The sequence below is a fragment of the Gymnogyps californianus genome, chromosome 2, assembly GCF_018139145.2.
Source record: "Gymnogyps californianus isolate 813 chromosome 2, ASM1813914v2, whole genome shotgun sequence".
In the NCBI taxonomy this organism is placed as follows: Eukaryota; Metazoa; Chordata; class Aves; order Accipitriformes; family Cathartidae; genus Gymnogyps; species Gymnogyps californianus.
In genome coordinates this window covers 14862426-15084533 of record NC_059472.1, presented here as the reverse complement: position 1 = coordinate 15084533, position 222108 = coordinate 14862426, and the positions used below count along the sequence as shown (strand labels likewise).

General features: G+C 42.3%; 1 protein-coding gene across 3 annotated transcripts; it reads right to left on the bottom strand.

The window, feature by feature from the left end:
- Positions 1-30371: 30371 nt before the first annotated feature.
- On the bottom strand, positions 30372-203736 carry SAMD12 (sterile alpha motif domain containing 12). 3 transcript variants are annotated; one of them, XM_050891787.1, is made up of 6 exons: positions 203689-203736; positions 183173-183351; positions 156791-156920; positions 116047-116187; positions 105563-105634; positions 30372-30834 (listed from the first exon to the last, which is right to left on the bottom strand). In XM_050891787.1, exons 1-6 carry the CDS (start codon positions 203699-203701, stop codon positions 30812-30814), a joined length of 558 nt encoding a protein of 185 aa, XP_050747744.1. In that variant the 5' UTR covers positions 203702-203736; the 3' UTR covers positions 30372-30811. The 3 variants fall into 3 exon arrangements, with proteins under 3 accessions (XP_050747744.1, XP_050747745.1, XP_050747742.1); XM_050891785.1 differs by lacking the exon at positions 30372-30834 and adding an exon at positions 101585-102852; XM_050891788.1 differs by lacking the exon at positions 105563-105634.
- Between the last annotated feature and the right edge of the window lie 18372 nt (positions 203737-222108).

Below are 222108 nucleotides of genomic sequence, written 5' to 3'. Positions count from 1 at the left end.
GTATCCAGCGTTAAAGCTGTAAGAGATTCGCCTTCCCTGGCTGCGATCCCACCTCCCGCCCTCCTGCTGCCCGATCCAGAGGTGTCTCACACCAGCTGAAGGACAGAAACCCTGTCTTGGCCAAAAGCTTCCCCATCCCCATGCTCTTCCATGCCCATCCCATGAGTGAGCTGGAGCTCCTGTCGTGTCGTCTCCTCTTCTCCCTCCACTTCTGCAGAGTTGAGGAGGAGAAACGTAAGGATAACGTGTGTGAAGACAGCGTGCCTCCTCAGTGAAAGAGGTGAGAGCCTACCATGGCAGGGTGCATTACTAACAGTAAATGAGGTTCGATCTTGTAGCTGGAGCCAAGAGAAGACAATTCCCTTCCAAAATAATTTGATTGTTGGGAGGACTGTTGAAGGAAGGAGGCCAGGGCTTGAGGCAGAAGAAAGGAGTTGGGAATAACAATAGAAAAAAGTCAGATTCTGAGAAGAAAGTCATATTTATGGCCGGCGTAGATATGGGTCCAGGGGGCAGAAATTTTGGCCAATGACCTGATAGGGGGGAAGCAGGATTAAATATTAATGTGTTAATTAACCCTGTAATCCTTCCCTGAAACATTTGTCACAGCCCACATACCAGAACTGTGATGCTGTTCAAGAAAAAAGAGGTCAGCTTCTTGAAAGGTGAACTAAGGCTGCTCGCAGAGGCACCTTCTGTCAGGTGCAGGAAGGTAGAATCCCATTACTGTCTGCAAATTAAGCGTCTGGGGACTGGTTTCAAACAGAAAAGGAAGCCTGTGAGCTTTGCTGCCTGCGCCAAGGACGGTAGCTGCTGCGAGGACGTTGTGAGGATGGGGTGCTGGTGAGCCCGTGGCATGAAAGTGCTGCTCACCACAACAGAGAAGTGTAGGAGGGAAGTGAAAGCTGTTGGGTTTCCAGCTGAACTGCCCTGCGCTTGAGGTACCCACGCTGTTGCCTGCTTCACAGCACCAGCGAATGCTTAAGCTTTAAAATATTTGGATCTGGACAAAGGCAGTTAGGGTGCCATTTTAGAGCACAGAGAAATAACCCTCTGCAGATCACTGCTACCAGGCTTTATCCATAGGATTCCTGGGTTGCGGTACAATTGCTCTGGACAGATCTGGATCCCGTTGTGCCGGGCAAGACTTACTTAGGGAGATGTGTGTGTGCCCCTAACTGGGGCGAGACGGGCTATGGTGATCGGCTGCCTTTTTGAAGACTGCCTTTCTAAACCAGCTATCACCCACTGTTTGTAATTTTCCTACATAACAGAACAAAATCAGCCAGTCTTCAGCCCATTTCATTGCTGCTGCTCAGGCCCTGTGGGCAACATGGCAGCTGACAGGAATCACGCAGCCTGCCTTCGGTTCTTCAGCCGGAGAGTTATCCTCGGCCCAGGCAGGCGCTGGAGGCAGAGCGCTCCAGAAATGGAAGCCTACCTTTCTCTGCGGTAATAAATCTGTCTGCATCTGCTACCAGGCAGGTGGATGGTGGAGCACAAACCAGCGTATAATAGAAATCCTGCCTGGAGAAAAGGAAGACTCGGTGGTGAAAGGGTATTTCAATGTATCCACATGGCAAATACACGAGTCACAACGCCCAGGTTTGCTCTGGCCACTGGTGCTTGCTAAGGGTCCACAAGCTTGCAGGTGGCTTTTGACCCTGGTCCATTACCCTTTGCACTCTGCCAAATAATTTATATCTTCATATGGCTGGCAGTTGTCTGGGAACCTGTCCAAGCCCTCAAATGAAAGGCCAGGAGAGGGAATCGGTTTTCTATTTCTGGCTTTGCAACTTAACACCTGCCCAATCTGTGGCAGGTCACTTGGGGCCAGATTCTTAACGAGGTGGTTTAGTGTGGACTCCTCGTTTTGGGTCTTTCTGTTGGTGTCCAGCTATAGCTTTAGATGCCTCCAAAATTTAATTCCTCAGAGTTCTCTGCTCAGCTGCCACCTAACTCTGGAAGAGCATGAAGTCCACGGTACCTTCCACTTTTCTTATGTGAAAAATTTCCTACTGCTTTGCACACTTGGATGCACCTTAGTTTTGATGCTGTTGAGTAATGTCCTTGACTGACCCACTGGGTGTTAGATGTTCCTCCATCTACTTTCAACCTACAGGGTTCAAGCCTGAACCTCAAAACATGCTTCTTGGATTGAAATCCACACAAAACATAAGAGAAAATGCTGTCACACACTCATCTCTCCCTAACCCCTTTTGTTTTTTTTAATCTGGTAGCTCTGTGCTTAAAGTGTTTGCCCATGTGGGAGACCTAGAATCACCCTCGTGCCTTCCAGGAGAGCATCCTCCCAGCTTGGGTGGAGCGGGACTCCCCTCCTGAGACTGGCTTGTTATAGGTAACTACCTGGGGTAATCACTGTATTAGATTACCAGTGGGCCTCAGATTTCCAGCTAAATGGGGTTGATAATGCTTTCCTGGCTAATAGGACAGCACGAGAGCTGATTTATCACCATTGTCAAGTGTGTCATGATCCTAGGGAGAAAAGCAGCATAAAAATGCAGCGCAGCTAAGATGTTTGGAAGGGCTTGGCGACAGGCACATGTGCAGTTAAAAAAATGTTATCCTGTTACTTAATTAGCTCAAACCACCATCCTTTGTGCCGCGGACGTGCTTTTCCGTGACTAAGTGCAGCAAGGATTTCCAAAGAATTAAACAAAACCTCGCAGAGCCAGTGGCCTGGAGCTCCAGGCTTGGCTCTATATTTACAAGCCTAAATGAAGGCAGCCTGGTTTCTGCAGATGCCAAGCACCCACAGATCTCACCGTGATTTGGGTGATTATATGCAGATTGAAGAGCAAAGCTTTTAGCAGAAGTCCTCACCTGAAGGCCATGGGAGAGGAACCGACTCCTGTGTGATGTTTGCCCACCTTCTGGGGGGAGCCGAGAAGGTCACCTGGGAGGCAAAGTCAGTGCTCTCCTTTTATTCAGTAGTTGACACTGCTGGGTTAAACTTCAGAAAGCATTTTTTGAAGTCCACTCCCCAGTCTGGAAAGATTTAAGGCTGGCTTACAAACTGTCTCTGCCTTCAAATAGCCCGTGCCCGGGGTTGTGTTGCTTTATCAAAAACAAGAGGAAGAGGGAAAAAAGGAGGGAAAGACAGAACAGACTTGGAAATAGTTGTTTGTGGAATGGTAATACTCTGTTAAAATTATTCCTCAGCTTGGAGCAAATCAAAGTGATCTTTGCTCCACAAATTAATACTAATGCTATGGTTGTTTATAACGTCTCGGTAATATCACATGGGAATAAAAATATCAACTCTTATCCATTCAAGTAGCAGAGATGTAACTGTTTGAGCTTTGGCATTGCAACAGCTGTTTCTCATGTCCTCGGAAACAATTGGTTGTTACAGAGGCTGTTTAAATGTGAGAAAATCACTGTGGTTTTATAATTAGTTTATTTTATAGGAAAAACATAACTGCCCTTTGCTAAGAAGGTGAGGGTTTCAGGTGGGATGGAGGGATAGCAGTGTAGGCACCTGATTTACCATGACATTAAACAGATAGTAAAACAAGAGGCTTATAAATATTAAGATCTTAATCTCACAGCAGAGCTCTGCTGAGGGAAAGCCAGAGACAAATAGGGCTTTGCCTGAAACTCGCCGTAGGGTCGGGGCCCTGGCGTGCTGCGTTACGGAGCAGGATGACTGTGCTGAGAGGGTATAAATACAAGCAGCTGGCTCTGACAGTAGCATTGTATGAGATTCATTAGAGGACTTAGGCACTCTGCAGCTGTTTTTACTGCATAAATTCATGAAAGTCTCTCTTTGGGTGCAGCCTAATTCGGAAACACCTTAAATCCACAAACATCTAATGTGGTGGGACTGGGAAAGCTCCCTGGCTGCCTGAACATCTACTCTCAGGTGTGACCAGCATTGCAGATGGCTTGGAAGCGACCAGCAGCAAGGTCCCTGGCTCACACCTGGCTCCCTGTGCACAGAGCTGGTGCCCCGGTTGCCCACCCGGGTTTAACTTTTCCCTCGATCCCCCCCAGGAAGAGACTTGGCCAGCGGCTGCTCTGGGGAAGGGCCTCCGCTGGTTTGCACCAGCCCGCTGGGCAGGAGGGTTAGCAAAGAGGGAGCGTGACACGGGACACAGGCGGCCCAGAGAGCTGCCAGGCGGCCGGCAGCATCCCACCAGAAGCCCTGTAGAGGTGCTGTGCCATGGGTTAAATCTCCACCGCTGCTTTTGGGGAAGAGCTGGCAAACACTGCTCACTTTGCAAGTGAGTTCGTGGCCGGGAATCCCCAAGGAGGGGAAAGGGAGGCATTTAACGACGGCACATGGCACAACCCTATCCCCAGTATTTCATAAGGGCTTTTTTAATTAGCGCCCTGCCTATTGCTTCGCCTTGCGTGTCCTTGGGTTTTGCTGGCCGTTCCCTCCCCTCCTGTGCTGGATGGGGAGCATGTGGTGGCTTGTGCAGTCGGCGAGGCGTCTGCATGTAGCCAGCTGGGCTTTGGCTTGTAGCTTCACTGGGACAAAGAGTCGGCTCGAAGGGCTCCTCAGACACGAGCCACAGGGCTCTTTCCCGCAGCGTGTGCTTTCTCTGCAGGCTGCCTAATAAAAACTGTTTCACAGCAAAGGCAGGCTGGCGGAGGGAGCTGTAGCTCTTAGGCGGGTGCGATCCCCGAGAGTGCCGGCAGTCTTAGCAGAGCCTACTTATTGGTGCTTCTTCCTTCGAGGAGTAATAACTTCCAAATTTACTCCCTTTCTAACTGAGCATCTTTCAAAGTGGGTGTAGAACTATTTAAATAACTTCTGTGGAGGTGGGATGAGAAATTGCTCTTATTCCGTAGTCTGCTATCAGCACCAAACAAGCACTTTTCTCCACTGCACACACAAACAGGCAAGCATCTGCCAGCAGCCTCAGCACTTTAGATCTGATTTTCTGCTCACTGGTGTAAGACACAAGGAATTCCACTAACATCAACAGAGTTTCAACAGTGTAGTTTTCATTTTATTTTATTTTTAATCCGGTGAAATCTCCATATTTTTTTTACCCCAGGGACTCCTCAGTGACTGCGCTCCAGGAGGAGGCGAACCCCCACCGCGGTGCATGGGCAGTGCAGACCCGCTGCAGCCCTTGCTGCCCTGCATAGCTGGGCCACGGTGTGGTTCTGCACAGCCCTTCGCCTGGGTTTTGGAAGGGTCAAGGAACAGTTCTGTGACCTGCTTCTTCCCGGACAGCCAAACGCATCCTCCTGCACCAGAGAGAGGAGCTTGCAGCATCCCTGGAAGAGGCGGAGGCTGCGGGTATCCTGGGGTGTCCTCCTGGGACATCTGAAGTTGGACTCTCTGCTTTGCCAACTCGCCTGTGGAAAGAGCTTCAGAGCCAAGGGTGGATCACTTTGGCAGAACAGACCCAGTGAAGGGTAAATGTAAAGGGTGCAAGGCCCCAAACTCATCCCTGCTTGGATGGAGCAGAAATGTGGTGGGGAGCAGAGAGTACCAAGAAGCCCCCGGCCTTCAGAGGTGGTGGAGTCAGAGGAGAGCCAGCCTCTCCGGTGGCTTCCAGAGAGAGCCCCTGCCCGTACCAAATGGAAGTGTAGCCGCTCACCCTGGCAAACCGCAACAAAAGTTTGGGTCCTTGCTGAGTCAGTTCTGTAGCTGGCGATGTGTGGTATTTTTGTGCACCGCTTTTTTTTCTTTTGGTGCAAACATGGGTGGCAATCTGATTAGCTTATGATTCACAATTTGGCTAATGTCCCTACTTCCCCCAGTCCCCACCTGTTCAAATAACTACTACTGTAACGTAGGCTGTTAACTTGAAATAACTTTTCCAACCTTTTTTGTAAATGAGCTCTGGAAGCTGCTTTAAGTCTCATCCATGGGCAGAAGTTGTAATAATTTAACTTAAATGCTTTTAAAACCAACTCAACATGGTGCAAAACTCTGCGTGGGCATTTAGGAAGAAACAAGTTCACTTTGAGCTGTTCCTAATCAACTAATGCTGTGATCAGCCATGCTGTTCTGGGAGAGCCTGGTTTCCAGCCTCTGCTGCTCAGCGCTACTTCTCGCCAAAGGCCATCCCCTCCCCAGCTCCGCCGTGCAGAAATACTGCTCCTCACCCAGTCACGACAGCAGGAGCCGGATGAGCGAACCCTCCCGTTCAAGGAGTCACAGCTGATCTGGAATATTGTGCCGGAGCAGGGTAAGGAGAGGCTGCTCCATGAAGTTTGGCTGCCAGACCTCAGCAGAGCGGAGGGAAAGCCTGCACGAGCAGCTGCGGTGGGTTGAGGCTGGTGACTTGAGCCAGCCATCGGCGAGCCTGACACTGCACCTTTGGTCACCTGGTCCTGTGCCCACCACTCATCATTGCGGTTAAACCAACCTGAGTGAGTTACACCAGTGGCTCCATATGCCCTTTGCACCAATTTAAACAGATCAATCCGGTTCGAGGCAACTTCCCAAAAGACCTAAATTATGTAAGCAATACAGTGCAACCAAAAAAAAAAAACAAGGAAAAAAAGGAAATACTGGTACTGAACTCACCAGAGGATTGATTTATTCTATTCCCCAACTGGCCAAGGTATTGCAACAGAAAGGTTAGATGATTTTGAAGCACACGTGCTTCAGCCTCTGTGCTTACACCCTCGTGAAGACCATTAGGCAAATCCTGATCTCACCCAGTCCTCTTCCGACCATGCGTTCCTCTGCCTTCACCTGCCTCGTTCCCTGCACAACCCTCAACTGCTGGTTTGGTGCACTGTAGCGTGTTTAGCTCTCGCTTCCTCCCTTGTAACAGATGTCTAATCCCTCTCCTGTAAATTCACCCTTCCCCAGTGGCAGGTTGGCAGGTTGGGGTTTGCATGCAGCACCCTATGCCATGGGCAGGATGCAGAGCCTCTGGACCTCCCAAAAACAGTGCAAAGGCAGCAGGGAGAGGAGAGGTTGTGTGACCATGCTGCTGCAGTCAGGATCCAGATTTTGCACGAGGGGAGGTAGATGCTTTGCCTGTGGGTAAAAGCAGTAGGTTCACCGAGGAAGTGCCTCTCCATAGGTGGTGTGCTAATTTCACCTCTGGCAAACAGCATTAATATAATACATCAAAGCTGGCTGCATTAATAGCAAACCAAGGGAAAGGATTTGCTATACATGCTAGCTACTTTTCAAATGCAAATGTCTGTTTTAAATCAGATTAAGACAGAAGGAAGCCTAGAGAATGCCAATAATTAATACATGATAAAGTAATAAACATCCAGGGCATCAAAAGGTAAAACACAATCACAAAGATGAAAGTAATCCATCTTCTCCACGTAGCCTGCTCTGCTGCACAGAGTAAGTGGGTGTGAGTCCCCAGTCCCATTTCCATAGGTAGGTGGTGAGTGTAAACCCAAAGCAGCTGCTGAGGAAATAAGAAGAGTCCTTAAGCTCAGCTGGGGAAGTGGAGAATCCCTGGGCTGGGCTGGGCTGGGCTGGGCTGGGCTGGGCTGGGCTGGGCTCGGCTCGGCTCGGCTCGGCTCGGCTCGGCTCGGCTCGGCTCGGCTCGGCTCTCCAGACTCCCCAGGTTTTGTGAGCCATGCTACTGCAGAGAGGGAGCCTTTAGCAGTCACTTCTATTCATTAGCATGACCTCGGTCCCTTCAGGGTGTGCACATCTAGCTTCTGTGGCTTTAAATCAGTGAGAAAGGTGGTGTTTGAGATCCCCACTAAGCCATGAGCGGACCTCAGAAGTATTTTGCCCTGGCTTCCCTGCCTCCTTTTGCACACATGAAAAGCAGACCAGCCTCTCCCCCTCTCCCCTCACTCCCCCAGACCTGCATGTTGAGTTACAGTAGAGGTTACAGCAGGACATATCTCATCTACCTTGAATCTTAAAAGAAGAGAAATAGGAAACTTGAGGGAAAATGTTAACAGACTCTATCCCCCTTTCATATTTCTTACAATTCACACAGTGCTGGCATCAGACCCCTGGCAGTGCCCTGTGGTTTTACTTCCTTCTTCAGCTGCTACTGAAATAGCAGCACTTACTCTGGCTTTATTAAGTTTGCATAAGGCACCAAACTGTAGCAGGCCTTGCGTATCGATTGTATCAAGAGATAAGCAGGCCTGACACACAGTCCATGCGTGCGGGAAGCGAGCTTCTCTGAAGGCAGATAAACATCGCTGTTAATGTTTGAAAGCTGCTGCTCAGCAGTGAGCTCCGTCAGAGAAGCCCTGTGGCTGCTGGTTACACTGACTGGTCTATGTACCGGTCCCTGGGTTTGGAAGTTACTTATCTCACCAAGTGGTTCTTTATTTTCAGCCCTAGATACCAGAAAAGAAGCAGAAGCTTCTTCCCAGGCCTCTTAGGAGTTGTGTTGCTGACTTAAAGGTTCACAAAGTGCCCCCAAATCAGAACATAGGGCTTAAAAGTCAAATCATAGAACCACAGAATGGTTTGGGTTGGAGGGGACCTTCAAAGATCATCTAGTCCAACCCCTGCCATGGGCAGGCACATCTGGCACTAGATCAGGTTGCTGAAAAGCTCAAAGCCCCATCCAACCTGAGCTTGAACACTTCCAGGGATGGGGCATCCACAGCTTCTCTGGGCAACCTCTTCCAGTGTCTCACCACCCTCGTAGTGAAGAATTTCTTCCTTAGATCTAATCTAAATCTACCCTCTTTCAGTTTAAAACTGTTGCTCCTTGTTCTGTCACTACAGGCCCTGGTAAAAAGTCTCTCTCTGTCTTTCTTATAAGCCCCCTTTAAGTATTGAAAGGCTGCAATAAGGTCTCCCTGGAGCCTTCTCCAGGCTGGACAACCCTAACTCTCTCAGCCTGTCCTCATAGGAGAGGTGCTCCAGCCCTCTGACCATTCTCGTGGCCCTCCTCTGGACCCGATCCAACAGATCCAGGTCTTTCCTGTGCTGGTGGCCACAGAGCTGGATGCACTACTCCAGGTGGGGTCTTATGAGAGCAGAGCAGAGGGGGAGCATCACCTCCTGCATCACCTGCTGGCCACACTTCTTCTTAGGCAGCCCAGGATACACTTGGCTTTGGCACGCTTTGCCAGCTTGTAGTCATTGCAAATTATTACAAACTGAACAGTAAGGATACTCTGGGCTCCTCTGTCCTGATTTATGATCATCTTCATATGGACAAAACCCTCTCACTGGCCCTTGGAAGCGCAGGAACACACTCTTTTAAAAATAAACTGAAAAAATCATATGGTTCCCACAAGCCTCTTTTAAATTTCTCTTTCTTTCTGATCTTCATTCAAATTCCACATTGGGCTGAAGGGAGCCCCAGGCTCAGCCACAGTGTGGACAGATGGACAGTGTGGGCAGCCGGCCCTTCCCACCTGACACGGCAGGGATGGAGGTTACTGCCTCCGTCACCCGCTGATAAATCTGTGCTCGCTGCCGGCAGAAGCAAAGGCAGTTCCAGTCATTCTGGGAGAAAAGCCTGCTGCAGCCCAGAGTGGCCATGCCATCATAGAATCACAGAATCATTTAGGTTGCAAAAGACCTTTAAGATCATCGAGTCCAACTGTTAATCTAACACTGCCAAGTCCACCACTAAACCATGTCCCTAAGTGCCACATCTACACGCCTTTTAAATACCTCCAGGGACAGTGAGTCAACCACTTCCCTGCGCAGCCTGTTCCAATGCTTGACAACCCTTTCAGTGAAGAAATTTTTCCTAATATCCAATCTAAACCTCCCCTGGCGCAATGTGAGGCCATCTCCTCTTGTCCTGTTGCTTGTTACTTGGGAGAAGAGACCGACACCCACCTCGCTACAACCTCCTTTCAGGTAGTTGTAGAGAGCTGTAAGGTCCCCCCTCAGCCTCCTTTTCTCCAGACTAAGCAACCCCAGTTCCCACAGTCACTCCTCACAAGACTTGTTCTCCAGACCCTTCACCAGCTTTGTTGCTCTTCTTTGGACACTCTCCAGCACCTCAATGTCTTTCTTGTAGCGAGGGGCCCAAAACTGAACACAGTATTCGAGGTACGGCCTCACCAGTGCCGAGTACAGGGGGACGATCACTTTCCTAGTCCTGCTGGCCACACTGTTTCTGATACAAGCCAGGATGCTATTGGCCTTCTTGGCCACCTGGGCACACTGCTGGCTCATATTCAAACAGCTGTTGACCAACACCCTCAGGTCCTTTTCCGCCGGGCAGCTTTCCAGCCACTCTTCCCCAAGCCTGTAGCGTTGCATGGGGTTGTTGTGACCCAAGTGCATCACCACGCTGCTGCAAGGGCCCATGCTTTCCTGCACTAGGTGTACATCACCGTTATCATCCTCCCTCAGAGCATCCTCCAGGTCCCTCCTGGAGGATGCCTGTGCAACTGGAAAGCCTTACAGCACGGGCTGACCCTCTCACAGGGGTGGAAGGAGCGGGTTCCTGAAGGTGAGGTCTCTCATTGACTGGGCTTTACATTCAGCTCTGTAAATTCAGGAATCAGTGCTGGCATAAAAATCAGAGAATCACAGAATGGTTGAGGTTGGAAGGGACCTCTGGAGGGCATCTCGTCCACCCCTCCTGCTCAAACAGGGTCACCTAGAGATGATAAAATAAGAGAGCTGCAATCAGTGCCTGTGGTGGTTGGGCTCTTAACCACACGTAATGACAAAAATCCAGCCAACCCTCCCTGGCTGATACTCTCCCACCCAGCCGGTGGGATCAGTTAGAGGGATCGAACAACAACTAACCAGTCCTTGTCCAGCCCTTCCTCACTGCAGAGGACCCTGGCAAGTGTGCAGATCCAGATATGATGGTACCATCTGTGCTGTCCGGCTTGCATGAAGAGGAGATGCCAGTGCCACCAGCAGCATTAATGTAACAGCATGTACGTTACTGCCTTCCTGCCAGCACCTCTAGGTCTGCAGAGGCCATTGCAGCAGCCAGCAATGCCTGCAATCAGCAGTTATCCTTCGGAAGACAAGCTGGGCCAGCAGAGAGGACAGTCCTCTGGATCTTCTGAGCGAGGAGTACGTATCCCCTCAACCAGTGGTTATTTAGGCTTGACCATACCCCTCTTGACAATATCAAAGCCTTCTGGCAGATTGCAGGCATCAGCATGGACTCTGATCTTTGGCTGCTGCCCAGAGAAAATTATTAATCACTCCGACAAGCACTATCCTAAGCAAGTCTAAACAAGTAGTGCTCCCGCATTCAGGATTTCAGGTAATATCAAAGTTATGAAAGACCTGAATTTCCGTCTTGTCCTTGGGACAGCTATCGTTCGGTCCTACTAATTAATGCAATTACCGTGACCAAATATTGTAGAAGTGCTTACCAGCCTCCGTCAAGGGGATGTCTGAGGTGGAAATTACCCAGGGGCAGTGTTGAAGGAAACACTGCTTCAAAGACCTGCATATAGTTATTTTATATGAACCAGAAAAAGGTTGCATCCTCAAAAGATGTAGGTGATTACCATGTGCTGGACTAGATTACACACAAACCTTTACCTGTGTACGTGTGGGAGAAAGTGACCTTTTGAGATCTATTGCAATTTGGCCCTTGATTTCAACAGGACTAAAATCCCACTGGGGCAAATCCCACCAAGGGCTGGGCTGCTGTAAGGAGCAGCCAAGCCCGCTCCCTGCTGGCCTTGCCATTGAAGCCCGTTTGGTTTCACAAGGCATTCTAGTCTTAAAAAACAGCATTTATCAATATTAATTCTATTAAGAAAGTAGGGTTTTCAGTGGGGAAAGAAACCAGCAGATTCTGGTGGATTCGGGATTCGACTTCAGAAGCAATTCAATTTTGCTGTGTTTTTCTGTAATTTTCACGACCGGAGGGAGCAAGCCAAGTTTCACAACATTTTAGGTTCTGGTTGAGCTTCCATCACAGACAAAGGTGATATTTGCAGGTTGAAGTACAGCCCTTATTTACCTTAGTGGCACGTCTCCCAGCAACTTCAACTAGGAAAGAGTTTTGTCCGCGATGTGTTTCACTGGCGGGGGTTTTGTTCCCGTGGTCGAGTCGATAACCTTCCCATTCACCTCCGTCCCTGTGGCGTGACGTCGTGCAGCATCCTTGCTCTTCTGTGGCCATGACAGCTTTGCTCCCTCTCATAAACGACTGCTTGCTTCAGGTTGATTTCTGCCCTAAACAATATTTCTTCTTATAACTTCATTTTTATTTATTGCCTGAAATTCTAGATTAAATGCCATCTCCTAGCAACTGGTATATTTTTGTCCCTAGTCTGCTAACTTCCAGTGCTTGGATGTTGCTCTCCATTCATTTTGCTGCCTCAGACAGAAAAGAAAACACTAGTTGCCAGATACCTAGTGGTATTTATTTACATTTGTTTGTTGAGTTTCTAAACAGTCAAGTCAGTTAAACAGCTAACTTTATATCCACCTGTTTGTTGCCTCTATAGATGTGCTCCAGAGAAACAAAAATACCCAGCGCAGTCCTCCTGTTTGGTGCATCTTTAGAAGAGAGAGACACGGGACAGGAGCTGCCTCGGCGGGGGCACCCCAGCTGAGATGTTTTGGGATGGGGCTCTTCTTCCCACTGTGCAAACCCTTGGTATTTCTTGACATGTCAAAGAACCATCAAGTGCTTACTACCCCTGCAGACTAAACCGTGTGTGTCCTCCTAGCAAGCCATGGCAAAAGCACGTCTCAAGAGGAGGACCAGGGCTGAGTTAGGCCCACAGTGAACCTTAAACGGTAGCAGGTACCTGTCCTGTGATATGGGTGCAGGAAAGACCTCACATTAAAAAAGAGCCATTTCTTTTTGGCTGTTCAGCTCAGATTCTGCAACATGACTTTTAAACATGTGTGTGGAGAGGTATTTGCAGCTTTTATCTTCATAGGTGGCACCGCAGGAGCTCAGCATACTGCAAAGAAGGGCTCGTGCATCAAACCGGGTATCTCATCTGAAATTTTCAAAATTATTAGGGACTTGTCTATGAATTTGGCTTCAAGGACCATTAGCAAGTAGGATTCATCTCACCTAACTTTAGTAAACCACAGTCTTTATCTGAGCTTCCTCTGATGGTCAACAGAGGGAAACGGCAGCTTTTAGGGTGCGCTTCGTCATTGTAGCTGCCTATTTTAGACTGAGATGGAGCCCATAAACAGACGTTGCAGAGGTTTACTGCTGGTCAGGTGGATCCCGCTAAAACAACGGGGCAGAATCCATCCTTAGACTCACAATTTCTTGTTCTCAAAGCCGTGTCACTCTTCTATCCATGCAAACTTAACTTTAGCTATTTTTTCTGTTTGCAATGATTATAAATTGAATTTACATGTAATAAAAGATGCTGTTCATGAGCATAAAAGAACAACTGATGATTCATGACTTTTATTTCTGTAACTTCTCACTTCCAGAATATCTATTTGACAAACTGTGAATCATATACATTGGCTTGGATGGATATACTTAGCTCTGATTTGTACAGTGAGATGTAAATAATCAGTTAATTAAATGAAAATTTTCTCTGTGAATTACTGCCTCCCCTCTCTCCCCTTTCCCCTCCCTTCCTTCTGCTTTAACTCACCACTGTTCAAAGGCATGATCCTGTCGCCTGACAACCTGAAATCATGCCACACACCTATTCCAGCAGCAGCATTTCATTCAGGACCATTGGCAGGTATGCAGACTGAAGCTGCCCATGACTTCCTGCAAAAACAACATGGTACCAGGACTAGTTACGAGCAATGGGGCATTTAATTTTACATCTCTGCTAAAAAAAGCACTTCCCGCCCCATGCTTCAACTGCGCTGGCTCAGAGAGAAGGACACTTGCGACATTCTTTAATACCACTTTGTTTTCCAGCACAAGCCCCTGCAAGGTACCGGCCAAAGCTCTGCTTTGACAGACGAGCTTGAAAGGGCAGATTTGCATCCTGCTAACTCTAAAATTCATAAAATATCTGTGCAAGGAAGGATGTGTGCGAGTGATCCTCTGATGGCTGAGTGCAACCGTAGATAGCTGTGATCACCCGATGAGAACACGAATTTTGTCTGATCTTGCTGAGCTGGTTGGGTCTTGCCTGCTACATGCGATGGTCTCATTAACACCTACTGACAGATGTTTTCCTCTCGGTTTGGCCAGAGGTGCCTGCTTGTCAATAGGCGACGCTGAGCGGAGACGTGTGTCAGCTTTTGGCAATTTTATGCAGTTTGGCTCCAGAAGGATTAAACTCTGCTCATAACACAAAGTAAAAGGTAACCGTTGTGAATTCAGACGGAGACCAGTTGTGCAGTTGTGTATAGCAGTATGAGGTTAAAAAGTGCTAAGCACCGAGGCTTTGTAAAAGAGGGTATTTCTCATTTTTCGTAGAGCAGAAGCAGTGAAGGCAGAAGATTGCTTCTGTGCATCCTTTCTCCTCACTTCCCTGTTACCCCAGACAGAGCACTGCTTGCACACAGAAAGCAAGGAGCTCTTCTCTAGAAAGCAAACTCTGGGATGGGCTTTTGGATGGTCTGACCTTTCCTCCTGTGCAGCCCACTCTCCCGTTGTGGGACCTCCTGTTCCTTGCCTCAGTTTACCCTTATTTACAAAGAGAGCTCTGTGGTACCAGTCTCCTGCATTCAAGCTTATCAAGCTGGGTTATTTTAGAAAGATGAAGAGCCTTAAAATACAGGCTTTGTCTAGATGCAAACTGTACCATGCTGTTGTATGCCTTGGAATGATATACAGGCATTTAATAATTCACATGAATGAATTCTCCCTGTGCCAGAATCCAGGTCTTTCACTGGTACACCTTGGCAGCGTTCCCTTGATCTTGATGCACCAGTCAAGGATTTGGTTTCAAACAGCTGATGGCTGGAGGTGATGTCCCTGCAGTAAATTGGAGAAGCACGAATTAATGTCTCACATGTCTACGGCTCTATCACTTTTTAATGCTCCATCTCCCTGGGATTTACCTTTGTACTCATAAATCCTGCGACAGTCTTGAAGACTAAACCAAGCTGCCAGGAACATGATGTGCCATGATCTCCCCTCCCAGTCCCTCTCTCTTCTCCCAAAAGGTGAATTTTCTGGCCACATTTTTCCTGCCGTCAACCTTAAGCCATAGAGCCACTGGCACGAAATGGACACAGCTTAGAAGCACGTGTGACTGCACCTAGTCTGCTGGGTGCAGATGCTCCCAGCATCTTTTCATTTACCAGCACAGATGTGTCTTAGGGGCCCTCCCCATGGACTGGTGCTACACCACATGAGGCTCGGTCAGAAAAAAAGGAGATTAAAAAAAAAACTGAACAAAGTGGGCCACGAGAGGCAGGAGTGAGCTGGTACCAAATGCGACGAAGAGGCAGAGGTAGGGACCAGGCTGTGAGGGGCAGGAGATGTGTTGATGGAAAGGCAGAAGGGAGAGCCAGCGAGGCAGGCAAGGAGACATAGGAATGGCAAATGATCTTTGCAGCAGCAATTTGAATGGACATGTGCCAGGGAAGATTTCATTTGTCAGGGGCGGAAGGAAGGATGTTGCGGTGAGACGTGAGACGATGTGAAGTTTAGCTGTGTGGATGGAGGGGAAAGGCTGTATCTCCGCTATGGTATGAAGAAGAGTCTGGAAGGCTTCAGCATAGCCTGGAAGTAATTGAGGGATGCCCTGTGGCCTCTGGTATGCACAAGGTCAGATTAGATAATCACAGTGGTCCCTTCTGAGTTTAGCATCTATAAATCTGTGAAATAGGAGCTTTAAACCACGATGAAGGGCTGAGTCCTTGGAGCATCACATTGAAAGCCCTGAGCATCCTGAGATACTGGCCTTTAATACTGGGATTTGGGGGCATAGGAAATCTATTTCAGGAGTTTTTTTTTTTTTTAGGGTTTATTTCATCTACCTGGTTTTACAGGCAGAGTCTATCAAAAAAACTCTAATAAAATATTTAAAGCCCTCTAAATATCCCTAAGTGTGTCTTTTCATAACATGTGTTGCATAAACAGGCTAGATGTTGCTGGGATGTGATATACAGACATCATCGCTTTGATAGTGTCATAGATTTCACAGCCAGAAGGCACCACCATGGTGGTTTTCTCTGCCCTCCTGCATAATGCAGACCGTGGAGCTTCGCCCAGCAATTCCCACACCGATACATGAGCTACATCATGTAGAAAGACATCCATGCTTAATTTAAAGATCTTTTTGGGTGATGGAGAACCTACCATATCCCATGTCAGCTCCTCCAGTGGTTAATTACAAGGCCATTAAGGAGAAAAATGTGCCTCGTTTTCAACTTGATTTTTTTTTTTTAGCTCCAGCCTTCTTGGCTTGTATGCCTTTGTCTGCTAGATTAAGGAATCCTCTGATACTGCATTCCTCCTCCATGTATAGATACTTGTAGATCTTGATCAATTAATCTCTTATACTCCTCTTTGATAATATAAATGGATTGTGCTCCTTTGTGTCATTGTAAGATATGCTTTCAATCAGTCTTATAGCGCTTCTTCCAACCCTTCTCAGCTTTTCAACACGATTTTTAAGTGTTGACACCTGAACTGCACTATTTTTGTCTCATTAATGTCAGGTATAGAGCTAATATGTTTCCCCTACCACTCAATATTCCCATTTATACATCCTAGGGTCATATTAGCCCCTTTAGCAAGAGCATCACATGGGGAACTCGTATTCAATTGTTTATCCATCATGACCTCTAAAGTAAACAGCCACAAACAGCTTCCTGAATATTCCCTCTATAAAAACTCCCATGGGATCACTCTTCATTTGCAACTCCTCTTCGGAGACCTGCCATTTAACTGCCTCGTAATCCATTTAAAATGTGCCATATTGATTTTTTACAGCGCTACCATTCAAAACGAAACGAATGGCAGAACGTAAGCCCCAGAATCACTCAGATGCTTCCCAAGTACATATTTCCATGGAGATGCATGCCCACATATTGTGTTTCACCAAGTTGTAACCCAGGCAGCTCTGTGCCTTGGCTGGGAGCAGGTGAACGTGCAGGCACCCCAGCTCCTGTTTCTGATGAAGGTCTGCTGCTTCTCCAAGTCTATAATGGGGAGGAAAGGAAATTGGAGCAAAAGTATCAGCCATGATCTCCGAAACAACCAGAGAGGGTAAAACTGGTTTAAAGCTAACACTTTCAGAGATGGTAGAGCTGTTATTTTTGTGCTTGGATACCAATGCCTCTTGATGGCTTTCAGGGAATATTTTGAGACAATATCCTACACTCAGGGGGTCTCAAACTGGCCTGTGGAGAAGTATCAGTCTGAAAATCCCATATAAATGCCCTGCTGCTAGTGCTTGAAACCACACTGCTTTTAGAGTGGTTTTAATTTAAGTTTAACAGGGAGGGCTGTGTGACTGGTGACCCAAGAGAAACGCTGAAGGCTGAGGGTGGTCCTTGGTCCAACGCGTTTGGATAATATTCCAGACAATCTTGGTTTTCCTGTTGGTTGCCACGTCCCTCATGGGATTAGCAGAACACTGTCCAAGAGGTCCATATTTTGGGATTAAGAGGCAGCCTGTTATTGGACTAATAACACAGAAAGAGGGAAAGCATGAAGAAAGCCGAATTTCCCTACCTAATATTATACAACTCAGGGAAGTGGAGCAGGGGGAGAAGAGCTCCTTCCCTGGGGTAGAATGAGCAGCAGTTGTCACCAGGTGGAATTAGGCAGTGGGAGCCCCAGGCTCCCGCAATTCCTCACATTTCTGACAAAGTTTTACCTCCCAAGAATTGCCAAAACCAGGCTGAGTCTGGGACACGAGGGACATGTACAAAACCAGTTAGCATAACAGTCTCCTTCGTGCTCCGAGTTAAAGCTTAAACAAAGGCAGAAATAACCATGCATTTTCCCCAAAGTATTAAAATTTCTTGCTGTAACGACAACAGGCAGGGGCTTATCTGGCTTTCCGGCATGTGGGAGCATTTTCATTGTGCAAGCACTTGCAGCTGCACTTTTCATGCGGGGCAACTTTTGCAGCTAAATAAAATTGTTAAAATGAGTTAATCAGCTTAGTACAATGGTTCCCAATATTTTCCATAAAACAATTTGCCTCCCACGTAGTCCGCATCTCCGTCCCATTTCACAGCACGGAGGAGAGCCGAAGTGCCCCTCGGGCTGAGCATCCGGCGCTCAGCACCGACCACGCTCTCCCATCTCGCCGTGGAAAGTGCCAGAGCAGAGTGTTCAAGCTGAGACGTATGATGTGCCCTGGAGTGCTTCATTTCTCTGCAGTAAAACTCCCCAGTGAAGGAAAAGCATTTTTCCTAATCAGCCTACAGCTTCTGGTGGAGGCTGGAGGTGACCACGCACACCCTCCCAGCCTGCCCTCTGCAATGGATGGCTGAAGCTCTCAAGGCTTTGGCCGGCTGGCTAGTAAATGTTGCCTCTCTTCAGCTTGTAAGTGGGCTCAAAATATTTTTTTTTTTTTTTTTAACCCCCTCATTCCAAGGCTCTTCTCCACCTAGCCCTAACACCCTGATGGTGCCCAGTAACGACCAGATGAAAGCCTGGATGTTGGAGGTGGGCTGAAGCGTGATCCTCCCCCTGACCCTAAGGGGTGCCACCCTTTTTGTGTTCGTAGTCTCACTAATTGCTGCTATTTGTCGCCATATAGCACAGGAATTGGACTCTTGGTAAGCGTGGTGATTTTGGGTGAGAAGGTGAGCCTGGCCCCTGCTGTCACCCCGGGCTCTGCCTCTGCACCTGGACTGGCAGCGGCAGTGGATGTGTCCGTTTCTCAGCTGACAGCCTGATGTATTGACTTAAATGAGTCTGGAATTACTCATAGCTACATAGTAGTAGGTTTTTACCTCGAAGAGGTAGGAAAAGAAGAGCTAAATTCAGTTCCAGTTGAAATGTAAAGTAATGATAATTAACAAAGTTAACTCTTTGTTTCCCGTTCAAGTCTTACCTGCAGAAAAATTGGACTGAAAGAGATTTTGGTAGACAACTTGGTCCATCCTCCTGCCCTACCACAGGGTCAGGATTGCTGACGGATGCTTGTCAAAGCTGTTCTCCATCTCTTTAAGCAGTTGCTACTGCTTCAGCATCCCTGTTCCTAGAAAGCTTTTCCTAGTGTCCAGTGTTCATCCTTCTTGCTGCCATTTCAGCCTGTCGCTCCAACATAGCCATGAAGAAGAGGTTAATCCCCATGTTGCCCTAGAACAAACCTGTAGCAATTTGTCCTCTGCTTTATCTCCTTGCCATTGGTGCCTTGGTGCCATTTAGTTAAAGCAAAACTGCTTCAGTTGGAAGTGTGTTTCTCATGTGCAGTAATTCAGTGTATTTCCCACGTGATGTTAATAACAGTAGAAGGCAAGAAATCATGTCAGGTGCAGAAAAGCAAGGAGAAGGCAATGACAAGGCAGTGACATGAATGAGACGAAGGAGTGCACAAAAGAGGAATAAACCTCAGACAAATCGAGTCCGGGCTGATAGGACACCTCACCCATGAAAGTGTCACGCCACGCACTGAGAGTCTGACAGATCGGCGCATGGGGGCACTGAGAGCAGAACGTCAGATAAGCACGAGCTGTGGACGGCAATTTCTTGTCTCCTAAATCAAGTGTTTCTCTTGTACCAAGATGCCTGGTCTGTTCAAATCAGTTCCACTTGCAACACAATCTTCTTGGAAGACTTACAGTTTCTCCGTTGAGTTTCAAGGTTTACCAGTGACAGGTAAATGTAGTTCGTGTTTTACAGATAAGGAGGTGGGACATGAAGAGACAACATGAGGGACTTGTTCTTTCACATACAGCAGGTCAATAGTGGGATTGGGAACATCACTTGTGTTTCTAGTGTTGTACTTCATTCACTGGACTTCATTATGTACTAAGCACATTTGCTCACATCACAAGGCTTTGCTCAAATGAGCTCAGCTGATAAGGTCTCAGTTCAGGAATCCAATTTTTGGACGTGGCATTGGAGCCCAAGGGTCCAAGCAGCACGACCTGGCCTGTAACCCGCGATAGCTGCGCAGGGTAAGGTAAGCTCTGATGGACCTGCGGGACGTACATGGATATAACATAAGATCATGCAAGTTGCATCAAGGACTAATTGTCACTGGAAGGAAAACAACCAAAAAACCAAATTGCAGAACTGGCTGCTCCACCGATGACTTTGAGTAACAAACTGTGAATGAAGAAACTGCAACCCCCTCAGTGAGATTTATAATGCAAAACCCATACGAGCACACGTGGAAACTCCTTGTTCCGCAGCATTAGCAGCTATTTTCTCTGTCTCCAGGGAGGAGTATTTCATTATCATGGTAGCTACTGTTTCATTATAAAGCAGATCTGATTTAGGTGGCATATTGTTTATAACAGAAATAATCTTAGTGTGCAGCACTCAGAGTAGTAATAATATGGTGCCACTGTAACCCCTATGGAGATCCCGATGGTGAAAAGGATCCGTGACTGCGTTGGGTTGATCCCTCCCTGTCCTTGTCGCGACTCACAAGCCTTTCGTTGTATTTTCTCCTCCTCATCCCACCGAGGGGGGAGGAGTGAGCGAGCGGCCGCGTGGCGCTTTGTTGCCGGCTGGGCCTAAACCACGACAGTGACATAGAAACTGTTTTCTTTACTTGTATGATTGTTCTAATTTCCTTCAGCCCGAGATGTCAGGTGCATAGATCTGTACAAAATTGGAGCTTTCCCTGCTAACATATTCTTCTCACTGACAAATTTTATGGAGTAGAAAGCTTTTTAAAGATATTTAGTAAATTGCAGCCCCATCACGAGATGTTACAATAAAAAACATGATTTATGATTTTTTTAGATGACAATTTATCTTGACTTTGTCAGTTATACTGCACACTATATAATTTTGTTCTATTATTTTGTATTAAGCCCAGTATTTTGTGTTTGACCAAAACATGTCATCAGTCTCTACCTTACAAATGTGATAACATTCAGAATTATGGCTGAAAAGAAAAAAACCACATATATGGGAGAGCATAATATCATGCTGGAATTTCAGCATTAGTTTTTCTGAAAACTACCTTATCCACTGACTTTCAAATTACTCTCATGCCATAAATGCTGAGAATAAATGAGGGGTGGGGTGGGAGTGAAATGCCATGCACCACAAACAGTCTAGTACCTGCTCTTTTTGTGGTTTGGTCCCCTTAGAGGACGCTTCACTGCTTACAAGGGCATCGCCCCAGTCTTGAGAAATAAAGGCAATGAAAGCAGAATTCTTCCTCGTAGTGTGCAGTGTCTGCTTGCAGTCGCACTGCACTAAATCCGGGGTAAATCGAGCAAAGTCAGCGGAGTTGATCTGGATTTACACCCAAACCCTGCCGAGCAGACCAGAGCCCTGTGCTCGGTTAACACCTTCTGTTACATCTACGAACGCGTTGCATTTAGGTAGCACCTGTACCCCGTACAGCAAACCACTGCACAGACCCGCAGCACCGCAGCTGGGGAAGCAGATGGGCAGGCGGGCGAAAAGCTTTGCCCACCTTCAGGTGCTGGAAACCCTCCGAATGAGACCGGTCAGACTGTCAGGTGAGAGTGGCTGCTGGCAAAAACCTCTGGGCTTTTTTTCCCCTCCTGTTCATGCAATGGATCAAGCCCTGACCTTGTTTAAATCAAACAAAATACTTTTACTGTATAATAAAAATTCCATGTTTTAATACATCGCCATGCACAAATGAAGTCAAACAATGCAGAGTACAAAATTGTCAAATATACAAAATGATAAAGCAGATATCCAAAGCTTCCAGAGATCATGCCCAAAGATACCAAAAATTTGATATTGATTTTAATTTCATCGTTTAAAAGAATTCCTCCCTCCCACCCGGGTTTTATTTTTTGTTGATTTTTGAAAACAGAAGGAATTAAAGAGTAAATATAAAAACTGTAGGGTGGAATTAACAGTGATGGCCACTTCGTATACTAAAAATTAGACTGCGTGATAATTTCTGGTTTGGGAAAAAAGCACTGCTGTACAGATGAACACCTTGGATGCCTGGGGAAATGCAGTGTACGTCAAACAAAAAGGCACACTTTTGTCTTATGCCACCTCATTCGGCTCCTTCTTCAAAAAGTTCAGCCATAGATGGACTGGGAATAACAGCGCGTTGCTTTTTAACCATTAGAGTGCTGGCATTTTCCCGGATTTTCAACCAAGTTAACATTAAAAGGAGATCACTGACTTACGAGTATTTCCTTAGTGAATGTAAAGCAGAACTGACTCCAAAGGCAGCTGGACCAGACACAACTTGCCGGCTACAAGAGACCATTTTGACCATACAGCATGGCCATGAGCTTGCCATCAGCCTTTCTGCATCCAGCTCTCCTGCATCAGGCCACCAGATTTCCCGGGACCTTGATCCCAGCCTCCCTCTCGCTCCCTGCAGCTCATGTCCATCATCAGCTGCCGGTGCTGACGCGCAAGCGCAGCCTGGCATCTGATTCTGTCCATGAGCTACTGATTTGGAGGCAACCTTTGGAGACAACTCAGGTGCGGCTATAATTCCAGCTGTCAGTTATCTGCTCTCCCCAAAGTCAGGTTCAATCATCCTTAAATTCAACTCCCCAAAAGAGGAGCCGAAATTTAGAGCCCCCTTTGCTGGTTTACGCTGTGCAGAGCCAGGCAGGCATTACTCCCATCTTACCCCCACTTGTGAAAAAGAAATAATAATTGTGAGGCAGGTCCAGATAGCTACAGTCCCTGCAAGAAACTGAAAACAAAGCCCAGCACGTCCCAAAGCACGTCCCTGCCACTTTCAGATTCCGCAATAACTGTGAGAAAGTTAAAAATATGCCTCTTAGGCTCGCCAAGTATCCCAGCAGCTTCGTACAAAGCAAAGGAGTCTTCTCAGAGCACGCAGCCTCTTTGGGGAAATGCTGGTCACTCCCACTGCCAGAGCACTGCCCCGTGCAGTTCATCTGTATTTTAGGGGAAGCCCAGCAGACAGCAGCAACCCCAGCTGATGCCCTGAAACACGGGGTCCAATTCTGCAAGGTAACATGTCTCCTGCAACGGCTTCAGGACAGCGCTCGGCACAGCACAGGACACCGGGCTTCGCTTGTGGGTTAGCCCAGCACGGCCCCATTCCTCCCCTCGGTCAGTGGCGCTGGATGCAGGGGGAGAAGGCTGAGATCTGGGTCTCACGCTGAGATGCTTTGCATAGGCTGGAAGCTCACGTCCCTCTGTGCTTTCTCTATTGCCACTTAATCTCTTTTCTACCTTTCTCAGAAGAAAAGCAGAGAAGGAGCCTCTTGCATACAAGGGATGCAGATGAAGTGGTAAGGACTCCTAACATTTCTTTATCTGGACTGGTCTTGAGACCAGAGCCTGGCTCAGTAGGGAAAACCTCCGTCTAGCTGTAAAACTGTGCTCTCCATAAACAAAACCAACCAACCAACCAAGTCCCCTAAGCATCTGATGGGGCAGACCGTGGGTTTTTTTTCTCCTGTGCACAGCTTCTTATTGCTTACATGCAGTTTTGCTGCAATATTGATCTCCCTGCTTTAAGAAAAACCCTGTGTATCGCTATTTAATTTGGTGACTTATGATATTAAATAGATGAATTCAAGGCAAGTACTTAACAGAAGTAACGTGATTAGAGATGTAACAACAGCTACAGAGAATTTTTTTTTCTGAAAAAGTATTTAGCTATATTTGGAATTAAAATCAGAAAGGAGCTTTTCATCTCATTCTCAGACTAAGCCTGGCTGTGTTATAATAATGCTGGCAATCCTACTTTATGGCAGAAGCAGATGTTATACAGTCATCTGCAAGATCAGCTGCTTCTCTGTCCAGCCTGACCCCAGACATGCCTGTTAAGGACTCCAGAGCTGCAAGGTGTCTCAGCAGCGTGAGGACACTCGTAGGCCATCACACACCGAAGCCAGTGACTCCGCAGAATTTATTTGACAGGCAGCAAGCATGTACCAATGTTCTTTAAACAATAAATCTAGACCAAACTAATTTTCTTAGGATTTCACACTGGATTAGAGCAAGAATCCCCAAAGATCTTTATCTTCTTAGCTATGGCCGTAGCTAGCTCCCTTCTTGTTTCAGCTTCTTGATGTCGATTCAATACCAATTTGCAGTAAGTATTGCTTTTACAGTTTCTCTTGTTTGCGTGAGTTGTTTACTCTTTAAACCGCACATCCTAGTTTGTGCTGTTCCCCACCGCCCAATGAAGCACGGTACAAGGTGGCTCTGATGGTTCACACTTGCCTCGCACCTATCGAGAGCGGTTTTGTGAAACCTGAATCAGATGCCGAGCGCTCCTTTGCTTATTTCTAAGGTACAACATTCAAACCAGCCAACAGTAATAGGGTCCAATCTTGCAAAAACCCACTGCTGGGAGCAGCTCTCATTACTCTGGGTAGTCCCACTGAAGTAATTTCACTTCCAGGGCTTTATTAACCGGCTCCGATGGGGTTCGTCATGATAGCAGGAACAGTTCACTGTGAAGCAAGGAACTCGTGTACCGTGTTCAGCTGCACAGCCATACAATATAACTCTCAATGAGCACCACAGCTTCTCTGCCGGTTGTTGAAGGCAGGAAAATCTGTTTCTTGCCAGCAAGATGCTACCTCCTTACTTAAGAGGCAAACCCACAGTTGTTATTCCTTGCTCAGACTACACATCCACTTGGCCCCATCATTTGAGTGCAGCATTTTGTCCCAGGCTGTTATTAATGAAGGACAAGACTTTCTCTGGATGTCCAAGGGTTCTTGCTGTCCTTTCAGGTCCAGTTCTCTTCCTTTAATTACGCACAGAAGAACCTTACAACTGTGAGCAGACCTACCGATGCTCATACTAAATACTAGCAAGCACAGCTCTGTTCATATAAGCTGTTTAAATTAAGACCATTTTGTGTGAAAAAATGGATATAGGTTGCCCTGCCTTCCTGTGATATTGGAAACTTTAAGATATTTTTAATTCAGAAGTTTACATCTGATGATCTAGTCTAATCCTTGCATAACACACACCTAATAACCTCATCCAGTAATTGCCGCACTGAGCCTGGATTTCAGTTTGAGGTAGAGCTTATTGACTTAGAAAAATACTCTGCATACGTTTAAAGACTTTATGTGATGGAGAACATGCCAGGTAACTAAGTAAGTTGTCTCCACGGGTAATTATCCTCCCTGTCGAGCATTTGCACTTAATTTCTAGCCTGAAATCAGTTTCCAACCTGAAGAGCACATCATTCCCCTTTCTTCTAAACAAAAGAGCTACCTGCCTGCAGACAGCACTTCCCTGCCCAGGTAGAAGATTGTGACTGCAGACAGAGATCAAGTCACCTCTTCAAATTGCCTCTGATAAATTAATAGCTTGCGCTTCATTAGTCTGACACTATAATAAGACCTGTTTTCCTGCCCTTGGATGACACTGGGAGCTATTGAAAATAATCTTTCCAAGTTGTCGATACCCTTTTTGAAAGACGGGCAGTAACCGAACAAACTGGAACAGCCTCGCTATTGCCAGGTCCTACATCCCACCTGGCAAGAGCATCTCTGGGGCTGATGTTGAACGGATTATTTATCACACCTTCACAGCCACTATATTATTCCAGACGTACTCGCCGTGCTTCTAAGTGTGACTTGCTGCCATCTCTCCTGGATTTCTGACTTTGCCGTCCTCCAGGTTACTCTGTACCACTGACCTGCTCCAGATCATTATTTACTGCACCCCTGTTTTTGTCATCTCTGGTTGTTGCCAACAGTAATTTTCTCTTTCCCTGGGAGGAATATTGAAAATAGAGCATACCTTGGGAGGAGCTCATTAGAAATAGTCTTGCTGATGATAATTTCATATTTACAGCTGTTTTTTGCGATCTAGCCTGTAATCAGTTTTAATCCACTTAATATGGGCGATATTGATTTTGCATTGTGCTATTTTGTTCTTTATCAGAAGCAAATGATCTATAGGAGGCTAAGTATAGTATGCCAGCAGGGTTTCTTTTATCAACAAGCCTTTGATATTACAAAAAAATGACAGCAAGTTTATTTGGCATGATACATTTCTATAAAAATCATTTGGAGGGTTTTATCAATTTTTAATTGCTTTAACAATTGTGCCATATCAACCTTTCCATGATCTTGCCTCAGACTGATACGAAGCTAATGAGCCTATAGTTTTCTGGGTGAAGTCACTCATTCTTTTGAATTATTGGGTTTTTGGTGTCATTTGAAGCTTCTTTTATGCTTTCCGGTTCTGAGGAGTCCTAGGCAAGTTTTCCTTCACTTTCTGATTCAGTTAATGGTTCTACAAATTTAAAAATATGTTTGGATAGTTGCTGCTTAATATTACCCGTAATTACTGATGGAGTAGGAGGAATTACATTTTAACGTGCAATCTGACTCCTTCCTTCTACTGTTTTCAAATACGAAACAAGAATATTTGTTGGTTTTTGCTTGTACTGTGAGTAATCACTGTGCTGTGCCTGTCTAACATCAGACTTAGCTTTGCTATGACGATATTTATTAGGATATATGTAAAGCTTTAGGTCTAACCAGCCCTAACCTATTGGCCACTGACTTCCCATACATTTTTTGGCTTCCCTCATTAAACATCTACTTTTCTTACTCGCTGATTTATCCTCATGAGCCTGCCTAATCATCCGTACTTTATGTTGGTGGGTTTTTTTGCACTCCAGATAACTCTGCTGAATTTTACTATAGGAGGTTGCAGGTAATGCTGGTAGTACTTTCCCCCTCACCCACCAATTTTAATTATACCAGAGGACCTTTTCTTTTTAAATTAAAATCTTATTGACCACAGTCTATATATACCAGGGTCAATTGCAGCACAGTCCTGCAGCGGGGCCGTTCAAGGAGACTCTGATGGCAGAGATGGTAATTGTTAAAAGGGGACCAATGTGAAAGATGCAGGGTTTTACTTTGCCTGCCTGAGACAATTTTGAATAACTGAGATCTTGTGGCTTTGTGGCGGGCGGAGGGAGGTTAGTTTTAGTGATGACAAAAAAACCACCCCAGGCCTGGCTCCATGGCTGGCACTAATCAACACATCTCCGGAGACCCTGATGGAGTAGCGCCAATGTAAGTCTGCCGGGGTCTGGCCTGGGGTCTTCCAAAAATTCAGGGCAAAACAAAACCAGAATTTTGTCATTTTTCATGGTTTGATTTCCTCAACGACGTTGCAGCTGCTGTCGAGTGACAACTCTTACCCTAAGGAACAGACAGGGAGGGATGAACCCACCAGCAGAGCATCGCCATGCAGCTGGGCAGGCAAAACCAAAGAGCTCACGGTGCTTTTTCAAACTCCCCTCCTGGAAGGTTGCATTCCCCTTAACAGAATAAATGGTGGGTGTTCAGGCACAGAAAGCCACGCAGATGAGAAAAACCAAGGAACAAAACAGTGCAAAGGATACTTTCAGCTGCAGGGTGTTTTCTGGGGCGAGCAATTCCTTCAGGTTTCCGGTGCAGGACTTCTCACAGTTTGAAGCACTTGGGATGGCTGAGTCTCTGTCAGCGTTTCTTAGCGGGGTCTGATGCTGCAACCTTTCTCAACACAAAGAAACCAGGCGAGCATGGCAGCAGGGAGAGGCACCGGGCACGGGAGGAAGGCTGCAGGTCTGCACACGGGGAACAGTGTCCTGATCGCAGTACTGTTTTGTTTCCGAGATAGTAAGTAGTGATCAATGTAACGGCAGCACTGGCCTTTGTGAATTTATCTATCTCCACAGGGCTGATAATTGCTGTTTTATGAAAATAGCATTAGTCTCCCACTCTTTTGCACCGAACTAATGGCTCTGAGCGTATTTAAATTCACTTCCTTTGCCGGAATAACTTATTTGCTCCCTTTCATGTTGACTTGGTCTTTGGCACTCTCAACATAAATAATTTATTGACTAGAGATAAAGCATTCTTTCCCCTGAACTGTTCCTGCGACCCAGGCAAAAGTGGATGCGTCTGCTATTAATAAGGTGTTTGGCATAAAAAATGCAATAGACTTGATTGTCTGCACTCAATAGCCTTTCCGAGAACACAGTACCTGCCCCCATTCATAATAAAAATCTCTCCCACATGTTTATTTATATTAAAAAGTTTTCAGAAGAATACGCTGGGATTCAGATAGTTGTTCAGGAGATGTAGAACAATTTCATAAATATCCCTGAGGAAGCATGGCCTACTTTGGGAGAATAACAACGATTAAAAAATCCAAACACGATGAATAGTTAAATACAAGCCAAAAAGTACAGTTATTTCCTTATGGCTCCAGCAGACAGTTACACACGTGAGAAGTGTCACGGGGCTCAGGGGAACTATGCTTGGAGTTATCCGCATGCACAGGCTGGCTGTAGGATGGAGACCTACACCAGCTTCAAAGGAGGTTTGTCCGATAGGCACCTACAGCAGACTTCTCACCGAGTCTGGCTACACAAGGGTCTGGACTTGATTTTCACATTTCTCAGGGCCTATAACACTGCTTTTCTAGGTCACCGTAGCTAAAATCCTGGGAAGCTTTTAAAACAAACTGTTTTAACAGGAGAAGTGCACACATCTAAATTCATGCCCATATACTGGAAGATGTTCAAAACTAACATTGATACAAAAAATGCTTCTAGTGGCTCTCTGCCTAACTCAACTTCTTCTCGTATGCCCTTTTCAGATAACACTCTCTGATAAACTCTTCTTTTATCATGCAAATTATTCCGATTTTTTTCACTGGGTAGTAAAATGAGAGAATTCCTACTGTAGAAGTATAGCATTCTCCTTCTTTTTAAAATAACTTATATCAAAGTGGGTTTTTTTAATTGCTGTACCAACATGAAATTGATGTCAGTTGCCAGAGCACATTTTTAAAACCTGTAGCAGAAAGAGCTGTAAAATTTGCTGAAGCTTACAGTGGACCTGTGCCATGCGCACGGCCGGGTCTCTTGGTATCGGATTCCAACCTGCAACCCCATGAAAAGCTCTAAAAAGTGCAAATGTTGCCATTGGCAAAGATTCTTATGTCTTAAGGAGAATTTTTACACCAATTAATTTAAAATTATGGACCAGGATTTTCAGAAAGAGAATGCAGAAGCTTACTGCTTTGCAATTCTCGGGAGCTCCATTTAAGAACCCACGGAAAGACCCAAACCATTAGAAATCACTAGTGACTTCTGAAAATCTTGGTCATCAGTAAAAATAATTTGCTTTTGGACTGAATACTATAGAATTATCCAACATGCTGAATCTGAGATGGGTGGAGAGCTGAAACCTAAGCCCATACCCATCTGAAAAAAATTAAGCCCTCAAGATATTTATCTGTTTCATGTATGGGCACCCTCAGTGGTTGGCCTTCCATTCTCTAGCAATGAACTGTACAATAGTTTTTAAGAACTATAACACAGGAGTTTCTTCTAAAAAGGTCCCTTTGACTTGATGTAGCTGCACGTTCTCTCCATCACTGCATCTTCACACCAGTAGGGCGTCTCACCCACAGTTTGGCATATATGCTAACAGCGACTCTATAGTACCTGTCTGTCAGGCCGGAGAGAGTGACAGTCTTTAAATACACAAAAAAGCTACCTTGATTTTAAAGAAAGAAGGAACAAATAGGTAAGTCCCCTCAGTATGTTGATGGCATCAGTTCATTATAAAGAGTGTGTCAAGAAGGTCCTGATGTGAGGGACAGACACTAATTCCACTGAGTCCCCATGGAAGAAACAGTACCACAGCCAGCTGTGATACAACCAGTGATGAGGCCAGCCATTCAGAGACTGAACAAAAAACAACGTTCAGATTGAATGCAACAGTCTTGAGCCTGCTACAGTATACTGAAAGGCTTATTGGAACCATTTGCTTATTCCTAGTTCCTACCAAAATACTGTTTTGGATAGAAAGTGGAAAAAGTTAATGAAGAAGTCTGCCCTCTCCAAAGGGAGTGCCTTGCTCCTTGGAAGTATAGTCTTACACTTTACCTTGTTCAGAGTTTGGTTTGGACTACGATTGCCCAGCCCTGCCCAAAACATAAATGGTGGCCAGCATAAAGAACTTGAATTCTTCCAGTTTATTCTGGTTTTGTCGTAGACCAAACCCAGGGTCACACACATCTCTGAGAAAGGCTCTCTCCCTTGCCTCTCTCTCGCTGAGTAAGAAAACACATTGGCACACTAGAAACGAGAACCTTTGATATCTGGTGGATGAGAAGGAGAGCAGACACAGTGTCCCACAGCTCATTCAACCTACCCTGTTCTTGGCTACCTCTGTGACAGCTGTTCTCTAAGTCTCGATAAAAGAAGTCACACCTCTGCCACGTGCAAATCTATCTACACAATCTACTGTGAATCGGTGAAGGTATGCTAGTAGTGGACTTCAGTTTGGATCAGTCTCAGCACAAATACTGAAATGTATCCTCGGTATTTTAAAAAAAGACCGTTATATATATATATGGACTGTGCCAGTTCTGTGCGGAAAGCACATATGAAGTGCTGATATTGTTTAACAGAATGCCATTAGACTGCAAAACTAACATATACAAGACGTTTACATTCCTATCGGGGTTTAATATTGTGAACATATCCACTGAGATTGGAGAATTGCTGTAAGTTTTTCCTAAAACATCATGCCATCTGCATACATAACAAAAGAATCCAGTAGTTGCCATGCTAAAACAGGACTTCTAGTGAACGGCATAGACAGTCCCCTAACGGGAACTCAAAAGTTATGCACAGTGATGAAAACTGGAAGAAATTTTCCAGCTAAAGGTCTGTCAATGACCATTTTCAACAAATTAGCGCTGGATATTATGCACCACATTTTTACTCCACAGCAAACCAGGTCTTCCCCAGAATGCGCCATCTTGAGTGGGCTGATTTTACTTCAAGTTTGTCTTCAATCCTCCATGGTCACCTTCTGGCAGTGCCTTTTATTATGTTTTTTTCATGAAGGAAAGTTCACTTTCATATCAAGTGGCAGGACAGCAGCTTTAGAGGCTGGAAATGTTTATGGAGAGCTCTCTGCTGGGGCTGTAATAAACAAAACAGAAAACCAAAACCAGACAGTGAGTACAGATCAAGCAAAGGAATTACCATGTATTTCAACTAAAATAAAAAAAGTCAGGTTTGAGCTGAGTAAATGTACTTCTGCCGTAGAGACAAACTACTCCTAGAATATATATTGTGACCCTGGTACTTTTTTAATTAGCTTTACTCATCAACCAAAAAACTCAGTGCTTAATCAATTCCTTAGATAAATATAAAGCGCAGACCAGCAATCATTTGTATGATTTAACAAATCCTACTTGAATTTTATTGCCTCATGTGAAAGCACTGCTTACTCTTCCTCTACTCTGAGTCCCAGAGAGCAGGCTCTTCTGTTTGGCTGGGCTTGCATTAGCTACTGAAGGCTTGATAGCCAAATGCTGGAAAGGCTCCACCAAAAGCTGAAGTAGGAGCTGATGTTCCCTCACCATTTCTGCTGGCCAGGATGGTGAGAGTTGGCCATTGCTGCGTAGGAGATGTGAAAGCAGCTCACCCACTTCCTTCCCCGCTTCAGACCCCATAAGATAATTAGGGGGTTGCAGAGAGTTTCTCTTTCCCTGCTAAAAGCAGCAAAGCACACTCAGTTTTGGTAGCTGCTATTCCTTGCCTGAAAGCCCTTGCAAAGCTGTAAGGTGATCACACCATAAAGGAGGAATATGCGGAGGTTACTTGGAACTTCTCCTCCCCTCCACCCAAACTCTTCTTTGAGATGCACAGCAAAAAGACAAGAGGTAATGGACACAAGACGCAACAAGAGAAAACCCAGTTAGACACAAAGAAAAAAATTCTTCCTAGTGAGGGTGGTCAAATTTTGGAACAAGTTACCTGACCAGGTTGTGTGATTTCCACCTACAGAGATAACTGCAACTCAACCAGACAAGGCTCTGAACAACCCACCTTGGCCCTGCTTTGAGCACAGTTGAGTGGAACGATCTCCACAGGTCTCTCCCAACCTAAATTATTTTATGATTATACATTTTCTGATGGGGATTTGTGCTCCCTGTTGTGCCTTTCTGAACAGGAGACGAGTGCCCGTGCAGGACTGCTCACACTGAACCGCATTCAGTCGTTTATTCAGTATGTAGCCATGAAAATGCATGTAAACCCATCACAGGCTTACGTTAGCCTCTGGAGCCAAGGAGCTGTGCAGAGGCAAGTTCACCGTGTTATTTCAACATGTTTGGACACAGCTTCGTTTATCACAGAGCCCTCACCTATCACCAGTTTCACCAACCAGATCTCTGACCAGGGCAGTGCTGGGACAGGACTCATCGGGGTCGGCTTTGCACCCTTTCCAGATGACGTCCTGCTACTTGCATGAATGTACGTGTCTGTATGTGTGGGAAGAGCCAGATCGTTGGGGTTTTTGGGCCAGATTCCAAATTGTGAAGCTAATGGGATACTGATGCTGCCAAGGCAGCATTCACGTCAGCTGAAACTCAGGCTGGCAGTGGATTTCTGCTTCTCACCCCTTCAAAATCATGCCCGGTGGGCTCTCCTCTGTGGGTGCGGGCTGACTGGCTCTGCCAAGCTGTCAGTTTGCCCATATTTGCCTCTCCCAACCCCACTCTTGTAGCAATGGACATGAAGGTCTGATCGAATGGGAAAAGGATGCGGTGTTAAATCAGTAGGTGCTGGAAGAATGCTGAACAAGATTAAAAAAAACCCCACACCTGCCATGAGCACTTTACCCCTCAGTGTAAATACGTCCTATGAAACAGAGGAACAATAAAAAACAGGACCCAGCAACTGTTTTATTCCATGGAAGAACACACAGGAAGGTTTTGAGCCTTCAGCTTGTCTAGACAGCTAACTGACCACATCCCCCAGGACAGAAAAGAAAGCAATGGTGACATTCAGCAGGTTTGAAGACAAAGGGGAAATCTGGGGGGGGAGGTTTTAAACTTGGAGAGAGGCAAACTGGTACCTCACCTCAAAAGTGCTTGATTCCAGGTGAACTGGAGGATATCTCCCATCTGTGTAGCATCAAGAGACAGGCCTGTCTCACAAAGGAGAAACAGGACTTTTTTTGAGGTTAAATAGCTCATCTGCTGCAAAGAAGGGAAAATTTGAAAAGCTCTCCCAAGCAATGGAAAATACCTTGCCTAGCCACAGAGCTGCAGGACTAAAACAAAATGGGTAAACTAGCTAATTATATCAGGTCAGGCCTCAGGATTGCACTCGTGCTGAAATTCCCCGATCATTCACATTGTCTCAGCCATTGGCTTGTACTCGTGCTTACGTTTGAAATGAGCCAGCTGGCCCTTCAGACAGAAACCCGTGAACGAGGAGAAATGGGGACTGATCCCAACCTGAGCTCCGTCCACACCGCAGAGGGAGCACAACCTCTTCGAGCCATGCAGGACACCTAGCAGAGCCAGTCTGGATACAACCAGCAACACTGACCAAGGGAATAGTAGTAATTCTGTTAAGCTCTGCATTTCGAGCAAGAAAACTGAGGATTTAGTGGTCATCTAGCCCGTTTCTTCTCTTCTCACTTTGTCTTTTGAGGACAGGGTTTTAGAAGCACTTATTCTTCCTCATCACCTATGTAATTTTTGGTGCCCAGCTGGAGACTCCTCTAAGAACCCTGTTTTTCTAACAGTACGTATCCAGCGCTTTCTGAAAGTAAGATCTTTTTAAAAGGTATCACAAATGAGCAGTTGTCTTTGAAAACCTTGCCTGAGACTGTAAGCTCTTGGAACGAAGACCGCCCTTTGCAGGGGGTTCGTACGCTTACCAACACAACGGCATACAGATCTAATCTCACATGACATTTTCAAGAAGCTGCTGTAGAAAGACAACAATAATTTCAAAGCCAGAGATGTATTTCATTTTTTGAGTACCTGTACTGTGTGATTTTTTTCTAACTGGGAAAGGGACGTATTTTTCATTCATTTTAAACACATGTTAATTCAGCTCAACCTAGCGGTATTACCCATTTGTCACATTTTCATAGTTGAGGGATTCTGATAAAGAAAACAAGCATCTATTATCTTTGCTAGGTTTCTTCTCCTGGAACTAAATTTATACTATATTTCTAAGGTCAGGACATTTCAAACATGGGATTATTATGAAAAATGCCCATTTCCACCGTCCATATACCAACTATTCCTTGGAGTCTGGTGAAAAACTGCATTCAGCTACATTTACTAGTATTTTTCCTGGGTCAGAAAGGCCACAGGTATCTCACTTCATGCTACTCATGTCACTTGAGACATTATAATATTCTGTACGTTACTGCAGACTTGTTGCATCTTGCTACTTACTGATTAGAGATATTACTAGCTTTGAAGAATTTCATACACTGACAAAAGGAAATGGCTGGCAGCCCATTCGTAGATTTATCCTTTTCTTTATTGTGCATTGAATTATTACCACTGAGGCGTGACAGCATGAGGTGTCTCTGTGAGGCTCATGGAAGTTAATGTAAAAACAAAATATCTACTTGGGGAGCTGCTGATCCCGGTCAATCACCATGGTGGACGGAGGAAGGAGGGTTAGCAGGGGCTGGGAAATGCTGCCACAGGACAGCCTTGGCAGGGACAGGAACCATTTGCCCCAGGTCAGAGAAGTTGTACCAGAGTTTGATTTCACTCTATCAGAAAACCATCCCATTACTGTTCTGGGTGGAGAACAGCACCAGTTCTTTTAACCTCTAGGTAAATGCAGCTATTGCTGCACATCCTTATTACCTAACAGGTCGCTGATAAGCAGAGTCAACAGCGCCAGAGATCCAAGGTTACCTCAAACGTTTGCACGCTTGTAGCTAGCTGGAGCCAGCACGGAGGAGGTGGCAAAGCAACGCTCGCCAGCCTGCTCCGTCCACCTCCCAGCCGCCTCCTCTCGTCGGAGCAGCCCCGGCTCATACAGGCAGCAAGTCAAGCCTCAGGGCTGCACAAAGACAGCAAGCTGCCTCGCTGCAAGTGTCACAGCCTAGCAGCCTGTGTTAAGCAATGACACATTAATCAATGGACTGAATGCAACACCCAGCAGCCCAGAGAGAAAACAGAGATGTGGATGGTTTTTGATAAGACTGCCAATTTTGTTTTGATTCTCAACCAGTCATGTCTTGGTCTGGCTTGCCTGATTTTCTCCTCATTACTAAGACCTGATAGCTGATACAGTCTTGAAGGTTATTTAATATTGTTTGTCAAACACAGTGTCAATATGGTAGAAAAATACCAAGGGGGAAAGGAAGGAAGTCTCTTCTTGCTTTAGATTTTTGAACTTGCTTGCCAAGCAGGAAACCAAGATTTTAGTTTTGGAATAGCTTCACAGAAAAGGTGGATCTATGAGCACAACATCTAGAGCATCAAACACAGTAATCCTAATCCCAAGCGTTCAATATTCATTAATGAGGCCATGCAAAATAATTATAAAAGCTGAAAATACATGGCATGAAAAATAAACATCGCTTTCCCTTCACCCCTGCTTTTTTTAGGATACGGTTAGGATATATCTGTCATGAACTATGAAACCCAACCATGAAACAAGACATTTTTTGTTCAAATGATCAGGGGCATTGATGTATCATCACGAGACTCCAGGAGCACAGTCTTTAAAACAAGCAGCAGCCGACACGTGAATTGCTATTTCTGCAAGGATGAATTCAGGGTTTCTTTTTTTGAAGACACTTCTTCTTCTTGACAACTTGCTCCCATAACCAGGTACTCTTAATCCTCCTGGATATAGTTTTAATATCTGTTGATACCATCACCATAAATACGCTACTGAATAAATATTCCCGTATGAGATCTATGGAAAAGAATGACTTTACATGCAATAAACTCCTTGGCGTTCTTTATGTATTGCTACACTTGCTCACTCCGAGTGGTCCCAGGTCCACGCAGGGGCTTTGAGGCAGCAGCTGGCATACAGCTTGCGCACAGCCTGCTCGGGCACGGCACTGCGCGTGACGCTGCCTGACGCAGTGTGAAAGCCCTAATAAGCCATCGCGAGTACGTGGGTATGCGGGATCCTGGCTCGCTCGCAGAGTCGCTGTCTGGATCAACCGCAAATCTCGTCTCAAGGAAGGCTTCAGGGTGGCCTTCAAAAGGCAGTTTAGACAGGATGCTCAGTGCTTGAAGACAGATGCTGAACATTCAACAAGGTCAGGCAAATCCTCTCCCCTGTATCCTGACTGAAGAGAAAACTCACTTCTTGCCTGTGATACTGGGCTCTATGGCATGCATCAGGCAATTCTGAGATGAAACATTTCTGGGAGAATGGATGTCATGGCAGATGCTCTCAGCAGGTAACCTTCTGAAAAGCCAATTAGTCAGAGGTTATCGCAGCTGCTCTGTGGAACACAGTTGGTTCACACAGAATGGGTTGAAAATGTAGTTGTCCAAAATGTGTTTCACTAAGCTATTCAATGCTCTCAAATAGTCAGATTAGCCAAGAGTCTCTTCATGAGTCACGCACAACTCCAGCTTCCCTACCAAAGCAAATCTCTCAGCAACTTTACTAGGTTAAACAAAATGAGGACACACGTCGATTCTGTGTACAGAAGATTTATGCAGGAATTTCAGTTCCTTGCCCCTTCCTTCAAAAATCAGAGTTCACGGTGGACAACTCTCTAAAGGGCTTGAGCTCACGCTCCAGCCCTGTTCTGAAAAATATCTTAAAAGCCTTTTAGCATCTTCTGGGCTTGATTTTACAATGTTAATCGGGAAACCTCAGAACAAAAATCTGTCCCAAGAAATTATGTCCTTTTTATGCCTGAGCCGAACCAGCATGTGAAAATTTCCCAAGCTTAAAAGTTTAGTTCAAAAATCAGGCAAAATCCTGGGAGAGACTCTTTCTTCTTTCAAAGTGGTTCATTCATTTCTACTCAAGATGCTTCATACGTCCCACCACCTACCTGCTGCTGCAAACATACAAAGAAAAAAGAAAAATGCTTTTGCATTCAACAGATCACGATGATTTCCTTGAACTAACAAGCAGTTAAAAAATTTTGAAAAAGTGCATGCAACCACTTCCTTAGTGTTTATAGCTTCTTTCAAAGAATTCTCTTGATCTACTGCACACTTACCCATCACTGTGAACAGTGAACTGGCTGTCCACTAGCATCCTTCTCTTGAGACTCAAACTATAGCAAACAGAAAGATTTAAAGGAATGTGATGCTAAGGAGTCCGATAGTCTCAGCTGGTGCTGTCTGAAACTGAAAATGCATATGAGATTGCTGACTTTATGCCTTATCATGCATATCTCTCACTGCCTGCCTGTAATCAGTTCTTGATCTCGCAAGTCCCTGTGGGGTGCTCTGCAGGAAGTGAAAAAGGTTGTCACAGATGAATAGTTTTCCACACTCCGTGGCTCTAAATAGCCATTTGCACTACATCGTGAGCCTTTGCATATCTATTGCTTTCGTCTTGAGAGACTGGGTTTTAATATGAAGCACCAGAAACTGTGCAAACTGAGTGAACTTAAAAAAGATATGGCCTGAATTGGTATCTTCAGCATGCACATAAGGTACTTAACCACACAGTCCCCGGTGGCCTGCAGTGGTTTGGTGGCTGCTCTGATCATCACCTGGAACGTGTCCTTGCGTTTCTTCTGTAGATTCTGCAGGACATTTTCAAGCCTATCCCGTTCAGAAGCGTGCAGCAGCATTTGGGAATTAGTTCTGTCCATTATATCATCCTATTACTTGCTTTAGGATCTTCAGTGAAATACGCATTAAGTTAAGAAACATAATCAGATGAAACTAAAGACTTCACTAGAAAAACCAAAGTATTATAGCAAAAGGGTTTGGAAACTCTCTGGAGCTACAGCTCCCTTGCTGCTTATGCAGAGCTTATGCAGGATTAATAGGTGGAACAAACTATCCACCTTTAGGGAGATATTCACTGTGAGGTTCCCTGAAATGAAAGTTTCCATTCTGTGAAGTGATTAACCAAGTGAAAAGGGAAATTGCACCTACTAAAACCACCTAAAAGACTGCACATATACACACACACATCTACCACAAAACAAAACAAAAACACATCATGAAGCCTACAAAATCAGCCCCCTCTCTCATTAGTTGAACAAGCAACTTTATTTAGCCTTTTGGAGGAATGAATTCATACATACCCTTTACCTGTATTATCACATCGCGTTATCACTGTGTTTTGCCCAGGACCTTTGCACTGCTCTGAGCACCAAACAGACAGAACGCAGAGAAAGAGCATTTTGGTACCATTTGGTACTTGCTTTATCCTTGCGGTTCAGCATGTGGCCCACCACCTCATTTAATGCACAATGTCCAACCATCATCTGGAAAATAATTATTGCTATCCTCATGGACAGAGTGTCCAACCATTTCACAAAAAAAAATGCCTCAATTTCAAAATACATCAGTGAGAAGACATCGCCTTATTTTACAGTTCCTAGTTAGGCACAAAGAGACTTACAAGACTGCACTGGTGCTGTCTGTTCATCTCCTGGCTCCAGCACCAAGAGCTTCAGGCTGTCAGAGCTATGTGGGGCTCCTGAGTTAGGTGAAAAGCCTACGGAGGAGAGGGGGTTTGAGGAAGCTTCTGGAATACGTACTCTGGGTCTGGAAGCTGCAGCTCCAAGGAGGGGTACAAGCAGGACCGTAAAGATGGCAAAGTCTGGGTTTGGCCATCTATGCAGCTTTCTCAATATGTTTTTAGATGATGCCTTCTCCTAATCTGCCCCAAAGTCTGATTTTATCTGGAAACTGTCCCTTACTGATTGCCATCTGAAGGGGAAATTGCTGGCCCGTCAATGTTACAATCCAGCATGGCCCTCCATGGCCACTGGGTTGTCTAGGAAAAAAGCAGCCACCATTTTATCCTCATCAATCTGGTTGTGACCAGAACGAGGAATTCTTCCTAGGCATCCTCAAAAAGGTCTACAGAAAAATTGCATACACCACTCCTGTTTTAAAAATCAAATCAAATAAAAGGCCCCTGGTCTAATTCTCCCAGGTGCAGGACCAAGCTCAGGGAGAGTGCTGCAGCAAGGGAAGGTCCTGTCCGAGGCAGAGGTCCTCTTCCACCCCGCAACTGATGCTATGACAAGGCAGGCAGGAGAGACCACTCTGCAAATTAAGCTTCATGTCTCTGTCTGGACAGCTGGAAAATGAACTACAGAGATCAAAATTAATTACCACCTTTGAAGAGTTCCCTAGGTGATTATTAAGACTGTATTTTGATGTATACCCACCAGGGACCCTAGATACCAGTAATGCTGCCTCTGCAGAAGGGCTTGATAAATGAAGGATGGGCTGATTGTATCAAAGACGTTCTTAAGTCAGGCATGAAGTCCAAGGCCTGAAATTATGTGGGCTGTATTGACCACAGAGCCAAGCAAAGAAGTTATTCATGAAAACATGACAGGTATGAAATAAAGAATATCTAGCCAGTGTTCAGAAGGCATGAGATGTTCAGCCATTCAAGTTTTTGGGGAGTAATAATTAGCTCACAACAGGAACTCTCTGATCAGTTGCAAATTCTGCTTTACTTCAATTTGCCCCTTTCCTATTATTTTAGTTTGGAGGCTATCCAAAGCACCTGCATATTTTTCTGTCTCTTTTTGCATCACGCACATGTTCCTGAAAATAGGATTGCACAGAAATGTATATAAATGGTTTCAGACCACAGTGGCTGTTCAGTATGCTGTGGAAATGATGCCATATTTGGTTGCTGCCATCCCAAGCAAAATGTTGTGTCATGTCCCCCTTTGCCCAAACTAAGCAATATGAACCATGTCTGCAATGCATTGCAGGTGGGTCCTGTGGGGCAGATTACAGGACCTGCTGGAGTACTCCACGTCCCCCTGGATGCCTGCAAACCCAGCTTTCCTACAAGGGAAGGCCATGCTTGGGAAGATGGCATGCTCCCCGTCCTCACCCTCACACGCAGTCATCACCGGCTAGGCTGGGCATCCAGCACTCAGGGCTGGGACTTGCTCTCAGGTGCTGCAGTGGAGGCATACCCAGCGTCAATCAAGGACAGGACTGATGTACTTAGTGGCAGAAAATAATTCAATACCAGGTAGAAACTGACCTTTAAAAGTCAGACAGAAGGGCATCGCCACACTTTAAACAGAGGGGTTTTGGGCTAAATGTCATATCAGAAAAAAGACTTTCATTCATCTTTCGGATTCTTTGCTTGCAGAACATACAAGTATGGACTGATGGATGCAAGATAGTGAAATATGCAGCAAAGCAGCAACTCCGTGGTTAAGGTGAAGGCCTTATCTGCCATGTCACAGACCACGACTTGCCTTTGCTGTCTAGTTAAATAAATACATAATTGTTCTGCACAAAGTGGAACAGCATCAAAAAAAGACATAGAACCTATATCTCCTTCCCACCTGGGAGCCTGTCTTTAAGGTTAGAAATGTAAAAAAATAAGCTTGCATGGACTTCTGAGATGATTCAGTTGAACTTCTCCAGGTAGCTTGATTAAAGCTAGCTGGATATTTCCACACATAACTGCAGAGTGCAACCCAGACGTAATGCAAATCACAGATAGAAGTGGGATAGGAGAATGCATCCCTGCCTGCGCTGAGCTGTGAGAAGTAACTCCCTCTGCAGAGCACCAGCTCACTTGGCTCTGAAGTTTGTGTGGTGGTTGCACAGACAAACTCATTTCACCCATCCTAGACAGGCAAGGTAGTTATCTAGGCTTCTTCAACAAGCAGTGGAGAAAGACAGAGCCCTTGGAAGAGTGACCCACCTGCTTACTTGTCATATTGGATAAATGATTCTTTGGCAGCTCTTCTCTTCACTGATTATCAAGAAAGCTGAATGATGAGCTCAGAGTAGGTACCAGCAATTAAATGGCAAACGAGAGGTGACAGGAATTGCAACTTTATGCTTAATTTGATTGTTACAAATTCCAATTAGCATGTGAAATGTAGGTACCACAATGTTCAGGATTAGCATGTTTAATGCTCACATTTCCACTGAAATCAAGAATGATATAGATTCCAGTGAGGGATAAGAGCCCTAAATTCCTTTGAGGCCTTGGGTATTGGAATTTGACAAGGAAATTACACACTAAATAATCTTCTTAGAAATTCATACACACAACTGAGATAATGAGATGCTTCCTGCAAACAATCCACAAAGTACCAAAGTTTTTTAGAGGAATTATTTACTCAGCACTATTGGTATCATTTTGCAGCTGGATAATTTATTGTGTCCACGCTGCCAAATTGTTTCGATTTGCCACTGATTTGCTTTTCATTTCCACTTGTAATATATGAACAAATCGACATCACAGTCAAGGAATTCATATGGGTAAGTAAAATTAGAGTAAACAAAAATAACACCTTGTTTATTATTAAACACCTTTCATATTTTAGCTATGGTAGGCAATTAGGTTGGTAGGAATTTGCAACTGGAGAAGCTCTTCCACTTTATCTCAGGCCAAATAGTTTATCGCAATTCATGTGCAGACAAACTTCTGTGCTTCAAAAATCAGGCGAAAATATCTAATGGGATGTGGTATTTGTCTTCCAGTGCCAGAAAAGTACGGATACCAATTAAATTTTTGCTTCAAGGAAGGAAGGAAGGAAGGAAGGATTTCTGCCACTGGAGCATGAAACAGATTTTGGCTAGAAAGAAGATGGACAAGATTTTCAAAAAACCCCAAGTGATTTGCACACCAAAGTCTCATTAGAAGTCAACAAGACTTTGATTTCCAAGTTACTTGTGAAAATTTTCTCTGATGATTCCTACAAGTCTTTTAATATTTATCTTAAACAAGTGCTGACACATCATTCAAAAGCAGATCTGGGGCTGCAACAAGTTCTGGTAACCCCTCAAGACATTTCTAAAGCCTCACCCACAAGAGATTCGAAACTTCTGGCATGTCCATATGTCTGAAATCTTCAGTCTGCATCATGCATTTGTCTATTTAGGATAATTAAGGGTTTGCCTCCATGAACACATTACTGCGAGGTAACTGGCGTCTGGATTTACTGCAGAACAGATGCTCTACTGTAACTGTCCATATGTATGCCCTTACCCCATGGTAAACTCAAGGCGGCTCGGTGCATGGTCATTGAAGAAGAGCATGCAACACATGTTCAGTATTCACACTCGATCTTCCAGTTGCCTCACTGTAACTTTCTCAGGTAGCTACGCTATCAAATTTGTTTTACAAGCCCAGCCACTATCACAGACTGCCCAAGAATAAACACAGGTAGAACATCTTTCACTAAGCCATTTTTTAGCCTGTTCACTGTCACCTCCAACCCGCCCTTCAAGGATTTTGTATTCGGTGCTCATCCCCGCTTAGGCTGCACCAGGCTGGGTGCATCATGAAGAAATGGATGCTGGCACTGGTTAGCTAGGAGGTTAGCTAGGAGGTTAGCTACGATGATCCATGCCCTAGGTTCCCGGAGAGGCTGTATTTAAACATTGTACTGATAAAATGCCTAAATGGAAAAAAACGAAGCTATGACGTTGCAAAGACTGCAAAACTAAACAGCAGCCTTGTCAGAAAAGCAGTGAGAGACATTCAGGAACTGCCACTTAGTTCACCCCACTAATGAAGGGTTTGTCTCTGGAAGAGTCCCAGATTTCAGGACGCTGGAGTGTGGTCCCAAAGGGTCTGGGAACCGAGAGAGCTGTAAACATGTGAAATATCAACTTCTTAATGACACTGTCATTCAGCTTCTACTTTCACTTCTGAGATTACAAAGAGAAATGATCTCACCTCACTAGGGTGTAACTACAACATGCTGCTACAGCTCAGGCCTCCCTGTTTTTTCCGACTTTGTCTGGTTAGAGGCGCCCGTGAGATTGCTGTATCTGCGGCCCTAATGGAGCATCCTGGAGATGTCCCTGTGATCACCGGAGCACAGCCCACCAACAAGAACTCTTCTCTTCAACCTCTTGGCCCAGATTCCAGATCAGAAATTCATTCTAATGTCTCAGGAAATTATGTCTTCTGATATGGCTGAAAGGTGTTTCTTCATTGCACATGGATATTGTTCATAGCTATTACACAGGCCAGGCCACTCCAGTGAGCACTTCTAAATCCACTGCTATAAATCCACCCCGACCATCAGTCAGAAGTTAAGGAAATCCATCCATTCCGGATTTTCATCTTGCAGATACTTACTACTGCCTTTATGTAGAAAGCAAACAAAAACAAATACACAAACAAACAAAAAACCCCCAAAACAAAGCAAAAAAACCCACAAAACCAACCAACCAAACAAAAAGCTTTTAAAAAAACCTTTTTTGCTTCTGACTCAAAGTCTGAAGAATTTAACCAGTAAATAACCTGTGATATCTCTGGTAAAAAGGTAAGACTTCTGAATCTGGTATATAAAAAAGGTGATCTAATAGTTCTGCCCTTCTCTCCAGGAAAGCAAGTTTTTCTTTCTGTTCTAGCTTCTTATGCTAAAATATATGGTTTATGCAATGCTAGGATTGCGAATATCCTTATCTATGCAAACTTCACATGGCATTTTGGGAACATCTACCTGCTTTTGGAGTATGCACATTCTGTGTCCCTTCAGGATGCCTAATGGGAGTCGTTCTGTTCACCGCCAAGCTAGCTTTCTCTTTGTACCTTCGTGCAGCGGTAAGAGATTCCCCTTCTGCCCGTGAGCTGAAGACCATGGCTCTGCTTCCAGCATGCACACAACACTGGAAGCGCGATTCCATGTGATGAATCATGCAACAGTGGAGACAGAAGTGGTCCTCCAATCTTTCCTTCCCTTCCTCCACTGCCTTGCTGCTGGGCCAACCCTGCTGCACAGTACAATGGGCCTGTGAAATAAGCCCATGAGAACAGCAAGACCAAAGCTTTAAACCAATTAATTTCCCAGATCTGCTTTAGAGCTCCACCACAGCTAGAGCGGTCCTGGCAGGGAGTGGGGAGGAATGGCCATGGGCAGCGGCAGGAGCCTCTTCAGCCAACTCTGCAACTGAAGTATTCATAACATGGAGTCATATCTTGTGTCTCCCCGAATGGTGACTATGGTCTCCCAAAGAACACTGATGTTTAACTCGATTTAGAAAGGTAATAAAGAATGAAGCCAGCAGTCTGTGAATGGATAGACTGTGCTGTAGATAACAGGCACGGCTAATTCTGGTTTTAAATAACAATAGAGACAGCAGACCCACTGGCAACAGCCAGAGCATTTCTTCAAATTATGCATTCTCCGACTTTCCTTTTGCTACTGGAGGGCCCAACTCTGCAAACTATTTTTAGTAGCGTTACTTTGTGAGTGCCCAGCCATGAATCAAGGTCCCACTGTGCTATTCAAACGCTTAACTAAAGGCTGGTTTCTGCCCAAAGACTTTGAAATCCAACTTAAAAAAAATCCCATAGGTTTAAATGGCAGAAAGAACTACATTAGCAGTACTTTCTTTTATTGTCTTTTATTACTTATTTTACTAAATATTATTTACTTCATTTGCGGCAATTGGAGTAGAATAATGAAAAAAATGTTTCCAGGCAAAAGACTGGAACAACTCTGCAGTACTGCTGGTGAAATAACAAACCATTTCAGTGAAAGAAACTATAAGCATTGAACAGCCCAAAATGGCTTCCGCAGAGCCACAGCAGTATTGTATGCAAATATATAATTTAGTTGTTTTTATGTAAGCTGGCTATTTTGTAATCACAGAAGTAGGGGTTAGACAAATGGGGCATATGCCATTTGTAAAGAAACTACATGGCAAAAATATGCACTGCAGTTATAGTCCTGATATTTAAATTTAGATACTCAATAAACACATTGTCAGCTAACAGCAAATTACTCACTTTCATTAATGATACTGATTTGGAGTTAAAGTAGAAGATACTGAAATGAAAGTCTATATATGTACATGATCTTTTAAAATAAATTTTAATGAATGGTGATTATCTTGCTTTTATCGAGTGCTTCATCCAAGCGTGCTTTACAAACCAACTGCACAATTGCATACTCATTTGCCCATGAACAAAGGAGTTCACCGTGTCTATCACCGGACAGCCATCATCTCTGGTGTTACAACATAAGGTGCTCATAAGCGTGCACAACACTTTTAAAACACTTTTTGCACAAATAAATGCAAAATATAGACAGGTTCTCTGTCTAGAATCTAGACAGGCTATGTGTCTACAATAACTAGCTAAAATGTCATGAGAAACATACATATATCACAAAATCTATCAATCATGACTATATATATAAAATAATCACAAGTGATTATGACTAAATACCTACATTCTGCAGATCCAGCAACTCATCCATACCACCACGCTGAGATATCATTTGCAACGACCTTTAAAGAAAATGACCCCTATTCCCAGAGAGCAGACTGCCTGCAGGACAAGTGTCTGGATACGAGCTCATGATTGAGTGGCTAATATCTTTACACAACTCCAGTCACCTGATCTAACATGAAAAACAGTTTTGAGACCATGTTTTTTGCCCTGTGTTTTGAGATTCTGCTTCCAAAACCTTTGTAGCAGCCTCTAAGAGGTTTCTGGAAAGCCTGATAACCTTCTCCGTTGAAGCCAACGCAAAGACACGGCCTTCTGTGCTTCTGACAGCCAAAGCTTGATTGGATCTCTCCAAATGGTCTTTAAAATCTGTGGTAAGGATCTGGATCCGTTCTGAAACCACACTGAGTCATCTACCAAAGACCAGGACAAAAGTACCACTGAAGGTGACAGCAACTAATTGCTTAAAATATCCGTTCCCCATCACACAACATTAGCTACTTACATTATATAACACATTCAACCCAAAGTCTACCTACCACGCTTGGTATTTTTGGGCTGCTGTACCAGCAACAGTCTTGCAAAGGCAAGTGTGGCCCAGATTCATCCAACTATTTTTAGACACCTACTGCTGCTACCTATATTATGTCTGCAGACTGTCTACACAGTCAGTGCAGAGAGAGTCACCTGCCTCCCGTCCCCTGCCCCAAATCTGATCACTCTCAGGAGATCCTTACTGCTGGCTACAGTGGCAACACAGAGAAACCTGGGAGGTACCTGCAGGTAGACGGGACCTCAAAATTTCATTTAGTAATGCAGAAGAGCAAGGTTTTCATTGATAGAATAGTTCAGTTGGAAGAGACCTACAATGATCATCTAGTTCAACTGCCTGACCTGTCCAGCTGTTAACCTCAGTTAACAAGTGACAAAATGAACCGTGAGCTATGCTGCATCTACAGAGCTAAGGGGAAAAAAAAGCAACAAAACTATTTTAGTTAACCAAGGCTGAACGCATGGATCTGAATACACACAAGGAACAGATTTGTTGAGTAAGGAGGTGCCATTTTCACATGCTGATGAGTAATAACACACTCTAAAAATGTTTTATAGGATTTGATTGTGAGAGACAGAACTAGTTTGGAAACTTTACCTTTTGAAGGTAACCACTAGAAAGGTGAAGAACAGCCTCCTTGGGTCATTTCTGTGGAGGCTTCTGATAGTAGCTTGGCTGGTGCTCACTTCTCTGCATGGCAGCAGAATTACTGACTTTGCTGGGAATAGCCAAGACTCTTTGCTTAATACCAAGCTATGATAAATCACTGTTAATTCTAGTGCTGGCTATGAATTGCGTTAAAATCTTTATTTGAAATTTTAAGGACCAGACAAAGGATTTGGAGGACTGAAATGGAAGTTGTGCCCTGTTGATCTGTTTCCCTGTTAATTCCATACAGGTGCCTTGACTCTTGGACCTCTCCTTTCTCTAAATGAAAACCTGTGAAGGTCTGATACCAGCTATCTGCCAGCTGTTAAATGTCCTTCTGTGACTGCACAGCAAATCACCTCAGTCTATTCTGACTGGCACTAATGGAGCTCTCATCACTCAGAAGCACACCCATCCTAAATGAATAGTAGCTCCCCATCCTTTTAGTCTTTAGGACTTTATGGTCTTGCCTCCCTACCCCACAGCAGTTGCTTAGTGTAAGAAAGGGCCAAAACTTATGCACAGAAATGTGTGTGTGCATATACATACACTATGAATGAGGAATTAGCAACGTCCTCTCCAGCACCTCTTGGGGACCTACAAGCATCACCTGTAACCCTGCTGCATAAGGGGTTAGCCAGTAGCTGGTTTCTAGTGTCATCAGACATTCTTTCCCCATGTTACATTTTTTGAACAGTCTGCAAACTTTCAGCCTTTTAATATCAAATGTGAAATCAAATTATATAAACAGCCAGTCTCTCACTCCAGTAGAAACACTAAATTCAATTTCAAGGTAGGATATCTAGATTGGGGAAGATCCCATTTGTATCTTTAAATGAAATGCTTGGTTTTGAGGTTTATTCCCCAAAACAAAGGCCTTTTTAATCCTGATGATTTGCCCCAATTTGAGTCACTGATGGCCAAGATGAAAGGGCCAGAATCAGCCCTCCTGAAGATGACATCTGGGCCTATGGAATGAACACTGTCACTAATATAAACAGTCAAATCTGCCCCATGGCGCTGAATTAGGAAAACACCCCTTATTGACATCTATCATAGAATCATAGTATCGTAGAATAGTTTGGGTTGGAAGGGACCTTAAAGATCATCTCGTTCCAACCCCCCTGCCATGGGCAGGGACACCTTCCACTAGACCAGGTTGCTCAAAGCCCCATCCAACCTGACCTTGAGCACTTCCAGGGAGGGGGCATCCACAACTTCTCTGGGAAACCTGTTCCACTGCCTCACCACCCTCACAGTGAAGAATTTCTTCCTTACATCTAATCTAAATCTACCCTCTTCCAGTTTAAAGCCGTTACCCCTTGTCCTATCACTACATGCCCTTGTAAAAAGTCCCTCCCATCTTTCCTGTAGGCCCCCTTTAGGTACTGGAAGGCTGCTATAAGGTCTCCCCGGAGCCTTCTCTTCTCCAGGCTGAACAACCCCAACTCTCTCAGCCTGTCTTCATAGGAGAGGTGCCCTAGCCCCCCGATCATCTTCGTGGCCCTCCTCTGGACTAAATCCAACAGGTCCATGTCCTTCTTATGTTGGGGGCCCCAGAGCTGGAAGCAGTACTCCAGGTGGGGTCTCACGAGAGCAGAGGAGAGGGGGAGAATCACCTCCCTTGACCTGCTGGTCACGCTTCTTTTCATGCAGCCCAGGATACAGTTGGCTTTCTGGGCTGCAAGTGTACATTGCTGGGTCACATTGAGCTTCTTGTCAACCAACACTCCCAAGTCCTTCTCCGCAGGGCTGCTTTCAATCCCCTCATCACCCAGCCTGTATTTGGGCTTGGGATTGCCCCGACCCATGTGCAGGACCTTGCACTTGGCCTTGTTGAACTTCATGAGGTTCGCAGGGGCCCACCTCTCAAGGCTGTCAAGGTCCCTCTGGATGGCATTCCTTCCCTCCAGCATGTCGACCGCACCACACAGCTTGGTGTCTGTCTATCTATCTATCCATCTTGATACCAGATTTTTGTGTTATCTCTCTGTGTTGGCACTGATTACTGCATACATCCACATTGTCAGCAGCTCCAAACAAAAATATTTTTCACTATTCCAGTTCATCCATTGTGCGTCACGATGCATGCCAGACTTACACCTAAAAGTCTACATTTAAGTGTTTCTGTTTTGTGCCTCCTTATTCTGAGTAACACTTACGGGAAATTTGCTCTTTGATTTCAAGGTAAGACCAAAATGGACGCACAGTGATACTTAACCAGGGACGATTTATTAAAAAACATACTGTCATCTCCGTAACTAGTCCATGCAAGCCAAACACTTTAAAAAAATACTTTGGTTATTACTAGTGCACTTGAAGCCTACTGCCAATTTTTGTGGGTCTTCTGCCATGTTTGTTCTCTTTAAATAATCCTGGCTCAAAACAAAACAAAAAACCATCATAGGCACCCACAGACTGGTAGGGAAAAATGACTTCACTTCTGATTTGCAGAGATGCTCAACTGTGACAGCGTCCTTTAGCTTCAGGAGAAAGGAAGTGAAAAAAACAGTCCTGGGTAACTATAAAGGAGAACAAGCATAGATGTATATATATTAAAAAAAAGACTGACAGTGGAGTTCCATCACATAAGTTATAACCTAAACACAAGCAAGTAGACAAATTAAGCAGATGTAGGCTCTGTGTATACATTAATGTTGGTATTCGACCCGTAAAAAATAACTTCCCATTATGCACTCCTTAAGCAACTAAAAAGTTGGTTGGCACCTGCATGCCAATGGAAGGACTGAAGCAGCCAGTGATATGAATTGTTGTTAAACTCTATTTAAAACAACTATATCTTTATGCTAGCTGAAATTCTTTACTGTCCATAATCAGTTTTCAGCTCTAAAATCCAGGTCACCAGGATACATATAGAACTTACAATACACTGTAAGACTGTGGTTGTAAAAGAATATTAAGGAGGAACCCTTGCCAAAATAATACTAAATAATTCCTTTCTACTTAAGATTAAAATTATGGCTAGGAGAGTAGAGGCTTGCCAATTCACTGTAATGATTGGGAGATCCACTGCAAATTACTGAATTTTGCAACTGAGGAACACATTAAAAAAGCAAGTGTAATTTATCACAAAATGCACTTTGCTCATTTATTTTGACAACTGTTGTTTAAATTATTTATGCCCCTTCATCATGTACTAGTAAATGTACTATAGTCTGTTTTGTAAAAGTAGTCATCAGTGAGATTAGAGTAACACAACATCCACTATTATCCTTTGCTTGGAGGTGAGCAGAAATCAGCATTTTTTGCCTTGCCAATGCAAAACAGGGTTTCAGAAAAGGCCTGTGTTGGTGGTTCTTGGCTTTTGGTTTTTTGTTTAAACAATGCTGAACCTACAGCAGCTCCCAGCCGTTTCAAACATCTGTATTGAAACCTGAGTGAGAGGAGCAGTGTTGTTACCTTGAAAGTGGGGCCACTTATTTAAATACCTTATTTAAAGGCTTAAAAATGTGGTATTAGCATTCCTTCCCTGGAAATTTCCATCAGTGCCCATGAGCAAGGTTCTGAACCTGAACTCAAAGTCAGTAGGAGCTTTGCTTGAACAGGCTGATGAACACCATTGAGTACCTACTGCTTTGAATTGATGCATCTTCTTTAAAGGAAGAGAAATTTTGCCTTCTCCCTGTTCCTATTTCAGGTCTATCTGGAGGAACAAAGGAGGAAGCCACACCTTCCTCTCCTGAGCTGTGGTTTGACTTTACAAACTTGGATCGCGGGCACGAAATCGAGGTGAATAAGTGCAAATGAGGAAGGAGAAAAGTTAAAGCAGATTTGGCTCTAGTCATTCCTGGAATCAAGTTATGTCAAGACTACGAAACAGTCAGGGTGTTGGCTGGAGTTGCATCACAGTCAACCTACGCTGATGAACACCGTGTACTCAGGAAACGAGGCAGTTGGGCATCTCATGAGGAGCAGCACAGCAGGCTTGCCAGTGCATGTGCTTCTATCCATTCTATCAAGTATTGCAACTCTGAAGAAGGGAAAAAAAAAACAAAACCCAAAACCCAGCTCCCCACCTCCCCAGTAAAAGATTAGCTATTGTGAAAGATGCCAGACTGACAGCCTGAATTAGGGATGTGAGGAGTTTTGGCATCAGTAGCTAAGCAAGGTACATTACAGGAGATCTTTGGAAGGGAGCTGGAGGACTTCTTGAGACCTCTTTCCTCCGTTACATACAGAAATCAGATCAACCAGAGTCTGACCTTACAACTGCATTCACCCTAGCTAATTTACACCTTAATTAATGATGATTATTAATTATCCTTAATTACTTTAGATCCCTGAATTAATGATGGTGCTTCTCAATTGGAAGTGCTATTATCCTTGGTATTCAGTGCCTTAGCAGATGCTATGAATCCACGCCCTACAGTATTACCTTCTCACTTACACACTCATGACCAAAGGTACTGAATATCCTTTCTGTGCATGGCTGAAAAAAGGGCCTTGAAAATGCTTATTGTGAAATCAAAGTTATCCTCTCCTGAACCTAATCATTAGCAAGTGAGCTTTAAAATATGTCTGGGGCTTTAAAATCTCCCCCAGCCCATGGGTGCGTGGCTCGAGCCAACCTCTCTGCAGGACAGAGGGAAATTTTGGGCTCCAGGAAAGCAACAAGTTTTATACTTAATTCACAGGGTGTTTTTTTTAAAAGCAGAGTCATTAAACTGTAATTTAGGGGAAGAGGGGGAGAGGAAAAGTGGGAAAAAAGATTTACTGATAATCTCACCAGTCATGTGCATTAGCTTCCTGTATGTTGACTCACCCTTAGCTGTTTAAACGTGTTTCCTTTGACTTTTTCCTTGTTCTTTTTTTTTTTTTTTTTAACGGCATAAACTTTTCTCTACTTAATATGGTGAGATGCAGGCAAAGACACTCAGGCCTTCATCCTGCTCATTTTTTCCTCCCATTTTCTTCTGCCTCCCTGGATCTGTGGAAACTTAACCAGACAGCATCCTGTTGGCTGTAGCCTGTCTGAAGGGCACCCACAGGCAGACGAAGCAAATCTGTACCATGTCCTGCAAGTGTTACAGCTTGTCCAGCACGATCTTTTTGTCCGGAAAGACACTCTCAGATAAACAGGTTTCCAAGCAAGAGAGTTAAATTTAATGGCACGGCGTCCCCACAGCCGGAGGATGGCTGCGGGAAAGCCCATGGTACAAACCAGTTGGATTTTCACGTCCAACTGAGAGCAGCCTCCTGAATGTGCTGCTCAGACGTGGCTCACATTTCTGTGCCATTTACAGCAAAAAACACAATGGTTAATCCCTCCCCTGCCTCTTCCTCTGCTCTCTTTAGATGCGCAAATGAATGCAACTCAAGTGACTGTTTTTTAGATAACTTACGTCTCTTTTGGACAGGGTGAGACAGCTGTGGATGTCTCAGAGCTGTTTGCTTCCCCAGGTGGGACTCCTGTAGGAGCAGGAGGACCTGCACAGAGACTGAGTCTTCTCAAAACAGGGCTGTACGCAGGGCTGTTACTAGTGGGAGCATTTGGACCACACTATCAGATTAGTCTCAGGCCGTGGACTGACGTTTTCCTCCAGATTTAGCTGGAAACTCTGAAACACAAGCAGTTTTTCAGCCTGCGTTGGTTTGTAGCCCTCTCAGAAACATCCATCCTCGGGAGGTGTGGGTCCTGTACGATGCCTGGAAGCCTGTTGACCACAGTCAGTCTTGTCTTAGTTACCTCTCACCAGCCCCTCGCAACAATCCCTGGCTCCTGGAGGCTGCAGCCCCTTTCCAAATCCATGCTTCGAACAATAGAACGACCATATCGACATTTCTGGAGCGCATGTGTGCGTGTGGAGGGGGTATTGCTCTTTTAACTCCCGGCTGGATCTCATTAAGATCAGGGTAAGATCACAGTACAGCGTCTCTAAAACAGCCCAGGAGAAAAAAACAAAAATGCCATCAACTACCATTAGCTAAACCGGGATTGTAGTGGTAGTTTTGTGCACATAACACAGCAAATTATTAAACACATTTCAACTATAAATAATAATAAACTCAAAGAAGCAAATCTTCTTAAGGTCTGCAAAACTCAATCTTAAAATTTTAGGTGCAGTTCTCTAGTTAAATTACAAAGCACTAAACCTAAAATTAACTTGCTCTGGGCAATCTTAAAATAGTAGATTGCTGGATGTAAGCTTATGGGTGTTCTCGGTTAACTGCTTCTGAAGAAATATAAAAGTGGTTTATTACATCTATAATTACAGCAAAACTTTGCCCTGTACTTTTCTCTCCTGGCTGGAGGAGACGAGTTTGGGTGTAGCATGTGAAACCGAGCACGGAATATCAAAAGGACAGGAATCCTAACTGTGTCTGAGCTATCAAAGCTCTTGAGATAAACCTGATACAGCCTTATGCAGGATCGTGCAGGTTTGTCTCTTCTGCAAGACCACTTATAGGTGTGTACAAACACACACACGCGCGCATATATATGCGCTTCTATGTACACACACAATTACATATAAACAGATAAATAATCCTGCAGAAAAGGAACTTTCAAGGCACATTTAAAAATAGATGCTCTTGCACACACATACAATTACTTTTCAAAGTATTCCCCTTTTCCCATATTTCTACCCTCATTTTGTCTATCAATAGTTTTATTTTTGTATAAAATTTGAGACCCTGATCTTGACGATAAAATACACTGCCAGAGATCACAGAATATTGACAACATTGTCAGTCTCGGCAGAAGACGAGAGTCAGACTCCCCTCCACAAAACCATAAGGCTGGGTGAAAAATCAATATGAGAGATTGATCTGCTTTCTGATTTTTCAGTTGTTAGAGTCACATTTCCAAGCTGTTCTCTCCAGACCATGAAGGGCCAGAAACTTCTTTTTTATTGCTTAATGAAAGCTGAAAACTCATAATTTCACATGACTTCAGAAGCAGTAGCTCGTAGAGAAATACCAAATATTGTCACAGTCGTGATAAACCATACGATTGGCCACAGTTCTAAGACCTTGAGGGTTGAAATGCTACCTTTGGCAGCAAGTCATGCAGATAAGACTTTTAAGCAAGGCATGTGTTGTAAAAAAATCTGGAAAATCATTTTTTTATAAGAGAAAAGACAGAATATTGCTATTCTATAAAGAACTCCAATACAGCATGGATATTTTGTAAACTTTTCTGCAGGGACTGCAGCAATCACAATTTAATTTAAAATTCACCTGCTTTAACTCAGTACATGTAGAAATATTTTCAGGTAGAAGATCTCTCTTGGAGGAAGTAATGCATCTGATATACCATGCTCTTCCATGGAATCAGATGTAGTTCCTGGTTCGTGATTGCATTTGTTACTGTATTGCAACATTTTATGATTAAGTCAGTAAACTTAACAATATTTAAACTGCTGTTCTGATTAGAGAGCTTAAAATATGTGGAGACTAGTGGGGTTACTTTCAAAAGCACTTGGCTTAATTTTTCTTCCACTGTATTCAATGAAAATGACTGAATCAGAGAAGTATCACAGCAATACTGGGTATTTAGATCTAAAAAAATTCAAACCCTCCTATAATTCTATTTGCCCTCTAGTGCTTTTTCTACTGTTTTCCAGCCTACTGCTTTTCTTGAACTTTTTCAAATTTCCTCTCATAAATTGACAATTTGTACAAAAGATTGGCAACATGAGAATAGAAAAAGCCATTCCCACAATTATGCAACGCAAAATTTACTAAAAATGTCAATACTTTTCAAAGATCAGCAGACACTTCTGTTAACAGAAGTGACTTTTATGGTCAATACTGATGACTGGCCAGTTCTGGAAAAGTACCATGTTTCTCTTACAGACTATTTTAATACAGAAGGCAAATCTTGAAATATTAAAAAGGAAGTAAAACAATAACAAGCGAGACATGTAAAGACTCCCCTTTCAAACTCTCATCTAGAGAATGAGTCATATGTTCATTTACAGCTAAGCTTGGATTAAATTGCTAGCAGTGAATCTGAAAGCAGAAAAATAAAAACAGAACTACTGTCCAAAGATGAACTTCCCATGTCAGAGAAAAAACAAAAGTATTTCACTATATATGTCCTAGTGTTTGTTCTGGTAAGCAAACTGAATTAAGAAAAGAAAATGATGAAATTTTAGAAAACATGAAAAATCTAATTATTAAAAAGTCTTTGCTAAAACCTATTTTATGATGACACAAAGGCCCTCTGTTCCCTGCAATGCACCAGCTGCTTTTCATTACTTTACGCACAAAAAAATGCATTCAATCACCTGTTCTACAAACTGCAATTTCGGGGAAGGTAAAAGACCGAAAAGCATTCAATACCGAAGTTCAGACCCATTCAGTTCTCTGCAGCCTGTGCCAGGTCTGGCTAAAAAGGTCCAGCAATGTCTGAATCATACTGATCTCAACCTAAGATAAATCTAAATTATCGCCTTTTTTTCAGCAAACGGAAATGAAGTTAAACAAAATGTATGCTAAAAACCATACAATTTCAAAACCTAAAGAAAATACACAGTTGCTTTTGCCTAGGGATTATAACTCACTTAATTAAATGAGCTTGATCTAAATATGAGGTTGCACATTTGCACAAGAATATACTTTTTATAGTATCAAGATATTTTCCCTTTTCTCATTATCCTTTGACAAAATGACACTGGGCAGCATTTTACAGGCACTGCAGGTGGGATTATAACCCATTTGCCGAACGCACTTGCACAAACTGCTCCCAGGGTTTCTTGTTTTCACCAGATGGTGTTGGGGTGGGATTGCTGGTGAGCACCAAACCTGCCTATTTCTGTGCTGATTCTTTCTGGAAGATTTGCTGACAGCAACATGTGAAAAGCAGAGCTGTGAAGTCGTGCCTCCTGTGCGTGAACTTGGTTTTTCACAGCATCAGTCAACTGTCTGGGAGAGATAGCCATCCCCCGTATGCTCCCCGTCTCCTTCCCTGAGCCCCTTCCAAACAGTTAAAAACAAGTCCCGACTCCAGCCAACATTTTTTTGAATATACATTATCATGCCAAGAAATCTTGATTCTTTGTGCTTTGTGTTACACTTCAAAACAATATACAGAAGCACTGGTCCTAGGACAGTCAACAGCGCGTACATTTTTTCGTTTACAGTAGTCTTGATACATAAAGATTTATCGTGGATTTTGTTTAAAGGAGACCCAACAGAAAACACAACCAGCTTGTCAACACTATGATGGACTTGGTGTGTAATTTTGGGGAGTTTGTAAATAGAAGGTGACATAAGAAAGAAATCTGATTTTAACTGAAATTACTTGGGACAGACAAAAGTAAATGCTTTGATGCATCATGTTCCTCCATCATCCTAGGCTAACTTTGAACTAAGATGAAGGCATACTGAGACTGTGAGTGATTTTGAGCCATTTTATCATAAGAGCTTCCTTCAGTAACAGACATTTCTTCATTACACTTTCAGATGACAAACTACTGAGTGCATTTGGACAGTCTGCAAAAGGGACTTCTTTTAGCCCTGCCAAACAGTTTTCTTGGAGAGCAGATATTCTCAGAAAAGCGTTTGGCCCTACTACTATCTAACATCAATATTTAAATCTTTAATAGCATACAATGTCTATGTATCTTAATATCTTTAACAATAATGATCTTAAATCTTGAGCAGATGCTTATTCATAACCCTTTTGACTCCTTTTCTCATTTTTTTTTAGTCTTCTCCTCTACACTGCAATTCGGTTCATCTGTTTTCAAACTTCAGTTAAGCTGAAAACACACAAAGGAAAACTTGCTGGCACTTGCTTGATACTATTTCGCAGCTAAGTTTAAGAACAATGAGAGGTCTTTCATTGTATGCACAACACCTTCGCTTGGACTGAACATGTTAGACTGCCTTCGAGCACTGGCTGTGAATGCCAGGAAAGCTGGATCACTGAGAGTGCAGCTTTTGGAAAAGCTGCACTACATTCGGGCTTATCAGGGTATGAACGTGTATCACCGAAAAAGTGTTCTTTAAGCTTTTTGAAAGAAAGAGCTTGCAGAAAAAAGGAGGCAAAAATTAGGTACCCAATCACATTATTTTTGCATCCAGACATGACCCAACATTAACAAGGATGGATCACTCCCACATTCCACCTCATGGAATGGTACCCACAGACTTCCAGCACTTACAGGCTTAAGCTTCTTAATCAGAAACCTGCATCTGATTGTGGGAACCAAACGTTAACAGTTCAGCAAACTAGTTCCTGGTCTGCCAGTCTAGCGAACGACAGGGTTTAACCATACCACGGGAAACAAGTGGATCCTTTAATTTTACTTAACATTCAATGTACTCTGTCCACTTCTCCTTAGGAAACAAAGTTGAGCTCCAGTGAGTCTCACAACCTGTAGCTTCAAAGTCGTCGTTCTCACGAACTTCAAAAAAGGGAAGCACAAAGTCCTGCCTCTGGCGAGGAATAGCCCCAGGCACCAGTACACGCCTTGGCCAAATGTCTGCAAAGCAGCTTTGCAGAAAAGGCCCTGGGGATCCTGGTGGACACCAAGCTGACCATGAGCCAGCAATGTGCCCTTGCAGCAAGGAAGTCCAGCAGCCTCCTGGGCTACATTAGGCAGAGCACTGCCAGCAGGTCAAGGGAGGCAATCTTTCCCTCTGCTCAGCACCGGTGAGACACATCAGGGGTGCTGTGTCCAGTGCTGGGCTCCCTAGTACAAGAGAGACATGGACTTACTGGAGAAAGGCCAGCAAAGGGCCACGAAGATGATTAAGGGACTGGGCTTCTGTCATACAAGGAGAGGCTGAGAGCTGAGGCTGTTCAGCTCTGGAGAAGAGAAGGCTGGGGGGAACTTGTGCATGTGTGTAAACACGTGATGAGGGGAAGAAGAGAAGATGAAGCCAAGCTCTTTTAAGCAGTGCCCAGTGACAGGTCAAGAGGCAATGGGCATGAATTTGACATACAGGTGTCCTGGTTTCAGCTGGGATAGAGTTAATTTTCTTAGTAGCTGGTGCAGTGCTGTGTTTTGGATTTAGTGTGAGAATAATGTTGATAACACACTGATGTTTTAGTTGTTGCTAAGTAGTGCTTATCTTAAGCCAAGGACTTTTCAGTTTCCCATGCTCTGCCAGCAAGCAGGTGTGCAAGAAGCTGGGAGGGAGCAGAGCCAGGACAGCTGACCTGAACTAGCCAAAGGGATATTCCATACCATGGAATGTCATGCCCAGTATATAAGCTGGGGGGAGTTGGCCGGGAGGGGTGGATCGCTGCTCAGGCATTGGTCCCCAGGTGGTGAGCAATGGCATTGTGCATCACTTGTCTTTTCTTGGGTGTTATTTCTTTTTTTTGTTACATTCCTCTTCATTACAATTATTATTATTATATTATTATTATTAGTAGTAGTGTATTTTATTTTACTTTAGTTATTAAACTGTTCTTATCTCAACCCACGAGCTTTACTTTTTTTTCCCTCTTCCCCATCCCACTGGGAGAGGGGAGGGGGAAGCGGCTGCGTGGTGCTTAGTTGCTGGCTGGGGTTAAACCATGACAACAGGAAATTCCATTTAAACGTAAGAAGAGACTTTTTTACTGTGATGGTGGTCAAACACCGGAACAGGTTGCCTGAAGTGGCTATGGAGTATGCATGCTTGGAGATATTAAAAACCTGACTGGGCATGGCCCTGAGCATCCTGCTCTAGAGGACCCTGCTTCGAGCGGAGGGCTTGGACTAGACAATCTCAAGAGGTCCCTTCCCACCTCAGCTATTCTCTTCTGTGATTGCTTCTTCCAGCAATGGCAATTAATTTACAATTTGTAGCTGTACTTTACTCAAAAGACTCTAATTTTCTAAGTAAAACAGTGTAATACTTTACAAATAAAGCAGAAATGCATTTACTGCTAACTCAACTCATAATGTACCCTGTTGTGTTCTTTTGGTTGGCGAGTTTCCTCAAATCCTTATTCTTTACATATCATCCTTCAACTTCATCATCTAGAGTGTGTAGGCATCCAATTCAGCATCTTGTCCTCAATCTACAGGTTTGAAACTGTTTAGCTGTGTCCTCAGAAAAACTTCAGAAACAGAACTTACAGACCCTGTGAGACCCATAGGAGGCTTAGGATGAGATCTGATGGTCTGAGAGAAAAGATGGTGAAGAGTCAGTATGCGAATGTGGAATACAGTGACCAGAAATACAGCCTAGACCCAGCCCCCGCAAAAGCTATGCTTACAAATTTGTCTTAGCCATTATCACACAGAGATACAGGCAAATATTACGGTTAAATGCCTTTTTTTCATGTGTGTATGTAGCTCCTCACTCTTCTGCAGCATTATTCCTGTGCGCTCCAGGACCACCAAGTTTTGAAACAGCCTGCAATTGTGAAAATTAGTGAAATCCCACCTTGACCAGTGCATTTAAACATCTTTTCATCTACAGTAGAACTGTGCTTTGGCTTAAATTCTGAGTGAAAGCTCAACAAATGAATTTTTTTTTTTGAGCCCTGCCCTATTAATACTCAGGAAAAAGCATTTTTCATTTACAAATGCTTTTTTCTAATTCACTTGCTTTAAACAGCAAGCAAGCCATTTTGTATTTTTAATGTAAACTCTCAAAAATGCAGATCTTTACAACAGCACTGAAAGGAACTTTATAATTAAGTCCATCCCAAATTTAACTCATATTTAGAAATTTGTCTTTATGTGAAATCATACTTAAACAGCAAATGGATGAAATTCCTTCTGATGCCAGTATTCAAATATCAGCTGAAAAACTAACTTTAAAAAAGTAACCTTAGTCCAAGTATCTGTGGTTAAAAGAAAAACTTTTACCCTACAAGTTAATGAATGTGGCTGAACAGCTGCTACAGCCACTGCTGGAGGAAAAGCAGCAATTCAATAAAGAGTAAAGTGATAATTATCCAGCATCCCAATTCATTTTAAGATATGGCATCTTCAAGCAACAGAACACACGTACTCCCTTTAACTGATAACTGAAAACATTTCCTTGGGCTAACTAAATATCTAGTTGACTGAATTTTCATTAAAAAAAAAATTGTGATATGATCCCCTGGGGAGAATGTTCTTCAATTATAAACACCCAAGTTTCATTTCATATTCTCCTCTCATACCTTCTTGAGAAGCCCACATTAAGCTCATGCCATAAATCTCTTCGGAAGCAGACAATATTTACTATCATTCATACTTTTTCCAGATCAAGAATACATAAGAAGGCATTCTCCACATCTGGAGAACATCACATGCTATGTATTTCTAGCACTACTAAAGCACAAATCTACCCTCAACAATTTTCCTCCACAAATGGTATCAGCCATATTTCATACTCCTCCACAGTGAACACAGTTGTTCTTCACCTTCTGAAAAGATGGTAGAGGGAATGCTCTCAGGAGATGACCTCCTGTTATGCCACTGGCATGGGGAAGATAAAGTTGGGCCAGGAGGAGAGGATTTATGGCAAATTAGGGTCATTGTTCTTGTTCTGGCCTCATCCCTCAGGATTTCTTCCTGGGTGTAGAGGGAATGTAGCAAAGGCAGAGGAACTAAGCTGAATGAATTATCTCTCCCAGCCCCATTTTACCTGTGTGTGCTGCTCTGCCAGTCCTTTCCATTGCTGCCTCAGTTCTTAAATTCCTGTTCAGCTGTGCAGCTCTCTTAATGACAGTATTTGGTCTCAGCTCTATCAATGCAGATCTAGTTTTGCACCTAGATTACTAAATCCTGCTGATCTATTAATCCATATGCTGTCAACACTTTAAAATTTATCCTCCAATCTCTGACCACATCACATATTTTCTGCCTGCCACCTGCTCCTCTTCCACTCTTGCTGCCCAGCGATTCCCTACTGCACTCAAAATGTTGCTGTGGGGGCCATCATCTTCATATGCCTCTGACAGCTCTGCCCTTGTACCCTGGGCATCTCACCCCATCTCTGACTTTCTTGTGTGGAGATCCCCTTCTGATCTGTGAAATTTGCCTAGAAGAGATCTTTGAACTTAGACACACTCCCTTTACCCTGACTTCCTCGTTCCCCAGCAAGAGACTCAGGGTCTGAATGGAGAGAGCTCCTACAGTTACCCAACTTCAGGTCTTTTTTTTAGCATTAGCCATAACACCTATTGATCATTACCGTTTGATAACAGCTAGGCAGACGGTAACTGTGGTTCCTCTGGCTGCTGCTTCTGCGTAGGTCCCTGCGTGTAGCAACTCCACACCTAAGGCACCACCCTGCTTTCCCTAGCCCTCATTCACTTGATTCCTTTCAGGCTGCAGACTCTCTTCAGCTGCCATTTACTACTGATTTTTCAGCTGTTGAAGCTGGGAGCCCCTGGTCTGGTGCTGCAAACACCTGTGAGGCAGCTAACCCTACTGAAGAAGGGAAAGGACAGCTGACAGGTATGTGACACTTGTGAACTTTGGGGAGAACTGGAGGTAGAGGAGAAAGATGCAATATGGACCAGTTCAGAAGAGGGACAAGAAATGGGAAGGTGAAGAAAGTAAAGCAGGAAGAACATCTATCATTGTCCTATATGATAACAAAATTTTTGCTGATTTGTTCTACAAACCTTTGAACAATGGACTTTGGGAGCAAAGCCAAGCATTAAACTCTTAATACCCTCTGTGTTGATCTATGCCTGAGGTGAACTATATCACCATAGCTCAGTTTATAATGTAGGGCAGGAACATGCTATAAAATGCACCTGACCCACAATTATTTTGTGCTCAGTTTTGGGCCCCTCACTACAAGAAAGACATTGAGGTGCTGGAGTGTGTCCAAAGAAGAGCAACAAAGCTGGTGAAGGGTCTAGAGCACAAGTCTTATGAAGAGCAGCTGAGGGAACTGGGGTTGTTTAGCCTGGAGAAAAGGAGGCTCAGGGGACACCTTATTGCTCTCTACAACTACCTGAAAGGAGGTTGTAGCAAGGTGGGTGTCCATCTCTTTTCCCAAGTAACAAGCAAGAGAACGAGAGGAAACGGCCTCAAGTTGTGCCAGGGGAGGTTTAGATTGGATATTAGGAAAAATGTCTTCACTGAAAGGGTTATCAAGCATTGGAACAGGCTGCCCAGGGAAGCGGTTGAGTCACCGTCCCTGGAGGTATTTAAAAGACGTGTAGACGTGGTGCTTAGGGACACGGTTTAGTGGTGGACTTGGCAGTGTTAGGTTTGTGGTTAGATTTGATGTTCTTAAGGGTCTTTTCCAACCTAAATGATTCTATGATTATATGATTATTCCCCTCTGATGGCCCATGCAAGGGGCCCACTGGAGCATCCTGTGATGCTCTGCTACTTGGGCTTTCTCTGCATGTAAACTGAGGTGTTAAGGTCTACTGAGAGGAGGGAACATGTGGGTCTTGCATCACTGTAGAGCTGCGAAGTAGCCAGACGCAGATGCTGGGAAGCAATACTGGATCCCACAGTATGGACGCAGTATGGACACAACCAACATTATTAGTGGGCAGAGAGGTTCATATCAATGGATCACATAGCAGTAAAGTAAGCAAAACGGTAATTAACAGAAACTCCCTGTGTATTCCAAGCTGCTTGTGGAGTTTTTAGATGTGCTTTTTGGGATGGACTTGATTAAAAAAAATCAGCCAAAATAAACCCACTAATATTTGCAAATCATATATCATAGAATCATAGAATGGTTTGGGTTGGAAGGGACCTTAAAGATCATCTCGTTCCAACCCCACTGCCATGGGCAGGGACACCTTCCACTAGACCAGGTTGCTCAAAGCCCCATCCAACCTGGCCTTGAACACTTCCAGGGAGGGGGCATCCACAACTTCTCTGGGAAACCTGTTCCACTGCCTCACCACCCTCACAGTGAAGAATTTCTTCCTTACATCTAATCTAAATCTACCCTCTTCCAGTTTAAAGCCGTTACCCCTTGTCCTATCACTACATGCCCTTGTAAAAAGTCCCTCCCATCTTTCCTGTAGGCCCCCTTTAGGTACTGGAAGGCTGCTATAAGGTCTCCCCGGAGCCTTCTCTTCTCCAGGCTGAACAACCCCAACTCTCTCAGCCTGTCTTCATAGGAGAGGTGCCCTAGCCCCCCGATCATCTTCGTGGCCCTCCTCTGGACTAAATCCAACAGGTCCATGTCCTTCTTATGTTGGGGGCCCCAGAGCTGGAAGCAGTACTCCAGGTGGGGTCTCACAAGAGCAGAGGAGAGGGGGAGAATCACCTCCCTTGACCTGCTAGGCACACTTCTTTTGATGCAGCCTAGGATGCGACCGGCTTTCTGGGCTGCGAGCGCACATTGCTGGCTCATTCAGTTTTTCATCTGTGTCGTGGTTTAACCCCAGCCAGCAACTAAGCACCACGCAGCCGCTTCCCCCTTCCCCCTCCCAGTGGGGTGAGGAGGAGGAAAGAGGGGAAAAAAAAAGTAAAACTCGTGGGTTGAGATAAGAACAGTTTAATAACTAAAGTAAAATATAATACTAACAATAGTAATAATGAAATATAATAATAATAATAGTAATGAAAAGGAATATAACAAAAAGGAGGGGGAGGAAGGGAAAAAAAAAACCAACCAAACAACAACAAAAGGAAAAAAAACACCAGTGATGCACAATGCAATTGCTCACCACCCGCTGACCGATGCCCAGTTAGTTCCCGAGCCACGATCCGCCCTCCCAGTTAACTCCCCCCAGTTTATATACTGGGCATGATGTCATATGGTATGGAATAGCTCTTTGGCCAGTTTGGGTCAGCTGTCCTGGTGGTGTCCCCTCCCAGCTTCTTCTGCCCCTCCAGCCTTCTTGCTGGCTGGGCACGAGAAGCTGAGAAATCCTTGACTTAGTATAAACACTACTTAGCAACAACTGAAAACATCAGTGTGTTATCAACATTCTTTTCCTACTAAATCCAAAACACAGCACTATACCAGCTACTAGGAAGAAAATTAACTCTGTCCTAGCCGAAACCAGGACAATCTGCTAATACACCCAAGTCCTTCTCCTCAGGACTGCTCTCAATCCCCTCATCACCCAGCCTGTATTTGTGCTTGGGATTGCCCTGACCCATGTGCAGGACCTTGCACTTGGCCTTGTTGAACTTCACGAGGTTCACAGAAGCCCATCTCTCAAGGCTGTCAAGGTCCCTCTGGATGGCATTCCTTCCCTCCAGCATGTCAGCCGCGCCACACAGCTTGGTGTCGTTGGCAAACTTGCTGAGGGTGCGCTCAGTCCCACTGTCCATGTCGCCGACAAAGATGTTAAACAGTGCCGGTCCCAATGCCAACCCCTGAGGAACGCCACTCGTCACTGGTCTCCACTCGGACATTGAGCCATTGACCGCAACTCTTTGAGTGTGAACATCCAGCCAATTCCTTATCCACCAAGTGGTCCATCCATCAAATCCATGTCTCTCCAATTTAGAGACAAGGATGTCGTGTGGAACAGTGTCAAACGCTTTCGAAAAGTCCAGGTGGATGACGTCAGTTGCTCTTCCCTTATCCACCAACCATTCAAACCATAAAACCATTTAAAATCTAACAGTAGTCTTTGTTCTTCCCATACACTTTGATATTCAGATGCTTTAATCTCTGTTATGAAGCCTCCTAGGACATCCCTTTACAGATTTAATTTCAATACCATGAGCATAGTTATTTACTAAATGTTTTCAGGCCATCTTTTAATCCCCTTAGGATAGGTTTCATCTAGCCAACAGCAGATGTCTACAGAGCAGAACAGCCAAGCGGTCGATGGCTACCCTCCTTTCTTCCATAATGGAGAGCAATAGACATTTCTGGTGTGCAGCTCATCTCATCTCATCTGGAGGCAGACATTTAAATTAGGCAACATTAGGTCACATCACTAGGTCTACAGTTAGGAGAGAAGAGCCCAAACTTACTCTTCATCAGATCCAAGCTCAAACATCCTTCCCTGTCCCTTGGCCAGACATTCCCTATTGGGTAGGAGCCTCAGAAACCATCTACTAGGAAATACAGTGCATGCAGGAAGAATTTAAGGTGTCTCAGTCTGGGCTTTTTAAGTGTAACACATCACTAACCATGTAACACAAAAACTATAATAAAACACAATCTCTTCAGCAAGTTTTTGTCAGAAATGTAGTGGCATTGTTGCAAACGTTACAGTCACCGATGCTTGTAATAGAAAAAAAAAAGTTATTTTTAACAAGGCTGTGGAACTACCAAATACCCTCCTGTCATCCATTTTACGTCAACCCACTGCAGAGACGTGATTGAGGAAAAAAGCGATAAACTTATGCCTCTGGAACACAAGAGCAGATCCTTTAGGACACTTATAATGTCCTTCATTTGACAGAGGTACCGCTGCCACTTAGACCTGCTTGTTCAGCCACCCTGCCCCACAGCATCTCATACTTGGAGCCCCGTGGGGTGTTGCAGCAAGTCTGCTGCCGGCACAGGGGAGCATGGGGCTGCCTGTCCTCACCCTCCCTGCTGTAACAGAATCGATCACCGTCAGGTCATGTTGTGTATCCCTTCTCCAAAGGTTTTTCTAAGTGTGGGGAAGGAAGCTCTTAGTTCTGGACATTGCCATTAATTTATATGCTGTAGGTGACTATTTTTATTATTAATCTTCCACACCTGTGCCCAGCATGTTGGATGGGTGAATTTTAAAGAAATTAAATTTTGCATACTCACTCCCTTTGTGATTTTATTATGCAAATAATGCTCATCTTTTCACCTCTGAAACCATCCACATACCACAACTTCAAAGTCAGACTAATTTATAAAAATGCTGAGAAAGGCAGATCTTTTTTAAGGACTCAATAAAATAAGAACTGATTTCTGCTCCTTTGTAATCTGGAGGGTAAATGGGAGAGCCCATTGTTTTCACATGGTTTTTCTTTTTTGGAAAATAGAAGTTTAATTGGAATTTTTATCTATGGTTATATTCTGTTGTCTCCAGACTTCTGCAGGTCATCTCAAATCCCGCCTGTTCAACTGGCTGTGGGTATTTTATAATTTTCTGTGACACAGACTGCAACTCTGAAAGCAAAACCCACAATCATTTCTTGAGGTGGCTGGGGATGGATGAATTCTCAACGTAAGGGGGGACAGGCAGGGGAGGAGGAGAGGCAGGACAACGCGGAGGACAACAAGAGGGAGAACTGGCATCTTTCAGAGGATTCAGATTGCTCTCCGGAGGCTTCCCTGGAAATCGGCAGAGTTCACGGCAGGATGTATTGAAAAGATATTGAGCACATAATCCTCAGCTCCTTCATAAACGCTGATCCACAGCTGGGTCACATCAGCTGCTGCAGAGCAGGAGCAGTAGTAACAGATGCTACCAATACAGAAATATATTGGCTTTGTTAAGCCTCAGGTTTTGAAGAGGCAGACACAGGCTGGTCCCACCCATCACGCTCATTTTTTACTCTCTATGAGGTTTGGGTGGAGAGAGACTCCCTTCACCACTCATTTTATCTACTGGTTCAAACAGCAGAACCAGTTTCCTCAACATTTGGGGGCCTATTGCCTAACTGCGGGCATTTATTAAAGGCTCTTAATGTATGTGTACTGATTATTTATCACTCGGAGCAAGGGTCGGCCGTTCTTGGCTAGAAAATGATGAATATTGCTCAGTGCTTTCTTGACCTTAGTCTCAAAGATTAAGTTAGTCAGCTGTCTTGGTGAACTGAATACAGTCCTGCTCTACTGGAGTTGGTCCAGTTCCAATTCTAGAAACTCTTGGAGGACATTTTTCGATTTTATTGGTTCCACGTACTTTCCCCTTTGAGCCTCTCTTTTCAGCCTAACTAGGAAAGCCAGTAGGCAATGTTTCTGGTTAGGAGTCCTTTCTTCTATATTATCTTCAGTTAATACTTTATCTTATTTTCTTTAATGAGTGCCCTGTCACCTCTGTATTATGCAAGACTTCTTTGGTGCATCCAAACCAACCAGTAACTACCCAGCCCAAAGACACCCACTCTAATAATGAATCCAAGAGATCAGATAGAGAAATAAAAGGAATCATTAGCAATCTTAGCTTGCACAAGAAAAAAAAAGAAACACAATAAAAAGTGTACTTATTTGATCTGTTCACATTTAGCATCAATTATAGAGATAGTGTAAAGTCGACAGATCTCAAATTTTAATTACCTTGAAATTTGCATAGTGGTTTACTAAATGCCTTTTTGTTTAAGTCTGTTTAATACAGTATTTAATTAAACTTCATTCTAGGTCAAAGTAATTTAATTAAAAAAACTTATTGCCTGTAGGTCCTACATAAACAGCGTTGAGCACACATTGTGCTTGGAGATCGTATGATCACCGAGAAAGTTGTTCCCTTGCTCAGGGACAAGCTGATTACTTACAAACCTCTATTACTGCAAATGGGGAAACAGGGAAATGCTTTGTGATTGGCAAATCCCGACACAAAATACCGTCATCCCACAGGAAAGCGCTTCGGTACAGAGGGGCTGTTGTGGTGTAAGTGGGAACCTGCACAGCAAGCCCAGCACACATCCTTCTCTGACTGGGAACAGAAGGAGTGAGGGGATACAGTATTTTAAGTTACACTCCAAAGGATTTTACTATAAAATCCCAAACACACACATTCGTCTTCTGCCAGGATGCACCTAATACAAAACTGGTAGCTTTAGGATATCTTTAGGTACTTGTACCTGGCCCAAAGCATGTCAAATTTGATGCACAACAATCCAGTCATCAGTTTAAAATGTGACAGTACAAACAGTGCTCTGCCAAGGACCTGGGCAATCTTGCACAGACTAAAAACATATTTAAGTCTTGGCAGTATTTCCCTCTTACCCTTCTAAGATTTTTCATTTCCAAATGAAAATTTGTCCAAGCTCGTGACTATCTTGAGAGCCAGGGTCCATCAGCTGTGGGTTGTAACACTTCACAGACTCTCCTGGCCCTGCTTCCTCTCCATTCAAAATGCTGCCACGAAGACTATTTTCTGTTTCCTTGCTTTGATGATAATGAATTCATATTTGCAACAGCAGACTCAGAAATGCCTGAAGACTTTCAAGGTCCCTCTGAGCAGAGCCTATCTTTACCCATCATTTCTTATTTGTTACTGAGCTATTGATCCTAACTCTGCCAGGGACACCAGCCTCTGCTACTCAGTCAAAAAAATCTCCGGAGACAACTAGATTTTCTCCCAAGAGGCTCCCACTTCTGGGCAGAGTTTGTTCAAAACACCTGCAAGGCCACACCTTACTGTCTTCTTGAAAAATCTTAGAAGAAATCTGGAAAGATTTTCCTTTAGCATGACATCTACAAAAATTTGACAGATTTGTTGGGATTGTGGCTTATTTTAAGAGAGCTACTGTCTTATTTTTCTCCCATATTTATTTGTTGCATTTACCTGCTGCTTTCTGACATATTTAGCATGCAATCTTTTGCAGTCTTTGCAGTCCATATTCATAAAGCACCGAGTTCAGTGAGGTGTTGGCCCACAAGGAGGGCTTCTGAAGGCCTTGGCTCTCTCAAAATAAACCTTAAAGTATTTAATACAGATCTTTTGACACCCATGGGTGCCTTGTGAAAATCAGGCTATCCCAGGGAACATGTGTACAAAAGCAGTCGCTATTTTTTGTAGGCTACACAGCCATGTGCAGCTGCTTATTTAAGGCAAGCTTTGAACTCTGAATGAGATGCACAGATAGAAAATGTTGCAATGCTGTGGCAAATTATGTAAATATCACACACAAGGAAGCACCCTCAAACAGTGATCTTGTTTGTGTTCTGCTTAAATTTCCATCAGCGTGGATTTTAACTAAACAAACACCGTTCTGCTTATGTTGTTATTTGGAGAGAGAACCCAGTGGGAACTCTACTTCTTCTCTGAACCATGTCCTAGATCTCTCTAGCTTAAAACCTCCACCACCCACATCCCCGGACATTTCTACTTTCACCTGCAAAAATTAACCCTTAATTCTGCTGTATCTTTCCAGATCTCAAGACAATTGGTTACTAGGCAACCACCCCCTATTTTCCCCGGCTCACTTGTTTAATTGAAGCCTGTGCTAAGTAACATCACCAAAGAGGAAAGGCACTCTCTAACGGTGAATAGTTATTACTAAAGTCATGGGTAGAGCTTTGGTACGAGGGGGGTGGATACAGGAAACAAATCCCCTCCCTAACATGTCCTCTTATCAACAGCAAACAATTGCTAAATATACAAGGAAAGACCTTTTGCCTATTTGTCTTCTAATCCCACAGCAGGAGACCCGCATGAAGGCTAGGTCTGCGCTGTCTGGTGACCTGTCCCAGGGAGCACTCACTCTTCCATCTGCTCGTCTTTCATCCACACCACCTGACGGAGCCCTCCGTGGATGGAGGGAACCACTGAACTGCCCGGCCTTCCTCTGGGAAGAGACCTAGACCTGTTTCTCTACGGACAGAACCTGCAGCTGATCTACCCTGTCTGCCTCAGGAACAACTGGGGATACAGAGCACCCTCAGGGAGCAAACTGAATTGACAGCGCTCCCCGTGTATATGGATGGGTAAGCAACTCCACCACTGGAGTTTGGGTCCACCAGACCCAAAATGAGGTCAGTCCCACAGCAAATATTTTGGCGCAGATTTTCAAGGAGGCCCAATCCAGCACACACCGTTCCCGCACTGATACCCTGCACGTGTAGCAGGTAGGTCTGGAAACAGAGCTGGAATTTTTGCACCAATTCCTGAAAGCTCAGATACAAAAGGTGCTACCTTTCAAAAAGTACAGGCCCTTCTGCTTTCTGCAGCACTGTCCCTCAGAGGAAGGTGGAAACATGCACCAGAAAGTCAGATCTTAGTAACACGCTACACTTCCATACTCCAAATGGAACATGAACCAGCATGTGTGCTTGCGCGCGTGGAGAAGGTGAGAACATATTTGCATGATGCGAAGAGTACTGATGTGAATGACGAATGTCTCAGTGCACAAAACCCCTAATGCTTTGGTAGTCATTAGTCATTAAAGTGACTGGTTTCTGGCTAGACCAACTTAGTGAATCAGTTCTCCACACTGCTGTTCCAGTCCCAAGAGAGGAGTTAGGAACTTGCAAGAAGTTGGGGAGGAGAAGCTGCAGCAGCCTCCACCCAGATGACCTTAAACTGCTACAGAAATATCTCAAAACTGGAGCCTATCTACTAAATATTCCTATTGCTGCATTAGGTGGAAAGTTGTGATGGGGATCTCACTGCCGCCATAGACACATCGACGGTGCTAGGTGCAGAGCACTTGAAAGCAGCTGCTGACTAGACGGGCTCCAAGCCTGGCCTCGCAGATGAATCTATGTAACATTCACAGCAAAGGGAACAAAAAATCGACCTATGCGTTTCCTTATTTAATGAATGGAGAATGAATGGATGTAATTGATTTTTAGGAAGAGTGTTTAACCAGAGAAACAACTGACCTAAGTCTCAGGCAAAGGAGCAGCGCTATCAAACATTTTCATAAAGTGAGAGCTGTGGAGCAAGGACTTCTAAAGAGAGCTTTACCTGGCTTCTCCCCATAACTCTTCACTCCCTGGAAGCCAAATTCTTGTCCAAGCAAATTGTGCCAGGCTGCAGAGCTAGACCTTATAGGCTGGCTCCATCCCACTGAATTGAAAGCATTTAAATAAATGCCTTCATAAGCTTAGAACCTGACTATAAACTCAGAGGAAGAATACTGCCTCAAATTTGAACTGCCCTCTGGAAGCCTATCTGAATTGGTAGCTTGAAAGGGGTTTCTCATCCCCCAACTCCAGGTGTGTAATGCAAGTTTGGTGGGAAAAACCCAGGCTGTACTATGTCATGGCTGCACACTTCCAGCAGCGAGGAAACACTTCTCCATCATGCTTCATTTTCTCGTCTGTGGCAAGAGAGATTTTTGTAAGAGGTAAGAATGAAACATTTCACTCAAGATCTTCAAGAACTCAGAATTACTTTGTGATACCTAAAATAGCACTACTGATACACTTGCTTTATATCTCATCCTGACTCGTGACACATATCTTCAAGATATCCCCTGCCAGCCAGCTGATAAGACTTGGTCTAGAAGCTCCAAGTGACTAATTGGTAAGAATATATCTTAAAGAGAATGCTTTTAATTATGTGTGTTTGACATCTTTATCTTCATTTTGTGAGATGATAAATACATTTTCACCAGGTTTCCATTGATGCCATATGGCAGCTCACAAAAAGCTGAACAAATTAGGTGTTATGAGGCTCATTAAAAAAAAAGGAAGATCTGATATTAAAAGGACTTTTAGAATTTGCAAGATGACTTTCAGGTGGAGGAGATACCCTGTACCTCGCTCCTCTGGTATTTCTGGTAGATGGCCAGAAATGCCTCTGCCCCTGTCAGAGGTACCAGCAGACTCGTGAAGCAAAGCAGTTCTGGGAACACTTGACATACAAATAGAAGGCAGAACAGAAACACCTTTCACAAAATCAGATGCAAGCCAAACATCCTTAAAAGTGGGGAAATTGAGGGAGATGCCAGCTGACGGACGTGGTAATACTGACTTAGAATCAGGTAACAGCTTCAGATGGACAGATGACTAGTAAGTCAAAGGTACCAGGCCAGAAGTCCAGCTGCAGTAGTAGGGTGAAGGAGCTACAGGTGAGAAATGGGAAGAAGGTTCTACTAAGGGTTCAGATGGGATAGTCTCTGCCTGTCCTCTCTTCCCTTGAGAGGGAAGGGGGCTCAGAATATGTCTTGATCCAACAGAAAAAAAAACCCCAAAGTACTGTGGATCAATATTAAAGATTCACAAAGGGATCACCAGGCTCAGGGCAGCAGTGAAAGCAGCAGCAATGGTTGCTTGAAGAGGTTCTTCAGAGTTGGATTGCACTCCACCAAACACACAGCCACCTCACTGCCAGACTGCGCACATCTTGGAGGGCAGGGGAGAGGGGGAATCTCTGAAAAGGAGGTCAACCTCTGCCATAACAGCTGTTTCCCAGTTCAGTCTGGCAGTGTGACTGGGTATCCTCTGGAAACAGAAAGGGCAGCCACTGGAGCCTACCAGAACTGCAGCAGTCCTTAAAAATGTAACGCGATCCCTGCCGTCACCTTGTGACACATGCAAACAACTAGACAGCGTTGTACCCCTTCCATCAGGGACGTCTGAGTATTTACAGTAGCACTAAGGATGCTTTCGTGTGACCCCAGAAGTTATAACATGGACACAAGCACCTCAGGTTTCATTTGCACTGGGGCCACTCTCACTTGAGCTATGCTAGTTAGAGAAGAGCATCTTGAGCTAAAATCTGTCTAGAGCCTTAGAGAAAACCCCAGCTGGTATTACTGTGGGACACATCCACTGCTTAATTATTGTTAGAGCTGTGGCTCAGAAAGATTAGGTGGTTTATTACAGTTGCTGTCAGAACCAGCCTTCCTCCCCTCTGTTTTTCATGTGCAAGTGCATGCTCCTTCTCTGACCTGGCTGGGGGACAAGCCCAATGACAGCGGCTCACCTGCTTCTGGAATCACTGGATTAAGAGCAGTTTTTGTTTTGTTTTGGTTTTTTTTATGGTGAGATTATTCAAGAAAAGGGACCAAAATGGATCAGCAGATCAAAGGGAAGGACTCTGTTGCCAATTATTCCAACATAGTCTATCACATTGAACCTAACCCTACCGTTATCAGTATGATAGTAAAATCTGGTACCAGCATAGCACTTAGACTTTCTTCACGTCTTTACATTTCCACTTCCCTCTAGTTTTAACAGATTTGCCAGTAAAAAGAACTATTGCATCTCTAACCTCTGGCCATTTCCTAAAGCTTAGTGCCTCCACCTAAACCCATCACACTGCAAGACTCCTCTGTAGGATCCTTGTTTTAGACATTAACGTCTAAAATAATGTCTTCAATAGAAGCAGCACATGCACAAGGCAGAAATAAAGACATACAGAGCAGGAAAGAGGGAGGACAGCACTGATTAAGTTTTGCTGTGTTACAGCTTGTTCTTCCAGAAAGGCTTGCTGTCAGCTGTTCCCTAGCACTGTGCATGTGTCTCTTCTGGCTGGAAAGCACTGCATTGTGTGTCAGATGCAGCACAATTTCTCCTGGCTATTGCTCACTAATTGCAGACCCACTTCAGAGTCATTCAGCCTCTCCGCTCAACGGGATGCTGCATTTCACCTTTATGAAAAATCTTTCCTGGGGCATATTACACAGAAGACCCTACAATGAGAGACACGATATACTAATTAAGTTACATCAGCTGTATATTTTCTCCCATCCCATGTAAAAGAGTGGTGCTCTTCTCTAAAAACTCTAAGGATACAGACCAAAATGATATCTAACCAGTAGGGGAAAAAAAGGGCCTTACCTCTTCTGACCATATATCCTTAGAAGGTCCTTTCACAAGGAAAGCACTGTTAGGCTGGGAAATAGAGATAAAGTATATTGGCTCAATCTGGTCACAAACGGGCAGATAATAAGGAATAAATGTATCAGAAATTATCAAAATAGGGAAAAAAAGACAATTTTTGTACTTATTTACACCCTGTTCAAATACCCAGAGGGAACCTGTGTAGCTTTTTTCCTAAATTCCCCAAGCTGGGGAGAAGTTTGTAAGATTTCACTGCCTCGATTGTATTTACCTTATTTTATGTTACCACAAAGAGGACTTAAAGCTGATAAAATATATTCCCAAAGAGCACATTAGTCTCCTTTTGGAATGATGAGTTTCCATTAAGACTGACAGGTATTTTCCATAATTTCCCATGGGAGACTATCCCCAGACTCCTCTAAAAGGTTTTCAAACCCCACTGCTGCTGCCATTCACAAGGCACAAGCAAAACACCCTGCTCCCGCTGTCCAATTCCAAGCGCTCTTCAAAAACAAATGACAAATTCTCCAACAAATTGCTACTGAATACAATTTGCCTGCCCTCCTTGATTCTGCTTATAAGGAAGAGTGTTTTGTTCGCATTACTCTTCCTGCCAGAAGCATATTATCACAAGCTAAAGGGGGAAATTACTTTGCGGGAGCCTTTAATTAAAAGAGGGTCGCATTTCATTGCCTTTTTTCTCTGTGATAGACATTGCTATCCCTCCCCTCTCCTTTCTCCATCTCCCAAAAACCAATCCAGAACAGGTCGGTGCGATGGTCTTTTACCAAATCTACATCATCACTGAAATTTGCTCCTTTTATACACTGGCAGAATGCAGCATTGTATAATGCTATAAATAACTGTTTCATCCATTGAGGGCCTACCTGGCACTGGCTATCACACTGCTCTTTCTAGCACTGTGCAATAACTACAAATTACAATTTTCTCACCAGTGTGTTTATTTAGCATTAAGAAATAATTGCAAGGAGCACAGTATCATAGTCTGGCTTTTTTAAAAATTATTTTCTTGTCCCATTAATTGCATCTAAATTGTTCAAATTTTAATGTGTTGTTGAGAGCAAAATTAATTACGAGCATCTTTTTCTATACTGTTAACTTTTCTCTGGACTAGGAAACTAGTTTTTCGTGCCTGCCGTGACTCTAAGTGAACTGCTATGTTCGTTTTTTCTCGGATGAGAGATAGTGTATGCGTGAGTGTGTGTTTTTTTGATGATTGGACTCTTTACCTCTGCTTCACTTCTATCTTCACTTCTATCTAGCTGACTGAAATATCAGTCAGAAGCCTGTACCAGACATACCAGTGCTATTTGTGATCAGGTATCTTTCCGGGATTTGCTGCTTGGCAGACCACTGCAAGATTTTAAGACCTTCTGCAGTAATTTCATTTTTTCCTGGAAACAGAATTTTCCCCTCTAAATGGATTCCCTCTTCCTTTTGGGGCTGATACACATCTATGAAGCATATCTTGCTTTCCTTGCTTAAAAACTCCTGGATCAGCAGAATTGTGTGCAACAGTAGGTGTTAAGGGTTTCTCTGACAGCATGAGGCATTCGGATGGTACACTCCTAAGCTCATTTCAAAAGAAACTACGGGGGTTTTATTTTCACTGTTATACAGCACAAATTTATCACAATTGGAATAAAAGACTTAGCAAAAAAACCATAAGCACCTCCTTGTCAAGAAACCATTATCTAAATAGCATCTGAGATGTATCACAAGCACAAAACCACATTCTTCCCTCAGGAGATGCCTTTCAAAGCCAAGAGGTAAAAAAGGCAGGATAAAATACAGGGTTCAGAAAAAGATGACCCAAGGTCTATACACTGTAATTCAGCATACATGAGCTCCAATCCAAAACATGGAAATACTGAGGAAAATTAAGGTAAATCACCCTAAAGAATGAAGTCACTGTGTAGGAGGTTGTGTCCCTTAAACCTACAAGTGGGTGCTTTCATTCAAGCATAAAGTAGCCATAACTCACAACATCGTAATTCTCCTTAGAGGATTTTATGTGCTCTATCACAGATGCATTGACTTAAAGCATTAGCAGATTTGGCTTATCTTTCCCCTATGTATTTGTGTATATATGGCCCTGCTCGGCGACGACTGATTCAAAAGTTGAGCTCAGATTTAACATGGCGATTTGCTCTATTGCTATAAATCTCTCTCACCCAAAAATAACTGCAGGAGAGGTGAGGAAAGGAGGGAAGTCCTGAGCATAGCCAATGCTATAAAAGTATCTCCTGAACTCCACTTTGAACTGCATTTTAGAAATACTTGAGCCACCTGAAGCTTTAGTATCTCCACATCATCTCTCTCAGGTATTTCTGCAAATATGCCAGGTTACAGCCAGAGTGCTGTGCTGTCTTGGTCCTCTTGGTAGAAAACAATTGCCATTACAGGACAACAGAAGCTAAGGCTGTTTAAGAAACAACATTATAAAAGGCATTTTAAGAATCTGAGTTATAAAAGCTGTGGTTCTAGTCTAAAGAATGAGTCCATTAAAGAAAGTGTCACTAGATGTTTCCATGTTTATTATGTGCTAGTAACTCTGGGCTGAATGTGCTCAATTTGTGAGTACAAAGACATTTTTCTTCTAACAGCCAATCTTAAAAACTCAAGCTGGGATCTGAGAGGTGGGGTGGGTTTTTCATTCTCATACCTCATTACTAGTAAACATCAATTAATATATACTTGCTTATGCAGCTGTAACTGATCCTTATTATTCTATTTTTTAATCTTGAAACCCGTTCAAATACAAGAGCCAAAAAATGCAAACCAGACTACAGAGTTTACACAACGATGACCCAGCGCCTATACACTATAACTCAGCATACGTGAGCACAAATTCAAAACATCTGACTAAAGCCACAAATGTTGCACAACTAATAACCAAGATAAACGGTGAAGATACCACAGTTTAGAGTCAAACCCTCCCCAGACGACTGCATGGGTTGTTATTGTCCTCTGAACTCCTGCCAGTACCTTTTCAGGAACAAGCTGCTCGGGGCTCTATGTATTATCCTAGACACAGTCGCAAAAAAACAGATAGGAAGGCTATTACCTCCCTATATTATCATATAGTATCTCTGTCATCACTTCCCTGGTGGCAAGCATACAGTATTGTGAATTTATATTTAACCTATGGCTTAAATGCTAGAAGGGCAGGAGTTTATCAAAATGGCTTTGAGCAACAACTTGTACACCACCCACGTGTGCTACAAGCCACCAGACCGGCTTAGATGAACCCAACTTGGAGCTGCTGCCTCTTCCTGAGATCAAGGCAGGAAGCAGTTTAAGTCAGCAGCCACTCTGTAATGAAATGGGATTTTTAGAAGACTATCCTAAATTACAATTAGTTCATAATAATTAGCAAGGAACAACAACAACAAAAATAGCATTCATTCACTTAAAATGATTTTTAATGTTATAATGACTGGTACATAATTATACCAGAGGAGGGCTATTTAAAAGAGGGGAAAAAAGATAACTTCAAAAGAAGAGAATTCATTTGGTGTTTATTTGCTTCAGGGTTCTAATTACTCTGGAAACCAGCAACTCTCCTGATAGGATTACTGACAAGAACGCAACTGCAGCTGCAAAGAATGCTGAGCACATCAGTTTTTTAGCACCATTAAAACAGTCCTCTATAAATACCAGATGCATCTATCTATCTATTACTCTCCCTTCTCAGCACTTACTAGCCGAGCAGTTGCAGAGCATATCACAAAAATGAAATGTGTAGCTGTGGCAGAACTGGCGCAGTAGAGCAAGTAATTTGTATCAGGCTGTATAAGAGTTTAAGTTTTATTATTAAGTATATGTCACAGATATACTAGCACCAGTTCATCTTTTTTCCCCTTATAGTTCAGATTTATACACTTATTAATAAAATCCAGACGGTCATTTCAACACCCTCATTTAGCAGAATAAGCCGGTCAAACCTGGTCAGAGTCGTGTAGACTCTATGTGGCAAAGCAGAGAGCCCTGGCAACTTTAATTGTTGCTGTCTAAAAGAGATTTATGATGCTATCCATCCCGGTCCTAGCTAATAAATCACATCTTCCTCCAGTCTTCAGCGGATAGGTCGGACGAAAAAGGCTGGTAGGTCTCATTAGTGCTCCCGAAAGTGGCGCAGAGGTGGGAAGGGAGCCACGAGGCTTGGCATTGCTTTCGCTTTTGCCCACACGGATTCTCAGAGAATTGTTTTACTTGATGGCGTTCTGAAAACCATTAAGAGGAGGATTTTTCCTCAGAAACAGAGGCTGGAGGAGCTTCAAGCTGGCGTTCAGTTCTGGTCCCAGCACAGATTTCCCACACAACCTAAAGCATGTGGTTCGGTGCCTCTGTGCCTCATCCTCCAAGGAGCAACCCTCAGATGATGCTTCCTACCATTTGTCTTGGTTAGTAGGTAAGCTCTTTAGGACAGCCACTGCCTTCTACTATGCATATGCAGCCATTCTCACCAGGGGGTGGCAGGTACAACAGCAATATAAAACAATAGCTAAAAGAGCTGGAAAACATCTTCAAATGTCAAGTTTTTGCATTCTGTCCCTCCCCCTCGCTTTTCTAGCAAGCTAGTAAGAAAAATCAACATCTCAGAGCAGTTAGGCATTTCTTATGTCCAATGCGAACAGCATCAAGGAGAAAAAATTAGAAATGTTCTATAAAATAATACATTTGTCAAAACACTCAAGAGACAGGGAAACGCCAAACCGGCAGTTCATTAAGAGATCATCCTCTAATGGTCTTTGTGCAGCAACATCAGTGAAGAAATTAAAATTCTTACATTATACTCTTAATAACTGTATCATTGTACGACCTGCAAGAGAGGGAGGGAGCCTGCACTTACAACTACACCGTATGTGTCCTGAAGCCTTGCAAGACAAATCAGAGGGGGCACAAGCAGCACACCAGTGAAGAAAAGGGGAGTTCCAATGTTTAATATCTCCATAAGTGATCTGGATGATGGGATCAAGTGCACCCTGATGAAGTTTGCTGATGGTACCAAACTGAGTGGTACTGGGGGGAATTGGAATGGGAAGTGGACACTTCGGGAGAGCCACCCTGCAGGAAGATCTGGCTAGGCTGGAAGAGTGGGCTAACAAGAACCTTATGAAGTTCAACAAGGACAAGTGTTAAGGTCGTGCACCTGGGAAAACATAATCCAGGAGTGCAGGACAGGCTGGGATCTACCCAGCTGGCGAGCAGCGCTGTGGAAAGGGACCTGGGGGTCCTGGTGGACAAGCTCAATATGAGCAAACAGTGTGCTGCTGCGGCAAAGAAAGCCAACAGGATGCTGGGTTGCATCAACAAGGGCATCACCAGCAGAGATAAAGAAGTCATTATCCCACTCTACTCGGTGCTTGTCAGGCCACACCTGGAATACTGTGTTCAGTTTTGGTCCCTGCTATACACAAAAGATGTGACAGGCTGGAGAGGGTCCAGAGAAGGGCCACAAAGATGATCAGAGGGCTGGGAAGCCTGCCATATGAAGAAAGGCTGAGAGAACTGGGTTTGTTCAGCCTTGAGAAAAGAAGGCTTAGGGGAGACCTTATCACCATGTTCCAGTATTTAAAGAGTGGCTATAAAAAACATGGAGACTCCATTTTTACAAGCAGTCGCATGGAAAAGACTAGGGGTAGTGGGTACAAGTTACTCCTGGGGAGATTCCAATTGGACATAAGAGGAAACTTTTTCACAATGAGAACAATCAGGCATTGGAATAATCTCCCCAGAGAACTGGTGTATTCCCCAACATTGGTCACTTTTAAGATTCAGCTGGACAGGGTGCTGGGCCATCTCGTCTAGACCGTGCTTTTGCCAAGAAAGGTTGGACCAGATGATCCTTGAAGTCTCTTTCAACCTGGTATTCTATGATGCTATGATTTTTCCTGTCATTATAGGGCAGCTCTGTAATGTATACAAATACATTGCTTGCCTAATTCACGTGAAAACTTATTTACCTATTAGTAATGAAAACATTCCCCTACTCCCCATGCCAAGTGCATTCCCAATGCAAACCAAAAAGAAAGTCTGTGCGCTAGAGCGTAATGTACGGTACAGTGATCCAAGTTTAAATGAGCTGGCTCAAGAAAAGGAGCTATGGTAGCAGAGCACAAAGCTTTTCCTCCTACAAGTAGACTGCTCCGAGCTCCCTGGCTGGATTATGTTTCTCCACAATGTGCTGCAGAAGGCAGTGCAGATGTACCCGAAGACAAACACAGCAGATGCAGAGACACAAGGACACAGTGAGACATTGGTCAGCAAGACAGCAAGCAGTCAGCACACTTCAGTAGCTCAAATGCTGGCAAACTTTCAGCCAGCACAAGATACAGTCGTCAGGTGGGATCTGAAGGAGACCGTGGGGTGACTTTGTGGTAGCTCTCAGGGAGCTCTTCCCAAGGAAGAGCATAGGTGATACCATCATTTAGACATGGGTGCTGGGAGGTGGAATTGCAGCAATGGGGAATGACCTCGCTAGTCCATAAAAGCTGCCAGGGAGGGAGCCTAAGAAGGGCTGGAACAAAAGAGAAGCAGCTTAGATTTCATATATACACAAGAGTCAGGCCTGAGAAGGATTCCCAATCACTTTGTCAGGGGCAGTTTCCCAAGACTGCAGAAGTTCTTTGCTTGTGCTTACAGGCATCACAGAGGCAGGTTCATAAAGACAGTAATAGTGGCCTGGAAATATTTGAAGTCTTCACTTATTTGAGTTGCATGTGTAACAGGAGGAAAAGATTGTATCATATCTTTGTTAATGACCTCATTAATGAAAACGGAATGAGACTCAGTGCTGCAAACCCTAATTGCCGGCTAATGCTTAAAATGGCAAATAGTACCTATTTCTTGAGTAGTCAGTCACATTAAGCACCATGCTTACTCCTTCCGCACATTTCCGAGATGATGTTCAGCTTTCAAAGGGGAAGCGAGGGCATGAGAACACTGCCTGCAGTCTCATAATAGCTTCAGTTGTGAAAAAGACACAGCTTCATGATTTCCAAAGTTGCTATTTTTGTACATGCTTGGAAAAAGCGCAGTTTAACAAAACTTCACAATCAGCGATCCTCACAAAACGTTCGGCAAGTATTTGCCAGTTCTTTACTAAGCTAATTCATTTTTTAAAAGCAGCTTAGCAGAGATAACCGCTCAGACTTAGATTTGCATTCTTCTGTATGATATTCTTCAGTAGAAATGAAATACTTTGGAGATAAAAACAATCATATTGTTTCATTAGCCTGAAATATTTCAGATGGGGACCGCAATAAAAATAGATAGCTTTTAGATATGAGCATAGCAGAAAAACTATGTTTCATAGTGAGAGTTCAGAATGACTCTGGCAAATGACCTACTCTTCTAACAGAAAAAGTGCGAGTAAGGTCAGGTCAGCATGAGGATCGACTCATTTGGCTGATGAAGGTCTTACTGCTCTTTGAGCTCTGTGTGTTGTGCATCCTAATACACTGAGTTTCAGTGCTTCCCAGTGTTTGCTTTGTCTCATAGGGAAAAGCAAACACAGAGGCAAATGTTCCATAAACTCGAAAGACGGAGCCAACCTTATGATCTACGCACATTATTTTCCCTGAAGGCAAGTCAAGTAGGATGCCATTCACGTGTAGATGTCTCAGAGTGTTCTTCCTCCTTCAAACTCCTGATGGGACATCACTCCTGATGATAGGAAACATTTATGAATGTCCCTTTCTCCAAGTCATCACAAGATTTAAGGAAGGTTATGGAAGTCGATGTGAGCCCCAAACCAGATTTTAATCAATGCTTGACTGACCTCCTAATGCATTCATTTCTTTGTAGAAAAGCTAAAAACTACTTTCATTAGAAAACTAGGCATTTTAGAACCAAAGCACTATCATATAAAGCAAGTAAAACTCCAGACAAAATACTTCTTAATTCCTTTTCATCCTGGAAGGTTACTAAGACTTCACTAGACTATAACACCACAACCTGGTAAAGCTTTTCAGCATGACCAGCAGAGTACTCTGTGGCAGCCTATGAAGCTATCTCGTTGGTATTAACATACAGGAGACAACTTAGAACTGAAAAAAGAACTAAAACAAAATAAATGATATACTGAACTTCAACAGCCTTTCAGATGCAAATGTTATTGGTGTATATCGCTGAGATTTAATTTTTAAACTTCTGAGGTACATCAGAAGTTATTTTGGGAACTTAACTTAAGCTATGAGGCACAAGCTGACATTTTGAGGTATCATCAGAAAGATTACAATGAAATGTTAAAGAGAAGAGCTATTCCCTCTAGGCCGACTAAAGCAGGAATGGCACATCCTCATCTCTCCAAGTCCACCACAAGCCCTAAATTGTACAACAGCACACTTCAATTATTCCCCTGCTTTCAGTGTGCTAAAAATAAGACTGACATCATAAACCAATTTTAACTGATATTATAAAGCTAAGTGCATGCCAATGTCAGTAAATGAAACGTAAAATTAATTGTGCTGCAAAAGAGGAAAGCCTTGTGAAAGAATTCACTGTAGTAGTAAATGGTGAGCACTTTGTATGCCCTCAAGCTTCACTGAAGTCATTACTACTTAGATGTCATGAAGGCTAGTTTCACAAAGTCTTTTTCAACATGATGTTCATAATTTATTATCAGACAGACACAAAAACCAGGTAGCCAAACCCCAAGACTCACTGAAGTTAGCTTCTCATGATTTCAAGGGGCAGTATTTGGCCTCAGACTTGCAGACAGGAGGCTGTTTATAACTGAAGTTTTGACAGAACACAACATTGTCTACTCTAGAGAGACAAAAGGTATCATTTTCTGAAATAAATACAAATGTCATGTTCTCAAAATGGGCGATCATTAACTGAAGAAACTGAGAGCTGAAAACTTGAACATGAAAGTAAACAGATCAGGGGAACTTTTGAAAACTGGCACTCAACGTATCAGCTTTCTACACAGCCTGAAATCACTACTGCTTACTTTCCTGGCCAAACAAGATTTGACTGCTGTTAGCAATATACTCCCAGTGCAACTATGGATGGGCGAACTGACTTCTATATGCTACCTTCATGCTGTAATTACAACACTGTCAGGTAGAGTAAGTCTCTTCTGGTGGTGATTGTGTTAAGAAACAGGAGGCAGGCAGGTAAGGTTGGCAGGACAGCACAGCCAGGGAGGAAAAAGGCACCTGGTAACTTGTAAAAACAAAAGAAAACAAAGATGATGTTGAAATTCATAGGAGAGAACACATCCTTTTAGACTTCTTCCTCTATAAAAGTGACTTTTTTCTCACAACAACTGCAGTTTTAAGTGGTTAATGAAGCAATAAGGGAGGACTGAATTTGACGCACAACAGTTTTAGGACCAGAAGCTGAAAGTACAGAGATAACTTGTTCCATGCTCCCCAAGGGCATGCAAAATGCAGGTCTGAGTGAGTCACTGGACAGGCAGGGGAGTTCTGGGACACAAATGGCCAATTTAACAAGCATGCTAATGTCCACTGAAGGGAATGACAATTAGAAGTGCAAGCTGTGTCTTAGGGATGAGATGAAGAGACAATGCAGAGATGCAGCTGTTCGGAAGGAAATGTGTTGAGCTGGGACCACTTTATCTCTTATCTGTGCTCTCTACCACAGAGATCCTGACTCTGCTACAAAAATATTGATCATACTTTTGTGGAAGATGGTTTCAAACCAATCTAAATATCACATGAATAGATTTTTATACATAAAACATGGTCTTCAAACTCCCTGTGTCTTGGTCCTATGTAAAGGGGAATATTGCCTACTACACATGGATCAACACTAATAAATGTTAGTAAAATGCTGTAACTAGCTGGTGCTGGAGAACGAAGAAGCATTAACAAACAGCCTTGTTCCCAACACTGCTCTTTGTCAAAGAGGTTACACTAACTACGTATAACTATAGCAGGTTTATAATTAGTAAGTGTAAGAATAATAATTTTCAGAACGTCTGTGGCCACGCTAAGACCACCTCAAACACTTAAACAGTGAGTAACTTTGCTCTGTCAGGTCATATGCTGTGGTGTTTATATGCCAAGGTTTTTGCATATGCATTCACGTTTGAAAAACTGGTTCCCAACACCATACCGCAGAACTCCATCATCATACATAATTTAACATGACCATGTGAAATTTAGTTTAATATGTAAAGCAAAGATCACATGAAGCGATAAACATTTAATGTTAGTGGAGTTAAGGTGACACACTACCATAAAACGAAAACATATAAAGCAGTATTTGTTCTTCCTGTCATCCTCTGCTAGACGACTTGATAACAAAATGACACACATGTATTTCCAGACTTAATCTGGATGCACAACAAAGTCTAGAATTTAAACTAACAGGCCCCAAGGATTTGGATCCAAGAATAGACTATGCCAAGAGAAAACAGTGAAATCTGATGATTACACTTTTCAAAAGAATGATCCCTCAAATGTGTCATGCCAAGATTATAAATGTAACCGAATATCCACAGAACCTACAGGCAAAATTTAAAATAGAAACCAGCCTTTAAATACAATAATTTCAACCTGAGCCAAAGCTGAGTATACTTCTCTTTAAAAACAATTTTTGTTAGTTGTTTATTTTCAGTATTAGTCATTAATGTGACACTGACCAGTAGCTTCTTCTTGCTTACACCCAATTTAATAGAAATAATAATAATTAAAAAGTCTTATACCTACTGGAAAACCAACTTTCTTTCCCTACCAATTTTGACCTTTTCTGTTTGGGAGACATTGATTTTTTTTACCGCCTGTGTTTCTAATGGAGCTTGAAATTAACACGGCTTTTTGTTTACCTCCTAATTTGTGCACCACCATCATCAGTGCTGTCAGCACAGCTCTGGGAATAGGGCTTGTTTACTGCTTCTGCATAACCAGCAGAAGGAGCATAGGAGCAGAAAATAGGTTTGGTTTAGAGTTTTTCCTTTATTTATTTTTTTTGCCCAGGTCCTTTTATAGGTTATACATTAATGACTTGAGTGATAATGTGGCCCATTTCGTCAATATTTCTTAAATGGAACATAGAAAGACTTGAGCTAGCTCAGGGGTATGTTGAATTCCTCTGGCACATAGATCATAAAAAGCTGGTATTATTGTTGTGTCAGTCCAAAGCATCTGTCAGCCTTTTGCACAGTGGGAGTTTCAGCAAGACCTAGCACTGCCTGTCTAACATGGAATACCAGCTAGAGAAGCCCCACAGCAACTCATTCTCCAAGTAGCAGCTTTGGCACAATGTCCCAATTTCTGCATTAAGACAACCTCCAATATCAGAGCCCCCAAAGTGGTACAGGAACAATGTCATCTCCTCTTCTCAGAGATGAATCAAATACTCAGGATCAATACACAGGCTTGTATTCTTGAAGATCAGCAGCCTTACTATGTCTGTAAGAATAAGCTTATTTCTCTTGGTCACCACCAAAGTGCATGGGCCAGGGGCTGGTGACATACAAATTAATTTGAGTAAGTTACCATCCCATTATCATGTCCTTCAGCAACTGTATGGTTGCTACATGTTATGTCCAATTAGTATTATAATAGGTCACTGTATAATTGACATTTGTGATATGCTATCAAACTATTAGTATTGCCAACTAAAAATAACTCTATCCATTTTCCAGATAGGACTATAAATTCTATGCACTGATTTTGTTTCAGTGCAAAGGGATGGACTACATGATCTATGAAACCTGGTATATCTGTTTTTCATTAGTATTCAACCTACACTTTTTTTCCTAAGAAACTCTGTGGTCCAAGGCGAGAGAGAACAATTCTGTTCCCAAACATCCCCATGCCATGCCACCATCCACTCTTGTATGAATGCTAGCATAATCTGTACATGTGAGAAAACTACTCATTCATAAAAATATTCTAAACAGTTACTTTGTTTTTTAAACCAGTCCACCTCTTCACGTATTATACCCACAAAAACATACAAGTTTGACAATCTTCCTCAGCATAATCTCAATGAGTTTCTTGTTGTTCCTGTCAGAAACGTACCCCTCTTCCCCAAATTCAGTATAACCTCCTACTATGCTCCCCAGTTTCCTCCTGGTTATAATATACCATTTGATGATTCTCAGAATTTAATGCTGCGTTGATTCAATGCCTTTGATGATGCAACATATCTAACCATTAGCTATTCCTTAATAAAAATCCTGCTTCATTCCTTGTGAAGGATCAAGAGCTGTGTTTTAAATACAGTGATGCAGTCTGTTGAAAATCATACCTTACTGTCCTGGTTTCGGCTAGGACAGAGTTAATTTTCTTCCTAGTAGCTGGTACACTGCTGTGTTTTGGATTTAGTAGGAAAAGAATGTTGATAACACACTGATGTTTTTAGTTGTTGCTAAGTAGTGTTTATACTAAGTCAAGGATTTTTCAGCTTCTCGTGCCCAGCCAGCAAGAAGGCTGGAGGGGCAGAAGAAGCTGGGAGGGGACACCATCAGGACAGCTGACCCAAACTGGCCAAAGAGCTATTCCATACCATATGACATCATGCCCAGTATATAAACTGGGGGGAGTTAACTGGGAGGGGGGATCGTGGCTCGGGAACTAACTGGGCATCGGTCAACGAGTGGTGAGCAATTGCATTGTGCACCACTTACTTTGTATAGTTTAATTCTTTTAGTATTGCTATTGTCATATTATTATTATTATCATTATCACTGTTTTTCATTCCTTTCTGTCCTATTAAACTGTCTTTATCTCAACTCACGAGGTTTTTTTCCTGATTCTCTCCCCCATCCCAGGGGTGGGGGGGCAGTGAGCGAGCGGCTGCGTGGTGCTTAGCTGCCGGCTGGGGTTAAACCACAACACTTACCTGCTCTGTCAACTGTGCTTCTATGTTAAAATAATGCATTTTAGTTAACTCAAACACAGTGTGTTGTTTCTTTTTCTGTATTCTCTCTACTCCCCAGATGACAATCATCTTGTTGATTCCTCTTGTATCTTCATGCCTAAAGCCTTTTTCCCCTACAGAAGGTCATTAAGTTTCAGAGGGGTTTTTTTCTGCATGAAGCTACCAAAATTAGTTTGTCTCTCAGCACCGCCCTGTTAGCATACCAGAGACTAAACAATTCTGCTTCCTCTGGAGACAGGAACTCAGAAAGGTCATCTCTTGACCCAGCCAGACTGTGCATATGCACTTTCTATCCCCTAGGTTGTCTATGGGCTCAGTATAAATCATTATCAAGTACTAGAAAGACGAAAGTTAATCTGATTTTTAATACACATCTTCTGGAAAAAAAAGCCCAAAACACCACAACAAAACAAAGCCTGGGGACTTACTTATTCTTCAGTTGAAAAAAACTGTAAGGTATGAGCAAAAAAGAAACTCCAAACAATGCAATTCCCAGCCTCCTAAATTGACCCTAAAAGGAAGCATTGCAAAAGCAAGGAGGAGGGGAGGTTGACTAGCCTTGGAAAGTGAGTTACTTGGCCTTTTGAGGAGAGCGGATGCCCTGCTGGCAGCTTGTGATGGGGAGACTTGTCCATTAGCGGGCATGTTAGAAAAACATACTCATTTCCTAAGCCATCCAATCTGATTTTAATCATCTGTTTACTTCTGGCCTCAGCGACATAGAAGCAGATGACAACAGCAACCACTAAGAGTCTCCTGAGCAATCCAGACTCAGTGGATTTTCTCAAAAATAGTTTAAACAAAAGATACTTGGACCGCACCACAAGCACGGTAGGTCAATTTGGGATCTAACAGTGTCTCAGAGGAGAAATTTGCCTGCAGAAGATTAGGAAAGGATTCTCTCCTCTCCCTCTGTAATCATACAGTGGGAACCATTAATAGTAAACATTTGTCATCTCTTTGCAAATGAAATAAAAGGGCATCTCCTATTCTAACAACTCTGTGGTTAACACAGATGGCTGGAGTGATGGGATGTGGTGCTTTACATTGTAATTGCTGTAGCATTGTACATCTGGTTAACCAGCTCATTCGGGCCACTGCCAAAGGCTGAATGTTGGTTGAAATGGACCATGGTCTGACTGGGAAAACCAATCTCACATGTAGTTTATCCCTGAAGTTCAAAAGCAGATCTCTAAGCAGATCCTTGGTCTTATGCTCATAGGATTCAGATAAAGTTAGAAGCATGCTGAAAGGACTTCCACAAGTGTTCAGTAAAGGTTTACTAAACTAAGTTAGTTTGCAACAGCATATGAGTATTTACCAGGGCACAAAAACAAAGGATCTTAAAGGCATAATCTTAAAATAATGAAAATTATTTAAGTTTGTATTCTTATCCATCACTGTTACAATAACTGTCTTATAAACAGATACATGTATTTGTCTGTTTTCATTTCAATTTTTGTCAAAGACTGATGTACCAGAATGTTAATGTTATATAATTATATATTCTGTAAATTAAAGCAGCATGGCATACTGGTTGGGAATAGCACATTTCACACTTCATTACTTCTCTTGCAACTCAACCAATGTTAAGCTCTGAATTTTCTGTTTGCACTAGTCAAGGTTTCTTTGGTTGTTACTTTTTTTAAAAGCACTTCTGTTCTGCTTATCCACAAGCTATACTGTCCTCAGCAACGGACATGTGGATGGCGATGGTGGAAATCTGGTGGTTTCCTCTAGTAATGAACAGAGATTACAATGGAAGTGAACAGTAGGTTTGGGAAATGTATATGGATATCACAGTGTGCACTGGAGAGGGGACAGAACTGTCATCAGTGGCCCAAAGTTCAGACTACCATGGAAATGTTACAGCCAATGGACCCAAAAGCCTGACTATTCAATTTTAAACCACAGCATGTGTCCCAAATTGATCAGATTAGGATAAATACCATGTTGCGAGATTGCTATCAGGTTGTGAAATTGTTAGGTGAATTTTTAAATACAGAAGATCATTCAAACTGATCTGCAGAAACATATACAAAGAATATGCTTGGTGAATTAAAAGAATCCTGAAATACTACTAACAGTGATCTCCTACTTTGACACTTCTGAAAATGTAATTTGTACTGGCGCTTCAAACACACAATAACCACCAAGGAATGTGCATTTTTGCTAATATAGCTATAAAAAGATTACACCAAGATGCCACCAAAATGCACGTCTGTCTTTACCTCTTAGCACATTTCCATGCTGATTTGGAGACAGTTTTGATACCAGTAGTGAGAACAGGAGAGAATAACTTTGATTTATTTTGATTTGTACTGCAGAAGGAAGTCACAGAGCATTACAGACTTTTCATTTGTCTCTCAAAATCCAGATTTGCTGAGTGCAAATCGGTAGCGTTGTCAGAGTGGCTGAGGTATTCAACTGTAAACATATGTCCTGGTTTTGGCTGGGATAGAGTTAATTTTCTTCCTAGTAGCTGGTACAGTGTTATGGTTTGGATTTAGTATGAGAATAAAGTTGATAATACACTGATGTTTTTAGTTGTTGCTAAGTTGTGTTTATACTAAGTCAAGGATTTTTCAGCTTCTCATGCCCAGCCAGCAAGAAGGCTGGAGGGGCACAAGAATTTGGGAGGGGACACAGCCAGGACAGCTGACCCAAACTGGCCAAAGGAATATTCCATACCATATGATGTCATGCCCAGTATATAAACAGGAGAGTTGGCCAGCAGGGGCAGATCGCTGCTCGGGAACTAACTGGGCATTGGTCGGTGAGTGGTGAGCAATTGCATTGTGCATCACTTGTTTTGTATATTCTAATTCTTTTAGTATTATTATTGTCATTTTATTATTATCATCATTATTATTATTTTTATTCCTTTCTGTCCTATTAAACTGTCTTTATCTCAACCCACGAGGTTTTTTTTTTTTCCGATTCTCTCCCCCATCCCACTGGGTGGGGGGAGCGAGCGAGCAGCTGCGTGGTGATTAGTTGCTGGCTGGGGTTAAACCATGACACATAAAAGAGAGTTTTAAGGAGTTGTGGGTCACCTTTAAAAGATAAAAATCTTTCAATTTATTCATATGGGTTTAAGAATTTATGAATGATGGAACTAGCCATCTGTAAGACATCAGCTCTAACCATATTACAAATGGGAGCGTCAGTAGGTTGCAACACTTATTCAGTAGCTTAAAGCTGCGCACGTGGATTTCCCAGGCAGCAGGAGGAGTGCCCTACTCTCCCACTGATCATATCGTGCAGCCTGTGAGCTTCCTATTCTATGTCACAGCAGAAGCACCCTCACAGACGTGAATCTTCCCCCCATCCAGATCACAGACAGCTCAACTCAGAGCCTTTGGTTTCAGTTTGGCTTCTAACTAGCAAGCAGATTGTATGTAACGAAATCTGCTGCTTTCAAAGTCACGTGCAACGTGCACGGACGGCATCAGCAGGCAGACCACAAGGTCCTTCTCTATGAAGCTCTCTGTGAAGCACTCTTTTTTTACTTTACCTTTTAACTCGTTCTGAAGTAGGCCCCCTTACTGAAGCTGCAGGTTACACTATGCTAACAACAAACAGATTCCCCAGGGATACGGTTATACACAGTTTCACAATGCTTCTAATATTTTAAAGGATATGAACTCTCTTCAATATAATAAACAAAAAGTTGCCATCACTGCAGTGCCACAGCAGCTTCTATTTAAACAACTTCTATCATCTCCTTGTGCTTACAAGCACTATGAAATACCAAGACTCACAATACCACCAAATTTTACATATGGACCATCAAGGCAAATAAGGGTTAAGTTTCTGGTCTGGTATCACCCAGGAAGCCCAGAGCAGAAACAGAGCCAAGATACCCTAAATGGCAGTCCTACACTGTAACCCCAAACACATCCTTCCATGAAGGTACTTTATTTCAAGATGCACATTTTTCTTTCCAACTTGGCAGTTTGGCTTCTTTTTAAGACCTTTAATTATAGCTCAAATTATGTTCAATTTATTTTTCCATGGCTGTTTTTTTCCTGTCTAGGGCTCCACTGTTTTTTCCTCTCTCCAAAAACACCAAATGCTTTAAAATCTCTTTTGTTGTTAGCAAGCAGGAAAAGAGAATTTCTTGAGAATCTCTCTTTTTTTCTCCATTGAGGAAACAAAACAGATGTTGTGCTCTCCTCAGGGAGAAGGATCCTATCACATAGCAGGTGTGAGCAAAGGCTGTTTTGCATGTGGAGAGGAAAAGAGCAGCATTAAAGGACTTTGCTGGAAAAGCAGCACCAATGGCAAAGTCATTTGGGTTTTGAGTAAGAAAGAGAAGTTCATCCACCTAAAGAAAGGAAGGGGTATGGGGAAAGCACTTGGGAAAATAACACCCTGCTTTGCATTGGCAGGAGGAGTAAGGGCTACTGCCAACTTTCCCAATATTAATCTAGCATTTCCCTTAAAGCAACAGCTCCACAAATCAGGGAATGGCATGAAAATGTCTACTTTGGTTTTTTAAAAAGGCTTAATGCTTCAGCCTGAAACCAAGAATAGCCTAGAGACTCGAATTCCCAAAACATCCAGAGCAAAATGTGGATTCTTTTTAAACCTCATTATTTCTGAAGGGGGTCAACACTGGATTTTTTAACACTTTAGGTTGACATTACTGGGTAACTCTCACAACCTGAAAGATTTCCTAAGCCCTTCATTGCAACCTCAAAACATAATTTAAAAAAATCCTCAGCATAATAAGAAACAATTACTTAAATATAGTTTCATCTTTTGAAACACTTCCTTTGTGTAAATGTGAATATGTAGTTAAGAAATAATCTTGTTTGTGTTAACAGCAGTAAATCTTAGAGAACTCGGAGTCACCATAGAAGTATTTACAGAAAACACAGTAATTATGGCAATAATTATGCCAAAACTGGCATAGTTAGTTCCAACCATTGATTTGATACTGGCCTCATTTATGATCAAAGAGTCATGCTCAGTCTGTATCACACAGGGAAAGAAAGGTCAGAGCAGCTTCCTCCATATCCATGAAGACTGGTCTACTAACGTAAAGAAAAGAAAAATGGTTTCCTTTGGAGTTTTATGGAGTTTTATTTTTTGCCCTCTCACAGTTCAAAGAGTATCTTTTCCTGCATGAACTAAGTCATGTTTGCATAAATGTCAGCTCACTTTTAAGGACAGCCTTGCACTACAGGCAGCCAGTTTTATCTGCAGAGCTCGACTTAAAAAAGGAGACATCAAATGAGCTGGTCCCAATGCTGCTTCCAAGATCAAATTTAAGAAGGGACAGGTGTTCATAGGCCTTATTTATACTCAAACGCAGACCCAGATGCATCCCTAGAACCTCCAAACTTCTTCTGTCACCCTCCCCTGGTGTCTTTTTTCTTTTATGTGGGAATAATGCTGCAGCAAACAAAACCCTGTTCACTTGGGAATGAAAGAGCTATGGTATTCAGGTACAATTTTACTTGTTTAGTTCATCTGTTTAATTATGATGGATGCATTTTTGACAAGTCCTCAGTGAGCAAAACTGGCTGTTTACACAGGGGGTGAGGGGTGCTGGAGGACAGGCAAGACTGCTGTATATCCGCATTTACAAAGAGGCAACAGGCAAATGCTGCTCAAAATTGCTGAGAAGCGTTACCATATTGTATCATGAAACATCACGGCTGTATAAATGTGTGATATCACCGAGTGCAGCAGGAAATCAGTGGAGTGCAGCACCAGAGGTGCAGGAGGAGAAAACAAAGCCAAAGCTACAGCAGTAGGCCTCTTCAGAAACACCCATACCTGTGTTCCCAGAAACTGTATGCCTTGGTGCTGACACCACAGGATGATAATCCATCAGATCATATACTGATGCACAACAGAGCACAGCTTCTGTTCTTTGGGTTAATTATGGCAGAGCTGCACAGGAACATCTCAAGCCAGGGCACTGTCACATCTGCACAAACTTTTTACCGCAGGTAACAGTGTCTGAGTATGGCAAACAACCCCCTCTTCCTCCAAGGACTGGAAAAAAAAAAAAGATAAATCTCTTTGTTTTGAGTTGCTTTTGACTGAGAAGTGAGGCCAGCCAGAGTTTGGAAGTGGAAACGTTGCCTGGAATAACTACCAGCAATATTCTAAGAATCCAATTCAGTTTTTCATAGGAATACTATTCTAAAGCCATGGAAAGTTAAAAACCTGATCGTTTTCTTTTTGTGGCATCATGTCCTAACTGCAAATAGAAATTGTGGCCCCAGTGCCACCTTTCTGACCCAGCAGCAAAGGGACAAGGGTACAGTCTGTGCACAGTGCCACTATTGCTGCTCTGCAGTGGTCAGGAGGGCAGTGGTTCGGTCTCTTTGTGTCAGTGGCAGGCCATGAAATCTCAGAAAAGCAGGTGACTTCATCAGATCCTATAGAGCTATGCTTGGTAAGAACAGAAAAAGGATCTCAAATCCACCACTGTCTTTACACTTTAGTTTTTTACTCTCTTTGCAGTGGAATGAAACCTGTTCTGCTGCATGTACGAACCTCTGGAAATAGTGAGGAACCAGGCTAGGTTTATCTCCATTACCCAAATGCACCCTGTATTTTCTACTCTTGAGAAATAAACAGATTAATAAGTTTGGTCGATCAAACAATAAATAATTTGTGTGCACAAACAGATTTGATTCACAACAGCCCAATGGTGCACGCTACCAATGCGGCAAGCTGCCTGCTGTAAATGCAATGCATTCTCCAACTATAGGAAAGCAAAAGGATACAGCTGCTGAAGGGTGATGTGAAATTAAAGAGGGAATGAAACGTGCGATCTTATTTAATCACACCTGGTGCTTCAATTTTTCAGTAACAGCACTCTGCTAGACTGTGTCAAATCGGTTCTACAAAGAAAAAAATTATGGATGGAAAATGAATTAACTCTTTCATCCCTGATGTTAATACGTTATACCAGTCAGAAACATCTTTAGCAGTGGCTGTTAAGAATTCTTTTTTCTCAGATGAAAGGTGCTCAGCACCTGGCTAAATGGAGCTCAGTGGATGATAGTGCTTCTGTGCCAGCAGGTGAGCATGTGCCCTCCACACTGACAGAAGCACAAGTCTTGAGTGTGTGTATAACCTATTACTATACACAAGAAATCTTCCTGGTCAGAATCAACTTGAAGGACTGAAGTGCCACACTGGGACCAGTCATTTCTATTTGCTTCCTTAGGTGGGTGGCACATATGTGCAGAGAGACAGACAGAGGAAGCAGGACAGCCGGGGACAGCAGAATGCGAAAGGGCAGAAAGCAGCTCTTCCCTTGCCTTGGATGCTCTGCTCAGCACAGATTTCCTGTAAGAAGAAAATTTATCCGAGCAATTACCTGGTTTCTGTTTTCTTTTGGGCCTTCCTTTTTTGAAGATTTTTGTTTGTTTGTTTTAAGGCTTATTTTGCAGTTTGGGTTAATATTAAACGTCAAACATAATTTGATTCTGCAAGCATTGCGTTGTGTGATTACTATGTCCCATTGGCTAGTCAGACACTTTCTCAGTGTGCCCTATGTACTAATAAATCACTTGTGGTAATAGACAGCAAGGTGCTCTATCTAATGTAAAAAATGGTAATTGTGGTCAAATGTTCCATTCTTCAGGGAAAAGGAAAAAAAATAATCCTTCTACATGAGTTCACTCAGCAGTGGAAAATAAAAAGCCAAGGTATAATTAGCTTAACATAACTATCTTTATATTAAATTCATAGAGAAGAAAATCAAACATGAAAAATAACTAGCAGGCTCCCATTCTGGTCTCCTCATTGAATTAATGTCACCAGTACAGCACTGGATAAACTAGGATATACAAGACTACTGTCTGGATGAGCTGTGTGTTTGGAGAGTAGTTCATTTTTAGAGGGGAGAAATTTCTTTATGCAAGTGTTACCTATTTAAGAAATTGGTATTTATTAGGACAATATTGTCTCAAGAGATGTCTAGTTTTTACAGTATGGATTCAGCCAATTTACTGAAAAACTAAGGCATTAAAGCAAATACCTTAGAATAGTTTTAAGAACATCTTAGTCTCTTCATCATTACTTGTATAACTCATACTCAAAGAGATTATCACACCAAGGAGCTTTTTTTAATAAATAAAAAGGCATTGTGAAAGACCTCCATAAATAGAAGATGCTAACACTGCAACATAAGGGATTAATTTAAACCAGGCTTATTTAAAATGCTGAATATAATCACAGTTCAAATTAACAAAAAGGAACCCTTGGTTTAAATCAGTTTTATTCTTGTTTTGCATTTTTCATCTGTGTTTTCCTCTGGTGGACAGAACCACAGATAGAACTGAAGTGGACTTCAAAAAGATCATCTAGTCTACCCCTCCACTTGAGGCCAAGACAAATATCCTCACAGGTGACTCTTACCTATTCCTCACACCTACAACCTTCCTCTACTCTTGTTCCCCCAAATACTCCACTCTAATATGCTTACGCTAAGTCTCTAATACCCAAACTAAACCTCCTTACGTGCAAACTGAACTAATTACTTTCCCTCTTACCTTTGGGTAGGTAGAGAGGGCATGGGTAAACACCACTATGATTTTATATTACAAATCCTTCAATATACCTGAAAGATTGTGTCTCTTTCCAACTTTGTCCTTGCATCCTGGACCTAACTCTTTCAGTATTTCCTCACTGGTCTTTTCTAAATCTCTGCTCACTCCTACAGCTCTCTTCCTGGCTTTCTCCAGTTTGTCTATATTGTTTCACGGTGTGAAGCCAGATCTGGACACTATCCCAGGAGAGCAACAGAGAGCCAACAGAAAAGAGTTAAGGATATCCTATGGCTGACATGCAAGACTCCCACTTACACTAAAGTCTGGTCTCTTCCCCATTTTCTCCCCCAGCTGCATCACAGTGCTGATTCATATTCAGCTTGTGATATCCCAACACCACATGCTCTCTCACAGTACTGTTACTTACTCAGATATCCCTCATCTGCATACATACACTTGTTTTCCCTTCCTCACTGCAGGCCTTCTTACTTACATTTGCTGAATTCCCATCTTACTCATTTTAACCATTTCTGCATTTTATCAAGATCACTTTGGACTCCAAACCTGCCCTCCAGAATATCCAAAGCCTACTGGAGCTTATACTCCCTCGCACACTGCAGTCTCCAGTCCGTCGTCCAAGACACTAACGAAAACCATGAGCAGCACATGGCCTGGGGCAGAATCTAACAGCACTGCACTTCAGGCTCCCTTCCCATCTGCGAAACAAACAATAACTATTCCTTGAACACAGTACTTCATCCAGTCCTTCACCTGCCTCACAGTAATTTCACCTAGATGATTTTTTCCCTGTTTACTTGAAAGAAGGCTACGTGGCTTTCCGCAACACTGCCAAAAGCCTTACTAAAGACATACCTACTACTTCTATCTCCTACACCTCTTACTCAATTCGGAAAGGAAATTAGAGAGGTTTGACACATTTTTTTTCTTAACAAACCCACACCGGCTGTTTTTCTATCAGCTTATTATCCTCTAGGTGTTTACAAATTGATTAATAATTTTCTGGAGCACTTCACCATGTATCAAAGTTAAGCTAACAGGCTTCCTCATTTTAGTGTTTAAGTTTGCCCTTCCTCATCCTTCACAAGTTCTTAAAAATAAAAGCTAAAGTTCAGGGATGGTCTCATCTGACTCCCAGGTACTCAGGGGTCAATTTCAAGAGACCTCGATGACTTGACTGCATCCAGCTTCCCTCCATATATTTCACCTCTGTCTCCCATTCCAGCTTGTGTTCTTTTCCCTCTATTTAAGTTAGGGGCTCCCAGCACCTCGTCATGATTAACCTGTTTGGGAAAACTGAATCCAAGAAAGGCTGGTGTTCATCCTCCTCTTTGTGACCAGCTTTCCCCTCCTTGTCCACAAAGTAACAGAATTCTAATTTCCTTCATCTTTCCCTTATTTCTATAGTCTTGAAAAATCTGAATTTTAACACGCCCCTTGTAGTTGCAACTCATTAAACTAGGTATTTGTGCTACTTAGCAATGCATTCTCCTGTTCCCATTAGTTGTAGTATTCCTGATTTTCAAGTAATTGCAGAGGGTCTGAAGTACTTGTGATATTTTGTGTCTTCCTCCTTCAATGGGACAGTCTGTTGCCATGTCTGTAGTATCTTGTCTTCCAAAAAACTGTCAGTTCCCTTGAACTTTCTTTTCCCTCGCTTCCCAGCCCTTACCTATCTATTCCAACGTTCAAAGAAACCAGCTCTTTTAAAGTCCTTTGACATTATTCAGCTGCTTTTACTCATTCCTTCCTCTCCTTCAGATCAGAAACAATTTTGTGATCATTTTCACTCACATTGCCTTCCGTCTTCAAGTTCTCAATCACTTCCTTCTGACTCAAAATAAAGCATAAAGTAAATTCCTTCACTAATTTCCTTTGCCCTTGGAAACAAAAGTAACCCTCTTTAGATTTTAACTCTTATTAGACAGCCTAGACAAGATTCACTTGACCAAGGACAGGCATCTATTCAGCTTGTCACTCCAGAGAAGAGATCAGGATCTCCCAAAGTGAGATTGAACTTACACCATAGTAGATGCCTAAAGCAAATCACATAAAACATCTCTAATGGTTCCTATATTTCCCAGAGTGACCCACAAAGGGAAGCTCTGGCAATTAGCTCACACACTAGCATCTATCAATCACAGAACTATGCAGGATGGAAGGCACCTCTGGAGGTCTCTAGTCCAACCTCCTGCTCAGAGCAGGATTAATGTTAGAGCAGGGTGACCTGGGCCGTGTCCAGTCAGGTTTGGAATATCTACAAGGATGGAGATCCACACCTTCTCTGGGCCTGTTCCACTGTTTGACCACCCTTTCCCCCCCCCCCCCCCCCCCCCCCCCCCCCCCCCCCCCTTATATTTAGTTAGAATTTTCTGTATTACAACTTGTGCCCATTGCCTCTCGTTCTGGCCCCGTGCACATCTGAGAAGAATGTGGTTCTGTCTTTTCTGCGCCCTCCCACCAGGCAGTTGCAGACAGCAGTAAGACCCCCCGAACCTTCTCTTCAGGCTGAGCAAATCCAGCCCTCACCCTCTTTTCCTGCATCATGTGCTCCAGCCCCTGACTGCCTTGGTGACCTATCCATTGACTCACTCGTTTGTCAATGTCTTTATTGTACTGAGTGCAAAACTGCACAGACTGCTCGAGATGTCATCTCACTAGCGCCAAACGGAAGGGAACGATCAGTTCCCTGGACCTGCTGGCTACACCGCTGCTTGTACGGCCCAGTATGCTGTTGTCCTCCTTTGCAGCAAGGGCACGCTGCTTGTTCATATTTAAATTGTTGTTTATCAACACCCCAAGGTATTTTTCAGCAAAGTGCTCCCCAGCCAGACAGTCCCCAGCCAGACAGCCCCCAGCCTGTACTGGTGCAGGGGGTTATTCCATCACAGATGCAGGACTCTGTATTTGTGTTTGTTGAACTTCCTAAGGTCTCTGTCAGCCCACTTCTCCAGTCTGTCCAGATCCCTCTGAATGATAGTGTTGCCCTCTAGCACATCAAGCACTGTCCCCAATTTGCTATCATCCCACAAATTTGCTGAGGGTGCACCCTGTCTCATCATCATGGTTACTAAAAAAGGTATTTGGACAGTGTTGTCCCCTGTATCAATCTCGTAGGGATGCCACTAGGTTCTCCATCCACTTCTTGTCTCCTTATCCATTCCATAAATCAGCCATCTGGCTACAAGGACATTGTGGGAGACCATGTCAAAGGTGCTTGTAAAGTCAAGGTATACAACATGCACTGCTCCTCCCTTGTTCACACAGCCAGTTCTCTCATCACAGAGAGCAATCAGGGTGTTTTGCCCTTAGTAAATCCATGTTGGCTCCTCCCAGTTACCTCCTTGTCCTTCCTGTGCCTGGACCTCTAAACCAGAAAAGATTACTTGCTCCTCTGTGTCCTCCATACAACTGCTTTCTGTTAATAGTTCTTGATAGTTAAAATGCTCCTTACCCCTTGGACCTTTCCTATCAATACTTCTGTTAACTATTCAAAAAATACAAGAACTACTTGTCCTAAGCTTGTGGGCAGTAGACTCCAGATGTAATACTGAACTTGTCAGCTTGTTGACATAAATTTAAATATAGCATGTATCAATAAATACGGCATTTCTTTTTCAGTTAACACAACCTACACATATTTATTTACACAATTAGCACTTTTATACACAACTCTTGATTGATTTTCATTCCTTACGTTCTCATTACATTTGGGCATGAGTAATGACAGACTATGCTAGGTAGGGTTTTTTTATCTGGGATTCATGTTAAGTTCTAGTTATAGAATAGAACTTTGTGTGTAAAAGTGAAATGCAATAAAAATGTTGAAGAACAGTATTTTCCAAATAAGCTACATAATGAAGGCAAAAATAAGCTTATCATTATATTTTTTAAGTAATCAGTCTCATTAAGCACGGAAGCATTACCTTGGTGAACTGAATGCCAGTTCTGGTTACCATATTTCTCAAGATCGCAGAACTTGTAGATCTTATCCTCTACTGCACAGATTTTGTTTATAGATTAAAAGAGGAAAACAAGCTTTTCAGCTTTTTTTTCTCGCAAGTGGTTTCTTACTTTTGAATGAACTAGTCACTGAATTGAAATAGCTGAACAAACATGAAAAAGATATTATCTCTGCACCTGCAGAAGTAAAAAAAGTTTAGCTCTTCAACAGGTGTTTAACCAGTGACTTTCAGCAATTCTGTTGTCTGACTTCCTTTGCATTTCAGCAGGAAATACTCACTGCTATATGTTGAAAAATATGAATTTAAATAATTACAAGAACTGTAAGATCTAAGTTTACTCTGCTGTCTGAAGTTCAAATAAATCCAATGTACTTTTCTTTAAAAAAGTAAATAAGTAGCACAGTTTTAATTTAAAATCTCATTAAATATTTCATGCCCACTTTGCACTGCACGGTTTGCAACTGTTGGAAATACTGCAGTATGTTAACACAATTTTTAGCTCTTTGATTTTTTTGAAGAGGAAGGAAAAAAAAACACGACAGAGACCTTGCTGTGAAAAAAGACGCAGAAGCACTTGCTGCCTCATCCCCCATAGAATCCAAGTGTGTGCTGGGGGGAAGAAACAGGAATGGGGTAGATGTGAATAAAATCAGCTTTTGATATTCAGAACTGTGTTGCAATAACTTTTGAGCAAACATGTTGCTGGCTTCAAAAAGCTTTTATTTCATGCTTTTGCAATTGTAACACAGGTTTTAAAATTTCAAGCTATTCAAGCTGTAACATGTACAAAATCTTGCTTTGCTACTGCCAGTATGGTTCAACCTGGCCTCTTTAAGTTGTTTGACAGTTTTCCTACCTATCTCAGACACAGCTCTGAACCAAAAAGCTGAAGATGCCAAACAATGCTTTTAAAACTCCCAAGATCGGTTTGCACTTGTAACAGTTTATTTGTCTCTGTCTTCCCTTAATTTTAAATGAAAATACCTCCTCATTTATACACAGGCTAAGTTGGACAATGAAGAGAATAGTTCTAAATAGGAACTAGAGATGCTAAAACCCATACAACTGGGCATGGATAAATTTTATTTTCTGTTTGGCACATCTGTCAAGCACCTAGATCTGATGTGCTGGTAAAACAAGACAGCTTAAGGCAATAAACATATCAGATCCATCTGTTCTTCGGGACATCGAGAAGAAAAGGAATTGCTCCCTGCAGTATTCTGTACACTTGAGACCACTCTGGAGAGGTTTCCCTCTGCTGCTGACAGCAATTCATCTCTACCAGCCTAAGCCAGTGGGTTTCTGACCTTGTTCCCTGTCTTCCGTCTGGGCCCGTTGTTTACCCTTGGCTTCCTCTCCCTTCTCTCCACGGTCTGACAATTGGTGGCTGGGACGGGGATGCAACTGTATTGGAAAGGCTTTGGCAAAGTCAGGAAACAAAGCACAGAAAGCAAGAGTGAAGCTCATACTGAGTCCACCTAATCCAGGACCCTGGCTCCAGCAGTGGCTCTCAGCAGCTGCAGGCACCCCACTCTGCATCTCAGACCGGGTTCACACCCATTATGTCCTCCACTTTGTTAGAGCTACAGCATCCTTTCTCATACTATTCCCCTGCTACATCCAGAAACTCCCACTGCGAATACCCCAATCAGGGCAGCCTTCATATCCCTCAGAACCCAAGTCTGTGGTCTAAGCGACTGAAGGCAACCCTGAACAGACAACAGCTGCTCCGGTATTTGTCACTCATTTGTCCAGCTCCCCAAAGCGCAGCTGCAGCCAACGCTGAACTACAATGCTAGCAGCTACCAGAGAGCCACCCGCTGTACGGCTCCAAATACGGACCACACCAATTGGAATAGAACAAGCACAAAACTGTTGACAGAGCTGAGGTGTTCATGACAGAAATCATCTTCCAACCGTGTTTTAACAAAAACCACGTTTGAGCCACCTGCAGCCACATTCAAGGAGTTTGGCAGCCATTCAGGGGATGTGCTACTTTCTCACAGGAAGGCAGAATTAAAGGTTTTTTTACAGGATGTATACAACCCACTGATATTGGGCTGGCTATAGATCTTTAACTCAAGTAACACTCATTCATTTCTCATTTTTGACTGGCAGGAGGAAAAAGGGAAGGAGGTCCCCAGCCTAAATGAACACAGGAGACCCAGATAACAAGCACAAAGTTCAGCTGCTTTCTGGATTGAGCAGCACTCAGTTTTAGCCATACGAAGGCAGGAAACAAGTATGCAAAAGCTCCTTTGTACCATATACTGGTCACATATCCATATTACCCAACCCACCTGAAAAGCAAACATCCAAGAAGACAGAGCTCACTGGAAAAGATCCTGCTTTGCTCAGCCCTTCCAGATTAGTCCCAATTTTGAGAGGTCTTTAACCTTGTTTCAGCTTCCCCCTAAATATTTAAAGCTAACATTGAGCTGCCAGTGTTGAATCCAGGCTGTAACAGTTTTACTGAGAATCACTTGTTCTAGCTCGAAACCACGCTGACTCTAACAAAGCAAGACGGCCAAACATCTGGTCCTCCAATACACAGGACTCCACGTGCAGGACACACAAGACAGTCGGGCATGGATATTATGAGAGGGGATGGAAAGGGACCATGGAGCTGGGGGGTGCCCTTTCCAGAAACTGCAGCCTCTGCCATGCAGTGCCAGATGGAGGTGGCCTGCAGATCACATGTGCATGTGTGGATGTGGCACTCGGATGGGCAGGTGAATATGTATAAATCAGCTTTGCCCTTCAGCTTATCATGCAGCACATACGTAAACAAACAGCCAGCAAGGTGGGTCGCAGAATGGACAGGGGCTCTGGTGAAGCCCTGCAGAAAAAGGGGATGGAGATGAGGGGCAAATCATAGAAGTCTCGCAATGCATGAGATGGGACAAAGCTGGATCAGACCCATACTGTCTCATTCTGCTAAGCACCAGAGGTGAAGGATTATGCATATTGCCCACTATAGTTCAAGAAAGTCATGCGTATTATCAGGTACTTAAAAAGGCTGGCAAAAATTGTGAAGGAACAAAACAAGCAATCAGAGCTGAGGGTCTGATTACTGAAACCCAGAAATATCCTTTTGGAAAGCTGGCCTTATTTGCTGCAAATCAGTTTCAGCAGCCAATTTGAAGCTATCACACCAGCATGCTGTTATATGTAAGTTAATAAGCACTTACTATTGATGGTTTCTGCAGTGGCTGTTTAATTTTTAATCATAACCTTAATTTACTGTTTACGTTTTTATCCAATTAGTGTGTGCATGTGTGTGCATCTGTGTGATGGAGAGAACATGGAAAACTGTGTTTATTCAGAAGTACAATGCCTTGCTTTCTAAATGAGGAGATACGTGTGTCTCCTACTTGAAATTTTTTCACAGAGCCTCTTATTTTTCAGGAGAATGCCATCTCAGGCTGCTGTGTTATGTTGCACCATTCTGCTGTTAGAAATGGGCACCACTGACCTCTCTGTGCAATGCTGTACCTGGACTTTGGAATTGAATGTCATTAAAATATCCAGTGCTAAGAAATAGGCAATTTTACTGGCACTTTCCTAAACAGAAATTCCAGTATCCCTTTTCACCTGTAGATCAGACATTTAGGTAACACCCAGGGACACACTCATTCTCCTCATCCCCATTTCAACCTTTCATTAGATTCCTATAGTCATAAAAACTAGATGCACTGAAGGGATGGAAGATGGATCATTTATTTTTAAGCACCAACAATTTTTCATGGCAATCAACAATAAAGTTCTCAATTACAGAGGGAGAGTAAATAAACCAAAGGATAGAGCTTCGAAGAGAGCTGGATGATGATGGAAGGATAGAGATTAGAACATCTTGGAGTCCAGGAGATGTGGTAATCACAAATAAAATAATACTACATTCCTGTTACTACCTGACATGCTGGTTGGTGTAATACCAGTGATTAAAAAAAAAATCAAAAAAGGAAAGCCAGAAATGCACTCAGCAGAAGCATAATGTGGTTGATATGGATCCTGGCAGAACTCTCAGGAGGTGATCTGACACCCAGCGCAACTCCCTGTGCGTGCGCCCTCCACATTCAGACTGCCTCCAGTCACAGGCTGAGCTGTACAGCAAATTAGGACAGGCAGTAACAGGACTGCATGCTCCTCAAGACAGAGACTGCTCTCACTCCCAGCAGGCAGAGGCTGAAGGGAAAAGGCAGGACCCTTTGTTTCCCCCACACAGCATCTACTTTGAGGAGAGATTATGGCAGCTACCTCAAGAGCTGCACAGCAAAGATTTAAATGGAGGTGCCTGATCAGGACTCTCAGCCTCCTCCTGCCGTGTTCATGGCTCGGCACCTGGATACTCACATCCCACTGCAGCTGTATTCCCTGCATCCTTGAGAGCTATGCTGAAAAACCCAGACTCATATCTACTTTATTTTGCTCTCAGGAAGAAAAAAAAAGATGCAATTCTATCCCTCTGCAAATATAACACCTCCAATTTCACTTCTTTTTCTCTACAGCACAAGAAAGGTGTAGATAGGAAATCGATATGTTCATAGAAAAAATAAATGTCCAAAAGTTCCCATAAAAGGAAGAAACTAAAGGGCTATGGCTATCGATGTCTTAACAGTGGCAGAACAGGTTGAATTAATGTGCTGAGGTAAAAGACTAACAAATAGAGAGGAATAAACTGCTTTTAGAGTAAATGCTACAGGTTACAGCGCCCTTTTTCAGAAGCCCGTTGCACTCTGTAGCCAAAGCATGGGGCAGTTATGCGCACCTTCACGCAGGAACCGTTCCTAAAAACACCCACCCTGGGGAACATTGCTGCTGAGTACGCGCAGCCCTGCACTCCAGGAACTGGACTCCTGTGTTTAAAACAAAAGCTGTCTGCATCAGTCACGCAGCTCAAAAAGGCAGCTTCAGTTCTTGTTTGCTTCTTTGCCCCCGGGAGCAGGAACTTGCAGCAAGGAAGGAGGAGACTCTGTAATAAAAGGGAGACAGGAAGGTCTCCAGTAGGCTCTGAATCCTAAAGATAGCAATGAAACTAGCACGAAGGGAAGGAGGAAACCACCCTCCCAAATAAGAGGAAACCCCAAAAATAAAACCTTTTGGCAGATGGTAAAAGGCTTTAGCATTCAATAAAACGAATGAGCTGCATGAGGATGCAAGAGAGCTTTAAGGGAGACACAGAAAGCCCAAACAAAAGACATATGAAGAAGCTTGGTTTTTCAGTCGCTCTTCTGTGTTATTATTTCAAGTCATTTTTTGATAGGTTTTACCAGCTTTTCTATTTAACTGAAACTACGCAGTTCATGGTTTTCAAGAGACTTACACCTTCATTGCTTGTACTAATTAATTATGTGAAAGGGAAGAAGTTTTCAGTAAGTTTTCTGAATTATACAGCAAAAGTTGAGTTCCAATGAGCATTTCATCTGAGGCTCTCAGCCTGGCCCTGGCCTTCCTGTGTAAGACTGGACCCAGCTCCACAGAGGCAACAAAAGCCACAATCATAAAACAATAATAATAATAATAATAATAATAATAATGGTTTAATATTTGTATCAGGCTCAACCACATCCAGAAGAAAGGAAGAACTCAGAGGACTAGGATCTGTCTAACTGCAGTTATTAAAGCACTCATGTCTGAGAAAAATTGCCGAAGCACAGGTAAGTTAAACCCTATCCCAAAACACTATATAAAATGAGTCCTTGTCTGCTTCAGACTAAAGGACCATTTAAATTACAAGTAAGAAAACAACCCCCAAACCCCTTAACCCAGAACTTGTAACTCATTAATTTTAGCCTTTTTGGTTGGTGCTTTAATTCTACTACCAGTGAGCAGTAGTTGGCTCAGTTAAAAAAAAGTTCATAGAAAGTAATACAATATGAAAGATGATGTTATCAATTGTAGCAAAAACCAGCAATTTAAGGGCATAGCATAACCAAATTTTGCTAACAGGTACAGATAAAGACAATGAAATTAATATACTAAGGCAGTGGAAGATTGGTGTCAAATTAAAAGTGGGTAACCTCACTTGTTATATGCTTCATCCTGAGAAGCAAAAAATGGGAAAAGCTACTGCCTACTTTTCCTCTATTTAATTTTAGCTATCCCAAATTAGATGGCAAGTCCTCGAGCCGACAGAGGCAGGAACCTCCAGAGGGCAATGCATTGCACCTATCATGGGCATCTGTTTTAGTAGAGCACAGATTATCTCTGGAGGTGGCTGTCGTTCTTCATTGATTATTTGAGGAATGCGAGCAATGAGTTCAACCAGACACCTAACTTTTAGCTGGCTAATGTAAGATGTGACAAAGACACTTCAAACTGCTCAAGCTAAAAGACAGTATACTTGTTTTCATCTTTGATTATGCCATTTTAGTAAGGAACACGAATAAAAAGAGTAAGATAAAAGCAAGTTTTGTGGGTTTCATTTTCAACAGTGATTATGAAATTAGGATTGCAAATAACATAGGCAGTGCACATCATCAAAAGTTTTTGAGACTAAGTGAAAAATAGGCTTTATATAGTTAAAAGTTCTAAAGAGAATAAAATATCAAAATTGTATTTTTGATACAATAAAATTGGCAAGGCATCATATTTTTCAATTTTAGAAAGACCTATGTTGGCTTAGAGAACAGAACACTTATGTTTCTGTATTTGTGGTTTTAATTAAGTTACTAAAAAGGTTTATGGATTTGATCCAAGGGTCAGCAAAGTCATTGGTACCCTTCATTGATTTGAATGGGCTTTATAGTCTCATGCTCTAGAGGAAAAATGGGGTTGATCCTGTTCTCATTTTAACTAGTTTCACATTTTGCTGAAATCAATGGAGCATTACTCCTTCATTTGCCCTCACAGAACCAAGAGCAAAGTTGAGGTCTCAGATTTTCAAAGGGAGATAATTGGGATAAAACCAACTAGTGGCTCGTGGTACACATAAATTTACATTCTTCTTAGTAGAGTAGCTACTCTTGCTATTTGCTCACTGTGCTGGAATTGATACAGAATGTGTGCATGAAGAGTATGGATCAAGTTTTAAGTCAGCTGAAGACTTTCCCAGAGACTCTAGCCAAATTAATTATAAGCAGCAGAAACGTAAAGAAGACACTAGCTTTAGGTGCTCCTAACTCCTAGAAACACCCTTCATAAAAGGATTCCTCTCTTCTGGTCCCAGTATCTGTTTACATTCCTCACCTAAATAGCTTGGGTTCTGATCATCTGGATCCAGAGAAAACACTGAAGAAATCAGTAAAACATATACTCTCATACCAGAATTATCATGTGATCAGCTAAGCCATGTAGAAGTACAGTAAAATTCCCACAGTGACATTCCCATTACTAGAGGGAACCAAAGAGATCTCAAGAATAGCAGTAACAGTATAATAAAGGAAAGCATGAGTTGCTGACAAAGCAATGGTCACACATTTTAGTGCTTATCACAGCAGCTGATATTTAAGAAGGGAGAAAGAAAATTTATCAACAAACAATTCTAGCAAGCAAATATCAGTAAACAATAATAATTCACTCGGAAAGAGCTTATTAGGATTAGAAGAAAATAAAACACTATTTTCAAAATGATAGCTGAAAAAACCTCTACACCTAAAGGAAACATTTCCAGAGAAAGACAAAAAAAGCTCATAGATGTTTCATTTTATGAAGATACATCCCAGCAAAAAGACATTCGTTACCTTGATGGGCTGTAAGGGCTGGCTGCTTTTCTATGACCCTCAAAAAACCATGCTCCAGGTTTAAGTAGAGATCTACAAAAGTCAACAATATCAGTGGTTAGTGTCACAGTCAACAGCTGTAACAGAATGGATGGCAGCTGCACTGCTGGACACATTAAAGCAATTCTTGAGTCTAGAGAAAGACACATTCAGAAACTACCCAGGTGACAACTGATTTGTCAGTGAGGCTGCAGAGGTAGGACTATCCCTCCCTTCCTCCTTCCTGTCCCTTTCATCTGAAATACAGTCTGTTTACTTCAAAGTCTTTACAGTGTGGACCGAGAACTATCACTGCTGTGACACCATGGGAGTGATCAGCATAGGGAATTTTCAAAGGTCTATCTGCATCCTTAATTGCCTGACACTTTTAAAAGCCGGTCCATTGTCTAAGATGATGCTGATTGCTCCTTCCGGCATCCAAGATTCTTTAAATACGGCTGGACCATCTTGGCACCTTATGACAGAAAATCACAAGCAATGGCTGAGAAGTGTTTCACATAGCTACACTCTCTGGAACAAGCTAAAGAAATTCCTCACCATACAACTGAAGTCTAATCAGCCCTTCAAACGCTCAGGCTAAAGGAAAATCAACAAAAGAAAACTAGAGCAGGAGATACTAATCTCTTGGCCCAACTTTAACAACAATCCTCAGTTACTCAGGAGTTCTTAAAGGAATGAAAGACAAAAAGAAATAGAGTAAGAAAGAAGGCTTTCCTCTTTATTTCTCAAGAAGACTGGAATGACCTAACACTTTAAAGAAAGAAGGAATTGTGATTACCATTCCCTCTCGATCTCTACCTCTGACATATGCTGAAGAGGAAAGAAAACAAAAACCATACAGCTTAGAGGACTTCGGACAGTAAATTTTAACAACAGAAGCTTTGCATTACTGCTCCCTGAACAAAGGCATAATCAGTTAGTAAGAACCTCCTCTTTTTGCTGTGCAAGACCTTTTTTTCTTTCAGGTCTCAAAACCCAGCTCCTGAAAGTCCTACACAACAGTGCTCTCTCAACACAAAAAAACCCAAGAACTGAACTTTAGAGTCTGCCAGCTGATGTTACCAACAGTAAGTCTCCCAACTGGTCTCAGTAAAGAATGAAAGAATATGGCAAAATTACTTGTTTCAAGGCCCAGGTGCTGGAGCTGCTTCAACTCCATCTCACATCATCAAATGCCAGCTGATGGCAGCTGGGTGTCCCAGATGAACTGACTGGGAAGATCTGAATCCTATTTCTAGTGGTGAGGACTCAAAACTCTAAGACCATGTCAATATATATGCCTTCAGACTGTGCTCAAACTTGAAGGGGAATGTTGACATGCCTTTTTGTTCACATACAAGTCTCTAACTCGCTTATTCCTACAGCTCCTGAGGATGAGAGCTCCGGCCCTCTTGTATAGTTGAATGAATATGCCAAGTCAGAGTTCTGACATTTTATACCAGGCTGTCTGGATATAAACTGATGTGTGCATTCCTGAGTCTGGCTATTTTCTAATCAGGTTGTCTTCAGGTGGAAGTCATTGTACAAGCCAAATGTATGTAAACCAGCTGCTTCTCCAACAATGTGGATAAGCTTAACTGAGAATAAGCTCTAGGATGTGGATGAAACCTTAGTGTGGCTGAGGAGCTTCAGAATTGTGTAGTACTGCCATGTACATACTGCCTAAAACTCAACTCGTCACTCTGACACTGAGAAAAACAAAGACTGACTCAACGCCCTTACAGGTGATACCTTTGAAAAAACACTGAAGTTCTTACAGAACTACTCACTGCAGATTTTCTCAATGTATCCTTTCTTTGTACAAGTAACTTTTAATACATCTGGTGACTGGAAGGTATTTTTACTGATAAAAACTTTGAAGGTAATACTATGCGTAACAGTATATATTTAAATTTTAGGATCACACAACACAGCTGTAGCTGAACTGAAAACAGAAAAATACGTTTTTTAAAAAACAACAATTCCCTGCCACATTTCCATTCACATTCACGTTGCAAATTAAGGCTGCTGTATTTATGCTGTCATCTGCTGGAATTAGCACTTAAATAAAAAAATTACAGGTCCTTTATAAGTACTTAGGCTGCATGGAGGAAAATCAGGTATTTTTTTAAAACTGTTCAGAATTTTGTTAGAATTCAGAACTCCTTAATGTCAAGGACCACAAGATCATTGTTAATACATTTCAATTTATTATTTTATAGGGAATCAATTTCAATTAAAATCCATTCAAATAGTCACTGGAAAAATTCTATAATATTGATCTTAAGGGGGAACCAGCATAGTTAAAATTATTAATCATACTTGAGCATGTCATAAAACACTGGGCTAGTACCCATGCTTTATGATCATGTCAAATAAGAGTTCAAAAAAACCCACCCTTTCCTTTGTGGAAGATGCCAGAGATCTGCATACTGCTTAGTAATAAAGAAACAGTTCATAACACTGCTGACTGCCTATGTATAATCAAGTAAATGAAGGTGCTCTATCATATGAAGCATAAAAGCCATTAAGAGTAAACTTTTATTTGAATAGAACCACATTCATTTTTAAAATTGCATTACAGAAAGGCTTTTAAAGAATGTGAATGAAAAAAGAGAAGCTTTTAAATAAAACAGGTTCTTTTTACAGAACTTAGAAAAGCAACTTTGCAAAGGCATAAAAAGGAGAGGGTTTTTCTCCTGCCTCCCTTGAATCTTTCCAGTAATTATAAATCTTTATTGCACAGGCCATAAATGCTAGTAACAACAGGAAGAAAAATGCTTTTGAACTATTTGGCAACATTCACCTTCAGGGATTCAAAACAGCAAAACTTTATTTTACATTTTCAAAAAGGCTTTAAGTGACTTTCATGTTTGTTAAAAGTGCCAATATGGTGAAACACTTTACAAACAGAACACATTCATGCAGGCGTCAGCAACACCAGTTTCATAACATCAGAAAGATGGTGTTACCAAAACTCATCTGAGTGAAGAGGGCAATTCATCCAGCTTTCAGACCAACTTTTTTCAGCGTAGGAGTTTACATCTAGGCATAGCGAGTGGGAATTGATCTCACCTAAGTTTAGTTGTCTGCCATGTAGACAAATACATCTGGCAGCCATCCTGAGCTTCTGTAATAATCAATGGAGAGCAACAGGCACAATTCATCTGATGTGTCTGAGGTGTGACTGGTGTATCTGAAATACAGAGGATGTGTAGCTACTACTGCGCGCACACGATAATAGGATTGCTTGGAGTCTCTGTGGAAGGCAGAAGATACCCAACTGAAGGCATGCCCAGTTAGGCTTTGGTGCTTTCGGCACCACTGAGGCTGCCAGTGACCACATTCTAGTTTGTAAAAAAACTTGTTGTGAACAACTTGTTTCTTGACAGAGTGAGACAGATACTCAACGGATACTAAAAGAATTAGGCAAGGAAGTACTCTTCCTAGTGCAGCAATTCTGGATGCTGGTGAGCCCAAGGGGGTGCGACCACGCAGAAGGGCCAGGATTCTGGGCTCTGCCTAAACAGCATGTGCTACTGTCAGAGGCAGAGGACTGGGACAGAGGGATACTGGATCCGACCGAGAACAGCATTTCTTATCTTCTTATTTCCAACTCAGTTTGACCATAAAGGTGTTAGCTGATGAAGACAGTCAGGTTTTGAACCAGAAGCCTAGCAGTGAAAATTTCTATGTACTTTCTAAGGGGTTGGAAGTATAGTTAGGGCTCTGATTTCCTCAACTCTTTTATAAAACAACTATCAACCCTAATTTTATTCTATGTCTGATTTCTGGAAAAATCTCATTAGAAATGACAAATATGTCACATTGTAAATGGCACCATCTTACAATATGTAGACTTGATTTATTTAAACTCTGTGTGAAAGACTGTACCTATTCCTGGAATCCCTTTTACCAGCCTGTTCTTTTCGGCTGGGTGAAAACAAGCGATTTCTACTGGCACTGAGCACAAACAGCTGTTGTTAAATCACAGCCTCTGACTGCTCAAAACTTTCCTATTTAGCTGAAAGTCTTTCATGACTGGCTGCAGCACAAACAGCAATATTTTAATTTTTTTCTTAAACTTTGAGCAAAATTGTTTTTTCTCCTTCCAATTTACACATGAGTGGGGAAATATGTACACGTGCGTGCGTGTGTGTGTGTGTAATATCTATTCATCGAATATGTAAGACAATTTTGGGTATGCATTAGCTCAGAAGGACTAAACTTTCCAGACAAAGTTTTCCAGTAGACTGACTTCTGAGAAATTTGAAAAGCAGGAATGAAAAAAAATCAACGTTAATAAAATAATAAGAAAACCAGACAACGGCAATCATGTCCTTGCAATCATACAAAACAGTTAATACTACATTCCCAGTAGACTGAGTTGCAATATTATTTATAGAAACACATAAAAATGCAAGCACATCATAATATACAGCTAAAATCTTGCCGTAGAAGTTCATCAATACAAATTTCATAGTTGCATACATTTCCTTATTCATACTCCAAACTAATATACTACGCATATTGAAGGACAGTTCTGTGCTAAACCTATCCAGAGTGCATTACAATGTATTGTCCAGTGTATTGGAACTTATTTTACCTGTCAGCTGAATCACTCAGTTATTTGATATGAATATGTATTAGCACCACAACAACAGCTAAAAGGTAACTAACAGAACCATAGTAATTCAATGGTCTAGCAGGGAACATTGATTGCACTGCGAAGTATATTCTTCAGGTTAGAAACTAGCCACACGAAATTCAAATAACTGATGCCATAGATGGAATTTGATATTTATCGTCACTGATGCATGTATATTAAACATTTTATCTGCGCTCAGATACACACTCCACAGACAATATTCTGCTTCAGCTAAAACAAATGAAAACTATAGAGAACCCCTCAGTGCATACTTGTAGCCTGAAAAAAATGGTTTTCAGAAGTCTTAACAGTGCCTAAAGTCTGATAAACCTCTCAGGAACAACCATGGCTTCTGACTCCAGAGCCTATGTCCTCTGTAAGTGCTGAAAATGTCCTTGACTGGGAGTGGGAAAAATACAGCAAAGACTGCTCTTTTGTAGTCTAACGGATGGTAGCAAAGTTGTTTTACAGTCTTGGAAGAGCAGCGTTAAGTGCTATGATTCCTACAGTGGTACAGGAAAAAAGGACATACAATGGAAAGGAGTAAAAGGGATATGGATGTATAGTGAAAATAAACCCATATTGAGAAGAAGGTTAAGATTTCTTTACCTGTAATCAGGCAATTTAGTATGTTGAGCCCTGGAACACAGTTTTGATGCTATGATAAGGGATAAACTACTACTTTTGGGTAATTTCTGACAGTGTTTCCATGCTATACTTTGTGTTCAACTCACAAGGTCTCTCAGAGATTTTGGAGCATAACAGGAGCACAGAGCAAAGGAAATCAGCTGGGAATTAAGTCTGCTGGAGCTCTTCTGAAATACCAAGTGTTTTTTTCTGTGCCTTGGATAGATGCCATGTATGCCGCATATGCAAGAAACATTTGCATAGTAATTCGTGCTGTAAGAAGAAAGGCCCTTCCTGACTAGCTGGAAGCTTCAGGGTTAGGGAGAAGAAAAAGGTGAGGTCAACACAATGAAAACAAAAGAACGGCTGCCCGGTAAGAGGACAGTCAACATTTCAAATGCCGCACGCCTCTGAACACCACCACAGGGACATGAAACTGAGATTCCTCAAGTGTTACACACTTCCCCCGCCAGCTGCCTGGGAAGGCGAACACATTGCCTACCTGGAGCGCTCGCAGAGGCAACATCTGCTGTTTTTTACAGACAAGAAGAAGAGTATTTCTGGCGGAAGGAATTCATGATTCCTCGGGTGCCAAAACCTTGAGTCCAGAACGTACCCAGGAAAGAAAACAGTACATCCTGGAAGTGTAACAGGATGACCCTCTTTCACAAACCTCAGTTGTTCTGACTTCTTTACAGGGATGACAAAGAAATGTGCTGATGTCAAGCAACACTTCTTCACGGGACATGAAGGACAGTAGGCAATGGCAGTTCATATACCCCATATCCATAAATCCTACACAGCTGGGGGACAGCAAGCTGCAATCATCTTCTCTTAACTCCAGTGACCTTCCAGTTCTGCACTTTGCAAGGTCCCATGTTCTCAAATTTTCTGACTGCTCAAGTCCCTTTTTAGGCAGGTGTGTAACTCCCAATCATTCATGCTGTGTACTGGAGCCACCACAGCAGGGAAGGTCTTCATATGTGGGAATTCAGAAGATGGGAGTGAGTCTAGTACTTCAAGGCTTTGATAATGGAAAATGACAACAAACCTCCTCACATGCAGTGATGCAAGCTGAAATGTTAGTGCTCAGGTTCCTCCCACCTTCAACATTCACAGGGAAGAAGCAGATAAGGTGAACAGGAACTAGCATCATGTTTCTGACAGCCTGGGAGGGTTCAGTGCCAAACAGCTCAAATTTTGATCAAGCCTGCCTTTACTCTAGTATTAAGACGCTGATAATGCTGTAAAAATCCTTATAACACATTTCAGCTCGGAGGGGTTTCATGGTCCTGGTTTACTCACCACATGGACCCTGAAGGCAATGTTTCTGTTACAAGGTTCCTCTAAAAACCAGTGAATGATCCATCACTAGAATACATGGCTCTTACTTCATGTTTCCTCAGTAGATGAGATGCATCTTTGAAGGCCCTCTAGTTCCCTTCCTGGAAGAATACAGTGCTAGGGTACTATAACAGGTTTTCAATGGGACTATTTTGGAAATTGAAGGAAGGAAAAAAATCGGTCTTATTGTGGTTATCATTGGGCACATATATTTTTCAGTAGCTGAGCACCACTGCAGGATGAGCAGAAAACTTACTGAAGAAATAACTGCAACAGATATCAACAGCTGTGACGATTTTCAATGAAGCATAAAGCCTTATTCTAACACATTTTGCTAGCAGGAGAAATTTTTTTTTTAAGAAAATTTGGCACATTCTGTGGCCTGGCAGTATATTCAAGTGGCACTTTGCCCTATATGAAACTCATAGAGCAGCTTAGGAGGGGGCCCAACGTCATCTTAAATGCAGGTATCATTTAATCCAAATCCAAAAAAGCTTCTTAAGCTCAGCCCTATTAGCAGATTGCTGTCTATGGATACTTTGCTCAGAATCACACATAGCACTGTTCTGCCACTTTGAGGACAGCCTCTTCTATGCTAGCCAAAAGCAGAACTCGCACTGAAAAATCTCAAACTAACTTCTTCTCTGTGTAGTTATGTAAGGCTTTTTTTTAAAAATGATCTTTCAACTCACGCTTACAGTGATAACAGTACAATAATGGTGTTTCCAACAGTGTGCAGCTCTCCTCAAGAGACATTGGAAGATATTTTGTCAAATTAGTTCCTCAACTTCACTAAGTCTGGGAAAAAAGCACAGATCAGTAGTTGGGCCTGTGCCTTTCTATCCCAGCAGAGGTTGCAATAGCGTTTCTGCTCATAATAGCCTCAATCAGGCAGTTCTTACTCCAAAGAAAAGTCTTCCTAAAACTCAAGACAAGCCTTCAATTACACAATCACGTACTATTCTGGCTTTAAGATCCCCAGAGCAGACTGGATGGTGTGTCCTGAATGAAGAAGAATGAAACAGTTTTAAGTCATTTTCTGAAACAGGAGTAGAAAAGAATGCTAGTTCTCTATTGAGTTTTTAAAATGAGGTTAACTTTCTCTGCAGACAACAGAACACAAAAACACCTAAAATATCTGATAAGTATTACATAATGCTTTTTTAAAACTTTCCCCATTCACTTCAGCTTCAATTGGGGTAGGAACTAAAGTCAGCGGAAGTCTTTTCGCTGACATCAATGGGCTCTGAATTAGGACCTCACTGCTTGCAACCTGGCTTGTGTGCTAAATTAATTCAGAAAGGGGTTTTAACAGCTTCTTTCACCTAACGATCTCCTGAGCTCTGCACTGAGAGACAGAACAGGGCTTTCCCCCCCCCTCTTTTTGGAGGACATTTTGAAGGACAGCAAAGCACTGCATTTTGCAAGTGGAATTTCCAAAAGGCAGAAACTGCATGCAAATGTGTTACTTCTCAGAGCAAAAATGTTCTCCACATGTTCTCCAAAACAGAAAAGCACTTACAGAAAGCTATTCCAGTAACAACCTGGATTAGGAACGTATAAACCATAATAAGAATACAAGTAGACACAGTTTGAAGAAACTGGGTAAGGGGACAGAACCAGTTTCGGAGAACAACTGACATACACACAGCTTTACAGACTGCACTGTAGTTGAGAAATTATATCTTAACCTTAGTATTTGTAAACAAACACTTTCAACAGACACACACTCCAACTTGGTGTAAATGAGGTGGTAAGAGATAGGAATACTGCTGTCATCCTATCACTCACTGTCTCCCCACTCCAGGATTATACAATTAACACAGCTCTGCTGCACAGTGGAATGTTTTATGGACTGTTGTGCTGCCCCATAACTTCAGGTCTATTTAAGAAGGCTGGAGTGGAGCTGAAGGGCAGTGCAATGGCCAGCACCATTGTGGGGGAAGACAGCAGGAGATGCAGACCACCAGCTTTTTGTAAGCTTGTGCTGGCTTTCATAAAGCATATGATGGCATGCCTTTAAATGATCAGACTAAATAACAATGTTCTCTCCACATGGCAGAGAGAGACTACATTAAACACACATCCATACATCTATCACTAGCCTGTCCTTCATAGTCCAGCATGTGTTTATTCATCCTCTTATCAAAGTCCAAAATTGTATCCTCAGCTGCATGGGCAAGGAATAAATCTCAAAGGATGCTGCCCTGAATTCCTTGAAATGGCAGTTGCCACTGTCTGACTGATCATGACTCATACACCAGTTGATGTGTCCAGAGGGGAACCACAGAGAAACAATAAAGGAGAAGCCTGGAAACATATAGTTCTCAATGCCAAATACAGGTTTATGGAGAAATCTATCTGGACTGTGGTGATCAACTGACCCAAATTTATAGCTGGTGGGTCTTCATTGTCCCATATCAATAAAATCCCAACTTCCGTAAGCAGGCCTAAAACAGTGACGGTTGGTGACCAGAACGTCACAGTCCGGCAAACTCTCAAGTAACACTCCAGATGTAGGGGGAGAGAGAACCCGGACAACACTGAAGAAAAGGACATAGGAATAATAGATGAAAGGATGAATGGATGAAGGGAAAAATAGCAGTTTTGATATGTCAAAGGTGGCATAAGTCACCTTTTATGCCCTCAGGCAAACTTCTCCTACCTGGTCTCAATAACTGTCTGTATCAAACATCTGGGGAGGACACTGGTGCTTCAGCATGTGCACTGCCTTTGACATGACACAAGATGAGGTGAGGTCATATTCACAGATGACAGCAAAATGAAGGAGCCCTAAAGCTCCTCATCACAACCCACAGGACACCAAGCCTGAAGGAACAATTCAGTTGAGACATCAGCTCTTTCAGATAAAATGCAGCTTACTCAACTAATCAAGAGAGTTTTTCCCCAAACACAGTGAGCAAGGCTTAATCAGGAACATAATGTCATGTGTGAAGGACATTTTGTTAAAAATACACTGCATGTACTGAAGAACTCTATTTTTTTCACATGATGTGACATATAACGGGCACTGAACCAAAACACCACAGAAGTATGCCGTTTATGCTATCTCATTGGACTACCAAACAACATTTAACATTGAGAAAGTATTGCAGATATATAGTAGAGGATCTCTAAATGTTCCTTTACACTATTGCCACAATGATTGCTTTTCTTTCATGTTACCACAGCTGTTAAAAAACCTTGATAGGGAGCTAATAACACAAGTCATTATAAAACATCTTAACCTCATTTGGAAAATATGTACGAGCTTTTTTGTTACTCCTTCTTCCCTGTCTTCTAATCAAGATCTCCATATTGAACCCAGTTTTGCATTTTCTTAGCAACATATATTAGAAGCAACTCTATTCAAGTCAATAAAATTACTCCAACATGAAAAAGGAATCAGCCATCTGCAAAAAACAGAGTCTAACAGGTAATTTTCCACTGACAGCTCTTACCATAAAACAAGTTACAGAGATTACTCTTTTATCTAACACTGAAAGTAAACAATTAATGCAAAATGTACAATCTCTGTAAAGACAGTATGTTCACTACTTGTGCCCTTTATATGTAATTATTTTCATCTTAGTAAGCAGACAGTTAAGTAAGACTACCATCAAGCTGTAGATGGAGCCTATTCATCATGCAAAACAGGCAGCTGAACATCTCTATTTATTTATGCATTATTTTACCTTTTGTTCCCACCTTGGAAAGCATGTGGAATCTACGAGACATTTTCACGCACCATTTCTTGCGGGAGAACGTCAAGTCACCTTTTATGCCCTCAGGCAAACTTTTCCTACCTGTTCTCAATAACTGTCCATATCAAAATTATTTTTCATACCTTGTGTAAGCAGCTGGAGGTTTCGGACTTCTTCTCTCACCTTCAGCTGAAGGACTTGCTGCAGAATGTGCTGTCGCAGGCTTTCCTGGGCAATGCCCATTCGTTCAAGCTTTTTGTCAGTAAGTCTCAGCAAAGCACGGCCTGGATACAAAAGGCAAAAAGAAAAATCACCCAAGGATTTCCATTAATGCAATATTCTCACTCTGACAGGATAATTTGCTACAGAAAAAATTCTCAGCCCTGAAATACCTCAGTCTGAGAGGTTATTGTTTCATCAGTTAGGTAATTCCTTACCATCAGAGATCTGTGTTCCACTCCTCCCTTTTCTTTTGGTTTTCTGTATTGTTTTGGTGCTTTGTGAGACATTTAGGCATGTAAAATAGGTATCTTGTGCTGTTTTAGACAACCAGTTGCCGTTCTTAAGTGCCAGCTGGTCTCCCATAGGTAGGATATCCCCTATAAGTCTACAATTGGTCCAGGTGCCTAAATAGACCCTCACCTATTTTCAAGCATCTACATTACTGTCAAGAAACCACCAGTGAAAGTGAATTTTACCAATTTAATCAATTTAAGATATACTGAGGATGGATATTGTTGCAATTCAGATATGCCTATAGCGTAACAGCACCGTTTCTCAGGAGGGCCCTGTACTTCGTGGTCCAGCCTTCCAAATCCCTCTCAACAGTAACCTACCACAGCAAAACAGAAAAAAAAGCCAGAGATTTCCCTTCACACTATCAGTTATATCTAAATCATTCCTGAAAAAGATGTTTGCCCAACTATAAGGAGCCTATGGTCTTTGCAGGCAATCACTCCCAGTTCGTGACTTATCTTTACCATTAGGGTAATGTTGAACCACGGTCCCATGCAGACTGTAGATGTTACAAAAATCAAACAATCCACACTCCCCAGATTCTGCTAGTGGAACTCTGACTCCATCTTTTGGGCATTGCTATGCTATAAGTTAACAGGAGGAAGGCAGCACACTGGCTGAGCCAACACTAAGGAAGTATTTGGACCAAGCAGAGAACCAAAGCATCAAGCAGAGCTTTACCTTAGGAAGAAAACCAAAACTTACTTTCTTTGGTCTTCACCACTGCTGTGAGCTAGTACAGGGAGCAGTGCCCTGCAGCCCTCTACTGACCCTTCATTCCCAGTATATACATTTGCTATCCAACAGTGCCCTGGCCAATACCAGCAAATCACACTGGAGCTACATTGATACTACCTTGGAAAATGGCATGTTGTTTGGTTCACTTTTTTAAACCGACTCAACTTTTTACCTCCTCCAGTTCTGACTTGTGCTAGTTTTGGCTGGGATAGAGTTAATTTTCTTCATAGTAGCTGGTATAGTGCTGTGTTTTGGATTTAGGATGAGAATAATGTTGATAATGCAGCGATGTTTTAGTTATTCCTGAGCAGTGCTTACACAGCATCAAGGCCTTTTCTGCTCCTCACACCACCCCACCAGCAAGTAGGCTGGGGGTGCACAAGAAGTTGGGAGGGGACACAGCCGGGACAGCTGACCCCAGCTGACCAAAGGGATATTCCATACCATATGACATCATGCTCAGCATATAAAGCTGGGGGAAGAAGGAGGAAAGGGGGGGACATTTGGACTGATGGCGTTTGTCTTCCCAAGTAACCATTATGCGTGATGGAGCCCTGCTTTCCTGGAGATGGCTGAACACCTGCCTGCCCATGGGAAGTGGTGAATGGATTCCTTGTTTTGCTTTGCTTGCGTGTGTGGCTTTTGCTTTACCTATTAAACTCTCTTTATGTCAACCCACGCCCTTTATGTCAAATCAACTCACTTTTACCCTTCCAATTCTCTCCGCCATCCCACTGGGGGGAGTGAGCGAGCGGCTGTGTGGTGCTTAGTTGCTAGCTGGGGTTAAATCACGACATGACTGTAAGTGCTTTTTAATTATTAAAAATCCCTTCTTTGATTTCTCAGGCTTTATTCTGAAACCAGAAGAAGACAGAGAAGAGCAAGTTACTCCCTCTGCAACACAGCAGCCTCTGTGCTACCATTACTGTGGCTTTTGGATGAATGGTACAGTTTAGCTCATCATAAAGTGTTACTCAACACAGCAAGATAAGGCCCTTATTCAATCTCTTTCCTTACAAAACAGCAATGATTACAGAATTTTTATGATTATTTTAATTAAAAAATTTAAGATAAATGCCAAGAATTTAAAGGGGTGCATAATATTTGCTCCAAACCAAGCAGTTAGCGGTATACCCTTCACTAACTGCTAGATTTCACTCACAAGTGGTTCTGTGAAGCGGTTAGTGGGATCTTGATACAATGCAATGTAAAATACTGGGATGTTACTATTAACAAAGCAAGATGTAATTGATCAGATAAAAAATGACAGGGTTCACACATTTTCTGCCCTTCCATGTCTCTCAAGCACTACATGCTACAGAGGATGACCTTTTGATTAGGAAAACTTTCTCTGAAATCATAAACAAGAAGAATTCTATGGGTTAATGTAATAACAAAATATGGAAATTAGTCTCCTACAGATCAATGCCAGCTGTCCAATTCCCCTGGTGATACAGATAGTAATAATGACTTCAATTTTTATATCGTCTTATCACACTAAAACATCTTAAAGCAATTTATAAAGGAAGTACAGCAGTCCAAGAGTATGGTCTGTAATGTCAATCTAGCAACTGAAAACAAACAAAAAATAAACAAGTCATCAGTTTAAAGAGTGCCAACATGCATGTCATCTTAGGGCAGAGAGTCAGCAACAATAATATGAAAGGACAGACAGAGGCCGTGCATCTCATCCAGTGCCCTCCACCTCTTTTTGGCCACGGATATAGTCATTACTCTCTACTTCCTCCGGGCAACTCTTTATTTCATATTCAAATCGGTTTTCTACCCCAGTCACTGCCTTTGGAAGTTAAGTGTGCACAAAACAGAGACGTCTCTTTTCAACTCCTGGCATGCCAGTTCCTCTGCGGCTTAGGCTCAAAGCACAATGTCATTGGAAAAAATTGTCTTTGACTCATACTATCTGCAGCAGCTTGCACAAGTTGCCTTAAATTAACTCTTTCTTGCACCAAATCCAATGTGACATGTTGAGGCAGTGGTAAGGCGAGAAGGCAAACATCCAAATGTGGCATTTCAAGAATGCAGTAAGTGACCTGAACTAAGAAAATTCAATCCTCCCCATACTTTTTTCCCCCTCATCACTCAGAACAACAACAACCAAGTCAGAACTGGAATGATTTTTTATTCTGGTACTAAGTCACGCCTTTGAAAAGATATCGCTAATGCCTGGATCAGTCACCAAAGTCAATTAGTTACTAAGGCCAAGGTCCTGACAATCAGCTAATGATTTCAGATGCTTCACTGTCTTGCTTCCTGTACTGTACATATCTGAAAGAGTTATCGTTTGGTGCTAAGAACTCTGTAAGGGTTATTGAACATTGAAACCAGTTGTCCAGAGAGGTTGTGGAGTCTTCGTCTTTGGCAACATTCAAAACCTGACTAACCAGGTCCTAAGCAACCTGCTGTAGTTGCCCCTGCTTTGAGTAGGGGCTTGGACTACATGATTGCCAGACATGCCTTCCAACATCAGCTGTTCTGTGATTCTGTGAAACAACCTGCATGAAGGATCTCAAGATAAAGATCTATTTTCTTTGCAAAAGAGAAGATTCACAAAGGAAATTAATAAGCATACACAAAAGATGGTCATTTTGGCAAGCATCACTGTTAAAACAGAGACACAGCTATACAGTAAAAATTGGGGATACATTTTTAATTTTTGGAGAGTGCTGGATAGAATATATTATCAAGAGCAGAACATGTAACAAACATAACATTTTCTAAGAGTGTACACTGATCTTTTCTAGGACACAAGTAAAGGAACTTTACCTACACCTCAGGAAAATTTCCCAAAGTTACAGAACTGGCAGTATTCTTAAATGTAGCAGCTACACGCATAAAATAGACTAGGACATTTTTTTCAAAAGCACCTTGACCAACAGAACCATAAAGATCGCAGTCACAAAACCTAGGCCTTGGCTCTAGCTAATTGCAAGGCTGGAAACCAAATGCTTTAAAAAAAGCCACAACTCCCTCAGTATCTGTACGCATCTTTTAGCACCTAAACCCCAGCCCTCTCATACTCAGGACAGATCAGCTGTGGAATGTTCTGAGACACCCTGAGGGCAGACACAGAATACAAAAAACTTTCCAGCTTAATAATGGATTGATGGCCTAATTTTTTCTAATATGACTTAGCTGCTGCAGATCTCATTTGATCAAGCTGGGATTAAATGAAAATTTGAACGGAAGGAGAAACATTGCATGCCACAGAACATTAATATGAGTATAAGCATCGGTCCAATGAGGTTGGCATTGGCCCTAGAGCAAGGAATGTGGCACAGTCTGCTGTACCTAATCAGAAATGCTTGTACCTCCCTGCACTGGTATAGCCTACTGCTCTTCTCCCTGAGCCTGAGAAGCTGCGCCAACTGCCAGTTCACAGACATCTAGAGGGATACCACGCGAGAAGCCTTGAAAGGACACTTGCAATGGAGGTGAATGAATAGGTAAGAAAGGACTTATTAAACGTGTAGAAAGACCTGAAGAAATACAGGGAAATGAGAGCAGACAGTTAGTAAGAGGCTGGTCTCACGCAAAACCCAGAAGAAAACTATGACTAATTTAAAGTTGATGAAAATGATAAACCACTAGTGGGAACAAATGATGTGTGTGAAATATAGCCAAGAAAGGTGATCTCGTCTCCTGAGTACAATGTGATAGGTATATCTGAATATCAAGACAAGATATTCAGTTTACTTACCATGGGGCACAGAATCTAGGAAAGAAAGAACAGGGCGGAGAACACAAGGACATTAAAAAATGCTCTAATGCCAGACCAACAGCTCACCCAGCCCTGTATTCAGAGTGGCAGCAGGAGATATATGCTGGGAGAGCTATTGGGAGGGCTACTTCTCTGAAGTCATTCCTTTTGTACCGTGCCAGCATCCAGAACTGTCATACTAGGGTTATTAGAGAGTACAGCATTTTTAGCACCTACTTATTGTCCTGATGTCCATAAATTTGTCTTTTTGATCTTCCTGATACTGTCTGCCTCTGCAGCCTCCTGGGGTAGCAAATTCCAGAAGCTCACTGCTCATTTTTGTCTGTTTTATATTGATTTCTTACTAACTGCTTCAAGTGTTCTCTAGTTCTTGCATTGCAGTATTCAGTTAATAACTCAACATTCAGCTTATCTGTTGCTTCCATGATTTGCAAACTTCAGTCATATGCCTTGTGATCATATTTCTGGATGGATCCAGCTGACAAACCTAGAAAAACAGGAACATGGGATTCACTAAGCCCCCAAATTATGCAAGATGAAAACTTTTTCAAGTTTATACTTAAATGCTGCAAACACCATTTTAAATTGTTGCTGACACAACAGGATATTCTTACTTAATTGATAATAATGTGCTTCTCTAGTTTTGGGGTAGAACAATTTCAAACATATTGCTTTTTTATTTACCTCTTTAGTTGCACAAACATATTCATAATTCTAGTTCACTGGGTTTTTCTACTTGAAATAGTCTGGTCACAGCTTTCCGCTTGCTTATATAGGCTGATTGTTGGCTTCTCTTCACTTCAGTGCTTAAAAACAAGCCTCCTAGACTTATCAAGTATGAAATTTCCATGACAGAGACACAGACATTAATATCATTGTTCAGGTGCTGGTGAGACACAAGTATAAAATTCTCATCATATACTCAGGAAAGAAGAATTCAAACAAGAATAGGCAGAGAGAGAGGCTATGACTTCATAGTGAGGAATGGTGAAATTATGAGAGGAGGCGAGAAAAATAGTCACCTACAGAATGAAAATGGCCTCACGATGGCAGTGGAGGGAGATGAACATTGGGCAAAGAGAAGAACTATTAAACTAAGGAACTAAGTTGAAGTGAGAACAAATGGATATGAATACAATTGAGGACGCTGGGTTCAGAAACATCTTGTAAAAGAAGAAGCACAAACCAGAAATCAATCAAATTTTCAGCGCAAACTGGACATGAATTCATGACGCTGTTCTTGATAACCCATCAGATACTCTACAGTCCTAGATTTTCTGCTTTCCACATGAGAATTTAAGAGCACATCTCTCCTTCTCATGCCAGTCTCATCATTAGTCAACCAGAAACATCAGCCACGTTATCATCAATGCCCTGGGGCAAATCTATAGCTTTTCTTGCAAAAGCAGTTAGCTCTGGCTCGTCTTACTAATCATTTTAGCCCTAAGACTGGTGCAGACTCTTGGTAAACTGCAGCTTGCATTACCACCCTCTTTGCCCCACTTCACCTATCTAATACCTCACTAATCAGGGAAGACTCATTTGCTTCAAAAGTACAAATGGATTCATTTTTCATCAGACTCACCATAGCAGCAAACACTTTATTGATCTACCTACTAGCATAATGGCAGCTGCCAACCTAGGTGAAGGAGAATTAGCTCCCAAAATTGCTATTGGTAGCTGCCTGGTACTTCTGACACGATGAACAACTCTCAACTGGGGACCAACTTAGACAGATAGGAGACACAAGGGATACTGGTACGGAAATAAAGCAGAGGGAACAATAGTTTCTAATGACAGGGACCAGAAGGAGCAAAGAAGACTATTTAACCTTGATGAATATCAGAGATCTCCAACTGAGGAAGTTCTCAAACATCAGAGGCAGCATTCTTGTGCTTTCTCATCCTGTTAACAAATGCAGCAAACCTCCATGAAGCTGTAGGAGTTACTTTCTGGTAAGTCACAGGAATAGGAGAGGCTTATGACTCCAGTATGGCTCCAGTGGAAGCGCAGGAAAGCACAGGAAGGCATTTGCTCATGTATCAAATTAGCTTTGGACACGCCTTTATTTGTTAACAACATCAAAGAAGAATAAGATAATTTTCTGGCTCTTTCTCATTCATTATTTGCTGGATCTGGATGAGGCCAGCCCTACAGTAAAGTTTCTCAAAGAAAACACTGTCATACTGGTCAATTAATGTCCGATCAAACTCAAAAAAGCAGCTATGTAAACAAAGGCACTTTCTGAATATTATCTGCATCCTTTGTCTTCACATCATGTCTGTTTATAGTTCCGACAAGAGGAAGTGATGACTATTGTTACTGCTGCCAATAAATCTACAATAAAACCAGTTTATTTCCATAAACCCCCTCTCAGGTTGCAGTTCCCTTGCACCTTTCTGTCCTTCCTCCACACTTCTGAACCGCAAGCATGAACAGGATATGAAAGAAAAGTAATTCAACACAATCTTTAACTTAGCTGCATTTTCAAACACAAAATTAGCAACAACCAAGACATGACTTTGTTTCTAAATTTGTCTGTTTCTGACAAACTTATTAAGTGGTCAGTAATATATCTGTGAAGCTATTTAACTCGGATTACTTAGTTTGGCATAACTTACTTTCACCTTAGCGCTGCCTTTCCCAGTTCCCTCTATGTTCCATCAAATAACGCTGTAATTTTCTATTCTCTTAATTCTGATACAGTCCTTTGAGCTATCTATCTCCTGCTCGACTATGGTCTCCAAAAATGCACCAAGTTAGGAGATGTCTTTCTGGCACTCATTTTTTCCCTGGCTCTTCCCAAGGACCTCTCCCAGCTAGCTACCCGCAGCTGCTTCTCCCCAGCCACCACCACCTTTGGGGCTCCTACACCCTGCTACACAGGCTCAAGCATGTACGATGTTGGATTTATGCTATTTAAAGAAAACAACAAACCTGCAGTAATGCTGAAGTCATGTAAAAATACTGAAAGATAGTGAGTTAACAGAGCATGGATCTTGAATATTCATTTTAGGGACTGCATTTTAAAAGTACCCTTACTCTCTCCCTGGTAGATACTTTCTTCCAGCCAAGCAGCTCAAAACAGTCCAGGTATCTTGAAAAGTCAGGCTAATGACAAAAATCCCTTCCAGAAGTGAGAGTCTCCTGACTCCCAACTCCTCCCATAAATAAAGCAAGCAATTCCTGCTCCTTGACTCACCCACACGTTTTCAAGAAAGTATTTAATTGTATACTTTAATTGGGTGGGAGCACCACACATCCTTATATCATAGAATCATAGAATCATTTAGGTTGCAAAAGACCTTTAAGATCATCGAGTCCAACTGTTAATCTAACACTGCCAAGTCCACCACTAAACCATGTCCCTAAGTGCCACATCTACACACCTTTTAAATACCTCTAGGGATGGTGACTCAACCACTTCCCTGGGCAGCCTGTTCCAATGCTTGATAACCCTTTCAGTGAAGACATTTTTCCTAATATCCAATCTAAACCTCCTCTGGCACAACTTGAGGCCGTTTCCTCTTGTCCTGTTGCTTGTTACTTGGGAGAAGAGACCAACACCCACCTCGCTACAACCTCCTTTCAGGTAGTTGTAGAGAGCTGTAAGGTCTCCCCTCAGCCTCCTTTTCTCCAGACTAAGCAACCCCAGTTCTCTCAGCCACTCCTCATAAGACTTGTTCTCCAGACCCTTCACCAGCTTCGTTGCCCTTCTTTGGACACTCTCCAGCACCTCAATGTCTTTCTTGTAGTGAGGGGCCCAAAACTGAACACAGTATTCGAGGTGCAGCCTCACCAGTGCCGAGTACAGGGGGACAATCACTTCCCTAGTCCTGCTGGCCACACTATTTCTGATACAAGCCAGGATGCTATTGGCCTTCTTGGCCACCTGGGCACACTGCCAGCTTATATTCAGGTGGCTGTCATCCAACACCCCCAGGTCCTCTTCCGCCAAGTGGCTTTCCAACCACTCTTCCCCAAACCTATAGCATTGCATGGGGTTGTTGTGACCCAAGTGCGGGACCCGGCACTGAGCCTTGTTGAATCTCATACAATTGGCCTCGGCCCATCGATCCAGCCTGTCCAGATCCCTCTGCAGAGCCTTCCTACCCTCAAGCAGACCAACACTCTCGCCCAACTTGGTGTCACCTGCAAACTTACTGACAGTGCACTCAATCCCCTCATCCAGATCGTTGATAAAGATATTAAACAGAACTGTTACAGATATGTAACAGCCTTAGTTATCAAATTTTGAATTAATTACTCTAGTGTCTAATGATTTACAGATATATTCCAAAATAACTTTATTCTAAGACCATATTGGTTCTATACAGAGAAGGGAAGGGGTTAATGAGAAATTGTGCATCGTGATTACTGGAAGTGGTTCAGTAAGTAATTTACTGTACTGATGGGAACTATATTGATTCCTTACAAGTCTTGAGTAAAAGACTGTTAGACAGTCCTGTTTTTCAGCTGAACATATTCAGGACCTGATGATTTTAATAGGAGGAAATAGTAATAACTTGAATTCCCCTCTGAAATATAAATTCAGGCACAAATCATATTACACCACTTTTCAAATGTACTGTAAAATGTGAGACAAGCATTTTTAGTGCTCTCAGGAAGGACCCGATAGGACCCACAAAGTAAATTAAGGATAAATGTAAACCTTTAGCAGGCAGTCTATAAATCCACATTGCTTGTTGTATATACATTTGCCAACCTACTTCCTGGCCATACAAAATTATATATTATCTACAGCTATATATAAAGATATAAAGACATATGGATATGGACTTCTATTATATTGCACATTGTATTTTTTAAAAAACAAAATCCAGGACTATTGTTTGCTGCTATCTGTGTGCTAGATTTATGGTCCCCCTACTCAAATAAACAACCTCAAGGTCTTTTTTGTTTGTGATGGAGTGAGTGAATCTGTCAACACCTTTGATTTTGTCCACCATCAGCAGGACAAACAGTTCTTCAATCCCTAGTTAATCTAATGTTGCTCAGTGTGCAACCCATTATGCACTACATATCCTATTTCTTCATTAATTAAAAAAAAAATCACATTAGATCATGCCTGCTGGCAAAAATCCTGTTAATTTATTCAGGAGTAAACACACATTCATATATTATAATGCACAGCTTCTACACAGAACAGATTAGGAAAGGGAAAGCCAATTTGGAAAGCATTAGAATCGACTGAACTCTTTACAGCAAACTCAAACAAGAGCCTTTCCTGTAAATCCTAATGGTGGACCTTACAAAAATCAGTTTTCTTCCAGAAAAAAAGGATCATTTATTACCACAAGAAAAATAACCACACACACACGCACACAAAAAAACCCAGCAGTCATTCGTGAAGTGCCCAACCCAATTGGAGCTCGGAAATCCTTGAAATCACACAGAAGACTGTCTTACCTTCTGACATTTCTAAAGCAAAAGGGGTTCTGCAGCTCTGCCTAGAAACAGAACTGGTGTGTGCATCCAACAAAGGGAGCAAGCCCCGTGAAGTACACGTGAATTAAAAAAAAGCTGCCATTTAATTAAGTGAGGAAGAACACCTGCTCCTATCACAAACGTATCCACTGAGCTCTTTTGAACTGCGCTAGTATGAAACACTCACGTGACTGAAGACCAGGCTCTGGGAGCCTGCCTCCTCCATCCAAGGGGCAGAAATTGTCAGTAAATATTGCTGCTTGCTCTAATTTGTTACTAATCAACCCAATCAATAACCCAAAGGTGCTATGCCACAAAATACACACACCAAGGGCACAACTCTTCAGTATGCAATATATGGAAGGATGAGGAAAGACAATCCATTTATATGCAATATCTTTCATGTTTTTGTAATGCCTCGGAAGGCGATCTTGGGGGCCGTCTCACTCATTCTGTGATGCTGGGGAAAGCTGTCCCTTCTTCCTCCTGATTACTCTAACCACCATACAGCATTCAGGCAAAAATCTACACCAAGAAGTAGTATTTGGAACACGTTTAATTAATTTTCTGAGCTTCTTTTAATGCCAAACTTGTGGGAAGCAAGGAGGGCCTACAGAATGTGACCATACAGCTTACTGTACTGCATTACGAAAGCTCTGTGGGCCATCATAGGTTCCAGCGGACCAGAATTTGAGAACTTACATTTTCTAGTAAGATTTTCTAATCACTGCTTTGTTTAAAAAAAAAAAGAGCAAAATTAAAATTTTATTAAATATTAAAATAAGCTTTCATATCTCAATGTTGAGGTACATACAGTATTACAACATTTCCCAGTCTGTACCCCTAGCTCCCTCCTGCTCCATTGTTATCTCCAAGCAGCTTTCAGTGGTGCTTTCTTCCGTGCCTGTACCAGCTTTACCCTTCATTTTTTAATAAAAAATGAAATTGAGAAAGGTTTTGTGTTAATATTCATGACGTTAATAATTCATGTTAATAAAAATGGAAAATTAAAAGCAGCATGCTCATAGGTTAAGCACCGTAGACTGCTTCAACTCTCCTAACCTGAAGGAAGAATCAGCCACATCTCTCCTGATGTACTTTTTGCTCTACCATTTCTCTTTCGGGGCTTTAACTAGAAGCCTGGCACCTGTCAAGCTGCACACACCACCTCTGATGGGCCCTTAACTGACAGTTTATGCTGCCCATTTTATAACCTAGCGGAAGATAATTTTCCTATTGTAAGAGTTACCTCTACTCAATTATATGCACAGTCTTACAGATACAGACACTAATCTGTTGCTACATTGCTGGTTCAGTAGTACAACAAACTTTACAGAGTTCCTTTGCATTTCTTCCAGCCTTTATTACTGTAACTGTGAGGAGAATCACGACATAAGGATTTTATTCTCCTGGCCTATTCCTCCTATTTAATACTTACACTCAACCTGTCGAAGACTGTGAGACCACAGTCATTTTGGATCAGAAATAAAACAGATACCTAAACAATGACTTATTGTACCTAATTTGTAAGCAACTGGTCCCTGTAAAAGAATCCAGACCTTATTTTTTGAAATTCTGCCTCCTGTACCCCATGCATTTCACTCAGCAAGACATTCCACCATGCATATAGAAGCAGGACCAATAATAATAATAACACTAACATACAGAAGCCTTACGAAAGGCTGCAGCCTGGCACTGTGGTCCAAAGGGAACATGCAGCCCAAACCCCCCTCTGTTTTGCGTCTCACTCTCCCAAGGAAAAATAAAAGCTCATTTTCCCCTACAAGGTGCAGGAAGGCAGGAAGATGTTGTGTGACCTTTTTTATAAAAATAACTACTATAGCTAGGAGCAAGGGAGCTCACCCAAAAAGAGGGAGACACCTCATCTCTGAACTCCCAGGGGACCATGCCAAAGCTCAGCTCCTCCTCCAAGCCAGGGGCCCCAAGACTCCCAAGGAAAGGCTGCACTGACCTTGCTGCAATGCACTCCGGAACCTGCATGCGAGATGCAAGGGCACAAACCTCTGCCAACTCCCAGCCTGTTTCCAAGACCAGACCCAGAGAACCCACTCCAGCCCTTGGGCGAGCGTCCCGGCGGCAGTGTTACACAGCCCTCCCTTCCCTGCATGCCAGGGAAAGCACCAACTGCCCAGGCAGGTGGTTAGCTTGGAGACAAGATTTGAGAGCCCTCAGGCTGAGGGGGAAGCCAGACTTACTTTCCCTTCTGCTCTTCTGCTCAGATTGGGACAATTTTGGGCACGCATAAAGAAGCAACTCCAGGCACCGAGATAAATTCACGGCTAAATAAAAAGGGAAATAGGATGTTCAGGCACCTCCAGGCTTTTTCAGCAACCACACAAGGGGACTGTTCTGGATGATAATTCAGGAGTTCAGGTTGCAATCCAGACCATCACACCTAGGTCCTGCATTAGGCATAACAGGATATGCGTGTGTCGCTCACTCTAGCTGCTCAGCAGCAGATGCCTAGAAAGGAGCTTGGGAGCAAAGCAAGAATATAACAACATCTTCCCAAAATACTCTCTCAGCCTCCAAAAGCTTGTAGTTTAGGGACTAATTAACAAAAACAGAGTTGGCTAATTTGAGCTACAGCTGAGCCTAAGGTCAGTGGATGGCTGCCACTGACTATAGCAATACTGAGAGCTGCTTGTGAGAGGAACCTCACCAACATCTTAAAATGGCAGAACAATTCTCCCATTCCCAATGTGATTTGATCTAGCAGGAAGGGGCAAAACAAGAAACAAGTGCTGCAAGGTAAACCTAAACTAATTAAAATGAGAAATGAGTGCAATAATGACACTAATTCACAATCAGAGCCATCTAGCAGTGAAATGGGTGATTCTCAGGTCCTTGCGGTCTCCAAGTGAAGTTTTTGGAAGTGACAGTTCAGAGGAGCTCAGATTATTGGGGTCCGCACAAGAGGGAGGCAGCAGTACTGGGGGGCTGTTTACCTCTGCCTGAGATCCAGCATTCCAAAAGGCCTTGGAAGAAAGTGTGGGAAAGAGTAAGAGGAAGAAGAAGAAATGTATATAAACCAAACAAGTACTAGTAATCTCAAATCTCAGGAAACAAGGGGTTTTTTGCTTTATATCATATTGTCTTTCTGATAGTTTCAGTGGGTTTTCTTTCTACTATAAATTAAATTTTTTCTCTTTCAGAGAGACTGCATCACTTCAGAACAGCAAATGCTACAGCATTTTATTATGTATGAATCTTCAGTTACACCTTTTTTTTAAGAAAGAGTATATGGAGAGGACACATTTGAACACACGACATGATCCACCTTTAAGTCTTTTTGTTAAGAAGCACTGAGTTGAACAAGCACTAATCAACCAATAAAATCAGATTAGAGAAAAAGCAACAACTGTGGCTAGTGAATGTATTATAACCCTTACCGACAATTTGCATATAATAATTTATACAAAGGAAGAAGACTGGAAACTATCATCACAGAAATTTCCTATAGTGATACTGAAGACTAGCTCTCTAAGTGGACCAAAAGAGCAGATGACACACTGTTTAAGCTTAGTGCTTTTACTTACAGAATATGCATTAGGTGTCAGTGGCACACTGGTGAAGTCTAGGGCCAGATACTTTCCTGGTGCAAAGAGTGACTATTCTGACAGGTTCAATGAAGATGCATCCACTCATATCAGAGCTCAGACACAAATATACAAAATCATTTTTCCACTGGTTTACACACAGACACAGAACAAAGCAAAGAAATACATCATTTTCAGCCTGGCAAAACCACAAGAGTCTAGAGAATGCCTTCTGAGTACTAACACTGAGCCACAAATTCAATCCTTAGTCAAGTACTAAATTGTTTATCTTCATCTCCGTTCATTAGCTTGCACTCAGTCTTCAATACAAAAGCCAAATCATTTTCGGGTTAGTTTCAAACGTAGTTTTGGTTATGCACAAAATACCATTTCTTGTTTCTACATAATAAATAAACCTTTAGGCTTAACACTCTTTCCTGAGTTGTAAACACATGTCTTGTGAAACTCCAGCAAGTAACAATATTCATGTAGCAAGATATGAATAGCAGCAATACAAACCCAAAAAGCAACAACAGATAGTAAGAAATTATTTACTTCATCTTCCAGTGTATAATTAAAATTCTAAAACAAATATCCTGATCTGTAAATATTCTTTGCTCAATTCACTTATATTTCTTCTGTAATGTTCTCCTTTGAGTCCTCTTCGCGATACACATTGTGCTTGGTTTTCCTCACCAGTGTTTTTCTGTTTTCTTCCTGCTGGAACAAGTTATTTTCTGCAGTTTTCTCAGACTGCAAAGCTTCCCTGGTTAAGGAATAAGCTGTGCACCGTGTGAGCACTGACAGTGTGCAATCCTGCCAATACCCCAGAAGTAAATCAGCTGGATGGTAAGTAGGATCACAGCTGTCTATAGATCGAAGTATCAATTACAAATCCTTCAGCACAGTTGCATAAGAAGCTGATCTAAATCAAGTTATTTCTAGCCTCCTCCCAAGCAATTTTCTGATGACCTTTGAAGATGGGCAGGCCAAGATTCTTTCTGCAACATACAGTGAGCCATGGGCACTCCCAGTCATGTCCTCAAGACCTTGTATCTGCTCTCAGCAGCCAGGGGCTACTTAAACGGTAAGGAGGAGATCGCATAAGGTCCATTCATAGTGGTGTAGGAAACATTTTTGTTATTTAGCTAGCAAGAAAAGGACCTGGGGTCCTGGTGGATACCAAGTTGAACATAAGCCAGCAATGTGCCCTTGCAGCAAAGAAGGCCAACAGCCTCCTGGGCTGCAGTAGGGCAGAGCATTTCCAGCAGGTTGAGGGAGGTGATCCTTCCCCGCTACTTGACCCTGGTGAGGCCACATCTGCAGTACTGTGTCCAGTTCTGGGATCCTCAGTACAAGAGAGACATGGACATACTGGAGCAAGTCCAGCAAAGGGCCATGAAGATGATGACTGGATTGGGGCATCTGCGAGATAAGGAAAGGCTGTGAGAGCTGAGACTGCTCACCCAGAAGAGAAGGCTCAGGGGGGGAGCTTTTCAACGTGTGTAAATACCTGAGGGGAGGAGTAAAGAGACAATGGCCACAAACCGAAACACAGGAAGCTCCATTTAAACTTAAAGAACCTTTTTTATTATGAGCATGCTTGAACACTAGAACATATGTTCAGAAAAGTTGTAGAGTTTCCATTCTTGGAGATACTCAAAACTGATGGGACACAGCCCTGGACAACGTGCTCTAGCTGACCCTGCTTTGAGCAGGGGGTTGGACAAGATGACCTCCAGAGCTGCCTTCCAACCTCAATGACTCTCTGATTCTATTCCATGAAGGTACAGAGCTGCAAATCTGGCTGCCTGAACTTCAATAGAGTTAGCAAGGTCACAATTAGCAGCTACTGAATACAAGAGTCTTGCATAATTTGTAGATCAATATATTTGATTGAAATGTGCAAACCAAGGAGACAGGTGAAAAAATACCTAGCTACTTGGAACCTCCCTCAAAATTGTTCGTACACTAGTGTACACCACCTGCAGTATCCCTCAGTAGGAGCATACAGACATTGGATTCCTCTAAAGAAAATGCTCTAACTAGCAAGGTTAGAAAGGCAGAAGGATGGGGGCTATTAAGCATGTAAAACATGGGTCTTTTCAGCTCTTTGAAGCTCACTTGATGTCACATGCTCTGAAAACAGGGCTGTGGCTGGTTCCAAGAATGTGCATTCTCCACCACTGTCCATTCCAGTAAATTAACCAGTGCCACTGTTGTCCAGGCTCTGGAACTCAGTCGTTTCTACTATCGAATCACCCCAATGGTTCCTGGGATGACTCTGGCCTGGGTCACTTAACACTTCCCCAGAAACTCCCAGGTATGGTTCAGGAACGAGCAAGAGATGTTCCCCATAGATGGTGTGAACACAGCCATCCTGTCCTGAAGAGTAAAAGCCCTTAGCAGCATCGGCACAAGTCATTCCTTACTAATTAGCCTCAGTGCCAAAAGATGTTTGGGGAAACATCACTGACATCAAAACAGCCACATTACAGAGCCACAAGTTCTGTTGGCAAAACCCAGCCAGCTCTACTAACATAGTACATCTGCTACATAAGGGTCTGTTCAGTCTTAAAAAACGAGGACTTCCAGGATTCATTATCTCTTCCTGAAAAGTAAAAGCATAAGGTAGTTTTTCAGAAATCAGAGAATCAGAGGTGAGACAAAATTACTTCCTCCCTTGTGAGTTCTATGTGTCCATTGGCACAAGTCAGAGCAGTTGGAAAGGATTTCCTCCATTGTTTCTTACCTGTTCTACACTATTAAATAACTTAGTTCTCTCAACAGTGGAAATGCAGAAAAGCAATGGGAAAGAGATGTTTGGTTAAATTTTTAAGGACTATGGCAATTATATTTAGATTTAATTTTCACTTCTAGGCATTTGAAGGATTCTGCTGTTTTCAGACCTGTCTCAGCTCTTACTTATGCCACATGAGAAAGGTGTTCCAACATTTCCAAACACTGGAAATGAGGAGGAGAAAGAGAAGAGGTGTAAATGACTGGGATACCGTGTTTGAGGAAAGCAACAACACACTTCTTCAAGGAATGCTGTTTCTGTGAAGTCCTGTAAGAGACAATGTGTGAAAAAGAGCCCAAAAAGCAGTAATCTCAAGTCCAATTTTGGATTACTTCTGAAGGGCAACATGCTGCATATCACATTGCACAAGTCAGAAGAGCTGTCAAGGATTTTTACACATATATTCTGCCCGATTCACAGGGGCCATTAATTATAGTTGTAGGGTATGTCTGTGTCAGTTCACTTGCATTTCTTGGGCACACCCTTAATGTGTTCTGCAATCCTGACCTCTAAGCCAGTACTGCTTCTGAAGCACTGTTAGGTCACATAGAAAAAATGCTAACGAATATTGGTCTCCTCCCACCTGCAAGTACAATTAGACTGCTGGCCCAGACTCCACAGGAACAGCTTTAAAGCAAGGACAATAAAAGCATCTGAGAAAGAAAGGAAGACTGACAAAAATCTGATACTTCTAAAGATAGTTACCAGGTTTTGGTCTTTACCTAAGCACAGTAATTAATGGGATAAGATATCATTCCAGACTTGGGATAAACACCACGTGACAGAAGTAAATCGCCTTCCTACAACTCTGCAGACTGAACACCTTCTGCGAAGTAACTTCCCCAGCATGGGAAAGCATCTGCTTGTTGCTAGCCAAGAACCTCCTGCTGCAGCAGAGTGGCTGGGTAGTAGCAGAGCTGCTACGGGCCTGCTGTAACAGAAGCACGCACAGGTATCAAGAAAACTACTCTGCTGTCACAAAGGTGGTCGATATGAAGACAGTTACTAATGGTTTGTACTGTTAGGGTTCCTGAATGGTAGAAAGCTGTTAATAAGAAACATTCTTATTGCCACTTCCCACTGTAAGTTTTGAGATTCACCGTAGATATTTTCATCAAGCTTTAAAGCACTGTACTGACCACTATAAAAGGTTTACCTGGAGAGGTGATGGAAGAGGTTAGAAAGAACCACAATGCCAGGATTTTAGAAAGGTCCTGACTTACACCCACACACATGCTGACAAGAGGACCATCTCCTGAGATGAGTCCTGACTTGCAGCATTTTGGAATTGCCAGCCATTCAATGCACTCCCCAAGCTTGCAAAGCCTTTCACTAAACACTTGCCTAGAAAAGAGAATCAATTCAAGTCTGCCTTAAGAAGTCCCGGAATGATTGGGGGAAACGGCTTTTAGAGAGCTGAAGGATAGATTAGCACCCAGCTAACCAGGCTCTTAACATGGAAATGTTTCTTGCTACAACTGACTTCTGCAATGCAATCAAGAGTTTTCTGAAAGCAAGAGACACCTGCACTTCAATATGGAGTATCAGATAATCTCAGTCACATGAAACAGCCTCTATGAAATGAAGTGATTTAAAAAAGAGAGAGACTCTCATTTCAATCCAGGAGCAGTTTGTGGGAAATCCATGTTCTTAGATAAGCAATTTTACTTGTGTGATAAAGTAAAATATTGCCCCATATACGCTTACCTACTTGAGTGTGAACTCATGCAAAGTGTTACTCATAACTGAGGCACTCACGCTCGCATTGATATTTTATATCTACAATTTTAATAAGCCGTTTATTACAAAGTTATTTTCACATAGTCCTTGTTCTGAATTTGTTATAAGGCCTGCCTGGATGTTACGGCAGTAGTGTTTCAAAACAGAAAGAGAGGAGTATAAAACCACCAAATGACAAATGCAATGAAATTTCAGGATATTATTTATTATTTTTAACAATAAAAACTCAATAGTATACCCAGATGAAAGTTGTTCACATTAAAGCATTTTTATTGTAGGGTCATAAGGCTGTGCAAAGCTAGAACAGCATTTGCTTGAGGAGGCTAAATTGCTTCTCTACCAGCTGAGTTTCTCTCTATCTTCTCACATTGATACTACAATGAAAATAAAGCACACAGGTTATCTTCGGTGCCTTTCTTAAAACTCTTTTAGTCAGGTGATACTGTTATTTTTTATTATTACTTTTGGATTGTGGTAAAAACCCACACGAGTGGAAAGACAAATAAGTATAATTTTTCCTGAGCTTTCTTATCACCCTAAAAGAGGAATAAAGAATTTGCATCATCTCTAACTGCTACATTCAGTCCAGCGGCGGTGTGGCAGGAAGGCAGTAAGTACATTATTTCTCCTTCCGTTAAGTTCTATTTCTACATAGTCTTAAATACTTACAGGAATTGGAAACATGTTCGGTTGAGGTGGAGATCTATGGTCCAGATTTCTCTTGTTCTAACTTGGACTCACTGAAGATTACTATGACTCCACCTGGTTCAGTGGGTTAGCAGCACATGAGTTTGGATATGAGTTCTATTATTTGTACCACCATAAGTTTTGAAAGCAATGCGGCGCATCTACGAAGTTATGCAGAAGATTTTTAAGTTACAGCATCACACCTCTCATCATATTGTTGAGAGGCAACAGTCAAGACAATACAGTTTGACCACAGCTATTCCATTTTACAAAGCCACTGGAGAGAGCCCTGGTTGTCCCCTTCCTTGGAACCTGCCCCAACTCCTGCTTTTATAGCTCTGTTAAGCTACTGCCTGACAGCTGGCAAAGATAAAGCTCCCCTCTCCAGGGGTCAATTACACTGAGCATTTCCAGTACATGACCACAATACAGCTGCCTGAGGCATGACTGGGGAGTAATCAGGACAAAAGATATGTGATCTCCTCACAAACTAAAAGTGCACAGGATGGTAACAGCTGCACACCAATATCTAAAATCAGAGATGAAATCCTGCCTGGATGCCCCTGGAGCAGGACAGAACACATCAGTCCGCAAAGAGATACTGCTTTACTGGCTGTATGAGTTATAAGGAACTGCTTAGAAAACTTAGTATGCTTACAAGAATTGCAAGAGGACACAAGGACATCCACACCTACTTTGTTGAGGGCAAATCCAGCCCACTTCTAAGTTAACCCACTTCCAATGTGGTTTGACAAGCAGATGACATACAAAGTTTACGGACACAAGGCATGTTAGTGCAAAATGATTTCAAGTTGAGTCAAACTGATTTGTTGTCCATGTTGGGCCACTGCAGTTGCAATCAGTTTCAGTGCTTTTCAATAACCTCCTGCAGAGGACAATTACATGACTGGTCACTGTAGTTTACATAAACCAAAAAAAGTTCAATGTTCCAGCTATGATTCTGGTCCAAGGTCAAATTTGGCAACTTCACTTTTCTGCACTTAGAGAAAGCCATTAATTACTGAAAAACAGCAAGCTGCGTATTTTTTTTAAAACTCACCTATCAGTCTAGAATTAACAAGTCCTCAAATTCTTTGGGAAAGTTCTTTAATCATTTTGATATATTTTTGAGAGATACTATCAAAAGATACTGCTTCCCACAGTCTCTCGCTACCAATTATAATTGCAGGTTTGTACAAGTGAGTGTTTCAGACTACGATTGTTTATACTATTCTTTTACTGTGGGTAATTCATTGAGGTACAGAATAGATCCAGCACATCAGAGCTTTTGCCATGCAAAAGTGTTAATGGCACTGCAGTTTACAGCATTTTTTTCTGCCAGATGGATATCATATTGGTGAAACAGTTCCCAGCAATTTTTGCAAGTCAGCAATAGACTGTACAAGATTTAGTGGATGCTGTTTAGCTAGAGCTTGCTTACATAAAGAGTATGCAAATACTTGCTTACTACTGAAGGATTCACTCAGCGTGCAAAAAAAACATATCCTACTTTGCCTTAAATTTTAAGACTGGTATGACTAAGAAGAGATGAAGTTTCCATCTTTTCCTGTAAGTTGTATTCTGACATCTGGCATTCCAGAACAAGTAATAAATGCTCAGATACTGTAATTGTTATTTTACTGACAACTACCTAGCTCCCTAATAAAGGGCAAAAACAAACAGTCAGTCCTGAAGCACACCTGGTGAAAATAAACAGTCTGTCAGGGAAATGAAAGCCAGGCATCATTCATCAAATTCAACAAAATAAAAAGGCTCTGTGAGTTCTTCAGAAGTGGTGTCTCTGAAGGTCAGAACTGTATTGCAACAGTAGGGATCTGTAAGTAAATACTGCAAGTTTTTCAAAGCACACTTCCATCAATGTTGACAGAAATAGCTCAAACTGGGGTTGTTCAGCCTGGAGAAGAGAAGGCTCCAGGGAGACCTTATTGCAGCCTTTCAATACTTAAAGGGGGCTTATAACAAAGATGGGGACAGACTTTTTAGTAGGGCCTGCTGCGATAGGGCAAGGGGTAATGGTTTTAAACTAAAAGAGGGTAGATTCAGACTAGATGTAAGGAAGAAACTTTTTACGATGAGGGTGGTGAAACACTGGAAGAGGTTGCCCAGAGAGGTGGTAGATGCCCCATCCCTGGAAACATTCAAGATCACGTTGGACGGGGCTCTGAGCAACCTGATCTAGTTGAAGATGTCCCTGCTCATTGCAGGGGGGTTGGACTAGATGACCTTTAAAGGTCCCTTCCAACCCAAACCAGTCTATGATTGTATGATTCAAACACCACAAGTCTGGATCATATATGAAAACTGAAACAGACTCACATGGGCATATATTGTACTCATTTATGTTGCATTTTCTGGACGTAAAAGTATTTGTGCCAGCAAATAACCCAGAGAATCAATTTTTTAACTAAAATATTAACTAAGTATCAGTAAAAACTACAAGCTCAAGAGGCGCACAGCTTTCTACTTCATAAGCTTGGTGGTTTTTGTGTGTGTTTTGTGTTTTTCTTTAAATACCCTTATTACTCCCTCGCACCTTAAAATGTTCATCTCTTCTACTATAAAACACAACACCATCGCTGAGCGTTGTGGTTTAACCCCAGTCAGAAGCCAAGCACCACACAGCCGCTCCCTCGCTCCCCCCCACCCCCCTGCCCCGGCTCCCGGCGGGATGGGGAGAATTGGGAAAGAAGGCAGAACTCATGGGTTGAGATAAGAACAGTTCAATAACTAAAGTAAAATATAATACTAACAATAGTGATAATGAAATATAATAACGACAGTAATGAAAAGGAATATAACAACAAAAAGGGGGGGGGGGGGGCCGGAACCCAGTGATGCACAATGCAATTTCTTACCACCCGCTGACCGATGTCCGAGCAGCGATCCACCCCTCCCAGCCAACTCCCCCGTTTCTATACTGGGCATGATGTTCCATGGTATGGAATATCCCTTTGGCTAGTTCGGGTCAGCTGCCCCGGCTCTGCTCCCTCCCAGCTTCTTGCACACCTGCTTGCTGGCAGAGCATGGGAAACTGAAAAGTCCTTGGCTTAAGATAAGTGCTACTTAGCAACAACTAAAACATCAGTGTGTTATCAACATTATTCTCACACTAAATCCAAAACACAGCACTGTACCAGCTACTAAGAAGAGAGTTAACTGTCCCAGCTGAAACCAGGACACTGAGCACATGAAAAGTGAATATTAAAGCTGCACTGCTCAGATCTCAGAAATCAGGAAATGTCAGCTTTCAGGTTGCATGAGCACTCTTATCTCTGTCCTTTACTCATACATATTACCACAGAGACTTCGGCTATGTGTTCATATAGTGGCTGCTCAAACACATGAGTTATCCTACCTTATGGAAGACTGTGAACAACAAACTGTTGGAAGGCAGGAGGGTATTAGGAGGAAATATGCTTGTCCTGTACTCACACTCCTCCCTAAGTACTACTTTTGGACAAAGGGAGGATTCTAGGCTAAATGCATCTTGGGCCTGATGAACCACAGCTACTTCACTGCTTTAAAGATACATATAGAATACATTTGAACACCACATGTACTGAGGTTTGAGAGAGAACCCATGAAAGCTATTACAACACATGGTGTCATGGTTTAACCCCAGCCAGCAACTAAGCACCACGCAGCCGCTTACCCGTCCCCCCTCCCAGTGGGATGGGGAGGAGGATCGGGGAAAAAAAAAAGTAAAACTCGTGGGTTGAGATAAGAGTGGCTTGATGGCTAAAGTAAAATAAAATATAATACTAACTAATAATAATAAAAATATCATCATCATCATCATTGTAATGAAAAGGAATGTAACAAAAAAAAAGAGAGAAATAACACCCAAGAAAAGACAAGTGATGCACAGTGCAGTTGCTCACCACCCGCTGACCGATGCCCAAGCAGCGATCCGCCCCTCCCGGCCAACTCCCCCCTGTTTATATATTGAGCATGACGTTCCATGGTATGGAATACCCCTTTGGCTAGTTCAGGTCAGCTGCCCCGGCTCTGCTCCCTCCCAGCTTCTTGCACACCTGCTTGCTGGCAGAGCATGGGAAACTGAAAATCCTTGGCTTAAGATAAGCGCTACTTAGCAACAACTAAACCATCAGTGTGTTATCAACATCATTCTCACACTAAATCCAAAACACAGCACTGTACCAGCTACTAAAAAGAAAGTTAACTCTATCTCAGCTGAAACCGGGACACATGGAAACTGTACATACAACATATTATTTGTAAGAAATGAAACTTACTGATAATTATTTTCTATATAAGGAATGATAGTGTACTTCTAGTTTGAAAAATTCATTTTTAAATAAAGCAATAAGAGAAGAAAATGAAAGCTTCCATGAAAGTATACTCTTGATTCACAGAACAGCAGCAGCCCCTCTAAACAGACATTCCCTTTACACAGAGAAATGTGCAATGCAGCCAATAGAGAGACTCATAACAATTAGGCATTGCATATATTCCTAACAAAGGAGAGCAAATACATGTTTTGGTACACACATACAGCACAGGTGTTGATGACTATGATTGTAGCCGCTTGACACCTTTCATAATCATCAAGTGTTGCTGAACCACAACCACTGAGGCTGAAAATTTCCATGTCAGTTATTTTGCATCAGACTGATTTTTGGTAGGCTTAATTGTTGTTGCCAAAATTTCAATGGTTTTCAATATAAGGTCAGGGAAAATACTTGCAGTCAGTTAAAAGAATTAAGTAACTGTTGGGAGGAAGAAAAAATCCCCACAGTTTCTAGTTGGAAAGCACAACTTGAGAGTAAGCCTTTGTGCCAACATGCTGTCTTCATGAAGATCAACCTAAATTGGTTCATGTTAGAACCTTTAAAGTGTTTCAGTCTGCAACCACTCAACAGACCCACTCAAAAAGTCATTTCAAGAGACTGTGCATGCTCCAACCCCCGGCTACGGGACAGAGTCATCCAAGCCAGGCAGTGCCTTTGTGGAACCAGACACAGTAGGAGAAGAAAACTGTTCCTCCTGTACTTCTAAAGGTTTTCACTACTGGAAAAGACTGTTCAACAGAAGGACCAAAAATCTGAAAACAGAAGAAAAAAATTTTAAAAAGACTAAGACTAGGACAAGAAAATGATGGAAGGTCCCAGTTAGATATGACCAAAACAGAGCCTGAATTTGCAGTCTTTTGAATGGACATTCATCAGTACCTGAAACAGAAGACTCTCAAGTCTTCCTCTACTGTCAGCCAGTTGCTGTGAAATTCACTGGCAAAATGAAGCCCTCATTGTTCGCCCAGTGACTGGTCCTTGTAGAAGATTAGAAACCATCACATACATCTGTAATCGCCATAAGCAGTCAGGGACAGCTCCACTGAATTCAGCTCTGGTGATGTGCAATGTGGGAAACAATGCAATTCAACACGGTGAGTTAAAGTTGCCTTCTGTGGGTGCATGTGCACTGAAATATGTATTCCTGTATTGCAGTATCACAGACCATTCCTTCATAAGGCTCTGCCTCGCTCATGGCCTGGAGAGAAGACCGCTCATGAATACTCCACGTGATCCTTCATCTAGTCTGAGAGCTGTGCTCAGGCAAAGCTGCGTCATGCTGCAACACTGCAGATCAACAAATTATGAAAGAGATATTAAAGGTGCAGGAAATTAGACTCGGACAATCCAGTGTCAGTGTTTCTCCTTGAACCATTCACACAGTAGTTTAAGATTTAGACTTGTCAAAAAAAAAAAAAAAAAGTCTTGTACACTTCTATGGCCAATGTATTCTTTCGACCTGAGTAGGTAACTGTTTCTGCTTTTGTTAAAGAAAATTAATGCACCAAGATAAAATCTCCTGGAAGCCTACAGTCCTTGAATTACTTTTCTGAATGGACACCAGAGAACACGTGAACTTCACAATCTGAATCCCTCAAGAGCTTTTGCAAAATCTCAAACCCTGAGATTAGGTTATCTATTTAAACCCAAAGAAGCCATAAGCACAGAAAAAAAGAAGCAATGGCATTTGCACAAGTAGAATATACCCTTGCCTAAAAATGGGACAAACACAGCCAGTGTGAACCCTGCTTTCCTTTAGATTGATTTGATGTCTGCACTTTGCAGCTCTAGGTCGCATCCCAGCAACAAAGCATCAGATCAGGAAACCCTTTGGCATTACTTTATGTAGCGTATGGAGGCCAAAGATAGCTCCACGGTTAAAATTCTTCTATTGATCTCACCCAGGCTACATCAGTTGATGGCCCCACATTCCTGAATCGGAAAAAATACTTGAAGTGTTATGCCTTCAGAATAAATGGTCTTCAAATAGTTATTTTCATTATCATTTTTATGACAGTGCAAGAGCCACTTCTGATGTTGCAAATGTAAGGAAATGCATAGTATGACGTAAGAATTAGATATCTGCCCTACAGTGCTTTTTACAGCAATTCCCAGGCAACAGCTCTAGAAGTCAGAGTCTCCTACCAGGCTGTAGGTTCTGGTACCTGTCCCAGCAGGAGAGCACCACATGGAGCTTCAGCAACAAATGTTCATCTGATCTAGAAAGAATGTGTAAATAGACACGGAAAACAGATGGTATTAATAGGCTATGTGGGGAATCTCGTACAGAAATGATGCCTAAGAAGAGAATTAAAGGAACGGCAGGTACGTGAGCATGTATCGGCATCCTACTGGACTCATGAGAAATGTGTAACAGATTGTTTACAGACGTCATCTTTGCATGTCACATTCGGTACATTTGCAAAATTCAAGTCACGGGAATTCTAAAAGAAGACAGAGGAGGACTTTAAATCTCAGAGTTAGACTTTCCATATTACACGAATCCAGCCTAACATGCTCTCTGGTCAAACACAGGAAAATATAATAAATTCAAACCCTAGGAGAGCTGTCAGGAAAATACACATTACACATATAAATTACTAACTGGTTTTACCACATAGTTTCCCAAGTACAAGTACTTACCCCAAATGTGAAGTTTACAACAGGGGTACATCTAGTAACACGCAGGACTGCTCACATCCAGCTTGAAGTGGGAATACAAAGATAAGTTGCCCTTATACCAAAAGTTTTACCCTAGACCTAGTCTGACATACTGATTGAACGAGTAGGAAAAACCACGTATAGAGCACAGGAAGAACAGCTGGGTAACTGGCAGATTATTTTATCTCTAGTTTTGCTAATTACTTCTCCCGCTATGTGGGGTGCCTAGTTCAAGGCTCATTTGAGTTTCCCAGGGGCCTTTGCTTCCGAAGGCCTAGAGTCCCAGAAGTAGAAAAACAAAACCGCAAATACAAATCACCTCCTACCCAAATTCACACAATGAGGTTGTAGAGTATATCTAGAGATTGCAGATATTTCTGCTAAAGGACCACTGTGACCATGCAGCCTGGGTTCTACATGTACACATGCTTACCATGTATTTTTCCACCCACCTTTCTCACCTTTTAAAAACTCAATTCTGTCAGCGTCTACCCTTTTTCCTAGTAAGCACTTCCACTGCTGAATGACCTGCAAAGCCAGGATTCATCTTCTGATTACTGAATCACTCAAGCTTCCAATTTCAGCTTTTGAACGCATGCTGTTGTCCTGCTAAGTCTCTATACCCAGTTATCAAGTCACCTATCAACCTTCCTTTCAGAGCTTCATCTCCTGTAACATGACAACACAAGGCTCATCTTCCAGGTTTGGGAAAAGGCTGGGCTCCGCCCTCCATCTACTTCTATGCTATTCTTGCAATTAAAACATCACAACTGGACACAGTATCCTACTAGGAGACTTAAGCGACCTGACCTGTGTATGTTACAACAGTCTCTGCTATTCAATACAACTTTTATAACAAGAGCTTACATTAGTCCTATTAGCTTTGCGTTTAGAGTACATGTAACGTGGCTACCTACAGTAACTCCTAACTCATCTTCTTCGACAGCCTGCTTTCCGAGGGAGAAGAGGCCATACCTGCGGGATGAAGGGATTTCTCATATATTGCACTACATTTGGCTACAATAAAACACATCTTGTCAGAACCATTTAGCTAGATTATTTATATCACACTTGTACCATTAACCTGTCCTGCTAATCGTTTGCTACCACATCAACTGCCACACTTCGGCAACCAACACAGTAAGTCTGAACCATGCTGCACAACCAGCTAAACCAGGGGACACCAATAAAGGCCCTTTTCATTAGTGTCTCCCTACTGTGTACGGGCATCTGTCAATGAACCAGCCTGACTCCAGCATGCAGCATACGGAATTAAAAAGCACATGTTTAATTAAGATGTCATGTGATCCTAAGCTGTATGCTTTGGGGGCAAAAAAAGATACTGTATTCCGTGTGGTAGCTGTTAACTACTAAACTTGTACCCTTGCCAATGGAAAAGAAAAAAGAAAGAAAAAAGAAGGAAAAAAGTACTAGGTTAGTTTGACAGGCTGGGCATCAAGATGACTGGTATTAACTATACAATGCAATCCTTTGTTGACAGAAACCCAAATTAACTGTTCCATTACTTTGGCAGAATTGGCAAGAGGCTAACAGGTCTGTAGCTCCTTGTGTTGAGTGTAATAAAAAGAAAAAAATCCCAGACCATCATTTTTTAACAGAAAGAAGCTTTCTCTATGAGACGAACTTGGAATGAGTCAGTATGATACAGGCCTGAATATGGCTTAATGTGACATAAAAAAGGACTGTACACATCTGTGAATGGCAAATTCAGAAGTAGATTAGCTTAGGATAATGGTTACAGGTGACATTCATCACAATCAAGCTGTCTTTTGTTTGTTTTTGATAAGCCAATATATGATAAGCTTTATCTATGTGCGTATAAACCAATGGACACAAGCATTTTAGCACTGCAATTTAACTAGTGCTTGACAGCAGATTGGATTGCAGTACTTCATAGATTTGATATGCTCATAACAGATCGTCACATTCCTGGCATTTCTCCAGACAGTGTTTATACTTAACAACAGCAACAAAAAATTAGAACACATAACAAACATTTCCTTATAGGCCATTTGGGATTATTCCACATTTGGCACTGTTTTTTGAATAACCTTATTAATCTATCTTCAGGTTCTGGGCTGTTATATTTAGATCAAGAACAGGTACTGCAAGATAAAATCTACATAACCTATGCAAAACAAACATTAAAAAGTGTACATTCAAAATGACAGTCAAGGAAAGCCTTGGCTAAATAGAACACCTGTGCCAATATTCAAAACCCAACTGGACACAGTCCTGGACACTCTGTTCTAGCTGACCCTGCTTGAGCAGGGGGGTTGGACTAGATGATCTCAAAAGGACCCTTCCAACCTAAATTACTCCAGGATTTGGTGATTTTGACCTGCGAACAGGTAAGTAATCTCAATTCTGCAATTCACTGCATCCAACAGAACCTGCAGAGAAAGTGACTGGGGTTCATACACATAAACTTGTTTGAGGGATCAAACACTTCTGTAAAAGACCTCCCTCTAATCACAGCACAATGTCGCCAGGCCCTGTGCAACACAGGTGCCCTGTCAGCACAGTTGACAGGACTGGGATTACATTGACGGCTTGTCTCAAATACACAGCATACTGACAAAAGACACACATTTCCTCAAGGGTATCGTTGTTCCGCATTTCACAAAACAGAACAAAACTTCAAATTCCCCTTGGGGGAGCATTTGGGTTTTTAAGTCAGTGATTAAAAAGCAACATTTTTGTCTGTGGAACTTGGAGGCTTCTCTTACCAACCTGGTGGGCAGGAATTCCACTGTGCTTCAAGCAGAGCTATTGGGGAACAGGGTGAGCTCTGCACAGCCTGATGGGTTGCAGGCTCTTGAGGTTCTGAAGACTTCTGTGGGATAGCTCATGTTCTGACATGGTTTTTGGGTTTCTTTTGGGTTTTTTTATTTGGGTTTGTTTGGGGTTTTTTTCATCCTTTAACCCTGCTTCTGCTGTAAATATGCAGCAATGTAGTCCCAAAAGACTAAAACCCACAGGAGACTGTAATAGCAGCCACTGAAGTTCAGGAAGAACAGAGCACCTGACTTTCAGCAGCAACACAGCCCTCACATGTATGCGTTCACATATTGGATTATGTTAGATAGTAGCTGTAGTTAATAATAAGCCATTAGAAGAGGAGTCTCCCAAGTTTTATCTGAGGTTAACCACTTAATGTTGATTGTTGTATAACAGAGTTTGCCTCTGATAAGTACTTTGGGGCTCAGTAAGGTTAATGAAACCTTATGAGAGGGAAGACTGTATTTTGTTGGGGTTTTTTAAGGAGTCAGGCCTTTAGTGTACCTTGTTAAGAAGGTTCATGGATTAATCTACATGTCCATGTTTCAGATGAAAATGGCTTCTTAAGATCCTACTTTTTTGTGTGTGTAGGCTCACATTTGTAAGTGTAGAGTTTCTGCTCACAGGTAACAAAATCAATTAAAAGATGCAAGTTTCTCACAGGGGATTCCTCTTTTTGAGTAGCAAGCAATTCTTCTGGCTGCACACAGAAGGACAGAAAGCCTTCTCCTACATCAGTTACGTGTTGATCACCACTAGGATCTGAGGAATCAGATAAATACTTCACAGGGTGTGCAGATCCTTTTTGGGTGAAGGGCTGAAAATCAATTCCTGAATGCAGTAAGCGCTTGGACAGAATCCAGCCTTCCCCCCCCCCCCCCCCAAGAGCTCCTTCCACTGAATTCAGAGGAAAATGGTGGAGCTGGGTCCTTGTATCTTTGCTAAAAGAGCCAGGTATGTGTGACCTCTCTCCGCTGTGCATTCGACAATAACAAGGGTAAAGCTCAGTGTCAAGTGCACTGTACTGGACCCTGTCAGACTTTCAACCTGTTCAATTAACTATATGAAATCAAACAACAATTTTCACCGGAGTACTGGAAGGCACTTCTTTTTTACTGAAGGCTATTCCCTTGGCAAATCTTGACTTTTAGAGGCCAGCTGTTTTAGCACTTGAGCAGTTCAAAAAAAAAAAAAAAAAAAGCAGCTTTGGATTTTATTTTTATTATAATATGGGGGAAGTAGGGAAGAGAGAAATGCTTTTTCCTCCAGTCTCTTTGCTCTCTGTAAAAGGCTCAGCTGATATGTCCAAAAACAGAAGCATCTTCAAAGAGGGACATGAAAAAATTAGGAACTGGCAAGCTAATTAGAAGAGACTGAAAGCTAGGGGTAAGGACTGGCCTGTCTTACACCCTCCTGAGCTTAGTCGTCACTGATTACACAAGATTACAGAAATGCTGATATTCTGTTGGGATAAAACCTCCTGTAGCAACTTCCAGGGGCTGCTACAATTTCGCTTCAGACTGGAAAGCAGGTTCCCAGCCCGGTACCGGTCAGTGACCGCGCTGCTGAGAGCGGCCGGGGCAGAGCCCGGCGGCCGGGGCGTTAGCCTGTGTGCCGGCTCCCCCCGAGGAGCCGAGCGGTACTGCACCCCGCCAGCGGCGCGCAGCTTCCTCTCGGGCTTTGCAAAGGGAAGAAGAAAGAACACCAGTTTGCCCAAGCGCGTTTCCAGCTCTTTCTAAACACCAACCCGGAGACACCCGGAAAGTACTGAAGACTACAGGCGGCCTTCGCTCAGCAACAGCGGGGGAATTCGGGGTGCAGGCACCTGCACAGGGCAAGCCCGGTTCTTGTTGGCAATGCCGTGAGTCCTGACCAAGGGTCCAGGCGACAGAACGCAGAAAGCAGCTGAGAACATGGGGCCACGACAGAGGGCAACATTTATGACATGAGTTAATCCATTTGTCAGAGATTTGGTGCAAGAGTGGATTTGTTGTCTACATATATATTAAAAAAATAGAGACTGCAAAGAAGCTGGAATCACAGCATAATTGATGGAGGGTGTCTGGCTTGGGAAGAGTCGCAGGGGATTAGACAACAGTGACAGTCGGAGGTGAGAGAAGGAACACAACGAATTGCAGACTGATCGGATGAGAGAGATTAAATATGCACTCGCTCGTTTGTGTCACAAAACAGAAGTCAAATTTTCGGTTGCGTCTTCCTCCAGGTTCAGATTTCAGGAGAGCTTCCTTCTGCGTTTCATCATTAGGTTAGTTGTGTTATTAGACCAGGAAACACTGCCAAATAATTATAAGATTACATTAAGACTAAATCCCCGTATCATGAATAGCACATGCTGGCAAGTAACAAGCTGAAATAAAAAGAATCAGCTCTAGCTGCTCACTGATACCACAAACACACACCCACTAAGCAGCAAATTAATTCATTTCTTCAAAGTGAAGAATTGTAAGGTCCTCTAACAACTCCTCCACTTAACCACTGAAGTTTTCCCCATCTAAGTTTTCCTTACCCACAACTGAGCCATAAAATTGACTTTGTGTCTGCACAGCAAAGACGACAAATACTCCTTCCCAGACAACAGCACAAGTTATCTGAAAGGAGACCCTCCAATACCTCCCATTTTTGTCCTGGTTCCCACCAGAAGGGGAACCAGAACTTCTGAAGCGCTGCAGGAAAACCTGACTTGGTGGGAAATGAGAGCCCAGCAGTACTAACCAGCAGTTTAACCAAGCTGAAAAAATAAGTTCCAGACTGAACAGATGCAGCAGAAGTTTTAAAAAAGCAACACAGTATTACAGCTTAATGAGACTTTGGTCAGGGCACAATACTTGGAATCAGCACAATTCAAAGGAAGGCCTAAATATTCAATGACCAGTTCTAAACTAAGGACGCCATCCTTTGAGTGGAAAGGCTCCAGGCTGTTATGCACCACATTGAAGTAGTTCATCAGTATTAATCAAGGGGGGGGGGGGGGGAGGAAGTGCCATCAGGGTTAACAATGCTACATCCCATGGCTTCAAGCTGTTCCTTGGAGGTCTCCAAGTAACAACAGTGCTTCACCCTGCCTAGCTTCTAGATAATGGGATCACACAGCCTAGTGATCAGTCAAGGAACATGGTAAAGTAATAACATAATCACTAACAGTTGGTGATGGTTCCAAAAACCTGTAGAAAAAGAACTTCCTAAGAAATAAGATGAGAGCGTAGATCTTCAACATTTGGCAGAGTGTTAGAACTATTAATAAAGTAATCAATACCCCTGTAAAGCAGCTAAAGAAAAAAATAGTTGATAAAAAGCACACTTCGTCAAGAACGTGTGAAGGGTCACAAAACAAAAGAAGGTGGACAAAGGAAACAGGGTGAACATAAGAGGGGCATTTTCATAACATCTTCTCTTAGCTATATTAAGTACGCTAAATTAATCTGTTTGGAGGCATCCCTCGCCCCTCCATTGATTACTCCAGCAATTTACTCTCTTACCCTTGGTCTTATGAATCCCACTTAAGGTGGACGCCTGAGTCACCTAAGATACAGTAAGCACCCAAAGGCTAAATGAGTAGTTCCTGAGCTTTTTGGCTCTGTCAGTGGATCACAATCAGTGTTCAGTTCTTCTTGCAGACACCACGCAGCCTTATCAGCAAACTAGGAAATATCACAAAGCTTTAACAGTATGGTTTGAGAATTCCTGAAATAGACTTTCCTAAGACATTTGATACAGTTTTCCATATCTTATCCTAATTCACATTTTTAGCTCCCCTCTGAGTAAGAAACAGAAATTGATTTTGAAACTGACTGCCACAGTGAGAGGTTCTGGGGGTTAGTTTTACAGGATACTGATGTGAATCAGTGTTTTGTACGGAATACAGTGGATCAGGTTTACAAAAACTGTACAACAAAGATCTCTTAAAGGAGAAGGGTAAAAGATGATACGATCTCTAGTTAGTAAAAGTTGACTAAAATAAATAGAACAAGATTGAATTAAAAAATGCAGAAAAACCTTGTGTTAGAGGGAAGGAATAATCCAATTATCGTTGCATGTAATTATGAAACATTAATTCCCCAACATCTGACAGCACTTGAGGAGTAAGCACTGAGGAGCAAGTAAACGCTGTGTCAAACGAAGAGCAATACACCTTTTCTCCTGTCACCTAAATACTCACACTCTAAGGGTACAGAACTTATCTAACTAAGCTAACTTGCCAGGGAATTTCAAATCTGAAGCTAAAGGACAGGAATTATACTTTTCAGTTCAAAGATGACTTAGATTCTGTGTTATACATCAGGTAGGAGTAAAAGCTACAGCAAATATGGCTACCATGGCTCTTACTGAATTCTTATATAGCAACAGAATAAAGAAAAAGAGGCAGCTAGAGTGCAATTCACTTCTGAGTATGCTGTAGAGCAATTGGTTATTGAAATCATGAGAGATCTTCCCAGGTAGTTACAAGTGGAGAGAGCATACCAAGGAAACGCAACCAGACCCAAGAAATATCCAATATGATAGGATAATAATAAGACAGTGTAAAACATTCATCAGCTACTTGCATAGCAGATCTCACAGCTGATAACAGAGCAGGAGCGTGGAAACTGTTCATTCTGAATTTAGTAGATACGGAAGCAATAACATTAGTATGTTGTTGGCAAGCAAGGCCAAAAATGCCTCAATCGTCCTTCAGCAAGTTCCCTTTCCTATTAAACAGAACAGATGATAATATCACTCCTTCCACACCGGATTTTATGTAACAAATAATGGCATTAGACACTCCCCACTGGTTTGTGCACAGAAGAGAAGATAGCTCCACTTCATGACTAATTGACCCGATTTCTTCTTACACATATAGGGCCTAGTTCTCCTATGCACAAGCAGCAAGTTGGTTTAGCAATGAAGACTTGGTCATGGCAGCTAGTTAGAAAATGTTCTCCTGTTCCAGATTAAAAAAAAAAAAACCTCATAAAAAAGATTACTTTCTGCCATAATACTCCACAGATTATTTTTCACAGAAAAGCCAATTTATCAGAAAGTAATCAACTATGTTAATAAGTTACAACTTCCATGAAGTGTTCAAGTGCCTCATTGTCCCCTTTTCAAATGCAGATGAGCCTTCCTGGTCATACCAGATCTCTCATGAGCCGTTACAGTTTTGCCTCCTGTTGTGGGAGTTCGCTATATATTGCATGAGCTATAATCTGACTGAAAAGCCAGACCCAGCAACCATTGCTGAGACATGAGAGAAGATTACTTTCATGCAAAATTTTCTTTATCAGTAAGAGGTTGAATAACGAAAAAAAGATTTCCACTTTCCAACTATTTGGCCCATCCAACTTCTTTCAATTCTATGTTATATAAACACAGGGTTACATTAATATATTTCTGGTATTATTTTCTGTGCAAAAAGAACAGTTGCCACATATGATGCAAACAGGAGCCTTATCCCAACGCCTGTCACTCTTTGACATGTTCCACATGTTAAAAATTTGAGAGCAGCCAAGTATGAAACAGGGAAAACTCTGTAGTCCCTCACATTTTCCAACACGAGCATCACAGCTTCACAAAGAATGCTGCAAATAAGTCTGACCTTATCCAGGCAGCAGAATAAAAGCTCTCTCCAGGGTGAAGCAGTGATTTTATTTTATTTTTTTAAAACGCAGATGGAGGTAGTCAGGATTGATCTGACAGCCCACCAACCAACATTGCTGTTAAGACCTCACAGAAAGAGCAGGGAAAAGTGGCATAAATAAGGACCATGAGCAAGGCTGGCTTAAGCTTTGCACCATGGAGAAGGGAAGGGCTTCACAGAGGAGATGACTGGAGATGGAAGTTGCTTCTACATCACCACTATCAGATGAACACTGCTTGGGAGGAGAGATCTATTGTGCTGAAGAGCACTGTCACACGCAAAACAAGAAAGATAACTAATATTTTATTGGAAATACCCTCCATTTGGACACAATGAAGGTTCTTTTTGTTTCTACTAAAAAACTCTTTTCTTCTTCTGTGAATAAACTAAATGCTTTCTGAGATATATGACAGTGCTGTAGAATGCTCAAAACTTGCAACAGGTTTAGGACCAAACAGAGAAAAATGTGGTAAGCAAAACTTTAATAATGTTTTAAAGGAGGCTAAAGTACTTCCTACAACACCTTGCTCTGACCCAGGACCTTCTTCACTTGGTACCAGTCCTACACCTGATCATAAAAACAGTCCTCTACCAATAACAACCTAGAGAGTAGGTTGTGACCAGTTTATAAGGGACAAGAAAACAATGTCCAATAAAATAAGCTAAGAAAAGGTGCCGGTTTGTGTAGTCTTCTGCACTGTAACTACAGGAGGATTTGTGAGAAGACTCTGGAGGGCCAGGTGTCAGATAACACAGACAGGGAAGCATTGGGGTGAACACCTATTGAGGTCACCTTACAGAAGACTTCATTTTGCTTCTTGCATCAGGCCTCACATTAGGTGTGCTCTGTCACTGGCACAAGAGATATTTCGGGTCAATATGATACTCATCAATAATGGAAGGATGAAGGATAACAAAGTTGGAATCACTTTCCAAGGGAGGGATCAGGAAGTGAGCAGAAGTTGTTCCAAATCAAACAGACCTGTTAACAGGAAGACTCAGCTGGCTCTTAAACAACATCTTTTATACACATATCACAACGCATTTATTTAACAACGCTTGTATCTTTATCTTTGTTGTACAGGCACCAAAACATATACAGCAAGGATGAACACTATCAGGAAGTAACAACACAGTGAATAAAGCCACCTGGTTTTGGTCACCCTTCCTGCCCCAGAGGCAGCAGTGAGACCCAGGCCTCCTTGTCCCCAGGTCACTTCACTGGTTACAGCACAAAAGTCAGCTGAGTTCCGTGAAACAAAGGGCATAATTAAACTATGTATGTCCTGGAAATCAGAAAGATATCTGCCAACACTTTGATAAGAAAAAGAAGCCCTTTCTCTGTATGGAGAGAGTAACTTAGACCCTTGGGATTCAGTGTGCTTCCTAAGAATACCAAAGTAACCTGAAACGGAGCCAAGGTTTCTCCAAATTCCAGTGTAGTATCTTAAACTACAAGACCATCCCTTCACCCACATGCTAAATAACTTGAGTATTTCAGCTGATATAACAACCCCTAACATTTGCAAAGATATTATTGAAGTGAAAAAAATAAATCCATTCAGATTTTAAAAGCAAGATTTTATATGAATTTCATAAAAATATATGTCAATATAGCTGATTTAATGTAAGCATCTTTAAAGGTTATAGAATTAGCCAGATTTTAAGGCTTTTTGCAGCAGGTTTTCAGTAGCAGTTCATATTTCATTTTCCAAGGTGCCGTTTGGTATTTAATGAATATTCATAAGTTCTGGTCCCTTCTGAAACTAAAAAGACATTTTCTTGAGTCCTGTTCCTTTCCTCCTTAAAAGTTTAATTTAAAAAGGCTTGAGTCCTTTCAAGTACCTCCTATCAAATTCCTTCACTTGGACCAAGGTACCTCTTGGGTATTACTTTGACAGAATGAGGTTTGTTTAATGATCATAGCATTAAAACCCCATGCTCTGAAGACATGCATTAGCACACTGGGGAACACGGCATAAAAACAAGAGGTGAAGCAGGGTTTCTTTCGTTCCTTCCTTTCTTTCAACAAATCACACATCAATAAGCAGTTACTTAGACATCATCTTTATTACCTTGTCAATGGACCATTTTCCCCAAAACGGTTATTCCTTAGTCATTCTACACCCAGTCTTGCTCCTGTTAATGCTGAGACACTGAAAAAAATCTTCATTTGTTTCAATGGTACAGGATAAGATCATCAAAGAACAACTCATCTCTCAAGAACTCCCTAGTCATTTAAAAGTATTGCTGCCTGGCAAATTCAAAGCCACAAATGCACACTGAAAGCAAGGTCCATTTCTCAGGTTTGCCTCCTGGATTATACTGGTATAAAATGAGTGTAAAAAGCTGGCCAGTCAGAGCAACTTTTTATGTCCCCTCACACTGGTAAATGCCAACACCAGCTGTGGAGCCTCTGGTGACGTGGCCCTACCATTACATTGCTTTCTTGGTTGTACAGGCCACTGTCACCTTTGTTCCCCGCTTTTTATTGTTTCATTTTTCCTACCACTGCTAATTCCTATCAGGTGCCCTTAGATCTCGCTCAGTATTAGTCCTTCAAATTCTTTTGGTTCTGGCTTTGGGTCCAACACCATGAAAATGACCTCTGACCTGTTGCTGAATAAGTTAACCTAACCAAATGCTCCACTCACGGAACTCCAGGATTTTGTGTATAAACAAAGTCTCCCAATTTCTTATTAGACCTTTCCATATTTAATTGTCCCTAACTGGCTGCAAAATGCATTTCACTGGTTCTGAGGTACTCAGTAAGTACTCAGCAAATCATAGGACCATAGAAGAATTCAGGTTGGAAGGGACCCCAGCAGATTTCTAGCCCAACCTCCTGCTCAAAGCAGGGTCAGCCATGAGATAAGATCAGGTTCCTCATGGTTTTATCTAGCTGGGGCTTGAAACCTTCCCAGGACAGAGACTGCGTACCCTCTCTGAGCAACCTGTTCAGATGTCCAACTGTCCTCATGGGGAAAAAGTTTCTCCTTATGTTCAGCCTTAGTCTCTTGTTTCAACTCAAGTCTGGTGTCTCTCATAAATCACTCTGAAGGCTGTGGCTCCATCTTTTTGATAACATCCTTCTACACACCAGGGACTGCTGCTAGTCCCCAAATCCCACCCCAGCAAGCTGCCTCTTCTCCAGGCTGAACAAGCCCAGCTCTCTCAATCCACTTCCTACAGGGCAAGTGCTCCAGCCCTGAGCATGTTGGTGGCCCTCACCTGAATTTGCACTGGAGTGCAAGTTCCAGCACTGGAGATCCAAGAACTGGAGTCTAGAAAGTACACAGTAAAGGGGAATAATCACTATTCCTGATCTGCTCACTATACTCCTGTTAATACTACCTATGATTCTGTTAGCATTCTTTGCTGCCAAGGCACAACACTGGTTCATTTCATCTTCCTGCCTAGGAAGACCCCAGGTCCTCTTCACCAAAGCCGCTCGCCAGCCAGTCAGCCACAGGCTGTATAGGGTGCAAGGGACTCGGCCTTCCGAGCTGCAGAACTTTGCATTTGTCCTTGTTGAATTTCGTAAGGTTCCTGTTGACCCATACCTCCAGCCTGTGTCTGGTCCCTATGCCTAGGTCCCTACAAATGGCAGCCCTACTCCTGAGTCTATTGACTGTTACCCCCGCTTCGGTGTCATCTACAAATCTGATGAGAGTACACTCTGTCCCATGGCATCCTCAAGATCACTGTTAATATAAAGATCTTTTTTTCTTACTAGGTAAATCACCACATTAAGCATTTTTTTTCTTACACATCTGCAGCTGCTCTTTGTCAGGAGTGGTAACAATAAAATCTCCACAAAGAAAAGGACATTTTGGTTTGCGTTTTTGCCTCCAACTCAATAAACTGTAATCAGCAACTAATAGTCCCAAGTAAAATGCCACACTTTTCAACACCTATGGTTAACAACTGCTAGATATGTTTGCCCAAGACTATTTTCCTGGCTTATGACCATGCCTTAGATTTTATCTTCAAATAAAGTTTAAATATCCTTTTCATGTCACTTTCTTCAAGCTCTTTTCCATCATATTTTTCCATATCAAAGCAGCCTGTAAAGTCACTTCAATTCCTGAGAAATTTTCAACAATCACATCACTTTTCCATAGCCATATCTGGAAACAGTTACACTACCTTGGCTTAATCTTCATATTAGTTTCCATGCTCCTTTCATGCTATGCTTTTTTTGAGCCACAAATCCACTGTTCTATCCCCTTATTAGATTTCAAACAATCAGAGTCACAGGGACCAATAGCACTGGAAATATCCTCCCGAGTTATTGATTTAACTCGTAATTGTATCACAATATACTTTTATAAAATCCGTACAAACATTGATCACGTTTCTTCTTTTCTTTGGTAGTTACTGAATTGAAGTTATTTTCTTTCCTGCAGACTTACTTTCTAACACTCATACTAGTATTTTCCCTATACGTCTTTTGTGTAAAGTAAGAAAGATTGCTCTTGATTCTTCTTTTTTATAGAGGTCTATAAAGTTAGAGGTTTTGCACATCTGCAATGAAACTACAAGGTTTCCATCTATGTTTATGTTGAAAACAATTTTTTCTTCCTTTCAATTTCATCTCACAGTGCCTTAATTCTAAAAAGAGATGATATGATAGTAAAACAGTACTAGAAAAAATTAAAAAATAGCTTCAATTTTTTCTGGTAGTGCTCTGGATGCAGTCAGCTGTGTACACATGGGTGGAGACACAGACTACATTCCTATGGCCTGCATTCAACAAATGATGACTTAGAGGAAATGGGCACAATGGTTATGTACTGAAACTCAATGCTTACCAAACCAATACAAACCACCTCTCACATATAAGTGTGTATGCGTATTCATGGCTACATAGTAAACAAATATCGGTAGTTTGCCGTGTTTGCAATCATTCATATATTATCAGAAAGGAAAGAATAGCAACAGGAATCAATGTAAAATTTGAAACACCACAAGTAAATATATACGAACAGACACTGATTGAAACATACATTAGTTAACAATACGTTATTGTTAAGACTGAGATTTGTATGTGAAACTCAAATCTCTGCTTGATATTAAGTGGCTGAATTCTAATTCCCAGTTTTGTATACCATCACTTCAAAGAACAAATTAGTGTTCCACATTAAACTTTTTACAGATTAATTACTGCCTGGGATATGAGTGAAAATGCTATTTAACTCCCCAGTTACATCTGTATTTATATTAATCCAGTTACTCTGCTAAACTGATGTCAGTTCAAAGTGGTCAGCTAAAATATCACTACTGCAAACTGAGTAGGAGTTAACAAGTCAAGCAGATCAACAAAATCAATATCAACTTCTAAAGTAAATAGGAAAATAAAATACAATGATGCTTTTTAATATATTCTTCTAAGACAAGACACCAAGTGTTGAAGGTTTGGAGGTCCTGCGGGTATTTGGGGAACAAATCATGATAGAACAAACAAATATTTTTTAGACTAGACAAGGAAAGTATGTGCAAGTGGGAAGTCCCCTATCCAATAAAGGAAAAGCTGCAAGAAAGAACGATTGTACTCGAGCTATGCTTGGGACAGAAATCAGTTTCATTGGCTGGAAATAATAGTTTAGATTGATACTAGGAAAATACCAACTTTAAGGACCATAAAATACTGGAATAGAGAGATGTAAAAATCTTCTCCATTGCAAATTTTCCAGAACAAAGTTAGACAAACATCTGTCAGAAATGAACTTCCTGTATTGATCCTGCTTCAGCCCTAGGGAGGGGCTCAGCTGGGCTTGCTTCCCATCCTACATGTTAAGGACTCTAAGTTTAATTAAAAAAAAAAAAAAAAAAAGAAGACGAAGAGGAAAACAGAATATGAACTCAAGGTAAAACACCTCAGTGAAAAAAACTCATTTACATTTTTCCTCATAGGACATTTCTTAACATTTAGGGGCCGTTTTATTTATTTCGAATGAACAGGGTGGGGCCCTTACCCACATACAGACTGACTTCTTTCCTCATGATACTAACCCTTAATAATCTGAAATTTATCTTTTAGAGAGATGGGGAAATCACTTACCACATCCTGTGAAAGCTAGTATATTCCCCCTGCTCTAAACCTTGCAACTCTAGTCATACAATCAACAAAAAGCCCTCAGTGCAGTCACAATCTATTAACAACAAAGTAAAACAATTTGCCACATTTTAAGTAAGTAAAATATTTCTGATAGTGCATACTTTACCAGTTATGTCATGCTGTTTGAATGACTCACTGTAGATTTGATACTGATTAGGGCAATGTTTCTTCAGCCATTTGCAGACATCCTGCTGGGTCCATAACGCCACAGGCTTGGTCAGCTTCACAGTCCCAGACTAGAAACAGAACGAAGAACAGAAACGATGTTTAGTCCGCACACAAGTTTCAGGAATATTAATCTGTGACGTCCGTATACGATATTAAAATAATAAATGCAAGATAGGAGCTGCTCTGATTGGCAGATATCCAGTAATCACCAGCATGTTACACAAGACCCAGCTATTCAAACACATCACACAGGAGTCACACACAGTGAAAGGTTCTTTATTTTGCATTGCATACATATTCCTTGCATGGCAAAAACATATTGCACTATGTCTTACCTGAGTAACAGTTTAAAGAGTGACCAATTCTGACTGCACCCAAAGGGCAATAGTTGCAGCCTTTGAAGCCTTCAAATTCACAAGAGGGATGTAACATTTGCGTCCCAGTTTGGATATAACCATGGAAGACCAGGAGTATCCTCCGGCCAGGCATGTTCCTCAACTACAATTAGAAAAGATCTTGCAACAAAGCCCTTCAGTGCAAACAAGCTTAAAGACTGGTTCTGCCTGGGAAAAGGAGACTACACACCAATGGAGGTAGAGCTGGTGATACTGGTTCATACTGAGCATTTCAGCTGACATCGCTCCTAGTTTGACTGATGTTTACAAGCAGTTTTAGTTTTTCTGCTTCCTTTTTACCTTTAACCCTCCTACAATCACCGTTATGTGAAATAAATAGGACTCCTGCTTAAAACTGTAGCTTCTTTATAAATAAAAGACCACTGTTCAATACTTTCCTGAAAATACAGTTTTATAATAGATTATCTGAACAAATAGATTAACAGTTTATACATAAAACATTCATAAATTAAGTCAATTGCATTATCATATGTATAAAGTCACATTTCATTTAATCAAACAATTCACCTCTGCACACACACTTTTTTAAACCATATAAAAATGCTGATTTCTAGATGACCTGAACTTCAGGGATTTAAAGCCTCTTGTCAAAGTAGGCAAAACAACAAAAAAAAAAGAAAATATATTCAAAGTGATTTCATCTTTTTTTTGTAACACAGTCTGCCCAGGAGATTACCAAAATCTTAAACAGATGGGCAGTTATTACCAACAATAAATGTTTAACATTGGACATTGCTGATGTAAGTGGGTGTGAACACCAATGTATCCATTTACTTCATGATTTTGTCCAAGAACTGAGTCTACGGAATAAAATCAAAGTATCTTTGTTCCCACGCTGTGCATGCAGAATACCTTTCCTCCAGCTCCTTGGTGGTATAGAAGGTTCAAGAGAAGTTTTTCTGCACAAATTTGAGGTGAAGGGGAATGTCATCTCAACCATTCTTCTCCATTAGGACTCACAGCAGATTCCCTCGATATTGCCAGCCAGGGTTTATCCCAGCATTTACGCAGCTGTACTTTGTCAGACAGACCTTTTCAAAGTTGCTTTGAAATTTTTCATTATTAGAAGTCCAAAGGACCAAAGCAGTTTTAAGCTAGTGCTTTGCACGTCCTATTAAGTCCATAAAGTACATCATACAAAGATACTAAGTTAGGGCCAGGGAATATGGCAGAGCTAAAATTCCAACAGGCAAACATGTCTTGAATTTCTCACATCCAGTTTTCTCTATCCCTTTTTCATTGCCTGGGTAGAAGTTAAATAAACAGCAGGAAAATTGCAGTTGAATATATAATACAATGTACATCCTTTAGCTCAGCCTTTTTTGTTTTGAACAAAAATACACTCACCAGAAACATGAATCCTGTTTCAAACACACAAATCGGCACCATCCACATTTAGAGGTATCACAATAACACACAAAACCACCCCAAATAATTGATTCTCATCTTTTGCTGCCACCCACCAACCTGCAGCAGGCAGAAGCCTGACTGACAGAGTTGGTGTCCACAAAAAAAGAAACTTCCAGAGGTGTTGACGGTGCACTATAACCAGGATAGCACTTGGTCTACCACTATCCTGTCTGACAAGCACATCAGTCTTCTGCACATACAGAAATCCGCTCTGGACACTGCATAGGTCTGGAGAAGGGGCAACCTCTGTAGGGAGAGGAAGTGCCCTGTAACTGTTCCTCATGCAACTAGGAAGATCAAAGGCTCCTCTTTGAACTTCTCTAGCCTACTTGTTACTGCTATTTGAGTCAAAGAAGAAACTGAATTTCAATGAAGAGCTCAGTATTATGGTATAAGTTAGCTGATTTTTATTACATGCATACATAAATGCATGTCCTTCACAAATACATCAAAGAAAACAAGTAAAAATAGCCATAACACAAGTAGTCTCTCCGATTCGATAGAAATCCCTGAACAACAGGGTCAAGACTTCAATGTGTATCTTTGAGTTACTGCTTAAAGATATTTCTTGAGCACTGGAATTTTTGAAGCCTTTTGAAAGTCTGTCAGCCCTTGAAAAATGAATTGTTAATGGCTTTTCTTGTACATAAAAATACTTAAGTTACAAATATTCGTATACAAAAATATATAGCTAGCTGTAGATTTACAAGCTATTTACTCCTAGCTGAAAGTACACAAGTAGTGCCAATGTTTGTCTTAACTAAGAGGTTGCTCTTTTCAGTTCAGCAACTATTCTCCTCTTAAAAGGTTTAAGCACCATCATGTTAACTATCTGAAGAACAAGTTTATCAGCAATCACAGTACAAATTTAACATTTCCCTCTGTGCCTGTAGAACTGAAAGACAGTTTCAAATGTGGCTATTATGCTGTGCAATATACAGATCACTGCACAAACATACATGCTGATTTTTTACTGTCCAGCATTCAGAATTATGATTGAAAGATGTTTGACTTAAGCGTGTAACTGCAGTCCAAAGAGGATATTTTTACACTGACACCATCAAGCGTTATGTTTAACTTTCTAATTCATAAGGACTTGATGAGTTAGAGGAATACAGCGTTTTTAAAGCAATGGTTATAAAAAGTATATTGTTGTTGCTTTCATTTTTGGAACATCATACCCAAAATATTTTCCAATCAGATGCTCTAAATGAAAGGCTATTAAAAAATATGCTTCCCTTCCACAAAATTCATTTGTTACTTTCTTCCCTGCTCTAAAGCTAGATCTTATACCAAAAAATTCCCAGTAAACCAAGGAAGATTACTCTTACCATAAACACACCTACCAAATGAGTCCCCTGCCACTAACTATATATAAACTACCTAGACAGGTGGAAAACATATTATGTTTTACTTTACTTTTGTTTATCAGCTCAGTCAAACAATAGGCCCAAACTGATTAAAATAAAATAATATATATTAAAAAAACCCTCTTCAGTCCGGCCTTCCTTTTCATTTTCCTGACAAACTCATCCTAAGATCACCCTTTGCTGTCAACACTTCAATAGTTTCAATTCTGCCAAATGTTATGCCAATTTATGTGCCAGATATAGATCTAATGAGAATAAAAGTCTTCAGTATTCTGATCTTTTCTTGTATATTTGAAGGAAAACCTGTTTCTTCAGGATTTTGTGTCAAACACTTTCTTCTAAATTGCCTAACCCCAGTTTTTGCTGTGTATCTCAAAATATAAAAATGACCCCCAAGAAGAGAAAAAAATTAGCATACTTAATACGTGACAATTTCATGCTCTCTTTGTTCCCTGGTGCCGAGAAGACAGTCCTTAAAATCACCAACTCAAGAATAAATAAACAAGTCAAACTTAGAGCCTGTGCACTACTAGAGAGTGTATTTCAGTGTTCAGAATAGCATTAGCAACCAAGCCCTGCTCTTCCTAAGCAATGACGTACAAGTTATCTCTTCAGCCTTCCAGGTGCAGATTACCAAGCCTGCCAATTTTGAAGGTCAATTTATTCACCAGAATTTCTTTGTGTTTATTTACTGTATTTTACTCCAGAAAAGAAAGGCAGGCTTCTGTATTTTTGGGTGACAGAGGATTCAATCTCATTATTAAAACTACTTTACATACTACGAGCCAATTTATTTAAGAGAGCTTCTCCAACCCAAACATTTGTTGCATTTACAAATCCGCTCAGATTACAAAATCCAGGGACTGTGGAGATCAGGGTCCTCAGTCAAACAGGGCTGCTGGAAGAAGGCTGCCTGATACCATTTGTAACATCCAATTTCCCAACATACCGATCCTGACATATAAGCAAAGTCAACGCATATTTACATCCAATTTTATCCAAAGTCAGACCCTACAGTTTCTGCCTAAAAAACCCACTTGTATAAAACAGAGATGAATAAAAGAGGCGCTGCTCAAAGCATTAAGGCAGATTCTGGTCCAACACATATCACGAGAGACTCTGCTCTGAGTTTACAGTTTAATGAGAAAAAGACAAAGAAGGATGAATTTTGTTATAGCTGTGCTGGTCAAAGCACATAAGCAAGGCAAGGTTGCAAGGAGAAGCACCATCATTTATCAGACCAGCAGTGTGGAGCTCTGCCAGCTGTGTTTCAGACACAAATCTTCACACGGAGTAGACGTGGAATACAACTGCTCAATGTTGAACCATTACATTAACCCAGTTAGGCAGTTCAAGAGAAAAGGGGGCTGATAGCTGTGAGGGGACGTACGGGAAGAGCAAAGGAAAGAAGTAATAAGGTTGCTGCCACCTAGTAGGGACAGGGAGAGTGAGATGGGTGGCTGTCACCCCTAATAATGCAGAGTCAGCTGGCGCAGGAAACATTAAAATGTGTCAGAAAACCATTGATGTGTCTGTGATCAGAGAGAGAGACTGGGAGGAAAGAAATGGGATCACTTCATGCGTGAAGTTGAGAAGGAAATATTTGTTAAATCAAAAACATAATGTCTTCTGCAAGCAAACTATAAGGGGCCAATGATATATTTAAAAATTAGAAAAATAAAATTTCATGTGTATCTGATATAGATACATATAGCAGAGAACTTAAACTACACAGCTCCAAAAGCTATCTAAGTTATTGTCAAATCTTTCAGGCTGCTCCGGAAGCAAGACTAACAGCATCATCTTCATCGTTTATGACAAGAAGCAGCAGGAGCAGCAATGCCCAGTAAGAATTTCAAAAGCATGATTTTTTTTTTAAACATGCTTGGGTTACATTTCTAAAACAGAGAAAACAGGAATCTTTTTCATATATTCCAAATTATTTCTCCAACATTAAACTGCCTATATAGAATTCAGAATCAATGACTTAGATAAAAGTCGGTTTCAGTTCTGGAAAGAACAGAAGAAATTAGCCAGGCTTGTGAATATGTTTTTATATGATACATTAAAATATTGAAGAATCTGGAAAGAACACATTTTGGTTTAGAAATACACTCAGATAGTCATACTTACAGATTTTTTCCAGCAAAGACTAAAGAAAATTACAGTAATAAGCAGACACCCCATAAAATCACTGAAACCTCTGTTGTGTTGGGTTCCCATCTGTGTTATTGAGAATTTTAATACTAAGATAAGATGAAAACGACAAACCAAAGGAAATGTGTTTATTTAAAAAAAAAGAAAACAACAAAAAAACCCCAAAGAAAAATACTGTAAGACACCTTCCCTTTTATATTGATAAAAGACTGAATGTTTAAAACCTTAATTGGATCAGAAATTCAAACAGTCACATTCTAATTTATTACTTAAGTCACTGTGAAAAACAAAAAATCAGTATGGCAAATATATATATTTTTTTTTTTAATCATTGCGATTTAGTTTAAAGCACATTTTAAAGGCCAACTTTGCACCAACTTTGGCTTAGCCAAGACATAAACCCTAACGCCACCCAGGAAGGATTAAAACAGAGACACTACAGCAGCTATTGTGCAAGCCATACACCTATGACTGATCAACACACAATGTCCACTTTGAATGAAAAGTATGGCGACATGAGAGACCTACCAAGACTCCCAAATTGTGCTGGAGGCAGGGTCAGCTAGCGCCTTGCATTCCCTGAGTTGCAAACTTGTGTCTCATGTTTGCAGCCCCAAACTTACTTGCTCCACATGGCAAGATGCAAAATGCAACTGGTTGGCCCAATCTATGATCCCCTGAGCACGGCAGAGAGTCATATAATGACGCCATGAGCAAGACTTGGAGGCTGTGCAGCTCCCAGGGCGCTCACGTCTATTAACACAGCCTGATGCTCAAAGCGTGCCGCTGAAAGCGGCACCCAGCCCACATCTCAGCCCTTCTCCCATCACTCCCATGCACGTTGTCCCTCCTTCCCCGGTCCAGTCCGCTGGCACATGGCCACACCATGCTGCCTGACATCAGGGTCCACATACAGGATCCCACAAAAGACAAGATCAGTTACAAGTACACGCAAGAGGGAGTTATTTCCCACCACTGGTCAGCAGAAGGATCGGAGCAGAGCTGTAATACCTTCTGGTTCACCTAAATCCACATTCTCAGAATTTTTTTAAGAGAAGCAACTTGGTGCAGCCACCTCACTGTGTCTCGCAGGAGCACAAATGAAGTCCAGACAAGGTACCTGAGGCCCCAGGAGAATCACGTCCTCACTGACTCTGAGCTAGTTCAAACATACCTGAAGTCTAAGGAGAGACACAAAGCAGACCTGCAGAGAGATCACTGCCCCCTTGATCCAGCCACTGAACAGATGGGGACGATCCTCTGATATTGTGGGGGAGAGAGGAGAGAACAGAGTTAGAGGGGGAGATGAGGACACCTGAGCAGCACCAGCTCAAGGCTCTGAGCACGAGGTGAACAGGGCCACATCAGCCCTCTCCAGGAAGGACCAGGTAGGGGAAAGACTGGAGACTGGCAGGGAAGCCATGCAAGGTGCGGGAGAAGTGGAAAAGGTCCTGTACAGTAGATTTGCTATTCCTATCCTCACACTTTCTGGAGTAAAAGGAGAGGAACAAAGACCACTTCTACAAGGGCCTCCCACCTATATTAGCAGCAGTGGCCCACAGCCTCCCATCTCTCTCACTTAGTCTCTTCGCCTTTTCACAACCTCAAGGGCCAAGTCAGCCACTGGCTTCTTTTTGTTGCCTCCAGCAGACTGCTGTAAATTGCTGTCCCTACCAAGAGACTGCTCTGGCAGTGCTTAAAGCCAGCTCTGCACAAGCAGAAACTTCTACCACAGGGTCCCCAATCAGTGTAGCACCACCACTTGTTCAAAGACCGAGGAACAAAGAGGGAGGTTTTACCCGGCTTTCAAGCCACACCGGGATTGACCCAATCCAGCACCTTCTGTACCGGTGCCACAAGCTTAGGTGTACTACAAATAGACTGCAAAGGGGGGAAAAGGAAACAAATTATGAAAAATAATGAGACTGATCTGGAAAGTAAGAAGTTGTTAGAGGGAGTTAACTCCCTCTTAAGGCTGTCACCAGTATAACCATCAACAGGAAAGGATAAAGTTGTCCAAAAAAATATCACTGAGCATTATCCTGATCGGGATAAAGACAGTATTGGAACAACAAGCAAGGATAAACAAGGTGACACATTTCCCGTGAGAGTACTCTCTTTCAATGAGATACTGCACTCTTAAAGCAAGAATCATGACTGGCAGATGCCAGTGTTGAAAGAAATGGCAGTGGCACTATCAGCAAACTGTGAAGAACGGGAGTGTCAGGACAAGAAAGGAGAAGACAGAGCACTCCTCAGCATTGTCAAGAAGCTTGCCTGACAACATTCTAATTGCTATCAAAAATCCTGAAAGCCACAACCAGGACAGACAGGCCAACAATGCTTAAAGTAAAATCACAAGTAGGTCCAGGAGCACAATCAGTTTTAGGTTTTGACAGCCAAATCCACATCAAAGAGTGTAATGTTTTAAAATTCACTTCATCTAAAAATGCTGCATTTTTAATCTTGCCAAACTAAAGATCCATTTCACTCAGTGCAGAAGATTCCTTCCAGTCCAAAAATTAAGTATTTGCTTTTGGATATTTGCAGAGAAAACACAGAGAGGGAGAGCTGCTCTGTCAGGATGAGGGTTCCTACTTCACAAGATATGTCAATTGTTTGATACTTCTTCATCGATGTGGCTTTGATTCCCCTTCTCTACCTGAGACAATTCAAATGTGTCCAAGTCGGGGCTCTAACCATCACTATCGTATATCACAGATTAGAGTCTTCACAAGTAAATACAAATCCTCCTGCTTTTACAAACAGAAACCTACTCTGTATCCTGCATAGATCTGGAGAACAGACAATTTCTGTTCACACAGCAGGTGCCCTACTAGCATGCTTTGTGCAGCTATGAAGATAAAAGATTCCTCCTTGAACTTCTCTAGCCTGCTTGTTACCACTATTGAGTCAAAGAAGAAACAGAATTAATTTCAATTAACAGCCCTGTATTAACAGCAACTTACAACAAGTAATTAACTTTATTACAAGCACATGTTCTTTACTGCACTTAAATTTTTATTCTTGCTGTAGTGGATGGTTGAGACGTTCACCCTTGACATGGTGTACATAACTTGCAGGTTAGCTCATCTTTTATCCTGTCTTAAGGACTAAATACTACACCCACTGCAAAGAAGATTTGGCATGAGTCTTCATCACAGAATACTCCGTTCAGACTGGTAGTAGGTACAGGAGAGTGTCCCATCTTGGTGAAAGTTGTAAGTTCAAATCCATTCAGGTACACGTAAGAAAGCAAACAGGAATATCTAATAACTAAGCCACTGATGAAATGTAGCTCCCCCTTTTCCAACAGTTTGTCCTGAACTCAGAAACACCGTCAGAGCAACTGAAACTCCACTTCTGAGGAAGCTCAGTATTTGTCAAAAATATTTTCTCCAGGTCTAGGTTAAAATAAAAACAAAAAAATAACACCACCCAAAACCTACCTATACTACAAAACTGCCAATTACAAAGGAGTCTCCATTCCCACTTTTTTTTTTTTTTTTAAACCAATCCTGGCACCTCTGCAAGTTGCATCTTAGGCAGTTACATCTACAGTTGAACTAAACCAAGACTGCTTATCAGTAATTCCATTAAAATAAATACAAACCAGGTGTATAAGCAGGTCCACTGATTTTCTTGGAATTTCTCACATACTTATTTAAAGATGGTCATATAGAAGAATTTAGCTAAAATACAGCCTGTAGCAGCAACAAAATCCACTGGCCAAACTAGACTGGAAAAATGTTTAATTTGCATGAAAATATCAATAGTACACTGAAATCTTGTTGCTCTTTAATTACAGAAAAATAAACAGCAAAAGACAAGAGCTAAAAATGTAAAGATCTGAAGGACAGCACAAAGTTTTGATTTTATACTTACAAATTCAATAATAAGAGTTAAAGAAAATTAGTCAGCCTGTATTTGTTTTGTGGATCATGAGAATGCTTCTGACTTATAAGCACATATATTTGGTGATGCCTTACCTGCAATTCTTCAGTCACTTAATTGAATTTTCAAAAACAGCTCAATTATCAATAGTTAGCAATAAGAATCACAAAACAGGCTGCCTTCAAATGAGAAGAACTAGACAGGACCATGACTATTTTCAGTGTACCTCTTTGATATTCACATTATCCATACTAACATGGATATGAACTGAAATGCGCCAATTAAAAATTATGACATGTAGCTTAATAGTAGAATTTTCCAAGGCTTATATAAATTATAAAAATTAATTTTCTTTACTACGAATACTACTATAATACAAATAGGTCTTTATTTAATGGGGGGGGGAAGAGGTTGTACAGAGCAATACTCTGGTCTTTCCAGAGCTTTCAGGTAATACTACTAACAAAATATAAACATATATCTAAAATCCCAAGTCCTTCTCCTTACAAATTAAATTAAAAAAAAAATCTTCCCTATGTTTCTAAATGTTCAGGATATTCTAATAAAAAGGTTATTCAAATACAGGCTAAGCCTAATCTCAGAAACATGTACCTAACAGTGTCAGTGGGAGTTAGGTGCTTTTTGGTGACTTGCTTTTTAAAGAAAAACACATCTATGGCACAATATTGCTTTTGCAGAGGCAGTGTACCTTTCTCTGGGGGAGTTGTCATTAATGATACTGGCAGATTTTTTTTATTCTTGGGATTTACTGGTAGAGTTACCCTGACATAATAAATCTGTCCAGCACAGACCACATCTCGATCCTTCCATTTCTAATTACAGTATTCTGTCGAGAAGATACTTGACATGTCACAACCTAGGGTTTGAGAAGTAGCTATGTATTGTTTTTAATAGCTGCTGTATGTCAGAGGTGAAGACCATAGTCCATTTTTTGATCTTAAAGACACAGACAGTGAAGCATTTCTATATGAGAAGACCTATAAAAGAAACTGTTACTTCAGCATTAGCAGGTTGTGAGGTTAATTCCGCCATTAGCTCAACAACAGTACATTTGTACAAGTAGAACATCTAACATCCTGAGAGGATCTTAAACCCTATTAAATCATGACAGGTTGCTTTCTTACAAGGTTTACTCCTTCCAAGTGAATCACATTTTTGGCACCTTTATTTCCAGCAGATGTGCCAATTAAGAGGCTTGTACTGTAAGAAGTAGTGTAACCTTTCCATGCCAACTTTCAGTCTTTATGGATAGGCTCATTCATATGCAGAAGGCAAGTGCAGCAGCCAAGGCACTTTATACCCCAACAGCAATCAAAGTTTTCTAGATATCTTTGCCAGTTGACTCTTAGCTATGTTCTCTTGAGCCAAATACATTTTGAAAACAACTTTATAGGCCAAACATGTACATGAGTATGAATAAGAAAAGGTCTCTGAGCCTCAGCTGACAGGTCAACCTCTTGCTTCCCAATAAGACATTGCTTCCACTTCCAGCAAAGGCAGGAGAAAAAAGGTAAATGTTGATAGAAAGGACAGATTAGCCCAGCCATCTGATTCATGCAGTAGCGTTGCAATGTCTGTGTAGAAGGTCATAATGGATTTCTCAACTTAAATAAATATCTAGGAGGCAGATACACTACTTATTTTTCAAAACAAGCACGGTACTTCTGACGTCAATGTAATTTCTTGCTAATTACTTTTGAGAAACTAGTCTTCTCTCCCTAATAAGGGAATTCTTGTATTCTCTTATCATCCCTATGAAGTCCTATATTCATAAAAAGAGCTTAAGCACTACAATGCCCTTTTATCCCCTTTATTAGAGGAAGTAAAAAGCCTCTAACTGAGATTCATGAAGGCCAGCCCCTCCTGGCTAGTTAGCAGCCTAAGTTAGCCAACAAGAAGATACAGAAAAAGCCACAGAGCACAAGTCCCATATTCACATCAAGGCCAGCCCAGGCCAAAGTGAGACATCTCTTCTCACTCACAGGAAGCATCTCTTCTTGCAGTGCAGCAAATAAACTCAAAAGCAAAAGAAAGGTCAGAAGCTTGTCCTTATTTTAAAAGGAAACAGAAGGATGTGGCAGCAGCACCGTCTCCGCTCAAAAACCTGAAGATTTGGAGCTATAAAGCCCACATAAATGGGACTCAGCAGACCAGATTCGGGGGGGGGGGGGGGGGGGGGGGGGGGGGGGGGGGGGGGGGGGGAAGGCAGAGGTTAATATTGTTGCCATACTCTGAACATATCTCCTAGATCAGGCCATTCATGAGAAAATGGGACTTTCCCAGGAATATCCCAGCAGACACCATGGGGAGGCTAAGCAGGGGAGGAACTCTAGTCAAGTGAAGATTTGCATCTTTGGTTCCAGGTACCATTTGTAAATCCAGCCCAAAATGTCCCAGCAACATCTTCCTGGGGAAGGCAGCTGTGAGACGTCCCTAGAAACGTGGAGTTGAGATTTTCAACAAAAATGTTATGCCCACCTGACCTCAATATAAGGAACTTGGGTCGCAAGGAGATGAATGTGAAAGAAGGGCTGAGAGAAGGTAAAATAAGCATTGTGAGGAACAATATTAATCTGCTGTAATGTGCTGAGTACATACAATATGTATCCTTTCTGGAGAGAGATCTGTGAAGGGATATCTAAATCAATGTGCTGGGAAGACAAACTGGCCCTGAATAAGAACTAGAAATATTTTAATTACATTTCTGAAAGGAACTCAGTTCCCTTCTCTTTCTTGGATCATTTGCTTGCAGTTTAAGATTACATGAAAAATTCACACAAATCCTTCAATTTCTGTTTGCAGAAGGACCAGCAGTGTCAGGCAGCGAACAGCAGGCAGTTCTCAAGATTCACTCCAGGGACAAATTCATCTCACAAGCCAAAATTTAACTCTTGGTTAAGTAGCTGGTGTTCTATAACACAGACCACTGCATAAAGACACACATAACTTCAAGCATCTCAGATTCCACATCAGGTCTGCCATGCTGGTCTGCTGCCCAGATCAGGGCTTTTGTCTCAACAGCAGCCTTTGGCAAGTGATATTTTTACACAATTAACACATTTAACTTTTTTCCTCCAGAGCTGGCATATTTTCTGAATAATAAAAAATGCAGGCAGGTCCAATAATACTTCAATCACATTAATACGGAAATTTTCATTTTTATGCAGCTTTTTATATCCATCCAACTACCGATGAATAAATGACTCCAGGTAAAACTCACAATTGCATTGATTCATTTAAGTCCTTTCTAAGAAGCATTACATTTAAAAACAAACTAATTCCTATCTATCCAGAAACAGCAGGTAAAACTGCAAAGTTGATACACAAAAGAAAACTTTAGAACTGCAAATGATTTGCCAAATCTGCTTTGCAGTTTTATTTTAGGCCACATTATTGCAGTGTCTTACAGGTCAGTTACCAAACTGAATTAGTCTGCTATATATTCTCCAATCCACAATGTTTGTTCAAGGTTTTTAATGCTGGAAGCTTCTGAATTTGTCCAAGTTCAAAACAATACATGTTCACAAGCAAAAGAAGTTGTTGAAAAAATTCAGGGATGGAGGATGTTTCAAAGGTACCTAGTCAACACTTTTTTTTTTTTTTTTTTTGGCAGTCCCTCAAAAGCCTCCGTTTTCTAATCTCCCAGACGTCAGAATTCAGAGAAATGAACTGTTAAGGAATGTTACGAGACCTTTTACATGAAAACACAGCCAAACATAGGCGGCATGAGTAACTAGCTGATATAAAGAGCACCATCTACTGACAGGCAGCATTTTGACAGATGGAGACAGTTTTGCACGGCACTGCATAGGGCTTCCAAATAATCTAGCTTTTAAGGAATTCAGCTTTCTCTTGGAGATGTGTAGTACTTTTCACATTTTCTTTCTCACCTGCCCTGTCTCTTCTATGCCATCTAAGCTGTTCTCCTGCTCGCGGCTCACAAGACAGCCCACTCGCTCCAAGACGCAGCAGCACAGTTCTAGCAGTCAGGCCCCCTCATCTTCCCATTTCTCTCCCATTTCACTTTGTCATTGAAGCTTCCCACATGGAGCTGCTCACCCCTTGTACATAGCTGCTATACCACCATTTTACAATTATAAATTAACTTTTTATTACCAGCTGTTTATGAGGACATGTTTCCAAAACCTTCTTAGTCAACAAGGATTTTCCACTGTGGTCGAACACTTTTGAACTGTCCCTAGATGAGACGCAATCACTCCATGATTACTGAAAGCTTCAAGGTTTACTACATGAGATGAAATATCTATGTTCTCATGGAAGAGATTACATGGAGGTGGAGGTTTCTTCCTCACTTTTATCCTACTGCTGTTCTATTTCTTTGAACACAGTACTATAACCTTTTATTATTTTACTACACAAAATTATTAGCAGATGCATATAAGAAAAGGCTGTTTCCTGACAGACAAGAAAATATTATCAATATCCACAAATGATTCTGATGCTGTTGTCCTGGCTAGTATAATCAGAAATATTATTTTAGGAATGCTATATAACATCTTGATCACTTCTAAACCCAGACATAATACACAGTAAAAATGCACTGAACTATTATGGCACACTGTTTGAAAGTACTTGCTAGCACTATCGCAATTGCTTACTGTGTAAGATTTGTGTTGCAACACAGTAAGAGCTAGATTATTTTTTTATATATGTTTGGAGAGAATAAAAATAGTAAATTAGAATAACTTTTCTAACAAATTGGTCAAAATTCACTGGTCCTAAAGGCCTTCACTAACAAACATAAGAACCACTTGTGATAATCTCGAAAGAGAAAGTAGAAAAGAAATATTCATGTATGGTTTTTGCTCTGTGTTGCGTCACTGATTAAAACATCAATAACACATCTAAAGCTCATCACTTATATTTTTATTTTTCATGCAGATTCCAAAGGTCAATGAAACTCAATTTACTGTTTTTATACAATAATCCTTGTCAATCTATTTAGAACAGGATTAAAAGAGAAACAACCACTACGAGCTTTGCTAAGGGAGAGGTTGTAGTCAATCTGTTTATATATGTGGCGGATTAATACCCATTAACAAAATTATGAGAGGAACTCTCTAACAGGTAGGAAAGTTTCAAGTTCTGCCTTGCCCTACTTGCTTGTGTCAGCACAGCAGCTTTATTCTTCTAGTGTATTTGCATGCAGCAGCAACAATTTTCTGTTTTTACCTCTTCCTCAATTCTAAGATTTATAAATACAGTGGGATATTCAGACTAATCCTAGAAATTATTCTTCCTTTGCACTCTATTTCATCCTCTGCAGTCAAACTCCCTTTTGCTGCACATATTCTACTATGCCTGATCTCCGTCATCCACCTACTATCCCTGCAGCCTATGCCTTCCTCGGCTTTTTCTTTTGATCCTTTGAGGTCAATCATATAATCCCAGGCTACGAGATGTATAATTTCACTGCTCCCCAGTCTATTTTTCCATGTAATTATAGCACTGGACGCAGAGGGCTGCTACATTACTCTGAAGAAAAAACGTTTGCAATCTCCTGTTTCACTGTAAGATCACCCAATTCTCATATCTTACATGTTAGGACAAACTGAAGCATTTGGTAAAGCTGGTGAAGTGGTGTAAAATCAAAACACATTGGGTTATTAAGGTTACTACTCTCTTAAATCACTATCTCCTGTTCCTCCTCCTAATCTGATTCAGTCTCCCCCTAGTTCTATTTAGACTGCACTTCCACAGACTTTTCTCTCAGCAGCAAAAGCAGCAAAGCAATACTCGCCCTAACTACTGCCAGCATGGCAAAGTGATTAAAGGAAGCCAAATTAACAAGGAAACACTGCCAAAGGGGACAGTTCTCACTGGTTGCTCTTGACCAACTAGTACAGAGTATGCTATCACTAATAAAAGCCAGAGTGAGATAATTCAGGTGGATGATAAATTGATAATCAACTCACTGAAGTCAAAGAACTGAGCAGTCAACTCAATGAAAAGAGAGAAAGTAGGGGTTGGGGACTGAAATAAATGTGCCGCAGGAAATACAACACTAAATGGGGTGCTCCATCGTCAGCTCAGTTCAGCTAGGACACACTTGAACTTCCACTCCACCCTGCCCCCTCTCCAACCTGGTAGAAGTCTTTGTAAGATCCTGAAGGAAACCAGGTTTGTTTAAAAAAAAAAGGGGGGGGGGGGGGGGGGGGGAAACAGGGAACAACCTACAAACCCAGAACAAAAACCTAACCATGGGAGAGGAGTATGGGAGGAAGAAAAGAGTTAAATAAGAATTTCATCAACAATGACCCAGTTTTATTTGCCATCATTGTGCCCTGTATAGAGAAGCCAATTTAATTTTCAAATTCAGTTTCATCTGTTCAGTTTATTTTGTGTTTTTAGAATCACTTGCAATTTGCATAAAATATTTTAGAGCACAACAATAGGATGCACTCTGGTGTGGTTTTTTCCCCCCCAAATGTCAGGCCTGTTCACATAACCTGACTACATTCTACAGCATTCTTTTTGGAATTAAAAGCTAAGACAACTTCCTTTCCAATTATTCTTCTTTTTGGCCTTTATCAGCATTTTTGTGTCCTTTGGAACCTGGAAACCAGGGTGGGGGAGAAAAAGTCAACGGGGGGGGGGAGAAGGTACTATCTTACACTGTTTTCCTCCCAGCAAAAGGCAGAAGGGGCAATATGTACTAATGGACACATACAACTAATTGAGTTTCATCTGAATTTGAGAGTTTAATCAACATGCTGAACACTTACCTGACCTGAGCATTTCATTTGACACTGTTCTTTATTTTTTTTCTCCCCTTCAAAAATACTGTTTAAAAATGAAACCCTTCCAATACTAAATTATTTCAACAGGGAGTAAGGGAACATGAAACAGCAGCCATGGAAAACAAAGCTGATAATTATTCAGGCAAAAAAACTTTTCTGAAATAATCTGCTACCAGTTACTATGGACAATTAACTATAGTTTGCAAGCCATAAAGTAGCCTTCCCTACAGAAAAAGAAAACAGTCGTGACAGTTTAATAAGCATAAACCTTAACAAGCACTTCAGATTCTTCTTCTACAGTCAACAAGAAAGGTTTCAGGAAAGCTTAGTACATGGAATAACACCCTCAGTTTTCCTCATCAACTTCACAAATCACCATCTAATGCTGAAATGTTGACAATTAAGCTATTAGTTCTTTAGGACAAACCTGAAAAAAAGCAAAAATTCTGAGTCACCAAAAGAGAAGTAAGTTTGAGACAGTCTTATATCTGAAGGAGAACATACGATTGTGAGTCTTTATCTCCAGAAAACGTTTTTCTGTTTAATCAGCAAGGATACTGATTATTTAAAAATACATCTTCAAACCTGTACGCAAGCTTTATTTAGATAAAAGACTCTATTATCAGCATAGGTATGCTGAAGTTCAGTCACATCTACCTTTTCATAATGAAAACACATTCACAAAATCCTGCACAATTTAAAGTGTACTGCTAAGATTGAAAGCAATCAGCCTTGAATGAAAGATGAATTAATAGCAGTTCTAAAACCATTAGATACAGACTCTATTGTCATGCTTTTGTTTAAAGCAAGGAAAAAAAGGCAAAAAAAGTAGAGGGTGTCTAGGTCAGCAAAGTCATCAGTAGTTGATGGATGCACTTACAGACATTAGAGAAAAAAGGAAAATAGGCAGAACATAATACCCACTTATGAGATTCTCTATGTTAAGGATAGAAAAAAGGCCTCAAGATATGCAGTAACTCTACCTTGTTTAGAGCTGAAGGTTTTCTATTTTCAGATATGCATGTCAAGGACACATTTAACCCTAGCAATGCAGCTTGATGCATCATCACAATATTAGTTCCTAGACATTGGTAAAATTAGAAATAATCATTCTACCAAGTATATCTTCTGAGAACAGCCCCTACCAGTAGTAACTACGAACTCTGGGTGAGGAACTAGGAGGTAAGGGAGATGGAAGAATTGATGCTCCAGACCATGTTAATGACTGCTAGCAGTTGTGTGGCAACCTCCAGGTAGGCAGGAAATGCAATGTTTATGTTGTAAGAAATGGCCAATGTAACAGCTTCCAATAACCCAAAACGGTGGCCTTGCTCCTTCTCCCCAACAGCCCAGGCTGCACACTGTAGCTGCTTCTACTGTTGCAGCTCTTGAGGTTGCAAGGAGAAGGGTCACATCTGTGAGCTGCTATGGGACATAAGATGGGCACGGCTGTCTCCCGAAACCCATGTTGAGCTTCTCCCGCTGCACACTCGCAGTCAGACTGGTGAGAAGCCCTAAGCAGATGCTGCTGGTTATTCAGTCTGAATCAGGCATAGGCAGGCTTTAGTAGCACTGCACCACAGGGATGAGGATCAGCACCTCCCATTGCAGGCAACAGTTTGCGAAGCAAGATTGAATACTACATCAGTCCTAACTGGTCGTAGCTAACTCTGACTCTAGTGAACTTTCTGCTCTCCATAGGGGGGTAGATGAAGAGAAAAGATACAGGCTCTAGGGGGAGAATCATTCTTCTACAGTTGGAAAAACTGAGCCACAGAGAAAGAACTTCACTTCTAGTGAAGAGCGACAGGTTTCTAAAGTCCAAGACTAATAAAAAGAAAGGGGGAAAATGAAACACACACACGCCAATCATTTCCTTTTAATCCAAAAGACAGATGTTTTTTCAGATTAAGCAGTATTTGCTTGCCAGAAGATCATCTTGAACATAGCCGTACACATGGGACTAGTCTATCCTAAGTGTTCAAAGTATGATTTTTGAGGTAAATGCAGCTTCTAAAATACAGTCTCCTAACGCAAGGTGTCACCTCCATCAGACATTAATAACCATTTCAACATCAAATGCAGAGGCTGGTTAGCTAGTAAGGCAGAGGACAGAACTGAGTCTGAAATCCAAATACCTAAACTCAAGTGTCAATGCAGTCACCAAAGTGTAGACAGATTCAGCTGAGCAGTGCTCACTTCAGATGGAGTCTGATCCCCCTCTACGCTCCTCTGAGCATGCTGACTACATCTCCACCAAATGTAATCGGAGTTTAGACACCTAGCTTACACATAGACACTTAAGTTGCCCTTATCAGCAAGCTCAATTCCACCCACGGTAACTGAGGGGAAGACAGACTCCACTCTGCCCCAGGCCACCCTTTTCCAGACTCTCCTAATGAAATCCCTTCCCTCCTTAGCACACCTCTGCACTGAGGGAAAGCTTGACAGGTTGGTAACACAAGAAACACCCTTCAGACATTATCAAGGCTATTACAGTCCCACATCCCTTTTGTGATTGTGACACATTTCACCCCCAGTGCTCAGCAATTATGTTATTTTCCAAAATGGAAAAAAGTTCCCACTTGTAGAGAGAAAGGTGGACTACAGCAACTGCTAATCGGTTCTGTCAGAAGTGTCCAGTGAGCACGTGGCAGATTAATGAAATTATTGTTATAACTCAGATGAGGTGCACTATTTGCAGAACCTGCAGTGCCAGCAGTGGAACATTAAACTGCTTTCCCATTTTAAATGCTAAATTGGTTCTATAATACATTTTGTAATCCCTCTAATCACAATGCTATTATTTTCTTTACCAGGCGATTCTATACTTTTCCTCCCCCATCAAGGCAGCTGTGTCATTAAAATACTGCTTTATTTTTGAAGCAATCTCTATGAAGCCCTTAAAGTAGCTTCAAAGTGAAAGCAGAGGGTTTGGATGGCTTTGTAGAGCAGCTTCACGAGGCAAGCCACAGAACTGGCACTATAAGTACATTATGCATCCACACGCTGTATGGAATTGCTTTTTCCTTTAAAAGCCACTCCATCTTTTTATCTATGTTTCTTGTTCCCCAAAGAGAAGAAGTTCTTTTAAATAATGTGTCTGTGTCTACACGTGTCTATAGCATTAGACATCCCACTTATTTCTAGAGTACTACCATGGCTTTTTACTGCTTATGTTTGCTAATACTGCAATTGCTGCTCCTTTTCACACTGGTGTAATGGGAAGGAACACAAATTTCACACTGATAGCTTTCACAGGACAACAGGAGCCAGATCAGACTACGTTTCCCTCCTTGTGCTCCCTCAGTTGCCTCTCTGTAACCATCTGCTCTCACCTGCCCTATACGAGGATTGCATTCACTCCCTGCAGCAGAAACCACGGCTTTGCTGTGCATTTGTGCAGCCCCTAGCACACCACAGGGTCACAGACTGCACCGTTTCCCAGAGGCCAACACCTTGCCGTCCTTCGTGTGCATGCAACCACTGAAAATGTTTTCATCGTTGATTTTTTGGTGAAGGTCCAACTGTAAAAAGCCTGACAAACAAAAATTTCTCTTCCTATTACCACCTGATGGACTGAAGTCATAGAGCATGCTTGTACAGATGAATTTCATAAAGGATCCCTTTAAATAGTTTGGAAGGTCAATCAATAGTCATCTTTGTGAGTAAACTTAATCTGTTCTGCTTATCTAAAGAGCTAAGTATTAGTCTGAGCTAATTATTTTGACTTCCTATCGGGAGAAAGAAGAGAAGCAATAGGAAAATAATCCCACCTTGTGATCAGGGGTGAAGGAGAAGGAAATTAATAATGGTCCTTTGCAGATGCCCTTCTTTTCCCCTCACTGTCCTGGGCAGAGCAGAACAAACTCACTCAGGCAAGATCTCCCACTTGCACGTGGCTGCTGTCAGGGCAGATGATATTTCAGAACCTCCAGGCACACAGTCAGGGCGAACAGGATGAACCAGAGAAGCCAGATCTTTTATGCTGAATGTAGAAACCTCACTGCAAAAACGTGGGCCTTCATATTACACTATTTATAACAAGAATGGATGATACAGCAATGGGAAAAAACATGCTACAGCAAGAATACACTTGGATTCTGCATCAGGAAGTTTGTCCTCCTGTGATAAACTGGCTTACAGGACCCCAACAGAGAGATGTTTTTTGTTTTCCTGGCTCATGACAATGTAAATTCTGAACCAAGCAGCTATATTTTGCACTACAGGTAGGGTTACTCTACCACTTCATTCACACCAGTAAAAGCCCACAGTGATAAACGAAACATCAGCCTCAGCTGCTTGAAGTGTATAGAGTCACTGAGCACTCCTGTTTCACCGCTCGGGACAGGAGGTTTGTTCACCGCACACTTCTGAAACTTCAGACTTTAGCCAGAGATCACAATCATGAATGGTAGGCTGAGAGAGGAAGAGATACATACACAAACATTTCAGGCCCCAATTTAGACACCTGAAAGCAAGACAATGTGCATACTTCTAACTACGCAACACATGAAAGAAAAAAATCTATTGAAAATGAAGATAGAAGCAAGCACACTAATTATTGTGTATTACTAATAATCACAGAATGTGACATTAGAAAGGCATATTGCCCTGAAGTGTAATTTATTTCGGCTATCTAATATTAACATTTACCAATTATTTTTAAATCCACTTCAGGCATACTGTACACTCAGATTCTGTACCTATTTTTGCTAGTCACAAAAAAGACCCAATGCAGTAAGTGGTGTTTTGTCACCATTGCAGACAAAGAGTGGGGAGAGAAAAAAAAAAGAATAAAAAAAAAAATCACACTCACATCATATCTGTTGGCTTTCATTGTGGTGATCTGATGTGGACATTGGTAATCTGTTAACTACTTCTCCACAAAAATCAACTAAAAGAAAAGCAAACTTTCTGTCAGTAAAGCAACATTTCACCATCCAGGGTCCGCACCTCCACTGGGATACATGTAGAGGTCTGCAATTCAAACACCCTCCTACCCTGCCGCACAATTTTAAAGCAAAACCTGGAGGAGTGGAATGGCCCAGCTGGGGTTATGCTGAACCTTCACTTCAACAGGCAAAATGTTTGTTAACTTCAGCCAGTCCAATCGGGGTTCTTGTTCACGTATCCTGTGGCCACCGTAAGTTTCACAAGAGGGGGATAGTTGGAAGACAAAGCCAAAGGGTAAAACCTCATTGCCCCAGTTCAGTGGCCATTGGTGTTTCTCAACCAGTTGCAAAAAAAAAAAAAAAAGAAAAAAGGGGGGGCGGGGGGGGGGGGCAGGTAAAATGGTCTTACCATACCCAGCAGCTATGCTGATGAATGCGTTTGTTCCATCACACCCATCGCCAGGACCACTGCTTGGCAAATACTGTCTCTCTCATCCAACCCATTTTATAAGCTTGATCAAAAAGGATAAACACTGTGAAGCAGAAGCCACTGATTAAAAAACCTGGAGAATTCTTCTAGAAAATTACTTTTTCTATTCTCTCATTAGAGAACAGTACCAGAACTTCCCCCCCCCCCCCAATAACTGACAAAACACTTCTATATTTCTAAGAAGAATTCTGTAACACCCTTATTACTCAGAAGCCTCACTCTTTTGTGCTTGGACATTTCATCACACACTTGACATGCACACCAAATACTTCCCAAGCAGAGCAGAACTCCCCAGGAAGCCACTGGAGCTGCTTCCACCCCAATCAGTCCTGAACTGAGCCCAGTAAGCTGAGATAAATTCTCATCCTCTTGTTACTGAGTTCAGTCATCCCTTCAATGTTGTTCCATGTCATTTTGAAAAAAGTATATTTTTTTTAAGAAAGCAAAAGCAACCAAAAGAATTAATGAGCTACACGGCAACAAAAAGTATAGTCTACTGGTGTCTATACAGCACTTATCAACAGAAGGCAAGATAAAAAAGCTTCTCACTTCTTCTACCAGTTTCTTTTCATAGTTTTCATGAACATTTTAAAAGGACTGTTAATTTGTCTCCAAGTCAGATAAAAAAACTGCCATTGCTAACACAAGATAAAAAGTCTAACTGTAGTGGTTGCCATTAAAAAGCCTTTATTATTTGCTACTGCTGCTACCACATAATGAGACAAAGTGTGTCACCAGATATGCACACCTTACTTAGGAATCAAAATTCCCTGAATAAATAATAATCTTCTAATAAGTGACAGACCAGATTTGGGTCTCATGCTCACAATGAACAGGGCTTTATGAGTGCAACATGTGGGAAGCCTTGATAAAAGTTAATACTTCCGTAAGAGATGATTTTCTGAATCTTTTTAGGAAAGTCGCCTTCTGTTAAAGCTTATACTCAGAGAAGTACAGGACTTCAAAAGGATAGTAAAACTTTTAGGTTTTTTTTAACAGAACTCTAACTCCAGATGTCCTGACTCATTGCGTTTATCTAGAGATAACTATGGTATTAAAACCAAACAGACCAGACATAAAAGCCAGAAGTAGCATTTTAATGAAAAAAGGTAAGAATTCCAGAAAACACACACAACAGAGGTTAGATATAGGTGTTAAAGAAATAATATATACATAAAAATGTATATTAAAAACCATCCTTGCTTTCTCCAATGAAGTTTTCTGCTCTGTAAAAGTGTCCACTCAACTGCCTGAATTTTTTTATATACCATGAATACTGAAAAATCAATTACTGACCAAGAAAGTGTGTATATTGATATATATACACACTTTAAAATAAATATATAAACCAAAAAGCTAAGTGTTTTTACACTGCATATAATTTCCTTAATTTGTATTATATCCTGTACATTATCAGAGTCTCACTGGATTATGCACATCAGTTTAGATATGAATAATCTTGGCCTTTTCTGGACTTGCTCACATTTTTAGCAAGGTGGTTCCTTAGGGAACCAGCTGAGGGAGACTAAGATCATTGTTCCGTTTTCCATTAAAATTCTACCTCAGTCAGCCTATAAAAATTAGATTCCATACTCATCAGGAACTTCTAAATGAGTGATCCTTCACTCACGCTACACTTTCTGCTGTCTGCATCCCAAATATGGAAACAAACACTTGTACTCCCCTATTTACATTACAGTAGCTGCATAAAAAGGAACTTTAAATCTATCTGTAGCCCATGAGTTACTACTGTTCTGGAAGTCCATAGCCAAGGACAGAAAAAGGAGGACACACTTCATTAGAAAGGAGATTTTGTTTGTTTCTTTGGACAGCAAAACCTTAAAGCAGACACGGGTTTAAAGTGCTGGAATTGGTCCCAATGAAGACAAATTAGAAAGCTGAAAGCAGAGAAGGTGGTCTATAAAGCATTGTCATGGTTTAACTCCAGCCAGCAACTAAGCACCACGCAGCTGCCCACTCACTCCGCCCCGCCTCCCAGTGGGATGTGGAGGAGGATCAGGAAAAAAAAAAAAAGTAAAACTCATGGGTTGAGATAAGAACAGTTTAATAACTAAAGTAAATTAAAATACAATACTAACAATAATAATAAAAATATAATAATTATGATGAAAAGGAATATAACAACCAAAAAAAGAAAAAAAAAAGAAATAAAACCCAAGAAAAAAAACAGGGATGCGCAATGCAGTTGCTCACCACCCGCTGACCGATGCCCAAGCAGCGATCCGCCCCTCCTGGCCAACTCCCCCCTGTTTATATACTGAGCATGACATTCTATGGTATGGAATACCCCTTTGGCTAGTTCGGGTCAGCTGCCCCGGCTCTGCTCCCTCCCAGCTTCTTGCACACCTGCTTGCTGGCAGAGCATGGGAAACTGAAAAGTCCTTGGCTTAGGATAAGCGCTACTTAGCAACAACTAAACCATCAGTGTGTTATCAACATCATTCTCACACTGAATCCAAAACACAGCGCTGTGCCAGCTACTAAAAAGAAAATTAACTCTATCCCAGCCAAAACCAGGACAGGCATCTTAAATTGCATTCAGGACATTGCATTGCTTTGTGCAATATAAGTCTCACTACTGTGGATATGAGGTATGTGTTAATATTATTTGAATACATAGGATTGCAAAAAAACCTTTTAAAAAACAACTGAGCAATGAGGAAATATAAAACAAATGGATCTGCCCACAATGTTTTATTTACAATACTTTCCTCTATTCCTGCTCATCTTTCCACTGTACAGATATGATTGCATGGATAAAGTTTCATAATGACAGCTTAATTCAACTCAAAGCCACACAAGTTACAAACCCAACTCTATATTCACATTTTAGAGGATAAAGCAACACGATTTTTAAATTTAAGGCAGAGTAAGCCAGAAAAGACAGGCCACCTCAGACTATAACATATGACTCCAAATGAAAAACATCACTAAGTTAGTACAACACATAGAAACCAAAGTTACTAACAAGGCAGCAATACATTCAGAAAAACAGTCCACTTCATTAGCTTGATACTACCATGCCAAGCTTATTCCATCAAGCAAAATGTTTAGTTTTGTGTGGTGGTTTGTTTGGTTTTAGACCTGAAGCATGCCCAACTTTCTAAATAAAGCTACTGCAATCAGATGTAGGACACCAATAGTTGATTTCACTACTTTGAGAGCACTACGCTTCCCCTCTTCCCCAGCTATCTCCAGCAGGGACAGCCTTGGAAACTGTTTTCTATTCATCAATCCAACAAGTACAGCTCAGACAGTGGAAACAGGCTCCATTACATTAAATCACTGTTGTATTTCATCCTGATTTTCCACTAGGATGAGTCTTTTGCAAGCAAAGACAACCTTGATCTGCCTGTGTTCCATGTCAACTATGCATGAGCCCATTCTCAATTGGAAGCCTCATTGCGTCATTTAGCTTTTTCACATCCAAGCTTGAAAGATCTCCTCTGAGCTTAACATACCTCCTTAGCTTTCAATACAGGGGAGATTTTCATCTGGTGATGTCAAAACACAGGCAGGATTAGCTAGCCTGTGTCTGCAAAAAGCTGGGTAAATGCATTATTAGCTGAGCTTTGTCTCAAAGCCCATCCAAAATTTGGTGGTCTTGTTATCAAATGGATGATTCAAAGCAATAAGCACAAACCTGTTCTCCAAGGGTCAAGAGAAATCAGCAACGTGCTTGATAATTGGCCACAAAACAGACTGCAAGTAGCAGTGATTTTGATCAATGCCAACCTGTACTGGATCTGGCTCAATGACTTAAGAGAGAATGAAATAAGTTTAAATTGTACTCATTTAAAACTAGATATTTTAGATAAAAATCAGAATGGAGAATTCATACCGAGCCTTTATTGTCAAGGCTACTGCTCAAAACATTTAATGCTATTTTATTTTAAAAATGAAATACATCACAACTGTATGCATATTATTTGTTAGATTTATTGTACTGATGACAGTAGGAAATACTTTTATTTGTTCAGTCATTGAATTAATTGTTACAGATTTTTTTTGACCTTTAAAAAAAAAAAAGACACTCATTTTATTTGCTCTATTAACTCCCAAAGTGTCAGATTCAGTAAAAACTCGATTTTCCACTGCAGAAATCACCCCCGAAACCCTGGTTTTAGGCCTTTAAAGATCAAAAAAGATTGATAAGGCTTTTAAAGAATGTCTCCCAATTTTTTTTTTAAACATTCTCTTATTTTTCATTCTAGTTAAAAACATATCTAATATGAGAAATTATTGTCCTATACCCAAAGTGTCTGGAGTACACACATTCACCTGCACTTGGTAGCCATGTCTACTGCATACAAACAAGAAACAGCAGCTTATGAATGCGAACAGACTCTTCACTTGTCTTTAGGAATTCACCGCTGAAGTATGTTTATTAACTGACATACCAGACACAGAAGAACTGACCTGGTATTTTACCTAAAATTAGTTAACAGTTTATCAAACTCAGTCACCCATATAAAAATCCATATATTCATATACCCATAGAACTTTTCTCTTCCTTTATCTGCCCCAGGAAAAAAATAAACAAGCAAACAAAACACACTCAAGAAAAACATATCTATTCCCATTCTGGTTGTTACTCAAGTCATTTGGAAAAAAAGACTCCACAGTGCCTGAAAAAGAGAGATTCCATTATTTTAATTATCTTCATCTCAAGAAAAATAAAATAGTGCAATGTCCAAGATGTGTGTGGGCTAAAACTCCACTGCAATACCTTGCTTCTGTAACACCCAGTTCCTCAGACTGTTACTTTTGCACGTTTGTATGTCTTTAACAGGATGATAAAAGCTTTTTAAGCAGTAGCCAGAACTTCAAGAAGCCTGGATTCTTTTAGACGCACCAAAATAAATAAGAACCCAGTCCCACCTACCTTAGATATTTCTGGCTCCGCTTGTTGTCTCTTGGGTGTCTCTCTTGACTCGGGCCCCTTTGGAGTACTAGTGCTCTTAACAGAGGGTGATTCAACTCCTTCACCTTCAAGTTGCAGATTAATGCCTTCTGTGGGGACAGGGTGATCAATACCATTTGGATTCAGATTGCAATGGATAGCTGGGAAAAAAAATGTGAGAAAGAAAACACTGCTTAGGAAAGAAGAACCCAATGTTACAAACATTTATCACAAAGTACTAAGTGTCACATGGTAACCAGAGCTATGTCAGATCATGGCAAAAGAACTGTCTGTACCTTGACAGGGATTCAGGGTGAGATATTTGAGAAAGAAAATGAGAGGCAATGCAGCATTGTATAAGGCTAGTTAGTGCAGGCTACTGTGTTGAACTGTGCTCTACTGAATTCACTACAGCGTCCAAGACCTCAACTTACAACTTTTACTAGGGTAGGACAATATACCCCATATATTCATCATTCAACCATACCTTTTTTTCTTTTCTAGGCAAGCAAGTTAAAGTTTTTCTATTACATTTTCAATTACTACAACATTCTAGGTCCTAAACAATGTGGGATAAGTAAGCTGTGCACAGCAAGTCAGCAAGTCATCTCTGCACAGAGTAATGACTTCCCAGCTGATTATCTCTCCTTCAGCACTTTGTACCACTGCAAATTACCACCTACAACATCCTAACAAGCAAGAGGGAGGTACTCTCTGGGAGCATATAATGAGGTGTGGACTAATGACAGCAGAATAAGGAAAGCAGCCAGAGGAAAAAATAAAACAAATGCAAACCATACCACAGAAATGCACATTTAGAACTATGGCAGTAGTTTAATTGTTTTCTGCCTGAAATTTCACAGTTCCAGCACTCACATAGACAGTAGCCTTAACAACCTTCTTGGCACGTGTAGTGATTTTAAAATGTGTGGATCCCTGAAGCAACTTCCACTTCATGCAACTATCCAATTTTTGCATTCATGTTCCTGGGTAACTGTGCTACTTTTAGTGCTGCTCATAATTAATGGTCCCAACTTCCCCTGTATGCAAAAGAACTTTGCTCAGATACTGTGGTGCAATGTTTGACAGACCTGAATAGAAACCCAAAACACAATGTAAAGCCAAAATAAAAGCTACCCTTTTACTCTTGCTTACTTCGAAGCAAAGGGTGGGAAGCAGGGGAAGGAATCAGAACTGCCAGTTTCTACCAGCTACGGATCAGTCCTTGAAAGCCTCTCACGGGCAACAGGCTCAAGCTGCCAGAGAAGGCAAAGGGTCCTTCAACTACAGCACCTTTTGCAAATTCATTCACCTTAAATCCCGGAGTCTTAATTGAAAACTTTGAGCCTAAATTACAGCAATTCCTTGGTGCAGAATTAAAGCAGAGGCCAAAAAGTTGGCCTTTTCTCCTTGCGATTTTTAAAAGCATCCAAATATTTATAAAAGATAAGTGATCTGTCCAAGCACTACAATACCTACATCTGCAAGCTAGGGATGGAAACATCTCCCATCTTCAAGTCAAAGGAACATTATGAAGGATAATTCATTAACAACACTGAGTGATGGAAAGCAATAAAGAATTGCAACATGTTTTATTACAAATTGCAGCCATTTTGTATAGAAGAATAGAAAATGTCACTGGCCCACAGAAAACTAGTAAATGAAACTAAAAAACGGGAAGGGAACTAAATTTCCGTCTCACTGTGAGTAGCTGTAGGGGATTAGTCCTGGACTTCTTTTACAAGTATGTAAAAGAGCCAGAGACCCCTCTCCAAATAGTCAATTCTTTAGCAGACAGCATGAGAGGAAGAGGAGGAGGAATCACTAGATTACATCATGTCCGGAGCTAAGCCCTGCAGAGACCTCCTGGGGAAGGAAACAGAAGAGGTGAGCAATGCAGAGCTTCTGGAGGTGAGGCAGGGTTTCTACTGGCCACCCCAGGGACCACCACAGGAGAAGGATTTCCAGCTAAAAATCCCTTCTTTCTCAAAAGGGATCCTCCATCTGCTTAGGCCTTGCATAGAGTTGCAGGTTTGCTTTAAAAGCACTGAAAACCCTCCGAGAAGTTTTTTTGGGAACTCCTGGGTTTCCCCTTCAGGCACCAATTTCTCAAAAACGAGCATTTTTTATTTTAATAGGGAAAAAAGCACATAAAGAAAAGGGGTCTACAGCAGTCTTTGTGGCTGTTGTTCTTATCTGTCATCTTTCTGTCTCATTTTAGTAGGGCAGGCATCTGCAGTTTCTTCCTGATACCGAGAGAGCTGCTACAGAGCCTCGTTTCCCAAACCAGCTCTAAGGAGCTTTTCCCTAAGTCTAGCTGCAGCTCTTCTTGCAAGTCTCTTTCTTCTCTGGTTCAAACCAATTCTGTAGGTTGGCTGAAGGCAATGCAAAACCAAATCCCATCGTTCTGGCATTGCCTCTCACTGGTGAGGAAGGAAAAATAGATGACTGTGTTCAAGTCACTCCTTTCCTCCTACTGGTTTTCCCAGCCATGCCACTGAGTCAATCCAAAACATAAATACTTAAACCTTAATAATGTTAGCAGAGGCATTTCCTAACTTTTGAGTCCTTTATTTATAGGTGCACTCCATACCTACCCCTTCCTGGATTTTGCTTTTGTCATGGCTACAAGACTACAATGGAAATGAACTTGAAGACAGCTGCTGCTTGATTTTTCCCTTGCAGGACCTCTTTCTGTGTCAGAGAAAATGCAAAATCCTTTTTACTTCTGCAGTGAAGCTAACAGGCCTCACCTGCTCTGGCTGCATGGCCATTATGGGAATGTATCTAGAACCTGCCAAGCTGTTATGATGAAGGGAGTCTTTGGGGCTTTTAAGCTCCCACGGGAGGTTTCAGAGAGATATGATTTTGTGGTTTATATTTATATCAGTGTGTCTTAAGACACCAAAAAAATTCTCTCTCCTAGATCATATCCACCTATCATTATCTGTCTCCTCTAGATCATATTTACCTACCTGAAAGAAACAAGTAATTACTAATGACTACTTTGCTTATCCTCCAGACCACAGAAAAGATGGACGTGATCCACCAAGACAGACTTTTTCACAGCCCAATGAGGATGGAAACTGTTCTGTTAGTAGCCAAACTAATTCCTTCCTTCACAAAAAATGGGAGATATCCTAACCAACCTGTAAAAGTACTCCCAGCACGCCCTGCTCCAGAAAGGGCTGGAAATTAGCAGTGAAAGACACTCGGTATGGAACGCAGTCCATAAAAATTCCTCCAACTGTCTTCTGCAAGGATCTCGCCTAGCTGAATAGGAAGACTCCTGCATACACCTTTGAAATGCTAACATACCTCAGCAGCATCCAGAAACAGGCAGTTTTTGGCTGTCAGCCCCCTTCCAGTGCTCACCAGAGAGAAATCACAAAGCACAGCAGACTTAACACTGCCTGGAAGAACACTGCCAGCAGCAAGCTTCCTGTGGATTGCAACTCCTCCCTTCCCAGTGGCCCCAAACAATACAGACTAGGGAGGAGGGCAGCAGGGGATGGACAAGGAAAGCCTTCTGGGTTACAGCATTGATTTACCATGCGTTACAGGGAGCAAATGATCCAGATTTCTGATAACATGGTAGCATAAGCATCACCTGGATGGCTTAAAAAAGAAATAATCACATGGCAAGATGCTGCTTGACTCTTAGCCCATCATTCTTTCAACAGTAATGAATGTTAGTGCTGTTTCAGCAATGCTTTCTGTTGGGCTCCTTCAGGATACAAAAGAGAGAAGAAACTGGAGAGGCTGCTAGCGATTACATATATGCCCATTACCTTTTTATTGAAAAGAGGTGAGTGGTTAAAAGAAATACAGGCTGCCTCAGGAAAGACTTTTCCAAAGTTGCTGATACTGGGGCGGAGGGGACACAACACACGGCCGGAAGACAACTTTTTTTATTTCCTAGGGGTAGAAGGAGAAGGATGGAGTTCATCTCTCTTGTTCACCCCCATCACAGTCTTGGCTTGCCATACACCTGGACTTAATCTGTTCCTTAAGGGAGACACAACTAGAACAAAAGCCTCAGCATGGGCAGAAGGCAAACTGAAGGGCAGGAGGAAAAAAAGCAGAGGTGAGGATAAGTATCTCAGTCACTTGGCAAAGCTAATCTCTCTTTGTCATGAGCCATCTTCAGGTAGCCAGCTCTATTTTCCTCTAGTGCTGTCTCCAACTCTCAGCTACACAGAGGGTAAGAAGGGAAGAATATTTGCTTGCATGGGTCTGTTATTTCCTGTTACCACACAGAAACACATATATCCATCTCTGTGGCAGACAGAAGTGGAGCTCTTGCCTCCTTTTAAATGTCAATACAAAACATAATTGCTCCTTTTCAAGATTTGTTAAAAGCAGGGAAAGAGGTCAACATTTGGTCAATAACAACATATTCTCTTCTTAAATCAGCACCTTATATAATTTTAGCTAGACAAGGTGTCCTGGTTTCAGCTGGGACAGAGTTAACTTTCTTTTTAGTAGCTGGTACAGTGCTGTGTTTTGCATTTAGTGTGAGAACGATGTTGATAACACACTGATGTTTTAGTTGTTGCTAAGTAGCACTTATCCTAAGCCAAGGACTTTTCAGTTTCCCATGCTCTGCCAGCAAGCAGGTGTGCAAGAAGCTGGGAGGGAACAGAGCCGGGGCAGCTGACCCGAACTAGCCAAAGGGGTATTCCATACCATGGAACGTCATGCCCAGTATATAAACAGGGGGGAGCTGGCCGGGAGGCGCAGATCGTGGCTCGGGAACTAACTGGGCATCGGTCAGCGGGTGGTGAGCAATTGCATTGTGCATCACTGTTTTTTTTCCTTCCCCCCCCTTCCTTTTTTTGTTGTATTCCTTTTCATTACTATTATTATTATATTTCATTATTACTATTGTTAGTATTATATTTTACTTTAGTTATTAAACTGTTCTTATCTCAACCCACGAGTTTTACTTTTTTTCCCTTTCCTTTCCTCCTCCTCACCCCACTGGGAGGGGGAAACGGCTGCGTGGTGCTTAGTTGCTGACTGGGGTTAAACCACGACACAAGGCCAGCTCTAAACTCGGGATCAACTATGCAAAACTAAAGGGGCTGGAGGACTGACAGCACCCAGGGTTAACATCCTGTAGAACTGAGCCTAAGCAGCTCTTAGAAAAGAATCACAAATCACCAACTTTACGACAACCCAACTGCTCTGACCCTCTTAGCTGACTCTTCTTAAATCTCTTTCAGGACTTAATGGCATTCATCTGGAAAAGATTCTACCTGCAGACAAAGTAGTTTCTTGCTAAAATATTTGTCCAGGCTCTTACTTCTCATTACCCTGGTATTAGCTAATGCTAGCTCACCCCAACCTCTGCATTCAGACCATTTTCCCACACTGCTGCTTTGACAATATCCTTACTGTCTCAGCACCTCTTCACTCTACCAAACTAAATCCACCTCATCATTCCCAGACTTTAAAAAGTCCATCAAGACACCAAACCCCATCTCCAAATCAGCTGATATTATCAGCCTAATACCACTAGATATCAGCAGTATCATTAGATTTTGATTCAGAACCTCTTCCAATATTCTTCCATACAACCTCAATATCATCCATACGTCTCAGTAATACAACTCTTCGTCTAGTTTCAGACCACTTACATTCTCCTTTCCCTGCTGAAAACCTCACTTAACAGTTGATTAATGCTGTGTCTCTCTTCACGCTCCCCAGCAATTGTCACTTAACCTGGATTGAAAGCTTTCTGTGATGGGAACTTGTGTTCTTTTGGGGAGGGACAGTGGATGTTCTGTACAGCTCCAACTGCACAGCAACAAGCACATGACGAATGGTGCTGGCAGACACAATAACAGATCCACAGATTACATTTACAAAACAAACTCTTATTTAAAACAAAGGTACTTAAGTGCTCTTGTACTCCTAGCTCAATGGTAGAGCTGAATCTACAGGAAAATACCCACTTTTCCAGAACTTTAAAGAAAAGACTACCAATATCTGCCAAGTTATGAGAGTCAAAAACTCTGTGACAAAATAGTAAGTGGAGCATCCAAAATGGAAAAATGACCATGTCTGTCCTAAAAAAACTAGGGAAGGAACAAAATTAATGCAATACAGCATGTATTTTTTCCACATGCTAGAACACAAACCCCAAGTCCTTTCCATGTATACAGAACAAGAAAATTTGTTGCCCTGCAGAAGCTAATGTGAGCTGAGCTCTGTGCCCATGCAGATCCCTTATGGCATGCATATGCAGTTCAAAAGGAGAGCTTGCAGGGCAACATGAATGCTCTGCTCCCCTTACTACCTCCTTCCCATACACATCTGCCTCCCGGATGGCAAGCAGCCAAGAGACAGCTTGTCTGAGCACGCTTGATGGTACACAAAAGTCACCAAGAGCCATAGTAAGTTACTGGCATCTGGGGGCAAGCCTTGCCTTTTACTAGAGGGTACTCTGTGAATCCTGTCTTGAGAAAAGCCTGAAGGCACTCTTCAAAACACAGCCTTGATACATGCAAAGTTTTGCATGGGCAGATGGAAAGTCTTTGTCTCTCCATCTGTAGGCTCAAGGCTTAGCAGATCAAATCTATGATCAATCACTACCTCTGTGCACTCTACTGCCTACCATGTCAAACATTTCATAACTACTTGTTTCAGTGGGAATACTGCTGGCTGCTTAAAATTTTAAGCAGATCAATTAAGGCTACATTAAAGCATATTTGGCAAGTACTTGAGTTACATGCAATAATAATTGCTCTATTCTAAAAAGCGATCGAGTAAAAATAGCATCTTCTTACTCATGTGCTCTGTTCTGTGTGCATCACAGTCATATGCTAGCTTTTGCTATTTGGAGATAAAAGCAGGCACAGGAGATACCCATCCAGCCTCTAACAATCCTTAGAAAACTTTCATGTGTCAAATACTAGCAAACATGCAAGCTCCATTTTATGTATTCATGCCACAGACTTAGCTGCACAATGCTGAGAGGTAAGTCCATACAATCCACCTGCTACTCCCACCATAAAATGCCACGTTGTTGAAAAAGACAGAAGTTAGTCTGTACAGCTGGAACATTAACAAACTCAGGTTGGACATAGCAGGGACCTTATAAAAAGGATCAAAATATCTTTTCAGTCATCTCAAGTCTTCATGAAGGTCATGAAGATTTAACACATATTTCCAGGAAAGGAGATCCTACAAGACCTTTGGACAGCAGCTCTCACTGGACCTGTTCCTTCCATCTCTGCCCATTTCTTTGTCAAAAACAAATCAAATCTCCAACCACATGAAATTTTGCAGTCAGCGCTTTTAGTCAGACTTCTATACACTTCCAGATGCTGCATTTCAATACCAAGTAGCCAAACAACAACCCTGGGGCTTTTTGCTTGCCATCATTCACAACCCTCTTTAACTGGGTTGATCAGAGATGAGACATTCACACTGAGAACGCTGAGATCTCATTCCAGATTGAGATGGCTGCTCTCACTGACCAAACGAGCATGAAGGATACACACTGCAAAGCCCTTCCCGTATTTCCAGAAGCTTGTACTTCATTAGTAACTCTGAATATCCCTAGAAAACATGGGATTATTTCAAAGATTATGTCTGACCTGAGCAGTTAGTACCACTTCTACAATACTAAAAAACAAGATTAGAAACAGCTAATAAAGTAGACCTTGATTTGTACCATAAAATTTAGGATTACTTTGACCACTTTATCTGGCAGAAAGTTTTTCCACAGTAATCAGTTTCTATAACTCCTATGGATGGTTCATCTGCCTCACCAATCAGTTTCTAGTTTTGAGAAACTGTCTGGCTTTTGCGTATAGGAATTACTTCTCCATACAGTCCTACCTCCAGTTAATTGGCATGGTTCCCCCAACACATCACTTTGGACCAGCTGAAACTGCAGTCAAAGCTTCACATGACTACAACCTGCTGCTCATGTTGCCACCTAGTAAATACTGCTGGCAACCTGCTGAGGAAGTAGCTTCAAGATTTTGCCCACTCTGTTTCTCAAATCTGCCTGTCTAATTGCCACCAAAATCAGCAGCATTCACACGGAGCAAAGAAGCCCACCAAATCAGTCAGGACCTTTTCTACTTCAGTACACATAACCTGAATTTATCAGAAACCTCCTCTAAGGCTGAAGTCCCAAAGTACTTAGCTGAAGTAATATTGGTGTCCAGCTATCTGCCTCTGTTGGTCAGCATCAAAAGTCAGCAATAAGTGATTACAAACAGTTTGTGCCAAAAGCCAGGCCAGCGCTGAGCTGTAGGGTGCTTTGTAAACTGCTGCTACTGATGAGCTGTACTCATAGGTTTGAGTTCAAAGCTCAGACAGACATAGACAGCAAGGCTTGGCAGACACAGCCGCACACTGCTGTACCTTCAGGTCCCTCCAGAGAGTTGCTTGTCTTTCTAGCCTCTCTATCATAACTACTAGTCGTCTACTGGATTAATCAATTTAACAAACAATAAACTTCTTACAACTTATGAATTTTACAATCAAGAGTTTGTTCAAGCAGTGGGACATGCTCTCCAGCTGGGAGGTATCTTGAAGGGCAAGAGAAGAGACAGCTCTGCAGCAAGGAAGTGGACATCGAACCAGGTCCAGATGGGCAGGGAGGGTAGAGCAAAGGGGAGACAGGTGCAGCAAGAGGACAGAGGCAGAAGCGGATAAAGTGTTCAGAGGAGGGGTGTTCATTTTAGTTTGTAACTGTAAATTATGGGGCTTTTGCCTTTTTTACCCCTTTAGAATTATCATCAGCAAGACAAAAGTTCAGGTAACTGCACTCCAGATGCAACTATCCCTGAACATCTCTAGCTTGGTAACTGGGTAGTCATACCACAGTACCAAGCCAATTACTACTACAAGCCATTTGCTCTCTCCAGAAACAATTAAAAAGTGCCCAAAACTAAAGCCAAAGACAAACACAGAAAGAGAAAAAACATGAGACAATCTACTACGCTCCACATACATCTTTTACACACACCTCAGCTGTAAGAGGTAGCTGATGGTAGAGTCTTGTACAGCATCAGAAATTTATCAAGAAACCAGAATGAGTAACTTCGCAGTTTCATCTGGAATGAAACTAAACTTATAATTTGGTTGAAGGCCATGCAAATCTTGGGTGTATAGAGAGAAGAAAGACTCCTTAGTTGTCTACAGAACAGAAACACTAAGCCCAGAATATGAAATCCTCTTCTTGTATGGGTTAAGTTTGCCTTTTAAAATCCTTATCCCACCAGGATATGTATGTACTTAAGTTTACTCAGCTAAGAAATTTACTTGTGCATTTTTGACAATTTTCCTACTGGAAACTACTTATTTTATGTATGGCAATATCCACTTGCCATCTCTTATCTCATAGATTTTAGCAAATGCTGTAAACATAAAAGACAGTTTCTGTTACACCTGCTCTTCAGGAGACAGACTGCATATTATCACTATGCTAGATAGACCTTGGAGCCTCAGCAATGCAAGTTCTGCCTTTGTAACACAATGGGAATTCACGATAAAAAGGCAGGCACAATGACTGGACAGCCAAATTATTTCTGAAGCATTTTCTCATTCCATTTTAATAAATGTACAGTTGGTACAAGCAGCTCTTGAATTCACACTAGCAACAGAGAGGCTCATTGAAAAATGGACCAATTCAGTGAATAAGTAAGGCAAGTCTACCACAAATCCTGTACGGGTATAGAGGAGGAGGAGAATACTGGCAAAGAAGGGGACTAGTAAGCTATGCAATTAGCTCAGAGTAAAATGGGTCTTAGTGAACAAAGTAATAAAGGTCGGTAAGTAACATGCATCACATGTATACAGGAACATAATTTAAGCAATGGATTACAGTACAAAACAGTTAGTAATTTGTTTTGCAAACTAATTTCATCCACTGTTAATAAGAAGGCTTGTGCAAGCATCTACAAAACTTCTCGTGAAGAGTGAAGCATCTCTGGATTTCAAGTTTGTGAGATGCACAGACTTGCAATCAAAGAGGGTGCTACAGGAGATAAGTAGTATGAAAAACAAAAAAATCAATGGGTAGATAGAGAGGAAGAGACCTAAAATAATGCTCTCCGAAGGAAAAGTATCCACCATACATTGCAATTGTCAGTCACCAACTGACTTAGGCAAACTCCAGACTAGGTACCACTGTTGCCCTCTGAGGATTTCACTGTGAATATGCAGAGGAAGTAGATAGAAAAGATAAAGAACACACCTGGGTAAGAAACAAGTCTTCATTAGTTCCACTATTCCTGGAAGAAACTTGTCTTGCAATCACTGCTTAGGAGATGTCCTGGTTTTGGCTGGGATAGAGTTAATTTCCTTCCTAGTAGCTGGTATAGTGCTGTGTTTTGGATTTAGGATGAGAATAATGTTGATAACACACTGATGTTTTAGTTGTTGCTAAGCAGTGTTTACACTAAGTCAAGGACTCTTCAGCTTGTCACACCACCCCACCAGTGATTAGCCTGGGGGGCATAAGAAGCTGGGAGGCCACACAGCCAGGACAGCTGACCCCAACTGACCAAAGGGATATTCCGTACCATATGGCATCATGCTCAGTATATAAACTAGGGGGAAAGCTGGCTGGGGGCCGCTGCTTGGGAACTGGCTGGGCATCGGTCAGTGGCTGGTGAGCAACTGCATTGTGCATCACGTTTTGTATATTCTAATTCTTTTATTATTATTATTATTTTCCCTTCCTTTTCTGTCCTATTAAACTGTCTTTCTCTCAACCCATGAATTTTACTTCCCCCCCCCCGCCCCCCAATTCTCTCCCCCATCCCGCTGCGGGGCAGGGGGAGTGAGCGAGCAGCTGTGTGGTGTTTAGCTGCCTGCCAGGTTAAACCACAACAGGAGATTAGCTAGTCATGCTCCACCACAAATTATATTTCCAAGAATGCTTCATCTCAAGTCCTAATAGCACCACTATTCAATTCTATAATCAGCCAGCATTACATCAGAAACCTTTTCTAAACACTAGTGAGCCTATCCAGTATACAAAGAACAGCTCAGACACACAGGTTAAGTCTTTGTTACAGCATCAGAGGTGTGCTGTCCCAGACATGCATCACAGATCTCTGCCTTTGCCCTACTCATGAAAGCTGCTGTCTGCTGGTGAACATATGGCACAGAAATGGCTGCAATTCAGCTGTGGATCCAGGCTTTATTTCTTGTCCCACGAATGATGCACAAAGTCATTAAAATGCAATGAGGAATATTCATTCTCACTAGCATAACTAGTTTGCAATCTGGCAGTTGACTTCTGTTTTCAGTCCTGGCTTTCTCTCAACTGCCTAAAAGTTACCTCCTTTACCATTGTTCGAGGCTACCCCTTCCCTTGCACATTTAACTGAAGAGCCTGGAAATGCCTTCTTTCCTTCCCCCAGTAAAATTCTTCACCTCCTACTGCTTACTCATACCACCGTATCCTACTCACTCTAGTACCCCAGCTGATTTGTGTAGCGACAAACCGTTAGCTGAGAGCATGCAATTATTTTGCTAAAGGCAAATCCAGGAGAAAGCTTCTATTTACACACATTACAATTCTTCTTTCTTTATGTTTCTGAAACAGCATTATTAAAAGTCTCTTTCTTGCTTTTACTAGGTTATTTGCAGAGAAGCAAAGCAACTCAACTAAAATCCCCTTGGGAGGGGGAAGAAAAAGCCACAAAAACAGGGCAGAGGAGAGCAAATGAGTAGGGGAATGGAGAGAAGTAATTATCTGAATGTTCAGCTGAAGAGCATGAGCTAGCAAGGTTCCACGTTATATAGACACGGATAGAACCGCACTAAAGACAGGCTACAATCCACACCAAATGTCTTCCTCACACCCTTTTCCTGTTTAGTCACATACTGCCTGCAAGCATATTAGATCCAGTAATTGAACGTAGAGTTCACTTCAGCCCAAATCCAGCCCCCCTGCCCACCTGCTTGCTTCATCCAGGAGCAGCACGTATTAGGGTGAATTCTTGCTGTTCCGAGTAATGAACCTGCTCTTTAATGCCAAGTTTCGCTCATGCTGCACAGAGAACACGCAGCTACTGACAGCAACTCCCTCATCATTCACTTTGTAGTCCTTCTGCCACAGGACGCTTCTGGAGAGAGAAAGAGGACCCTATGCAAAGGTGAGGGAACATACAACCTTCCCAAGGCAGGAGCCACGAACGGTGAGAGCTGTAGATCTAATCTGCTTCAGGCTCTCCCGAAGGTCGGTCTCAGACCACATTTCACTTCATTCATGCAGGTCAGTACAGCAGTTTCCAACCCTACCTGCTGTGGAGAACTGGTATTTTCCAGGATGGCATTTCTACAGCTGCAGCCTAATGCGGGGCCCCTCCTTCCCCCCCAGGTCCCACTGACCTGACATAGCAGACAGTTCCTCTACAGAACAGTATCAGTTCTTATATATTGGGAAAAAGACAGCTACAAATCTTATAGATCATGGCCCTGTCCGTTAATGTTTTTATAGCTCAGTGCCCAATTCCCCATCTCCTCTCTGTGTTTCTGGGTCGTCCTAGCCGAATTCTCCTCTCAGTTACTCGATGCAAATCAAGCTCTTGTGGTGAGTGGAATTGTTCTGGATGCACACAAGGTGAGCTAGACTCTGTCATAAAAGCGGTCAGGCTGGGTTAGACTATAAGTCTAGCCCTTTATACCACTGCTTAAGGAAATGGTGTGAGAGCAGGGCGTACATGAATTGATCCTTCCTTGGCAGGTTAGGAATGACCCAAAGTTGAAAGCTGCACCTGGGGAACCGTGTGTTATATGAAAAACTATTTCCTTTTTTTATTTTAAGCAGAAAACCCTACAGCTTCATTGTTCTGCCTTGTGACCTAGTTCCTTTTTTCACCTTCTCCAAACCATTCATCAATGTCTAAGGATTCTCTCCATGGTCATCTCTTTTCCAAGCTAAAGAATCAGAATCTTTGTAACCTGCCCTCAGACAACATACCACGTCCCTGACCAGCCGACTGCCCTTTTCTGTCCTTCCAGTTCTGTCCCTTTTTTGGGGCGTGGCAAGCCAAACTGCAGGGAGCATTCAAAATACAAGAGCAATATGCAATGATATATAAACAAAGACCTTTCTTGCCTTGTTCTGAGCTCTTCCTCATAGTTCCTGAAATCCTATTTGCTATTTTGACCACCACCAACCAGACAGTTTCAGAATCCTTCAAAATTACTCCATTTTCTAGCCCTTTTCTCCACCTTTGCCTTTGGCACCTTCCAGAACTACTCCCTCCACATTCTCTGCGTGCTTTGAGCAAATAATTGAGGGCTGAGTTGTTCAACTGTTATTCTGCAAGGGTAAATACCTGTATCCATTCAAAGGCAACAGCTTTCATGAGAAATAACCCGCAATAGGATTGCTCAGTCCCAATCTCTGAGTATCTCTTGTGCACAGAAAGGGGAGTCCTTGCCTCGGACATCATACAGTTTGGAAAGAGAGACACCAGAGAGATGGGACTGGGCACAAGAGGGTAAAGCTGTCTCCGCCAGGACAGCAGAGAAAGTTGGCACCAGAACCAGACACAGTATCCCTGACAAACCCAGAAACTCAATACTCAGTGCACTGAGCAGTAGCCCTCCAACAGCTCTACTGTCTTTGCAAACTAGCTGCAGCACTTTCAGAGTCCAATGGGCAAAACAAAAACTTACAGTGCTATCCAGATACCGAGGTCTGCACTCGCTAGCAAGCCTGCACAGATGATGTTTTGGACAGAAACCTCTCCAGGGTTATCAGCTGAACAACCTGCACCAATCTGCAACTCCGACACCACCTGGCTACAGTGCCTTACTCTGAGCTTCTCATCGCTGCTCTCCTGCCATAACCCTCATGACACAGCAATACTGGGAAGCACAAGAGACTGGCTCCAAACAGTTTGCCCTAGCCTCATACACTGAGCTGTAAACGAGAGGAACAAAACTACACAATCTCCTTGGATGTTACCCACCATGGTTGGACATCTCCGGAAAAAAAACCCAATCTCAAGAAGAATTCTATTTTATAATTTCCATTTAAGCAGTAAACATGGGATCTTACAACATCACTACAGACTTTGTCAGTACTTTCCAGTAGTATGTTAGGAAATGCATCTAACTTGTCATTTGCTCACTTGCCTTCTCTTCTTGGTGGAGAAAGCACATGAACTTTCAAAGCACCATTCCTTCCCTTTGCCCATACATCACCACCACCTGACGAGTTTCATCCTTACGATGGGATTTGATTGCATTGAAACAGCCAATTTATATTAATCAATGTCCTCCTTGAGCTTCTGAGTCTTCCAAGTATTTTAAAGGCTAGGGCCAAACACTCATGGAATTGTATCTAAATTGGTTGACCTGAAAGCACTTCTGAGTTTCCAGGTACTCTCTTATCATACTACCAATTTTCATGCGACGGAAATGCAGTGACACACCAAGTCTGTACTGTATCTTGATTCCTGCTTCATATGGGTTCATTTCTAAAAGCAGGGAGGGGAAAATGACCACATAACCTGCAATCATATCCACCCCCACTCACTCTGAATATACCCAAAGAGACTTCAGTGCAGTGACATTCTTTGTTGCCACAGCTTCATTTTGGGGCCTCCAGTTCCCACAGTGGAATGCACCTTCTGAACTTCAGCTCACAGTCACACTACACTCCTCAGGCGTCGTGTAGGGAACCTATTCAAAATGAGAACTTGCAGTCCAAAACAGACTTCTTGCCTTAGATAGTGATCCCTCTCCAAAGGAATAATGTAGCTAGCTATCTTGTTAAAGACAGATGCAATGAACTGTGACTTTCTCAAATGTAGCAACCTACGTAGGAAAGCTCTAAGCAGTGGTTCAAAGTAGAGGAGCACACACTGCCACCAGGCTGGGTGCACACTGGGAGGGGCGGGAGGGGGGTGGTGGTGTGCCAAGAAGGGAAGCCCCATCTTCTGCAGTTGTGCTGTTGCTGAGCAAGAAAGAAGGGTATAGATGTTACAGCCCAACAAGAAGGCTGCCACTGAATGTGGATGGGAGAAGACCTGTGTTCCAGTCTGGAATCCCATAATTGCTGATGCATTTTTGCAATAAATGGTCACTAAATAACATACAGAACTGGTACCAAGACCAAAGGCTGGAGTTCAGGTCTTACTCCTCTCTGTCCTGTGTGCACCTCCACCACTGGTCTTACCCATCTCCTCTGCTATGGCCCGACGTGACAGTTTCAACTGGAGAGGTAGATTTGTATCTCCGCCCTGCTTCCAAATGGCAGTTCTTTTTGAGCCACGTGTCTGAGTCCCTCAAGCTAAGGAGTGGTTGGAAACTATTGAACAAAACAAGAGCACTGATGGAAGCACATGCTATTTTTGAATGACAGGGTTTGTTACTTCTTTGCTCCACAAGCAATTAAGTGTGCTGAAAACCTATCTATTAGATCACATTCCCTGGAAACTCAGATGTGGAGACATCTAGTCTGAGCCTGGAGTGGGTGTAGGAACAAGACAAAGTTGAATGACTAAATACCTGTCAAGAGTTGTACTTTTGGGCACACCCTGGAACAACATGATAGGTACTGTCCTGGTTTAGGCTGGGACAGAGTTAATTTTCTTCTTAGTAGCTGCTACAGTGCTGTGTTTGGGATTTAGTGTGAGAATGATGTTGATAACACTCTCATGTTTTAGTTGTGGCTAAGTAGCACTTATCTTCAGCCAAGGACTTTTCAGTTTCCCATGCTCTGCCAGCAAGCAGGTGTGCAAGAAGCTGGGAGGGAGCAGAGCCGGGGCAGCTGACCTGAACTAGCCAAAGGGGTATTCCATACCATGGAACATCATGCCCAGTATATAAACAGGGGGGAGTTGGCCGGAAGGGGCAGATCGTGGCTCGGGAACTAACTGGGCATCGGTCAGCAGGTGGTGAGCAATTGCATTGTGCATCACTGGTGGGTTTTTTTTGTTTGTTTGTTTTTTCCCTTCCTCCCCCTCCTTTTTTGTTATATTCCTTTTCATTACTATTATTATATTTCATTATTACTATTGTTAGTATTATATTTTACTTTAGTTATTAAACTGTTCTTATCTCAACCCACGAGTTTTACTTTTTTTTTTTCCCCCTCTTTCCTCCTCCTCACCCCACTGGGAGGGGGAAGAGGGAAGCGGCTGCGTGGTGCTTAGTTGCTGGCTGGGGTTAAACCACGACAGTACCTACCCTGAAACCTGCTTCAAAGCTGTCCTTCGGATGGTCCTGAACTTGCTTTAACATTCCTGGCAGAGTTGGTATAGCACATCTATAAGCTTACCATATCTCAGGTCTCTGAGGAAACACATAGCAGCATTCAACATTCGTTGGAGTTGGCTAGGCACTGAAGGCTTTCTACCCAGGTATATCACATTGCTGAAATTCCGAGGATGGCTTTGACAGAAGTTGGTTACAAGCTGCAAATAACTTCAGTCTTGTGGCAGTTAACCTTGATGCCACACCCCAGAATGCCCTAACCTCCTTTGAGTCTCTAGCCCCCTTGAGGATTACCAAGGGGTAAGGCCAGAGTCATTGTCATTTTATGTCAGCAAGGCTCCACTTCTTAGTAAAAAATATTCTCCCGTAGGTAGATCCAGGGTCTCAATAGCATGAGCCCGCTACAGAAGAGCCATAGGATGGTAGTTTATGTAAACTTTCAAGAGGAGACCAGCAAAAAATGTATGTATGCACTTTCCAAAGCCTATACACAGCAGGGACGGCATTAGACCAAACTTCATTAAACACTTACTATGAAAGAACTCCATGATATAATTAGCAGTTTTTTGCTCAGGAATCTCAAAGACACCACAGGTCAGAGCTGCAGGGGATCCGACAGAACTGTGTGGGATTACCTGCATGCATACATTATCTGGTGGGTGCTGTCAGTCTCTCACTTTCCTGTGCAATAAACACTGGGAGGGAAGAAATCACCATTTCTCTCTTCCCCCTTACCTCTGCTGCACAAGAGCAAAAAGAAGAAAATTTTTTGAGAACACTGTTGCAGAGATCAAAAGCCTTTTTCTACTGGCTCTGACCTAGTTCTTTCATTCTTACTAAAGGGAAGAAAAACACTTAAAGGAACATTGTCAAAACTGTTAGGTCTAAAAATAGACTTACCTTGGCAGTGCTCCCATCTAGATGGGCTCGTATCGAGTGCAAACTCACTTTCCCCATACACACACCAATCCTTTCATCAATCAGGAAGCACTGGTACTACGCAGCCCAAAGGACCTCCCAGTCCACATAATCTCTTTTGGGACACTCAGGTATGTTTCACATATAACTGGCTAGGAACTATAGTATCCTCCAAATTCCTATTTCATATTTGCAAATCCATCACTGTCAGCTATCCCAGTAAACAATCTGGGCTATTTTCCTTAAGTAAACCACTGGACATTTGTTGCCATAACTAAACTTCAGCATTCCATGCTAAGACAGCATTAAAATAATCACATTTGAGGAAGATTTCAACAGTTTGTTAGATAAAATGAAATCAGAATTTTTCAAAGGTTCTCCACAAACTAGAAGTTACAAAATATTTTCACTTTAGCCACACAGAGCATTTCTGAAAGGAGAAACAAAGAGTCTCTGGGTTTGTGGCTGAGGCTGACAAATGGAAGTTTCCACAGAGCAATAGCCATGGTGGAGCTGGTGGAGCAGCAGATGTTGGCTCCAGCCAGGAACTCCCATGCGCCAGGATCCATGGTTCCCTTGTGCCCCAGAAACCTCTCCAATCCCTGCCAGTTGCATGCCAGAGCCAGCCACTTGCAAGTTCGCACAAGAAGCCATTTGGCCCAGCCATCCAGAAGCCTTGCTACACTCTATAAAAAGGTCTGAAGACCCAGGAAGCCCATCCTAGCCAAGCTCCCAGCCCACTACCGCAGAGACTGGAAGGCCAGACAACCTCAGCTTAAACCGGGTTTTCAGGGCTTTCCTTATTTCCAAGCTTCCAGAGCTTATGTACAGCAGGTTATCCTCTCGAGATCCCAAGCAGCAAACCAGGAAAACGTTTTTCCAGTGAAAACAAACAAATCAAACAACTAGGAAAAAAAAAAAAAAAACCAAAACAGTCTGTTTCCTGAGTCCAAGACATTGCGTTCAGCAAATTGGCATTTTTCTACAAAACCATCTATTTAGAAGATTCGACGGCAACTTTATTTTTGACTAGAGTAGGATCGGCACACTGTGGCGATTAGCCACGAGGGACAAGTAACCTCTCAGCTTCCCAAACAGAAGCTGTAATGCCACGTTACCTGCCAAAAGTCACAGAACATGGCTCACACCCAGGGCTCCAATATGGCAGAAGATGCATTAAGATAAAAGCACGTTTGTAGGCACAGTCACACAAAGAAGCATAGTTCCAACAGAAAATGATGGATAAGAAAAGACCTTAAATGTGCATGCACTACGTTCACATAAAGTAGTCACAGCTGCACAGCTACTTGTGCTGAAGAAGTAAGTAGTCATCTTGCTGTGCTAGTATGAGGGTAATAGAATTATGCAAAGGCAAGAAAGTTGAGGGAGAAAAACCCAAAATGGGAGGAAAGCAGAACATACAGACAAGAAAGCCTGTTCTGAGAGCCCATAGCAGGGATGCATCCTGGGGGAAGGAAATGGGAAGAAGCAGTTAAAGAAAAAAATCCCATCTCAGGAGAAGGGAAAGTCACTGCTTCCCAAAGCTTTAGCAGAGCTTTCCTTCATTAATATTTACAAAGCTTTTAGAGATTCTCAGATGGAAGGCACTGCAGATATGACAGGAATTATTACAGACCTGAAAAGAACTAGCAAACAGACTGAGAAGGACTTCAAGTGAATAAAGGAGGATGACATTAGAGAGAACACTGAAATAGGGGTGGCTGCTGGCATATAAACCATCTGGTGCATGGCAGTCCGTTTCATTTACTTACTTACCCACTACTGGGCACGCATGCCCAGTTCATGTTGCTAAGTTTTTGCCACCGAAGAAGTAATGCTTTTATTCAGGACCACTACCTTCCTTCTTTATGTCATTAGTCTTCAAAACTGCCATTCAGTAAAGCAGCCTGTGCATAAGAAATCTGTATGACTCATGGAGAGGCTTACGGCTTAGGATGGCCAACTGTGCCTGTACACAGACACCTTTTGAGACAAAGTGGTTTTGTTTACCTTTATTTGAGTTTGCCTAAGAAGCTGTTTTTCAAGGATGCTGAAGGCAGCTGCCCCCTGCCTTCAGTAAGCCCAAGTTTTTCCTGGACTATCATTTGCGCTGCTCACTTGGGTACTCAGCAAAAGACAGCTTCAGCATGATTTTCAGCAATAAAGCAAGTGGTCTCTGATGGAACTGTATATCTCAGCATATCTGAGAAACAAAGCTCAAGGTGGTCTCAAGATGAGCACCCCAAAAAAACTAACATACTCCAAATTAAGCATAGGAGAGAGGTCAGATGGCTGGTTTTCACACTGTGGACTTCTGAAACTTTCCCAAGGGCACAGAAAAAAGCAAGATGGGACACAAACCCCAGGATTCTCAAGGCCTCGCTCTAAAGCGCTAGAAAACCGAGTGAATTTTGGAAGCGGACAGCAGGAAAGTGCATTTGCCTTTTCCCATCCACCTAGTCACATCTCTCCTCCAACTTCCCAAAAGCCCCGTGGAAAGGGAACACACAGCCAACGTCAGACTGCCGCAGGAGGCCAGCATCTATTGGAAGACCTCAGCAAAGCGTCCACCTTTCCAGCTCTTGGTAGGCACCACCTCAATTACCGGGTACTTCCCCAGGAGCCGGGCACCTCACGAACACCTCACAGCTCCCGCCTCCCCAGGAGCCGGGCACCTCGGCCCTCGGGCTTCTGCATCTCCTACGGGGAGAAGGAGGGGCCGAGCACACCCCGGCGCCGGCAGCTCTGCGCCCACGCGGGAGGACGGCCGGGGGCTGCTCGAGCCTCGTGGATATCACGGCCTCAGGGCACTCCGGGGATTTGGGCGGCACCGAGGGACGGCGGCGCCTCGGCTCCTGCGGGAGACCGGCGGCGGGGCGGGGAAGACGCCCGGCGGGCTGAGCGGGGCCGCCGGGGCCACTTCGGAGGGAGGCGGCGCAGGTCTGCCGCCCCTGCCGGGAGAGGCGGCACCTCCGGGCCCGCCGGGAAGTTGCCGGACTGAAGCCTCCGGCTGCCGCAGGCTGCGCGGGCAGCCCCCGCCGCCTCCCCCGCCGCCGGCCCCTACGGGCTGGGCGCCCCTCCCGCGGGCCGCCGCGGCCCGACCCCACGCCAACTGGCCCGGGGGCAGGCGCGGCGCTGGGGGCGGCCGGGCCGAGGGGCGCGGGAGGCGGCCGGGCGGCCCGCGGGCGAGGCCGGTGCAGCGGGCGGCAGAGCGGTCCCGCCGCCGCCGCCGCCTCAGGCCCCGCCGGCGGGCACAGCCTCCCTCCCGCCGAGCCGGGCCGGCCCCGCCGCGGCGCAGGTGAGTGCCCGGGGGAGGAGACAGGGGAGGGACCCCGGGGGCGGCGGAGCAGGCGACGCGGAGCCCTTACCTTCCACCGCCATCCTCCCGGCCTCGCATAGTGCGCCGGCCGCCGACCCGGCCCCGGCGGCGCTGCCCCGGCCGCCCCCCCGCCCGCGCGCGGGCTCCGCTCATCTGCAGCCGCGGCGATCAACCTGCAGCGCTCCCGCTGACAGGCGGGCGGGGCCGCGCGCCCGCCCCGCGGCACCCTGGGAAATGTAGTCCCGCCCCCCCCCCCCCCCCCCCCCCCCCCCCAGGCCCGCCATCCCCGGGGGCTGTTGAGCGCCTGGCCGAGGCACCGGCTTCCCGTGGCGCTGGAGAGGCCCGCTCGGTCCTTCGCGGTGGTCTTGGCGGCATCGGACGCCTCCGCATTTACCTGCCGAGCAGGGAGAGCAGCACGGGGGCAGGCAGCGGCCGGTGGCATCGGTTGGGCTGTGAGAGGCTGGAGGGATGGTGACCACCACGAGCTGTGGGAAGAAGGGGCTGAGCAGGTACCCTGCCAACAGAAAACGTCATTTCACAGGTGCGCTGGGATATTTCTGTCGTGGTATTTCAGTCACTGAGCCTTCCAGCCCAACGGCTCCACGGGACTGAGGTGTCAGCCTGTCCTGTCCCAGCCCCATCCCGCTGCTCGCCCTAGCGCGGCTGGAGGAGGTTTGCTGCAGGGAAGGAGAAAGGCACACAAAGAGCATTGGGAACTTCCCGCCAGCACCTCACCCCAGAGTGAGGCCCTCAGTCTTTCTCCATTCACCGTCTTTATCCTGTCCAACTGTAACAGGTCATCCAAAAAATCCAGAAGATGAAGGAGACTAGGGACACAGTAACGGAGCCTTTACTTGAGGTCCTCACAAATCTTAGGCCAAACAACCTGGCACTCTCAAGATCTGTCCTGAAATGGCTGTCTGAAAAACAGCTGTGAGTTTGTACCCTTTTCGGTTTCATTTTGAGATATCAAAAAGCTTTTGAAGATGTTTCTCCTTCAAAAATACCCATTTTTTTGTTTTAAATGTATCAACAAATATTAACCTACCCAGAAAGAGTCTATGAGTTCCTTCACTCACCAAAGTTATGTCATTACTGAAATCAAGAGGACAACAGCAGAGGGACTGAGTATACAAGGGCAAATACAGATAGGACGTGAAAACGTTTTCACATGTTCTTTTTGTTTGTTAGCAGTGGCTATTGCGGCTAGTAAGTGTTATTCATGACCGGTTATTTTTGCAAAACAAACCTCCATGAGTTCAAATTAGAGTGCCAGAACATACAATGTGCAAATGAATAAGGTCTTCATAAACCCCAGGAATTTTGACATTCTTGAAATATCTAAAGTAATTCAAATAAAATTGGGTCTTCATTATTTATTTTATGAAGGAAAACCAGAGCCTATACAGAATGGCCTTAAAGCCCAACTCTTTCCAGAAGCCTTCTATTACCAACTTTGCCCTGAAGACCTCACTTGTTCTTTGCTCTCATATGCATTTGAACTATTAGCCTTTGTCTTGTATATGAGTCAAGATACAAGCTCCCTGGAGCAGCAGCCTTGTGTTTCATGTGTTTGCAAAGTGGTAGAAACACTCAGTGCATTATAAGTAACAACAATTGAGAGGATATGCTGGTATTCCCAAGTGCAATACAATCACACACCTGATCTCATACACTGGGAGAAATGGGCTGATATTCACATAATTTCTGTCAAGAAAATAGGGTGTTCCTAGATTTCACAGTTTCCAAATATATGTAATACACACATACAACCTTCACCAGTTTCTTCTCAACATCACTACATAAGCTTTTGTGATTTTGATGACATTTTGTATTAAGCTTAGGTATTCAATTAATCATTAATCATTTATTTAATCATGACAATATTTGGAAGTATGTTAGAGTAATTACCTGGCTAATGCATATATGAAGCAGTGCTTTCTTGGTTGGAATGAGTTGGAAGCCATAGAGTGAATAAATCAAGGCTCCGAGTTCAAGCGGCATGGACGTGGAGAGCTGGAGTCCTATCCCCATTAGTATGCTGAATTTCTGACTGGTAACTACATTTCAGCTGTGGGCCCTGAGGACATCCCCAGTGAGTACAATTTTACTAAGCCCTTTAAACAGCCCTGTAGTTTTTAATTACGACTTTGTGCCTGCTGAAGAACAGCAAAATTATGGCTGTGACTAGATAGCAAATAGGGCATGACAGATGTTAAAAGGTGTAGTGTTTGATACCTAATGTTACATGATAGATACTGAAACCTAGTATTTAACAGTATCTAAGAACATCAGAAACTTCTCAAATTCTGGTCAAGACTACGCAAATTGTAATTTAATGTGTGTCACTCATTAGAGAAAAGAGGCTGTAAATTGATTCAATTGATCTATGGTGAAGTACAATCTGTTTTGAGCAGAGCTTTCAAAAACGTTAGTGAGAGCGAGCTAACTTTCTAAAAACACCCTGCTAAATTATAGAGTAGAAAAAGACCAGCTTTCTCTGCTCAGAAAGAGCTATCTCATCACGCTTCCTTGCTTTCTTGCTCCTCTTTTTACCTTGCCTCTCTCCAGACAAGTTTCTTCTAAACTTTCTCTTGGAAGTGTAGCAAAAACTCCCTTTAAACAGACTCGGTTCCTCACAGCCAAAGTCAATTTGCTGTGTACTTTGCCCTAGGTCACCAGATGAAATAAGCAATACTGACCAGAGGCTCCTTAGCCATTTGAATTATTTCTAGGTAGGACTTCTGCCAGCTAACATTAGATGAAAGTATATCCATCAACAGCATTGCTCTACTAGAAGAGTTCTGAAGTCTAAACAAGATGTTAGGCTTGTATACTTCACTACACTATCATCCATCATCATTTTTCCCTTTTTATTCCCCTTTCACCTTACAGAAATTCAACAGTCATTAAGCTTTAAGCATCCCTTTGTGCTCTGAAGTCCTTTCTGTAAAACATAGTGAAATTCTCACTCATCTTCATCTGATGATCTTGTTAGTGAGGTACTCCTGCCATATCATTGTGACCCAGGATTTTCAAACATGATTAATTATATTGGGTGCCCAAACACACGCACAGAGCCATCTTTCAGGGACAGTTGAAGAAACATCTGAGAATCATTGACCTCAAGTCAGGCACCAAGTGCCTCTGGCAGTGAACAGCATCACAGCCATGACTGAACATTTTTGGCTGTGATTCGCTTAGCTGAATGGGCCTAAACTGTGATGGTGAAATTAAAACCAAAGTTTGTCATCAAACTCAAGTGTGGCAGAAATAGCCCTATCACAGGACCGTCCAACCTGTCTAACAACTCAGTATCTGGACTCTTACATTGCCTTGCGTATTGCTGGGGAAGGGTCAATGGAAATGGGTGGTTTTTTTCAAAGGTAACTGATGATTAGTGCATTTCGATTGGGGGAAGGTGTGGGAGGAACGTGCATAGGACTATACAGATTTGATATTGATGGGGAAGAAGTGGGGTTTTCCACTTCAGTACCTCTGCCAGTACTGAGAGCTGGAAGAGGAAGAGGGAAGGGCTATACGGTGGTGCAGCACACTCTCAGCACACACCCTAGGCCATGAGCTGCAGTCGTTTGGTAATGAAAAACAAGGAAGTTTCAGCAGAAATTTTATGGACGCTACAGTGTAGGAGGTAGCTGGAAATTTGGGTGTGGAAGCGGTAAGTAGAGAATTCCCATCCAATTCCCCTCCCTTTGCCAGACCCAACCACATGGCTGGGAAGACAGCCTGAGGGATACTGGGTGCCAGATCTGGAGCGAGAGGAGGAGGGTGGGGAGTTTCTATGCATTTTCTTTTCTGCTGTAGGAAGTGGCATTTCCTGAGAAGACCTGCTGAGTCTCAGGCAAATACCTGAAAGGCATGGGGAGAAAATGCTAGGTGCATTGCTGATTTTTTTCCAAGATCCAACTTTATGTTATTAATGTTCTGCAGGGTTTTGATTTTAAAACAAAAACGTGCTCTATAACTCAACTAAGCATATGCTGAGAAAAGGGGAGAAACTGAGTTTAGATATTAAGTCCTGTGCTCTGATCCATGGAAACAGATTCTTATGCTTGTGTGGATCCAGTCTTACCATCACAAAATGAACCAAGGTATGCTATGTGTTAAAGTGTAAACACTAATATTCAGAAGCAGTTTTCTGGGGTCTGAGAATGACTTCAGAAGAGCTATTAGGCAGGGAGGCTGTAGTCTGCCCAAAAACAGAATAAAGATGTTTAAAATATATGTAATATGATTTTAACAGTGTCATTAAGGCACTGAAAAGCAGGTTTCAATAGCGTAGTAGTATAATTGCATAATTAATATTCTTTGTCTATACTATTGCTGAAATATATTTTGCATATTGTTTATCTTACACATCTATATTCCCTTCTTGTCAAAAATATTTTGCATGATAATCCCTAATGCTACAGGCAGTTCATTTGGGGGTCTGTAGGAGACTCAGAAAAGATCATAGGATGTCTTCAAGGAATATTTTATCATTACTGTTGCAATTTCTGGTGTTTTTTTCTAATTTTGTCTTTTCAGTAATTGATTTATTTTTTTAAATAAAAAATTATATTCTTAGATAGCCAATGTCCTCTGCTCTTAGTTGCAAGGAAAAAAAAATGGAATTTGAGTGTTAAAATACTCAGAAGATCCATAGAATTTATTATGGTTTATTTCATATGATAGAAGACTGGAGAAGGGAAGCGGATGGGTTGATATGATCTGTACATGTCTGAGCCTGACAGCAGTATATACAAATGTCTATCCTGTTATAAGTGTGAGGTTAATTCCACTCTCCAGTAACACCTATGTCTTAAGTCGTGCACAGAGAGTAGTACTGACTTTTGCCATCCTCAAATGCTCTGATGAGTTGTTTATTTCATTCATTGCTTTGTGGTAAACTAAAGAGAAATTTTATGCAAACGTGGAAACAGGCCACACATTTTCCTCCCAAAGCAAGTTTATGACAACTTGCCCAGCAGGACAGTCCAAAATCAGCAGTGGGGCTGCATGCATAGACCATAGCTGTGGCTGCCTTGTACGACAGCTATTTGAGTCAGGCTTTTCACAGTGGTGCATGGGTATAGGGAAAACCTTTTTCACCAGGTGGACAGTCATGGATTGGAGCAGGTTGGTTGCTCAGAGAGGTTTTGCAGTCACCATCCTTGGTGATTTCCAAGCCCCAGCTCGATGAAGACTTGAGCAACCTGCTCTGATCTCGCACCTGACCCTGCTTGGAGCAGGAGGTTGGGCTAGAGACCTCCTGAGGTCCCTTCCACCCTGAATCATCCTGTGATCTTATGAACAATTTTAGCTACCATGGGCTAGCACTGCTATCTAAAGCAGTGGTTTACCTTCCTGCTCTCTACTGCTATCATTAGCCTCAAACAGCCTTCCTTTTTACTGAAAACTAACCTGGCACAAAGCCTGTTGATTGTCACCCCCGTCAGTTACTTGCTCTCATTCACTGGCGACTGTCCAAACACCTGTGGTAGCACAAGGAATTGGGCAGTATGAGGTGGGAGCAAGCAAGTGAGGGTAGTGTCACCAATGCAGAACTTGGCTGTTTTAGTGATAGCCTCAGATGAGTTTGTACTGGAGATGTGAGAGCAGTGAATGAGAGTTACGGTTTCCTGAAGAATGCTGGGGTCCCTTTTCTGCAGAGAAAAGTAAAACATTGAGTGCCCTCCTTGCTTTTGATTAGAGAGTGTGAATCACTGAGCCTTATCGCATAAGCATTCCTCAGAAAATGAAGGAACCATACCTAATAGAGGATGTATATGTAAACAGAGCTAGAGAAACAGTCTACCATAGGAGGTCCATGTGACCAGTTGGCAAACAGTTGGGTAACTTGTTTAAACAATCCTGACTTCTGCTGTTATTTACTGAACTGCAACTTGATGTGGGCTGGAACAATTCAATGCTCTCAGTAACCCACAGTCACAGAATCACAGTCATTGGGGCCGGAAGGCAGCTCTAGGGATCATCTAGTCCAACCCCCTGCTCAAAGCAGGGGCAACCAGAGCAGGTTGCTCTGGGTCATGTCTAGTCAGGATTGAATATTGCCAAGGGTGGAGACTCCACAGCCTCTCTGGGCAACTTGCTCCAGTGTTTGATCACTCCTCACAGTTTCTTTTTCCATCTAAATGGAATTTCCTGTATTTCAGTTTGGGGCCATTGCTTCGTTTCTTTTCACTGGGCACTGCTGAGAAGAGTCTGGCTCTATCTTCTTTACTCCCCCCATCAGGTATTTATACACATTGATGAGATCCCCCCCAAGCCTTTTCTTCTACAAGCTGAACAGGCCCAGCTCTCTCAGCCTCTCCTTGTATGAGAGATACTCTGATCCATTAATCATCTTCGTGGCCCTTCAGTGGACACACTCCAGTATGTTCACTAGCCTGTGCAGGTTCCTCTGAATGGCAGCACAACCATCCAGTATATCAGCCACTCCTCCCAGTTTTGTATTATCAACGCAGTTGCTGAGGGTGCACACTGTCCCATCATCCCAGTAGGTCATTGATGAAGATGACAGAACAGTATTGGCCCCAGTATCGACCCCTAGGGTATACCACTAGTGTCTGGCTTCCAAATGGACTTTGTGCTGCTGATCACAACCCTTTGAGCCCAGCACATGAGCCAGTTTTCAATCCCTCACCAACCACTTGTCGAGTCTGGACTTCATCAGTTTTTCTAAGATGTTATGGGACACAGTGTTGAAAGCCAGTCATTTCATCATAGAAGGCTATCAGGTTAGTCAGGCTCGATTTCCCCTGTGTAAATCCATTTTGACCATGGATTCCGTTCCAATGGCATTCCTATCCTAAATATGGGAAATGGTTTCCAGGATTAGTTGCTCCATCACCTTCACAGGGATCAAGGCGAGGCTGACTGACCTGTAGTTCTCCAGATCTTCCTTGCCCTTCTTGAAGGTAGGAGTGACATCTGCTCTGTTCCAGTCATCAGGAATCTTCCCAAATTACCATGAGCTTTCAAAGGTAATTGAGTCATCTTGCAGTGGTGTTGGCCAGATCCCTCAGCACTTGTTGGGTGCAACCCATCAGGTCCTGTGGGTTTATGTGTGTCCAATTTGTTTAAATGTTCCCTAACCTGATCCTCATCCACCAAGGGTATGTCTTCCTTGCTCCAGACTTTCCCACTGCTCTCAGGGGCCTGGGATTCCTGAAGGCTGGTCTTACCAGTAAAGATGAAGTGAAGAAGGCATTGAGTACCTTGGCTTTTTCCATTTCCTTTGTCACTAGGGCCCCTGCCCCATTCAGCAGCAGGCTCACATTTTCCCTAGTCTTCCGATTGACATAGATGTAGAAGCTCTTCTTGTTCCCCTTCATCTCCCTCACCAGATACATCCCCAGGTGGGCTTTGGCTTTCCTAACACCATCTCTGCATGCTTGGACAGTGTCTCTGTATTCCTCCTGGTTATAACAATTTTCTTCTCCTGCAAGGAGAAGATCCTGGACCAGGTCTTGAAGATCCTGGACCAGGTCTGCTGTGGAGCTAAGTCAATTCTGCTTATGTAAGGTCTTTATTTTGGTGATTCTACACTGTTTTTTACTGGCTGAGCATTCAAACCACTCCTTCTGCGCTCACACATTAGACATTGACTGGTGTGTGCACAGATGTTTGTATTGTGGAGCCTCATTGTGCTCAGATTTCCAGATGGGCAGCTACAAACATTTACACTTACGCAAAATAGATTTTAAATTAATACTTGTAGCTTTTGTTACAGGTATAAATAACTTCTGAGAAACAAAGTTTCTCATAGCTCTTCTGTGTCTCCCCAGAGAGAAATACATGAACCTGTGCAGTGTGGGACATGTGCATCTGTACAGAGCCCGTCTAGAACATGATCTGTGTATGCACAGTAGGACTGCTGCATCCTGAGCATAGTGCACTTAGAACCAGAACAGTTAATTTGTACAATCACAGTGTCCCTATCACACTTGGGCATAATTACTGGGCAAATGGAAAAAAGGACATATCTGGGGAATTCCCAATGTACAGAAGCTCCAGCCATGGGGAATCTGGAACATAGAGCTTGGGTTCTGACCTTTAACAACAGTAATGTTTGTCACTTACCTCACTGCCAGTAGGATGAAGCTATAGGTAGTAATGCTGTGTAGACTTCAGTGTAATAACATACCTAGTGTGATCCTCTGAAGATCAGAGCTAAAAAAAAATGACATCTCCTTCTTTAAAATTCTTTTATGTGCTGGATTTGGATGGAAGCAGCTGTGTTATTGCAGATAATAATAACTTGATAATGATCAGAGTTGATAATGTCTTAGCATGATGACCTTTACCTGCTTATGAATGACTCAGAGCAGTGTTGAAAAATTCAAGTGGTTGGCGGTGATTTGTGAGCATTTATTAAGGCAAATCAGATAATTGCATTTAACATCACAGATGGCTTGTATTTTCTAAAGTGCTTTTATTTCAGTGCAATAAGATGACTCAGAAACTCAGTGGGATATTATGACCCTGGTTTTTCATTGCCTCACACCTCATATAGTGAAATTCCCAGTGCAGAGGAGGTGTAGGTCCAGTATTGAAGGATTTGACACTTTTACTATGCAAACATCAACTGTTATCAGCAATGCAAAGCATCACAGCCCTATCCCCTTCCTTATGCTACTTTTCCTCATCAGTGTTATATTTTGAGATCATTCATACAGCATTACTTTATGTTTTCCCTTTGTACTTTGCATGCTTTTACTACCCAGAGGGACAAGGGAATTTATAATGATCCAACAGAACATTAAATTGTCCCTGGCATCCAGGAAAGAACACCTATTCCACATTCCTAAAAGCCTTCCACTTATTTCTGAGCGGGCTGTTTTGTTTTGCTTTTTAATAGAAAGGGAATTCCACATGTATTCCAAGCACAAAAATTCAGAGCGCTGCTCCATATGGGCAAACATAATGTCTGCTATTTCTTGGCAGAGGAGCAGCAGCATAGGTCTGCTTCCTCTTGGCAGGGAACAGGAAGGGTAGGATTCATCTCACTGAACTTTATCTATCAAAGCATCAAGCACTCAATAAGACTACATTTCCTAGAAGTCACTGAAGGGAGGAAAAGCAGCATTTGTTGAAGCTGCTTGTCATCCTCTCTCCTGACAGCAGCAGTAGCCCAGATGACCAATGAGCTTAAACATGTAACTCATAGGGGACTAGGTTTACAAAGAGAAATCCTGCTCTCACTGCCTACTTGCTTTATTTTCATTTGCCCTTGAACAGAAATGGTCACAAATACCAAGTAGGCACATACTTCTCTGGAGCCTCAGCCTTAAAAGTAGGGTTATTTCCTAGGAAGCTTTTTTTGCCACGATTGGAACTCAGGAGAGCTTAAGAGACAGTGAAAACTACTGCTATTTGGAACAGCATCACAAAACTATAGCATTTCTGCAGTGAGGCACTGTTGTATGGCAAGTGTCGTGGTTTAACTCCAGCCAGCAACTAAGCACCACGCAGCCACTTCCCCCTCGCCCCTCCCAGTGGGATGGGGAGGAGGAAAAAAAAAAAAGGTAAAACTCATGGGCTGAGATAAGAACAGTTTAATAACTAAAGTAAAATAAAATATAATACTAATAATAATAATAATAATAATAATTGTAACGAAAAGGAATATGACAAAAAAAGAGAAATAAAACCCAAGAAAAGACAAGTGATGCACAATGCAATTGCTCACCACCTGCTGACCAATGCCCGAGCAGCAATCCACCCCTCCCAGCCAACTCCCCCCAGTTTACATACTGGGCATGACATTCTATGGTATGGAATACCCCTTTGGCTAGTTCGGGTCAGCTGTCCTGGCTGTGCTCCCTCCCAGCTTCTTGTACACCTGCTTGCTGGCAGAGCATGGGAAACTGGAAATCCTTAGGATAAGCACTACTTAGCAACAACTAAAACATCAGTGTGTTATCAACATCATTCTCACACTAAATCCAAAACACAGCACTGCACCAGCTACTAAGAAGAAAATTAACTCTATCCCAGCCGCAACCAGGACACCAAGAAACACCACTCCAGAAAGAGCATTACCCAGAGAATCTGAAATACATCTCTGCTGGAGTTACGACAAAGAACCAACAGTTTCTCTTGCTGGCATTTTCAGCACCATACAATGATCTCCAGTACAGGCTAACAACAAAGCTTACAGCTATTACGGACCTCTACCATGTAAGCTAAGGGACTAGAAGCACTGACAGGAGGCAAGGTTGTGAATTACAAATAAACAACGGGATATAAGCATGCACATGTTTTATCTATGCAAATGCATAGCTTGAGCTGCTGGTGCAGTGGGGATACATCAGCTGGAATGGCAACAAGTAATTAACAGTTCTGTCCAGCCACTCTGCTAATCTAATCACTCAGCACTGCTAATCAAATCACTCCAGTAGCTGGAGTGGTGTTTCCCGAATGCCAGCGCTCGCTAGAACTAAGCTAAGCACCAATGAAGTCATTCAGGTGTATTAACTTAAACTAATGATTGCAGATGTAGACAAGCTTTGGGACTGCCAAGTCCTCAATTCCTACTTTCTCGCAAACACAAAGCATCATTCCAGGAAAGTGAATGGAGTTATTTTGGATTAGGTTGGGATAGAAGCAAGGGGAGGATCTGACTGCAATATCTAGCATGGTTCAGCTGACCTGCAGCTCAGGAGAACAGAAATCTCTGTTCACGCTGGCTGAAGTGGCTGCATGTGGCTCTTGCTGTCAGGGCCAAGGGTAGGTAACAGGCTGCTGGGGGTAGGTAGGTAACCCAAATAATGCTCTGTGATACTTGGCTGTCCTCGCAGGAGAAAAGACCAGTCTGGGGAACAGCACATAGCTACATGCCCAGCTTAGGCACTACTGCTGCCCAGGCAGGAATGGGGATGTGAGAGGTGTTGGTTTCTGCGGGAGGAAGTGCACCTTTCCCACTGTCACCCAACAGCAGAAGCAACAAGCCCAGCTCACTGAGGCTCTTCTGAGCTGTCACTCTAGCTCTTGGGCCCCTTTTCATGCTTCCCTGTGGCCAAAGAAGCCTGCTGTCTCTCTCTCTGTCCCCATGGTTATGTGGAGGTGAACATGGTCTATTTGGGGATGGAGGAGGTTTCTTCAGTGTAGAATTGATAGTCAGGTGGAGGAACGTTAGTGAGAGAAGAACATGAAATTCTTCCATTTCCATCTGTATGACTGTAAGACCTTCCACAATCCCTTGACATTTTGCTTCCTTAACCCAGCATTTTACAGTAACCCCAAAACCCCATTTCATTGGAAAGTTGGATTTTGCTACCCCAAAGATAAGCACAAAATAAGTTGTAGGATATTTTGTGCTGATCTTTGCAGGTGGCTTTGCCTGAGCTGCTGAGAAGCCTTGGGAAAAGAAAAGAAGAGGGAAAAAGAAGGAAATTACAGAAGACAGCAGTGCCAGACAGCATTGCAGGCTATGTTACTTAAGTGTCCTTGCAGACATTATGCAGCTGTACCAAACTGGATGAAGGTGTCCCCTAGTGCCCTGCTCTGACACATTGCAGTGGAGAAGCTCTGAAATGTGCAGTAAGCCCAGAAATGCAAGTGGCGTTTGTGACTCTGGTGTGTAGATGTTCCAGCAGCAATTCAGCTGTCTAAACACAAGTGTCTGGTGCCCTTTGAGATTCTTTCAGTGACATCTCTGACAGTCCTTGTGGTGGACTTTTCCATCACAGTCTGGCTTTCTACCGAGCAGCAGGAGCTGGTGTGGCTGTCCTCTTGGGCCGGGAGCGGAGGCTCCACCCAGCAGTTGTGTACTTAGCATTTGTTGTCCCAGCTGCATGGAAATGCCTGCCAGGAATAACAGAGACCGGGGAATGGCTCAGCCCTCTCCTCCTCAGCCCCATGTGGAAGGTGCTGGTAGCCTTCAGCCTGCACTCCACCCTGCGTGCATCGCAGAGGAGCTGGAGGCCACACTCATTCCCAGCACCGGGGCACTGCGATGCATTCAGTGCGGTTGTGCACCAGCAAAACCTGCTGGAGGTCACGGTGCCCACGGGCACGGGTCTGACCCATGCTCGGCCCCAATGAATACGTTCTGAGTGCAGGTGTGCAGACCAGGAATGAACTGCGGTCCGCCACAGAGATGCTATTGGTTTAACCCATGCGACTCAAGGAATTGTAGCCTGAGCTGGTGTGACTGGCGTGACTTCTGAGGGCAGTAAGCAACCATGCTCTCAGCCTAATGGCTTTCATAGCATTATTTCTCCAACATAACTGGCAAAAGTAGTGTTTTACTTTCTGTCTTACAAGTAAGAAATCTGTGCTTTCTCCTAAGATTCCTACTGTGGGTTATTTTTAAGAATGTATGTTGTAATGAGTTCATTATTTTTAACACACAGGAAGAAAACAAAGCACAATCTTTTAGTTATGCTTTTATTTTTCCACTTTATTCCTTTTTTTCTACTAGTTTGAACACATCTGTTTTGCAAGCTTATAGCATCAGAAATCTGAGTTGTTATGTGACAGAACTACAGATTCCAAATATGACTTTTTCACCCTTTGCCCAAACAACAGTGAAAAGAAAAGATTTTGTAATACACAACAGCCTTGTAAGGGTTTTAATGCTTCTCCTTTTTCCTCTCTACTGCTGCAAAAGATCTTTTCGAAGAGTTTTCTTTTAATTGAGTCTGGAAAACATCCACTTTTAATGAGAACTTACTGACACCTAATTGCCATCTGCCTCCTTCAGTTTCTCTCATAAGACTGCTTCATTTTTCCTTTGTGCTCTGAACTGCTCCTCTGTTGCTGCTGCTGTTTGTACTCCAAGTGAATTCTTAAGTCTTCTTATCGCAAGTTTTAAGTCCTTTATTCTGTATTCCACCTCTGCGTATTCCAGAACTACAGTAAAAAGCCTTTAGAGCTAAATACTTACTAGCTGCAGAATGTAGACGCAAGCTTCCTACCACAACATGGATGATGCTTGCCAGTGTGCCTGTTTTACAACAGTGTCTTTTCTTATCTGATGACACTGTGTCAGAAAGGCAAAGCAGTACACGGCAATATGGTGTGAGAAAAGTACTGCAAATCTCACAAACGAGGAAATACACAGTATCTTCCGCAAAATTAAATCTACCCTTTTGTTGAGAGCCTGCGTAAGGATGTGCCTTTATAAGGCCTCCAAATGAGCTATCAATACTGCTTTGTGGTGGCCTTCTGCCCTGTGGTGAGTTTACCCCATGTCAGAAGCAAGGAATCTTTCACTGACTGAGGGCTAAATAGATCTTTCAAAAATGTTTGGCAAGCCACATCTTAACATGCCTCTTACTGTTATGCCATAAAAGGGTTTATAGAAAGTCTCCAGTGAAGATATTCCCGCTTTCCTTCAGTTAACAGTTTCTTTCAAAATTCTACTGATGTTTTCAGGTTCTCTGGTTTGCCTGAGGTAAGCTTCCAGTGATGCCCCCGCATCGTGCTTTTCTCTCTTAAGAAGAAGTTCAAATCCGAAGACGGTGAATTGTGATCCTTGGTCAGATATTGATTCTCGGAGATTTTCTTCCTGGCTGAAAACAGCAGAAAGAAAAGTGAGCTATAGTAGCAGGTGCAACTTGTGACATTAGTGCTATTTCTGGGCATTTCCTACCAGGAGGAGAGCAGAGCGGCAGTTAAATGGTGCATCAGCTCATGGGCCCGTCATGTCAACCATGCCATGCTGAACCATGTAAGTCAGGCTGGAAGGGCAGCGTATTGGTCACTGTTATCATCTTGGGAATTCTGTATGTAATTAAATATTTCATATTAATTCGAACTAGAGCATCCAATACACACTCCACTGTCGGGTTTTTCTTCTGAAAATGAGTTGAGGTTTAGCGTGAGCCAATTATACATACTTTGCATATCATTTTAATGGAATAACAAGATAGTGAGTAACTTACACTGCACAACTGCATTTGGGGAAAATCAATTTGCAATCTCAAATTAAGGTGCTTAGGATTGTTAGGCCATCTTGTTGGCAGAAAGCCACTTAACTTTTCTTGAATCAGATGTGATGAGGAATCTCAAATAATTGCACTAACCATTCCAGTACTCCCGACAATTACTTGTCATTGTGCAGACACCTAGTGAAGATAAAGACTGGTGGAACAGCTGTCCTATGTTCAGTTTCTGATGGGCTTTTTATGTCAGTGAAGATCTGAATTTATGCCTGTAAATTCAAGTTATCATCTCACTGACCATTAGCCATTTTATATCTCTGCTCATTTGAATCCTTCTGTTGTTCACATAACAAAGTAATCTGTATGCTGTTTGCATCTATGGCTTGAAGGGTAGTTTCTCTATTTTTATGTACAAGAGTCTTGGTTTTATTAAGTGTTCTTGCCTCAAATATAGTGGCCTTACTATTATCCCAAAGGGCTTAAGTAAGCAGAGCTCTGACTTCATAGTCTGAGGCGTCAGGAATCAGAGCTGCAGTAGCACAAGATGAAATAAGGTAAGTGTTGTGCTACTATGATCCAGGATTTCACTGTTTCTGTGGGTTTCTGCAAGGTCTGCCCAGGGCGGGCTTGAGATTCTCTGAAGTGGTGCTGATGTACACCTCAAGCAGAGATAAGGATAAAGTTTCTTTAACAACATGCAAGAAATAAGCCTATGAAATAAACAGTATGCCTGTCATTTTTCTGGCAGTTCTAAACTTTGATACCTGCAAGCTATTTCTTTGTAATGTCAAGATTAGATTCTGGTCCTGCTGGAAAAATTATATTCCTAAGAGAAGATGACTCTCTCCATCTGCAGTGTCATCTGGCAAAGTTCAGCTTCTGTCCTGCTGAATTGATGCAGTATAAGATGATCTGCGCCTCTACTGCTTGTGTTTCTGTATTCTTTTCAAGTAAAGTAATAAAATAAAATGAAATAAAAATCATCCAAGCAATACTGGATTTTGGACTAGTTATTGAAACACATGGACGCCATTGCTGAGAAGCATTCAAACAATCGTCCAAAAAGGCTGTGCAACTGGTTAGATTCAAAATCTTGTCTACGGACAAAGAGGAAACACACCTTTTATGTGAAGTCAAGAATTTATTCTTTTTACAATTGAAATCTTAATAGATTCATCCAAGAATCACTATCAGCCCAGATTTAAGTATTGCAGAAAAAGAAAGAAAGAATAATAAAAAATGAATATTTTATACAGAGAGGAAGTGTCAATAATAATAATAATGATAATAATAATAATAATACAGTTAAAGTTGTTTTATACACATTTCCCAGTTCCTACCCCTTTTCCTGGTGTTATGTTCACCCTTTCACTGTCCCAGCGGGTTCTCAGATCCCTGGATTCAGTCTGGTGCTTGTGGGGGTGTTATGGTGAAGCATCAGCATCTGGAGTCCTTTGCCAGGAGGAGTATGATGTTGACGGATTTTTCTTCCTCACTCTAGGATCTCCTAGGGCATCATCTTTATATGTTTTCTAACACATTTTTATGTCTTGCTCGCTCTTCATTGGTCTGCAAGTCCATGTTACATCCAAGTTTACTATATGTGGTGTGTTTTACATGTGTTAGATACTTGTTCTTTTTTTCCCTTGTTACCCCCCAAAACTGGTTTTATCCAGCTCCTGGTCTGCATTTCTTTAAGTGATGGTGGGTGAGCTGTTACAGCTGTTGGCTCTTCAGTTCCAGCCTGTGCCCCATCCCTTATCATCCCCCGCCTGTACCCACTTTACAGCATCCTGTATCCCCACTTCTCAAGTCCTCTGCTGTCATGCCAGGCCTGTATTTCTTTGTGCTACATCTTTATGTTAGAAATATAAATATCTTGTTGTACACAGAATAACTGCTTGTTACGACTGTCTGTATAAAACTATTGCTGTACCACACAGGGATAAGCAAAAGTAAAACAAATAAGGCATAGCCACCTGGTCAGAAGAACCATTGCCATCGCAGCTAAACCAGGTGAAAACAAAGCTCCAGGCACGGCAAGGCAAGCTCTGACAGAGCCAATCCGACAAGCCTTTCTCCTGAATGGCAATGCTGTAGTACTGCCCTATAGAGTTGCAAAGGTCCATCCTTGGGGGTTTTCAAGACCCAACAAGGCCTTGAACAACCCAGTCTGAATTCAGTATTGACCCTGCTTTGAGCAGGAGGTTGGAGTAGAAACCCCTGAGGTTTCTTCCAACCCACATGGTTCTGTGAGTCTGTACTGATGCAAACTCATATAGACATATTTAAAATTTAAAAGTTTACCCCCTGTAATAAATGCTGGGAGGGGTCTGTTATGCCCAGGCAATATGTCTTGGCGTTACTCATTCAATCTAGAATATATTTTTGTACCCTAGAGTTTCACAAATACCCCTCCTAGCCCTCCTAGCCCTACGGACTTGAAACCTCTTGGTCACAAAGGCCTCATCTGGTGCTCTGTGAATTTGTTGTCGTTGACTTCGTCAGTGACTTTGTTGTCATTGCAGATCATATTTGTCGTTCACAAGATTCAGTTTCTCCTAAAACATCACACAAGTTTCTGTGATTGATCACCTCTTGCTGTAAATGATAGTTGAAGTAACTTCTGTTACGTGGGATCAGATTAAGCTGAATTTTAACTCTGTGAACAAATGCTTCGGCAGAATTTCCTTCATCAGTGACTCTCATAATAGAGACTGGACTCTGCACTGCATTAACATCTGATGGTATGAACCCAGTTCCCATTACGTATTTGCATATTTATTGTAGCAGTACTGGACCTGTGTGCTTGTGTGGTAGAGAATTCAGCAGGTACACAAATCATATCCATAGTCACATCTACATGCAAACAACCACTCTCAGGAATTTCATCTTCAGGTAGCAAACTACACATAAGCTGGGCAAGTCTTAAAATATTGCAAGTAAACAGTCTTATGTTACGGAAAGTAAATAATCCATATCCATTGTTAATTAGACTTCTTGTCTCCCTGATGACACAACAGAAAAACTGACAGTCAACGGCGTTGTGTCTTCATTGTATTGGAGGTTGCTTCTGTCCAAATGCCAAAGAATAACTGACGTGTGTCACCCAAACATGTCAGCACTGTTTTTTTGCAGTGTTCCCATCAAACTTTCCTCACAAGAACATGAAGTCATATAAAGAGGATTTTGTGGACACCAGCAGCACCCTGGTTCCTGATATGCCTCTGCCTTTCTCAGAGCTTGGGGGTTGTGTCTGTAGTACTGCAATTTTCTCTTGGCCATACTTTAAGCCATGTTTGTACTGCTCTTACAGCTTGAACAGTGTGAGCTGTGCATCACCTGCTCGCTCACTTCTGCTGTCGCCAGCTCAGTCTGAATGGCAATGACTCTACCCTTCTTTAATGTCAGATCTTGTTCAAGCAGTATGAGCTCTCTGCAGCAAGGTTTAGATGTTCTTCTACAAGCAGGTCTCTCAGTGTTTCACCTGCCATGTTTGGAAACTCACCTGTGACCATCACTTGCCATAAAGCAGCAATGCACAAAGCAGCAGGTTCGCTAACAGCAGCAATGCAGTATCACATTTATCATGAGAAAAAGGGCTTGGAGCCTCTTTCCTGCATTCCAGCTTAGTGCATAAGCAGAATGGGCCTTTTTCTCTGTTGAAAGATTAATGTTATCTATTGTAAGTGTCTATTTTTCAAGTGTTCAGGAATTCAAGGTTTTCTCAGACTTTGGAGAAACGGTAAGATTTGCACTGATGTTCTTTTTGCTAAATCATTGGGCATCCTGACGGAAGGTAAATCCAGGTTTTACAGTGCTTATTCTAGATGCATGAAAGTGCTGATGTAACATGGCTACAGCAATTGCACGACAGAAGGAGTCTGACCCCGAGCACACAGAGGGAGGGCAGCCAGGAGAAAAGGGTCTGTACTTCCCTCCCTGCCCAGGGGTGCCTGATCAGTGCCCTCCACAGCAGAGCAACACCAACTGCACCTTTTCAAGGGATGCTAAAGGAGTATCTTCCACCACATAAAATGAACTGCTGGGCTATCTTCTCCTTGTAGATTATCTGATTTATATGTCTGATGGCAGCTATTAGAAAGCTACAGTAAAACATGAAGTAACATAGGCTTTGATCATCCTGCAAGAGGAGACTTAGCTCTCTGCAAGAAGCTGGATGAGCCTAGACAACATTTACTTCCTTCCTTTTGATCTGAAGGATGCTGCTTGTTAGTGAAGGCAGCTTATCCTAATCACAGTGAAGGGCTCTCATTTGCTGTTCTTTCACACTCACGCTCTTCCTCGAGAAAGGAGGAGAGGATGGAAATACCGGGAGTGTAGAACCAGAAAGCACTTACTGGGCTGCAATATCTGTGGGAGGCATTTGCCAATAGGGGTGATGGAGCGTCTTTTCATCTTGCTGTTTGGAGAATGAGGGAGAAGTGGAAAAGGGGGAAGCAATTCTGTGAGTCTCCTTGGACAATTACACCGGAGGGTGCAGACATTGCTTACTCATTGCTTAGCAGAGAGATGACAAAGGTCAAGAAATG

What these genes read in the sequence shown, in the direction of transcription:
- SAMD12 (XM_050891785.1), bottom strand. An exon ending in CAAACAGCATGACATAACTG is followed by an intron (nt 116,188 to 156,790) that starts GTAAAGTATGCA and finishes TTTTGTATCCAG; the next exon opens with GCCGTGCTTTGCTGAGACTT. An exon ending in CCTCCAGCTGCTTACACAAG is followed by an intron (nt 105,635 to 116,046) that starts GTATGAAAAATA and finishes TGACTTTTGTAG; the next exon opens with ATCTCTACTTAAACCTGGAG.